Here is a 288,358-nt window from a genome sequence, read left to right as displayed (position 1 = left end):
TAAGCATAATGCTAAGTGAAATAAGTCAGTCTGAGAAAGACAAATACCCTATGATCTCACTCATGTGTGGAATTTAAGAAACAAAACAAATGATCAAAGGAAAAGAGAGAAAGAGAAAGACAAACCAAGAAACAGACTCTGAAACAGAGCAAACTGATGGTTACCAAGGGGGAGGTGGGTGGGGAGATGGGTGAAATAGATGATGGGGATTAAAGAGTACACTTATCATGATGGAAAAAAGTTGATAAAAAATGAATTAGAGATTAGAACAGATAGTTCATAGAATAAAAATGCAAATAGTTTCCAACCTAATAAAAATATATTCAACTTTTTTGAAAATAAGAGAATTGGAAATTAAAACTAAGATACCATTTGTCAATGATTAGTTTAGCAAATTCCAAATGTTTGACAATATACTCTGTTGGTGTGGCAGTGGGGAAAAAAATACTCTTGTATATTTACAGTAGGAATGCAAACTGGTACAATCCCTGTGTGGTGGGAGTGGCAATATTTAGCAAAACTACATATATGTTGTTGGAGAATATCATCAAAAAGTTGTGATGGCTGATTGGCCCATGGGTTGAACGTGGGCACTCGAAGCCTCCCCAGTCCATCCCCTGTCCTTGGAATGTGGGTTCTGCTACAGAACCACACTACAATAGTGGCGAGAGTGGGCATCTTTGACGTGTTCCTGATCTTAAGGGAAAGGCTCTCAGCTTTTCCCTGTTGAGGATGATATTTGCTGTGGGTTTTTCATAGATGGATTTTATGAACTTAAGGAATGTTCCCTTTATCCCTATACTCTGAAGAGTTTTAATCAGGAAAGGATGCTGTATTTTGTCAAATGCTTTCTCTGCATCAATTGAGAAGACCATATCGTTCTTCTCTCTCCTCTTCTTAATGTGTTCCACCACACTGATTGATTTGTGAATGTTGAACCACTCTTGCATCCCGGGGATAAATCCCACTTGGTCATGGTGGGTGATCCTTTTAATGTGTTGTTGGATCCTATTAGGTAGGATTTTGTTGAGGATTTTGGAATCCGTAATCATCAGGGATATCGGTCTGAAATTCTCCTTTTTGATGGGGTCTTTGCCTGGTTTGGGGATTAAGGTAATGCTGGTCTCATAGAATGAGTCTGGAAGCTTTCCTTCCTTTTCTGTTTTTTGAAACAGCTTCAGGAGAATAGGTATTATTTCTTCTTTGAAAGTTTGGTAGAATTCCCCAGGGAATCCGTCAGGCCCTGTACTCTTGTTTTTTGGGAGGTTTTTGATAACTGCTTCAATCTTGTTACTGGTTATTGGTCTATTCAGGTTGTCAATTTCTTCCTGTTTCAGTCTTGGGAGTTTATAGGTTTCCAGGAAGGCATCCATTTCATCCAGATTGCTCAGTTTATTGGCATACAGTAATTGATAATAATTTCTAGTAATTGTTTCTATTTCCTTGGTGTTAGTTGTGATCTCTCCCCTTACATTCATAATTTTATTAATTTGGGTCCTTTCTCTTCTTTTGGATAAGTCTGGCCAGTGGTTTATTGATCTTATTAATTCTTTCAAAGAACAACTTTCTAGTTTCATTGATCTGACCTACTGTGTTTCTGGTTTCTAATTCATTGATTTCTGCTCTAATCTTAATTGGAAAACAGTGTGGAGGTGCCTCAAAAAATTAAAAATAGAGCTACCCTATGACCCAGCAATTGCACTCCTGGGTATTTACCCCAAAGACACAGATGTAGTGAAAAGAAGGGCCATATGCACCCCAATGTTCATAGCAGCAATGTCCTCAATAGCCAAACTGTGGAAAGAGCTGAAATGCCCTTCAACAAATGAATGGATAAAGAAGATGTGGTCAGTATATACAATGGAATATTACTCAGCCATCAGAAAGGATGAATACCCAACATTTTAAAAATTTTATTATGTTTTGTTAATCACCATACATTACATCATTAGTTTTTGATGTAGTGTTTCATGATTCATTGTTTGCATATAACACCCAGTGCTCCATTCAATACATGCCCTCTTTAATACCCACCACCAGGTTAACCTATCCCCCACCCCCTCCCCTCTAGAACCCTCAGTTTGTTTCTCAGAGTCCATAGTCTCTCATGGTTCATCTCCCTCTCTGATTTCCCCCCCTTCATTTTTCCCTTCCTATTATCTTCTTCTTTTTTTTTTTTAACATATAATGTATTATTTGTTTCAGAGGTACAGGTCTGTGATTCAACAGTCTTGCACAATTCACAGCACTCACCATAGCACATACCCTCCCCAATGTCTATCACCCAGCCACCCCATCCCTCCCACCCCCCACCACTCCAGCAACCCTCAGTTTGTTTCCTGAGATTAAGAATTCCTCGTATCAGTGAGGTCATATGATACATGTCTTTCTCTGATTGACTTATTTCGCTCAGCATAATACCCTCCAGTTCTATCCACGTCTTTGCAAATGGCAAGATTTCATTCCTTTTGATGGCTGCATAAGATTCCATTGTATGAATACCCAACTTTTACATCAACATGGATGGGACTGGAGGAGGTTATGCTAAGTGAAATAAGTCAAGCAGAGAAAGTCAATTATCATGGGGTTTTACTTATTTGTGGAACATAAGGAATAGCATGGAGGACATTAGGAGAAGGAAGGGAAAAACAAAGGGGGGGAATTGGAGGGAGAGACGAACCATGAGAGACTATGGACTCTGAGAAACAAACTGAGGGTTTTAGAGGGGAGGGGGATGGGGGGATGGGTTAGCCTGGTGATGGGTATTAAGGAGGGCGTGTACTGCATGGAACACTGGGTGTTATACAAAAACAATGAATCGTGGATCACTACATCAAAAACTAATGATGTATGGTGACTAACATAACATAATAAAATTAAATTAAAAAATACAATAAAATAAACGGGTCATGGGAATTAAAAAGCACACTTGTTGTGATGAGCACCAGGTGATGTATGGAATTGTTGAATCACTATATTGTACACCTGAACCTAAATATAACACTAAATGTTAACTAACTGGAATGAAAATAAAAACTTAAAAACAGGAAAAAAAAAAAAAGAAGAAAAGACCAAAGAGCAATAGCAATGAGCATTTCCAGCATCATAAAGTGGTCCACTAATATTCTCAAAAAGTAACCAGGAAGAAGCACTTCTAGAATTTTGGAATAAGAGCCTCCTAAAAATTCTTTCCTCCATAAAAACAATGGCATATATTTTTCAGAATCTGGAAATTAACCAAAGACTTGTAGTGATCCAAGGAACGTTTATTCCAGAAAAATGGCTGAATACCGGTATGAACAATGCACTTTGTAGTGTTTTAATTAATTAATTAAAAAATTTTATTGAGATGTAATTGACATATAACATTGGGTTAGTTTATACTATAGTTGAGTGGTTAATGTACCATTCTAGTATAGAGTTAGTTTTTTTTTTTTAAGATTTTATTTATTTATTTTAGAGAGAGAGAATGTGCAAGCAAGGAGTTGGGACAGAGGGGGAGAGAGAGGGAGAGAGCCTTAAGCAGACTCCACACTGAGCACAAAGCCCTAACACGGGGCTCGATCTCATGATCCTGAGATCTTGACCTGAGCCGAAACCAAGAGTTGGCTGCTGTGGGGGGTATAGCTCAGTGGCAGAGTATTTGACTGCAAGAGTTGGCTGCTTAACCAACAGAGCCAGCCAGATGCCCCTAGAGTTACAGTTTTCTAAGTCTGTATATTTTTCACTTTTATGCATTTGTTGTATACTTTTCTATGTTTTCATGTTGCTGACTAGCATCTTTTCATTTTGGCTTGAAGAATGCCTTTCAATATTTGCTTCCTCAGCTTTTGTTTGCCTAAGAAAGCCTTGTTTTTTCCCTCAGAACTTTCCTGGATAAAGTATTCTTGGCTAGCGATTTTTATCTTTTTTTTTTTTAAGATGTTATTTATTTATTTGACAGAGAGACAGAGACAGCAAGAGAGGGAACACAAGCAGGGGAAGTGGGAGAGGGAGAAGCAGGCTTCCCGCTGAGCAGGGAGCCTGATGAGGGACTCGATCCCAGGACCCTGAGATCATGACCTGAGCCGAAGGCAGACTCTTAATGACTGAGCCACCCAGGCGCCCCTCAATTTTTATCTTTTAACACTTTGAATGTATCATTCCATTCTTTCCTGGACTGTAAAGTTTTTGCTGAGAAATCCACTGATAGCCCAGTGGGGGCTCATTTGTAGATTATATTCTTTTTAATCCCTGACTGCCTATGGGAAGATTACCTCCACCAGACAATTAGCCCTTTTCAGTACTTCCTTGAAGGAGAGATTGCATGAAAAAAGCTTCTCTTATTGCCTCCTCTGTGACTAAACTCATAAGTTTCTTTTTCTTTTTTTCCCAGTGGTATGAAGTTTCCCTTTGGGAAGGCGGGAGTTCTGTAAATTCTCTGTCATGCATGAGTTCCTGCCCAGATTAGCTGTTTCTTTGGCTCTGCTGGTTCCATATCCTATATGGAGGTTTGTCTGTCTCTTACCAGCTGCACTGGTGGATGAGACTCCTCCCAGGTCCCTTGGAGTAAGGTCCTGGGATGCAAAATACCTACCTTTTGTTCATGTGTAGATGTCTACCTCATTGATTCAAAAGAGGGGGGGTTAAAACATGTTGCCGGTGTCCATCAAGAAATTAGACATAATGGCTCATTCACAGAAAGTAAAGAAATTAACATAAATTATCTTTGAGGAAACCCAGACATTGGATTTACTAGACATAGACTTTAAAGCAACTGTCTTAAGTATACTCAAAGAGCTGAAGGAAATCATAGACAATGAACTAAAGAAAATCAGCATAATGATGTCTCAGCATAGAGAGACTATGAAGAATGAGATAGAAATTATTAAAAGGAGAAACCAAATGGAAATTCTTTAGCTGAAAATTACAATAGTCAATATGAAAAATTTACTAGAGACTTTCTATAACAGATTTGGACAGAATAATCAATGAAATTGAAATAAGTCAACCATGATTGCCCAATTTGAGCAGCAGAAATAAGAAAGCATAAAGAAAAACAAAAAGAGCCTGAGACCTGTAGGACACCATCAAGTGTACCACCATATGTGGGATGGGAGTCCTGAAGGAGAAGAGTGAGAAATAAGGGTCAAAAAGAGGAATTGAAGAAATAATGGCTGAACATCTCCCAGATTTCATGAGGGATGAATCTACACATCAAGAATCTCGACAAAATCCATGTAGAATAAATTTAAAGACATCCACATCTTGACACATTATAATCAAGCTGTCCAAAGACAAGAATGGAATCTTGAAAGCACAAAAGGGAAGTGACTCATCACATATAAGAAGCCTCCAAAAAAATTAACAGATTTCTTATCAGAAATCATAGAGGCTAGAAGTCAGTAAGATGAAATATTTAGAGAGCTGAAAGGAAAAAAAAAAAAACCTGTCAACAAAGAATTTTATATGTGGCAAAATTGTTCTTTAAAATCAAAAGACATTCCCAGATAAAACTGAGGGAATCATTGCTAGCAGATCTGTCTTACAAGAAGTGCTAAAAGGAGTCCTTCAAACTGAAATGAAAGGACACTGTAACTGGAATCCATTAGAGAAATAAAGAGCAGTCATAATGGTAACTACATAGGTAAATATAAAAGCCACTATTATTAAATTTTTGGTTTGTAATGTGCCCCCCTCCTCCACATATGATTTAAAAGCAAGCAGGAGAATTTTTCTCAGGGAGGGTCCAGTCCCTCTTTTTAAATCTTAATCATCTGATTAACTCAGGACCAACTGTGATAATCTTGCTTTTGATTAAATTAAATTAATAAATTAAATCAAATCAAATTAAATTCACCCTTGTCGTGTGATATACTGTTATCAAAAGAGATATATTCCATCATATTCAAAGGTCCTGCACATACTCAAGGGGAGAGACTCATACAAGGGCAGGGGTTATTGGGGGTCATCTCAGAATTCTGTTTACCAAAATCATATTTGAGCGTGCTAGAGAATGAGTCCATTTTTAGCTCTGATAAAAAAAAAAAAAGGAAGAATTAAACATTATCCTACCTTTCTAAATAAACTATTTCAAATATTTGATGAGGGAAAGTTTCTCTTTATGGAAGTATTCCATCAAATAAAACAGGAAAGGAATGATAGAAGAAAAGAGGTTATTTGGTAACCTCTATTGAATTAATTGATCTAGGAACTGATCATCAAGCACTGTTAGCATACAAAAAGAGAGACAATGGACATCATATGCTTCCTGAAGTAAGAACAAAATACCATACATGAACTGGTCTTGCCAAAGAAACTGAACTTGAATTTGATCAAGCCTCTAGGTCTCACCACCAGTATGTGGAAAATAGAGACAGCAAAGGATCATGACATATGCCATCATAGGGAATGTTAGCAAAAGCTGTTCTGTAAAGAACTCAGAGAACTCAGCAGATACATTGGAAGTTAAAAAATAAATTGGAAGTTAAAAATAAATAAAAGATTGAGTGGAAACTTATGAGAGATGTAAGAGACAGATCAAGCAGTTACAATGCATTAACAAAGAAAATCTCTCTGAGTTTTGAGCACATGCTTAAGGACTTACCTTCTGCATGATCCAGAGTCTGGAAGATGGAAGAGGTTGTAAGTAACTATGATGGTAGGACCAAGACTTGGAAAATTGGTCAGAATTAGCAGAACAACAGCCTGATAGTGAATTTTGTGACTGTCCCCACAGTGGGTGACTCACTTGTGCTATCTGTATTCAGTAAAGGGCATGAGGGTCAGCAACTTGCCTCTGCCCAGCACCATCCTGAGCCAACAAGCCAAGGACTTTGTTTTACAAAGACTAATTGCAGGGCACCTGAGTGGCTCAGTTGGTTAAGCATCTGACTCTTGATTTCTGCTCAGGTCATGATCTTAGGGTCATGGGATCCAGCCAGGCATCGAGCTGGGCATTGGGCTCTGCTTGGAGTCTGCTTAAGACTCACTCTCTCCATTGCCCATTTCCCCCCAATTACTCTCACTCTCTAAAATAATAATCTTCAAAAAAATGAAAATAAAAAAAATTAAAAGACCAGTTGCTTTTCCTTATGATATTGTTAGGCTTTTGCTTTGCCGCCACTCTATACTTGGCCTTTTTGTTCTGGGTGATAATCTAAAGGGCCATTTTATATTCCGGCCTATGAGTCAGTCCTCAATACTACAACTAGTTGTCTCTGATTGTTTTTGCCACTTAATCTGAAGACTCTTTCCCTCAAAACCTGACTCCTTTGTGTTGGATCAAGTTTCCCCTGCTTTGCCTAGTAGTAAGCATAGCTTAATACTCACTGTGTTTCAGATTCTTGTATTTCATTTTTTAGTGATGATACATATTTGGATCTTGATTCAAACACATATTTGTAAAAAAACCAGTGACACAGTAAGTGAGTTTGGAACACTGATTTAAATAGTTGATTAGCATTAAGGTATTACTATTAATTTTTTTAGGTGTGAGAGTATTGTTGCAATTACATATTTTACAAAGAGTATCTTATAGAAATACATGCTAAGATATATACAAATGAAATTATATGTAGTCTGAAATTTAATTCAAAATAGTATAGGGTATATGTAGAATATGTAGGTGTGCATATAAAAAGATACCCATGACTTGATAATTATTGAGGTCAGGTAATAAACACAAGGAGTACATTACACTATCTGTTTATTTTGGTGTGTGCTTAAAATTTCATATAATAAAAAAGTTGTTCAAGGAGATTCCTCCCTGTGTGGTCATATTCTAGTGGGATTTAGCCAATAAACAATTAACATACTAACTATAATAGTATATTTACAATTTTAAGGGGGATAAGTGCTATTGTAAAATGACATAGGGAATGCAGTATTTAATAAAATCAACAATATGTGCACTTTGCATGTCAAAATTTACTTCCATATGTCATTTCATATATATGTGCTTATGTGTATATGTTATATACATATTCATAAAAATCTTTTTTTAAAGATTTTTTTTTGAGAGAGAGAGAGGGCATGAAATGGGGAGGGGCAGATGGAGAGGGAGAGAGAGAATCTCAAGCAGACTCTGTGCCGAGCATGGAACTGAACATGGGGCTTGATCCCACAACCCTGAGATCATGACCCGAGCCAAAATCAAGAGTTGGACGCTTAACCAACTGAGCCACCCAGGTGCCCCCATAAAACTTGTTTGTAAAATTCCTCTAATGTTGGCAATGCTATGGAATTCATTGTAGATTTATGAAACTATATAATCTTTTTCCAGACTCCTAAATTTGAAGTGGGATATATTCTTTATCTAAATAATTTAGACCCCATTTAGTAGTTTTATGTTGTTTACTTCTTCCATAGGGTGCCAAATTTGGCCACATGAAATATATGTACTATTTGAAATATATTTAATAAAGAAACCTGTTTTATATCTTATTAGATTTTCTTCACTGTCAATTGCTATATATTCCATAGGAATAATTTCTATAAAAAGGAGAGTTTCCTTAATGGTAAAAGAAAAAAAAAGATGGGTGGGTTTATTTTAATAAAATTCTACCATATTAAGAAAAATATTTTTTATCTTAACAAGATTAGATTTCTTATTAGCACTCACCAAAAACCTGACAAAGGACAGATTTTATTTTTTAGCCATGCATCATTACTTTGTGGAATTGCTTTTGGTTTATTGCTCTGTTGTTCCAATACCAAGCTGACATTTTCTATGACAAGCCTTATTAATTTGCAGGAATTATTCCTTCTGGCAGCATATATTCAGAATGCATTGTATTAGAAGGGGGTTGGGGTCACAATGGAGAAAAATGGAAGTGAATTGAATAATGTTTTAAAAAGGAAAATGCTATGTGACAGTAACCAGAGGAAATTCCATGAATTTGAATAATAGATGAAGGTTCTTGAGTTCCTCAGAATATTAGCTTCTCTGTAATAGGGCTTGAGACTTAGAAGGGACCCTAAAAGGTCATATGGCATTGCCTTACCTTCAACAAAGCCTCAAATAAAGCAGCTTAGGCAGAAGTAGAAATCCATTAAAAATCCTCTGTGGAAGGACATTCATCAAACTCTCCCTATGGATCACTTATGTTTGGGGAAATCAGATTTGGATAAGTTTCTGATAATACAGAAATGGTGTGATGTTCCTGGAATGTGGTTGATGAATGCCTGGCAGTTGTAAAGCAAAAAATGTATACTTCATGTTGTGTAATAAATGCAACTCTAGTATTCTCTTGTGCATTCTCTTTCTCTCTCTCTCCCTCCTTCCCTCTGTCGTTCCCTCTCTCTCCCTTCCTCTCTCTCTCTGTCTCTGTCTCTCTCTGTCTCTGTGTCTCTCTCTGAATATGTGTGTGCAATATTAATAGAGCTGGTATCTGTATGACAGAGATCTTTTTAACCAAACATATTTTGGAAAGCCAAGGAGTTTCTTTCTACACACAGATTTTCATGGTAGCAAGATAGAATAAACAGCAAATTGATAGCTGTGTTTTAATCTGTGTGTGTTTGTGTGTGTGTGTGTGTGTGTGTGTGTGTCTTTCCCCTCGCCCCCCGCCCCAGCTTTGGTTTCTTTTTCATGTGATCATGTCTATGATTGGTGGTGAATAATCCAGATACTCCCATAAACTCTGTTCACTTCAGTTGTCTTATTTGTAAAGGGGTAATAGTAACAGTATCTTTGTCAGAGGGTTATTTAAAAGATTAAATTATTATAAATTTTTAATACCATGTCTGGCACATAAGAAATGCTCACTAAATGTTAGTTATTGTTTTTATTATTATTACTAGTGCTCACTGTTGTCCACATAGCTGGCTGGTAAGACTGACCCCATCTTCTCTCCACTTTTGTGCATAATTAGAACAACTCCTCTAACTAGTGAAATGGACTTTCTAACAGCCTGAGGTGTGCCTGCAGTGTAAACAGGATATAGGTGGATTTGTGTGGATAAATAGCATGTTAGAAAATCAGTCTAGGACCTGAGGGGTGACATAGGGTGGCAAGAATCCCTTGATTCTGGGGACTTACAGTCTACCCTCAAGTCAAAAATGAAATCATTCATTCATTCAACATTCAGTGGAGTGTAGCATGAAGATCCATAATGAGTTGGTCATAGTAACAGGCATTAACAAATCTGTTTGAAAAAATTTATTCTTCAAATTATCTAAAGGAAGCACAAGATCAAAAGTATTCCTTATCCCAATTATTTACATACCTATTGAATACTTTCAAATACTGAAACACTCTGAAGGACTTTCTTGGTCTGCCATGTCTGTACTCCTGTTTATTTTGTTAACTAATCTTAGTCAACTTAAGCTGCCATAATGAAATACCATAGACTGAATGGCTTACACAATGTAAATAAATTTATTTCCTCACAGTTCTGGAGGCTGAAGTCTGAGATCAATGTGCCAGCATGGTCAAGTTTTGGTGGGGACTCTCTTCCTGGATTATACACACCACCTACAGGGCAGAACAATCTCTCTGGTGTCTCTTCTTATGAGAGCACAAATCTCATCAGACCAGGGCCCTACCTTCCTTGTCTAACTACCTCCCAAAAGTCTCATTTCTAAACACCAACACACTGGGGGCTAGGGCTTCAATATATAAATTTTGAGGGGACACAGACATTCAGTCCATAACAATATCTTAAATTAGTAAAGTAGAAACATTTGTTTCATAGATAGGCAGTACCACAAGTTATTAGAAACATTCCAATATAAATCTACCCATATAACTTTGGTATACATTACAATTTATAACCCTTTTATTTAATGTAATAATAAATTAGAATATTGAAAGTGCTAGTATATTGACTTTGGATAAACAGTTGAATTTTCACACAGAGAAAATTTATCTTTAGTAACAATTTCTCCAGTCACTTCCATCCTATAATTAAAATAGTCAATGTTTGGTCTTCCCATCATCTTTGTTTCCAAAAATGATCTTAGATACTGTTTCTTTAATAATGACAAAAGTCCTAGCACTACAGGTCCTGCATCATTACTGGATTTGCCTCCTAGCAATCTCTCATTATCTTTTATATAGATGACAGCAAGAGCCTTGCAGTTGGTCTCTGTGTCTCGAGTCTGGTCCATCTCTAACTTATCACCAACACAGCCACTCAGTCTCCTTCCTTCTTGCCTTCCCTCCTCTCTTTTTTCCTTTATTTTCTCCTTCTTTCTTTAAATCTTCCATCATTTTAAAAAAAGAATAACCTTTTCTTTTTCTTAAAAGTTACATGTGGTATAATTTTATTATTATTCTTAGTTGCTTTCCTTACCGCCCCTGAAAATAGGTTATACAACCTTATCTCATTGAACTTTACTAGTGGTCATTTGTTTGGCCAATGAAATATAAAAGAAAGGCGTGTATGCCAGGCTTATGCAGGAAATGTGAAGTCCATTTTGTGGTTTGGTATTGCTCTTTTTTTCCTTACCATGAGAAACCTATATTATAGCTAGCTGATAAGCTGATAGTTTTTCAGCTTATATTCTGGAATGTAGAACAGAACCATAGTGAGCTCAGCATAACTGAGTTAGAAATAAAGATTTATCATTGTTGTTTACTGATAATTTGGGATTCTTTGTAACTGCATCATCACCTAGAGAAAGCTAATACATGCCTAAGTAATCCAGAAATTTGTTTTGTTTGTATAAGAGGCAGACAATATAAAAACTGAAACAAAATTGAAAGCCCTTTGCATGCACTCACTTCTGGACCTCTCTTCTATAGGTATCCACTGCCAAGTGCTTGATGGTCTTTATTTCTGATCTCTTTTCCATGCCAGTGTGTACACACAGATACATAAATATATAAGTTGAAAAGTCCAGTTCTCTGTTTTATTTAGGATGCTTTTGCTGTATGTACCAGAAAACATCTTCTGAGAACGTACATAAAAATAAAGTCCATATGGATTAAAGAATGAAACATTAAAAATTATGAAATAATTAGAAGAAAATGCATGTACACACAGATATATAATTCACCATGTATCTCTTTCATTTCTGCATCTCTTCTATCAGCTTTATCTGGACAACCTGGACAACAACTCTGCAACCAAATGGCCACAAAGTTCTCAGAAAGTTAGCACAAGGGCTGAAAACAAGACAGACACCCGCTAGACTTAGTAGGTCTCTGAATTATGAAAGTGAAAACATTTTCAGACCAAGGCCAACAGTTCCTTGTACATTTCCTTCCTCCTCCATCCATTTAAATCCATCGTGCTGGGGCTTTTATCTTCTCCCTCAATGTACTTCACCTCTCTCACAAAACGAGGAGATTCCACCTTAAGTCTTACAAACCTGGATGACATTTCAAGTTTCAGCCAAGTGCTAATGAATCTCTCCTCTGATCAAGCTATAGAGGGTCTAGGACTGTGTCTTAGTCCTTTTGGATGGCTGTAACAAAAATATTTTAGACTGGTTGGCTTATAAATAACAGAAATTTGTTTCTCGAAGTTCTGGGGACTGGTAAATCCAAGATCAAAACACTAACAGCTTTGGTGTCTGGTGAGGTCCTGCTTCCTAGTTCATAGATGGTTAACTTTTTACTGTGTCCCTACATGGTAAAAGGGGGCAGGGGAGACCTGAAGGGTCTCTTTTGCAGCAGCACTAACTGCCATCATGAGGCTCTACCCTCATGACCTACTCATCTCCTAAAACCCTTACTTCCTAAAACTATCACTGGGGCTGGGGCTCAGATTCCCATACATGAATTGGAGAGACACAAAAATTCAGTCTATCACAAATAGAAAATGGCATTAATTACAGTTTTATCTGCCACTAGAGAGAGTTAGTTTTCATACGTTTAGTTACAATGTAAACTTATCACACCAAGATGAACGTTCATACGGAAAAAAATAGTTAACAAAAATGTATTTTTTTCTTAATAGCCTGGCTTTGCTTTTGCTTTTTTTTTTTTTTTTGGAACAACAGATTTTACCATCATTGTGAATAATAAGAATTTTGCTTTGTCTTGACCTACCCAAGCCATGCTTGCTTTATAAAGAGAAACCGTACTTACTGTAAGTAAATAGCTCTCTCCTGATTTTTTCTATTGAGGTATGATGGTGCCAGTTCCTATTAAAGTCTTTTATCCTTACACAAGAGGAACATTGCATTTCATCCTGTGACACTTAGGTTCTCAGTTAATCAAGTTTACAATTTGTCCTTTGCCAATCTTGTTAATTTGATTTTCTAGCATTTTTACCCATGCCCTCTTAGCTCCTGCTGTTTAAACTCCCCACAAACTCCTTACTATAAGCTCTTGATATATTTTATTTTCATGAGGCTTAACTCAAATAAAATCTTAGATGAAATTCAACAATACAGAACAGACAAAAACAGAGTTGCTTCTGGGGAAGCAAGAAATGATCCTCAGATTCTACCCAGATATCTTCTTCCATCCCTAATTCATATGCTGTCGTGTTCTGACTGAATTCTGTCCATTTGTCTCTCTTGCATCTGGACAATTCCTTCTCTTGCATCAGGTTTCTCATTCTTGGAAGTCTTATCTAACCTGCTGCATTCTCTGGCATCACAACAGTCCACTCTATTTCTATCATAGTGCAACGTGGCAGCTCTGTTAGACTGGGTTATCTCTCAGACAGGATCAGATACTGTCTGAGAACAGGTATGACTCATGCATTTTTGTCTTCCTTGTGCCTAGTATAGTACCTAAGACACAGTAGGCATTCAATAAGCATTTGCTGAAAGAATTAATAAATGAATAAGAATTTCTAAAACATCATCTCTGCATTAAAGCATGTCTCCTTTATATTTTAGCTTTACTCACACAAATACAATCAACCTTTGATCCTTCAACATCATGAAAGAAGAAGAATGAAATACCCAATATTATATTACTTTGGTTTGGAAGTAGGATTCATCTCTATTCTTTTTTTTTTTTTTAAGAGAGAGAGCGCAGAGGGGGAGGGACAGAGGGAGAAGGAGAGAGAGAATCTTAAGCAGCCTCCACCCTCAGCACAGAGCCCAACACAGGGCTCGATCTCATGACCCTGAGATCATGATCCGAATTGAACTCAAGAGTTGGATGCTTAACTGACTGAGCGACCCAGGCACCCCTCACCTCTATTCTTAACAAATAATTATCTTTGATTTTGGGGGCATTTGCAGTGTTTTTATTAACATAGTTGAACTCCATTACAGAGTTAACTCAGAAGGAACTTGTACAATGTCTAGGTTCACTGTGTAAACACTTTCTACGTATCGCACAGCCTGGGGATGGGGAGCATCACTTCTTAGGTGAATGCTAATCCTCACTCTAAGGAAAACCACTTCTGAGTGTTTGACCTGAACCTTGACACTTTCCCCAGATAAATAATGATTTGTTACAAGTTACATTTTCACTTAGTAGCTTATCCTGTGTTTGTGTGCAAGTGTGTGTGTTTGTGTGTATATGCATGCTGGGGCAGAAAGGGTGTGAAGTGTAAGCTGTGTAGAGTACTGTTTACAGAGAAGCAGATACACCCCCTTTTTTTTAGAAATTCAATTTTTTATTTTTTACTTTACAAAACTATTGTGAGGACTGAATAAACTGGATGATATGAAAGCAAATAATGCATATTCTTTAACTAAATTTTTAACAGAAGATTGATTAGAGAGAGGAAAACCAAAAATTTAGATTTAAGCCGTGGGACATCCTTAAGGGCAGCAGTAAGTTCATCCTTGATGTGTCTTTCAGTGCATGTGAATATTGGTCTCCTTTGTGGCACAATTTTGCATGTATGCCATTACTTCTAGAAGCCCACTGAAGAGCTACCAGAGCACTCTAGTTTGCAGAACCTTGGGCAGTTTCTTTATTTCATGACACAGCAGGGGGTTGAGGTTATGACAACCTTAAAAATGTAGATTTCTCCTTAATCTGCATTGTGGAGTCTTTAATAGCCTCTTCCCAGTTTTCCTTAACCTATAGCATATTGTTGTCCATATACACCTTACTAAAAAGTGATGTCATCAGAAAAATAAAGATAGGTTTTGTCATCGGGTTATTCATACAGCAATCTTAATTTTGTAGACTTAGCATCTTGGGTTTTGCAGCATTCAACTGTTACCTCTTTTTAAAAATCTCTGGCTGATTTCAGGAACTCCAGATAACCTTGTGCCAAAGATATCACTGATTTATTCCACACCATCTCAATGGGAAATATTGCTGAAGTTAACTCTTCTATTCTAACTATATCCTAATTTCAAAAAGGAAACTCTGAGATCTAGAAGCAGATACCCTTAATAAGGAAGTTGCATATATACACATATGTATATGTTCATTTATATATATATAAATTGCATATATATGTATAATACAAATGTATAAATAGTTCTTGTTATGAGGCACCGCTATTAACTCAGTTGTGTCCCTCCCAATCTAGATATGGAAGCCCTAGCCTCCAGTGTGATGGTATGTAGGGGTGGGGTCTTTAGAGGTGATTAAATGTACATGAAGTCAGGATGGTAGAGCCCTCATGATGGGATTGGTGTCTCTCTAAAAGGAGACACCAGAGAGTTTGCTTCCTTATTTTCTCTCTGCCATATGAAGACACAGCAGGAAGAGGGTTGTTTACAAGCCAGGAGGAAAGCCTTCACCAGAACTAGACCATGCTGGGCTCCCTGACCTCCAACTTCCTAGCCTCAGAACTATGAGAAATAAATGTCTGTTGTTTAAGCCTCCAAATCTGTGGTATTTTGTTATAGCAGCCAGAATTAAGACAGGCACATTGTGTAATCTGTCTCAATGTGGTAGTTCAATTAGATGTGCTTAATCTGAACTCCGAATGCCACTTACTGTGAGACGCAGGAAAAAAAGATTATTTTCTGTTCATCTCATTTCACATTTGCATCACACTGAATTATCAGTTTTGTTTTGTTTTGTTTTAAGATTTTATTTATTTATTTGTCAGAGACAGAGAGTACAAACAGGGGGAACAGCAGCGGGAGAAGCAGGCTCCCCACCAAGCAGGGAGCCCAATGCAAGACTCCATCCCAGGACCCTAGAATCATGACCTGAGCCGAAGGCAGATGCTTAACCGACTGAGCCACCCAGGCGTCCTTAAATTATCAGTGTTTCTAAAACGGCATTGGCTTGTGCTTGACATGTCTAGTACTAGAGGTGAATGATGGGTGTTTTGAGTATCCTGAGTAGTTCTAAATTTTCCTCCAGTATCCACTAAAAATGGCTTAAGTCCTCTGCCCATGTACAGTATAAAACCAGCACTCTCTTCATTATTTCTTATGGTTTTCAAGGAATTTGAATTGTCGAGGCACCTGTAAATCTGAATCTCTTCTCCCACAGTATTTTTGTTTATCTCTCCATCATCGCTATGGGATCGCTGTTTTCTCTCCACCCAACTTTTACTTCGTTGTTTCCCTCGGCCAAGGAAGCCACCTCAAACTATCATTGCGAGCATTTTTAAATTGAAAGTCAGGATGATAGAGCATTACATCACAGCCAATCACTTCAGGTTTGAATATGTTAAATATCTTCTGTTTTCTCATGTCTCCCTACTGAGAGCATTTCAACATGTGACTTTAATAATCCACCCGAATTGTCAAGATTTTTCTGCCTAACTTCTCTTAAGTTACTTCTCCTAACCACCAAATTCTTTATTCTGCAGAATAGTTTTACTTTCAACTTTTATCCTATATCAGGCTCTGGGACTACCTTTGTACATCTAGAATGGTCTGTGAATGACATCCCTAAATAAAGTCGTCATCCACCTCTGAAATAAATGCCGCATTTGCTTGAAAGCTGTAATGTATTTCATTAAAAACAATAGTGATAGCGTATAGGTGTGTGTTTGTGTGTGTGTGCGCGCGCGTGCACGCGCGCACACTTTCCTTTCTTATATACCTGGAAGTGGTGGCTTTCTAGGGGAAATGGTTCATTCAGGTAGCCATTTCTTTACCATCATGCTGACTTGTGTGTATGCACACCTAGCTCTATTATACACTCATGTATAAAGATATACAGGGCGTATTTTATGTTTATCCACAGAAAGAACATTTTCTTGCTGAGTAAAACTATAAAAACTCAATTTGTCTCTGAGAATTTAGGTAGAAAAACTCCAAGAGAAAATAATTTTGTCTGAGTAATTACACACGAATTAAAAGATGTACTTTCAGGTTCAATTCTGCCTTTTCTACGAAAAAGCATTTTGTTACACAACTTCATCATTAAGTAGATTATTTTCCCATAAATACAGCAATTTGTATTCGGAATCATCTTTGTCCTTTTATACAATCGTTCCAAAATTATAACCGATTCAAAGAAGTGTCCCTTACTCTATTTTCCACTGAAAAGTGCCTGTTTATTCAATTTATTTCATATCTCTGTATATTTGGAATTTGATCACAAAAAAATCCAAGTTAGGGAAATGTTTTAATGCCTCTTTAACTTAAAATATGGAACCTTAAAGAGCTTTAATTAAACTTCAATTAATGTAATGCCTAGCTTTTTATTTTTATAGTAATTACACTATTTTCTTGAAATAAAATTGGATCATCATGATAGAATTACTGCCCCCCCTTTTTGGTTTAAATAACCATCATTTAAATATGACACGTTTTTCTGTTATCATATTTATAGTCGTATTGATGGAAATTCACTTTATTTACAGAATTATATTGATTTTGCAAGTTCCTAAAAGGCCCTTGGAAAGACCAGTAATGGACTGGATGGCTACGTTGCCTTGTAGATCAATCAGTGAGGATTTCATGGATTGTAAAGTGAGGACTAATGTACGGAGGTCAGCATTTTTGTTCCTGCTGCCCTTTTCTGGAACTGCAGCCAGAGACTTATTAGTACTATTTGCCTACTTTCTGAAATGGCAAGCAAAGGAGAGCACGATACAGCAGAGTTTCTTGGCAAGGAGCTGCATTTTCTTAACTGCTTTAATTCTGGTGGTTGCATTAGGTGCAGTTCATCTCTGATGAAATGCTCTCTGCCAAGACCTAGGAATATATCAAACAGGAGCTGATGCCTCATTATTTTGAGCAGGGCTCCTGTTCACAGATACAGGCATGGATGGACTTAAGTGCAGTTGCAATAGAAATGTGGAAGCTTAAAGTAGTTGCAGTGGAATTTTACTTTATTTCCTTTAATGTTATGTCATGGAAGATAATGCAACAACCAGGCTGGTGTGTGTGTGTGTGTGTGTGTGTGTGTGCATGCACACGTGCGCAAGCCTGTGAATAAAATTTGTGAATCTGTGTATATGTGTTTATATCCAAATAAAAACTATATCTATTTATAGTCATATGACTGTTATCTGTAGATAAACATGGTTGAATTTGATGTTCAGTAGTATAGGTAGGAATTTCTACATTCTCTGGAAATTGCAAGCATTATAAGACTGTGACTTAGGGATAGGACATAAAAAGCATCAGCAACGGAAGAGGACTGACTATGTAGAGTCAAGGCCATTAGAGAACCTATAGGAGGGGGAAATTGACCCTATGGCCAAAAAAACAAAATAAAACAAAACAAAAACCCCAGAAAAAGAACAGAAAAGAAAAAGAAAAAAAAATGAGAAAACAAATGGCAACTATCAGTGAAAGTGATATAGTTCCCCTGCTCCAGGGTGATGTTATAAGGCTTTGTGGTATAAAATATATTATTAGAGGATGCCTGGGTGGCTCAGTTGTTAAGCATCTGCCTTTGGCTCAGGTCATGATCCCGGGGTCCTGGGATAAAGCACCACATCGGGCTCCCTGCTCAGGGGGAAGCCTGCTTCTCCCTCTCCCACTCCCCCTGCTTGTGTTCCCTCTCTCGCTGTGTCTCTTTCTGTCAAATAAATAAAATCTTTAAGAAAAAATTTATTATTGGAATTTGAGATATGAAAATTTACAGCCCAAGTAATCTGAGAATAGAGCCTGAGCCAATGGAAAGGCAATGTAGCATCTCAACAGCTCATCCCAGGCAGAGCTGACCATGACCTGGCTGCATACAAAATTCACTGCATTGGAATCCTGGAAAAACTGGGAAGCTAAATTCTGGTACCCTGAGATTTTGTAGGCCTATTTAGAAGACCAAATAAAAGATCAATGATTGGAGATAATGGCAATGAGTTTTGTAGCTAAAAACATCTAAGAAGTGTCAATGTGTATTCCAGGCTATATGGTTAATGTTTGTTGTGTGTGCTGTGTGTTATTTTATGTTGACTGTAATTATTAACTAATTTTTTATTTTTATTTTTTAAAAAGACTTTATTTATTTGTCAGAGGGGGAGAGAGAGAGCGCACAAGCAGAGGTAGAGCCAGGCAGAGGGAGAAGCAGGCTCCCTGCTGAGCAAGGAGCTTGATTCCAGGACCCCGGGATCATGACCTGAGCTGAAGGCAGATGCTTAACCAACTGAGCCACGCAGGTGCCCCTATTAACTAATTTTTTAAAGAATACTATACCTGGATGTCCAGAATTGATAGGGGAAAAAAAACAGTGGGAATGGACTTGAGAAACTGTACCAGTATTTAATGACTCTAAATACTTGGGAAGACTGAGGAACTATCACATGGATTATGGTGCTAAAAAGGGCTCTGTTATCCAGTTGAATTATTTGTCCCAAACTCCTTCCTCTTCCTTATTTCATTGCACTGTTCCATCTTCTGTTTAAATTCACAGAAACAAAACTGTAGTAAATGTCTCTCTTTTCTCTGACATCCCAGATTAATTTAACAAAAATGGTTAGATTTCTGGGAAAAGAACATCTTTATGGAGTCTATTTTCCTACAACAATTTCTTAGTATCTGAGGGCAAATAGGGAGATTGGGAAGGAACTGAAGACTTTGAACGTGGATAATTAGCTTCTTCACTTTTGGACAATTTGCTTAACCTTTTTAAACCTCAATCATTTTTTTACAAAATGGGGCGAGGTAGGGATGTAAACTTGATAATCCTTAAAGTTTAAAAGGCCTGTAATATGCACAGAGGGGACGGTAGTAAACTTAGGACTACTACCCTGTCTATAAGCTTAGAATTTTATATATGTCAAATATATAACCCTTCTTTTTTTTTTTAAAGATTTTATTTATTTATTTGAGAGAGAGAATGAGAGATAGAGAGCACGAGAGGGAAGAGGGTCAGAGGGAGAAGCAGACTCCCTGCTGAGCAGGGAGCCTGATGCAGGACTCGATCCCGGGACTCCAGGATCATGACCTGAGCCGAAGGCAGTCGCTTAACCAACTGAGCCACCCAGGCGCCCCATATAACCCTTCTAATGTACCACTGTTTTACTGTTTGACTTTGCCAATAGTTTGCCAATATTTTTTTTTTCTTATAGCTCATAAAATTATATGAAGAGCCCTTGTGAATCCATTCTGTTGAGGTAGAGGGGAACATATGAAGCATGAAAGCTGAATATTATCTTGAGGCTCTTTCCACATGGTTCACTGCTTGTTCCAGGATCTGAGAATTTCCAGGTGTAGGAAAAGCTGGAAAAATAGAGTCAGCCAATGGGAGCAGGAGGGACTTTACTTGGATAGCGCAAATAATCTACATTCTTGCTGTCCTTTAATAATGTGGGAAGTTGGTAACGGTGGTGGTGGGGATATATGTACCTGTATATAATTATATATGACATAATTATACATTGGTGTATGGGCATATGCTTATATAATTATATGCTACAATAAGAATTGTATAATTATACAGATAATATGTATAATTATACAAATTATATATAGTGTATATATTACACAAATAAATTACATTAATTGTATTAAGTTAAGCTTCTTTAAAGAATATGGGGCCTATGGGATATATGTACAAAATGACTAAAATAATCTAGAAAATGATAGTAATTGTTAGAACTATATTGATAAATAAATCTATAGTTTCTACATATAGAATTGAATCTTAGTTGATGAGAGAGTAGACAGTTGATGGGGAAGAGGGATGAGAGAATTCAAGAACGGAGCATGTAACTAAGAACATCTGAGATGGGTCATAAAGGAAAGGTAAATTTGAACTATCTTCCTTTGCATGTTTCAAGTTTAATGGTACTTTACAGCGCCTACATTTTAATATAATATCTGTCCCGTATTATTGCTATATTGTGGCACTTTTCTCACATTTAAAAAATGTGAACTTGACATAAAGACTTAGGTATTTGCTACTTCATGTTAGATGTCTACATTGAGTATGACACAGGCTATTTAGATACTGTCAACAAATAGAATTATTTTCCATAGGGGTCATTGGATTAACTCAACTTGGAGTTCAAGATATTTCAGACAATGACAAAAGATTGAGGTAGAAAAATGCATCAAGCATAAAATGGAGAACACCAAAGTAAAGAAAAATAATGGAGATAAGCCCAGAAAGATGGGTTTGGAGCAATCCTGGGGACCCCTGAGCTTCAGTGGTAAGTAAAGTTTAAAGCTACTGAAATTTTCTCTATGGGAAGGTTGCTACTCCTAATTGAGTAGACATATGTAAAATAAAATAAAATATAGAGATACTGAAAATAGGGAGTATAATTAGGAAGTCATTTCCATAGCCCCATCAAATATGTGAAAAAGGGCGCCTGGGTGGCTCAGTTGTTAAGCATCTGCCTTCGGCTCAGGTCATGATCCCAAGGTCCTGGGATCAGGTCCTGCATCGGGCTCACTGCTCGGCAGGAAGCCTGCTTCTCCCTCTTCCACTCCCCATGTTTGTGTTCCTGCTCTCTCTGTGTCTCTCTCTGTCAAATAAATAAATAAAATCTTTAAAAAAATGTGAAAAAAATTAAAAAATAATAAAACCGACTCTATGCACTGGAGTGAAATGGATAGCAGTGGACAAAAGACATTCTGAGTGTACTTGTCTCAGTGTCCAAGAAGTAGTGGCAACTTTAGAAATGGGAAACGTGGGAGATGATTGGATTTGATGGGCTTTAAAGGAAAATGATGAATTTATGTTGGAGATTGGCTGTTGGAAGTCATGCTACACATGGAAAAGTTCCCTCCAGATATTTTTAAATGCTGAGAGAAGTTAGTGTGTGAAATATAGATCACCTCTATGAATGTAGTGACTGGAGGAGATCCTCCCTGAGAGATAGTAGAAAGCAAAAGGAAAATGGTAATATGACATTAGGGGAAACTCATTTATAGATCAGCAAGAGAAATATAAGCCAGAGAAACAAACTGAGGGTGAGAATTCAGAAGCACTTCAAGATATTACATTGACTCTGACTAGTCCGCATGGAGCCTTTGATGGCAGTTGCCCAGGTATAATTGATCTACTGTGAATTGACCTGGACTATACTTCAGACTTGAATTCCTCAACCTTGTATGTCACTCACATCACATAATGGGGTATGAGTAATGAGGGTTTTAAGAAGGTGCCTCCAAAGAACTTGGAGATAATAGAAACAGGTTTGCTTTTGAGAGTAAAACAAAACAAAACAAAAATCAAAACCTATTGAAAATAGAAATCATATTCTTTAGACCTATTTAGGAAAGTGTAGTTAAAGGATAAGTGGATTGGCTTGTACAGAGAAGGTCCTCTTAGAGAGGCAAATTTTGGACTTTCAGCTACAGCATTATCCAGGAGGAGAGATGCAGCATTCAGGGTCTCAGCTCTTTCATGAGCAAAGTGTGTTCTTTCTTGTGGGCAGATCTCTTACTTTAGATGTCATCATGGCTAGAGAAATTACTCCCCATGTCAGTCCTTGGGCTTTGCTTTAATTATGTGCCATCAATTAACATACTGATCCAATTACTGGCTATAAATATTGGAGGAAATGTGCATATTAGAAGTGATATCTTCAACTATGAATTAATAAGTTAGTGTTCTTTTTTTTAAAGATTTATTTATTTTAAAAATAAGCGTGCGTGCACCACACACATATACACCAGCAGTGGGGAAGGGGCAGAAGGAGAGGCAAAGGGAGCATCCTCAAGAGACTCCCTGCTGAGCACGGAGCTTGACTCGGGGCTTGATCCCAGGATCCTGAGATCATGACTTGAGCCGAAATCAAGAGTGGTTGCTCAACCGACTAAGCCACCCAGGTGCCCCGATAAGTTAGTATTCTTAACTATACATCTGTTTTGTGAGAATTTAGTTAGAATCATTTTATCACTTATTTCTGGATACACTATTAAGTCCCAGTTTCTGGCCTTGAGAGATTAAAGCCAGACTCCAGATCATGGTAAATCCATGCAGGTATGTCACCCTGTGAGGTCACTTTCTGACCACTTCCACTTAGGATCTTCCTTCACAACTTCCTACCATCCATTTTCTATTCAAAGAATTTCCAAATCTGGAGTTCCCCAGTGTTCATAAGGTCTTTTATTATTAGATGTGTATGCAGATCTGCTAGGAGAATCATCAGGTGTTATATGATTTTCTGACAAATATATGCAGACGATAGTTGGCTGAATGCCTAGGTCAAGTATATGGTTAACAGAGCTGGCTGATTGACTGGGACCTACTTTGCATTTGATGTTTGCAGAATACTTAAGTGCTTTTCACCTTTCTATGTTAGGGTTGGTTGCTCAAATATAGAAATTCCTGGATTTTAGATACCCAGTATAATATATTTTAGAACAGGAGAAACAAAACTGAGCTATAGTTAAAATTCCACTAAAACCAGAGGAGTCAGCAATTCTGACAGCTTGATTAATTTACCCATCTTCCCATTCCATATTTGTGTTCTCTTTCAGTGGGTAGTACTGATTGACTTCTAGCAAACCCTAGGGAAAAACACTTCATAAATGAATTGATAGTTACATAAATGCAATATTTGTCAAGGCACTAAGTGCTAGGAGCACATTCTCCAGGTTAAGTACCCCTAAGTTACTCCATACATATTGAACAATCAAAGGGGAGGAATATTGTTGCCATGTATATATTCAGCAGAAATGTTTATGTCAATTGATCCTTTTTACTTTTCTCCAACATCCAATATTTGTCCAGTATCTGTTTGTCTAACATCTCCAACATCATGGTAGAAAATTCTCATGATTTTAGTTTTTATGGCTATAGTGTTTTTTATGTAGGGAGATGAATTCCCTTATCTATTTCTGTTGATGGGTACCATTGCAAGTGAACTGTTGTTTTAAAATGTTTATGACTAAGTGCATGGATTCTGAAGTGAGGTGACTGGAGTTTGAATTCTTATTTTCCCAAATATTAGCTGTGTGACTCTGGGCAAGTTGCTTAAACTCAATGCGCCTCTATGTCTTTATCTATAAGATGGGAATAATAATACCTCCAACTCCCTAGTGTTGTTTTGAGATAAATGATTTCATATATGTAGATCATTTAGTATGATGTCTGGAACATAAAAAATGCTATATAATGGCTGGCTATTATTATAATTCAATGTGTACTTATTCGATTATTCAATCAACTTATGGAGGTGGTTCTGAATAACATCCTAATTTATGGACAATTACTTCCTGCTTATGGATATTAATTAGGTCAGTCTTTTACAAAACTACATATTCAACATTTATTCACTAATGTTGAATATTTCCTTTCTCCTCTTTTTATATTGGGGCATTATAATTCCATTAACTTTTTAAACAAAAACTAAATGATTATATTGAGGCAATAACATAACTGAGATCATCAGGATTTGTAGCGCTGGTCTAGTAATTAATAGGTACCCAGACTTATCTGGAAGATATTTGCTTATAGTTAGTTGGAATACTTGTGTATGGTCAATAACATTCTCTGATGGAAGAGTGGTGCCTGAGTCTGGGTATATCAGCTTCTATACACAGACTGTTTGATTTTAAATTTTTGCTATCATTCATAGTAAAGGAAATCACACCAGAGTCACTTGATACCTGAGAAGATAGCTCTTTATATTTGAGAATTATTGCATTGCATCATACCACTTACAGAAATGTTCTCTGTTAACATCTTAGCTGAAGGAACTGCATTGCCATGTAGAATATCATATTAATATAAAGCAATAGAGGAATTTAATTTTACCATTAGGAGAATTAGTGCAGCTTTTCCCAGTTATCACTCTTCATTTTACATATGCCACTAACCTTAAGGCCACGTTTACATGGAAGCTGGTTCGCTTTGAACCTGTGTCTGCGTCACTTGCAATGATTTCTAGTCTACATCACATACAGCAATTTCAGTAAGTGCCTACCTTAAAGTGATTTACATTCACATAGGGACCACAGGGATCCCACTTAAACATTCCATCACACAACAAGCTTTCATTAACTATTTCTCCGGAAAGCACATTTTAGATATCTGCATCAGGTCATATTATGTAAAATGTTTAATTTTCTTCTCACCTCTTCCTTCTCTGGAGATTAGGAAGGAAATGTCACCTTTTCTCCAGTGTATGAAGATGTTTTTATTTGTCTTTTTATGGTATTATCGAATTCGGGGGGCAGGGGGGCAGGGCAAGCAAGTTTAGGAAGAATACTGAGAAATTCTGTAACAGAAAAGATAAAAAGCCTTAAAGAAAGCAGGTTATATTCTGAATCACATTAACTAAGTAAAGGTTGAAAACACTTTGGTTGTGTTTTTTTTCTCCAAGATTTTATTTATTTATTTGAGATAGAGAGAGGGAGAGAGAGATTGAGAGCACTGAAGTGGGGGGCACAGAAGAGAAGGAGAAGCAGGCTCTCCACTGAGCAGGGAGTCCAATGACCTGAGCTGAAGGCAGATGCTTCACCCAATGAGGCACCCAGGTGCCCCAAAACGCTTTTGTTTTTAAATGAAAAAGTATAATTTTGAAGCTTTGAACATAAATCGTTTGCATGTCAGTTATAAATGATATGACATATCATTAATGACTTAAGTTATTGTTTGCAGTAACAAAACCTTAGAGTAGTGATCTTTATCTTGTTAAAACTCTGCTTTTGTTTACTACAAATACATTTTGTCGACTAAGGGAAATTTTTTAATTCAGTAAAGTAGAACACTTGTATCATACTGTTACTTAAAAGCAGAGGAAAAGTATGCCTGGGTGGCTCAGTCAGTTAAGCGTCTGCCTTCAGCTCAGGTCATGATCCCGGGGTCCTGGGATCTAGTCCCGTGTGGGGCTTCTTGCTCAGCGGGAAGCCTGCTTCTCCCTCTGCCTGCCGCTCCCCCTGCTTGTGCTCTCTCTCTGACAAATAAAGAAAATCTTTAAAAATAAAAAAAAAAAAGAAAGCAGAGGACAGTATGATGTTGAGTTCATTTTAAACCTGTATATGGAAAGCTTGAGGGACAGACATTCAAAAAGTGTTTTTTCTTAAAACTTGGTTCTGTAGTGCAGAATAGAGAGGAACTGCTAGCAAGAGGCAATAAACTATTCCATTTGGAGTTGATGTGTTCAAGGAAGAAAGCCTGGGGTTTCGCCAAGTTTTATGAAATATATCTTTGTGTTTTTAAGACTTCATAAAGAAACTCAGAAGCTCCCAGTTTGGAGCCTGAGAGTCTGGTTGCGAGTGTGCTTATCGATCAGAGAGACCAGACGATGGCTAATTTTCCTTTCACTTTGCGATGATTCCATGGATTGAGAAAGATTTTTCCATGCATGCACACGCAGACACACACACGTGCACTAACTCTCGTGTGCCTCCAGCCCAGTCCTCAGAGTTGTATCTGAATGAGTCCAAGTGCCCATGCACGTGGGGAAAGAATCCTGTGCCCAGTAGTACGAGTTGTAAAATGGGAATGAAGTTTCACTAGTGCACGGTGCCTGCCCACCATTTACTTACCTCTCTGATCTCTTTTGTACCAAAAGAGCCTTTTTCTTCTTATCCTCTTCTCTCAAATATTGTAAAGAAGAATGTTTTGGAATCCGCTTGTTTTATTGGCTCCATCAAAATGATTTGCAGCTTGTTGGCTTTTCTAGCATTCTGACTAATACTATTTTGACCAGACCTGAAATGTCTACGTTCTTCCTCTCAGATTGCTAGTGTTTGGGGATCTTGGAAAAGGGAGAGAAGTGACTCAGCATTTTTTCCAATCCTTTTCTGATCCTTTTAGCTTCACTTTCTTGGCCTTATGTTACTCTCCTTGGCAAAGAGAAAGGGGCTTCATGTTCTGACCATTGGAAGAGAGTTGTAATATGTTTTAAATATGGACTATCCTCTGGGGCTATCTTGCTAGACAGGTTTTAAAGTTTGTTTGAGCTCTTACTCCTGTATTCGAGCTTAAAAATCACTTGGAAGGGTAACTTTGTTAGAGTAACGTTTTGGTTTGGTTATGGGGGCACAGAGAACAGGCATGATCTACTCGGCAGAGTCAATAAGCTGTTCTTGGGAAGGCTCGTGGGCATTTTGGAAGTAGCTAGAATCTTCCACACCCTTCTCCTCTCCAAATATTAGTTGTCTGTCCTCATGCCTGTTCTCGCTCTTCCTTATTCCAAATGCATTCTAATTCTCTGTTAAATAATTAACAACTGGCTAAATCTGTTAAAAAGATAAGATTCTCAAACCTACAAGCCTTCCTATGGGTGGCTTGTAGACAGAATTTCAGTTATTTTCTTCTCATAATTATAAGGAGTTCTAGAACTTTTGGTCTTTGCCGTGTAAATTATGGAAGACACTATTGATTGTTTTATCTCAGGGGATGGCAGCCTTTTTCTGCAAAAGACCAGGGAGTAGATATTATAGTTTTGTAGAACATACAGTCTCTGTCACATCTACTCAACCCTGCTGTTGTAGCATGAAGGAGCCTTAGATGATGTGTAAATAACTGAGTGTGGCTAATGCCTGTCCTATCTAATGGCTTCTCTCTTCATTCTTTCTTTCTGAAATTCAGGTTTTTTTTTTTTCTTCTTCTTCAGTATGAAGTTGGTGAGCACATGCTCAGGAAAGTAGGCTCCTCTCTCAGCTTCAAATAATGTATCATGATTGATTTAAAACAGTAGGAATACCCTTTGGCCAGAGATTGGTCTAGGTGTAGGTGTATATCCCACCAAAAGGGAAATCTGTTGGGGGACTTCTGCTAATCATTTTGTAGGAGAAGGCCACATAAGAAAAGCAGGTTCTGTAGTGATCCAAAGGGGCACATGCACCCCAATGTTTATAGCAGCAATGTCCACAATAGCCAAACTATGGAAAGAGCCCAGATGTGCATCGACAGATGACTGGATAAAGAAGATGTGTATACACACACACACACACACACACACACACACACACACACACACACACACACTGGAATATTATGCAGCCATCAGAAATTGAAATCTTGCCATTTGCAACAAAGTGGATGGGACTAGAGGGTATTATGCTAAGCGAAATAAGTCAATCAGAGAAAGACAATTATCATATGATCTCACTGATATGTGGAATTTGAGAAACAAAACAGAGGAGCATAGGGGAAGAAAGGAAAAAATGAAACGAGACGAAGCCAGACAGGGTGATAAAACATAAGAGACTCAATCTCAGGAAACAAACTGAGGGTTGCTGGAGGGGAAGGGGGGGTGGGAGGGATGGGGTGGCTGGGTGATGGACATCGGGGAGGGTATATGTTATGATGAGCACTGGGTATTAATAAGACTGATGAATCACAGACCTGTACCCCTGAAACAAATAATATATTAGATGTTAATTAATTGAATTTAAATTTAAAAAAATAAAAAAAAAGAAAAGTAAAGCATGTTCCTTAGCTACATTACGAAGATGTGATTATATCACATTTATTATCAATGATGAGGATAGTGATGATTTGTGCTAACTTCAAGAAACTCATCATTTTGTCCCCAAATCTGTGACACACATTGGTACCACCTTTTTTGATGAATTTTTTTCAATAAATAAGAATGAATACTGTTAATTTGCTTCATAAGCAACCAAACTTACAGCAAAGATAAACTTTATGTCTCCAGAAACCTAATTAAAAACTGCGTGAAAAGTATAAGTACCTTAAAAAGCTATCTTTTTAAAAAATGTCATTGCAAAATAACTAAACACTTCTTTCGAGATCCCTTAGGGAATGTAGCAGTGCCACTTAACGTAATTTTTATATATGTAGAAGAATATTTTGTAATATTTAAGAGAAATGATAGAATAAAATTTAATTAAAAAGTTGGGGATTTTTGTAGAGAATTTATAGGTTTTACAGAGGTTTCTTGGACTTATGCACATGCATATGCTATTCTTTAATTGGAAAATGGATACAGTACATCTCATATTGAGTAATTTCTGAGGTGTGAGGCCATATAAACCAGCTTCCAAATATTCATATTTATGTAAATTTCCTTCTCTGATGATTCCTTCTTTGTCCAAGAAGTATTACTTGCATTTACAATGTACACATGTCATTTTATCTTGAAACTCCGTATGGGTTGAGCAGTTTAGTTGCTGACAGAAGAAAACTTTCTACAAACCCGAAAGTATCTTTGTTTTTATACTTATTATCAATGTTGAAATGGAAATTTATTTCATATGGACCCCAGGTTTAAATCTTACTTCAAAATCTTGGCTGTCAAAGGGAAAAAGGTCAGATGGAGCCCCCTTCCCCACTTGTTAACCCTTGGATAAAGTCACCAGTTAATTTTAAAAGCAGGCTCTTTTGCTTGGAGTAGTTTTGCTCTTAAATAACTGGCTTTCCTGCTTTCTAATTAGAGGGTTTATTTGTTCCTTGCTGAACATTCTGTCTGAATTTGTTTCCCTGTCTTGTTTCATTTCTTACTGATTTGTAAAAGTAAAACATAACCATGAGAGTCAGATTTTGGTTTCAGCTTTAATGACATTTGAAGAGAAAAACAAGAAAAGGAAAGCTTCTTTTCAGATGAATTGTTCTCTTGCTTTCTTTTATTGTTATTCCCTCTGACAATGTAATTGGCGGTCATGGTCAGTCTCAGGATAAAGGGTCTCATGCTGAATGGGCCGTCTTCATCCATGTACTCCTGATACCTAAGTGCCGAAGGAAGAAGACTGGGCTTGGGATGCATGCACAGTTGCTCTTGTGGCACTGTATCTATTAAACATTTACAGGAAATTTAAAGTTTTGTGTTTTTGTTTTTCTTTTTAAGAGAAAGAATCTCATGGGCCTGTCTACACAAAGATTCTCCTTTTGCTTATGAACAACACATAAGGTCCAGTCTTTCAACTATTTGGAGCCGTTTTAATGCTACAAAGTCAAAATAAGCAAGGGGACTCTAAACTTCTATGTGGCGATTTACATCTCCATGAGAACATCAACTCAGTTACACATATTCAAAAAATCCGAGGTTCCTTGAGTAGAACTGCACCATTTTGTAAAACGTAATACCACCAAGGGTCCTAAGTGACTCTCCAGTAAGTTAGGCTGTCCTGTGATAGTGAGCTGGGATGAGCAGCTAGCTGGGATGAAACAATATGTATGTGTGTGTCTCTCTGTGTATATATTAAGTGTGTATGTATAACTTATTGGTATCATAGTGTAGTAAATATTTTTTATGGAGTTTGATAAAATATATTGTAAGATGGTTTGGAATATATGAATAATCCATTCAACAGGTAACAGCTGTGTAAAACATGGAGGCATAGAACCCAAACCTGGCTTTTAGTCCCAATGCTATAACTTAAGTGGTTTTGCCTCTGAAGGGGGTTTACTCTCCATATCATCATCTATAATATGATAGCCCTGGACTATATGGGCAAATCCATATTAGTTTTACGCTGTTGCATAACAGATTACCACCATAAACTTCATGGCTTAAAACACACCTAACTATTATCACCCAGGACTGAGTTCTAGAGTATGAGCCCCGCTCCACTGAATCCTCTCCTCAGGGTCTCACTAGACTGAAATCAATGTGTAGGCCAGGGCGAGTTTCTCATTTGGAGGTCAGGGTCCTTTCCCAACCTCATCAAGATGGTTGGCAGAATTCTGTTCCTTGCAGTTGTAGAACAGAAGTCCCCATTTAATTGCTGGCTACAGGACAGGGAAGGGTTGCTGTCAGTTCCTAGAGGTCTCCTTCAGATGCTAGCCACACTGCTTTCTCAAAACATGCCAGCTCATTTCTTCAAAGCCAGCAGGAAAACCCCACTGCAGCCTGCTATGATTGCTCTTCCATGATGTAACATAATCAAGAGCATCTATCCCATCATATTCATAGGTTTCACCAACATTCCAGGGGAGGGTGTGTACACCAGGGGGCAGGGATCTTCGGGACCATCTTAGAATTCAGCCTCACGCATGAACAGACTCATATTCAAGTTGCTACAATAATCATGAAACTCCTAATAAGTCTTCTGACAGAAAGTTAAGAGGAGGGAATGGCCACCACCCTCAGCAAGGATGATAAGCCCTGATTTGGGGCTATATGCATGGTCTTGACATCATTGGTGACTTCCTGTATTTTTTTTTTTAAGATTTTATTTATTTATTTGAGAGAGAGAATGAGAGCATGAGAGGGGGGAGGGTCAGAGGGAGAAGGAGACTCCCTGCTGAGCAGGGAGCCGGACGCAGGACTCGATCCAGGGACTCCAGGATCATGACCTCAGCCGAAGGCAGTCGCTTAACCAACTGAGCCACCCAGGCGCCCCTGTATTTATTTTGTTAAGTGTCCCCTTGAATATAGTAGCCTACACATGTTATGATTGATTGTTATTTTGGGTAACACCCTCTGTACGAGTTTTCTGTCACTGCCAAAACAAATTACCACAGATTTAGGAGTTAAAAAAACAGGCCACCCACTTATTGTCTAACAGGTCAGTAGGCTGAAAGTCCAGGCACAGCTTGTCTTAACTGGTTCTCCGCTCTGGGATTCATGAGGCCAAAATCAAGGTGCTGGTGGGGCTGATTTCTTTCCTGGAGGCTGTGGGGATAAATCCACTTCTGGGCTCATTTAGAATATTGGCAAAACTCTGTTCCGCGTAACTGGAGGACCGAGGCCCCCGTTGCCTCGTTGGCTGTTTGCTGGGGGTCATTTTCAGTTTCTAATAGCTGCCAAACTCCTTGGCTCGTGGCCACCTTCCTCCATCTTCAACTCACGACAGTGGATTGACTCATTTTCATGCTTTAATTCTCTTTGACCTCCCTTTCTGCCTCCAATCTCCTCTATCTCTGCACTGTATCTCTGATTGCCTATTCTGCTTTTTTTGGTCTGCTTTTAAGGCCTCAGGTGACTGTACTGGGTTCATCTGGGTAAATCCAAGATAACTCCCCTCTTTTAAAGTTAGCTGATTAGTAACCTTAATTCCATCTACAGAGTCTTTTCATAACAGTAGTTAGAATAGCGCTTGGCTGAATAACCAGGGGACAGGGAACTTGAGGGATTATCTTGAGAATTCATCCTTCATACCTAAAATTAATTCACAAATGTTTATGGTGTGCCTTCTACGGTTAGTGTTCTGCATTAAATGTAGGGGACAAAAAAATGAGAATGAGGTATTTACTGTCCTCTAAGAGCTTGTAGTTGATGGTAGAAAAGTCAAGCCTGTATAAGAGATGGTGTGATAAAGATATGCAGACATTGGATTTGGGAGGGATGTGAGAAGCAGACTGGGATGATAATGGTGGGGAGGCACATGAACATCAGTATATTAATAGGGCCTAGCTATAATCTAAAGGACAGCCTCAAATTAATGCTGGGGAATGATGGCATTGAGGGGAAGCATCCAGCAAATCTGTACTGTGAATTATCCTGTAATAGAGAATTAGACTGATGTATTTATTCATCCTGTTGACCCTAGAGAGACTATTTGTAACGTGCCTGTTTCCAATGAGAGTTCGGAACCAAAGGAGAGGTAGGATGAAAGTCAGGATGAATAGATCAAAATGGTCCTAACAGAATGATAAATCAGATATAAGAGAGCAAGTTAATGTATTGGACTTACACAGTCACAGTCCCCAAGTTTGCAGTCTCCAGTCTCCCCTTGGGAGAATTTGTGCTTATAAAACCAATGACATGGAGGAACCTAGAATTTTTGCACCTTGTGGATACATTGAACCATCACCCCCTTGCCCTACCCAATAATGTTTCTTACATGTCCCCCTCCGGAGAGGAGGGGGTGGCAGGATGGGGCAAGAGGCCAGGAGTCTTATTCCTCCTGGAATAAGAGGAGGAATAAGACTCTTATTCCAGGAGGACCTGGAATAAGGTCCAGGACCCGGAGAGAGGAGGTTTTTTCCCCAGTAATTCTGCAAACTTTTGCCCTCAACTGGAGATAATCCTATCCACTTTCAACATACCCTCTAGGAATAATCTATATTTAAATATCATAAAACACAAAGGAAGCACTTTGAGGTTTTTAGAGAAACCTGGTGGTTTATTTTATTTTTAAAAGATCTTATTTATTTGAGAGAGAGAGAGAGAGAGAGAGAGAGTGCACGAGAGGGGGGAGGGTCAGAGGGAGGAGCAGACTCCCCGCTGAGTGGGGAGCCCGATGCGGGACTCGATCCCGAGACTCCAGGATCATGACCTGAGCCGAAGGCAGTCGCCCAACCAACTGAGCCACCCAGGCGCCCCAAGAAACCTGGTGGTTTAAATATAAGGCCACTGAGTGTAAAGTTACCAAGTTGGGCTGGTTCCTCATGGAACACTAGAGTCAGGAAGTTAGTTATTAAGCAGTCTTCTGGAGTCAGATCTCCTCAGGTTATGGGCAGTAGGAAGGCAGCCATGGAAACAGTGATCCGGCCTAGAATTGTTCTTTCAAACTGAGCCTTTAGGCTTCAGTATTTCAGTCTTGGGAAGAGGCTACAGATTCAATTCTAGGCCTTCTGAGCCTAGCTCAAATTGCTAAATAATGTCAGACTCAGGACACACACTAAAGAGCTTTAGAGTCTCAGGGTCATCAGGCCACTAAAAGGAAATCCTGGAACTGAGTAATTTAAAGGCATTATGAACATGGAGTATTTTTACAGAGGCCAAGTGCTACTATTGATGAACTGTCTGTAGTGTTAGATACTCAGAGAGTGACTGGGAGATTCTCTGCTGAAATATAGCCTAACATATTTCTTTCGACTTTGGACTCTGGGAGGGACATCAGAGTGACTCACTTTACTTAGAGATCTGGTGAAAACTTTGTGGGGGTAAAAAGACAATCTGAAAGGCAACTTATTCTCAATTTATCTTTGAGAGGAAAAAAAATAGCTGTAATTAAAAATAAGCATTGACTTCCAAATTCAGGCTTTAAAATGTTTATCACCTATTAAAAATAATTTCAATAAAAATAAAAATCGCCACCCACACATAATTGATCAAGCAAAATTTGTAGAGGCTTGATTTTAAAGTTTACTTTCTGGGTCAATGTAGAATCAGTGAAGTTTAATATCACCTGTGGATTTGTTGATGTTCTTGTTAAATTTAGTGTGAACATCATATTAAAATGTTTGCTTATGGTTGATCCATTTGTTCTAGTCACTATTGCTGTGAAACAAACCAGCCCAAACTTGGTAACTTGGTATAAAACAAGCTTTTATTGTGCTAATGGCTTCTGTGGGTCAGGAACCTCTAAAGGGCATAGTGGGGAGGACCTGTCTGAATCCACAAGGTTGGGGCCTCAGCTGGAAGACTCAACAGCTGGGAGGGAGGGTATAAGTTGATGGTGAGAACTGCTCATCTAATGGCTTGTTCAGTCACCTGTTGCTCCTGGGCAGGCAGGACCCAAAGTCTAGGTGTGCCTATCCTTGGCCTCTCTGAGTGGCTTGAGTTCCTCCAGTCACGGCAGCTTACACGTAAGTTCAAGGTTTCAAGTGTAATTATTCCAGTGAACAAGGCAGAAGCTGCCTTAGAAACCATGTGGTGCCAGTCCCTTTACCGCCACCACTGCCATTGGTCACAAGAGAGTCACACACCTGCTCACCTTCAAGGGGAGTGGAGATAGGCACCATCACTCAGGTGGAGGAGCACCAAGGTCATATTGTAGAAGCAAGCGTATGTGGGCTGGAAGATCTGTTGTTGCTATTTTTGGAAGTGCAATCTGTCACGATGTTTATGGTATGCATATTTATTATTCAGTCAAGAGTATCTTTGTAGCCACAATCTGTCTTGCCTACCTGCCATTATGCATTTGGGAACTATTCAGAAAAATCTTTATTTGTGGTCATAAAATAAATGAAATTACATATTCTAATAGTTGTGATGAGAAGAACAAATGTTAAATTGAAAAATGCAATGATATTTTTATTATTCAGTTTACTAGTAACATTATAGATATATGTCACTAAAAATTCCATTTGTACATATCGCCATGAAAACTTTATTTCTCTTTATTCAGGCAGGTTGTGTCAGCCAAACAACAGATGGCCTGCCCATAATGCCTTTGGGCAGATGTTCTCGTTTGGGCCATAATATGTGAATAAAAAATGTCATATTGCAAGCTATCTCATCATCTGCAGTAATTACTGGATAAAGTCCAGTGTTTATACAGGTTCTTTTCTAACTGTGTGCTGTATTGGCTAGGGGTACTACTGGAAGCTTGGTGTATAGTAACACTATTTTGCTAAGTTTCAGAATGGATTATTTTGCACTATTCAATTTAATATTTACCATATGGTCATAAGTCTATATACTTTTCTGTTTATAGAATTTAGGCATCAGTTTAATAACATTATTTCATTAATTCTGACATTCTGGTTTTACCATTTTGAAAACTTATATTGCCAAAATAAAGGCATATAATTCTTGAATCATGGTGATAGATTAGAAAACTGAAAATAAGTCTATTCCAGAAAAGTGGAAAAAGAAAAAGAAAAGCCAATGATCAATTGAGCAATCAGTAGAAACATTAAGATGGTTTTACCATGTGTTTTATTTGAGGATTCACTTCAATCACATAAGACTCCAAGAGTTTTTTTCGTTTTGTTTTGGTATTTGGAGGGTTTTTTTTTTGAAAACTCAGGTGTTTGTCATTAGGGGAACTTCTGGAGATACTAGAAAGAAGTAAGCCGTTTTGAGTGGTGGGAATGAAAAGGGAAGACAATTACTCCATTTCCTGAAAGAGGAAAACATGCAGAGACTGATGTACAATAGGTTTTGTGTAGATCATTTTCTTTCTTTCAGTCTTGAATACTATACAATCACTTGTACTTTCTTTATCCAACATCAGCATCTGTCTGAAACTTGAAAAGGGGCAACAGAAGGTGCCGCACATAAAAAGTCCTTATTGGTTTTGCTTTGCTAGATAGAAGACAGAAGTACAGTTTCCTCAAAAGACTGAATTAGAAGACACACTAATGTTGCATTGCACCTGTGTCTCCATTTACATCTTCTATTCACTTCACCTACATGCTCAGGCAATATTGCTGAGAAAAATGACATTTACAGAAAAGCAAGCATCAGAATATGTATTTACTCTTGAATTTTATTAGTGTGTTCTGCCTCTAGACACACGGAATATAGCATATATCACAAGTAGGTTCATTTTTTTTTGCAAACATTTCTGTGCTGTTTCTTAAATATGACTCCATTAACCAGAGAGTTTATATATTTTAGCTCAGAGCGGTGGTTCTCAATGGCAGGCAATTTGGAGCCCTCAGTGGACATTTGGCAATATCTGGAGGTATTTTTGTTGTCTCAACTGGGGGATGGGCATCCACTGTGGAGGAGTTATGAAGGCTTCTATTCTAGTCTCATATATGCCAGTTAATTTCTTGGCCAAACATTTATTTTTGAACATGCTCTATGAGTATGTTTCCTGTCTTTTGTAGGATTAGCATATAAGGTTGGCAATTGTGGTGATTTAATATGTTTCCCCCCCACCAGCATTTAAAGTTGTCTGCTGTTTGTAGGTTTTTTTTTCTTCAAAAAAAGGCCTCATCAGATATTGAAAACCTAAGATTTTTAGGGTAACTTCAAATATTATCAGAGTGAATTTTCCATGCCAATGACTGTTTCTTAACCCCATCTTGATTGTTTAAAACAAAAGAAAAAATTATACAGTGTTTTATGTCAGCTATAGCTCAATAAAGCAGGAAAAAATTTGGAAAATATTTTAAAAATAAAATGACAATTCTTTGGAGTTTCCTATATATGGGCATTGTTTTCAGTATTGTGGTAGGCAGAATAATATGACCACCACTCCCCCCGCCCCCCCCCCGGACTCCGTGTCCTAATTCTCAGAACCTGTGAAACTGTTGTTTTAAATGGTAAAAGGGGTTTTGCATATGTGATTGAAATTAAGGACCTTGAGATGGGGTTTATTCAGGTGGGCCCACTCTAATCACATGAGTACTTAAAAGTGGAGCATGTTTTCCCAGTTGTAGTCAGAGGGTCAGGTGGAGGGTGATGTGAGAGGAATTCAATTTATTGAGGCTGGTTTTGAAGATGGAGGAAGGAGGCCATGAGCCAGGGAATACACACAGCTTCTAGAAGCTGGAAAGGGTAAGAAAGTGGATTCTTCCCTAGAGTCTCCAGATAGGTACACAGCCCTGATAATACCCTGCTTTCAGACCTTTTTATCGAGAGAACTGCAAGATAAAAAATTTGTGTTTGTTTAAGCCATTCAAAAAAGGTTTGGAAATATTAGATTTAACAAAGTAATGATTTTTTGTTCTTTTTAGTTTTACTTCAAGACTTTTTTTTTTTTTTCAGAGCTTTAAAATGCTAATGTGAATTATGTTTCTCCTAGAGAGTGAATGTGAAAGCCAGTGTTTCTCAAATTTGTTTGACAGGGACTTTTTTCTTTTTTTTTTTAATGTGTTTTGGGCAGTTATAGCTAGGAACCAAAATTCTGTTAGGCTCTATACTTACAGAACAGGTACTGGATTTTTTTTTTTTTTTTTCAAATGTGATATGAGCTCATTTGGTAAATTACTTAAACCTAATGAACTCAGGAGGATGGATATATGGTTTGGACCATAGTCTATCTACTAACTTAAATCGTGACACTGAGGTTTTTGTTTTTGTTTTTGTTTTCTTGTTTGAAGGCTAGCAAATTTTTTGAAGTTTCATTTGTATTACGATGATAAACCACATTTTCTGTTTCTGTAAGGGGTTCTCTGCATGCACAGCATTTCTGTGATAAAAGAGCTGTCTCTTAAAACAGAAACCTCAAAATTCAGTATGAATAGTGATCAATCAGCCAGGGCTAAGCTCATGCTATCGTTTTACTGATCTGGGTGTGATTAATGCTTAAGAAGAAGGAACAACCCATTTCAATTCCCTTTACAACTTTATTCTTAGCACAATGGATTAAATGCTTGCAAAAGGAGTTGTTTCTATTGTACATCTTAGAAGAATTAAATTTTAATTACCAAGTGCATTAAACCTGTATATTAATTAAGTGGTTTGGGGTTGCAGTGCGCCTCGGGCGTCAGCACTTTTCCTGATGTCTCATTTTGCTGACTGCAGTCTGAAGGGAAGCTTGTCCCAGACAGAGGCAACAGGACCAGTGCTGCCAAACGGCACTATGTCCAAACAAAAGGGCTTGCACCCCAATTAAGTTAAAAGTCTCTGAGCTGCTCTTGCATTCCAGATGGCAAGTAAATTCAGATTTTTGGAGGGATTTAATTAAGGTACTTTGATTGCAAGCATGAAGCCAGGAATGCAATCTCAAGTGCACACACACACAATATGCAGTGGGGCTTAAAAATCACTACCATAGAAGTAGGATCTAGACCACAGTCGTCAAAAGCCCGGGATCTGATACCCAGTAACACTTCTCATTCTGTATCTTTTGCTATTTAGATAACTTAGAAGCCTCTTTCTTGTGGCCGGTGTAGTGAACAAAATTTCAGTTCTTTTATTCTGGGTGGTTAAAAGGAAAGGCTTTGGTATTAGACACATCTGGTTTCAAATGCTAGACTTGGCAATATTAACTCGATGATTTAACTTCTCCCCGGGCCTCCGTTTCCTCAACTGTTGGAGGAGAGTAACATCTGCATCGTAAGATTGTGGGGATTGAATAAAAAACATTCTAATGATTCTAAGTGTCTGTCATTAGTCCTGGTCTTTCTACAGCTCCAAACGTGTCCCTCCAACTGCTTAATTGCCACCTCTACTCACATTCAGAATAGGCATTTTGAGGTTACGTTGGCTAAAGCAAAATGGTTGGTTACCACAAGCACAGAAATCTGTCTCCCAGTTCTCTCCGTTCCGAGCTGTGGTTCTACCATCCGTCTAGCTGCTCAAGCCAAAGAGCCAGGAGTGAATTCTTGTTCCTCTGGTCCCGTCACCTCCCACAGGCAATTCTGTTAACTCTGCCTCTGATCTGTATCTTGAACATACCCACTTCTTTCCATTGTCGTGATTAGTCTGCTGTTTCTCAGGCTTGCTGCTGACGACATTTTGGGCGGGGTAGTTCCTTACTGTAGTATGTTGTCCGGTGCATTGTAAGCTCTTTAGCCATATCCCTGGCTTTTACCCACTAGATGCCAGTAGTGCTCCCCCAGTTGTGAACCCAAAATGTCTCTAGACATTGACAAATGTCCTCTGGAGTGAGAAACTCAATCTCTGTTGAGAACGGCGGCACTTGTACAAGTTGTTATTACCTCTTGACACATAAAACTATCACAACCACCACTTGAAGTAGTCTGTTTGATTTTTTTCATCTATTTAGTTTTTTATATAATACTGTAATTCATCATTTCAAAAAAGATAATTTTGCCACCTTTCAGTCTTTATCTTCATTTTATCCTGGTAGTTATTGCTGCGTTTAAACAAAACAAAAAAACCTCAAAACTTAATGACTTAAAAGAGCAATAATATTTATTTTGCTTACAAATCTGCAACTGGACAGTAGTTGGCAAAGGCAGCTCACCTCTGCTCTACTCATGGCAACAGAAGTGGCTAGAAGTTCGGACAATGGGCTTTTTTTGCAGCATGGTGGCTGGCTTCCAAGAATGAGTGTTGCAAGAGGAGAAAACTAGGTGAAAGCCAAATTACCTCTTAAGACCTAACCTTAGAATTCTTATACTGTCACTCCTGTAGTATCTTATTCATCAAGAGAGTCACAGAAATCTACCAAGTTTCAAGGACAGAAAAAATAATCTCTGCCGCTTGGTAAAGGAAGAATGACAAAGTCCTAGTAGAGTGTGTGGGCATTAAAGTTACTACTGTGGCACTTTTTTTTTTTTTTTTCTGGTCTGTGTGGAGGGAGATTACTACCTGCCACACTATTTCAAGATGAATATTAAATTGGGAGCTAAGTTGAATGTTTTTTTCTTTAATGAGAATGTGTGTTGGTTTTCTATTCTGTATTACACGTTATCACAGATTTAGGGCTTAAAAACAACAAAAACTCATTTTATGATTCTGTAGATGAGAAACCTTGCTCAGTTTCACAAGGCTGAAATTATTAGCCAGGCTGCATCTTTTCTAGAACTTGAATTGCTCTTTTAAGCTCACATGATTGTTGGTAGAAATCAGTTCTTGGTGGGAACAGAAATCTTAAGGTCTGTCATAGAATTCTACCCACCACAGAATGTTCATAATATTTCTCCATGAAACATAATGATTCTGGTTTTGAGATGTGTGTATGTCTGTATAATATAAGGGGAATCTAGATCTATTTCTATTGAAAAATAGACATTTCACTTGAATGGTGGCTAAATTGTGTTAATAGATTTTCAATTATTATCGTGCTGGTTTTCCTGAAATTGATGTAGTTTTGAATGTAGGTGAGGTCCAGAGCCGATGGCCAAGAAAGAAATCTTGAGATGTCTTTGGTGCAAAAAGGTGATTTTATTAAAGCACCAGGACAGGACCTGTGGGCAGAAAGAGCCTCACTGGGGTTGTGAGGAACAATTGATTATGTACTTGGAGTTGGGGGCGGTAAGGCAAAAGGCAGGTTTTCAAAAGAACTTTCATATAGACCTACAAGATACTGGAGGCCTTGCCATTGTCACGTTAAGGTTGTTTTTCCCTCTAGTAAAGCACAAACATTAAGACTTTGGGAGCTTCCTGGAGGAACGTTATACTCTGCTTGCCTCAAGTATTGATCAATGGGCTGCAGGTTATAAGGACATTTAATTTTATCTACATTTCCTTCTGGAAGTTAGGTTATTGATAAGAATGCTCTTTTCTTGTAAATCACTAATACATTTGTAAACTGAGGGAGACTCCTGTCTTGCAGGACTGTGATTTCTATAAATTAACCATTTGTTTTTCTTCCCTTTAGCTTTAGGGCAGCAAGGAGTGCCTGAGGAATGTCACACATATCCCACCGGGGACAGGGGGATGCGCGGGGACAGTGCGTGGGATGGTTTGTGGGGTGTCAGCTTGTGCTTTGTCCCTCATCAAAGTGAACTTGCTTGGTGTTACTGAATCCTATTTATATTTTTTTCACATTTTTTATTTAGCAGGTTTTTTGCATCATTATTTGCTGATAAGCTTGATCCTATGGAATTCTTTTATTGTGCTGTTGGTGTTGGGATCAATTTTATGCTGGTACTGTAAAGAATTTCCCATCTTATGTTCTGAGTGATTTAAATAGCAATGGCGTTTTCTCATCCATGAAGATTTACTAATGTGTACCTATGCAAATATTTAAGCCTGGTAATTAAAAAAAATTTTGTATTTGTGTGGTGGTGGTGAGGAGTTGGGATAGATTTTTTTTTTTCTTCAATTTTTTTGGGAAAACAACTTGCTTAGTTTTTCTATTTTGGGGTCCCTTTGGTCATATTTTAAAAAATATTTTATCAGGTTTTTGAATGCAGCTGTGTACAGGTGGGAAAAGATCAATATTAGAATTAACATTTTTTTTTTGATAGAGTTACTTCACTATTCTCGCTTCTAATTCCATGTTTTTATGTTTTTTTTCGCAGGGAGGTGCTGAAGATTTTTTTGGGAGGTATGTTAAGATTTTTAAAGAATCATCCCTTTAATTTCTGCCATTTTAAAATTCACTACTTTTTCTTTTTATCTCTGTTTATTCTTTTTATACTTGCTGTTTAAATTGTTCTTAAACTAGCCTATGAGGTAAGTAGATTATTGGAACCATTTTGCCATTGAAAAACACTGAGGCCCTGGTAAACTGACAAGACTGATAGTTTGTGGTCATAGTTAGTAGGTGGCAATGGTAGCATTTGAATTCAAACATTCTGGCTCAAGAACTTGAGTTGCCAACATTAGTAATTATGTCTTTTAGCCGTTCTAGTTGTGGGTGTGAAATGTTATCTTGTAGTTCTGATTTGCATTTCCCTAATGATGATAAGATTAAACATCTTTTCATGTGCTTACTGGCTGTTTGTATACCTTCTTTGGAGAAATGTCTATTCAAATTATTTGCCCATTTTAAAGTTTGGTTGTCTTTTGTTGAATTGTAAGAGTTCTTTATGTATTCTGGATATCAATTCTTAAAATTTTTATTTAAATCCAACTAATTAACATATAGTGTATTATTAGTTTCAGAGGTAGAGTTCAGTTAATTATCAGTTGCATATAACACCTAGTGCTCATTACATTGCATGCTCTCCTTAATGCTCATCCCCCACCCACCATCCCTCCAGCAACTCTCAGTTGATTTCCTATAGTTAAGAGTCTCTTATAGTTTGTCTCCCTCTCTGATTTTGTCTTCTTTTATTTTTCCTTCCTTCCCCTATGAGCCTCGTTTTGTTTGATTTCCATATATGAGTGGAACTGATGTAGGAAAGATGTTGTTAGGGTTCGAAGCCGATGGCCAAGAAAGAATTCTTAAGACATCTTTGGTGCAAAAAGGTGGTTTTACTAAAGCATGGGGACATGACCTGTGGGCAGAAAGAGCTGCACTGGGGTCATGAGGAGTGGCCCATTATATACTTTCAAGTTGGGAGGGGGTTAGGGATAGGGTAAATCACTTAGGAATTCTGGAAGCCAGGTTTCCAGGACCTTGAGGGGGCTAGCTGTTGTTGGGAAAAGGTCATTTATTGCTGTCTAATAAGACCTTAGTCATGAGACCCTTCAGATGTATATGGGTGGGCCATATGCTTGGGGGATGATTACCAACGCATTTCTTGGGGGTGGTTTAGAGATAAAGGAAGTTTCCAAAGGAATTTTTATATGTTAAAGTAAACTTACAGGATCCTGGTTGGGGAGGCGGTGGGGAGCTCAGGCTAGAATTGCCTTTTGCCCTTAGCAAAGTATTAACATTGAGGCAGGTGAACCCCTAGAGGAATGTCATTCTGCCTGTTTCAAGACTTGTCAGTGGTCTCTAGGTAGTAAGGAAATTTAGTAATTTTCTTCTGCCTTTGTTTCCTGCATCATAACCATATGATAATTGTCTTTCTCTGATTGACTTATTTTGCTTAGCATAATACCCTCTGTTCTATACATGTTGTTGCAAATGGTAAGATTTCTTTCCTTCTTTCTTTGCTTCTTTCTTTGCTTCTTTCTTTGCTTCTTTCTTTGCTTCTTTCTTTCCTTCTTTCTTTCCTTTCTTTTTTTTTTATGGCTGAGTAATATTCTGTTGTATACCTCTGTATACCTAGCAGGGCTAGGTAGGGAGAGATACGTAGGGGGCTACAGGATCAGGCTCATAAAAATTCCAAAAATGCATGGTGAAAGGAAACCAGAGATAAGGAAACAAATCAGACCACCTGTCCTAGGTGTCAGAGGTGTGCTCTTATTATAAGAGCTACTTGTGACCAACAAAAAATTACCTGACCCTAAAAAGGGAGTAAGCTATTATCACTAATCCTTGCTCAATGGTGCTACCAATAGAGATGTTAAAAGGATTTAAATTCCCTGGTTAGCTTTCAATAAAAGATGAACCCTCAAAGTCCCAGTGGCAACCCTGTTAAGACCCCTCTCACTACTGAGCTTTTTCTGATCCTTGCTTAATAAATTTCTGTAGCTTTACTCACTCTCTGTCATCCGCGAGATTCATTCTTTGACTCTGTGAGAAAAGAACCTCACTCTTCCAGTTCATATATATACCACATCTTCTTTATTCATTCATCTGTCAACGGACATCTGGGCTCTTTCCATAGTTTGGCTATTGTGGACATTACTGTTATAAACACAGGGGCGCAGGTGCCCCTTCAGATCACTGCATTACTGTTATAAACACAGGGGTGCAGGTGCCCCTTCAGATCACTGTCTCCCTCTGTACTAGGATAAATACCTAGTAGTGCAATTGCTGGGTTGTAGGGTAGCTCTATCAGTGCATTTTTAACTTTTTGAAGAACCTCCATACTGTTTCCCAGAGTGGCAGTGCCAGCTTGCATTCTCACCAACAGTGTAAGAAGGTTCTACTTTCTCCACATTCTCACCAACATTTGTTTCCTGCCTTGTTAATTTTAGCCATTTTGACTGGTGTGAGGTGGTATCTCATTGTGGTTTTGATTTGTATTTCCCTGATGCCAAGTGATGCTGAACATTTTTTTCATGTGTCTGTTGGCCATTTGTAGGTCTTCTTTGGAGAAATATCTGTTCATGTCGTCTACCCATTTCTTGGCTGGATTATTTGTTTTTTGGGTGTTGAGTTTGATAAGTTCTGTATAGATCTTTGATACCAGCCCTTTATCTGATAAGACACTTGCAAATATCTTCTCCCATTCTGTCAGTTGTCTTTTGGTTTTGTCAACTGTTTGCTTTGCTGTGCAACAGCTTGTTATCTTGATGGAGTCCCAATAGTTCATTTTTGCTTTTGTTTCCCTTGCCTTTGGAGATGTGTCTAGCAAGAAGTTGCTGATACCGGTTTCTTATCAGATACAGGAATTGCAAATATTTCCTTGATCCTCTGGATTATCTTTTTACTTTCTTGATGATGTCCTTTGAATCAGTACATTTTGTATTTGTTTTTATTTTTTATTTTTTAATTTTTTTTCAGGAAGATTTTAAATTTTTTATTGTTATGTTAATCACCATACATCATTAGTTTTTAATGTAGTGTTCCATGATTCATTGTTTGTGCATAATCCCATTTATCTGTGTGTTTGCTTTTGCCATTTGTATTTATTATGTCTAAAACATTAATTCAAGATCACAAAAATTTACTCAAGTACTTTAAAGAATTCTGTAGTTTTAGCTCTTACATTTAGCAATATGGCCCTTTTTGAGTTAATTTGTTGTATGGTATAAAATTGGGATTCAACTTCTTTGTTTGTGGATATCCATGTGTCCAGGTCTTGTTGAAAAGACCCCTCTTTCCCCTTTGTGTTAAGGTTGATTTCATATGATGGATCAACCTTGCATGCATCAACACCTTCTAGTGTTTTATTGAGAATTTGTGTCTCTATTCATGAGGGATATTAAACTATAGTTTTAATGTTTTTGTCTGTTGTTGGAATTCTGGGTAAGACTGGTCTCATGGAGTGACTTGGGATTCCCTCCAATTTTTTTTTGCAAGAGTTTGTGAAAGATTTATGTAACCTCTTTAAATGTTGGACAGGATTCACCAGTAAAGCCATCAGAGCCTCGTGTTTTCTTTGTCAGTGTTTTGATTACTAATTTAATCTCTTGTTATAGGTAGATTCAGATGTTTTCTTTACTCAGTTTTGGTTCTTTGTGTCTTTCTAGAAATGTATCCATTTCCAGTTATGTACTTTGTTCGTATGACTGTGAATAATATTCCCTTAAACTTTATTTCTGTAAGGCAGGTGGAGATACCCTCTCCTTTCTCTCCTGTTTTAGTAGTTTGAGTCTTCTCACTTTCTTGATTAGTTTAGCTAAAGTTTTGCCACTTTCTTAATCTTTTCTCTTATATTGATCTATATATCCTTATGCTAGGACCACACTGTCTTGATTACTCTAGTTTTATAGTAACTTTTGAAGTCAGTAAGCATGAGTCCTTGGAACCATGTGACTCCAAGGACAACTTCTGGTTTGTTGATTGTCTCTCTTTTTCTTTCATTTCTTTCTGCTCTATTCTTTATTTTTGTACTGTTGCTTACTTTTGGTTTTATTGATGATCTCTCTTTTAAAATCTGTAGAACTTCTATTTGGTTCATTTTTTAGAATTTCTACTTATTGATATTCTCTATTTCATGGGACATCATTCTCTACTTGTTCCATAGATATGGTTTCCTTTAGTTCTTTTGACATATTTATAGTAGCTATAGCCACCTGGGTGGCTTAGTCGGTTGTGCACCTGACTCTTGATTTTGGCTGGGTTCATGGTCTCTGGGTTGTGGGATCAAGCCCACCGTCAGGCTCCATGCCTGGAGCCTGCTTGGGATTCTCTGTCTCCCTCTGTCCCTCGCTTGTACTCTCACTCTCTCTCTCTCAAAAGAATAATAATAAAAGCTGTTTTAAAATTTTTTAGTAACTCAAATGTCTGGGCTTCTTCAGGATGATTTCTACTGATTTTTTTCTCCCCAGTGCCCCACCAATGGATAGCCATACAACCTATTTCTTTGAATGTTTTGAATTTTTGTTTGTTTGTTTGGAAATAGGACATTTTAAATGTGACATCTCTGAAAATCAGACCCCTCTCCTCATGATCTCTCCATTGTTTCTTGGTTTTGCTGGTGATTGTTGCTGCTGGTCTGTGTTCTTTGGCATATGTAGCCATTTATTTCTCTGCTCAGTTAGCTTAGTGGTCAGCCAGTATTGGACAGTTTTTTTAAATGCCTTGAAAGTGTAAGTCACCCCCCCTCCACCTTTTTCTAAGGTGGTACTCTGTGTGAGTATTAAGCCACACTTTCAATTGCTCCAGCAGTTCACAACTCTACTTTAGCCTTCACTTCCTACTTGGGCAGGATTTTTTAATTAGCTATAGATGAGAGCTTAGGGGCTTCTCAGGCCTTTACTAGGTATGACCACATTTTCATGACCGTCTAGGTTCCCAGGAATGTTAGTTTTTCAAATTCCCCTATAGTCTTCTCATCCCATAACTTTTCCTTTAAAATTTTTCCCCATTTCCTTTATTTTTTTAAAGGTTTTTATTTATTTGACAGAGAGAGACACAGTGAGAGAGGGAACACAAGCAGGGGGAGTGGGAGAGGGAGAAGCAGGCTTCCCGCTGAGCAGGGAGCCCGATGCGGGGCTCGATCCTGGGCTCGATCCCAGGACCCTGGGATCATGACCTGAGCCGAAGGCTGACTCTTAATGACTGAGCCACCCAGGTGCCCCTCCCCATTTCCTTTTAAGATCCCCCGCTCCTTGTGTGCTTTTGTATTGTTATTTCTGTCTTATGCCGGTGTGTTAGACAACTGAAACTGTTTTTGTTGTTGTTTTGACAAAAAACCTAAGGCAAACAGTGTTTGCACTGAGTGAGCTCTGAATCCGGTCAAATTAAGACAAGTCCTATGAGTAGGTTTTTAGGAAGTAACCAGATAGATCAAATAACACTAGTTCTCTGGGAGAGTGGGGCTTTTGGTTCAAAACTGGCGCTAAACCTGTTTGGTCCCATCCAGTGGTTGCTACACTGTTTATAGCTATCTTGGCTGTAAGGCTGTTGATTTTTCAAGGCTCCTGAAAAGGTGGGTGGAAGGTGATGGGATGGGATAGGATAATGCAAGTTAAAACAAAACACGGCCAGCTGTTCTTACCAAGATTCAGCTGTTTTACTGAATTAAACACTTCTCAGTCTGGCGACCGGGGTCTTTGGCTTTTTCTGGAGTTCTGAAAGTTAATTTTGAGAATTTGTTAGTATTCTTATTGCTTTTATGGAGGAGCGGATTTTTGGATGTTCTTACTCCCCCTGAACAGAAGTCCCACCTAGAAGATGGGGCTGAAGTATATTAACTTTCTATGTGATTAACAACCACAACTTTCATGGCTCAAAAGATACCTATTTATCATGTCATTGTTTTGTAGGTCTAAGGTCTGAGCACTGCTCAATGGGGTCCTCTGCTCGGTCTCACAAGGCTGAAATCCAGACATCTTTGTCCAGCTTCTCATTTAGAGCTTGTGGTCCTCTCCCAAGCTCATTTAGACTACCTACACAATTCAGTTCCTTGTAATTATGGGACGGAAGTTCTGAGCTCCTAGGGCCACCCCTCTCCACAGGCAGTTCACAACATGGCAGTTTGCTGCTTTGACACCAGCAAGAGAGTAGAACTCTGATTACTTATGGCTCTGACCTATGGACCCACTGTTAAAGAGCTTATGTGCTTGTGCAGTCCCATCCAGGATAATTTCCCCTTTGATAACTTAAACTGATTAGGGGCCTTAATTACATCTACCGGATCCCTTCATCTTTGCCATATAAGATACCATAATATAATCACAGGAGTGATATCCCATTACCTTTGCCATATTCTACTCTTTAGAGGCGAGTTATAGGTTTTGTCCACACTCACAGGGAGGTATCATTCAAGGATGATCCTAAAAATCTGTTATCACATAGGGTGAATCCTAAAAAAGTTCTCATTCTACTAATTGGTTTGGTCATTTTTAGTTCACAGTTTTATCTTTATAATGTAACAATGACTTCAAGCATTATTATAAAGTGGCAGTGGACTGAGGGGATTCCAATGGGCAACAGTCAAAATCTAAGGCCCAGTGTGACAAGAGCAAGTTCTTGTACTGTCCTTACAAGGCTTGCTTATGCTGGAGACTTGCTATAACTTACAAGTATGTACTGCTGCTCCTGTTCTACCCTCAACACCCTAGTCTATACTCCTTCTACGCTGTCTATACTGGCATTCCTCCAGTGGATTTGCTTTGCTTTGTAAGAGAAGATGGGAAAATGAGTGGGCAGTTTTCTCAGGGTGTATTATGTGGGGAATAATACTGAGTTTCACAACAGGGTGGTGTCCTTTTTAGACCTAAGTAAAGGCTTTCATTTAAATTTATATAACTAAATTAATGTTGAAATGTACATGTTTGGCCCCACTTTGACTTCTTTATAAGATACTTGTAACATTGCCAATATCCCTGATTAAAAATTTAAAAGGAGGGGCTCCTGGATGGGTCAGTCGTTAAGCGACTGCCTTCAGCTCGGGTCATGATCTCAGGGTCCTGGGATCGAGCCCCACATCGGGCTCCCTGCTTGGTGGGAGGCCTGCTTCTCCCTCTCCCACTCCCCCTGCTTGTGTTCTTTCTCTCGCTGTCTCTCTCTCTCTCTGTCAAATAAATAGGATCTTAAAAGAAATTTAAAAGGAAACAGCTTATAAAATCGAATGCCCAAATAACTTTACATAGAAAAATTGAAATAACCATCAGTAGTGTTCCTAGGCATTTTATTTTTTTTAACCAGACTGTATATACCAAGCCTTTCAAAATAGTGATGCTTAGTTTTTCATTCACATTATCAGAGAGTCCTTTCTTTAAAAAAAAGTCAACACTAGATATGGAGATTATATTTGAAAATCATATAAGTAACACACAAAGGAATTTCTTGCAATTGAGTTTTTTTTCTTTTAATACTAGGTAAAGTGCTGTTCCAAGAATTGGATTCAATATCTACTAGTTTTCCTTGAATCTTATTGCTAAAGTTCTAATTAAGTTATAATTTTTATGGCATCAATAATTCTAAAATTCCTTAAGGACCACATTGGATTATGAAACACAGTTGCTCTTAGCCATTAACTTCCATATTTAAGACCAAGTTTATAAGCTTTTCTTCCTTTGTCATTTTTTTAAAGATACAATTTTTGCTGACAGAGCTTTTGGAGATAACTAATGGATGCATATATGATTCCACAAAAAAAAATGTTAAATGATGAAATGGCTTTTTCTAATTAGAAAGGATTGGACCAAACAGGTTCCATTTAAGTCAATGAGGGAAAAAAAAATATGCCTGTATCTCACCTGGCAGAGCTTGTTGGTCAGGCCTGGACAGGGATATAATCATACCTTGTTTTATGCCACAGACGTTGTCCTGAGAGCTTACTTGCACGTTATATTTTTTTTTCCCTCCCCAAATCAAACTACACTTAAAATACCAAAAGAGATATCTAGATATAGAGACATTTTGGCTCAATTTTTGCTTTACCATGCAGACTCTGAAGCCAGGTGGTGCTCAAATCCTGGATTTTCCCACTTTTAACTGTGTTACTTTGGGCAAGACCTGAATTTGCCTGTCAGTGTATTTGTAAAATGCACATCCTACTGCTACTCCATAAGTTTATAGAGTGGACTAAGTGGTAATATCTGTAAAGCACTTAAACCAAAGGAATACTGTATGAAATAACTACCATTTTTCATTAAAGCAATTACTTTAGAATGTAACTTTTCTGTTTTTATATATTGAGGTTTTCTAAACTTATAATACAGATGTAGTTTAAAAGTAGTTGGAAGGGAATTCTCATTTACAGTGAGTGATAACTCACATAGTCATTCAATGCTTTATTTTCTTTTATATCTAGTTATTCATTTAGCAGATGTTTTCAGAGATACACTATGTACCAGGTACTATGCAAGATGCTGGGTCTATATTACTTAACAGGAAAGATATGGTCCTTGCCCTCATGGAATTTATAATCAAATAAAGGAGATAGAAGGAAAAGCATCTGATAAATGAAATATTTAAAACTTGTAACAAATTCTGTGAAATAGCATACTGAGAGAGAATATCAGAAGCTACTTGGTTTTAGGGAGAAATCAGAAATGGCCTCTTTGAGGAGGTCACATTCAAACTAACTTGAATTTTAAAGAAACGGAGTGACCGGCAGAGCATTCTAGATGTGTGAAAGATTTATTAAGGTATGGAAGACCTTAGCTAATTAAAGAAAAAAAAAAAAGACTAAAGAAGATATTGTAGTGGTAGTGGGGGGAACACACTTTTTGGTGGTGGAGAAGGAAGTGAAAAGTACAGTTTTGGACAGGTTAATTTTGTGAAATTTAAGACCTCCATACAGAGATGTCTAGTAGGTAGCTGAATACATACATTTGGAACTTGGGAGAGTCTGAGCATAGAGAGAATTGGGAAATAACAGTATGTGGGTTATATTTAATCCCATACGAATGAATGAGATCACCTAGGGAGAGACAGTAGGTAAGAAGGGGATCAAAGACTGAAACAGGAGGAACAGAAACCTTTAGAGATAAGTCAGAAGAGGAAGAGCTGGGAAAGAATATAAAGAGAAGCTAGTGAAATGAAGAAAACCTGGAGGGTGTGAGGTCAGCTACTCTAGGCCCATTCTTAGAGGGTAATGCTAAGACCATTGTACGGTCTATCAGTTCTATCCTTCTCACAAAATCAAATACTAGAGCTCGTTAAAAGAGGTTAGTGGAGGGCGCCTGGGTGGCTCTGTTGGTTAAGCGATTGCCTTCAGCTCAGGTCATGATCCTAGAGACCCCAGTTCGAGTCCCACATCGGGCTCCCTGCTCGACGGGGAGTCTGCTTCTCCCTCTGACCCTCTTCCCTCTCATGCTCTCTATCTCTCATTCTCTCTCTCTCAAATAAATAAATAAATAAAATCTTAAAAAAAAAGAGGTTAGTGGAATTTCATGGTCATTGTATTTGTCTGTAGATGCTAGTAACTACTGAAGTCTTGAACCATCAACAGGAGATTAAAAACAAATATGAACTTTCATTTTCATTTACCCTTATACATGTAAGGAACTCTTTACCCTTCATGCATGTCCAAGATGTATATAATAGAATGGACCATTGAGTCCTCTGTGCTGGTAAATATAATTCCATCAGAGTAACTTGTTTTTGTTTGTGTTTTTTTAAGGCTTCTTTATCTGATGCCATCTATGGTCCTTGACATCAAGCAAAATTATTCTATTTATTTATTTAATGTTATGTTAATCACCATACATTACATCATTAGTTTTTTTATGTAGTGTTCCATGATTCATTGTTTGCGTATAACACCCCTTGCTCCATTCCGTACGTGCCTTCCTTAATACCCATCACCAGGCTAACCCATCCCCCCACCCCCCTCCCCTCTAGAACCCTCAGTTTGTTTTTCAGAGTCCATCGTCCCTCATGGTTTGTCTCGCCCTCCGATTTCCCCCCCTTCATTTTTCCCTTCCTGTTATCTTCTTCTTCTTCTTCTTCTTCTTTTTTTTAACATATAATGTATTATTTGTTTCAGAGGTACAGGTCTGTGATTCATCAGTCTTACACAATTCACAGTGGGTGGCTGGGTGATAGACATTGGGGAGGGTATGTGCTATGGAGAATGCTGTGAAAATTATTCTTTCTAAAGATTAATAAGTATTGCAGAAAAGTGTGCTTGAAACAAATGTGTGTGTGTGTTTTTTTTAAAGATTTTATTTATTTATTTGACAGAGAGACAGCGAGAGAGGGAACACAAGCAGGGGGAGTGGGAGAGGGAGAAGCAGGCTTATCACTGAGCAGGGAGCTGGATGCGGGGCCTCAACCCAGGACCCCGGGATCATGACCTGAGCCAAAGGCAGACGCTTAATGACTGAGCCACTCAGGTGTGTTTTTAAAGCAAGGCTAAATAGATTAAACTTCATTGGCAATTGGGAACCCAAAGGGCTTGCTGAAACAGAGGAACATTACCATAAGAGTTGTGATGTGGGAAAACTACTTTTGGGACAGGGCAAAGGGGGGAAAGGAGAAGGGAGATTAGAGGCATGCAAAAGGAGGGAAATAGATGCAGCTTTTGTTGCAGAAAGAAAATAAAAACGTCTTTAGTTATAGGTTGTGAGGGGGCAAGGGATTAGAAGGAATCCATTATTTCCAGAATCTTGAGCTAGGAGATGGGTGATAACCCACAAACACAGTATGGGAAATAGGTTCCAGGAGTGGAGTTAAAAGTTCTAAGTCAGGTAAGATTGTGTTCATTGGAGGTGCTCACAACTATTAACATTGGGACATTGAGTTCCCAGCAGGAAGCCAGACTCGATCCCTAACCCCCTAACATCTGTGAATAAGCCATGGAGTGGCATCCACCAAGTGTATGTTAAATCACAACCTCTTCATTATTTTCAGTTTATTCCTTTGAGCTTATTATTTCACAATGAACAGACTGTAGAATTTTGCCATTCCTTATGGAATCTATTATGATTTCAGCTTCATCTGCTTGATTTGTTACCAGAACGATCCTTTTTTTCCCCAATAATTTCATTTTCATTTGTCACGTGTATTAGCTTTTATACAGTCTCTTGGTATCCTGAACCCTCCATAGGACATCAGTTGAACATTGGTATCTCATACTGGACTGCAAACCCCAAAGTAGAGATGTTGTTTCCTTTGTCTCCACTGAGCCTAGTAAAATGTTTGGGCCACAGTACCAAACTTTTATTCTAATGAATGGGGAAAAATGAAATTTTGCTCAATAAATATGAAAGTATTTGATACTAAAATGTACTCATGGTAATATTACTAGGTACCTATGACAAAAGAGTATTGTCTATAGTTTAAAGAAGGGCTTTTATTATGCAAGCTCAGAAGAAAGAGTTGGAATTGGAAAAAGATTCACTACCTGCTTACCAGAGAGAACAAAAGATTTAGATGTTAATAACATACAGTATTATTAAAATTAGATTTAGAATTTAAATGACAAGTACAACACAATTTCGGATACATCAGGAGTCCAAAATAAGATAATGTGCAAATATTAGCAAGAGAAGAAATTCCTTCAATTTTCGTTGTGTGCTTAAGTGCTATGTTAAGGGATTTACATAAATTATTGTCAATCCTTCTAACAACTCTGCAAGTCAGGCATTATTAAACCTATTTTTCAGTTGAATAAACTGAGGTTGTAAAAAATTATATAAATTGTTAAAATTCTGAAGCAGCAAAAATGTTGAGAAGCTGAGATTTAAATTTATGTCCTTCTTACTCCTCAGTCTAGTTCTTTCTACCATGCAGATATTTATCATTTGGTGCTTTTATTTTTACTTTAGAAGGGAATTATTTTTTTACTCAAAACTGAAATGCTCAGATACCTCATGGACACCTCATAATGCCAGAAAATGCAATATTCATAAAAAAATGATGCCAGGATAGTCAATAAGTTGATTCTTTAGATTTAAGTACCAAAATTTTACTGATTTTAAACTTATATAAAATTATATCAATTACCTATCTTACAACATTTGTCAGCTTAAAAATTGTGTTTATTCAACTAGTTTAGAGTGCTCCATCAACAGTAAGTTATTTATAATACACTTTCAGGAATAAAATTTGAGTTTATTCAGTAGGTTTAGAATGTCACTTTATAAACAAATTTGCTAATCTTTGAAAAAGCTACTGACTTGGTCCAAATGAAAATATTTATTTTTCAACAAGAGCACTGCAGTTTTGTTTTTTTAATACTTAGGTTTCCTCTCCAGTTCCCAGAATACCTATGAACTTCGAGAGACTGGATAGGGATAAATCTTAGCCATTCAGCTTATGGCTGGTAGTAATTAACTTAGAGATCTTCTAGCTAATTGTTTACTCCAAAGCTACATTTTGTATAATATAGTTCAAATTACACTTTGTGATATAAGTTTCATAATTATGTATACTGGATACAAGTTATTTTCACAAGGCTATTGGATAATTTATATTTTATAGGATCCCTTTAAGATTATCTGTGTGTTTTAATATGAGGAGGTGGTGATGGTAAATACAGATACCATGTTATGCTTTACAGTAGTTTATCTTTTTTTTATCTTTTCCCCCTTTCATGTCCAAAAATAACTTGCATGACCTTTAATTTCAGATTATAACCAATTCATATCATAACCAATTCATATCAAACTCATAAAACTATAGTTTCATAAAGGCATGTTTGAAAAGTATTGTGGTTATCTTAATTTTGTTACCATTGAGTTTCATCTTTAGATACAAAGTATATTAAGGGTGGCTCAGTCAGTTGAGCATCCAACTCTTGTTTCAGCTCAGGTCATGATCTCAGAGCCCTGGTATCCAGCCAGGCATTAGACTCTGCACTCAGTGGGGAGTCTGAGATTCTCTCCCTTTGCTCCTCCCTGTGCTCAGGCTCTCTCTCTCTCAAATAAATAAATCTTTAAACAAAGATACAAAGTGTATTAGTTTACTGAGGAATTATACCATTTGGGGGCGATAAAGTAATGTCTTCTGAAAGCTTCTGATTTCTTGCCTATTTTCCCAAATCCTGTCTTCTGTGTATAAGAATTGGATATTGTTAAAAAGAAAGTTGATCACCACCAAACACACAGATCCATCCTTAGAGACTGTTGTAAGTAATTGAAACCTCAATAAACTCAAGGTCTCAAGCTGAAACTCCATTTGTGGAGTTCTGAGGTGATGCAAGACTACCTGGCTGCTTGGCAAAAAGCCAGGTTTCTGCTTTGCCCTTTATTTGTTCTACTTGCCCTTTCACCCATTTCTACCTCTAATCCTAACTCTTGGATTCTGTCTCATTCATTGATTCCTGTCTTCAGTTTTCAGACTAAAACCTTGAAATTATTGCTGCCATTATACTCACTATACCCATTCTGAATTGATTTCGTTTTGCCAGTTGGTTAATGGCTTCAGGTTTGTAAGGACCAAGCCAGGCTGGTTTTGTGACTCTTACTTCAGAATTTCTCAGCAGCAACCCAGACTCCTAGAAACTTCTCTTTGCTCCCTTATACTTACCAGTCTAAAGTTGGGGCAATTTCCCCCTTAAATTTAACCTAAGAATAGATTTTTGGGATTGATAAATTGAGGGGCTTTCCTTTTATCTTGATTCTCCTGTTCTTGTTACTGTGGGAGGAATTGATTAGATGTGATAATAGCATTTCTTTTCCCTCCGCTTTCCTTTACTAGTTCACAAAGGACTTATGAGATTTCTAAAAGCAAAATCTTTCAGAAAATATTTAGATATGGGCGCCTGGGTGGCTCAGTCGGTTAAGTGTCTTAGCAGGGAATCTGCTTCTCCCTCTGTTCATTCCCCACCCCACCACACTCTCTGCTTGTGCTCTCTCTCCCTTGCAAAAATCTTTAATTTTTTTTAAGATTTTATTGTCAGAGAGAGAGATCACAAGCAGGGGGAGTGGCAGGCAGAGCAGGTAGAGGGAGAAGCAGGTTCCCCGTTGAGCAAGGAGCCCGATGTGGGACTCGATCCCAGGACCCTGGGATCATGACCTGAGCGGAAGGCAGACGCTTAATGACTGAGGCACCCAGGAGTCCCCAAAATAAAATCTTTTAAAAAAATTTAGGTATACATTTTACAAACGAATCAAAATGTCTAAAAATTCCATTTATTTTTAGGAACGTCTGTCTCAACACTGAAATTTGTTTTCTTAGATATTATAGATCTTATACATGGATTTTATAATGTTTAATGATTTTTATTAAACTAATCTTAAGCATTTGGGGTCACTTTACAATAGTGGTTAAGAGTATGAGCTGTCAACTAGATTATCTGATATCTTGGTTCTGCTACTTCCCTCTGCTCCATAGTCCATATATATAAAAAGAGAACAGTAATAGTACTTAGTTTATAGTATTGTTTGGGGATTAAGTGGGATGATACATGTAAAGCAACAATTCCTAGGTTATAGTTAGCATTTTGATGAATGTTAACTTCTATTGTTATTGGCAACATTTTAAAAATTTTTATTGAAATTCCAGTTAACTTACAATGCAATATTAGTTTCAGGTGTACGATATAGTGATTCAACACTTCCATACATCACCCAGTTCTCATCACAGCAAGTGCACTCCTTAATCCCCATCACCTCTTTCAACCAATCCCTCACCCACTGCCCCTTTGGTAACCATCATAACCATTTGTTCTCTATAGTTAAGAATCTTTCTTGGTTTGCCCCCTTCTCTTCTTATTCCCTTTGCTCATTTGTTTTGTTTCCTAAATTCCACATATGAGTGAAATCTTTTTCTCTGACTTAATTTGCTAAGCATAATACTCCCTAGCACCATCCATGTCATTGCAAATGGCAAGATTTCATTCTTTTTTATGGCTGAGTTAAATTCCCTTGTATATATTTCTTCATCCATCCATCAGTTGATGGATACTTGGGCTGCTTCCATAGTTTGGCTATTGAAAATAATGCTGCTATATAAACATAGGGGTACAATGGAATCCTTTGAATTAGTGTTTTTGTATTCTTTGGGTAAATACCCAGTAGTGTGATATAGGGTAGTTCTATTGTTAATTTTTGATGAACTTCCATACTGTTTTCCACAGTGGCTGTACAATTTGCATTCCCACCAACAGTGCAAGAGGGTTCGTTTTTTTCTCCACTTCGACAACTCCTATTGTTTCTTGTGTTGTTGATTTTAGCCATTCTGGCAGGTGTCAGATGATATCTCATTGTAGTTTTGATTTGTATTTCCCTGCTGAGTGATGTTGAGCATCTTTTCATGTGTCTATTGGCCATCCATATATCTTCTTTGGAGAAGTGTCTGTTCATGTATTCTGCCCATTTTTTAATTGGATTTTTTGGATATTGAGTTGTTTCAGTTCTTTATATATTTTGGATACTAACCTTTTATTGGTTATGTCATTTGCAAAATATCTTCTCCCATTCAGTAGGTTGCCTTTTAGTTTTGTTGATTATTTCCTTTGCTGTGCAGAAACTTTTTATTTTGATGTAGTCTCAGTAGTTCATTTTTGCTTTTATTTCCCTTACCTCAGAAGACCTATCTAGAAAGAAGTTGCTATAGGGTGCCTGGGTGGCTCAGTCGTTAAGCGGCTGCCTTGGGCTCAGGTCATGATCCCAGGGTCCTGGGATCGAGTCCCACATCAGGCTCCCTGCTCGGCGGGAACACTGTTTCTCCCTCTCCCACTCTTCCTGCTTGTGTTCCTGCTCTCGCTGTCTCTGTCAAATAAATAAATAAAATCTTTAGAAAGAAGTTGCTATAGCCAATGTCTGAGAGATTACTGCCTATGCTCTCTTCTAGGATTTCTATGGTTTCAGGTCTCACATTTAGGTCTTTAATCCATTTCAAGTTTATTTTTGTGCATAGTAAATGAAAATGGTCCAGTTTCATTCTTTTGCATGTGACTGTCCAGTTTTCCCAACAACATTTGTTGAGACTGTCCTTTTCCCATTGGATATTCATTCCTCCTTGGTCAAAGATTGACCATATAATCGTGGCTTTACTTTGGAGTTTTCTGTTTTATACCAGTACCATACCGTTTTAATTACTACTGCTTTGTAATATAACTTGAAATCTGGAATTGTGATACCTTCAGTTTTGTTTTTCTTTTTCAAGATTGCTTTGTCTATCTGAGGTCTTTTGTGGTTCCATACAAATTTTAGGATTGTTCTAGTTCTGTGAAAAATGCTGTTGGTATTTTGATAGGGATTGCATTAAATCTGTAGATTACTTTGGATATTATAGACTTTTTAACAATTTTTGTTTCACAGTATTAGACAGAAATAACCTCATTCACTTCTGACAGTGCATTAACACACAATTATTTGCTTACATGATATTATCTTGGAAGAACTCTTACTCATGTTGAGACATCACCCAGAACCCAGTGGTTACCCAGTTGGTGCTAGAGGAAGTTATTATAGATGTACAATTAGACTTCATTATTATCATTGTGAAGGGGTGCTATTGATAAGGAGCTGCTTGCCCAAATCAAAATTTAGTTTTTAAGCGAACATACATCATTACTATATATAACTCAGAAAACAGTTCAATGTTCTCTCAAATTATCTCGAGGGGACTGAAAATCAAAAGAAATGGCATTGTTACATGATGAATTCGCCTAAAATACTAGGGAAGATTCTTAAGATATGATCAAGTAAGGTGTCCTAAAAAGAGTTACACATATCCATCAAGCTGCTGCAAGGTGGACTGCATATCATTTGTGTTTGGCCTATGGAATCAGCTAGAATTGGGTTTATCTGTTCTGCAGTTTACTAGATTTATAAATTGGGGCAGCTAATCAAAGCTAGTTGAGCTCCTACTTCTTCATATGTAAGATGGTTTAATAGCACTTACCTCTTAGGATTAATAGGAATATTAATGAAAATAGAATGTTTAGCGGGATGCCTGGTGCAAAGTAAATGTTGAATAAGTCATAACTGGGGCACCTGGGTGGCTCAGTTGGTTAAGCGGCTGCCTTCAGCTCAGGTCATGATCCCAGGACCCTGGGATCAAGCCCCATGTCAGGCTCCCAGCAGGGAGCCTGCTTCTCCCTCTCCCTCTGCCTGCCTCTCTGCCTACTTGTGTTCTATCTCTCTGTCAAATAAATAAATAAAATCTTTAAAAATATAAGTCATAATTAATAGCAATACACTTACATTAATAGTATCACTACTAGTCAGTATTAATATTTAGAATAGCCCTTAGGTACTGTAATTCTGAGGTCACAAAACCTCTATCATATATAGTCTATAGTACAGAAAAGATAAAATTATGTCCTATTGATTAAATACAAAAGCCAGTCTCCAAAGGCTTTTGAAAAGAGCCGTTAAAACTTTTCATCTTTTTAAGTACATTTAAAGTATCGGAGTAGATAAATTTTGGGGTCCCTTTATTTAAGATTTATTTATTTGGGAGAGAGCATGAGTGGGGAATGGGGGCAGGGGGAGAGAATATCCAAGCAAACTGCTGAGTGCAGAGCCCAACTTGGGCCTCAATCTTATAAGCTATGAAATCAGGACTTGAGCTGAATCGAAGACTTGGATGCTTAACCGACTGAGCCACCCAGGTGCTCCTGGGGTCCCTTTTTCAAAGACTGCACTCTACCTTTCCCCACATCTGTCCATAAGATTTTTGTGGGGGAGGTGTGTGCCTAAGATAGGTATTCATATTATATCTATGTTGTCCTAGTACCTTATGGTAATAGGAAATTGACATTGGACCAGGGGTTGGCCCGACCTGTGCCAAATCATGCCCCTTCCCAGGAATTTAAAATTGGATCCAAGGGATTCCTGCTGTAATTTGTGATAAGTTGTACCAAATAGGAATTGTGGCATAACCATCTCTGCCATGTTGTCTAAGTGCAGAAAGAAAATAATAAAAAGATACATAAAAGACTGGGATGGTAGATGGGAGGGAGATTTAGATTTTAGTCCTTCTTGAGAAGACAGCTCTGATAACTGATTCATGAGACATTTCTAATTTTTCTTCATTTCCTCCGTTTTTCCCCCCCATAACCTAGCTTGAGTTTCTATTACTTGTAGTCAAAAAGCACTAATGAGTCAAGCTTCTTAGAGCTACAAAAAGAAGGAAGCAGTGCTTTTTCCCTTCTTCCTGGATTTGCTGATAGTAATATTTATATACCTGAGATGTCATAATTCTGTGCACCCTAATGGAACAAAGAAGTCCTTCAGTCAGGGTATATCTCTCACAGCTTATTATGCTGAATGGGGGAAAGTGGTTACAGAATAAGCAAGGGACCCTGTATTCAACATTAGAAATTTAAAATAATTTGGATATTGTGATTATTTGTCATCTGAATGTGAACTTTATTTTGCAATGGAGTCCTAGCTTTTGAAAGTCTGTTACTTTTTTACTCACAGAAACACATTTCCCATGTGTTAAAAAAAAAAAAAAACTCATTAAAAGCATAATAGTAAAGGTTTACTTTTCCAAAGCTATTTTTTTTCTCTTTGGATTCATGAGATTTAGGTATGTGAGTTATTCACACTTGGAATTCACACTTTCTAATGTACTCTATATTGTTCTACGTGATTTTCTAATTTTTTTATTGTCAAATTATCACAAAAGGAAATCTCAACTTTATTTGATTTTAAGAAAAAAAAGGTTAGAGTTAAAAAGCAACTGGAAGAGAGATTTCTCCAGACATAACTAATTTTAGTGATTGAAAGTTCTTTAGATAAATGTATATCTGGTAACATTGAAATCTGGATGATTTGCCTCTTATTTTGAAACAGAATATATGTAAAAACTGTTAGTATATACTAAGTGAAATCCAGACTAAGAAATTTAATGGGAAAAATCAATGCTTGCTAGAATGTTTATTAGAAATGCATGTTTGAAGAATAAAATTAAGATATTAGGAATAAACACATTTACCACTTTTACAAAGTCTCAAGCAAGCACTGGTTTTTAAAAAATGTGTATTTTGATGTATATGTGTATTTTAATGAATCTTTTTCCTTAATGCCAAGTGTATAAGCTAATAAAACTAAGTTGAACTGACTCTGACTTCAAGTGTGTACATGCGCCATATCAAATACTGTGGGAAGGGAGAAACATTTGTAAAGTTATTTTTCTCTTAATTTTTATTTAAATTCCAGTTAACACACAGTGTGATATTAGTTTCAGGTGTACAATTTAGAGACTCAACACTTCCATACAACACCCGGTGCTCACTACAAACAAGTTCACGCCCCCGGTCCCTGTTATCCATTCAACCCATCCCCCACCCATCTCACCTCTGGTAGTCATCAGTTTATTCTCTATATTTAAGAGTCTTTTTTTAGTTTGTCTTTTTCTTCTTGTTTTATTTCTTAAATTCCACATGAGTGAAATCATATGGTATTTGTCTTTCTCTGATGTATTTCACTTAGCCTTGTATTTTCTAGATCTATCCCTGTTGTTGCAAATAGCAAGATTTCATTTTTTATGGCTGAGTAATATTCCAGTGTGTGTGTGTGTGTGTGTGTGTGTGTGTGTGTGTGTGTGTGTGTGTGTGTATCATCTTTATCCATTCATCAGCCAATGGACATTTGGGCTCTTTCCATAATTTGGCTATTGTAGATAATGCTGCTATAAACATCAGGGTGCATGTATCCCTTCAAATTAGGTATTTACCCAAAGAATACAAAAATACTAGTAGTGTAATTGCTGGATCATAGGGTAGTTCTATTTTTAACTTTTTGAGGAAACTCCCTACTGTTTTCAGGAGTGGCTGCACCAATTTGCATTCCCACCAACAAAGCAAGAGATTTCCTTTTTCTTTCCTTTTCTTTTCTTTTTTTTTTTTTTATGTCTGATCGTATTTATTTGTCACTCATAGAAAATCTCATTTTTGACTGGACTCAGACTTAGAGGTAGAAGCTCTCAGAGGACAGCCTCCATCTCTTGGCAATCTGTTCCTGGCATTTTTCTTTGGCCTCCTTCATTCTCTTGGCCAAAAGTTTAGCATATTCTGCAGCCTCTTCCTTGTTTTTCTTAGTGCGCTGCTTCTTCAAAGCAATACGCCGCTGTTTGTGCTGGAGGACTCGTGGAGTAACAAGACGCTGAATCTTAGGCGCTTTGGTTCTAGGTTTCTTCCCTTCTTTGTTTAGGGGCTTTCTCACAACATACTGGCGGAGATCATCTTCTTTAGAGAGATTGAAAAGTTTGCGGATTCTGCTGGCTCTTTTGGGCCCCAGACGATGAGGCACAGTAGTATCAGTGAGTCCAGGAATATCCTTTTCCCCTTTTTTTTACAGTGACCAAGTTGAGAACAGTGAGATTGGCATCCACAATGCAACCCTGAACAGATTTGCGCTTTCTCTCTCCAGTCCACCTTGGTCTATAGCAGGAATGCCCCTTACTCAGCAGCAGGTGGACACGACCATGGGTCAAGACACCCTGCTTCATGGGGAAGCCCTGTTTGTCATTGCCACCACTGATTCGGACCACATAACCCTTCCATTCTTCACCCAGAGCATCAGCAGCAACTTCTGTGGCCATACGCTTCTCATAAAAGGTATGAAGTTTGCATTCATTGTCCACTTCAATGAGTTTCTGGCAGCCAGTAGCTGGGAAAGAGATGTTCAGCTTCATCCTGAAGCAGCCTACCGCCTCCGAGGCGCCACGAAAAAGAGCAATTTCCTTTTTCTATGCATTCTCACCAACATTGTTGTTTGTTGTGTTAATTTTAGACATTCTGATAGATGAGGTGATATCTCACTGTGGTTTTGATTTGTATTTCCCTGATGATGAGTGATGTTGAGCATATTTTCATGTGTCTGTTGGCCATCTGTATGTCATCTTTAGAAAAATGTCTATTCATATTTTCTGCCCATTTTTAAATGGAATTATTTTTTGGGTGAGTTTGATAAGTTCTTCATATGTTTTGTATACTAGCCCTTTATCTGATATGTCATTTGCAAATATCTTCTCCCATTCAGTAGGTTGCCTTTTCGTTTTGTTGATTGTTTCCTTCGCTGTGCAGAAGCTTTTTATTTTAATGAAGTCTCTGAGTTTGAAGGACTCTGATTTTTTCATTATAATGGGGATGGATGAGCCACCCTACTTCTGAGGCAACTGGGGGCAAGGGCTTTTACTAAGATGTTTAGAGCCCAGTGGCTAGTATCCAGACTTCCTACATGTACCTTTCAAGTCCTTGCTGTCTAGAGAGCTGTGGACAAATCTTTATGACTTATGAAAACTTTCAAACCTCCTTGTGTCCCCCACCCCCCACCCTGACTTGCAAATAAATACAGGAGCCCTCTTTGGTTCAGTTACTTTTCCCTTTTTCCAGCAACTGCTAACATTTGCTTCTCTCTTTTCTTAAGGAATCTCCAACCTCCAAATATTCTTGGATGATAGATTGTATCAGTCAGGCTCATTCAGCTGCAAGATAGAGGAACCAAACTCATTTAAGCACCTAAAAGGAGTTTATTGGCTTCAAGAAATGGGAACTCCCTGGGCACCACTGACTTCAGATGTGGCTGGCCTGGAGGTTGAAACAGTATCCTTCCTTCTCTGTTCCTTGCTCTGATCTTCTTGTTGGCTTTTTAAAGCTTTTATCTCTACTGGTAGATCACCTCTAGAAAGACTTGGCTGCTAATAACTGATAATTATTCTTTATTTTTTAAAGATTTTATTTATTTATTTGACAGAGAGATACATAGCGAGAGAGGGAACACAAGCAGGGGGAGCGGGAGAGGGAGAAGCAGGCTCCCTGCTGAGCAGGGAGTCCAATGTGGGGCTCAATCCTAGGACCCTGGGATCATGACCTGAGCCGAAGGCAGACACCCAACGACTGAGACACCCAGGTGCCCCCAACTGATAATTATTCTTATTCGATTTTTGCAAAAGTGTCAGAATGTTGAGTATAGGCTCATGCCTGAAATAACCATTGTGGCCAGGGAAAATAGTATTTGTATTGTTCAGGCCAGGAGACAGGGCGTATGATAAATTCCATCTGAATTATGGAAATGAGAAGGAATGTGACTCCTTTAGAGAGTAACAATGGTGGGAGGTTGGTGGGGGGCGGGGAGCATGTTCACTATAGGACTCTCTTTAGTAGGGCCCTGAAATATAAGGAATCTATTTTTCTTTGCCTTGACAAGGACCTTAAGCTCAGAACACAAACATTTGCCTACTTACTTAGGCTACGGAAGGGCAAAATGCCTCTCATTCTTACCACAGTAGTAAAATCAAAATACATATTTATATCTCAATTAATTATCCTATTATATTTTTAAGTGGATTGCATACTTAGCGTCTCCATACCAAACATTAAAAGCATTCTATTTGTTAGCATTTTGCTTAGTCATATTAAATACACACAATATATTCAGGTTAGATTTGACCTCAATCTCCCTAGGATTCAGGAAGCCCCCTTCTAACCGATGGCTTTTTCCCTAGTCACTCTTCCAAATACTTTCAATGATTGCTGCTAGATAAGTCCTCAGAATGTCTAGTTTTTGGCTGTTTATAAAGTAAAATTCATACACTTATTTTCCAGAAGACATGCAAGGCTCTAAGCCTAGAGGGGTATGACACAGTGCTTTTGCTGAACTTTCAATGTGCTGAAAACAACAGATTAATGATCAGACAACTGATAGTGAAAGTAGCAAGTACTGTAATCAAGGCATAAATGCAAAGTTTCATTTTCATTTCTTTTCATTCTGTCCCTTCAGCCTGGACCATGCTTCCACATTATGCCTGCCTCTGATGATCCTACTTCCTTTAATACCCAGCTCAAATGCTCTCCCCTCCTTCAAAGTCTTCCACTTTACTTTTTTTGGATTTGATCTTTCTCTTGGATGACACTATAGCATTTGATGTTGAAGAGGCATTTGTCATGTTGTGTGAGAATTGTTGTGTGATTATAGTTTATCACTTCCTCTCTTCCTCGCCCACCCATTCGGGTCTCCTGCAGGGATCCTTCTCAGCTTCCAATCTTGTCCTAATTTTCATTGAGGAAATAGAAGTTGACAGCAGTTCCCTTTTATTCTCAGCACAAAAATAACTATCTCTACTCTCTACCTTTTCTTCTATTACGTGATGTGAAGTTATTTCTGCTGTTTTAAATCTCATTCCTTCATGATTTATTAAATACTCTGATCATGCACTCTTCTCTGCTGTCTTCACACCATTGGTTTCTTACCTGTTTTGCCTAATTTCCACCAGCCTATAAACAGTCCTTACTGTCCTATATCTTTGACACCTCTTTGACTTGAAATCTCATTTTCTCTAATATTAAAACTCAAATCAGGAAGTGACCCCGTCACTAACAGATTTTGCTTCTGTTAAGATTGCCTGTCCTTTTAAATCCCACATACCCCTCTCCTTCTCTTTCTTGACGGTTAGCAGCATTAGTTAAAATTGACCACTCTCTCCTTTTTGGAACATACTTTTCTTTTGGATTTTATGAAAATACCCTAAATTGTTTTTCTCAGTGGCCACCCAATCTAAGTCTACTTTGATTTTTTTCTTACTCTCATTTCATCCTTAAAATATATCAATATCATGGGCTTAATTCTTGGACTCCTTTTCCCTATATTTCATTCATCCTCATGTTCATAAATATATACAGTTCTAACTTACACTGCAACTCCAGGCTTTAGCTCGTTTTTAAGTTGGGTTACTAGATTTTTTTTTTTCTTTTTAGCTATTGAATTCTAAGAGTTCCTACGTGAAATAAATTAGTCACAAAAGAACAAATACTGCATGATTCTACTTATAGGAGATTTCTAAAATAGTTAAATTCACAGAATCAGGGAGTAGAAACCATCTGGGCGAACTGATGACATTGAACCTATCCCTGCCTTTCAGCACAAGTATATGAAAGGGGAGGATCATTTCTCTGACTCATCTGCTTAGCTTGGAAACTTGACTTTGAGAGAAGAGGAAGAACTGCAATTTGATCATAGATTCAGTATGAGATTTGCTGGTCTGCCCCTAGACAAGTTCTGTTTTTCTCTGAGGAGTATCCAGCCATTCACAGAATAGCAACGGACATTTTGCTACAGTTTCTAACTTGTTACATGTGTAAGCAGGAGTTTTCATATAAGTATCATGAACAAGGAAGGAAATAATCTCATTTCAGTTGGGAAAAAAATGTGTGTACTTATCTGAAGTTTGCTACATAAATATTCATTTTGGGTCAAAAACCTCCCATAAATTTCACATTAGAAATGTAAATTTTTATCTTTGTTTTTGGTTTAAAACCTACTTCTCATGGTTTTATAGTATAACTTTAAGAACATCAGGAAACCAGTAATTTTTCTAGTCCTATATTTGAATCTGAATGTATCCCTTATCAAATTGTTTTCAAAGTCTCATATGAAAAGAGGCATTAAGTTATATTTTTGTTTCTATTACTTGAGCTTATGGTTTCAGTAGCTTTTTGCTACTTTCAAAAACTATTTTTTTACGTGTTAAGATTTTATATATGTAAATTATTTAAAATCCATATGCTACCTTTATTATATCTACTGACCCTGTTTCCATTTAAGACATTTATTATGTTGTCCTTACAAGTTTTAAAAAAATTTTTAAAGATTTATTTGAGGGAGAGAGCATAAGCAGGGGTGAGGGACAGAGGGAGAGGGAGAAGCAGACTCCCTGTTGAGCAGGGAGCCCAATGTGGGGCTCGATCTCAAGACCTTGAGATCATGACTTGAGCCGAAGGCAGATGCTTAACTGACTGAGCCACCCAGGTGCCCCTTGAATTTTAAAAATTTATGAGAGGTGCCTGGGTGGCTCACTCATTAAGCGTCTGCCTTCGGCTCAGGTCACGATCCCAGGATCCTGGGATCGAGCCCCGCATCAGGCCGCCTACTCGGCGGAAAGCCTGCTTCTCCCTCTCCCACTCCCCCTGCTTGTGTTCCCTCTCTCGCTGTGTGTCTCTCTGTCAAATAAATAAATGAAATCTTTAAAAAAATAAAAATTTATGAAAAGATTAATTTTAAGAATCATAAAGTATACTCAACTATTATTTGATTTTTTTTTTGAGTTTTCAAAAAAATTTTTATTTAGAGAAAGAGAGCATGAGTTGGGGGGAGAGGCTGAGAGAGAGTGAGCAAGAGAATCTCCAATAGACTCCCCACTGAGCAAGGAGCCCGATTTGGGACTTGATCTCAAGACCCTGAGATCAGGGCCTGAGCCTAAATCAAGAGTTGGACACTTAACTGACTGAGCCACCCAGGCACCCTTCAACTCTTGTTTTAATGAAGGTTAACTTTAAAGTAATTTTAATCTAAAATTGGAGAAAACACTACTCCTGTACCAAATGCTATAGCTCCTTAACATTTTGTATAGTAGATATTTGTAGTAAGACTTTTAGGCCTACTTGGATAAAGAGTAAAAAAAGAAAAAAAAATCAAGTATGAGTTAAAGAAAAACTGAAGAAAAAATCCAAATACCGATTTGTATTCTGATATTCTCGGGGAGGGAAAATCACATGAAAAGTTGAGTTGGCCAAACCCAACACATTAAATTATTATTGGATTGGCTCTTCCACTTACTGATTATGTTAATACATGAGATACTGAGTAATAGTATTTATGCGAGGGTTCCCTGAGATATGAACTTTTTTTTCTTTTTTTCTGGGTTGCTCCAGGAATAAGAATCTTGAGGAAGGCTGATCTAGACAGAGCGGAAACCTGCTCAACACATTTTGTAGTAATCAGTACCTGGCAAATTTGATAAGACCCTTCTTTATCTTCCAGCTAGTGAATTTGTGGTCAAAATTTACAATGGTCCTAAACTTCCTCAGTTTTATGAGAGAAGAATTTGATGTTCATACTTACTGATGCAGCTTTCTAGAGTGAGGAAGAAAAGCTTTTTCTTAGATTTCCCTCTTTTGGTAAATGGTACCATCATCCATTCACCCTATTTCCAAGTGGAAATCTTTTCTTCAGTGTTCCACTGCTATTCAGCAGAGCAGATCCAATCCAGCTGATCTCAAAAGGATATCCTGAATCCACATATACTTCTCTCCATCTCTGCTGGTACCACCTTGTGCAAACCACAACTCTTTCCCATGATTATCCAAATAACCACTGAACTAGTCTCTGCTTTCACTGTTGCCCTCTGCCTGTCCATTCTTCTCACTAAAGAAATTATCAAAATCCGAAATCAGATTATACTTCTGGCCTCTCTAATCTCTTCCCAAAATTAAGATTATTCAATGGTTTCCCATCATATTTAAAATAAAATAGATTTCTTATCCTCAAGTCCTGAATGATCCATGTCCTCTGCCCATCTATGACTTCATTCTCTATGGTTTCAACCTTAGTCTCCTTTTTTTTTTTTTTAAGATTCTTTTTTTTCTTTTTCTTTTCTTTCTTTCTAGTGTGAGAACACGTGTGCCCATGCACGTGTGAGCAGAGGGAGGGGCAGAGGGAGAGGAAGAGAGAGAATCCCAAGTAGACTCCAAGCTAAGTGAGGAGCTGGATGGGGCTTGAACCTACAAGCCAGGATCATGACTGGAGCCAAAACCAAGAGTCAGATGCTCAACCAACTGAGCCACCCAGACACCCCTAACCTTGGCCTCCTTTATGGTCCCTGAAAAAGCTAAGTTCATCCTAAACTTAGCATCTTTGCACTACCTGTTTCATTTTCCTGGAAATATTTCCCTCCTAATCTTCTCATAGCTGACTGCTTCTTGTCTCTCTGAGGCTTTCCCTGAACCCCAATTTAAAGTAGTCACCAAGCCATTTTTTATTATATCTGTTTCAATTCTCTTCATGGCACTGATATTCATGATTTATTATATCATACATTATTATATCTAACATATATAATTATGTAATGTTATAGTATTCTGATTTACATATGAATTATTTACTTTTGGTTTCTTCCCAAGAGAAGGGAAACTTAATGAAAATAGGGATATTATCAATTATCTCTGTTCACCACTGTATCAACAACCAATAGTAGGGCCTAGCATAGAAAAATACTTAAAGAATAAATAAACTTTTTTTTATTAATGACCACATGAAAAAAGCAGATGGACAGTGACTGACATATTCTCTCTCTTCCAAGTGGATTCTGAGGTCAGAAGCATGTGCGATCCTTTTGAGCATGGTAAATGTTGTGTGACGTGTACAAGTTATATATATATATCCTTGTCACCTATTTTCTCATGTGTGATGTGAATATGAGGGTGTTGGATCAGAATGATATTCAAGGCCCTTTTCAGCTTGGCAAATAGACTTTTTTTTTTTTTTTTTTTTTTAGGATCTTATTTGAGAGACAGAGAGCATGAGTGGGGTGAGGGTCAGAGGGAGAAGCAGACTCCCTGATGAGCTGGGAGCCCGATGTGGGGCTCTATCCTGGGACTCTGGGATCAATACCTGAGCCAAAGGCAGACGCTTAAGGAACTGAGCCACCCAGTGCCCCTCTGCAAATATACATCTTATAATGAAATGGTAAACTCTATTTTAGGATGCCACTAGCTTTAATTACTAAATATCTACATCAATCTCAACTTTAAACTTGGTGATAAAAAAATTGTAACAGCAAGAATATCATGCCTGTTACTAATATTAATCCTTGGTGTCAGATTTTTTTAAATCAACTCAAATTATATTCCCTTATATGGTGTCTTACATCTATATCTCAATCAGCTATTGCTGTAAAATTTTCAACATGAAACTTTTATTAAGATGAAGTAAAAAGGATAATGACATTTTTAAGTCTTAGGACTTAATGTGATATGGAAGACTTAATATGATATGGAAGACTTTTCAGAAAGGTATTTTATATCTTCGGCTGGAAATGTTTATTTCTATTTCCTACAGCTTTGCTATGTTACAATGAACTGAGTGGTGACTGTTGGGTATAATTGACAGGAACACACTTTTGGGAGGGGAGAAGCATTCACAAAATCAATATGAATCCATTTGGGAAAGTGGAGTTGTTTAGAGAAATATAAATATCTTCACTCAGTTTTTGTCCATTTACTGAAAGCAGTTTGAAACTAATTGAAAAAGTAATGTTTTTCTATATATCTGCACATTAAATATTTTACCACATTAAAACATGGTTTAATATCTATTATCACAAGTATTTTCTTCCTATTCAGTATTTTCCTCATTCCCTGGTGGCTAACTACATCAGAGTTAGCAAAGATTCCTTAAAGGGAATTCATAAAATTGTCTAGTATCTTAGATATTATTTTAATGTGTTAAATATACTATTAACTATTCCTTTATATCAAAATATATATTAAATTTTATGTCAATCGGAATATCTTTGGATTTTTTTGTACTTTAATATCAGCCATTACTTTTCCTTGGAATAATAAACAAGAATTCTTTGTAACAGCTGATTTATGAAGCTAGTCAACAAAGCAAAAAAATCTCTCACCACATTAGCAGAAAGCCAAATCAAATGTCAATTTTTGTTCAAGACTAATATTGATCATTGTATGCTACAAAACACTTTCATTATTTCTTTCAAAGATTTGTGTCCTTGTTGTCTTCTTTATATTAAGGACCCAGTTTGCTTTTGCCACTTTAATTATCACCAACATTCACAAACCTAAAACCTATGCCTATAATCAAAAGCTCAATTCCATATTTTCAGATCTCTATCAAAATGTTCCCTTGGGAATTCCAGTACTGTTTCAATCTTAATACATTCCTAAACTGAAATAATCATTCTCAATCCCCAGGTCAGTTTCCACTGTTAGTGTTACTGATTGAGATATTATTTGTTCTCCTAGTCTTCATGAATATTTTTAGGAAATATAGGTTGAACACTTACTATGTCTTAAGATGTGTACCACTGGGAGTAACAGACAAGATCCCTGTAGTGATGATGATCATAGCTTAGGAGGCTTTGCACCAACGTTAGTCCATTATAGTTCAGAGTGGTAGTAGGCAAAGAAGGTTAAGCACCAGACGTTATGGAACACATGAGAAGAAACACTTAGCCTGGTGTTTAGATGTTAGAGAAGGCTTTGTGAAGAAAGTGTATCTAAGTGGAGCCGTAAAGGATTAGTAGGAGTAGGCAGAGGAAGGAAAAAGTGGAGGTGTAGAAGTGGTATTTCAGCTTGTATAATCTTGTGCAAAAGTTTAGATGCAGAACACCTGAAAATGTAGGAAATTAACATTTAGTATGGCTGAACAGAATGAGAGGACATGTGGTGGAAGGTATATCTGGAAAGGTTTTTGAGGAATTAGGATTTTATTTACTATTGAATAATTTTAATGGGCTTGGCCTGAGTAGATTTATATTTTAGAAATGTTCTCAATGAATTGTGAATAGCATATTTAAGATCAGCAGGAAATGAGGCAGTTAGGCTACTTACAAGGCTGTAGTGTAGAGGAAGATGATGACAACCTTCCGAAGATTAGGAATAGCAGAGAGGATTGGGTGGATTTAGTTGCTGTTATGGATCTGATGTCAACACAGTTTGGTGATCTAATACATGTGAGTTTCAATGAGGTATGAATAAAATTCACTCTTACTGGGTATCATGGTGGACAATGGCACATTCTGTGAGCTGGAGAATGCATGGACACTTTTTCGAAAAGATTGACTTGTTGGACATACTGAACATTTAAGTGGAGATGTTCATCAAGAATAGAATATGTAGGTTGATATCCAGAAGTGCTAATGGCTACAGGTTCCAGATTTGGAATTATCAGAATATGTAAGGTAGTTAAGGACCTACCTCACTTGGGGGAAGTAGCCAGGAAGGATGCATAAAATGAGAAGAAAAATGGCTTAATGAGAATACTGAACTTAGTGAATGAGCAGAAGGAGATTTAAGAGCAACTGATTAAAAGAGTCCGGAAAGGTAGGAGGAAAACCATAAGGTATAGTAGCATCATGGAGACAGAGAAAGCAAATGCTTCAGAAATTCTCAAGAAAGCTCATTTTTCTTCACTAAAATTCCTTTGTGTATGGTATAACATATGACCCACTTTCCCCAATACTTAATTTCAATTTTTATTTTAACAGTTCTTGGCATATGTATTTCTCTATGTTTTTAATATTTAAATCATTTCATAAACTTGTTAATTTCCTTTAAAACTTAGACACAAGACAATTGTTTTAGAAGATTTTATTTTAGAGAGTGTGAGTAGGGGAGGAGCAGAAGGGGAGGAAGAGGGAGGGAGAAATAATCCCAAGCAGACTCCGTGCTGAGCTCAGAGCTCAATGCAGGGCTGGATCTCCTCACCCTAAGATCATGACCTGAGCCAAAACCAAGAGTTGGATGCTTAACTGACTGAGCCACCCAGGTGGCCCAAAACACAGCATAATCTTGATATTACAGTATATATGTTTGGTAAATGTCATTTTTCTAATGATTAGATGAAGATAACACTTTTTTTCTAAATAGAATTTTATGATTAAATCCCTGATAGGAAAACCTATCATTGTTAAAGTCTGCAACTTGCTTGCATCTCCTACTAATAATTCAATTTTACCAATAATCAAAGATTTTTTTTGTCTAAATCCTATAATCTGTTCTAAAGCAATTGTATTAGAAACTGAAAGGAAGTGAGAATTTATGAATGTAAATCAATTAGGCATACGTATAGGTGCTTGTGTGTGAATATATACGTGTATTTATACACACATATATACACACAGATACAATACTACCTTTCTTAAAATAAACTAGTTTCTTATGTAAATATGTATGTATAATGTATATATAGCATATGCATATATTTTAATATTGTATGATTTGGGAAGTATTTCCTAAAAGGCACAGCATCTTACAATTATCAATCAGCAATCTGTTTCTGAAAGTCCGATGTTTTGGATAAAAGTGCTAAGAGCTTAGTCCTAGTTCCCATTATTTTAAATGGGCAAACCTATAATATATATCAACCCAAAGATCCAAACAAATTTCCTAGAACATAACTTTAAAAAGATGATATGGTCTTATATGTGTGCAGATGTGAAATGCTTAGAGCACCATTTCCTGCTCATCAGATAATATTTTAAAAATTGCTTTGTGTGTATTAACATGTACACAGTTTGTATATGAAGTCACAAACATATTTATACTAAGTAAATTAAGTATAAGGTAAACTTATTTTTAGAAGAAGACAAAAATATGTGATAAAACATTTGGGTGGTTTCATGCAATGAATGTCTACCAAGTGAAGTTGGAAGTTGTAGCTTGAATGAAGTTAAGAAGCAAGTTAGGAAGGGGGCTGAGGATGTCATTGTCATTTTTGTAGTAGAAGAACATGATAATGTGGATGAGTGGGGATAAAGAGGGATTTGACCAAGCAAACTATCAAAAGTAGAAGAACTGATAGAAATTATCTGCTTTATAAAGCACTTTAAAGTAGGTGGTCAGTGATTGAAAATGAAAACTTTGCAGGATGGATTCTCTCCTTTTTTGGTTCTTATGTTTCATAAAACAAGAGGTTCTTTTTTTAGGAGTAGCTCTTCATCATGTCACTGTCATTTCCAAGGATGTCTACCTCGCATCCATTAGGCATTGATGCCTCCTTCAGCTCCAGTGATATTTCAAACATACTTGCCCTATGTTGATACTTGGAATTCTTTAAAAAATGTCTATATATAAATCTGATGTCATCTTAATTGTATCTGGATTGTAATTGAAGAGTTTTCCCACACATCACTTTGTTGAGTTTTGGGAGCATAGTTATAAACTTCTATATTAACATCAGCTGATCAACATTGTATTAGGAAAAAAATGTACATCCTATGAAATTTGGATATTAAAATCTAAAAGACAATCGTCAGGAAAACATTACTGAGGGGGATGACTTGTGAAGTGTGCATTATTGCTGTACCACTTTATGGTGTTGGTCAGTATTAGGCCTACATTTTGTGTGAATAAATTTACAACTACAATTAAAACTATCACTAGATATGTTCCAAGATGTTAGACTGAGCACAGTGTTCCTTAGGGTCTTTGAGGGTACCAAACAATTTGCGTCTTTTTCTACCTCACTAGGATCTTAAAAATTAATAAACACAACAAAGAGTAAGGAAAATGTAAAGCAGAAAAATAGACTTTATTGCTACTAAAGTCTAAGATACAGTATGTAGCTTAATGTGAGAGCCAAATGGACATGGCAAATAAAACTTAGAATTATACAGATGCACCTGTTCAATTATGGCAAAACAGGACCAGAAGAAGAATCCCACCATGAAAGCCAAATCCTGTTATCCTAAGAGCAGAGGAGAAAGCTTCCAGCCTACAGGTAAGGCAGTTCCTAAGAGAAAAAGGGAGAATATAATTCTAATTTCTAATTTACCAATTAGAAAAGTCACTGCATTTCCTTGTGGTCAGAGTGAGTAAAGGGTATGGCAAGAGACCAGGGATATTACACTCTCTGATCAACTTCTATGTGAGAGGAAACAATCATCTTCTTTTCATAGTTGCCAAAGTTGTATTCTGTTAAACTTTCCAAAAAGACAGCATTGTTTTTTTCCAAATGCCCTTCTCTTAGAGGAGATTGTATGCAAAGGTGGGTTATTATCCAGAGATGGTAGATCTGCAGGGCCAAAATTGTCCATCCTGTGTGGATTTACCCCTCAGTAGAGGGGATCAGCTCAATCTCCATCTCCATTTCCTGCCTTCATGAGGACATTCCCCTGATTCCAGCCATGGCTCCTTTGGGTATCTTTCTGGGAACAAAGGGCTCTGAAATGAGTCAGAATTGGACAGTAATGAGATTCACTCCACTGTCTCATGCCACTAACACTGAACATTCATCCTTTTGTTTGTCAGCTAAAACTTCAGTTGCTTCAAATGTTCTTTACTGAAATGAAATTATAGCATAAAGAAGCTTCAAGGAAAAGGTTTCTCATCTAGTAATGCTAGCAACCCAGAAATATAACAAATTTGAATATAAATCTACTCATTAATTTAATGGACAAAATTAATATCCAGTTAATTCCCTTTGCAAGTTAAAGTCCAGTGGCCAAAGGGTTGAAATCCAAAATTGAATTCTCTTTTATGAGTGAAAAGTCCAGAGTCTTTTCCGGTGTCTTTCTCTATTAAGTCTCAACAGAGATGTTGCCGATACAGAGGGAGCTGGGTTTCTCCAACAGTCACTGTGGTAGCTGTGTCTGCCTGGAATCGATTTGGTCACTCACAGTCTCCCACATTCATGAAAAAACAACTTTGATATACTTCTTAAAGAGACTGGAGTTAATAAGACCTAAGATTATCACAGCGCTTCAATAACATTAGGTTTAGAAAGCAAATTACCATCTTTTAAAAAAAATTTAAATTCCAGTTAACATCTAGTGTAGTATTAGTTTCAGGTGTACAATATAGAGATTCACCACTTCCACACAACACCCGTTGCTCATCACAGCAAGGGTACTTCTTACTCCCCAGTGCCTGTTTAACCCTTCCCTACCCGACCTCCCCTCTGGTAACCATATGAATTACCATCTTCTTGAGCAGTTACCTCAGGCCCAATTTATGTTTTCAGAACACACTGTCTTTTGCAATGATCCTAATAGGGACCCCCTTGGTGTCTGAGGATGTCTTCTTAGTGTTATTTTAGCCAGGATGCAAATTGCTGTCAACTCTCCATAATCCACAGCTTGAAAATAAACAGGAACTTTACTGTGAGAGGTGGATTTGGGCACAATGAATCTACCATATCTGGATGATAGCCTGCCTGTGCATACCATCTCCTCTGAGAAGAATGTTCGGAAACAATGTGGTCATCTTGTGAAGTTTAAAATGTGCAGTGTTGGAAACCCCTACCACAGGTCTTATTTGTGGTTTCTTTGTTTTCCATTAAGCATATATTTTTTTAAAGATTTTATTTATTTATTGAACAGAGAGAGACACAGAGAGAGAGGGAACGCAAGCAGGAGGAGTGGGAGAGGGAGAAGCAGGCTTCCCGTGGAGCAGGGAGCCTGATGCGGGCTGGATCCCAGGACGCTGGGATCATGACCCGAGCCGAAGGCAGCTGCTTAATGGCTGAGCCACCCCTATTTTTAAAAAGCTTTTAACTTAAAATTCTGCTTAAGCCCTTGTTTCTGGCACCCCAGTACTGAACTGAATATAGGTTGTATCTAATAAAACTTTGATCATGTCTCATGAGCAGACATTTGTAGTCCTGTGACACACTGGCTCTTTCTACTACCTGTTTCCGAGGAGTCAGACTGGCACAGCTACGTCCTTAGGAAGCTTACTTTCTCATATCTCCTGAAACTAGAGACAAAGTGACACCTTGTGATGGAGTGATCTTTGAGCCTGTGGACAAGTGAAAGGAATCCGAATTTAGCTCCCCCAAAGTTCATTCCTGGGCCCTTAAGATAGATGGTTCAAGACAAGATCAGGGAGTAATGGGGCCAGTAGGCAAAGGACCATCACAGGGCGGGGGGCCTGGGGGGAGCAGAGAGCAAACGTAAGAGCTGAAAAGGAAGCTTTGTCTCACAGTTATTCACACGAGCATATAATTTGCAAATGCAACCAAATAAATATTTCATGGTGGTTTAAACTTACCTAAGCACTTTGGGTCACCATTAAGGAGAGAGACCTACAGTTGAGTTGACGATCACAGGGCATTCAGTTAATGAAAAGCCATTGTTATTAGTAGACTTTATTATTTATTTGAAAATAGCAAGTTGAGAATTATCTGCAGGTCAGCAAATAACACAGACAATTGAAAGCACATAGGTTCCTTTAGCATCTCCAGTTCTACTTAATTAGATTTTTGAGTTAGATGCTATACAGTACATTATGCAAAGAACCCCCATATTCCCTGGGTAGATATAATAGTTTATAGAGGCTTTGCATTCTATTAATCTTAGGGTAATGGGAACCCAGTAAGATATGCTTCATTTCACAGAAGATCATGTAAATGTTGCAACAAGGTTAAAATAGTACAAATAGTTGATTAAATAGCCTATTCCCTGCTTTACGTCTCAAATGCTAACATAATTTATAAACCCTTATTGCTATAAAATGTTTAAAAACAGCATTATGGTTATTTAAAAGAAAATAAAATTTCAAATGAAACCATAATAGATTTAGTCCATATGATTTGATATTGTTTGGCAGAATATATCCTCATATAAAACTAAATCTCCAAACTCCCAGAGAGTAGGGTTTCTCAATGTTTAGCACTTTGAAAATTTGCGTGTTGTTTGTGGTAGCATTGCAGAAAGGTGAAAAAAATATTCTTGAGGAGAGAAAACTAATTGTATTGGGATGCTTAGGTGGCTCAGTCGGTTGAGCATCTGCCTTCGGCTCAGGTCATGATCCCAGGGTCCTGGGATCGAGCCCCACATCAGGCTTCCTGCTCAATGGGGAGCCTGCTTCTCCCTCTGCCTGCAGTTCCCCCTGCTTGTGCTCTCTCTCTGACAAATAAAATCTTAAAAAAAAAAGAAAAACTAATTGTATTTATTTTCTGTGCGATTCATAGATGTGCTTTCAATATTAATGTCATGTATTACTACACAAATATGGAAAGCTTCAACAAAAAACTGCAGTAATAACGTCATCAAAAAGGAAAAAGTACATTCTATGGAACTGGACAGCTCTGCCACCAAAAGAGAGGAAATAAAAAATTGAGCACATGTTAGAGTACTGATGCTGTCACTTAACACGTACAATTATTCTTGAAGATAAAATATAAAACTAATGGAATGGCATTTTTTAAAAAAAAATTCAGCTTCTTGTCTAATATCATTTTAAAGATATTGGGAGAGATCTCACAGGCCAAGGAATTAAATTAAGTAATTTCCTGTAGGATAGAAAACTTAAAATGTTAATAAGTTTATATTCAGGGATTTAGTTCTCAAATAACAGATTTGATTTATTTGCTGCCTTTTAGATATCATCGTAACAGAGCTCCAGAAAATATGGAAAAGAGGAAAATGGAATGAAAGCTCATAAATCAGGCATTTTGGGTCAGGAGGGTAATTCCAGATGACTATTGAGGGCTGCATTGTTTCAGTCAGATTTGATTTAGGATAAGAGAAAGCACAACTTTATTAATAGACTCTAATTTTTAGAACAATTTTAGATATGCTTCTGGTTTTTGGCAATTATTAATAAAGCTGCTAGAATCATTTGTGTGGAGATTTTTGTGTGGAGGTGGAGGTAAATCCTTAATTCCTTTGGATACATATGTAGGATTGGAATTGCTGGATCTTATGGTACGACTCTATTTTCTTTTGTGAGAAACTGTCAAACCATCTTGCAAGGCCTCCATATCATTTTGCACTTCGGCAAGAATGAAGGAGCATTCCTGTTGTTCTGCACCCTTGCTAGTATTTGGCATTGCCAGCATTTTGGATTTTAACCATTAGAGATTTTGGCTTTGTGTTGATTCTCAGAATATTTAAAAAAAAAATCTTTTCCATTTGCGTAGTCATAAATACATTAAAAGAATAAAAAATCCATTGACTCAAATAACAACAAAAGTGCTAGATATATTTAAAAAATTCCACTGACAAAATGTGTAAAAGTAAGAATAAAGTATATAAATGAATTCAGTGATCTCTCAAATCGAACTTTCAAGTAAGCTGTGTACCTCAAGGTCATAACCTTAGCACAAAATATTTCCAGTTGTTCTTTTTGTTTCTTTCTCAAGGAATGCACTTAGATACTTTTTCTTCTCCTTATCCTATTAGAAATATAATTTCAGAAGGAATAAAATGAACATAAAAGTAATTATAAACAAAGATAACTAGTTTTCCTCTTTATATTCCCATTCATCTCATTTCTCACTTATTTTGGACATTTGATACATTTAGCAAAATCTTTACATTTCTTAGGATAGGGATTGAATCAGTTCAATTTTTTATTCTAATTAGAGTAGTCCATTGAATTGTGTATCTCCCTCCAATCCCGTATGTTCAAATCCTCTCAATAACTGAATGTGATCTCATTCAAAAATAGTGTAGGGCACCTGGGTGGCTCAGTTGGTTAAGCGACTGCCTTCGCCTCAGGTCATGATCCGGAAGTCTCAGGATTGAGTCCCTGCTCAGCAGGGAGTCTGCTTCTCCCTCTGACCCTCCCCCTTCTCATGCTCTCTCTCTCTCTTTCTCTCTCATTCTCTCTCTCAAATAAATAAATAAAATCTTAAAAAAAAGAAAATAGTGTAGATTTGTACGTTTGTACAAAATTTGTAGATTTAATTAGTTAAGAATTTAATTCTTATAAGAAGAGGAGAGGAGACACAGGGAAGGGGAGAAGGCCTTGTGAAGCCAGAGGTAGAGCTTGGAGTGATGAAGCTAGGAGCCACCAGAAGCTAGGAAGAAGCACGAAAGAGTTCTCTAGAGCCTTCAGAGGGAACGTGGCCCTGTCAGCCTTTGATTTCAGACTTTTAGTTTCTAGAACAGTAAGAGAATAAATTTCTATTGTTTTAAGTTACCAAGTATGTAGTAATTTGTTATAGTAGCACTAGAAACAGATACAGAGCATTTTTAATACCTGAATAATATCTGGTTAATATTTCACTCCCAACAACACAATGATGTGAAGAACCAGGCTATCAGTTCAACGAAACTGTTTAGATCTTAAAATAAGGTCACTGATCTTTCTGTTGTTGATAATCATTCCTTATTTCACTACTGTAAGCATGTTATTGCTTAAACATTACAAACTTGGATTTAATAAATAGGAAAATGCTAAAATGTTCATACAAATTTTAATAAACTCTTATGGTACAAAGTCTTTGATTTGGGAAAGGTAATAAAAATGTAGCCATATTGCATTTGAACCCAGCTCCCAGAAGGGTAATTTGCTTATTAATTTGGTGCTAATTTGATAACAGAAAAGTTTCTAATTTGAAGGCCCGAAGGTATACTGATTTAGTCAACTTCCTTGACTAAGGAAATGAACAACCAAACATTTCACTGATACTTTTTGAAAAGTATTTTCTTTCCTTGACATATTAAACGGGGACAGGAACCATTTCCAATCTGACAGTGAACAACTGACATAAAATGATTTAATTCATATGTATTCTAAACCTCCATCCTTTAAATGCAGAGAATCATTTGAATTTTAGAGATCGTGCCCATTCCCAAATTTTTCACTTAAGGGTGGTTTTTTTTTTTTAATTACTTTCTTGAATTATATGTTGTGACTCTTTGCTTATATACTACAGGAAGGCAGGAACACATTTTGATGAAGTTTACATTTTGTAAACAATTTTTATTAAAGGTCATAAAGCTTGACAACTTTTGTTAAAGTTATATTTTTATTCTAATAATTTCTGAGAAAATGGAAGGTTAGCTAGATTCTGAAATTATTTAATACATTTTAAGTTGAATCACTGAATGAAATATAGATGAAAAATAGAAAATATGCAACCACAAAATTGGTCCTTAATTAAATGTTTTATGTTTCTTAGTAGTTCTATCGAAATCTAACTTTTAACGGAACGATGCTGATAGAAAAGATACTTGGTTTTCAACAAAGCAAGATCAGAGTTTCATCTTCATCCATCTCGGGCCTTAAAACATCCTGTACAATTTAACATAGGTGGTAAATATTCTGCATGTGTCTACATCTTCCAAAGCTAGGTTATCACTCAATGTCAGTGATTAACTTGAATAATTTAAAAGGAAAGTTCATCTTGAAAAATCATTGTTAGAGAATGGCATCTGATATAAATCAAAAATAATAGTTTAAGTGGTAAACATTAATCCAGTTATTAAATGAAACAGTTTTAAATTCAGTGGGTTTTATATTTGTAACTGAAATTAATTTTAAAACTACCAAAATTATTCATTTATATTATTTAGTGATCCTTTGATTCAGAAGAACTTTGTTTTGATTAAATCTGAGAGGATCCTGGCTCAGATGTAATTTTTGTGATCATGAGGGAAAGCTGAGATGGAAGCGAATTCTTTGAGAGCCGTTTGAATATCTAGCAGCTTTTGACACATGAGGGAAAAGTCAGCTGAGAGAGCTGAATTATCTTTCTTTTCAATCAAATTTTGGATGAAGTTCTGCAATAGTCTTAAGTGATTGCCAAAAAATACACAAGTAAAAGGGTATGCACACATAAAAAGTAAGCATACCATTTGCTTAAAATTTCAAACACTCTTCCAAGTTGCATTTAAATTGCCCTGAAAAACATCATTATGGATTTATAATTTCAAGTTTTGTTTCTAGCTACACGTTCTATTCCCTTGTTGTAAGTGAAATATAAAGGATTTTCAATTATACTAATTAGAGGTCTTTAATTTGGCTCCTTAAAACGTTGCCATTCCCAAGTTTTTCATTTAAGGGTCTTTTTAAATCACTTTCTCTCATCTACCACATATTTTGGAAAGTTTTGATCACCAACTCAATAGTATTTTAGAAAATAATATATAATATTATATTAATCAAAAGCATGTATTACTTTGCTCAGCCACTAAGCATTTCAGCCACTAAGTTGATATGTTAGTTCAAAGTAAGGCCATCCACTATCTTAGACAATCTGGGTAGCTTGATCTATAGCAGAGGAAAGTAAAGGTATGACTGTGACTGATACTTGCGAAATATTAATTGTGTACTACATTCTTCATAAAGGCTCTCATAGAAAAATAGTATTTTGAAGACACGTGATACAAATCTTGGATTCTGTTTGCATGTCAAAAAATCTGACATCATGATGTTATTTAACATCTCATTTTTACTCAAAATCTGCGATGGTATTGAAGAAATGGACTCAGCAAACATATTGCAATTAAAAGTAACTAATTAAAGTCTACAATTACATGTTTTTAATACCCTTAAAAGTGATAGCTCAGGGAGAAGTCAGTGACTGAAAAAAAATCTTAAAAATATATCCGCTCACTGAAAAAAATGAAACTCTGCATCTTTTTTTGTGTTTTGTAAGAAATTAATTTTTAAAACTTTAGAATAAAAATCTCAAGGCATCTCTGCAGTTTACCAATTAAGATTCTGTATACTTCAAAAATATGTTATAACTATTGAAATGGAAAAGAGATTCATAAAATCTGGCATCTTATCAGAAACTGTTAAGACCTCACTATGGATGCTTGACTGGAAATCATACCATGGTCCTATAAGATTGTTTTAAAATGAGTCCATATCTGGAGAATAGGTAAATAAATGATGGTAATACTCATACTTTCACAAACATATTGCAACTATATTAAGTGCCAGATTCACCATTATGACATTTAGTTTATTTTTAATAGAAAACAGGGCATTTTTCCCATTGCAGTTTTTTATTTCCATCTGAGACACTGTACCTGGAAAAATACTCAACACCCCGAGTGAATTTCAAAACATGTAATACTGGAGTTTGAACTGCTTTATATAATAACACAGATAGCATTTCCTTTTAATAAAATATATAGAACTATTATTTTCCTTCCCCTCCTTCACTTATGGGTACAAACAAAGCAATTCCTGGAAACTATTTTTCTGTAGACACAAGGAAACTAACTTCTAGAAAGAAAGCAACCTGGTCACCCCTGTTTATATTTTCACAAAAGACTGCTGGGTAAGATCTCTGTTGAGAAAATCACATTGATTTGTTCCAGTGAAATTTAATTTTCTAGAAAGGGTAGTAGGTGTCACTTGGATTTTTTCTTTTTTAAATAAACTTCTATAAGAATAATTTCTCCAGGCTATAGATGATAGGATCAAATAGTAGATGTAGGGTTTATTACTATTGTATAATTCTGAACTTTTCAGAAGCTTAATAAGCATATGGGGAATGGAACAGAATAAAGGACAAGGAACAAGTTTGCTGTCCTCTTTAAGAGTTGTCCAGCCCCAAACCCCAGTTTTACTGAGATATAACATTTTGTTAATTTGAGGTATACACAGATGATTTAATATATGTATATATAGCAAAATGGTTACCACAATAAGTTTAGTTAATATTACCATAATAAGTTTATTAAAAATGAGGTGTCACATATATACAAATTTTTTTCTTGTGATGACAACTTTAAGATCTAGTCTTTTAGCAATTTGCAAATCTATAATATAGTATCATTCAATTGTCCCATGTATTTCAGGTAGATATAGTAGTTACATCTGTTTTGGGAATGGCAAAGTATATGTCTCAGAATAGATCTTTTAAGTTACTGAAAATTAAAGTTTTCATTAATAAAATGTTTATATGCACACCTTTACAGTAAACACTTTCTAAAATGTAATTCAGAATTTTCTGTTTGATGAACCTGTATTTTGAACATACACAATGTTTTTCTTCTTTGAGAAATTCAAGGTCATGCTTGGGATGTTGTAGGGTCATACCGTCAGGTATCATTAAACAACAATAATTTCTCTCTTCTCTGCCTTTAGAAAAATGGCTTTTCTAGACAATACCTTTCACCTCAACTTCATCATGGGCACCTCTGCACCTGTTATGCCCATTTGTGTCCCTCTGTTTCTGGTAGTCTTCCCTAATATCTGGGTTTGTGTAGAGTTTAGATGTTGATGACTCCCAAATTTATATCTGTAGTTCCAATTTTCTTTTGAACACTACAATTTTTACAATCAATGATAACACACCGTTATCTAAGAAACATCTCAAATCAAACAAATTTCAAAATTTAGCTCCTAATTTTCCCTCCCCAAAGCACAATTTTCCAGTTGTCTCCATTTTAGTAAACACACTCCACTCATTCAGTTGTTCCGGTTAAAAAGCTTGACTTGTTTTCCTTGCATCTATCGTAGATCTATCCAGTCCATCTGGTGCCTTAGTTGTTCCTTTAAAAACCATGTTTAGAAATTAATTACTTCTCCCCACCGCCACAGGTGCCACCTTGGTTCAAGCTACCATCATGTCTTACCTGGGCTACTGTAGAGTCTCTTAATCCTGAGCTCCTAAACTGGATCTCTTTGCTTTTGCTCTCAACCCCTTGCAATCCCAGGTCAACAACGTAGTCAGAGTGATAGCGACCTATCACAGGTCATGTTACTTCACATTTTCCCATATTATTCAGAGTAAAAGTCTTTGAAATAGCCTTCAAAGTCTACACTATTTGGCTCCTATTGTGTCTCTGATCTGCTTCCTACTCGGATCCTGTTGCATTCTGTTCCAACTACACAGTTTTCTTGCTTTACCTAAAAACAACTAGGCATGCTTCTGCCTCAGACTTGAGTCTCCCACCCGTTTTTTGTTTTTTGTTTTTTCCCCCTTTAAATAGACTCAACGCCCAGCCCAGCGTGGGGCTTAAACTCACCACCGTGAGTCAAGACCTGAGCCAAGATGGAATCAGACGCTCAACAGACTGAGCCACCCAGGTGGGCCTCCCACCCTTTTTCTTGCCCTTGCCTGATAGGTTCTTCATCCACATATTCCTGTGGCTTGCTCCTTTGCATCCTAAGCATGCACAAATGCACACACACACACACACACACACGCATGCACTTTCTAGTCCTATTCTTGCTTTATTTTGTTCCATAGCCCTTGACATTCACTAATATATGATGTATTTTAATTATGTAGTTTGTTCATTTTCTGCATCCCCCTCCCTACTCTAAGTTTTGGAAATCAGATTTTGGTCTGCCTTGTTCCGACCTATATCTCAGTACCTAGAACACTGAAGAGCATGTACATGATACTCAGTAACTATTGAATGGATTACTTAAGCTAGAGGAGAGTAAATCAAATTAAAAGCAGTCAATGGCCAAACAATGAGTCCAAAGGGAAAAAGTTAGCATCAGAATTTAAACAGGTTAGCGGAAGGTTTGGTGGCATGGCAGATGGTCTTGGAACATTGTGAGTTACCTTCTGGAAATTCATGCTTGAAACCTGCAAGTTTCAAGATGAATAAATATTGATAATAGTTACTGCTTTATAGTGGCTAGTTCTGTTGGCTATCTCTCTTTGGCATTTAATTTTTTTTAGGGGGGATCACATCTGTCTGCTCAAGTTGATTTTTGCTCTGGGGTTCAGTAATTAATTTTTGCTTCTACTTCAGGTGATTTTTGCTATATATAGCTCAGTAATTAATCATGAGAGCTAAAAGCATCAACTGCAGGGTCTTTAGATCTTTATTTAGAACTTTGGTGTTTTTTTGGTCTACATCAATAAAAGCTTGACTATGACGTGTCTCATAGCTGTAGAGTGACTTTTAGTTGAATTCTCACTTTGTACTTCTGACTTAGAACATTTGAGAAGGAAAATTATCTACACTTTTGAAAGATTGCCAAAATTTATTTCTTAACCTCTAGAAATGTCCTGTCCAATATAGTAGCCACTAACTAGATGCATCTTTATATTTCAATTTCACTTTTTTAAAACTAAATAAAAGTTAAAATTCAGTGGCAGTAACCACATATCACATGTGTAATAATCACATAAGCTTAGTTGTTCCTACATTAGATGGCAGTGATCTAGAACATTTCAATGTCCACAAAATTTTATTGCACATGCTGCTCTAGACTTGTTTTTGCTGGCTGAATTTTTCCATCCTAAGTTTATTCATGTGAAATTATTTGTTCCATGACAAATATTTGAGAGCTTTTCTGTTAAGTGTGCCACTGGCATTTAAAGAATGTAGAATTCATGTACAAAAATAAATCATAATATTATGTAGTGTGTACTTACTACACACTTACTTATATATGTACTTACTACACACTTACTTCTATATATGCTTAGTAAGTAAGCATATATAGAGTGCTCTTTGGACATGAAGCAGTAATTAATTTTGCTTCAGATATGGGTTGGTTGTACAACACGTGATTTGAGTCTCTCTTTTTGCTTGTACTATAACTGTCAGAAAAGAAACAGTTGAACACTGGGTCTAGTAAGCTTATATTTATTGTTGAAAAAGCCAATCAATATCAGTCTGAACATTAACTAATAGCATGGCTTTGCCACTGCCCAAACAATATCGCAGTTAATAGCAATTTTAATGTCTGAAACTACCATAATTGCCCTCAGAAATCAATAGATCAATAAGAGACTCTTTTTGGTTTTAGATACAGGTATTGAACCATACATCACATTTTGAAAAGGTTACTTTTGATCATGACAGCCCAGGCAAATTTAAAATTAGTTTCAAAACTAAATAGAAACAAGAGAATTCTTATTTTTAAAGTCTGTAAATTTAGATTTAGAGCAATACAAACATCCGTTTACACTTTTGTTATATACTGTTTAAATTTAATGAGCCTTTGCAAATTTTCACTGGAAATGTAAGTGTATAAAACTAAAAAAATAATAAAGCCACAGCTAAAGTGATCTAAATAAATTTAAAACTTAAGTAAATTATAGTTAAAATAATAAATTGTCAAAGTGTACCAAGATATTTTGAGCTTTAGTTAAGAAATTTGATCATGAAACAAATTTATAGGAAGCTTTTTAAAAATATTTTCTTGAAATGGAAATGGTTTTTATTTAACACTTTTATTCTTTATGTAAGTTATGTGTTGAAGATTCTCCTATGATGAAACCACATTTTAAAATATTTGTCTCTGAAGGGAAATTGCTAATGATCCTGTAAACACCATGTTTTTTTAGCTAGACATACAAACTAAGATGGAAGCAGAAAGCCGGAGACCATCATGTTATTTGGAAGAAGTGGTGGCATTATCATTTAAAGAGCAATCACTTGTATTGATTGCATTCAGCATTCAGGAAACACTAACAGGGATGCAGTGGTTTGTTTGTTTTCTAAGTTGTTAGGCGATGTCAAGCAAATTATCTGAATCCAATCTCTAATATATGAAAAATTCTTCTTTTGGCCTGTGTTACTGGAATAGTAATGTCCTGATTGAAGGTACATCTTTTGAGACACTCTTATAATTTAGCTAGCTTCAAGCATTGATATCTGTAAGGCTTGTAAAGTAAGACTACTTATTGTTTACTAGATGGTTATTAGCATGATTGAAATGCCTATAATATCAAAGGAAGCAGAAAACAATCTTTTCTGATCTAGTATCCAAACAAAATTTCCCAAAGGGACTGATCATTTTGTCTTATTTAGTATATACCAACAAAACAACAGAATGTTATTATTTCCTAATTCTCCTTTTAGTCTGTGTTGGGACACAAAGAACATTTCTCTGCTATTGCAGCCAACATGGTTTGGCTATCTTGGTACCAGTCATTTGGTGGGCTGAACTTAGAGGAAATTAGAAGATAAAAGAAACAAAAATGATGGGGTATGTGTGGGATTGGATGTGAAGGGAGCTCAGCAGAGATCAGGCATAAATTTGAAGAGGGGTGGGGTAAGAAAGATCAGATGCTAAGGGCCCTGGGGTATCTGATCTAATACGGATATCCATCTTAAAAGCCATCTGGCACAGGTCATGGAGATTTCATCTGGGATTTTTTTTTTAAGATTTTATTTATTTGAGAGAGAGAGTGAACAGGAGGGAGAGGGAGAGAGAATCTGAAGCAGATTCCACTTTGAATGCAGAGCCCTATGTGGGGCTCCATCCCACGACTATGAGATCATGTCCTGAGCCAAAACCAAGAGTTGGATGCTTAACCCACTGAGCCACCCAAGTGCTTCTCATCTGGGATCTTTGTAAAATGAAGGCACTAGAACAAGAACTGAGCCCAGCTAGTGGGAAATGGGTCAGGTCAAAATGAATGTATTCATCTTGGCAAGGTTTAGGCAGGGCAGTATGCCCACCCCTGTAAATGGTGCACTGGACTGAGAAAGTTGGGAGGGTAGAGAGACCCGCCATAGCTGAGTCAGCTAGTTATTCCTTCTCCACTGGGAAGGTTTCAAGCTAGAAATTATCAACTGTATGCGGAGCTATGGCAAGTCTCTCCTCAAAAATGTCAGAGTCTACCATTACTGAAATTTTTTTTCTATCTATAGCATCTAATAAATTTGTGGTGCCAACTTTTTCATCACTTATTTTCTCTGCATATCCAATTTCCTAAAACTTTCACTGGTTTGAATTATGACTTGTATTTTACATTAGTCCAGCATTCTCCCTTCTTTGTCTCTGAAAGTCGTATTTATCCATTAGGGGAATATTAAAAATCATCTCACTTGTAAAGGTCTTTATGAGGTATGTTCATCATAATGAATCATACCTTCCTCTGAACTTCCTGTTACTTTACCTCTAAGTAGTACTTACTTCATACTCTGTTTCAATTTGTTTCCACATTTTTCCAATTAGATTGTATGCCTAATGAATAGGAATAGTGTATTATCTATCTCCCTAGGTCCTAGCAGAGTGGTTTGCATATAGGAAACATTTACAAATGTCTATTCAATCAAATTACATATTTGCACAAATTCTGATGAATTTGACAATAATAGGTGATTCACCTATTATTCTCTGATAGGTTACTTAGCCTGTTGTGCTCTTAGTTTTTTCATTTATAAATGGTGGGGGAGGGGGAAAATCTACTCTCATTGAATTTGTAGATTAATTTTATAGTTAAGGAATCCTTATAAGAAAGAAACAGGAAAGATCGTCATTGACTCAATACATATTTATCGAACATCTAAAGTTTGCCATGCACTCTTCTAGGCATCATTAGTTGCTAGAGGACTCTCTGCAGGGCCAGTGCAGTGCAGACAGCATTTGAACTTTGTCCAGTATCACACCTGAGACATGTAATATCTCTGATTTACAGTATAGACCAACCTCACTGTTTTGTTTGACAGATACTTTTTAAAAATAGTTTGGAAATAGCAAAAATGTAAAATTACCAACATATGTACCATAAAAGGTAAAAAGTAGAATTCCAAAGACTAAAGGTGGTAAATTAAAATTATATTAAATAGGGGTGACTGGGTGGCTCAGTTGGTTTAAGCATCTGACTCTTGGTTTCAGCTCAGGTCATGATGTCAGAGTTGTGAGATCAAGCCCTCCATTGGGCTTGGTGCTGGGCATGGAGCATGCTTAAGATTCTCTATCTGTCTCTCCTTCTGCACCGCGCCCCCCCCACTTTCTCTTTCTCTCAAAAAAATAAAATAAAATTATATTAAATAGGAAAATATAAGCAAAGATAGTCATGATTAAACAACCACAATAAGCCTAAGAAAAATTAAACATAATTTTGACAAAGAAGGTGCTATGTCCAGTCATTCCATAATAATCTTGCTCTGTTTAGGTAGGGCTAACCCTCCTACCTACCAACCCCCACCTTAGGAGATGGGGCAATTGGTCTTCACCCAATTTGTTGCAGTAATAATCGGGATTGCAAGCACTTGTTGCATGTGGAGAGATATATCTAAGAATGAGGCTGAGCAGAGAGGTATATAGAGTGGCATGGTCTTGATACCTTTTGAACCCCTTTATCCATCCATGCTCTGAGTTAGTTCAATTCCTTGATTTGCCAGTTATGTTGGGCTTCTACAGTCTCTTTTGCCTTAAGCTAGTTTGAGTCGATATATATGTGTATGTGTGTATATAATGTATATATGTATATGTATCTTTTATTTACAGCTGAAAGAATCCAGGTTAATATGTTCTTTTTAGTGCAATATTTAGGATATTCAGTTTAGCCCCAAGTCACTTGCAACTCAGAGGCCGCAATTCTTGAATTTGCCATTTGGTTTGGGTTTATTCCTACAGTATTTGGTTGGTTCTAGAATCTTGGAGCCCTTACTATTTTTTTTTTTTTAAGATTTTATTTATTTGAGAGAGAGAAAGAGAACAAGTAGGGGAGGGACAGGGTCAGAAGGAGAGGGAGAAACAGACTCACTGTTGAGTAGGGAGCCAGATGCGGGGCTCAATTCCAGCACCCTGGGACCATGACCTGAGCTGAAGGCAGACGCTTAAACGACTGAACCACCCAGGTGCTCCTTGAAGCTCTTATTATCAAACACTTGTTTATCAGGAATCCTTTGGATCAACACTGATACAGAGAACAATAAGGTACCCAGTGGACTATCTGAAAGAGAAAAATCCTGAAGAAGCATACATGTAAGGAACTCACTATTTCTAGTCTACATGTATATACCCTCAAACATCTCTTGGAGTCTCAACTAAACTGGTCTCTGCACAGGGAGGTCAGAGTAGTATTTTCATCTGGGGAAATTATTATTAAACTCCATTTAAGTAATTAACAAACAGATATTTTTAATATTCACCTTTGCAAATTGAGTTAAATAATGAGTTCTGAATGCAACCATGTAAGATAAAACTTTTGAGGACACAAATACAAGGACATAAGGAGACTCATTGCCATTAAAATTCTATTTTCGTGATTTGGAACTATTATAATATTTCATTTGAAGAGGAATTAAATAGAAAAAATATTAAAAAGCAAAAAAAAAAAAGCCAGTGACTAGAAGGTATGTAAACCACATAAGTGGGAGAAAATGATCAGAAATTACAGAATATTAATCAGTAATAACATGGAAGTTTAGAACCAAAGCTGTTAGTTAGAGAGCTCAATCAGTATATTTTCTGGACTGTTCTATCTCCAACACCTATAAAGTTCTGTCACTGCCACCAGGAGAAAATCATAGAAAATATTTTTTTCTTGCATTACAAAATTAAATTAGTTCAAATTAAAATAAATGGTTTTTTAGAATGTTTTTTGAAAAAATTAAAATGTGGTGTTTGTTTCATTTTGTTTTGTTTTAGAACAGAGGGTTATATCCACACTGGGAGATCACAGCATTCCCCACCAGAAATACAACTTGTAAAAGGGCTTGGAGGTTTTCCAGGAAAATGCCCAGTGACATTTGAGACTCACAGTTGAACAACCAGAATGCCAAGATCAATACTCCAGAGCAAGGAAAGGTAACAGGAACGTCGATAACTTCAGAAACGTTAGCTGCATGTGGTGAGCAGATGTGATTCACCAAATACCCATGTGTGGCACTATAGTTCTCAGCTTCCTTTGCAGTTAGGACTTCAGCAGTTGAAGTTCAGCCTAGTTCAGCCTAGCTCCTAGGCTGAAGCAGTTCTCAGTAGGTGTGCTTCTTCCCTTTCCCTATCAGTTTTCCATGGTGACCACCAATGCCAGATGACATAACTAGACAATAAAGTCTACCCACATTAGATTTTATGATCATAAAATAAACTTGTTGTCTAAAACCATTAAATATACATATTAATATATTTGTATGTTATTATTAATATAATAATATAAGAAGGCAAGGAACTCTTTTCTCGGATGGAAGAGACTATATCTCTGAGCCTTGTTGGAATAATACCTCACTGGTATTATTAAGGCCCATGGAACTAAGAGAAGCCTATCATTACTGAGAGGCCAGTGTTAGAGATTGACTGAGAGAATATTCATCGCTTGAGGAAAATGGCCTCAAATTTGGAGATTCTCTAAACTATCTGCAATACTATGTTAGAGGGGAGCACGGTAGAGGAGCTGAGGAAGAACCCAACACTAGCATGCTAAATCTCCTCAGACTTTGAATAATGACAGGTCTCTGGTTCCCTGAGTGATTGTGCCTGGAGTCCTACTGTAACCCGCTGCCTAAATGACCGGGGTCTCTCATAAGCTCCATGAGTGCTTGCCAAGCTGATTCATAGACTCTCAGACTCATTCTGAGCCACTGTGGTGCTAGACATAGACTGACTGGCTTTGAACCCTGCCTCTGACACTTCCAAGCTGGATGACCCACCCTAAATTATTTTGATCACACTAGCTCCCCTCTACCTTACTTTGCCCATCTTTAAAATGGGGATAATAATATTTACCTCATAGAGTTATTACGAAGATTCAGTAAGATATTCATGTAAAGTGTGTAGAATAGTTTATAGTTTCTGTCACACCAAAGCACTCAGTAATGATTTTCTTTCAGCATTGTTATTACTACTGCTTGGATGACCAAAAGGTGCTGAAAGCTGGTATGTAGTAGAAGCCCTCCATTTTGGATCTAATCTTTGAGATTTAAATTCTAGACACAAATTCGTATAGAGTTTATTATATTCTCTTGGGATTGGGAATTTAGGCTTTTGTACCTTCTTAAATATGAAACACTCTTTAAACCTGCATGTTCTGTGATTTCAGACATGAACTATTTTTAGAGCATTTGGTATGAAAGCTGGGAAGGTAGGAGGGTATGCATGGACAGTGATGTAGTAGAGTTAATATTTTCAGAAGTTTAATAATTTTTCTTCAACTTCTTTTTTTTAGGGGGGGAGGTGCAGAGGGAGAGAGAACTTTTTTTTTTTTTTAAAGATTTTATTTATCAGAGAGATCATGAGCGGGGTGGCGGGGGAAGCAGACTCCCCACTGAGCAGGGAGCCCGATGCAGGACTCGATCATGACCTGAGCCGAAGGCAGATGCTTAACCAACTGAGCCACCCAGGTGCCCTGGGAGAGAGAGAACTTTAAGCAAACTCCACATGCAGTGCAGAGCCCGACTTGGGTCTTGATATGACGGTGAGATCATGACCTGAGCTGAAACCAAGAGTCAGGTACTTAACCAACGAAGCCACCCAGGCACCCTTTTCTTCAACTTCCCATTAAGAGGTATTTGTTCTTGTTTTCATCCAGGATAATAAGTTTGTATGCTCTTTTCATGAGAGGTGGCTTCAAGGATGCTGGTAGATATTCCATTTCTTTATTAGAATGCTGGTTATTTAGGTGTGTTCAGTTTGTGAAAATACATAGATTCGACATTTATGATTTGCGCACTCAAGTTTTACATTTAAAAAGTCTTGATTAGAAGTGTGGTCTAGTGTTCTTTACATTCTGCTAGATTGGAAAATTTTTACACACATGCTCATTTTATGATTTGTGGTATTGCATAAAACAGTTATTTCTGTAATAACCCTAAACATGCAATTATTAAGAAGTGATATATTTCACTTGAGACAAATATATGTTTATTAAAAATGTATTATTTTTTAAAAAATAGCTCTTTTGTTTACTTCTGAGTGTGTTATCTAATGTGTTTGATCTTGTATCGAAGGATAATTGCTTATTACTTATAGACGTTACCTTATAGACTCAAAGTTGCCCACCAATGGAAAAAAACCTGATGATTCATTATGCAACTTGATTATGTATTATGATTCTCTTTAATGTTTAAACTACACTTAGAACCATACATTCTTATTAATATAAATCACATTTTAGCGATTTAAAAGAAATTTATTACTATGTAGTTGAGTGAATGCAAAATTGTCAAAATACATTGTGAATTTTAAAAATAGGCAACATAAAAAACATTGTGTATATCATTTTATACCTGAGTAAAAAACAGGAAGAAGAGAGACTATATATTTATTTTTCTTACATAGGCTTAAATTATACCTAAAAGAACACAAGAGACTAATAAAAGTGACTTTTTTTGGTAAGGTAAGTGGGAACCAGGAAAATTTGTAACAAAATTGAAATGAGAAGACACTTCATAGGAAATATCCTTATGATTTTAAATGAAAAATATAGATTACCTACTCAAAATTAAATAAATGATACACAAGCATACAATAACTTTCCTAAGATAGTAATTCTTTAGGTTTTAGGGCATTTATCCTCAAGACCCATATAAAACACACAGACACCCACAGGCAATACACACTCCATCTGGAGGGATGATACTGTTAGCAAGGGAATCTAGCACATTCCGTAGAACAGGCAGGAAGAGAGGGAGGCAGGAAGAGTCTTGCAGTGTGGGACAGGAGCCAAAGGTAAACTTTGCTGCCTTGTAAGATAGGTCTTTGTAATGACTATGAGGGCTGCCAACTTTGGGGTAAAACTGAAGGACATCATTTTCACAAAGATTCTTCCCCTTCATGCTTGGAAAGATGAATTGCTTGTTACTCCCAGAGTTCCATGAGATGAATTCATTATTTTAAGATGAAATGAGTTGAGATTGAAAGAATATGTTCTGCATTTTATATACTAAATAGATGATACTCTTCCTGTCTCTTAGCAATACTCATTGAAGTGTTGCTATAATATCTTTTTTTAATATAAATTGATTTTTTTATTACAGTCATCTGGAATGTCTCATGTTTCCTGTCATTTATAATAAAACACGTACATGGATTCATATATTTCAAGTAGTTGTTTAAAGTTTACTTTAAAGCAGTAAAACATTTTTTGCTGGAGGGGTAGGGAGAGAGAGTAGAGGAGAGAAAAAGAAATTATAGTTACTCTGAGAAAAAGTTCAAACCTTTGATACCTAAAGCCTTTTAAAAATTCTTAGGTTAGTCAGTTTTGCTTACCTGCATCTTCCTGCCAAAGAGATTTCAAGAAAAATAATTGATTTAAATAATATAAAATTTTCTTTTTGTATGTGTATTTTTTGTTTGTTTTTAACTTACTTAAATTCAATTAGTTAATGTAGAGTGTATCATTAATTTCAGATGTAGAGTTCAGTTTTTCATCTGTTGCATATAACACCCAGAGCTCATTATATCATGTGCCCTCCTTAATGCCCGTCACCCAGTTACCCCCCCCACCTCTCCTCCAGCAACCCTCAGTTTGTTCCTTATGGTTTGTCTCCTTCTCTGATTTCATCTTATTTTATTTTTCCCTCCCTTGCCCTATGATCTTCTGTTTTGTTTCTTAAATTCCTCATATGAATGAAACCATAACTGTCTTTCTCTGATTGACTTATTTCCCTTAGCATAATACCCTCCAGGTCCATCCATGCCGTTATAAATGGTAAGATTTCATCCATTTTGATGGCTGAATAATATTCCATTTTATATACACACACCACATCTTTTTTTAATTTTTCTTCTTGTCCCCTTTATTTTTTTATTAACATGTATTATTTGTTTCAGGGGTACAGGTCTGTGATTCAACAGTCTTACACAATTCACAGGGCTCACCATAGCACTTACCCTCCCCAATGTCTATCACCCAGCCACCCCATCCCTCCCACCCCCCACCACTCCAGCAACCCTCAGTTTGTTTCCTGAGATTAAGAGTCTCTTATGGTTTGTCTCCCTGTCTGGTTTCATCTTGTTTCATTTTTTTCCCTCCCTTCCCCTATGATCCTCTGTCTTGTTTCTCAAATTCCTCATATCAGTGAGATCATATGATAATTGTCTTTCTCTGATTGACTTATTTCACTTAGCATAATACCTTCTAGTTCCATCCACGTCATCGCAAATGGCAAGATTTCATTTTTTGATGGCTGTATAATATTCCATTGTATATATATACCACCTCTTCTTTATCCATTCGTCTGTTGATGGACACCTAGGCTCTTCCCATAGTTTGACTTTTGTGGACATTGCTGCTATAAACACTGGGGTGCAGGTGCCCCTTCGGATCACATTTGTATCTTTGGGGTAAATAACTGGTAGTGCAATTGCTGGGTAGTAGGGCAGCTCTATTTTCAACTTTTTGAGGAAACTCCATACTGTTTTCCAGAGTGGCTGCACCAGCTTGCATTCCCACCAACAGTGTAGGAGGGTTCCCCTTTCTCTGCATCCTCGCCAACATCTGTTGTTTCCTGACTTGTTAATTTTAGCTCTTCTGACTGGTGTAAGGGTGGTATCTCAATGAGGTTTTGATATGTATTTCCCTGATGCCAAGTGATGTGAGCAATTTTTTCATGTTTCTGTTGACCATTTGTATGTTTTTGTTGCAAAAATGTGTGTTCATGTCTTCTGCCCCTTTCTTGACTGGATTATTTGTTCTTTGGGTGTTGAGTTTGATAAGGTCTTTATAGATCTTGGATACTAGCCCTTTATCTGATAAGACATTTGCAGATATCTTCTCCCACTCTGTTGGTTGTCTTTTGGTTTTGTCGACTGTTCCCTTTGGTGTGCAAAAGCTTTTTATCTTGATGAAGTCCCAATAGTTCATTTTTGCTCTTGTTTCCCTTGACTTTGGAGACATGTCTAGCAAGAAGTTGCTATAGCTAAGGTCACAGAGGTTGCTGCCTGTGTTCTCCTCTAGGATTTTGATGGATTTCTGTCTCACATTTAGGTCTTTCATCAGTTTTGAGTTATCTTTGATGTGGCTGTCCAATTTTCCCAACACCATTTGTTGAAGAGACTATCTTTTTTCCATTGAATATTCTTTCTTGCTTTGTCAAAGATTAGTTGACCATAGAATTGAGGGTCCATTTCTGGGTTCTCTGTTCTGATCCACTGATCTCTACTGATCTATATGTCTGTTTTTGTGCCAGTACCATGCTGTCTTGATGATTATAGCTTTGTAATAGAGCTTGAAGTCTGGCATTGTGATGCCACCAGTTTGGTTTTCTTTTTCAACATTCCTCTGGCTATTCAGGGTCTTTTCTGGTTCCATACAAATTTTAGGATTATTTGTTACAGCTCTGTGAAAAGTGCCAATGGTATTTTGATAGGGATTGTTCTGGGTAGCAAAGACCTAAATATAAAATTTTCTAATTGTGATAAGTGTCAAAATCATTTTGCTATGAAATCAAGATTCTTCAAATGAAAATTGCCAAGATTTTCTTGTCTGATATTTACATTTAAAAATATTGTTTAAAATTGTACAAGAGCACCTGGGTGGCACAGTTTGTTAAGTGTCCAACTCTTAACTTTGATTTTAGCTCAGGTTGAGATCTCAGGGTCTCAGGGTTGTGAGATCGAGCCCCGCATTGGGCTCCACGCTCAGCTGTGGAGTCTTCTTGAGATTCTCTCTCCCTCTGCCCCTCCCACTTGTGTTCACTCTCTCTTTCTCTCTAAAATAAATCTTTAAAAAATAAAAAAAAATTGTATAGCATATTTGTTGTAACCTTTTGTCCTGTCAATGTATAATACTTATACAAAATGGGAAAGCAATAATTTAACTAGTATATAAAATTACTACTTATTGCAAAGTCAATTTGATTTGGATTGAGAAAATCTAGTTTCAAGTCTAGACTCTTCCGGTTACCAGCTATGTGATGGGGTATGAAGGCAGGACATGCTTCTTTCCATGTCTTAAGTGTCTCGTGGTTAAATGCAGATGGTAGTATATGATACACTGGGTGGCAAATAGAATCAAATACAAAATTGTATAAAAATATTTTCTAAATTTTGGTGACCTATAAAATATTATTCATTCACTTACAGATTTTTCAAAAGATTTTATTTATTTATTTGAGAGAGTGAGAGAGAAAGAGAGAGAATGAGAGGGGAGAGGGTCAGAGGGAGAAGCAGACTCCCCATTGAGCAGGGAGACTGACGTGGGCTCCATCCTCTGACTCCTGGAGCTGAAGGCAGACTCTTAACCAACTGAGCCACCCAGGTGCCCCCTTACTTATAGATTAATTGGAAAATTTATAAGTGCCCACAATGCATCGCTGTGTAGAGATAGATCTACAAAGCAAAAGGTAGTAACAACACCTAAATGAAAATATTGCTTTGTGATAAAAGCAGATATTTTTCCCAAGTTCTAACTTTCTCGAACTTTTCTGTTGAAGTCATTATTATGAATATTGCTTATCAGAATGATAAGTTGGCTGTGGTTGGATTGCACTATTTTTTTCAGTTTTGTATCTTTTCATTTGATAGAAACAAAGTTAGCCATTCTGTATGGTAGTGCCATTTGTTCATGATTTTTAAAAACTATTGCTATTGATCCGACTTCCTTCCAGGCTTTTTACACCTCACATCAACATTTCACACTAATAAGTTAATTTGATGGCTTGCTGCTCCCAGTAGTTTAATTTCTCAAACTTTCGGGGTCACATACATAATGTGTGGATGGTGCCACATAAGACAGCATTGTGATAGTTTCAAATTTGTGGAGGTGTACTCATTAGGGTGCGTCAGCTTATCAAAAAAACCTCCCCATGTAAATTTCTTTCCATGCCATGTTTTTTTCTTAGGGCACATCTATAGTGACAAAATGGTGGATGAATAAGCCAACAGATGGTTTTATCTCAATGACTGCATCGTGGGATGCATCATTAGTTTCGTGTCTGTGCTATGCTAGGAATGCTGGCTTTACTGGAGGCATCTGGCTGGCAGCTCCCTGGGGGGTTGTCACACACACATAACCCGAGCTTCCCAGCTGTGTTTCAGTTCCCTGGTGTTTAGTCTGGCATGAAAAGGTGTTCATGAGCCAAGCTAATCCTCTTGTTAATTCTGTGAGTAGCTAGAAGAGAACTCTTAAATCCTAAACTCCTAATATCTATACTGACTTCCTTCTTTCATTTAAATTGGTTGATTTGTCAAAGTTTTGTTTTTGTTTTTTTAGCTTTGATCAATGAGATCAGGATTATTGCAAAACAGATACTTCATTTCAACTAAAAACATTGATATAATGAAATAAACATGGGGCAGTTAAACAAGGAGGCCACCACTAGATACAATTACAAAGGTTTTATTGTTTTGTGTTTAGCTCACCAAATAAAAGTAATGGCTAACGCAGTTTTTAGCAGTACCTTTCTAATTTATCATACAAAAACCAACCCTCTCAGATTAAGAGTCTATAAAATATATTTAGGAAAATAAAAAGGTTGACCTCTTGAGCTCAACAGTTTATTTATGAATCTCCTGAAGCTTCTTCCATGTCCTAGAAAAATATGGTTAAAAAACAGACACCAAGAAAAAAGGATGTCTTTGTAATATGATGGAGGAGAACTGTAGTTAAATAATATAAATTACACATATAAAATATATAAAAATGGGAGAAGGGAGAAGGCAAGCAGGTGAAATACCACTTTTGCTTTCTGAGGATTAGATTGCTGATTTGACCCACATTGTTATGGAATTTTATATTAGATTTTTGTTGATAATACTCCAATGGCTTACATTAGAAAGCATTTTTTTCTCCACTCACAGGTCTACAAGATAGCTGAGGCATCTCTTCTCCAGGCTCTGGGTGCATTTAGATGTGTTCATTATAGGGGCACCTGAGTGGCACAGTCGGTTGGGCATCCAACTCTTGGTTTTGGCTCAGGTTTATGATCTCAGGGTCATGAGACAGAGCCCCACGTCCTGCTCCATGCTTAGCATGGAGTCTGCTTGGGATTCTCTCTTCCTCTCTCTCTGCCCCTCCTGCTCATGTGCGTGCACTCTCTCTCTCTCTCTCTAAAATAAATCTTTAAAAAAATAAAAAAATAAATGTGTTCATTAAGCTGTCATTCTGAGATGCAATGAATAATGAGGGCATGTTCTTCTCATGGCAGAAAGGTATAGATAAGAGGCCAAACCAAAACACAGAAGTGTGTTTAAAGCCTCTGTCTCAATAACTTGTATGTCATATCCCATCATATTTCTTTGGTCAAGGGAAACCACATGATGAATCCAAACATCGATAGAGTGAAAACATATTCTCCAGTGGTAGGGTGGGGAGAATAAACATTTGTGGTGTAATTATACACTCTACACATAGTTTGTAATTTGGATAACAAATATTAACTTTCACCCACAGAATATATCCACCACAATGCCAGTGAAGATTCCTTCCTCCCCTCAAAATTTTATGCTTTTATGGCATCAGATTTAAAGTTCAAAATCTTGAGATAATCTCTACATCATATCTGCCCCTCCCCTCAACCAACTTTTAGTGGTGGAATTGGAAGGAATAATCTACAAAAATGTGTAGTTTCTTGGCCACCCACATCTGGTTCCAAAGCCAGTGGCAATAAATTTAAGGTTTTTTCTTCAGGTTTCCTCCTGGTATCAATTTCTGTATTACTTTGCTTTTGCAGTATTGGTAATGTATAACAAGGGATCGAGCATGACAGTAATTTACAGCAACACACAATTCCCACAAATAGTCCTATAGGTTAGCTGTGGGGGCTCTGGTCCAGACTGTTGATGAAGATTGAATTGGTGCCACATGTCTGTTATCTTGGCCAGAGGAGTATTGCCAACCGAAAGAGCTCTTTCCTTGTGGAGTGAGCAAAAGTGAGAGAGACCAAAACAAAGAACTCATGAGCATTTTGAGTTTTTCCTTAGGATGTGGCTTATGTCCCATTCTCTCCCATTCTGTTTGTCAAAGTAAGTCACATGACCAAAATCAAAATCCATGAAATAGGGAATTTTACTCTTCCCAAAGAAGGTGCAAAGGGAGAGTAAATATTTGTGAAAGTAATACAATCTACCTCAAATGGTTAACTGGGTCGTAGCCAAATAAAATATAGTTGTGGGCTTCAGTGGGAATAAGTTTCGGAACTTACCCAAGAGGAAACTATTACCTTTAAAATAATCCTCCTTTGTTTCCTTGAATAATTTTCTCAATGCCATTCAGCGTCCTCACAGTTCTGCTTGCACACAAAATTTGCTTTGCTAGAACATTCCTTGTAGAGAAAAGAGCTGGGAAGAAGTAGAACAATGTAAATCACTGAAATTGTAGGCCACAGGTATTTATTCTTTTATGACCTTGAAAAGGTTATTTTCAATGAGGCAATCATGCATTTTAAGATTATAAAATTAGCATTATTAGTTCCTTGGGAGACTGTGACCTTTTAAATAGCTTTATATTGCTGTGATTACTAGAAAAGGGAAAGGAAACAAAAACTAAATAAAATCTCAAGTGTTTAGGCTTATGATTTCATTGAATCCATATAATATGGCTTTATAATTTATTATGAAATATTAAAAGACAAAGTAGGGGAAATACTCAAGTGCAAAGAAATTGACAAAGTTTGTCTAGTATCATTTCATAAATAGAAAGCTTGATTAAAGAGAATCGTCTGGAGTTTAAAGGTGGGTTAATATGCCTCTCAATAGCAGCATTATACATTAAAATACTGTTCAAGAAGGTAAAATATATGAATCATTGAATAAGCAGGGTTATAATTTTGGCAAAATTTTTGTCATTATTGACCAAACTTATTTTTATGAAAATGACTTTCTCAAAAGAAGATAAATACAAACTGCTAGAAATACAAATGCTTATTTATTTTATGATTTTTTTCTTTCAGGTACCCTTAGAAGAGCTGCATTTACTCCTGCACAGGTGTTTCAACCTTTATAATGAGTTTGATTCAATTCAACAAACATCTATATAGTCTCACCCATGGGCAATACACCATGGAAATATGAAGGCAAAAATGCCCCTTTAACTGGGGATATTAATATTCACTGGGGAGAATATGCCTGTTGTAGTTTGTCTTTGAAGAAACAACTTCACCCAGCTTTTAACATGTAAAAAGTGCTAATCAGTGTTACCATAATGTAGTAGTGCTTCTAATAAAAGTTCTGACAACCTGTCAGCCGCTTTCCCTGCCTGCCTCCTAAAGTGCTCAGTATTTTTGGTTCCAACATCCTGAGATGACAGTGCTTGGAGAGTTTGCTGCTTATTTTATAACCTATTCAGCAGAAATTATTTCCATGGCTGCAAGCCACTGGGCGTGGACTAACTGTGACTTGGCACAGTAGTGTTTCCTTCCATTTGACTTAATTTAAGCCATCTTTTCCAGCTGTACCTTCCAGTGAATGCCTGCACCTTTCTGCAAAGGGTGCTAGAGAGAGCATCGAACTGACCATTTGAATAGCCATGTTGTAGCCCCAGGTGCATGACCACGTGGCTCTACTTTACTGTTTAATCTGTTACCATCTATTGATTTGATCTCTGTCTTCTCAAGGTCTCTCTCAACTTTATTTCTCCTCTGCGTTTTGCTTCCCTTCCTCAGTCTCTTCTGCACAGTACCCCAGTCCTCCAGCTTCAGAACGAAGGAAGCCTGGCTGCACACTTGGCACATTTTGTGGGCTCTAGTTTCCTTCTCTATTAAAAAGAAACAATGATACTCATCTTTGTTAGTAGGAAAAGTAAGCTAAAGCCATTATAGTGCTTAAGATACTGCTTTGCACAGAGCAGGGACTTGCCCTGTCTGATCCCCAAGGGTTACTAATTCCCCGTTCCTTTCCATCTCTAGGCCATTTACTTGTTTGCTCCTGGGGTCTTTATGAAAGAACCTGGCCAGGGGTGATGAGGGTTGGAGAGACGTGAGACCCACCGGGCTCTACGTGGGCTTTTGGTTGGAAAGGGCCACAGCTGAACAATGGGTGATAGAAGAAAAGCTGGGGTTTTATACAAGAAAATGGTGGAGAAGTCTAGCCACACTGGCACGGCTGAAATAATTCTGCCTTAGTTTTGCCGAGACACTCCAGGGCTGGTCTACCTGGATATTTAGCTCTCTGAGTTAAGTACTACTTAGGTTAATTTTAGCAAATTTCCGATGGTCACATACTGTCTTCACAGTTTTTGCCCCATTTGTTTACCATCAGCCTTATTATTTTTTCACTTTAAAATGACCTACATTTTCACTATTTTGTTCAGTCTTATTCAAGCACTAGTATGTGTAAAGTTTTGTTTTGATGTGGTAATTACGTTTAACCTTTCGAAACCCCCTTCACTCCTCCTTCCCCCCATCTCTGGCAACCACCAGTCTGTTCTCTGTATATATGAGCATTTTCTTCCGACTTTTTTTTTTTTAGATTCTACATATAATTGAGATCATATGGTATTTTCCTTCTCTGACTTATTTCACTTGGTATTATGCTCTTGATATCTATTTATGTTGCAGCAATGGCAAAATTTCATTCTTTTCATGGCTGAATATTCCATTTTATATATATATATGTACATATACATACACATGCACACAATTTCTTCATCCATTCACCCATCAATGGACACTTAGGTTGTTTGCATATCTTGGCTATTATAAATAATGCTGCAGTGAACATGGGGATGCAGATATCTTTTCAAGCTAGTGTTTTCATTTTCTTCAGATGAACACCCAGAAGTAGAATTCCTGGATTATATGGTAGTTCTGTTTTTAATATTTTGACGAACTTCCATACTGTTTTCCATAGTGGCTGCACTAATTTACATTCCCACCAACAGTGTACAAGGGTTCCTATGTTAATTTCTTAATACACATTCAAGTAAATATATAACGATTAAAATCTGTATTTCACTTAAATCTTCTCAATGACCTTTGGGAAACATTGGCTTAGTTTTGCATAGAGTTGGCCAATGGGTGGGGGTGATGGTTGAAGAACTAGGTATGTGAAGTAGGAGAAAAAAATCTGCTTTCGTAGGAAATACTAGTTAGTGGAGGCTCTTGTCTTTCTACTTGTATAGCATATTCTTGAGAAGTGGCTTGATGTTGTGTTTAAGGGCACAGATTTGAGAGCTTGACTTCAAAGCACAGCTGTCCTCTTCTAGTCATGTGTGACCATGGGCAAGTTACTTAGCATCCTTGTGCCTTAGTTTCCTTATCTTTAAGAATGGGGATAAAAAGAGGGTCATAAGACTTTTGTGAGAATAAAAGGAGTTACATATATAAACCTCTCAGAAGGTAGTGGCACGTAGTAACTATAAACTGATATTATTGTACTAAGAAAGAGAAGAGCAAATCAATCTCAGAATTTCCAGTAACATCTAGTGGGAAGACCTGAGTTTACTTTTAACAACCCAACTAACATTTTACCCAAGCACTAAACCAAATATCTTGGATCTTTTCTTTTTTTCACTAAGATAATTTGGCATTAATTCATAATGGTTAGGCTGCTTCTGGTAAGACTTTATGTATTCCCTTTTTCTGCTCTTCTAATGTGCCAGTGTAAAGATTTCATTTTCAAAATTGTATTATTTATTACTTATATTATGACTTAAAACAATAAATCTATCAGGGTTTAAAAGTTCAAGTCAATAAGATGCTGTCTATATTCCAACCACAACATTTAAAAAACATATTATGCCAAATGCATGATATTTTAATTCTTTGGTGATATATTGAAGAATGATATTCCAAATTATATTATTCATACAATGAATCAGTAGAGCTTAATTTTTTAAAATGCTGGAATGAAGAAAGAAATTTACTATGCTCAAAGCTCTTGGTTAATTGTGCACTTTAATATAAGGGCAGGACAGCAGATCACACCTTAGTTTTTTAAACTTTAAAGACAATGAATAAGCCACTTTGTGTGAAAACTGATGTGTGTCCTCATTCAAATGCTCTACTTTTACTTTGTGGATGCTGTCAGAGTTGTGAGGGGAGAGTAGATGTTGGCCAGATGAATGCAGACTATTCTCCACAGCTGGTTACCTGCTTAGGTACACCTGTTCCTGGAAAGATATCAGGTGACTTCTGTAGATGTGTAGGGAAAAAAAAATAGGAGTGTAGAATATTTTCTTTTCCTTGCCTGGTCATGAAACCTCAAGACAGCATAGCAGCTGGTTAAACAGGGAAGAAACATCGGTTTCTGGTGTTGCTTCCTGACCTTTTACCGCCTTTGGGCAGCTATCCTTATGTGCATATTGTGAGTATATGCTAAAGTCTCCTTTGATGGCAACTCAGGAAATAACTGGTTTTTGTAACATTTATGCAATAACATTTATGCAACATTATGCAACATTGATGCAATATGCAATTAGAGATAATACAATTAAAAGAAAAGGCAGGGAACAATACACTCCTTCATCCTTAATTTCCAAAATTGTTCCCATATTTGTTATATGGACATAAATGAATTATCAACATGTCACTGGAAGGGGGGAAGGGTCTAGAACATGACTTCTGATCTGAAGGCTTTTTTTTTTTATTAAATGAAATCCATAACATTGATGTTGAGTTAAAAAAAAGATGTACCAGACATAGTTCTGTTTATGAATGAACCTAGCTTCCACCTGAGGAGGTAAAATACATACATGAAAACAGCGAAGTAATCTGGGAAAACTGATAGTATGAAACATTTTACAAGGTAGATTTTATTCAAGAGCTAAATGAGTAAGTTTTATCCATTTCGGAAAGGAAAAAGTGTGGTTCAAGATTTTTTTTTGGTCTTTTTTAGGAAAGGTGAGCCAATGTTTGTGACAGATATAGTGAAAGAGACATTGAAAGGTGGGGAGAATTGTAGAAGTGTGTAGCGAGGTGAGAAAGCATAGAGAATTTCAGTCACCTGGTTGGTTGGATGTGCTGGCTGATTCATGAAAGCAGGAAGTGGAAATGAAGCTAGAAAGATAAAGAAGAGTGATTTTGGAGGGTCTTGAATGCTCAACAAATTCAAACTTTATTCTACGGTCAGAATGTAATCGAAAGCTTTTGAGTAGAAGAATATGTAAAAAAAAACAAAAAACAAACCTGTTTTGTTTTTTCTGAATAGAAGTTTGTGATGGTGGCATTATGCACAAATTTTTCTTCTAATTTTTGTACTATATTTTCTACAAGTGTATTTATGCCAACAGTGGAAGCAAATTAAGAAAATAATAAACATGTGAGAAAGCTATATTTTAGGCAAAACAGTGTGGTGATGGTATATGGGATAATTGCATATACTGATGCTGAAAAGGTAAAACCTAAATCCCAGTCAACTCTTTGGGTTAACCACAGACATGTCTGCATATTCCTGTTATTGCCTATAAGCCTTAAGACTTGTTTTATGTTATAAAAGGGTTAAGAAGAAGTAGTCATCAGAATAATATGATCACATAATTTTTTAAAAAATAGAAAAATCTGTCATACATGCAACCAACTGACTGTATTCCACTTATAATAAATTAGGTGTTCTAAACAGGTTTTCTACCAAAACTTATTGAAAGTAGCATTTTGTTGCTATGACAACTGAGAATAGCAACTGGAAACTAGAACATTAAAGGTGAGACAGAAAAGACAGACAAATAGTTCATATTTAGCTATATGGTATTCCTTTTGAGTTTTTATAAATCCAAGGAAGAATTTGAAATTTTTGAATGTTCAAAAATGAATAGTTTTTCTCCTTAAAATCATATAGATTTAGAATGTCCAGTTATATTTGCATCATATGTTGGTTATTAAATAAAATAAGTCAACTCTCCTTCATTTCTTCTGAATCTCAAAAACCTTCATCTATTTGAGCTATGATTGATTACTTTTGGTAGATTCTGAACGTTTCGACCCTTAGTTAGGACATATATCTATTTATTGATTGAAATTCTGATTTTCAAAGTGTGCTTTTTGAATCCTAAGGGTTCCACAAAGTATCTCTAGAGTTTCTTTGGAAAGAAATATCAGCATGGCCACTTGATTTGGGTGTTTTCTATTTCTTTTAGGTTTCACCTCAACACCACACTAAAAATGGCAATTGTGGAACTCAGGAAAGGAGCAGGTAGCTTCATAATTCAGAAAGTTTGCAGCAATTTGATAAAAATTACAAGATTTTTTTTAAAAGATTCATTTATTTGAGAGAGAGAGCACACGAGCAAGGGGAGGGGGAGAGGGAGAGAGCGAATCCTCAAGGAGACTCCACGCTGAGCACGGGGGCCACCAAGGGCTCAATCCCAGGACCCTGAGATCATGACCTGAGCTGAAATCAGGAGTTGGCTTCTTAACCAATGGAGCCACCCAGGCACTTATTTTGTAATTACTATTTGGAGGCTTTTGAAAAATCTTAATTGATATCAACATTTATTGAATTCCTACTACTAGGTCCTGGGATACTGTATCATGGTAACATGATATCTGTCCTAAAGGAAGTTAATGTGTGCACATAAAGAGACAAAAAGTACCTAACTAAATACTGGAGAAGTATAATATAATATATTGAAAAACAGGGCAAGAAAATATTTTTTTAGCTTCATAAAAAGCATAAAAGAAAAAAATTTTTTCTGGCTACTAAAAAATAAATTTCATATAGGAGGTGACAGTCAACCACGTGGAAAATATCAAGGTGTAGATGGGCACTGTTTTGGGCAAATTAAAACTTTGCCAGGCACGTCAGGACATGTGTTCACTGTATTCAGGGAAGATGTTACTGACAGGTGTATATAGCCTTGTGGAAGTAGAAAAACAAAATTTAGAATCCCTATCATTATTATCTAGGAAGGTACATCTGAATTTTGGACTTGTGCATGCCCTTTCATAAAAAATAAAGCTATAGTGAGGATGTGTCCACATTTCTGCCGAGTAGGAGGATACATTTAAACTAAGATTCTTGAATATAAGCGACATGGATTACCCTTGAAAATCTCCTGCCTGGCAAGTCTTTAGTATTAGTAAAGGCAAGGGAGGTTTGGAGGGTTGGAAGCCTTCTCTGCCACAGGAGTAAGCAAGTATGGAGGAGAGGAGGCTGTCCTTCTGTGCTGGATGAAGTTATCCAAGGTCCCTCCCCACCCACCACCCTCATTCATGTAAGCAGGAAAAGAAAGGGGAGAAATTCCAAAACCTGGCTTCAGGTGAAGGTAAAAAACTTATAATTCAGAGATACACTCATTCTTTCATTTATTTATTTGGTAAATATCAGGTACCTTCTGGTGGGGAATAAAACCAGCCCCAAACTCATGATCTAGTGGGAAAAGACAAACATTAAACAAGTAAACAACGATGCCCCCAGTTGTAACAATAAGTGTGATATGTGCTCACTAAATGTTTGTTGATTGAGTAACAGATGCAGTCATAAATATAAACTGGGAGCGGGATAAGCAGGGAGGATTTGGCTTATGTGGTCAGGGAAAGTCATTCTGCAGATCTAGGCAGAGGCAGAAGGACAGTGCTGTCTCTTCCATTCTGACCATCCACCCTGAACCACTAACTTGAGTTGGGGAAAACAACGTAGAGTCTGGTAGAAGATTCCAGGGTCCTAGTGGCCCTCAACAGGTTAGAATAAGCCATGTGGAGGAATATGTTTAGGGAGAGGTTGATGTCTATGGGGGGGGGAGATTGATTAAGGGATTAAGATATTGAGGGTCCCATTTTATTTCCAGGATTTTTTCCAAAGTCATTAGAATTACATGCTAAGGAGCCCCATTGGAGATGAACCCGAATTCACAATGATTCTCCCAGTCTTCTTTGAAGAAATTTCTTTTTGTAACTGTTGTATTTGACTTCATAAATATTTAAAAATCTAATCCAGTCTTCATTTTTCTGTTTCAGATTAAAGGACTCCTACCTGTTAGAGAAGATAGGAAGTACTTAGCTAATACATTCATGTTGATTTCTTATCTCTCTGATCTTGAAAGCTCTTGAAAATTAAGGCCGCCTTATGAATGTTCGTGCCCATTCTCTGGAGAGCAATTGTATTGCATCAATTTTTTATGGAGCATGGTTAATTTATTTATTGTTGGTATAAGGGATTTGACAATAGAAATGTACTTACTTTTATTATTTTTTCCCCTTTCTGTTCGGGTTTATTTTAAAGGAGTTTCTTTGGAATGCAGAATACGTAGCCTTTATTACAGGTAAACGCTAACTTTTATATATAAAAAAAATTAAGTCTAGAGAAGAAAGAGACGTCTAGTGGATGCTGATACCTATGAGTTATTTGACAGTATGTTCCTTGCTATTCCCCAAATTTCCATTTTGCTGTGCTGCATTACACATACATTTGGCAGGTAAAGCCATTTACCCTGAGAAACAGTGTATGAATAAATAGCAAAGTGACAGATGTACCTCCAGCAGGATATTTAAATAGATTTTTGTCCTAATACCTTTTATTCCCCCCAATTCCCTCTAACCTGATATGACATTCCACACACCCCAGTTTATTGCTCTTATGGTTGCTTTGAGACCATTGTTTTTTAGTCACTTGATATTTTTGGAGAAATGCTGAATATTTGTGAATATCACAAGGACATATTTTATATTTTCTAGGTCTTTAGTGATTCCTTTTCCTGACACCCTTTCCTTTTTAACAAAATAGAACACTTTTATAGAAAAAAATCTTGGTTCATCAAATATTCATTCATGGTTTTATGGACTCTTAGTTGGATTTTCTTTCACTCAACACCCAGTTTTATTTCGCTTTGTTTGAATTTTCCATTTATGTGGCATTTGCGATATGTTGATCTGTTACTCAGAGGACCAAAGCAGATTTTCCAGGACTCCTAGTTTCTGATTTATTTGGAAATCAAATAAGAGAGTGTACCCATTCATTATAAATGGACCATAGGTTTTTTTTTTAAGATTTTATTTATTTTTATTTTAGAGAGAGAGAGAGAGAGCATGCTAGTGGGGGAAGGGGCAGAGGGAGAGAGAGAGAGAATCTCAACAGACTCCCCGCGGAGCATGGGCTCCATCCCAGGACCCTGAGATGATGACCTGAGCTGAAAGCAAGAGTCCGGCGCTCAACCGACTGAGCCACCCAGACGTCCCTATACTCTTTTTTATAGAAAGAAAGAAAGAAAGGAAAGAAGGAAGGGAGGGAGGGAGGGGAAAGAAGGAAGAAAAGAGGGAGGGAAGAAAGGAAGGAGGGAAGAGGAAGACGAAAAAAAGGAAGGAAATTGTTAGTCTTTTTTTTAAGATTTTTATTTATTTGAGAGAGAGAATGAGAGAGAAAGCACATGAGAGGGGGGAGGGTCAGAGGGAGAAGCAGACTCCCCACTGAGCAGGGAGCCTGATGCGGGACTCGATCCCGGGGCTCCAGGATCATGACCTGAGCCGAAGGCAGTCGCTTAACCAACTGAGCCACCCAGGCGCCCCATAATATATTTTTTTAAAGATTTTATTTATTTGACTGAGAGAGCGAGAGAGCAAGAGAGCACAAGAAGAGGGAGTAGGCTCTCCCGCTGAGCTGGGAGCCCGACATGGGGATTGATCTTAGGTCCCTGAGATCATGACCTGGGCCAAAGGCAGACTCTTAAATGACTGAGCCACCCAGGCACCCCAAATTGTTAGTCTTTCTTAATTTTAAAGTGATAGAACTTTATATAAAGCTGAAAAGGACTTTAGAAATAATATAGCTTAGTGATTTCCAACTTCTTTGAGTATGAAGCCCTATTTTAACATGCATATTTTTCTAGGACCCCACATAATAACAACTGTTCTTCCAACAAATATTAATAAATATGTGGACAAAAGTTTTAGGAATTTAGTGACATTTAAAAATTCAATTTTTATCCATATACATTTGAAAGATTAGTGCATTTATGCAGATAATACTTATTTTGGCTGGAGATAATTTAGTCCACATGAAGATTAAGATTTGAAAAATTTGTGAAATAACAGTATTTCTGGAGCAGAATGCCATCCGGTCAGGAAGCATGAACTTCTCCAACTCATTCTTTTTACATTTTAAAAGTGAAAACTAAAAAAAAAAATATGAAGAAACTTGCCCAAAATTATATTAACTGAAAATTTTGATTTGGATTCTGCTAGCTAAGCAGTTTTTCCATATCACAATACTCAATGGGTAGTTTGTCAACGAAGTACCTAGATAATTCAGGCCTGACACTTGAAGTAAGGATGACCTTAGCTTATCCTTTTATGGGTTTAATTATCTCACTTTTGTATAGTTGTGTTAATGTATATTAAGGCCAGATTCAGTAATTTAGTCAAGATCAAGAAGTATTGGTTCATGCTAGATTGATAGCAGTGGTACCCAGTTGAATTGCTTTAAATTAATACAGAGGCATTAAAATGAAATTTTAACTTATGGAGTTGATATTTAGTTAGACATTCACATAAATTCATATGATTTTTCAAATCCGATCAGATATACTTCCAGTAATTGAATTTTACAGATATTTTTAACTCCTCACCTGCATGGTCAGAGCAGGTAACAGCCTCGGTGGTTCCTAAATTTAAGCTTTGAGTGATAGGAAAGCATGTTTTTGTAGCATTTACAATTCTTTATTAAATTTCTAACAGCATTATGAACATTGACACTTTCTTAGATAACCCTGTCAAGGCTAAAGACTTCTACTGGAATTATAAAGAAAAGTCGAACTGGCTCTTGACTGAGGTGGGTCATGCATTCTACAGCACAGATATGTTTTGAAAAGAAAAAATAAATCACGGGGGGAATTTGTCCAACTGCTCATTCTTGCATTTGAGCCAGTTACACGTGTGCACAGATGTCAAGGTGTCATTTCTGAAGAATAGGGAGGATAAGCTTTAGATTCAATGCTCTCTTCCTGGAAATGACAACTCACTGTTAATTTAGAAAAAATAAACTGTTTTTGCCTACTGCTAAAATGGTTATATTGTAAGAGTCTTATTATTTCACTTCCAAATATTTGTTTTATGACAGTCTGGCAATATTGTTGATAGTGTGCAAGAGAATTATTAACCATCATTAAATAAAGTGTAATAGAATGAATAAATTAGTTAATATTGGATTTCAATAATATTTCAAATATAATAATTTTAAACATTGTAACAAATCTCCTTTGTAGATCATTGCAATGGACTGAATGTTTGTGTCCCCCCTCAATTCATATGTTGAAATCCTAGCACCCAATGTGTGATGGTATTGGGAGGTGGGGTCTTTGGGAGGCAATTAAATCATGAGGGTGGAGCCCTCATAAATGGGACCGTGACCCCAGAGAGCTCTGTATTTCCCTTTTCATCATGTAAGTATCTAAACAGAAGTTGGCAGTTTGCAACCCAGAAGAGGGCCCTCCCTGGAATCCTCCCATGCTGGTACCCCGATCTCTGATTTCCAGCCTCAAGAACTGTTAAGAAATAAAGTGCTATTGTTGGTAAGTCACCTGGTCTATGATACTTTATTATAAGAGCCTGCACTAAGACAACCCTATTTGTCACTTTTTGCTCCAGAACTCACCCTGCTGTGCCTGAGGCTAAAGCCACTGTATAGAGCTGACCCAGTAAGAAGCCTATGAATGCACATCGGTGCCTGGAATTCAGACTGTCTGTCCTTGAGGCTTATTAATGGACATAAGAAACAGGTGCTTACGGGGGACTGCAGACATTTGCAAGGGAATAGAGACAGTGAAGGAGTAAGTTGTATATTTGGGACAGACAGATTCCATAGCACACTATTAAGGGGCCTGATGTCACTTTTCAAAACTTTGGATTCCAAATATTGTTGCTTAATTGATGTTTCAGAGCCTCTGGAGACTCAGTGGTTGAATCATGCCTGAGATTTCTTTGGGACCACTCTTACTGAGATTACCTTTCTATTTTGGGTAGAGAAGAGTTACATTTTAGGTTGTTGAGTCAGTGTTGAGCTTTTTAGCTTCATTAGTTTGAAGTTCTTGTTTGATTTTTTTTTTTTTTAATTGGGCAGAGAATCTTAACTTGCAACAGCCCTCTCTCCTGATTGCTGGTCATGTGGTCTTATCCCACCTTGTTTTCAGGAATCTGGAGGCCAAACTCTATACATGTGCAAACATTCCTCGTATAACCCTCAGTTCTCTTGGTTGCCCTTGAGGGAACTGTTATCTCCTGATTGATTTGAAAGCAGTTCTTAAATTTCTGGAACAGAAATATGTTTTCTATAAGAGAGTCACTTGTCTTTTATGATACCTTATACATACTCGCAGGGAAAAACAAAGTCATTTCTTAAAAAAATTAATGAGCTCCCCTTTGCCAATAGTGGCTTCGAGGACTGGCTGGCTTTTTAGGCATCTGAGCCATTTGGGATATTGGGGTGTACTAATAAGCAGGAAATTACACCCAGGGCTTAGATTGTAATCCACTGGTATTCCTTCCCGAAAAGGGAACTTTTCATGACAGCTATGGGCCCATGTATATCTGGGAAGAGGATGGCTCGGAAAGAGAAAGGAACTCCCATTAAGAATCCAGATTCTGCAGGCATTTGGAGCACTCAGTTAATCGGCCATTGAGGATCATCATCCTCAACCTGGACAAAGGCTAGAGAATTCCTACAAAAATATGTAATTCCTCATTCCTCTGTGCTAACCATGACACTGCATGCTGACTTCCACTATAACATTTATATGCGTAGTCAGTATTACATTTCTTTCTCCACACTGGACTGTGAAGCCCTGGAGCAACACTCTGACCACAGCCACACCCAGTGACACTTGGACATGGTTTTCAGGGCTGAGCTATATAGATACCTTCATTGCTTTGAGGATTTATATTTTCCACTCCCATTCAAAAACCCAGCAGTGACTGTTTCTTTAGGACACATAGCTAGTGGTGAATCTCACAGACTACAGACCCTCTATGAAATTAACTGCCCCTGGCCCTGCAATAAATTAGTAATTCAATGGTAATAGAAGAAAAAATAAAGTGGTAGACATCATTATAGTTATTGTGGAATTCTACTTCCCTAAGTAGGCTGGACTTCATAATCCTTCAGGTCTTTCTAAGTGCTCGAATTCTTATTCTGCAAGACTTGTTCTTCCTGTAGCAGGATTTACCTTCTTTTTTTTTTTCCAAGGAAACAGTCCAATAAATGTTCAGAGTATACTTGTGGCTTGTAAAAACCAAAGACAGGGAGGTGTTATAGGAAAATGTACCACTCATTAAAATCAAAGGATTTTATTTAACAACTCCTGGTGCATTGTAAGCATCACAATGGGAAAATACCAATTCTATTGAAACTCATTATAAGTATGTCCTATCAGGGACCAGATGAAACTCTTATGAACTTCTTTCCAATACTCCAGATTAAACTCTAACACCCTTGGAGGGACTGATATAATAAAAACCAAGTCAAGTTATGGAAAATTGTCTTTGTAGCTTTTGGGATGCTTTATTTCTAATACAAACTATAGATCACACATAGATGATTGCAAAGAAATATATACATTTACATCCAGGAAATTCCCAAGCATTCAGAATATTTGTGTTGATGGTTTTCTCCGGAGCTGCATTCTGAGATTGAAATCAGCTGGGAAAACCATGCTTCAAATATTCTCTTCAATTTGCTCCTGTGGCAATTTAGTCAAACAACCTGCTTGGAAGTAATCTATTTGCAGAACCTAGGTGGGGAAAAACCTGCCACATCATATAATTCACTGAGCAGATTTTGGCTCCCACTTCGCCAATCCATCTTGAATAGTGGCTAGTGCCCTGCATCTAGCAATACATATGATCAAGCAATTTAGCACAAAAAGAGGCCCCACAACTTGGCATCCCCGTGGACATTAATCTTTGAGAAAACCAAATGGATCCAACTTTTGCCAGAGTTTAATAGCAAAGCTGTCACATTTTACACAAGTGAGTATCGGGTCTGTTAGCCAAAGGAGAAGGGGCCAGGAGAAGCGGAGGGGAGGAGGTGGGGCTGCTGACTGCACTCTTTTCAAAGCGGCTCCAGTTTTTAGGGGAGGGGCCGGAATGCTCCGCATAGCGGGAGAGATGAAGTAGTTAAAAATTATCGCTAGCGAGGGGCCGGAACCTCGGGATGCGGGTATATAAGTGCGCGCTTTTAGCACAGAGCTGCTGTTGTTGCTGCCACCGCCTTGAGAACCGGGACTAGGCACAGGGTCTCAGCCCCTCGCTAGCCAGAGGCCCTGGAGAGGAGCAAAGGGGTCGGGTGGGGTCCAACCCGGGGCTCCTGCTTCACCCCCCGGGCAGACACGGGGCCCTCTAACTTCTTTCCTCTCCTTCAACGCGCACCAGCCGGGTGGTGCACTCTAGCCTAGCACACCCGCGCGCAGCAAGGGCGCGCCCGGCCCCAGGTCCGGCCAAAGGCGATGAGTGCAGGGGGTCGGCCAGCTGGGCTCAGGCGGGAGTAGGGTCCTGCGGGGAGGCAGGGAGGCTCAAAGGTTAGAGCTCCGCCTGCGCGGCGGGCAGAGGTCTTCTTCGCTCCACGCACACCTGCTGCTGTGGCCGCGCCACGATGAGCCGCGTGGTCTCACTGCTGCTGGGAGCCGCGCTGCTCTGCGGCCACGGAGTTTTCTGCCGCCGGGTGGTCAGCGGTGAGTCAGGGGGCTGCCTGACAAGCGGACGAGCCAGGAGAGGGCACCGCGGGGTGCGCGGACGAGGGCGGTGCGGGGCCGCCTGTTCTGGGGTCAAGGCTCTCCGGGAGGTGGGAAACCTGTGCGGGGTAGGGGGCGGGGAGGAGCCGGGGGCATGGCGGGGAAGGGGAATAGATTGCGGTTTGCTTTCTTCCCCGCCCCCAAAAAACACGCGCAGAGAAAAGTTTAAATTTTTTGGAAGTGCCTGGTTCAGTAGCTGCGAAGCGAGCTCTGTTACAGCGTTTTCCAAGAGTAATTTTCACTTTCTTTGTAAGGGAGTTGGCCACAGGAAAGGGGTGGGGTACCATGGAGCGGGCAGAGGAAACCCAAAGCCATAAGAACCGCAGAAATGCCACCCCCTGTTGGACTGGCTTGACTTCAGTCCCCGCACCGTGTTCACTCGGATGGTTTCCGAGGCCAGACCTGCTCGCTGTGGGTCGCTCACAGTCTCCTGGGCATGTATGCAGCCTTTGTTCTCAGGGAGGACTGACAAAGAACAGGGGACTTACTGGTCATTGTGTGTAGACACCTTTCCTTTGCCCACCTTATTCCAAGTTGGGGACTTTTCAGAAAAGGAAGACCGGTCGAGTTGGGCTGGGGTGTACATGGTAATGAAAACAGGTTCGTGCACACAGTAGGTGCCCAATTAGGTGGGTCGAGTCAGTGCAAGGAAAATGGATCGGAATTGGCAAGCTTCCAAGCATTCGCTCTGATTTTTCTTTTTCTTCCACTTGCACTGTTCTATTGTTGAGCAATTTATATCGCATTCACCCTCCTTACTTTTTGGGAAGGTCTCTTAAAAAAAAAAACAAACCAGGAAGATTCTCAAAAACTTAGGATGAATGAATAGTGCCTTACATGAAAATTGAGCATAACTATCCCTATTGTAATTTCTTGCAATGCTAATTAAAGTGTTGCAATAAATATTTGTTGAATGTATGTGGGACTGTGTTTTAAGTGTGGACTTTTTTTTAATGTAAAAAGCACAAAATCCTTTTCACATTCTGTTCATCTGTATAACAGGTGTCACTAAAGGTAGGGATAGATGACAGATGACATCAACTTAATTGGTAGTGAAGCCAGACCTTTAGAAACTGGCATATTAAGCTTAATTGTTGCTGATCTCCCCCTCAGCAATATGTGATCTCCTACATCTTAAGAATATAATTCTTCAGTGTCTAGTTATCAATCACTCACCGCTGACTTTTTTGGCCCTCTGGAGATACTGGAATTAAATACACTGTGAACTGTTATTTGGACATGCATGCTGCTTACATTTGGGAGGCAGGGAGAGAAAATCAGGCTCTTTATATTGATAAAATGAAAACTTTACAGTACCAAGTAAGGATGTTACAGGAGCCATACATTAGATCTCTTTCCCCCTAATTTATCTTTGAAGAAAAAGTTCACTATATAGATCTGAATGTGTAAATTGCATATTTGACTGCCTTTGTGTCTATGAGAATTACTCTTACAAATGAATGAGCAGCAGAGATCAGGCTTTTAGCATATGGTGTGTTTTAAATACATAGAAACATTTCATTGCCTTAAATAGTATCCTTTTGGTATATTCTTGTTTGTATGCTATAAACTTTGCAAGGGAGAAGAAAAAATATATAAAGTAAAAACAACTTAAAATAGTGTTGATGAAAAGTTTATTTTGTGTTCCATTATTGCAAAAATTGTTGCAAATCTTTTGTGTTTTCCTGTGAAGTATTTATAGGCATCTTGTAGGTGACATCTGGAAAATTTCTAATTAATTGAACATGATCTATTTGATTTAGCATAAATGATGATGTTTACTTGATATCAAAACAATTACTTAGTTATGTTTTTCTTATGAATAATTTAATTGCCTTTGGCCATAAAAATTCACATTAAAATTTGACCCTTATAAGTTTGTGACTTTGTGCTTTGAAGACAATTTAAAAAAAATATATTTTAGCCACAATAGCATGAGTACAGATGGTCTAAAACATGACATGTTGGAAGTAGTAGGTCTAATGTCTGCCTGATCCAGTATTAAGTTCTGAGTGGTACATCAACTTTTACCTGCCACTGGGGACCAAAATTCTACTCGAGTGTCTATCAAATGAAACAAGCTCTTTGGGGCTGTTATTAGGAACATACTTATAACATATGGAATACATTTTCTGTTTTTGTTAAATATCAGTACAGCTCTTTGTAATTTCTATGTAGTGTACCAAAATAAATACTTTCCCCAGAAAAAAGACAGGAACTCACAAAATAATCCTTTATAGAAATTTTCTTCATTTTAGTACTTTAAAATATTCAGTAAGATACTTTCCAATACTTTTAAATACTTCACTGTTTTAAAAGCTGATAGCATTATTTGTAAATGAAATAAAAATATTTTAACAAGAAATAACCTTTCAAACTTCATCATAATCTGCCCCATACGAGTGAATAACATCTAACAGTAATAGGAAAGTAGTTTTACAGGTTAGTGGTCATGCTTATTTTGATGCATGAATATGTAATAAAATATATAACCATGAGTGTAATTTAATGAATTACAGTAATGAAAGAGTAATGAATTTATGAGTCAAAGTTGGGAAGTACTTTTAGGATTTTAGATTTGTACCGATTTGTTGCTGAACACAGATATGTAGAGAATATTTGTGGGGAGTACAATCATTTAATTCTGTGACTTGACTGGTAGATAATGACATCTTTAGGACAAAAATAAGAGGATTTTACTTATAGGGACATGGATATGTATGAAAAAGAAGGGTTCAGGGGTGCCTGGGTGGCTCAGCTGGTTAGGCCTCCAACTTGGTTTCAGCTCAGGTTTCTCAGGGTCATGGGATCAAACCCCATGCCAGACTGCATGCTGGGCGGGGAGCCTGCTTGAGATTCTCTCCCTCTGCTCTCCCCGCCCCCCATTCCCTCTCTTAAATAAATAAATAAATCTTAAAAAAAAAAGTGTTCAAAATTCAGGTTTCTAAGGTCTGAAGAGCATGTGGGTATTTTTAAACATTTGAAGTGTTTTGAAGTAATGTGTGTGTGTGTGATGCTTTTTAGTCTTGCTTTTTCTTTTTAGTGTACACAGCAGTGATTCACAACCTGTTAGGCAGCAAAAGGGCATTAAGTGTATTTCATGGTCCCTCCAAATTTCTGCAGAAATCTTTAATATGTATTAATTTGAACTCATTCAAATTGGCCTGCATTTTATTTAGAAGACTGGGAGATTTAGACACATCTCTTTTGTTGTGCAGATGCCACAGAATTATGCAAATCCATGTGTGGTGACCAGTAGCCTAGAGATTATTGTAATACCAAGGGAGATAGAAAAAAATCTGCTGAGCATATCCCATCCTGTGGTACTATTCCATGACATCATCAAAAGCATAAAGTGATGACAGTGCAATTTTCAAAGATGCAATTACCTTAAGTATCTCTTGGGCAGGAAAGGGACAAATTAATCTTATTACTAGTCATTTAATAAATTACACATCTATCATAGCCATTACTCCTTAACTGCTATTTTTCATCATTTTATAGTTTTGTTTTTAGAACTCCTTTTCCTGAGGCTGTCAATATCTATTACATTAATGTTAAAAAAGAGATGGTATTGTATTAAGGGGTCCAGAGTGGAAATCCAGCTGTTGTTCTCACTAACAGTTTTCACTTTTGTAACAGATTTCTGTGCTGGGCACTTGGCATACAGGTGGATGGATGTACACAATTGGCAGGCGAGATTGTTTCTTTCACTCTTGTAACATATTACTGGTAATATAACAGGCCTGACAACTTGACTCCAGTTGCACTCCTGGTAATTGGGAAAAATTCTTTGGGCTTTGCTTTATTTAGAAAATGAAAGGGCTAGATGAAAAAAATACTTAAGGCTAGATATGGTTTGAGAATCTGAGATAGATGTTGCAATATTAATCTTGTGTCTAAATGTTCAGTAATAGAAAATCCACAATCTGCTTAGAAAAACAAACTCTCAATGCACAAGCCCTTCCACATATCAGCGATGCTAATCAGTAACAGATCAATGCTAATAATTATAAGATAGAAAACATGAATAATGTATATATCCATCAATCTCTTTATTTCATGAAATATTTTGCTTTAGAAAAAATACTACATTTGTCTACAGGGCAGCATAGACATCTGGGTAAAGGCATGGACTGTGGGGCTAGAGAGACTGCCTGCTTCTAAACCCTGACTTATTCACTTATTATGTGAATCTGGCAAACTACCTAACTTTTTAAAATAGGATGGGAGCTACATGATGTGACCTACAGCACAGGACTGTTGGAGGGTGAAGGGGTTTGAACAGATTTGTGCAGACTGGGTCATGCACAGGGAGTTCATGCCAAGAAGCTGCGAGGGAGCTCAGTGTGCAGGCCCTGTGCCTGAAACTGAGGCCACCTAGAGGAAAACACAACTTTTTCTAGGGGAATAGCCTATATCACCAGGAGAGCATCTTTTCCTAATTTGCCCAAAGGTATGGATTGTGCTAGCAGTGAGACTCTCCATGCTAAACTATTCATAGATGTCTGCCTATTATTCTTATCAGTACTTCTTTAAAACTCCTTTTCAGGTGAGAAAACCGGGAAAGTTTAAGTAATGTTCCCCAGCGTACCCACAGTACATTATAGCTTTGGGATTCAAAGCCAGTTCTTTTTGATTGAATGCTTTAACTTTTGAGACACACAGTCACTTGGTTTACCATTTGTTTTTTAGATCCCAATTTTAAATATGCAAATTTAAAAAAATGCATTCCATTCCCTTCTCAAAGCTTGTGGTAAGTCCCAGTGGGGAGAGGTAGGACTCCCAGCTGCCCCCACCATCCACAAAATGAGCCAGGACTACAGTTTTGAGTTTGTTTATCAATGCAAGAAAATAGATTCCAGCACACTCGTACTAACACATTATGCATTTAATTGCACTATAAAATCTCTGCTACAAAAATGAAAGTTTATTATAACAAAACTTTTTTTTATGAAAAATCATTCTTAAGAAGTTGGCGCACTACTGAACACTGTAAGGAGAACACTGAAAGAATTTCTTTTTAGTTCAAAAGTGTTGGCATTGCTATCAGAGATCATGTCACAGCATATAATGTTGGATCAACCTATTTAGCAATGTGATTTGGGAGAGAGTAAGAAAGAATTATGAGAAACAAATTATTTTCTGGGATTCTGGTAAAATGTCCGAAGTTCAGTTAGTCAGGTTTGGGGAAGACTTATCATGTAGATTCTCTTTTGTGCAACTTTTTTTTTTCTTTTTGTAACTAAAAGTAGATTATGATTGAACCATAGAAATTCATAAAATATTTTCTATGCTTTTATTTGAAAATCATGATATAAATTCAATATTCAATATTGATAATATATGATTATAATGCAAGGTATAAGGAAAATCTTATTACTTTACTAACAGAGGACTCAATTGTCAGAAAGTTAATAAATATAAGCAAAATAAAACTGAATCATAGATCCTTTCTATTCAGGAAGAAAAAAGTAAACTGCCATAACTTTTTGAGTTTGGCCTCACTTTTATATCAATGCCAAAAGTATTTACTGCCAATATTTAGCTCTAAAGGACTAAATTTTCATGACTAAGACAAAACACAAAACCATCTATTCATGGGAATAGTAGAATAGCAGAATCTTAGCGGTGACAGTGATAGGAATGTTTATTTTTAGTAGGCAGTACTGAGAATTATCTCTAAAAGTGCATGTGTACGTATGTAGTTCTGTATGCGTCTGTGTATAAATTTAATAGGTGTAGAATCCGAGGTGGAAATCCTAGGTGACATTTAATAAATTGTTAGTATCAAGGTTCCTTTACTGTAATAAACACTGTTCCTTGGTTATCTGAATATTCATCTAAATATTTTATGGTTGGTAGAAGGAAGATGGAAATAGATGTAGTAGGGGGAAGATTTGAATTCCTATTGTTCAAAATAGTCAATGGAAGATTTTATCTGAATGAAACATTTAAAGATCAGAGAAAAAGCAATTCCCCATGTGATCTCACAGAATGAGAAGAGAGGTAATCATGTTTCTCTAGGAAGATTAGCCTCTACAGAAGTGGGAAAAGCGGCTTCCAGATCTGTATTAATGGAACTTTTCTGGGAATTAGGGCAACATTTGTTTCCCAGCTGTTGGAGTTCCCCTGCCATTTCGGCCAAATGCGATCAGCTGAAATGGTGGTGAGTGTTCAGCAGCTCTTTTTGCTTGATTTTGCTACAGCTTGGACCACATTTGCACAATAAGGCGGTAGCTGGTAGTGAAACAGAAGTGGATGTCAAGAAATCCACAGTGTCAGCTTTAACTGATTATATATGAATGGTAATAAAAACTGGGCCACGTATCTGTAATTTTCAGAAAACAGCCTTGCTAGATCTGAACCGCCAGTGACTTTTCAGTGCAAAATCTGAGGACACAGCTGATATTCAGCGAATACTTTGGAGTGAATATCTACCTGTTCTGGTGGTATTTGGCCACTATTCTATAGTGTCTCTACTATACTAGAGACCGGTCTCTACCCCCTCACCCATGACCCTGGACCACTCCATCATCACAGCCAAGAGGGAATGCCTGTCACAGTGCCATGGCCAGCCAGCTAGCATCTAGGCCTCACCCACTATTAGTAATTACTTTAAATAGAATCCCTGCCTTAGGTTTTTCTCTTATTAGTATTATTTCTCTGTAGACTCACATAGCAGTGTTAGGAATGTCCATATTACACTAAAGTTCTCTTAAGCATTTCATTCAAAATGCTATCTTAATTTTATAAATGAGTTAATTCCTGTCATCAATTCGGTATCCTCACCATAAAGCGATCTGTGTGGTGTTTATTTTTTAACTCATCAAAGAGAATGAGCAGAGACTTTTTGCATCTAAGTCATACGTAGGCACCCTCTGAATGAGTGCTGGCCTTGGTACATAAATAATTTTTACTCATTCAAGCTTCTGGCTAATTTTTAAAAGAATTTGGCTCCCTTTTGACATCTTGCAAAACAATCTTGTTGGACAAGTTTAATATTTCAGAAGTGCTGGAGTCAAATCCAAGTCTGAGAGTTCTTGGAGTGAAAAATTGAGCAAGTTGAAGACTCAAGGGAATGCAGTTGAGATATATTTTGAGACTTAGAAATATGTAAAGGCTGTAGAAGAAGAAAATGGAAATAGCTTGTGTTAAAAATGCAGGCACAGGGGTGCCTGGGGGGCTCAGTCGTTAAGCATCTGCCTTCAGCTCAGGTCATGATCCCAGGGTCCTGGGATCGAGCCCCACATAGGGCTCCCTGCTCCGCAGGGAAGGCTGCTTCTCCCTCTCCCACTCCCCCTGCTTGTGTTCCCTCTCTATGTCTCTCTCTGTCAAATAAATAAATAAAATCTTTAAAAAAAATGCAGGCACAGAACTCACTGGGCTTAATGGCATTTTTAGAATATTATCAGGAACAACCATTTTAGACAAGTCATCACAAAATCCAATAATAATTTAGGAGAAATTAAAATAAATAATTGTATTAGAATCAGCCACTGGGACTTCCATGATTATCTCTCAAGGATGATTTATTTCATACTGATTTGTCCTCTTGAAGTCTCTTTAATTCCATTTTCCTGTGGTCATTCATACTAACGTTTTATTTTTCATTAACAATTAGTTGGGGCAGTCCGTTAAGTTGTTCATATTATTCAGTGTGTTGCTCCTGGGTCCAGATCACAGTTAATGAGACAGAGAGGACAACTGGCTGGCTTGCTTGCATTGCTGCAACTATTTTATTAGATGGCTGTTCTCAGCTTGAGCCACGATATTGAATGCCTATCACTCAAACACTGTGGTGAGGTTAATGGCCTCCTGATTTCGGCGCCCTCCTGACTCTGAGGGTCACCATAGGTCATTAATTGCTGATTCTGAGGGAGATTGGATGTGATACTGATGTTGACTCAGTGTGATGTACTGTAATTAAGAGTACAAAGCTTGAATGCTGTATTTTTTAGCCAGTGTTTAAGTACAATAACACTCCCCTTCCTCCACTACTGACAAATTTTCTCCATCAGCTACAAAATTAAATACCTGCTGAAAAAACCTTCAGTCCCAACAAGAATAACGTTCATGCAGACAAATCTTAAGAAAGCAGTAGACCTCTGCCTTAATTTCTTAGCATAAAGTAATTTGACTTAATTTTACATAAAATATTTGGTGGTCTATTTTCTGAGGCCAAATCTAAACTGAAATCGGAAAAAGGCGAAGAAAGTAATAGAGGCTGTGGGCAGCAGGTTGGGAATAAGAAATGGTGACAGAGAGGGATGCATGGCAGTTTTTAAAGTTGATAGCAGAGATCAGAAGTGAACCAAAGAAACTAATGAAAAACAAAACAGGATGGCGTTCTGGAGCTCATCTCTATGATTTGGCACACTTGTCTGGTGGTATAAGTGGGCGGAAGTAAATCAAGAGTCAGATGCTCACCTGACTGAACCACCCAGGTGCTCCTAATTTAGGGAAAGTTGAAAAGAAATGCAGTGTTACCACTTTCAGACTCATAAAAGAAATGATTTCAACTATTTTATAGGGCATTTTTTAGGTTAAATCTGAAGAAGTCATTTTATTTAATATGGCTTCATTTAATACATAAATGGAGACTCTAAAGCTGAAAAATTATTTGTTCTCATATATGTCACCTAACTTGTTTTTAGCTAATGATTTAACTGTTTTTGAAAGACAATTTTGGCCAAATTTCAGTTTACCCTGATCTCTATCCAAGTTATCAGAGATTGACAATAATTAGCAATTGATGAGATTTTAATAGCTCCTTTTATTATCTGATATGTTTGTTTCACATTTAAAATGCATTTCTTTTTTGTTTATTTGTTTAAGTATTTGATTCTCTAAGTTCAGGGGCGCCTGGGTGGCTCAGTTGGTTGAACGTCCAACTCTTGGTTTCTGCTGGGGTTGTGATCTCAGGGTTGTGAGATCCAGCATGACCCACACACATAGGTTTTGGAGTCCCCTCCTCCCTTCCCCTCCCCTTCTGCCCCCCCCCCCCACCGTTCATGTGCACTCACTTTCTCCCATTCTCTCTCTCTCTCTCAAATAGATAAAATCTTAAGTTCAAATTTGGGAAATTTTATTTGGAGTTTATTTACTTATTTGTCAGAGAGAGAGAGAGAGAGAGAGAGCACAAGCAGGGGGAATGGCAGGCAGAGGGAGAAGCAGACTCCCCATTGAGCAAGGAGCTTGATGTGGGACTTGATCCCAGGACCCTGGGATCATGACCTGAGCCGAAGGCAGATGCTTAACCGACTGAACCTTCACCTAGGCATCCCTTATTTGGAGTTTATAACTCATCTGAGATGTCTGTGTAAAAACAGAGAAGTCATTGGCTGAGCAACTGGAGCTCACACACAGCATGTCCTATAAAACCAGAAAATATTCAGAGAATTGGCAATGAGAATTTTTTCAAAGATTGCTCTAGAGTACTCTAGCAATCTATCCTGTCACTTCTAATGCAGTGTTTTATTAACAAGTTATTACTAGAATTAACTTCATTCTGGCCTCTATTAACTTCCAATTTTAATGTATTTGCTTTCATGTATATACAATAAAAGCAAATATTTACACCTTAAATTTGCCACCTTATATCTTTTTCATGATACCTTCTATACATTGTTTTTTTTACTGTACTTGTTTTTTAAAAATTAAATTATTTTATGAATTATTTTTCTTTCATAATTTTGACCTTTTAGCTCTCTTTGCTCTATATACCTGAAATTTCTCTAGCTACTTTCATTTGCTGTGGTAATTAGTTTGTATCTAAGCCAGAAGAAGCATGAATTCCCTTAACAAAAATTTTCTTGAAGTACGGTGTCTCAAAGTTTGTATTACAAGTTTACTAGGGAATCGATTTGCTTTTATAAATTGAAATTTTTAATAATTTAAAAAATAAACCTTAGAAAATGATTCAATGGAAGAATCAGTCTTGGGAGAGTGTATCCTGTATCGGTTGGTTCTTTAATCTTAAATCATAGTAGCATTATGAATATAGTTCAGATAATCAATGCGTAACATCTTTTTTTCAGGCCAAAAGGTGTGTTTTGCTGACCTCAAGCATCCCTGCTACAAAATGGCCTACTTTCATGAACTGTCCAGCCGAGTGAGCTTCCAGGAGGCACGCCTGGCTTGTGAGAGTGAGGGGGGAGCCCTTCTCAGCCTGGAGAATGAAGCAGAACAGAAGCTAATAGAAAGTATGTTGCAAAACCTGACAAAACCAGGAACAGGGATTTCTGATGGTGATTTCTGGATAGGGCTTTGGCGAAACGGAGAGGGGCAAATACCTGGTGCTTGCCCAGACCTCTACCAGTGGTCTGATGGAAGCAGTTCCCAGTACCGGTGAGTAGGGATCCTGCAGAGTTGGACGTTCTCTGGGGGGCGCAAAACGGAGAAGGGAGATTTCTGTTCACGTGTAGAGGGTGTCCGAATAGAAGAGGCCAGTTGGGTGATGGGGAGTAAGGAGGGCCCTTGTTGTCATGAGCACAGGGTATTATATGGTAGGGATGAATCACTAAATTCTACTCCTGAAACTGGTATCACACTCTATGTTCACTAACTGGAATTTAAATAAAACCTTGCAACAAAAAGCAAAACAAAAAGAAAAGAATGGGTGAAATCACTTGGAGGTGTTCCCGTTGCTCTGTTTACAGAAACTGGTATACCGATGAACCTTCCTGTGGAAGTGAAAAGTGTGTGGTGATGTATCATCAGCCAACGGCCAACCCAGGCCTTGGGGGTCCCTACCTTTACCAGTGGAATGATGACAGGTGCAACATGAAGCACAATTACATCTGCAAGTACGAACCAGGTAGGAAATACCATAAATAGGTATAGCAGATTTTGTGCATATTTGCTAATAGTTTTGATCTTCACTATTTCTATTTAGGCTTCGCTGCCTATGGCTCTTTGTGTTTCTGTGTTTCTCTGCTGTGAAACCTGGACTTTATTTGCAGCTTGTCATAGCGCTCGGTGTCTTGAAATATACTTTATGTTATAGAGCAAACTGCCCAATCAGTGAAGCAGAAGGGGGTAACTAGAACCCATCTGGAGATGTGTCTTTAAGAGAAAATAGCATGTCTAACGTTAAGGTCAAATTGCGTTTTTGTAAACAGATTTTTACAAAGAATAAATATCTATTTTAAAATATTTTAAATATCAAGTGTAACGTGTGTGAAGTAGGTATAAGTCACCAAAGCGCCTAGAGATTTACACATGTGAGCGACAGATCGTTGGATGATTATCCGATGCATTTAAGGGAACAAAGTGACTTCCTCCTGGAACATTAGCTTCTCATGTGTTGGCGTTGCTGCTTCACATGTGCTCCTCAATGGAAGTCAGACTGATTCTAGCTCACCGAGCCACAGTGGAAAAAAAGTAGGGGCATTTGCCATGGTATTCCTTTTTTGTCATTCTTTGGACTCTGCCCCCTTAGATAGCTTTTGTTTGAAATCTCCAATTTCTTGCCATGTGCAACATGGGAAGATTGCATTGACCTGAGCTACGCTGGTGGGGTTTCCTGTGGACATAGTAAATTTGAATCACTTTGAAGAGGACAGCTCCACTAAATTAATATTTGACCAAAAGTAGAGACTACTCAAAATTCTGTAAACTAATTTTTTTAATCACCTAATAAAGTCAAACTGGACACTTAGGCTTTGAGAGTTTTTTTTTTTTTTTTTTTTTTTTTGATGTTTTTCTCCTCCTCAGTGTTGGGAAATGTCATTTTAAGTCTTCTGAGGGGCTATCTACTTGACCTCATAATGTGTTCATGGAAGGCAATTATAATCAAGTACTGCTATTTCCATTATTCTCTTGAAATTACGTGATTCCTTTCTTGTAAGACATTAAAGCACAAGGGATTATTTGAATTAGATTTACCCTTCTCTTATATTTATCCTGCTCTTCAGTATATTAGCCAGCTTTCTGTATCGCCGGTGAGTTTATTCTTTAAAGCCCTAAATCCATCATCACCCTCTTAGAAGCCTTTGCAAAGCCAAATCTGTTAGGCACTTATGTTCTTTGTCTTTATTTTTTTTCTTGGAAAAATATAAAGTTAAAACCCTCTGATATTTTCAATTGGTGATACTATGTACTTGAAACTATTGAATGAAACAAAGTATGTTATGGAGTATTTTTAATATTTCTTTCTCCTTTCTTTGAGCTTTTAGGGAAACTATTTGGCTCTTCATACATTTGTTTATTTTATTTTTATTTTGAATTCCTACTTACCAAATTATTCAGGACACTGTCAAGCCCAGAATCTTCTTTACTTGTTTTGTGTAGGTAATCTGGGTTCATATTATTCATGGAAGAGCATTTAAGATAAAAGATTATTTTTTCTTTATCTTCTATATTTTGCCTAAATCTTCAAATAATCTCTACATTGTGAATAAGATTCCTTTATGTATTTTTTGTTTCTGATGCACATGTCCAGTTTTATAGTTATAAATATATAGCTATATTTATAGTCTTATTAATGTAGTTAGAATTTTTAGTCTTTAATTTAAATATTTAATTTTTTCTTCTGATATTCTAAATATTCTAAATATTTATTTCTTTATTTTAATTTAAATATTTATTTTCTATCTGTTAACCTTCCTTGAGCTTAGTGTTTTGTTTAATAATAATGCTGGTGTGATTAAATTTCTTGCTTAGATAGTGCCCTTTTAGTGGAGAATTAGTTTTTGGTGGTGAGGGGGTTGGAGGAGTAAGCAGTGGGATTTATTAAAATTTACGAATTAGAACGCCAATTATTTTGAACTTTATTCTCCAATTACCAGGAGTGCTGTGTGGTTTGAACTTAGTCTCCTCTTTCTGCCCCCTACACACCATCTAATAATATGACTAATGATATCTGAAGTGGTAAACAATTAACATAGTTGTGAAGAAACTGAATAACTCACTAATTGGTTTTCTCACTCTCTTCTCCATTTTTGGTTATTGCTCTGTGAGTCACATATCTATTCTTTGTGTCTATCAGTGTTATCTTAAGACATTTTTATGGGGATACTTCTGAATCTAATTTTTGTACTCATTAAAATTGCATTATGTGCTCTTGTTCTTAGACATTAAAAATAGTGTATATGGGTTAAGTTTCTAAAATACTATTAATCAGAAAATACATCAATTTAAAGATTATTAAGATTATTGTTTTAAAACAGCCAGTTCTATGTTGATAAATTGCATAATATCTGTAATATTTGTGCAGCAACTGGCATGGAGTGCCTAAGTTCTGTAGAAAAATGAGTGTAGGGTAGGACTGTATCTAAAACCTACAGGAGGCTATTGAAGTGTTAGGGTGAAGTATGTTTAGAAGAATAATAAAAATTATTACAGGATAGTCTATGATAAAGTTCCAATAAAGAAAGACTATGTGGCCAAATTAGAGTAGCCAACATGGTATTAAAAATGATTTAACATGCTAAACTAATGTAAAATCTGCATGTATTTTTTCTCTTCCATCAATTGACAAACATAAATAGAATTATATTTTTGAAAAAAATGAAGACAAGTTACAAGTTTTTTTCTTATTAATTCAATTTACTTTCAGTGAACTATTAATTTACCAAATAGTGCCCTAGGGGAAAAAATAGGCAGCACAGCAATACCAGATCATGGTAAGAAATTTTGACATTTTTTAATTGTATAACCACTGAAGAGATCTTGTCTCATAAAACTAAGGAAAGAAAGGACTTGCAAGCCTTAATTTTTTATTATTTTTTTTAAAGAAATAGACACTACTGGAAAGCACATTTAAGTATGGCATTGTTTTTCTAGGACAGAAACGGGCTTTTGAACGTTGTTACTTGAATCATCCATTCCAAATGCAATCCATGTGCAGTCATCTGATGATTATTACTGCAAGGAGAAACCTAAATATTATGCTGATATTAATGAAGAAGTCATCTATACTTGTCTTTGAATTGCACTTAGTGTCTCACATTGTTATACTCCTAATTCCTGCTTCTCTTTGCCTTGCTTTCTACGTGTTTGGTCATTATTACCTGTACCAGGCTGTCATCAGTATAGACACGCCACCGATTACTAAATGCAGTTTTGGGGTTGCAAGGGTTCACCAAGGAGATCCGAGTTGTAAAGTGTCACCAAGTGAAAAAAAAATAATAAAAAATAGATTCACCAAGTGGATACTTTATTCAAAGATAATTAAATGATGACTTCACAGTTGAACAATTTCATGTAAATATAAATTCAAGATATAATTTTTATCTGTAAATTATTCAGAAATCAAAACTCTGGTGTTTACATTGTTTTATTATAAAGTTTTATTTTCATCTACATTTGTATTTCTCTTTTTTATCATTGTGTATGATGCCTGTTCCTATTATTTACAGAGATTAACCCAACTTCTCCTGTAGAAAAGACTTATTTTACAAATCAACCAGGAGACACCCCTCAAAATGTGGTTGTTACTGAAGCAGGTAATGAATTCACATGTTTTTAACCCCTCTATCAAGAGCAGAATCTATAATTTTAAACTCTGCTTCATGCTGGCCCTAACTTTTCACGTTGCTTGATGACATGGTGCACTGAATTTGGCCTATGGAAATTTACTTTTTGAACTGCTAAAGCTAAGCAATTTTTGAACAGAAGAATCTATTTTGTTTCCTTCCTAATTGTTCACTTCAAGTAGACATATCTAGTAATAAACTAAGTAATCCACCTGGAAACCTGGATTCCCTAGAACCTTCTGCATAACACATAGGCATTATGATGTAAATTGGCACATTCAGTGGCTCACAAACAGTGGTGTGCTGGTAAATGTTTAAGGAGTGGCTGATGTGGGAGTGGGTATAAAAGAAAAAGCCTGATTTGTATCCTTTGCAGATTCCTGTGGTATGTGTACTCCCACCTTGGCTGATTTCAGGCTATTGAGGTGATACCACTCACTGGTGAACAGGGTGGGAAAAAAATGCATACAAACAGCTCTCAACCCAGCTGTCCCTAGCACAGCACTCTCCGCCAAAGAAAGCAATGGAATCCCAGTGCAAATTGCACATTCCCTGATTGGAATTGTAAATCCCAATCAGAAGCTGCTCTTAGTATTAGTTGGGTGCTCTTTTAGCATGGTCCTGTCACCACCAGGCAGAAATCTTGATTTATGCTAGTTACTTTGTGAAGATTGAGCCAAAGACCCAAAGTCTCAGAGTCTTTCCACAGGTGATCCAAAATCCATGGAAGAGTAGGAAATACTTTCTCTTTTTCTTGACTATTATATATAAGGGATCATGATGGTATTTGGAAAAGGAATGAAAATATTTCCTGAATCCTTAAAATCCTTGAAGTCATGTATTGGGGACTCAAAATTAGGTGAAAGCATAGCAACTTACCCCCCAAATACCCCATCACTAGACCTCAGTTAATACATCTTTTGTTAACAAAGGACAGGATGTGCAGTTAAATGGTTAGTTTGATCTAAGTCTGGTCCACTTTGACTAGAATTATCTAGATTGGTAATGCTGACAGCTTTTGATTTCCTAGAGAAATGTATAGTTTTCAATTTGCTTTTCTTATATGGACATGATATTAAACCTTAGTGCTTTTTACTTTTCAGGTGCCTGATTTTAAAACCAGTCAGAACATCTAAACCTAATTAAAAATTTTAGTAAATAATTACATGAGGAGTATTTTCCCTCTTATGACCTTGAAAAAATGTTTAATAAGGAGATTTTAATCTGTATGGGGCTTAAGTGTGGCAATTTTTTATTTTACCAAGAATACCTAACGTTATCAAGTGTGATGGAACAGGATTAAAAAATGATTCATTTTAGAATTTAATTAAGATCAAGTCTTTATGCTTCTGGAATCTTGCATCTATGGGTTATGACTGTATCATTAGTTAATATTTACTAATGTTTAATATTTTGATTTAATCCCAGAGAGTCTTGCATATCATCATGGAATTGACCTTATTGGCTAGGATAATTATATAACCAATAAATCAACAATTATTTTAATAATCAGTGCTTGTTTCTCGAAGTAATAACTGAGAAGGATTAATGAAGTGAGATAGCTAAGATTATTAATATGTCATGAAAACTAGCCCCTATCTAAATTGCAGACTTAATAATAGTTTTAGAAATATATGGTCATTAAATTGGAGCATGGCAACCAGTGAAGTAAGTTTTTGTTTTTAATTTTTGTCAAACAAATATATTATTTCATTAGATTATTCAATATTTGGGGAAGAAACTTTCTCAGAATTCATTTATTTATAATAATTCTATTTTACCTTAAAGTTTTGGAAAATGTTTATATAATTTTAGTGTTAGAATTCTGCCTCAGCCATCTTTTTATACTAAGACTGTTTTGCTTTTGTAGGCATAATTCCCAATCTAATTTATGTTGTTATACCAACAATCCCACTGCTTTTATTGATACTGGTCGCTTTTGGAACCTGCTGTTTCCAGATGCTGCATAAAAGGTAAGTAATTCAGATATGTAGAGACAACTTGAAAACTTTTATATAGGTTTTCCAGAACTCATTTAAAAAGTATAAAATTATATTTTTAATTTGCCTTAAGAAAGTTCTGATTTTCGTATCTGTCAGTACAAATCCACTATATACAATCTAATAAGATAGGCCTTGATTATAGGATTCATGAATTATCTCATTTAATATTCACAAATCGTATGAAGTAGGTACTCTTGTTTGTATTTTTCAGTTGAGAGGATGGTGGCCTAGATGGGTTACCCAGTTTGCCTTGGGTCTCATAGCTAGTGTGTGTGGTGGATCTGAAATTTGAATCCTTCTAAGCTGACACATACGTAACTCTACCTCACTATCTCTTATTACGTATAAGCATTAATGCTAAACCTTTCAATCTTGACCCCAAGTTGTATGCAAGACTTGATTTTTGGGTACACTCTGTAATACCTTTTCAACATTTTAAGTCATAGGTTGTTGTTTATTTCCAAAGGATCTTTTGAGTATAAGAAATAAAGTACAATGGTAAAACTGGGTCACTTTTAGGAGGCAGCTTCCTTCAAAATGATATATCTTAATAGCAAGATTCTTGGGGGTATTCTTTTATATCTGTTTAACCATACTCTTGAGTTAAAGGTGAAATTTTTTCATGTGTGTCAATTTATCAATTAAAAAATGAATATATGAAATATAAATATTATTAAAAGAGAAAGGAAAAGATATTGGGTTTAAATGAGAACATATTTGCCAGAATAAACTAGCCATCTTTGTCAGTATTTTATTTTATTTTATTTTTTCGTTCCCGAACAGGGACCTTTCTTAGTGTTTTAAACAAAAACTGAGTGACTTCATCAGGGAAAGACCTGCAAATGAAAGTCATATTTCTCTTTTGATTCGAGTTCATCTTCATCTGTTTCTGAAATAAACCATAAAGATCCACTAAGTAAAAAATGCCCCAGAAAAAAAAAAAACTTTAAATAGATGTAAACTTTAAATTGTTCACATAAATTGTTTAAAGGACACAAAGTGTGATGTACAAGTTGTTTAAATAAGACATTTTGAATAATGATAAGTAAAACCTGGCAAATTAATACTACATTTTGTGTCCTCTGGGTTTTCCAATATATCTGGGAAACACAGTTAAAAGTTATTTGTAATAGTTTGTACAGAAAAAAGATGATTGTAAATATCTCATTTCTTCCCTTGATTCCGGAGACTATAGATGGAAAGATGATTAGTTATTTTGAAAACCAGAGAAGTAGAGAGAGGATGTGATATAAATCTCCCCTTAATCCAGCAAACTGTTAAGGAAGAACTGTAAATAGCAACTCATCTTGAAAAAAACAATTTAAAAAATATTATGCAGACATTGTCATTTCTAAAATAAAAATTACTGAAGTTCCAGTAACTGAGGTTTCTCTAAAGTTTGTTTTCCTTCTTCCAAATAGTGTATTATTGTGGAGATTCTATTCATATGAAAGTCTTCCAGGTTTTTATACCTTTGAAGATCTGAGGAGTTTTCACTTGTTTGAAAATCTCAGAGTGAGAAAATAAACCAAAATTGAGTACCCCCAGATGCCGGAATTAGCTGTAGTGCTTAATTCATTCGTTCTTAGATCGTCCCCTTTTCCTTTCTTCCAGGAAAGCAAGGAGAAACTTCACCAAAGACTCAACTCCATTATCATCTGAGTGCCTTGCAGAAAGTTTAAATTCCAATCTGGTACACATAATGGTTTATATCATTCCATGTCATGTTCAAAATAATAACTTGTTTCCTTAACTGGTAGTAACTCTTAAATGAAATGCTAATGCTACACAAAAATTTAAATTACATTAATAACTTAATGGCCTTTTATCTGCCATTTGAAAAAATTTCTGGTTTTTCATAAATTTTACTTGATTTATTTTTCATTCATGTTAGATGACTTTGTAGATAAAGATGGGTTGGTCTTACTTTTCTGGAAGCAAATCTCCAAAACATGTAATTTGGGCATAACATTTTATTAGTAAGAAATCCGCAGTTAAATTGAAGTCGGTTAAGTAATATTATAGAATTGTATTGCTCAGGCTTGTTAGGAAGAGTTCTTTTCTGTCTTGGAAGGAGTTCTGCCACTTCTGGTAGACTGAGAGTAGATGGAATGGGCTACCTGTGGTGTGTGGGGGCAGATGCCCGTGAGGGGAATCTCTGTGGGAGGCAGGAAGTGCAGGACCCAAGGTCCAGGAACTAGAAGTGGTTAAGTTATCCAGGTGAGGGTTCATTCTCAGGAAATGAGACCCAGGAATCTAGATCTTGATGAGTAGCTTGGTAGAGGACGATTTGTGGAGATAAACTCAGGAACAGGCATTTACGCAGGAGCCTGAGAAGTGGCCATTTTATGGAAAGAGAGTGAGAAGACAGCCAGCCCTGTATGGGGGGCTGGAAGTGTGGGTTCGGATTCTTTATCTGACAAGAGGGAAGTTCAGTCTCAGATCTCGAGGAATTAAGTCATCAAGGCCTGAATCTACTTTGAACTACATTGGTTGCAGAGACTGAAGCAAAACCAAACTTTCAGGGATCAGGAAAATCGAGGGGAGGAGGGGATTAGGAAGGTCCTTACACTTAGGACAAAAGCACTATTTTGATGATTTAGCATCAAATACAGCATATGTGAATGGAAGAATATTCAAAAAGCAAAATTTCAAAAATCACTGATCAAATAAAATGAAGATTTATGGGTGATTATAATGAAACTTTTTGGTATTATGTCAGACACATTTGCGTGTGTATGTGTTTGAATGTGTCTGAATTCTAAACTAAGAAGGGTCAAACAGAGATCAATTATATTTTTTTCATCATTTCACATGACCTGTTTACCATCTTCACATACTGGAATAATCTAGACTTTTTTGTAGATATGCTGGTGGTGAGAGAAGAAAGACCCTTTTATAATAGGGGTCTGAAATATCTCCATTTGGACCAAAACATGCCTATTTCAATAAAAAGTCTCAGACGTTGAACTTCTTCTTAATGTTTTTCAGTAAAGGAAGAACAAAAACTAGCCCAACCCAGTCCACACTGTGGATTTCAAAAAGCACCAGAAAAGAAAGCGGCATGGAAGTATAATAATTCACTGACTTGGCTCCAAAACAGAAAATAAGATTTTCTAATCCTGGATCTACATCAGGAATGGCATCAGAACACTAGCTTGGAATGGCTTGAAATCTCAAAGGATCTGCAAGATGAACTGTAAGCTCCCCCTTGAGGCAAATATTAAAATAATTTTTATATGTCTATTATTTCATTTACAAAATATGCTGTGCTAATAATGGAGTGAGACATGCTTATTTCACTAAAGGATGCACCCAGACTTTAAGTAAATGGAATGGACTGTGCAGATAAAATTGCTGTTAACACATCAGAGAAGTATATGTGTTGGAAGCAGTTATTTTTGTTTCTGTCACTTTTCATAAGTCATAATCTAGTTAATGTAATGTAAATTGTACTAAAATTTACAGTGTGCAAAAGTATTTTACCTTTACATAAGTGTTTGATAAAAATGGACTGTTCTAGTATTTATTTTTATGGTGTTTCATTTTTCAATACATGTTGTTTTGATTAAAGAAATGTATCACTGTTTTCAACTGAATCCACACACACATAGGTCTATTACCATAGAAGAAGTTTCTTTTATAGAAATGGTTCATCTTCTTTCAGTTTCTCTGCTCTGGGGTCAGACAATGTTTAGGAAATCTCTTCAGAAATAAGAAGCTTTTTCATTAACCGTGGTGTAAATTTACTCAAATATTTTATGTAGAGGCAAGAATTGTCTAATTTCAATTGTGCAAGACAAATAACTGTGCCTTACAGTTATTTTTAGTTTAAAGTTCAACGGATTTTGTAATAATAACTTTGTTAATAGCTGTATCAACAATATTACAGTCTAGAACAGTCTAGAACAAAACAAAAGTGGCATACACAATATAAATCATATGTCTTCACATGTTGCCTATATAACCACAAGTAGCTCTCTGAGGGTTCTGGAATCAATTTAGTCCCTCCGTTGCCCACAAAACAAAGATGGTTGTTTGGGGGTGGGGATTAACACCAGAAGCAGATGGCTGCAAAGGAGGCCTAAGGTTTTCCCCTAGCTCTGTTCAGCCACTATCAGCAGGTAAAGTGGTCTCACGGTTGGGACCAGGTGCATGGTCACTATCAGTGTGGAGGTAAGCACAGCATAAGGATATTTTACCAAGGAGAGAAATTATGAATTACTGTAAACATGGGCTGGAGGGCATCAGTGATCATGTGTTCCTGTTGAGGATTTGCCTGAGAGAGTGAACTGCGGCTCTTCTTGTCTTATCTTCTCTAGTTTCTTCAACTCTTGGGGCTCCTTCTCAAGAGACTTGTAACTATCTGGTCTTCAAATGTCCCTGTGTTCCTTTTAACTAAATAAAAAGTTCTTGTTTCTGAAGAAAGACCATGGGTATTGTCTAAATCTTTTAAGTGAATGAAATATGATATGTTTGTGGCAGTACATGAAGAGGAAGACAAATGCCTGTTGAGGTAGGGTATGAATCGAAGTTGGGATTACGGAGCATTTTAAACCTCATCTTTTCCCTGGTAAACCATTTAAGCTGGAAAAGAAAGAGCTTTCATTAAGGCAATTCACAACTAGAGTTGGTTGGCAAAACTTAGAGACAAGTAGAAATGAGCGGGCCTTGGCGCCCTTTCAGCTGCTTAGAGACTGAGGGAAGGAACAGACAGCTGCATTCTAAGCTCCAATCTGGCCACATTTAGCACTCCCTTTCTCTGCTGGGATCTACCTCTTCCCTCCGAGCTCCCACCATGCGTTCCTTCCTTTAGTCAGGACTTGAGGGAAGGGAGACAGTGCTTTCCCCATTGTCTGCGCACCCATGGCTACCACAACAGCTGCATGGCGGGAGAGGCAAGGCGATGGGGGAGGGTTGTGGTTTTGCCTGTTGTTTTGATCCAGGCCCATTCAGTCAACTTCCCTCTTATTAAACAGTGACAGTGAGATTGTCCTTAGGGTTTCTTAAACTTTTAGCTGACCTCTGAAAAATGAAGAGTACATGGTACCTGGTGTATCTGTTGTGTTTGTATTTTCAGAACATAGTTCTAATATGTGTCTTGAAATGCAGGTGAATTGTGGAACAATATCCAGGTAGTAAAATCAAACAAATCAACTCTACCCCTGTTTCTCCATCCTTTCTAACTGCTTCTAAGATCAAGTCATTGGAAAGGTCTTAAAAGGAGTAGTGTGTTTGGGGATTCCTGATTTTTGTCCTGACAATAAATACCATAGTTGTTCACCAAATTTGTAGTGCCCAATTATCTGGCCGCAGTTTTCTTATATGACATTGTTTTCCCTTTTTCTGTTCCCCAGAGAGAGAGACTTTTGGTACAGCAACACATGATTATCTATTATCCTCAATCTCTGAACTTCCCTGAACCCCTACATACTCAGTGGCCCCAATGCCTCTTCAATACATCAATCATAATTATTCCTTTCAAATGTAGCCCAAATCGTGTTTCTTCCATAGCGCCAGTCAACACTCCTTTAAACCTACTCTTTCTTTTGTTACTTTGGACCATATAGACCCAAGCAATTGTGTGTGTGTGTGTGTGTGTGTGCACACGCGTGTGTGTGAATTTTTTCTTCCCAAATAAATCGATAGATTTTGTGTGGTAAGCTCAATCGAAGTTTGCACTTGCTCTGGAAATGATCCAAAAGATTAAAGCAGTGAGGCAAATTCATTTATTCCACATTTTTGGGCTTCTAATGGGTGATTCAGCTGTGTCTAAGTAAGTTTTGCACATGTTAAAAACATTCACTGTAAAACACATAAATCAGAAAAAAAACCCATTTGTAATAGTTATATTTTTTGGATATGTCTAATTACTTTTTGGAAACTTAAAAAATATTAGCTTGAAATAAATGGATGGTACGATTAATTCAGGTAAAAAATGATGCAATAACAGAATAACAATATCAGTTAATTTACTTTTTATTTTGATACAAGGGTGATACAGACTTGTGCTTGTTTGCTGTTTAATTAGCTTGAGAGCACTGTATAATCAATTTAGTCCATGTCTGTGACAGCTTAAAATACATATTTTTTATAAGTGGGGAAAATATTAAGGATATGTTCAAGATGAACTGGAAATGCATTTAGATAGAAAAGTGGGAAGAATATTGAGATTCTGGGACTAGATAATTTATAGCAGTTTACTTCAAATAACAACATACTGTGCAAAAAAGTTTATTTCACTTCTCTTCCTAATTTTGCCAAAGTTTAAGTATATAGTATATGCTTTACAATAGCATTCTTTTGAATAAGAGAATTTGATAAAAATGATTAAAAACAAAGGAAATGATCTCTGTGAAAGATTAGCTCTTCACAATGAAATCAAAGTATATTATTTTAAAGTTACTTTGTATGATAAAGATTATTTTTTGTGTGCACCCTCACACCTCAGCATGCAGTGACTTAGGTAAGAATAAAGTCTTTTAGAAGCCATTTTGACAAAAGTCTCAATTTAAATGCTCCTTAGAGTGAAATGGGGAAACAGCATGACTTTCATGCTGGTTTAGGAGACACTCTACTGTAGAAAACTTTGTATCCATTCTGTGAACCTCAGGACCCGGGTATACACCCCTGGACGATTAGGCCGTGCACACTGGTATCCAAATGATGTCACACCAGCCAGGAACCACCTGTTGTTTTCTTGGCACATTAATGGTCCTCCTGAATCCCCCTGAAGAGGAAATTGCAAAAGAAAATTGTAGATGTGTTGTCAATTGGCATAAACATCTAAGGTTATTTTTAGCAAATCAATCCAAAACTAAAGATCAAAAATATGATTTAATTGCAAGTCATCTGTATATCTCTTCACCAACACTCTCTGTCAAGAATGAGAACTTTGGCTGCTCAGAAAGGACACAGAGAAACTATGACAACTAAAACATAATTTGTATGTAATTCTTCATGATGTACTTTTATAGCAAAATTTCCTTACTTTCATGATGGCATTTTAATAGGTACTAAGAAATTCTCTAAGGCACAACTAGAAGCATCCCAACCAAAATGCATATTAAAAGCTGATCATTTTATTAAGAGAAGTATGGTATGGTTTCACTCATGTGTGGAATTTAAGAAACAAAACAGATGAACATATGGGGAAAAAAAAAAGAGAGAGAGGCAAACCATAAAACAGACTCTTAACTACAGAGAAGAAACTGAGGGTTGCTGGAGGGGAGGTGGGTGGGGGGCTTAGATGGGTGTTGGGGATTAATGAGGGCACTTGTGATGAGCACTGGGCACTGATGAATCACTAGATTCTACCCTGAAACTAATATTACCCTATATGTTAACTAACTGGATTTTAAACAAAAAACAAAACAAAAAGAGGAGTGTTCTAAGAATTGGGAGAGGCTTTGCAGAAAAGACACTTATTCCACAATGTGTGTTTAGAGAAACTAAAAACACACATAAAGTTGATTTTGATTCTTTTGGGCAGTGTTAACTTTTTGTGAGTAGACAATCAGATTTGAAAAAATCTTTTTTTATTTTAATTTTTATTGTTATGTTAATCACCATACATTACATCATTAGTTTTTGATGTAGTGTTCCACGATTCATTGTGCGTAACACCCAGTGCTCCATGCAGAACATGCCCTCTTTAATACCCATCACCAGGCTAATCTTAACATTTCAGTGGCAATAGGCATGTCAGTGATATAATTTATGATAAGCACACATATTTTCATGGGAGATTTTAACTGATGAAGAATTATTTCATTTTTGAAAATATTAATTATAACAGATTCTGCTAGATTTAATTCCGTATATTTCATTTACACATGAGTATTTGTGTGTAATGAAAAGAACATAATGTAAACACATTGTACCATTACATCATGATGGCACTGACAAATATTTTTCTTACATTAACTGTGCAAAATTTTTAATCTTTTTTTATATATTTATGAAGGAATTTAAAGCCTTGTGTACTTTGGTTGCAATCACTGGTACGATAGAATATTTCAACCCAAGTTTGTGTTAAAAAATATCCTGACAGACTTTTTGCCTGATTCTTTATTATCTTTGGGACCATGTTTAAGGGGAAAAAATGTGATATATATAAAAGCACCTTTTCTTGCTTGGGTACAGAGGAACATAAATTGCACTGGCAACCATAGGTTACCTCTTTTCTAGATGTAACAAATATGTTTGAAGGCAGGGACTGTGATTTTTATTTCTGTATCCCAAACCCTTAGTTTATAATTTGGGTCCAGAAATATCTATGGAACAGTTAAAGATAAATACAGACTCAAAGTTAGAGATTATTAAAAATAAACCTCAACTGTTTGGGTATTTTGAAAAGGAGTCATTTGGTTTTCTTCATATTTTCTAAAATAATTCAATTTTTTAAAAAGACAAAAGAATCTAGACATTGATTCCATGAACAAGGATTTTAAATTGCCCAACATGCGCTGGGTCAGTTGCCGGTATTCAAACAATCCACTGGCAGGCTTGATGATCAACAGTTGGGTTGTCTGTGTGGTTGAGAGACCTATTATGTCTGGGACTGTCACTTCTCTCATCTAACTATACCATTTTAGTTGTTATGTAACTTTTTGCCTTAATTTGTTGATTTGTTCAAGGAAGCTATTTCCTTCTTCCACTATCTCAGAGGTATGTATGGACTTCAAAAATATGAGTGAATGTCCAGACCAGAAAGTATTAACCTAAAATTTATGTTGTCATGCCAGTGGTTTTATCATGCTAAAACACACATTGCTGGGCCCCAGGGTTAGAGTTGCTGACTCAGCAGGTCTATGCTGGGGCCTGAGAATTTGCATCTTGAACAGGTTCTCAAGTGCAGCTGATCTGCTGGACTGGAGGCCATGCTTGGAATACCACTGGGATAGAATAAGGCTCTGCATAGTTAGCAAAATGAGTTTGCTGTTTGTGTCATTTACTTCAATCTATACAGAGGGGACTTCTACAGCCACTGTGGGGCCTTAAAATCCAGACAACCGCCCCACTCATGCAAGGATTTGGTAAGCCAGAAGATACTTAAGAATGTATGAATGACTAATAAGGCCAATTCTTTGCCATTATGGGGGGGGGGAATAATGCTTCAAAGAGCTCATTCAAGTGATGTATCAATTGGAGCATATTCATAATTTTAAAGGTATTCTTATTTAATCAGTTAATCCTCTTGTATAACACAGTATTAAAGTTGAACAAAGAAGATCATGTGACCCTCTAGACTACTGATTACTCAATCACGATAACATATTACACAAGATATTGCCATGTGTGTGGACGTTCCTACTTGTGAATGAATAACATACTTAGACTCTCTAGAAATCAGAGCCAAACATAAGATTTCAGAGATCTGGCACAAGTGACTGGCTTAATGTAACTCTAATATCAGTAGCATCCATGATCATATTTTCTACTTAGTGCATGAGGCCCCTGCCACACAACCCCCATTAACTGTAATTGAAGTTGTACAGCTGATTTCCCACCTGAACAATAATTGTATAAATCTCCCTCTAAGTGGCAATATATCTTACCTTTAGCATGCTTTTCATTTTAAGAGGAACGTGTAAGATCCAGAGATAAATTTTAGGAAGAAAGCCATCCTATTTGTCTTGAATTTGCAAGTGTTCAACAAAGCAGAATAAATGTAAAACTAAGCTGAAAATTTAACATGATTTGAGACACTGACTTAACTCAAGGATACATATAAAGATTCATCTGCTTAAGTGTCTGTTAAAAAAAGTCTTGTATCAAGTCGAATTATGGTGACATAGGTGTTAATATATATAACAAGTTGTTTACACTTTAACAAAGTGAGAGATTTCCCCCTGGTATAAATTGCTGCATCCCCATTTGTAAATTATTCATTTGCTCAGTACTGCTATCAGGTTTAATTTAATCCCAGTAGATGTTAATGATCAACATCTTATTCATTTTCAAATACAGAAAACATACTAGAAAATTTTTTTCCAAAGACTCATAGTGAAAATTGTTAATATTTTGAGTGCTTACTGCCTTCTACATGTTACCTGATTTTTAAATCTCTCAATAAAACTTAAGTGACTTGCCCAAAGTCTCACCCGTAAGTATTTAGGCAAGGGCGAAATAAGTAGTCTGAGCCCAGAATCTATGCTTTCATGGATACTCTATGTTGCACCTAAAAATGAATAATAATTCTAAAATCTGGCAGAATTTACTTTTTATTTGTTGAGTGTATGTGGATTTCATGGCACTAATAGTTGGCTACCTTACTTCTAAGTGATAAGATGTTCTTGTCTTCAATGAGAGTAATTTGTGGGTAGGAGTTTCTCTGGTGGTCATGCAAGTCAAGAGCTATTGATACTTCCAATATATTGCAGTGTTGACATTCAGTGAGATCATGTTATTACATCTCTAAAATGGAATGTAAACGATAAGATGAAAATTCTCGTGTATGGGTTCCAGGTCCAGAGTTATGCCAGGCTGTTGAGTAAGTTCTAGTTTTTAACCCTCCTACAAGTGGTTAGCTGCAAACTTGTTCTAACCAGGGTATCCAGGTTGGTTTTATGCAGAAAATTATTTCTTGTCACTGGACCCCTGGCTCATACTCAAAACCAAGGTTGAAAACTGGAAGCCAGTAGGTGAAATTGGCCTTCCAACTTGCTTTTTGTGTGTTTGAAGTTTGCATAGGGTTTTAGAGAATTAGAACTAGATTTAGCTAAGGTGTGTACGCTCCAGGTCAACAGTGGGTCAGCACTACATAATTTACCTGACTCTCCCACGCACTCATATTTTGTGCCTCAGCTCTAAAGACATCTGATTTTAATATTTGTTCTTAAAAATGAGTTTTATTTCTTTTTTTTTTTAGATTTTACTTATTTATTTGACAGAGAGAGATAGCAAGAGAGGGAACACAAGCAGGGGGAGCGGGAGAGGGAGAAGCAGGCTTCCCGCTGAGCAGGGAGCCCGATGCAGGGCTCGATCCCAGGACCCTGGGATCATGACCTGAGCCGAAGGCAGATGCTTAATGACTAAGGCTCCCAGGCACCCCCAAAATGAGTTTTATTTCTAATGCTCACACTCACCCTAGGAATACTATGCAAGTAGGCCATAAATAAAAAACAAAGAGTCACAGTTTGGTAAAAGAAGAAATGAAGTTAAAACCCTGATGATTTCTTTACTCCCTAATCGTTGCAAAGCAATAAAATCATTATAGAGCAATGCTTTCTGGAGATGTAGGGCGAACAGTTTTACATACTTACCTGACAAGAATCTATTCCTCCTTCTTCATAGCCTGCACAGACCATATTTTCTGTAATGTTATATTCTGGCATCTGTTGTTGGCATTTCTCATTTGATAGAAGAGGAACATTGGCTTCTTGCAATATGTTTGCAGTAGGACCTGTTCAAAATGGTAATGCGGCCAGCCAGTCAGAAGGCATCAACATGCATCACTGAATGAGCCACCATCAGTCTTATTTATTTCAATAGTTCACTCTCATTATCGAGTACTGTGTGTATATATAATGAAACTAAATGCTAAACCTTAGTATTTTTAAAGCACATAATAAAACCCATCTGTGGATTTTGCCGAATGGGTAACAGTAAAGCACTTCTTTAGTTCCCAAGGGCTAACAGGAATGGTGGATTGGACTAGACAGGCTTTAGGCATTTGCAGTAATTTTAAATGGTTACAGTATTGCTCATGGGGGAAAAAAAAGCCCACCAACACAAAGAGTTTCATTTATGGAAATGAGCAACGACTCCAAAATCCAGGAGGCTTTTCATTTGGCACCTGAAGAGGTGCTCCCTGATAATGGCATTCAGCAACTTTGTGAGGCTCTGTGAATGAGCAGGTGCACACTGAACAGAAGACAAAGCTCAGCTGAACTATGCCCTGGTCTAAGGGCAATCAGCTTGTCATCCACACGCAGGTGAAGAGAAAGGAGCCATGTACTTCCACGCTTTTTACAAAATGACTCATCTACTGGAAGCATGATTCTCTGTTTACTCAAATACTAATCCCAAGAAGAACGTGAAGCAAGCAGGTGTCTAGTGACTCAGAAAAGGCACCTGATAAGCACTTTCTAATAATTAGCAATTCTATTTAGTTCCTCAAGAGAGGCAGAAAGTTGATGATAACTTAGTGCATACAACTGTGTTATTGCAACAATGTATGTGACATCATTTCCACCTAAGTTTAATCCACACACTAAACAGGAAACGTGTGTTTGTGTGTGTGTGTGTGTGTGTGCGTGTGTGTGTAGTTATGTACATGGACATGTGTGTATGTGTATAATTCATGTGCAAAGCAACGTATGTATGTGTGACTCAGTGCTGTGTTGGTTAATGTTTAATGCTGGTTTTCAAGAAAAAAAAATCCCCAATATGTATCATTTGCCTGATGTAAACACTCCAACCAGGGCAATTTCAAGGTACCAGCATGACAGTGAACAGGAGGTGGGAGATGTGCACAAAAAGCGATTTCCAACTGGAGTCAGATGACTTTGAAAGTTTGACATTGGACTTTATGAAGTGAAGATGAAGGAGGGAATTCAGCATCTCACTGTTATTCATTCTATGAAGATTGAGGATAGGCTGGTAGACTTTAGTTTTTATTATAAACTATGATAAAATCAAAGCCCATTTTGCTGCTCATTCAGGAATAAAAAAGACTGGATGGGCATATGATAAAACTCTTTGGTAAAGAAAAATTTGAGCTCTTATGTTCTTATATTTAATATTTATTTGTTATTATATTTAATATTTATTTGTCCACATGAATTGCCATAAGGATAATTGAGAATACACACATAAAAACATACATAAAATGTCAGTAGAGTTATTTTAAGTTTACTAATTGCTATAATTTAATCGACTAATATCACTTCTTTTCTTCCTAGTAAACAATATGTTCATGGTTTTCTTAGCTAATTAGGATAATATACTCAAAAGGGGGGGAACTGGGTTTTATACAGTTAAGTAGCTAGAAATAATAAGACAAAGTTCATAAAATTCATTAAAATTTCCATCACCCAGGAAGTATTTAAACATGATCTGACCATTTATTCCTAAATGAAATTGATCTCAGATACAGATTTTCCTTGGCTCCATACCACTCTTAAAGACCCTTCTTAAGTCAATTAAATGCATATCTTTAGTAACAATAAGTAAATGTGAGCCAAGTTTACTCAGCTCTTAGAAGAAATACCCATTTCCTATGGAATAAAGAGTCTTAAATTTTGTTAGGGGATAATTTGTTTTTGAAGAGTCTACATTGTGGCCATAAATATCTTTTAGTTTGAAGTCTGATAGAGAAAATATCTATCTAGGAATCATTTTTACTCTTTAGATTTCAAATTTAATAAATCATGACATCTTTCAAGTGGAGGAAATAAAAGAAGAGACAGCTTTTGACTTCAATACACTTTAGGGACAGCAGACATGAGGCATTTCAGCGACATAATGCAATTGCTATGGAGAACCTCTGTTGAAATCATCAGGCAAAGATTTGACTTAGAACGTCATCCTTTCTTTTACGAGGAAGAAGGGCATTTTAACTGTGAATGCTTTGCTTTTGGTAGCTGCACCTCTCCACAAGATTCTGTGGCTTTTCATCCTATACAGTTAGGATTTTTAAATATCTTGGCCATGGTCTGTTGCGACTCCAGAGGCTGAGTTCTCCCACCAGACTATCTAGTGCCTTTCCTTTTTGCTTAATTTTTAGTGGGTAGTCAAAATACTGCCCTAGAGGGAATAACTCCCATTAGGAATTCTGAAGCCAAAGTGCCTTGTAGTTACATTTAGAGAGAACGAAGTACTAGAATTTTGTAAAAAATTATGTTCTATTAGTTTTAATATGCATCTTTTCTGTGTTTGGAAAACATCCTACTAAATAATGCCAATGAGTCAGTTTATAGTCTTTAGTGTAAGATTTGTGCCACATCTGAGTAGGCTGACTCAGCATGTTGATTTATTTATTTATTAAATATTTTATTTATTTATTTGACAGAAAGAGAGCAAGAGCAGGAACACAGTAGAGGGAGTGGGAGAGGGTGAAGCAGACTCCCGCCCAGCAGGGAGCCCTAGAGGACTGAGCCACCCAGGCACCCCATAGCATGTTGATGTTAAAAGGAAGTCCCTTCTCATTTTTTAGGGAATGGGAGTGTGAGGCTTTTTGTGATAAATAAAGATAGTTTTATTGATTTGGAAAATGTAACAGGTAATAATTTGGCTTTTGACCAGACTTTATCCAGGTGCTTTAAAAAAATAAATTTTGTAACCTTTATAATATTCATTTAAATAGACATATCTTTTCTCTTTATCAGAGTATTTATGATACTAAGATTAGGTACTAAGTTTGGGGGATGCTTGGACTGTCCTCAAATAAGGATTATAGTTTTATAATGTGCTCTATACAATCTGGAATTTTAAAAACTATACAAATACATAGCATATGAACATAATAAGCCAGACAGTGTTTTAAGAGCTATTGCAAAAGATGTTGAAAATATTCACAAGATAGTGCAATGGCATCCTTCACACAGGTAGGCATTTTCTTTTTGTTGAGTCTGATGATTTACCTTGATGTATAATCCTCCCCCAGCCAGCAATGGAACAAATTCTTCCTGGAGGAAAAGCTTGATTTTCTTCTGGTAAACAAATAGGTTGTATATAATCTGGAAAAATGAAACACACACAGACAAACATACATTTCTAATAAGTTTTAAAAATCAATTATTTTCAACATTTTATCTAAAAAATTTGTATTTTTGTTTTATGCTGCTTGAACATTTTTTAGACATCAGTCTTAGGGGAAAGAAGCATCTCAGGGTGGCATTCTTTGACAGTGGACTAGGTATCCACTGCTCCCACTATTTGGGAGCTTTTTCTACATTGTCTCCTAATTTGTCTTTAAGAATGTAACCAATGTCTTAGTTCTAGAGTTGATCATTTATATTTGATTTTAAGTAATCATGCTACTTACAGTGTCAGCTCTGTGAAAATCTTGGGATGGCTGTTCTTTAGGACCAATTAAGAGAACTTGGACAAATGTTCTGAGGCTTAAGCACCTTGATGAAGATAATTGAATATGTTTTGCTCTATTCCCCAATTCCATTTAAATTATAATGATTTCTATAACAAATTATCCAACTCTTATGGACTATTAATTCATTGGTACTGATAATATTTCAAATCTAATTTTGAATTGATTTGGCCAGATAAGATGACAAAAACTGATTTCTTTTACCTGTGTAATTCACTTTAAAGTCAAGATGCATCATGGCGATGTCACTGTCCTTTGTCCGTTTATTGTAATGTGGGTTTATGACAATTTGATCTATCAACCGAGTTACTATTTGAGGAGAAGTCAGATTCGATGTCATATGAAGGCCTAGGATTGCTTTCCACTTAGATGGCTCTAAATTTCTCCTGAAGATTATGAAAAAGACGTATAAGAAACCCTCCATCCACCATAGTTACTTTCTAAAGATGCTGCTCATATAGTAGGTATTTGAGAACTATGTGTGCCCATCCCAAAATATTCTTGAATTTCTCTGAATGATTCTTCTTTAAAAACATTTCCTTTAATTTTTTATTCTTCTGGTCAGATCATAGAAAGAGCCTTAATTAGTGCTCATTTCTATCACTCCTCTTAGATCATCTCTTGATCTTTAGTTCTAGATTATGGTTCTCAACTTTGGTTTCACATTAGAATCACCTGGAGTTCTTTCAAATAACACTGTTACCTGCTCCCCCTTCTCTATCTCTGATTGAATGAGTCTGGAATGGGGAGAAGGAACTTCAAAAATATATGTTATTTTTAAATTAAATCTCCCAAGTTTATCCTAACGTATGGCCAAGTTAGAGAACCACTGCCATAGATCCCATTCCACTGTGGGGATGGCACCTTGGTCCAGGGTTTCTGCAGGTAACCCCAGTTAGCAGGAAGGAGGTTCAGGAGCATTCTCCTGTTTAGGTGGTCACTGAATTTACACAAAGTTAAGACAAGCAATAAAACCTATTATGATGTTTACAATCTAACATACAAACTCGAGTAATTTTCATACCCAGTAAACTCGAATAATTTTCCACACATAATGCTGGCCCTTGATAATGAATTGGTAAAGGATAACATTTGCGTGATAGGCAGATTAAATGACAGCTTGAAAGTGTGCAGGGACTTCTAACTGTGCTTTTGGCCTGCAACATCTTCACACCAAGAAACTCCTAGTGAACCCAGGGAATTAAGCCAATTAAGCCATATTCACAATGCAGTCAAAATTCAATAACTGCTATTTTAGAAGAGCTAGCGATTTAATTCTTAATAGTTACAAATGCCCCGTTTAATGTGGTCTTTCAACTGTTAGAATCCAAGTCACCTACAAATATACAAAGGGCATGAAGTTATTTCAAGTCCATTTGTTTATCTTTTTACCTATCCATTACTTTGTTGAAATTAAACAAAGGATTGTGTTTGATCAAGTTGCCGGCATCAGTAAAGCCAATGAATGCCCAAACATCCAGGAGACATCCACCGATAACCACACTGCATTAAAATCGGACGAAACTTACTGACATGCTTTATAGAATAGAATAACACCCATTTATGGAGAACCTATTTTGTGCCAAGGGCAGTGCTATGTACTTTGCATCAACTCTTTTCATTTTTGCCACCGTGCTATGGATTTTACATTGAGAACAAACTGGGTGCTGATGATTTAAATGGTGGGGCAGAGACTTGAACTGGGACTGTCTGACTTCAGAGGCTGTACTTGCACCAGCACACTGGGGTGCTTCCAGTGGCTCTGGGCAGTGTTCTGTGGGCAGGGTCACAAACATGAAGGGAGGGTTGGGAGGAGAGACATGCTCTGTTTTATCTGGATTATCTGGGCGCAGGAAGGGGAGGATGTCTCTGCTCCTAGTTGTTGGTGGTAGCTCTTCCAATGCCCAGATGTTGGGCCAGGAGGGTATTATGGTGCTGTGAAGGCTCTGTTTGCTTATCAGGAGGCCTTTTCACTTTCCCCTTTCCAGGTCAGAGGAATCAGTACTTCAGCCAAGCTGGACACACTGATAATTTCAGACATTCTGACTGCACCCACTCCCACTGTGCCCTGGGACTCCCCTGCCCACACTGGCCTACTCCAAGAGAGGGGATAGAATGAAATCTCTTTCCTGGTGTCCCATCTCTGAATTTCTTTCCATATCACACATTTAAGTATGTTTCCTAAAGCTCAGCTGGTCACGGTTGTCACTTTACTAGCTAGCATACCTGTATGGCTGACAGGTAACAGGGAGTTACTCTTTTGTTTTTATTGTATTTTTTTTAAACACTTAATATATAGTAACTCGATATTTGCAAAAAATTAATTTTACAATTACCACACCATGTTTCTTAATTTGCATTTAATTATATTTATTTATACACATTATATTTTGTATTATAATTATATTTTATGTAACCAAGGCATTATGTTAATATTCATATTATAAATAATATTAATTACATTAATGGTATAAAATTTGCTCAAAAGGAGTATGAGCCCATTATAGAGGTTCTATTTTGAAGTTAAGAGAGTGCATTTTTTAAAAAAATGATAGGATTGTCTTCTTAAATGCTTTCTACATATTTTATCTTCAGGAAAACACATGAAAATTCAGCGAGATATATGCAGTTATTTAGTATAGATTTAACTCAATGACAAAATAATGCAGTTCAGGGGCGCCTGGGTGGCTCAGTTGGCTGAGTGTCAGACTCTTGGTTTCAGCTCAGGTCTTGATCTCAGGGTTCTGGGATGGAGCCCCAGCAGGGCTCTGTGCTCAGTGGGGGAGTCCGCTTGGGATTCTTTCTCTCACTCCCTCTCTCTCTCTGCCCCTCCTCCTGCTCACACACTCTCTAAATAAATAAATAAATAAAATCTTTAAAAAATTGCAATTAAGAAAAAATAATGCAGTTTAGTAGCTAACCTTCCAAATACTTATGTCTTTTGTAAGTACTGTACTCCTTCTGAGAACAATAAATATTAGTTACTGATATGAGAGAGCTTATAGGCAGCATGAAGTTTAGTAATCACCATTTCATCTTATTATTTTAAGGTTTGGAGTAGAAAACCAATCCATGAACCATGGACTGTGAAAATTAAACATACATGCTTCAAGCTACTGGTCTAATTAAATACAAGTTACAACAATATTAATCTGACACATTCTTAATGAGTTCCAAAGTTGTTATAGTGCTACATGTTTTTCTTTCTCCTGCATCTGTAAGCCGTACATTAGGAAGGAGATATTCCTCCAACATGTATCAACTGCATTTCTCTCTCAAGTCCTGCTCCACATAACTTTTCGTGTCTATGTGCTTAGCTTCCCCACCACAAGCCCACATTAGCACAAGCACCACTCGAATGACCACATTCTACTGCAATCTTAGTGTCTTCTTTCAGAAGAAAAACTTGATAATATAGAAGTTCTGGCCTGTGGTACTCAGTTTTACGAATCACCTGAAGAATTTGCTAAAAATTCGGATTCCTAATTACCACCTCCAGGGAAGGTTGGAGTGGGACCCAAGAATCTGCACTTCGTAATTACTGTTGGGATATTGAGTAATACAGAATCCTCCCTGGCTTTCCCATTCATCAAAAGCCAAGGGACAGGAGAAGAAAGCCTTCAGAAAAATCAGTGCAGATGAGGAGGGGATACTTATTATGTTTAAAAAATATATTTGTCTCAAAACATCTACACTCTAGTAAAACAGGAAAAGCTATAGGATGGAAGACAGATGGGGATGGAAACAGGAGATAGGTCCACTGGATAGGCAAGCCCCAATCCAGCACAGGCTGCAGATGGCAGAAGTAGGCTACCTTGAGGTAAGGGAGGTTGGCTGAATTTCTGCTGCATTTCACCTGTGCCTGCCCTGTTAAACAAAATGTTTTTCTTAGTAGCAAGAGAAAGAATGGCATAAGTTGGGAGGCAACAGAAAGACATGTATTCCTGACTTCTATAACCTCAAAGACTAGCACAATTCGTGGTGCACAATAGGTGCTCCTTAGATGTTGCACCAGAAGGGAGGGACTAGTGCTCTACCGCTCTAGGTTGCTATGTGCTCATGTGTAAAAAAGTCCCTACTCAGAGTATGCGGATGTTCATTTGTAAATGGGATTTTCATGGTGGTAAAAAGTAAATATGGTAAGAAAGTTATGATGAGCTGCACACTATGCTGAAAGGAAGAAAAATCAGTGGGAACTCGTAACTCTACATTGAAAAATTTTTCTGTTCTACCATTAACAAAGATGGTACTTTATAGTCCAGTCTGTCCACTGCCAACCCCAATGTTTACCCCCAGCACAGCGTGTTAGGTCTCTCTTATTATTCTCCACTGAACGGAAAAAGGATTCCTATGAGGATAACCAGTTCCATTTTTTAAGGCACATAAAAATTAGAATGCCTCTGAAATGTGGTGTTGTTAAAGAGTAAGAAATTTTTCAAGAATAGAGCCCAAATGTCCATTGACTAATGGATGGATAAAGATGTGAGCTACACACACACACACACACACACACACACACACACACACACACACACACAGGAATGTTACCCATAAAAAAAGAATGAAATCTTGCCATTTCCAATGACATGGATGGATCTAGAGGGGATAATGCTAAGTGAAATAAGGGTCAGTCAGAGAAAGACAAATACCATATGAGTTCACTCATATGTGGAATTTAAGAAACAAAACAGATGAACATGGGTGGGGGGAAAAAGAGAGGTAAACCAGGAAACAGACTCAACTACAGAGCACAAACTGAGGGTTGCTGGAGAGAAGGTGGGCAGGGGGGATGGATTAATGGGTGATGGGGATGAAGGAGGGCACTTGTGATGGGCACTGTTGTATGTAAGTGAAGAATACTAAATTCTACACCTGAAACTAATATTACACTCTATGTTAACTAACTAGAATTTAGATAAAAACTTGAAAGAAAAAGGAAAGTTTTCCAGACTATTAGGGGTAATTTTAAAAGAACAAAGGAGCTAGATTAAATGGGATAATACTGGCCAATTTTAACAATTTAATTATCATATAATAATCATAATAATTATCCTAGTTAATAAAATAAATTGTTAATGAAGGGCCATGAGTCCATAATGAAACTCAAAAGAGAAAAATTAAGGTGTATAAAAGGCGGCTCTATTGTAAAAGAAAAAGGGTGAATAGTGAGGATATGTTTAACTGTTATTCTTTTTATTAATAAGGACAAGAGTTTCACACATAAGGGTATTTTTAGTTCAACTACTAAGTAGAAACCTGTTTTTAAACTAGAGGTATGCCTTTATTTGTTTAAGTGGTAGAAAACGAAGTACAGGGAACAAGGAGTAAGCGAAATAATCCTCAGCATCATTTGATCTGGCGGGTTATGTCTACAAACTTCAGGAATAATTTTTGAATGCCTTTCTTCACTTGACTTCCAGGACTCTCCAAGTACTTGTGACCTTCCTTTCATTCATTCTCTGCTTTTCCTATCTTTCCCCCCAGCTCTTTTTTTCCTCTCAAAATCCAAATACTGGAATACTCCTGAGTTCTGCTTTTTGCTTTCTTCTCTTCTCCATTTACACTACCCCCCCCCAGATGATCCTATCCAATGCCATGACTTCAAATACCAGCAATATGTGCAAAATTTCCAAATTTGTATTTCAATAATTGACTTCTCCTCTGAACTCACATGCCCTATGCCAATTGGCAGTACCATTTGGATTTTATCAGGAAGTCCTAAGTTCAGTATAAAAAACTCAGAACTCTTATTCTCTTTGCAATCCTGTTTCTTCTCATTATCCTCATTTCAGTAAATGATATCAACACACACCACACACACCCTGTTTGCTCAAGCCCTAACCCTTGACTCTGCCTTTGCCCTTTCTCTTCATCTGTCTGTAACTCTATCCACCTGAAGTTACTCATGAATGAGATCCAGCCATTTGTCTAGCTTCCTCAGCCACAATCCTAGGGCCATCATTGTTTCTTTCTAACTGGTCTCCCTGGTTTCACTATTGCTCCTCCCAGCAGATTCCTCTCCAGATGATGTCACTCTTTGCCTTCTATATGGCCTCTCAGCTCATTTATCATGGCCTCCTTAGTCCTCACCAGGGCCTAGGATCTGGTCCTGCCTACATCTCCACTCTTATTCCTTCCTATTTGCCAACCCTTCCTGGCCAGCTGCAACAGCAGGCTTCTTGAGGTTTCTGGAACAGGCTCCTACCCCAGAACATTTGAGTTGATATTACCTCCCAGAAACTTGTGTTAAGTTTCTCCCTCATCTCTTTAGTTCTTCCTTCAATTTTCTTACGTTGTGAAGCTTTCTCTAAATACTGTATCCAAATACAGCCTCCCGCTCCCATCATTTGCTTTCTGCTTATGCCACTTTTATCTTCCTTTATTGCACTTATCATTCCCTAAAATAAAATATTTATTTGAAAGTTCTTCTAGGGCAAGGACTTTGTTTGTCTGTAGAGTACCATCTTCCCCAAAACTTAGAACAACACTTATTCTAATCTATTCTAGTCCAATAATGTGATTCAAGATGATGAACTAGTTCTCAAAGTAGAGATAACTTGGGCAAGGAATTTGTTGCTCTGTAGAGTACCATCTTCCCCAAAATGTAGAACAACACTTGTTCTAATCTATTCTAGTCCAATAATGTGATTCAAGATGATGAACTAGTTCTCAAAGTAGAGATAACTTCAGAGATCTGGCACTGAGCTTCTAGGAAATACTGGAACTTCTGGGTGGAATTACAACTATAATGAGATATTTTCTAATAAGAAATATGTTATTAAAGTGCTTTGCCAGAGGCAGGGGTGGTGTGTGTGTGTGTGTGTGTGTAATTGGTAAAGGGAGTAAAAACTAAAATAAAACTAAAAAAAAAAAAAAACCCAAACAAAAAACAAGTGACAAAAAAAGAAAAATACATTATTAAAAATAGTGCTAAAAGAATAGCATCAAGAAAATAGGCTACATAAGATGGGCCAAGGGAGTCTTTACAAATACATAATTTTAAGGGAGAGACATCAGATTGGAAATTGATAAAACCTATGAGAAAGGGATGAGTCTAAAAAGTCCTAGTGATACAAGAAGAGAATTTTAACTATCAAAGAGATGACTAGCAGCTCAAACTTGAAATATCTTAAAAAAGTACCCAAGACCTACCCTATAACCAAAAACCAGTAAGTCACTAACCTAATCTTGAAATCTCTACTGGCCTAAGAAAATGCACTTCTTTTTCATTTGCAAAAATTACTATTATCTTGAAAAGGTATTATAGTATTTCTGCAACCTGAAGGAGATAATATATTGAACCTCTTACAGCCATCATCAAATAGGCAGATAAATAGAGAAATGAATTAAACCTATGATGTTTATATATTAGGGTAAGTTTAAGTAGAAATGAAATAATTTTCTAGGTACTATGCTTGTATATGTTCTGTGTTCTAGTCCTATTTAAGGTGTTTGAGGCATTCAAAAGAATCCAAATTTTAAGTTGTAATAGAAGAATCAATTAAGTTATGTTATTTTATAGTCAATTCTTAGCTATTTAAAAAGTTTGCTTCAAAGCTTTATTAGCTATTAGCTATTAGTTTAATTAATTTAATGCTAAAGTGTAAATAGTAGGGACACCTGGGTGTCTCAGTTGTTAAGCATCTGTCTTTGGCTCAGGTCATGATCCCAGGGTCCTGGGATGGAGTCCCACATCGGGCTCCCTGCTCGGCGGGAAGCCTGCTTCTCCCTCTCTCACTCCCCCTGTTTGTGTTCCCTCACTGTGTCTCTCTCTGTCAAATAAATAAATAAAATCTTAAAAAAAGTGTAAATAGTAGTATGTATTTCTTGCCATACCCACAAGCACCTCATATATGAAATAATCTATTTCAGGAATATTGACACCTGTTTCAAGGAATTATTTCAATAAGGAATGAGATACATGTATTTCGTCTTCTCTAAAGAGCTAAATTAAAGAATAGAAGACTGACAAGAGGCCTCTCTATGGATCATTTCAACATCAGTGTATGTCTATATAATAGATGTGATCCAGACTGTAAATCTATATATACCTGCCCACCCAAGAGGCTGAATAGTGGTTGCTTCTGGAAGCAGGGATGATGACTGACTGGGAAGGCGGGATAAGAGAATTTTGCATGTGATGGAAATGTTTCATGTCCTGATAGGAGTGTGGGTTACACAGGTGCATGCATTTTCAAAACCCATCCAATCGTGCACTTAAGATTATGCATTTGTTCTATGTCAGTGGGAAAAAGTGAAAAACAAATATTAAACTCTATATGGTAAGTTTGCTGTACCGTGGTAGGGTTAGCAATTCTCAAACTACTTGTTTTGTGGATCCATACATATTTTGTGGATTTTAGGAACAGGTTTCTCATTATTGGAGATAAGTGTTGCAAATAGGGAAGGAGAAAAGACTAGAACGTACCCTGTGGCAATCTATTTTAATTGGAGTTGTCCTTTTGAGTTCATATTTGTAGGTTTGGAGCTATATCTATTGAGAGGGTCTAGGAGTAGGACATATTGGCAACAGCAAGGAGCACGCAAGATTGTGTTTTTTAAAATGTAGAAGAAACTAAAATTAGCTAAATGAAGTTGGGGTCTCTTATAGAAAGCTTGATTTGAGGACTAGGGTGGACAAAGCACAAGATGAAACTGGAACATCTTATTTTGCAGAAAGTAAAGAAGTTCTCAAAGAATGGAGATATATCAAGACCAACAAGGGGGCAAGCTTAAAGGGTTTCACCAAATAGGAGGACTTTCTATAAAATAATTTGCTGTATTTAAAAATATCAAAGACAAGAAAGACAGAAAGATAGAAAGCCTATTCCAGATTAAAGAGGATGAAAGAGGTGAAGTAACTAAATACAGTGCATTATCCTGAATTGGTTCTTGGGCGACACACACACAAACAAACCAAAGAGGTTATAAAGGGCATATTTAAGACAATTGACCAAAATGAATACATATTATAGATTAGATAATTGTATTGCCTTAATGTTAAATACCCACGATTTCCTGTGATGATGTAGGAAAACATCCTTGTTCTTAGTAAAAATACAGGGTAAAGGGCACAATGTCTAATCCCACTATCAAGTGATTCAGAAAATAAATATTTTTCCAGATTGGAGAGAATGAAAGAATCAAGGTTTTCATAGCATAAAATGCAAACCCTTGGTGAAACTCAGTGAAGGTATACAAGAGTTCTCTGTACTATTATTTGCAATTCGTGTGCATGTTCGAAATTGTAGCAATATAAAAAGTTTAGAAAATAAATATGCTGAACGTCTCCTGGGCAAGAATTAAACTCTTCTTTCACGGACCTTTCCTGCACAGGAACAGCAGTACAATAAAAATTTTATTGCACGTTTATGTGATTCCCAGTATGCAAAAGTATGGCATCATCTTACTTTTGTCCTGATAGTCACTCTAGGACATAGATCTCCTTATGAACACCCTGTGGGGGAGGATATTAAACAGAGACACCAAGTCACATGAGGTCAATAGCATAAGCAGGTTCAAAAGTCTATCCTCTGGTTTTAAGTCAACCTTGCCTTTAAGCCACAGTAAAGTTGGTCCATACTGTCCAAATCTCTCTTTTAATGTTCAAAAAGAAGACAAATCAGTGACAGAGAAAAAAGAACAGGCAGAGGGAAATTTAATGACATCCATAATGGCTGAGGGATGGGAACGGGAGTGTGGACAGTAGAAAGAGCTGTCTGATTAAACCATTTAGCCACCTGCAGGTTAAAACACCCAAACCAGATATACATTTTTTGGGAAAGAAGAAATAATACCACTGAGTGGCTAAGGAGAGCAAAATGCAAGGTTGGTGAGGATGAGTTTGAATTCATCACAATTCTATTCTATTAGAGCTTACACTTGTGTTTGCTTGTGTTCAGATTGAAACTGTGTGAAAACACATTTTATGTCTTATATGACTGAACACGTGTGTATATTAGGCAGAACTGGTTTTCTATTTCCTTTGGATATTTGTGGCTTAAAAAGATATGATATTGGTAGCACTGACCTACAATAAGTACGTCTGTAAGGTAGATAAATGAAAGATGTCCCTAATAGTACTGCAAGCCTGGCTGACATTTAGAAAGCACATGTTCTGCAAGAACATCAAACGGACTAATTTACTAAATCCAAGGTTAATACGGGAGGTCACTAACTTACTAAGACCTATCTTTGTGCAATAGAAAACAATGAATCTGTAGCTAAAGGTACTTTACTTGTAAATTGGGGTATAGGTTACCCAGCTGTGGTACACCAAGGCATAGAGCATGGATAGGTGAAAGTCATGTTTGTCAGGGGATGGGAAAATTGACTGCGATAGACACTTGTGGTGTGGTTGAAAATAGATTCAAGTGTAATTATCAAGAGGCAGAAAAGTCACCAAGGGGCAGTTTATGTATGAGAGAGGCTGTAGTTTACTCATCCAGATAGAGGGTATGATGCATGGAATCAGAGAGCTTTGGGTGTAGACGGGAAGTACCTTGGGTAGTCCTTGTGGAGCCCAGGTGATTAGTCAAGCTGGGATCTGGCTATGGGTCCTCATTTCAGATTCTTCGGGTTCTGACTTCAGGTATGCCCTCACTCTGGCCCAATGGGATCAACCCTTTAATGATCATTCCCTCTGCCCCTCACCCCCATCTCCCAAACAACTAGCATAACCTTTTGCATCTGACAATTTGTCTCCATCCATCCAAGAACTTTCAATGTCTGTGTTGGTAAGGAGTTAATTTTTTGATCTGATAAACTACAGATATGTCTTCCATTCCTGAGCACACATAGTTCTTTCCTCAGAGATTCTGGATGCTGGCCACAGAGAGGCTCATTCTAATCCTCACAGCCCAGGTCATTCTCTGGAGGCTTCTTAGGACAAGAAACTGCCCTAGGTCAGGGCTTATGAATCTTCTCTGAGGAAGCTACCTTTTTCCCTGGCCTAATTCAGAAGTCTTAGAATGGGATTACCTAGAAAGGTGACTTCTCTCAGGCAAAAGTAGAAAATCAACATGTTCTTGGTCCCAAGAATATTTATTTTCTCCCTGTCCCCTGCCCGCTCTATTTTCCCCTATGGCACTGCTTTGGGTATGTCTGCTTCTAGAGGGAGAAGATAGATCCTAGAATTCAACATATATTATTGTAATGAAAAAAGAGTCAGTTATGGTTTGATATTACTTCTAAGATTTAGGTACGGGTAGCATCAAAAGAGATCTGACTTGAGAAGGACACATTTTTATCCTAAGTCCTTACACATGAACTTCTAGAGCACAGTTTATTTGTAAATTGAGGGCTATTTATTTTTTTAAAAATATTTTATTTATTTATTTGACAGAGAGAGAGAGAGAGGGCACAAGCAGGGGAGCAGCAAAGAGAGAGGGAGAAGCAGGCTCTCCACTGAGCAGGGAGCCCGACGCGGGGCTCGATCCCAGGACCCCAGGATCATGACCTGAGCCAAAGGCAGACACTTGCTTAACCCATTGAGCCACCCAGGTGCCGTTGAGGGCTATTTAAACATGTTCTTTTTTGATACGGACAATTTCTTTCTTTTTTTTTTTTAAAGATTTTATTTATTTGACAGAGAGAGCACAAGCAGAGGGGGAGAGAGGGAGAAGCAGGCTCCCTGCTGAGCAAGGAGCCTGATGTGGGACTTGATCCCATGACCCGGGCCGAAGGCAGCTGCCCAACCGACTGAGCCACCCAGGCGCCCCTTGATACGGACAATTTCTGACATGAAATATTGGCCTGACTGGATGATAACCAGTGCAACTTATACATTAAATATGAATTTTACACTTTTAAAAATGCTTACCTTATGTAGGCAAGAATTTCAATTTTTTTGTGTATGTAGGAAACATAATACTTGATGAAAGTATCTAATGAGGAATGATTTCTCATTTAACTCAATTTTTAGATATGATTTTAGTGGGAAAATGGTTGGTACTCTATAATGTCATACAAAGCAGGAACATTTCCCCGATGGGATTTTGTGAGGCGGCACGAAACAGGATGCACAGTGTCTGCTGTCGTCCTGTCACTTGGGAGGGGACACTGTGACGTCACACTCACCCATACACACAGTGCGCTGCAGACACCAGCCAGTCATTGCTGACAAGAGAAGCACCGCAGAGCAGTTGGTCGTTATAATAAAGAGCAACCACCCAGGGCCAGGCTCCTTCTTTGGCATTATTTCCTCCGACAATCTTCGGGCTGACTTCTTGGGCCACCAGTTTGTTACCACATGCTGTTAAAATAATTGAAGAAAGAGCATCTATTTTATTTTGGTGGATTTCTGATCATGAAAACTGAGTGGATCACTACAGAGTAACTTCAGGTGCTATGCCCACTCTCTTCAGAATTTTAAAGGGAAGATTTGAAGGAAAGAAAACATAACAAAATGTTGACTTACACTTATGGTTACACTGTAACAGAATCAGTAAATCTTGGAAACACTGTTTACTGTAATAGAAGAACAATTATATTTCAGAAATTGTGCACCTGATATCTTAAAACAGAACATAGTATATATTAACATATTTGTTTTAGTAGAATTAACCTTCAAACGTAAGTATCATATATGAAACGTGGGGAGGCTGACAGGCACAGCAGGAAAATCCTCCTGATGTTAAACTTCATTTGAACTGAGTTTGAGCCCTTAACTCTACCACTTACATTTCATGGGATTTTGGATAAGTTGCTCCGTGTCCCTGAGATTCAGTTTTGTCATCCACAAAATGTGGGCAGTAGTACTTACTTTACTGGAATTTTGTGAGAAGTAAAAGAAACGTTTGCACTGGAGTTATTATTGTGCCATACACACAAAGAACATTCAATAAATGACAGTTATTATTAGCTTGCTTGAACCAACCTTGGATGTAATCATTGTATAATACAGAATATGTCTCAGTATGGCTAATCAGACAACTATTCAGTGCCCTGCACTGTCTGTGAGGCTGTGTACTCCACTCAGAAAATTCAACGATTAATCACAGGCCCTGCTTTCAAGGGAAATAAATATATAAACAAGAAAATATAAAGTGTAGGCATACATAATTTAAAAACTCACTACCTGTTTAAATATTTGGATGCCAACTGTTTTTCAAAGCTGAGAATTCTATTTTAAACACAAATTTAAACAAAGGAATAGTTTAAAAATGTGTTATACTTCCTGACCACTAGAGATCAGTATAATACAAGGAATTAAAGTACTTGCCCATACTCTCCTGATGTGGCTACAGTGGATACTGGTCACGTTGAAACACACACACACACACACACACACACACACACACACACACGTAATTGTAATGATTTCTATTTATAAATTTAGCTGCATCTGTTGTGCATATTATTTAGGTGTTTGAAATTTTAGGGAAAAACAAAACAAAAAACACAGCAAGACCCCAAATGCCTATGAAATCAAGTACAATCAAAGCAATTCAGTGTTTCTGGAACATACATGATAAATTTATTTGAAATCATATGCATTCATATTGCCCAATTGACATATCCTTTAGCATAGAAGGTAATTTCAATTGAAATATAAGAAAATATACTTATGTTTTATTAATAAGCAATGTGCATGCATGTGTATCCACCTAGGTATGGGTGTATCAATATATATATATATTCATAATTCCCTAAAGAAGAAGCCTCAATAAACTCCCCTTCTGTTTATACTCACAGTTGGGAGAGAAGTAGTTTCTAGGATGCTTTCCAGTATACTTTCAAGTTCATCCAAACTCTTTCTACATCTATAGTACTCATCAGTGAAAATCCATATTCAAAACGCTCAGCACTCTTAGATGTTAAATAATGCCTAATACTCTGTGGTATGTACAAGACTGAGGAAATTGTTTTTAGCAAGCACAGAAAAGTTTAATAAGCTTTTAAAATAAAAGAAACTATTAAATTAACCATTAATCTGGTTCTATAATACCAGAAAATGGAACTGAACTTTGCCTTTCATTCTCCATGAATTTCAGTTAGTCAAACTTTTCATGCACAAACACACATGCATTGTGTCAGTGTAGAGGAATAAATTGCTTAGTCTCTGGTCAGAATGAGCAGTGAAACCACACTTAGTCCAGGTATATTTAGAGAGGTTGGAGGGAAATAGAATTACGGTCCTGGAATCAGAGTTAACTTAGCCCTCTGGATATGAAGAAAGATAATGCCACGATGATCCTGTGTCTTTCTCTCAGCACCGTGGGGCACTATTGTGATATAAATGGATGGGTTTATATCAATTGTATTGACAAAATGAACTAATTCCTCTCACAATATTTGCCCAACAACATGGCCTTTTTTTGTTGTTGAAAAGGCTATGCTTTTTCTTTCTTTCTCCTTTCCAGAACTGCTGTTTAGAGTGAGCTGTTGCCTTGGGGAATTTAGAAGATTGCATGGTAGAGTGGAAAAGCAGAGGGATGTGGGGTTGCCCAGGCTTTGAAGACTTGTCCAGTCCCTTATCACCACCATGCTTCTGTTCCCTCGGCCTTAGAGTAGAGCAATACTCCCTAAGTCATAGACCTCTTTGGAGTAACATAAGCATACAGACAATAGGGACATCAGAGATACTGGCATTTTGTTGATAAGCATGGAATAACCGACTTCTGCTCCAAAAAATGCTCATAACTGAGATAAATTTTAAAAAATATTCTTCCTTTGTTCTTTTTCTTATTCTTAAATGTCTACAAGATACAAATAAAAGAAACTTTCAGAGTGCAAACTGCTCAAGATCTATAATGCTAATGTAAATTTAGACATGCTTATAGAAGGAAATCTAGAAATCTGCTTTCTCACTTGAAAATGCTTCGCTTCACCCTCTATGAGACTATTAATATCAGTCAAGGCCCAGCAAACATTCATATGAAACATTCAATTGCAAAGTCCTTGGCACTAAAAATATCCCTTTATCAGTTTGTCTTACTGGTTGAGCTCACAGATATGATAACTTTTCATGAATAGTTGAATAATTACATAATTTCATTTTTCACCATTAAGTAAGTTATTCAAAAAACTGTAAGCGAATGCACCAGCAATGACATCTTAAATCTTTGTCAGTAGTTACGGCTTCTTCTTGAAGTCACTGTCTTTCCCCCCACAGCTGCCCTTTAATGGAACTGTAAAATTCAAAAGCCCATTTCAACAAAAAATATCATTAAGACCCAAATAGGAGAAATGACATAATGTAAGCTAAAACAGATCTTTGAATACAGGAAGAATGTTTCTTTTTAAACATTAGTAAACGCTATAAAAATGAACCTAATTTTAAAGAGCAAGAGAGAATATGTAGGCACAACCAGAAGTCTGGTCTCCTTCACTTAATGTTCATGTTCTCTTTGCTAAATACCATGACTTTCCCTCCTCTCTCTTCTCTTTTGTTGATAGCTAATTTGAGTCACCCTCTAGTCAGACCAACAGTGGACTTACTTATCCCAACTCTCACAGTTCTTTTCTTTGGGGGTTTACTTGTTTAGGAATCTGAAGGTAAGGATAGAAAGGACATAGAAGTAAAATTTACTGAATCTCTATCAGTGTGCTGCATAATTATTTATGCAATATTTCATTTGACTGTCTTACCATATACATGAGGGTTAGGCAATGTTATTGGATAGGATCAATTAGGTACTATTGGAGATTACCTGAATAATAAAAAAAATAAATAACTTTCAAGGTTATATGGCTAGAATGTGGTGGCATTAAAATCTGACAAGTTTCAAAACCCATCATCTTTCCAGCCCACATACAATTAGTCCAAGAACAGATTTTCGGACTCACCTTGGTGTTAGTATTAAGCGGCCATTAGGTGCTGTGTTTAATTTTACAAATAGTCCACTTCCAGGAGAAAAGATTGCCATTGATGAGTTTCCACTCCTAGGGAAAGACACATAGAGACAAAACAAAAACACAAAGACCCCAGACCTAAATTTCTAGTTATTTAATGCTGTGGACATTGAAATAAATTATGGGATTCCATACAAAATGACTAATATTTTAATATAAAACTTCAAAAGTTTTGCTATCTAAAAGATGGTACAAATCAGTAGAATTGTCCATAATGACATAAAATATAATTTTAATTTTTGTGTAATACCTCTGGTTGTTTGCATGCTCATATACTAAACAAAGTTACAATCAGTGCATATATTACTTGGGGATCTGATTTTTTCATTTGACTCTTCTATGTTATTTAATAATTTCCATAATGATCAATTTTAATGACAACATCACAGAATTGCTGCACCGTAATTTATTAAATCTTTTTCCTGTAGAGTGTAATCCGTCTTTTAAAAAATGCATGTGGCCTAAGAACAACCTAGAAAAAGAATATATTCAATGTTTGCTTTTCCAAATGTTTCTTTGTTCTTGATATTTCATTCAATTCAAAGTCTAACAAGCCCTAAGGTAGAGCCAGAAGCTATGTGATTACTCTAAAAAGACAGTGTGTAGCCTGGACTTTCAAGTGTCCACTCATGAGCCAGGGTGGGATGGAGAAACAGACACTCACCATGTGACAAAAGACACTAAGTTACTAATCTTTCTTATCCCTGAAAACATGTTACACCCATGCTCTCAACTGTGAACCGTAATTAAAGATTTCTCTCTGTTATCCTGACTCTCTTCCCTAGGCTTAGCTGGAAGCTTTTAGGGTCGCAGTTCCTAATCTTGTTTCCTGCCTTTCATTTATTCCAGATTTTAATCCTCGTATAAAACCATGCTTTTAGGTTGGAAACATCCTGACTACTGCAAACCTCTGGTTAACAGAGAGATGATGCAGTTTTTATCTTTTGGAATAATGCAAAGGATCCACCCATTGCCTCTTCAAAAGAAGGTCCAATGTCTTCCCCAGGCGGTAGCCAACACTGACCCTTTTCTATCTGTGTATAGGGAACTTCCAAGGAACATTTATAGCTGTTATGATCAATAAGAAGAAAAGAAGTAGGTTGAGAGTATTTCCTGTCTCTTTCGGATGGGACATTATCTTAAAAAAACTGAAAGTGTTTGTCTGGTACCTTTCATCCACTGAACAGAGAACTGGAACAATGGAGCCTATATGTAATGTCCCAGAATTCAGCATCTTGCACTTTAACTTTATAAACAGATAAAAGTATCTAGCACACAAATCAATGACCATTCATGTAATAACACCTGAAAAGAATTTGCCAAAGGGAGAAGGAGTGCTGTTACTGTTATTTTTAAAGATTAAGGCATTCCCTCCAAGTAAGCAGAAGCTTAAATAAGATGATCTTATTTAAATATTTATCTAAAATATATTTGTTACAGTTAAGAAAACAAAATAAGCATAAAGACCTCAAAAAGCAGCAGAGGTTATAGAAGCCAGGAATGCTCTGGGTCAGGGCAACACTCTGGGGCCCTCCCCGCCCCCTCCACACCCCCCCCCCCCAGGAGCTTTATATTACTGCTCAGTAGACTTTGCTTTGCTGCCTACCACCACTTTTGGTCTGGTCTACCTCTCCATTCTTGGAAGTGGCGTGACCAAGAACCGGGGGCACTAAAGGCAGAAAATTCCTGCAACAACATTCTCAGTATCATTATTCTGCTGAATTCCTACATGTGTTCAACATTCTTCTAGGTAGTTTTCTATGTTCCCGACTCTCCATGACCAAGGATTTCCAAAGTATGTTCTCCAGGCAAGCAGCAGGAACCTCCGGAGATTGTATTAGAAATGCAACTTGCCTAGCCCCAGTCCAGACCCACGGCAGCCAGCCGAAACTCTGGGGGCGGGGTCCAGCCATCTGTCCGCTAACATACCCTCCGCGTGATTTTGATGCTTACGAGTCAGGGAACCCCTGTCAAAGCCAAATATAATATCTATTTTTCACTCCTTCAGGGGTCTGCTTTTTGGCTTCCAGAATGACTTCTAGTTACTTGATAGGCAATGTTTTAAGGCACTGATAAAGTTAATTCAAATCTTAACAAATATATTTATGTATCTCAGAGATGTGGATTTAACACTTTTCCATTATCTCTAACTGTTTTTTATTCTATCCCTTGACTATCTCTCTCTCTCTCTCTCTTTTTTTGTTAGATTTTATTTATTTGAGAGAGAGAGCACATGGGGGCACAATGGGGGGAGGGGCAGAGGGAGAGGGAGAAGCAGACTCCCCACTGAGCAGGGTGCCTGATCCTGGGCTCAGTTCCAGGACCTGGGGATCATGATGTAAGCTGAAGGCAGAGGTTTAACTGACTGAGCCACCCAGATTCCCCTCTTTTATTTTTTATTTTTATTTATTTTTTAATTAAGTAAGCTCTACACCTAACTCATGACCCAGAGATCAAGAGTTGCAAGCTCTCTTGACTGAGCCAGCCAGGCACTCCAACTAGCTCTTTTAATACAGACCCTGAGAAGATGCAGTACTATCTTTGGAAATTCAAAACAAAATTTGGACAAAATTAAATTAAAAAAATATTGAAATGTTATTTATAAATACGTTTTTTAAATCTAGAATCTATTTAGTACACACTTACCACTGGCATACTATGATGGGATTGGCAGGAAAATTTTTAACTTAAGTCTATTCGAGGAAGAAAAAAGAAGACTAGGGGCAAAGCTTTAAGAATAAAGAATATTTAGTAAATGCTAATACTTCTACCCTTGGATTCTCAAATGGTGTTCCATAGTGATGTTCTCACTACCTGACAGAGGAAAAAAATAAAGATTATACATGCATGTGGAAAAAAGGACATGAAATCTGTATTCGGAGATTGTCTTCCTTACATTTCCTCATGTAAGTCTCAAACTCACATGAGGAAACAGACTGCAGTTAATACTACAGATATATTGTTTTGAATATAGAATATAGACTAGAATAACTGAAAGGTTCTTTTGGAAAAAAAATTATAAAGTATTCACGTAATTAATTTTGTATCGTACACCCTGATGTCAGCAACCCGAGTGGTGTCTAGAGGCCATCAGGTCATACAAACATTTCCAGGGGTCAGTGCTGGATGCTAGAATTTGGAATTTAATCAACTGTTTCTTATTTTAAGAAATGACAGAGACAAAAAAATATATTTAAGATGTTCTTGGCAACATGAAAAGTTAGCAACCTTTTATTATCACCCTTTATTTTTGAAAAACAAAATCTCAGAACAACTGAAAAAATGAATTGTTGAGAGAGAATAAACTAAATTAAGTTCTGCAGTTAAAACGTGTCACTGGGTCGCTCCCTGACTCAGTTTCCTTTTCTTGCAACCAAACTAGTTTTTAATTTTTAGAGAGGCACTCTGTCAAGATTATGGCTGAGAGTTTGCATTTTTTAAATCCTGAAAATTTTAGCTTTGCAGATTTAGGTAACTCCACCACACATTTGCACAGCTGTTTGGAATCTGTAGAAATTCGCTACCACGTAGAAACGTGCCTGTACAACATTACCTTGCTGACATGCTAGTGCCCCCTGACTACCGATTTCTAAACCTTTGTTACCGTTTGTATAGGTTATGCATCCTGAAAGGGCTCCCCGGGCTTCAGGAAAACCTTATTCTGTGTGAGAAAAGAAGCCTATAAATGCAACCCACCATCATTATTTTTAAGGTCATATATGGAGTATGAAAATACACTCAGAGATGGATTCTAGGGAGCAAAAGAAGGATATCCTGAAGGGTCTTGTATGGTATTAAATCTTCTGCGTCTCTTCCCAGGCCTGCTTGGGTTTCCTCTTTTGTCTTGCTCCTCACACTGTATTTGCCGTGATAAGAATTCCTCCCTGAAGCAGGAGCTTAGGTAGGGCCGTTTTAAGCTGTTGGACACACTAAAGCTAAGCAGAATAATAACAAATGTTGCAAATGCTGCAGCTAGGCACTGGTGCTCATTTCACACCCCAAAAGGCTTAGGTCATGAATGGAGCCAGGTGGGATTAGTCTGAAAAGAGTTTTAGAGAAGGATGGACCTTCTTTTTCAGATTGGGGGGGGGAAGGAGGGGATTGATTTGGCAGGGCAAAAGGTGGGGAGAGTGTTCGAATAGGCAGGGGAATGGTGAATGGAAGGGGTTTGAGGCAAAGGATGGTAGTAGCATCCTACCGAGAGTGGGGGCATGCAGGCTGTTCTGGGAACTGGACACCTTTCAGCTACAATTGCTTATTCCTTTACCACATTTATCACAACACATCTAGCAGTCCCCTAACACTACCATAGCTTACTTAGCAAATAGGTAAGCTGAATTATTTTTATTTTTTAAAGATTTATTTTTTTATTTGAGGGAGAGAGATTGAGAGAGATAGAGAGCAGCGCAAGAGGGAAGAGGGTCAGAGGGAGAAGCAGACTCCCTGCCAAGCAGGGAACCCGATGCGGGACTCGATCCCGGGACTCCAGGATCATGACCTGAGCCGAAGGCAGTCGTTTAACCAACTGAGCCACCCAGGCGCCCAGTAAGCTGAATTATTTTTAGATATTCTGACCTCAACTCCTAAGATTTTGTGGTGCACAGAAGGGAAAAAAATGCCAACAGAAAAAACTTATCTTCACTTCATCAGTTTCCTCCTTTGTGCAAGCGACTGTATTAAGAACAAGAGAGAAATTGATGGGTCAGTCTGGTAGCTGTTCTGTATTATCCCACAGATGTAATGATATTAGGAAGGAGACCAGTCCCTGGCATTTCCTACCTCAAATGTGGCTGAGAGAAATAATACTTAGGGGAGATTGTCAGAGACAGGATCCTTATGGTGAACGTCTTAGAGAATGTGGTCTTAATCCCTTGTACTATATCCTCGACTCATTTGCAACTTTATTTTCTTAGCTGCCATTGGAGTTTATTTATTTTTGGGTAAGAGGCATATGACATACACCCCTACGTTTACTATGAGGTTTTCTCAGTGCACATATTTCTTTTTTCCAAGTTTTTATTTAAATTCCAGTTAGTTAACATACGGGGTAATATTAGTTTCAGGTGTAGAGTTTAGTGATTCATCTCTCACATACAACAGCCAGTGCTCATCACAAGTGCCCTCCTTAATCTCTATCCCCATTTAACCCAACTCCCCCACCCATCTCCTTCCCAGCAACCCTCAGTTTGTTCGCTATAGTTAAGAGTCTGTTTCTTGGTTTGCTTCTCTTTACCCCTGCCCGTTTTCATTTGTTTTGTTTTTTAAATTCCACAGATGAGTGAAATCATATGGTATTTGTCTTTCTCTGATTGACTTATTTTGCTTAGCGTAATACTCTCTAGCTCCATCCGTGTCATTGCAAATGGTAAGATTTCATTTTTTATGGCTGGGTAATGTTCCATTGCATATATATGCTACCTCTTCTTTATCCATTCATCAGTTGATGGACATTTGGGCTCTTTCCATAATTTGGCTATTGTCGATAATGCTGCTATAAACATTGGGATGCATCAGTGCACATATTTTTTCAATGCGTTACTACCTTATAAGGACATGCATGGAAAATTTCCTTTAGAATTTAGTGTCACTGGGGCACCTGCATGGCTCAGTTGGTTAACGTCTGCCTTTGGCTCAGGTCATGATCCCAGGGTCCTGGGATGGAGCCCCGCATCAGGCTCCCTGCTCAGCGGGGAGTCTGCTTCTCCCTCTCACTCTGCCCTCCCCCCACTCATGCACTCTCTCCTCTCAAATAAATAAATAAAATCTTAAAAAAAAGAATTTAATGTCAGGAGAAATCTGTCTCCCTATAAAACTGGTAGCATTTATCCTAGCTCATAATTAAAGTGACGTAATTTTTAATGTTTTCCTTTTTGCACAGGTTTCCAGGGATCTCAGATACAAATATTAGTAATTGTGCTGACCCTGTATGTTTTATAGATTTGCCTTTTTATTTCTTCAGACCTTATTTTCAGCTACTATTCTATTAATCTTACTGAACATACCCTTTGTTATAAATCACCTCAGTTTCTTTTGAAAGGTAAGGGTATAAAGAAGAAGATGGAAGGAAATGAGAACAGAAGGAAGGGAATAGGAAAGGGAGGAAGGAAGCAAAAATAAGGAAGAATGAAAACAAGGAAAGAGGAAGAAGGAAAAATTAAAGAAAGGGACAGAAGGTATATTGGTATATTGTTCCATTAGACTTTATCAATTTTACTCAAAATGGCCCTTGGTCTCATAGAATATAAGGCATTATTTACAGGTTGAGGAGTTGGAAATAATTTTTAGAAAGGAAATAAAATGAACAAGAAAACTTTTGTTATTCATCTCAAAGGGCAAAAGGTTTCTACTGTTCTCAACTATTCCTGTTTTAGAAGACAGAAGCTTCCCCACAAATAACAGGATCTAACAAGACTAACCCTTTATCTGATACATCGTTCGCAAATACCTTCTCCCATTCCCTAGGTTGTTTTTTAGTTTTGTTGACTGTTTCCTTTGCCGTGCAAAAGATTTTATCTTGATGGCGTTCCAATACTTCATTTTTGCTTTTGTTTCCCTTGCCTTTGGCGATATGTCTAGCAAGAAGTTGCTGCGACCGAGGTCAAAGAAGTTGCTGCCTATGTTCTCCTCTAGGATTTTGATGGATTCCTGTCTCACATTTAGGTCTTTCAGCCATTTTGAATTTATTTTTGTGTGTGGTGGAAGAAAGTGGTCCAACTTCATTCTTCTGCATGTGGCTGTCTGCACTATATGTTAATTAACTTGAATTTGAATAAAACAAAACAAAACAAAACAAAAAAACCCAAAACAAACCAGGATCTAAGGAAATGATAAAGGATATTGCCTTGTAGGTAATGGATTGAGTAAAAAAAGTCTTTGAGTAAAAAAAAAAATGTCTGTATTAGACTTTTATAGACTAAATAGCTATATGTTGTAGAAAATTTATAGGTAGATGATTCACAGTTGTGCCAAACATAAGAGATATTTTCTTAACCCTTTATATGTATGACTATAGTCTCAGCAATTTCCTTGCCACATAAATCTCTCTGGGGTTACAAAATACCCATTAGAGTAGAAATCAAAATGAGAATTAAAGACAATGAGAATTCTCCCTGAATTGTATCAATATAAATATGACATTTCATATAAAAGAGTCCCTTAATTCCCAATAAATTGTTTTCAAATATTTAGTGGGAGAAATCAGGAATGAGTTTTTCAGAGAAAGCAATAATACCAAGCTGTGGTTGGTGAAAACCAAGCAAAAAATCCCCCCCCCCCTTTTAATGATGTCATTCTTATAGAGGTTTCTTTAAACTCTCTACTTATGTTTTGGTCTACGGGGCAAGAAAGGTTTTTTTTTAGAGAAGTTAAAATAGATTGGTGTCAGAAAGACAAACTAAGGAGTCAGAGATGGTCCTCAAGCTGGTTGCAGTTTCAAAAAAAAAAAAGTTTGATGTTCTGTTTCATTTCACTTTATTTTGTTTTTGATACCAAATGAAATCAAATTGCCAGACTTTAGAGATGTTTTGTACAAATTCTCTGTTTTCTACTGAAACACCTACACAAAATTTCATGGGTTCCTTTGAGATGACAAGATTACCCCACCAAAATCACCTGGGGCTCTGCAAGGACTCAAGATCTCTAGGCCCCACACTAGCCAAGGTCTGGGGTCTGTGAAGCTACTTGTTGTCTGTGATAAGTAAGGTGTTTGTTTGTAATTAGATAAGAAATAATTGCATATTAACTTCTACTAACTTTCAGTTGAAATTTAGTCTTTCTTTCTTATACAAATGTAGGTGACTAACCACAACACTGATAGCAACACTTATAATTTTGTCACAAAACAAACATTGCAATTGGTGCATACATTTAAAAATATCATTTATGCTCATTTTTGTCTTATAGTAATCTTTAGAACCACCAACATATCTTATCCAATACCTAAATAAATACATATTACCATATCATATTTACAATGTTTTTCTAGTTTTTTTTTTATTTTTATAAAGAAAAAATTTTTTAGAGAGAGAGAGAGAGTGCCCACCAGCAGGGAGGCAGAGAGTGAGACAAAGAAAGAGAGAGAGAATCTCGAGCAGGCTCCACACCCAGCACAGAGCCGCTGTGGGGAGTCCCTTGCTGGGCTTGATCTCAGGACCCTCAGCTGAAATCAAGAGTCTGATGCTTAACCAATTGGGCCATCAGGTGCCCCTCGATAGTTATTTTTTAAGGAAGTTAATTTCCTTTGTAATTATGTGTATTTTATTTTTTACATTTAAATATACAAATCTAAGGGGAGGTTGGTAAGTTTCAGCAGACTGCCAAAGGGGTCCATGACATGCAAAAGATGGTTAAGAAAGCCTGCCCTAGATTGCAGTTCTCAAACTTTAGCATCAGAATCACCTGAAGGGCTTGCTTAAACATAGTTTGCCAACCTTACTCTAGACTTGCCCATGAGTAGGCTCAGGTGGAGCTCCAGAATTTGCATTTCTGTACATGCATTCCAGGCTTGCAGATGCTGCTAGTTTGGTCCTAAAATATCAAACGTCAAAAACCATTGACCACACTGAATCCAAATGTCTGGGTAAAAGACCAGATGATTCTAACTATAACCAGGTTTGGGGGCTGCTGATCCAACTCTTGGATTACAAGTCCGTGGTACACTTGCTTTCACTCCCTTGCCCATAGCAGACAGAACTTCCTAACCACTGTGCTTTTCATAATCTGGTAAGTAATAAACTTACTAAATATGAATCTAAGAAAGTTACAAAATTACTATGCTTTGCTATAATTATTTTCTCCTTACTTGTTTTTAGTCAATTCATTTCTAATTTTAAAATAGGAAAAATATCAGAGTTATAGTTTGTATATCAGGTAAATGATGAACTTTTTTGCTTGGTCAATTAAACCAAGTAAAATAAAAATTTTCCACCATCTTGCCCACAAGCTGCCCCTGCCCCATCTCACCCTAGGAAAGTAGCTAAGAATACGATAAAAATTTCCTTTGGTGCTAAACTTTCAAATTAAAAATGAAAAATAACAGAAAATAGTATTTAATTATTTCTTTGTCAAGTTAGCAAATACAAAAATAAATCATTTAAAGTAGAAGTTAGTAATTAAATTTTTTCTGCTGATTCCCGTATCTTATCTTTGTTGTTATTTTGTGTTAAGGCTTTTCCCACATAGTTGAAAATTTGGGGACAATGACAGGAAGTATGGACAAGAACGGGAATACTTTTTTGTCTACCAATTTTTAAAACTACAATGAAACACAAGTTCTATTTTCAGTTTTCCAGGACCCAGTGTTAAATTGTGGATACAAATTTGTGGTGGTGCCTATAGAGGATATTAAATCATCAATACTCTGTTTATTTGGAAGGCTTATAAAAACAACATTTTACCTCCCCCCCCACTCCCCAGCAACTTCAAAACACCTCTAAAATGGAAGAACTTGAAGTAATTCCATTTCTTATTTTGGATTTGAGAATGAGAGGCTCAACCTGAGGCTTCTGACATTTGAACTGAAGGTATCTTGCACAGGACTATTATAGAATTTAAAATTTTTTTTTAGATTTTATTTATTTATTTGACAGAGAGAGACACAGTGAGAGAGGGAACACAAGCAGGGAGAGTGGGAGAGGGAGAAGCAGGCTTCCCGCGGAGCAGGGAGCCCGATGTGGGGCTCAATCCCAGGATCATGACCTGAGCCGAAGGCAGAGGCTTAACGACTGAGCCACCCAGGCGCCCCTAGAATTTAAAAATTAACAGCAGCTCCTCATAAGCAGCCTAATAGGGGTATGTTTAACCAACTCTATTTTTTAAGACATTAGTATTTCCTAAATTCTGTGAAGCTATACAGACCTGACGACTTCTAGTTTTTAATGGTTTAGCAAGGCAAGTCAACCACATAGATCATTTTTTGGGTTAGTAATGAGGTAGTGTGCTTTCCTAGGAAATGTTTTAAAAATCACTACCCTAAGTTTCTTTAACATTTATCCTTGCATTGGTGTAAAATATTTCCTTTCATACTTTGATCAGAGACATGAAAGTGTTATTTAAAGTACTTTTTTACTTATGCATGCTATAAATGGCAGGGAATGAAAATGTTTCATTTAAAAGAGGGAAGGCTGATGAAATCTGCCTCACATGATTTACTAGAATCTTTGGGGAATTGCATTTTGTACCCTATCTGCATAAATAATCTTGAGAGACTACAGTGCCTTTTTAATAAATTGACTCCTAAATTACTTTCCACTGTACCAAACACATCATTTTAAACTCACTAAGTTTTCTTTCAGTTACCATGCGCCAGTCTAGACACATTCTCATTAAAGCTATAACTTTCTTTCAATTACTAGAGCACTATGGAGACTATTTAATAAGCGCAGGCCCAAAGATTAAAGTCTTTGCAGAGATTACCTGACTCATTTCTGAAGAAAGCAAGTGCCTGACCTTCATCAAAAATATTGTATCTAAGGCAGTGGGATGTACTATTTGCTTGATACACACTAAAAAATCTAGTTCTTTGTCCCTGTCTCCTGATGGAAGGACTGTGATTCATAGGAAATGAGGTCAGTGAACTAGAGAGTAAAATCTGGTTGGGGGAAACATGTAAATAGATAGTACACGGTTGTGTGGGATTGCCTGTCATCCACTCAGCTCAACCTGTTTTCTAGAACACCTTCCCTGACATAACCAAAGTGAGTGGTTCTCTTCTAGCACATTGTATTTATCATGTTACATTGTCATTATATTTTTATGTGTCTGTCCCCACCATATTTAAAGCAAAAACCATGTTTTACTCATCCATGGAACAGACACAATATCTTTGCTAATGCTTAAATTTCTGATCCAGGAGTAATCAAAATAATACATTTATATTAGCAACTGTTAAAAAGTAATAGAGATATATGTTTCCTTTGTAATACATACTCTCATGCAATTATAGGAATCCCCAATATATTTCATTCAAAGTTTAAAAACTTCTGTCAGTGAAGATATTGATATTTTGTTCTTTGTAAATGATTCATTTTGACCCCACATATCCTCCAGGAAACTATTTAGTTAAGATTCACAACCAGAATGAAAAACCTCCTGTGTCTATAACCATATAATGATGCTTGGGTAGATGGTGAATTGGAACACAAGTTCCATCATTCAGGGCATTTGGATTCATCACTTGTGGAAACAAGGTCAAGTTACCAATCTCTTTAGCTTACTCTTTACTAAATTCGTGAGCCTATAAAACAATTCCTAAGAATTACCAAGTTCGGTAGTGAAAGCAAATGACTTCCTAGGGCCTCACCTGTATGGACTTACTATTGAACTAAAATCAACATTAAAGTAGGAATCTGGAAACATCGCCACTTACCCAGTGCTTTACTTGAAGTGAGAATAAATAAACAACTGTCAGTTTCAATGTTTTGTTGACCATTCTTCAAAAAACATTATTCCTTCTACAGCTTACCTTCCTCCAAGCCTCTTTATGTCTCAAAGTTTCCCATGTTGAAAGAATTTTTGTTAGAATACAAGGTATAATGTATTATAAAAACAATAATATATATATAAAGTGCAGGAAGTCTCTGGTTAATAATCCTCAGGATTATTTACATAATGGATGATAAAACTCACATCCTCCCTTTGCTCTTTATAGGAATTTGTTTTCCTGATGAGGTTGACATCACTCGAATGAGACTTAAAGCTGGGGAGTTCACATTCTGAATGAACAGCATTTTAGGAAGTAAAGGAAGTTGAAAACTCTCAATTAAAATTGCAAGAAATTATGGGGCATTTCTGACACTCTGAATGGGACCTCAACACATTTTCCAATGGTAAAATACCTATATGTGGTGGTTAGGTACTAGATTGGCATTGATATACAATGTAACTCTCCCAGTCTACTAGAAATTAAATGCCCATTATAGATTACACCAAGATCTAATCACTGCATTAATGTTATTTCTAGTGGAAAATATGTCTTTGGTTAAAAAAATAAGCATTTTGAAATAAATTTTGAAAATCTGGGTATAGCATGAAGACTATATGATTATTAATCAGCTAAAAAGAAGGGCCCCTTATAAAGAAAGTAATCAATTACCTTTGATTTTGATGAACCAGGAACAGTTGAGATAATTGCCAAATGCTGAGGGTATGTGTGGATGTTGACTTTTTCACTTTATACAAAATTTTTAGAATGGATTAGAAAATCACTCCCCATCAGGACAGAAGGAAAATGATAATAATTTATAGTTGAACAACTTTGGGCATTTAGATAGCTAGATATTTCTATTTTATATGCACATATATTTATATGTAATGAATAATTTATTTCTTTAACAAATGTTTATTTAATACCTATATTTTGAGACAATAAGTCTGAATGTTAGCAATGCAGTAATGGATAAAATAGGCATAGTTCCTATATTTATAGACTTTATGGTTTAATATGACAAGACAAACTAGTAAATAATATAGTGCTATACGTGATAAAATAACCATCCATGATCTAATATGGTTAAATCTCCCAAATCATGAATACCAAAGGATCAGAATGCTGAATTAGAGTTGACTATACAACTTAAAAGAAGCAGATTATTACTACTCTTCCCTTCTATTTTAAACTTCATTACTTTTGAGATTGATGGGAAGGTAAAAAATGAATATGGTGAACTTGTATATTTGATATAATATATTATGACAGACTGGAACTATAATAAATTTTAGGTGCATCATTAATATGGAATTATCACTTTCATTATGCTTCTTCAAAAAAATCTTGACATTTTGCATACCCTTTCTCATAGTAATTATACTGCTACAGATTTTCCAAAGGAATTATTGTGGAAATGTTGCAAAGATATAGCAAAAGCATGTTCTCTAAGGACCCTTGTGATCAGTTATATATATATTGTGATATAGCATAACATAGAATATTTCATTTTCTTGAATAATTTATAGAAAATATTTAATGACATGAGAAATGCTCATGTGTAAGTAGGCTATAAAACAGCATAATGTAATATTTTGTATGATTTTATAATACAGTATTTCTACATACTTAGTTTATATCATTTTTATAAGAAGGTTATCAACGGTGGTTGTTTTTGAGAATGGTGTTAATCAAGATTTTTATTTTCTTCCTTTTGCTCACATGTATTTTCTAAATTTATAACTTCCATAAATATTAAATGTCTTAATAAACCCAGTTTGATACCAATAAAATAGTTTGAGAATCTCTTAAAACAGAGCTGAGTAGAATTACTTACCCTAGTCCCAGCAGCTGACAGACGTCATCTGAAATCTGGGTGGTCCAGTTGTGAGCACAAGCTATACGCCATTCGCTCAGGATTCTGAACTGCACCAAACCATTGTTGTTCATTGTGCCGTTGAAAAGACGCACTAAAGAGATTCGATCACACACAGGGTCATTTTGACCTAAGTTGTTAAAAGTAAATAATGGGCTCTAAACTACATGTTTTGGGGTGCCTGGGTGGCTCAGATGGTTAAGCATCTGACTCTTGATTTCAGCTCAGGTCATGATCTCAGGGTCCTGAGATTGAACCCTACCAGGCTCTGTGCTGGGGTGGAGCCTGCTTAAGATTCTTTCTCCCCCCTTTCCTGTGCCCCTCCCCCTTCCTTGTTTTCTCTCTCTCTCTCTCTCTCTCTCTCTCAATCAATCAAAAAAATAGTAAAGTACATGTGTAATGTTCTTAACATTTAGAGTTTAGAGATTGATAGTAATTTTTCTTAAAAGTATTAGAAGGCCTAAGTTGGAGAAATACAAATTTGGTAGACTTAACATTGCTCTTTTGTATATCTATAAAAATGGAAAAGGCAGAGATATGGAAGTTTACTGCATATCAGTACAGCAAATAAACAGAAAATAAAGTTATTTGTGAGGAGCGTGTCTTACAAGCTTAATCTCTAAAAGAAGGAAAATTCAAGTTCAGAAACAACTTTAAGCACTTTTCCCCCCTACTTTCTTCTCTAGAAACTATTTTCTTTGGCCTTGTTCTTTTGCTGTTTGGTATCTTCTTCCCTGCCATTTTACAAGCATGTTGGATATAGTATAAATGCTATGAGTGGCCAGGTAGGGACTGGGCCAAGCTAAGCGAGTTTATCAAACAGATGAAACATCAGCAATGATAGTTTTACCACAAACACCATACTATAATTCTGTAAGTTAATGTTATTGTTTACATTTTTTCCCTATTCTGAGCAAGGTAAGAGCACTGACTTTAGAATTAGACAGACTTAAGTTGAAAAGGCAACTCTAGCCCTTACTAGGTGTGGGATCTTTGGCAGCCACTTAACTTCTCCAAGCCTCAGGTTTCTCATGGCTAAAAAGAGCTAATTCTTATTATGTTAAGATTGTTTTACAGTGCTCAGTGATAGCACATAATAAGTAGCATTAAATATTTGTTTAGAAATAAAAGCAAGACATAGAAAAAGGAGCCATTGTTCATTATGTTATAGAGATCTGGAAGTGGGCTAGGCTGAGGACTCAACAAAGCAGGAGTAGTTATTGAAGAAGCAAGAATGCAAGGGGGCAAGTCTAACATAGTTTAAGTAAACATGAGGGTGTGTCCATATGCAGGCAGTGAGCAGGGCATCATAGTCATTAAGGGCGGTGCTAGAGGGCCTGGTGCAGGCCATTGTCTCTCTGTGGTATTTTATGGTTTCTATGTGAATATGGGTTGTCCTAGACTTAAAGTTACTAAACTTACATTTAAATAGACAAAAAACGAGGCTAGAGTGACAAAAGGGTTTTCCTAAAAATAGAACATACCGCAATGTGCTTCATCTGAGCCATCCTTGCAGTGTAGAAGACCATCACAGAGATTCACCAGTGGGACACACTCTCCATTCTTACACTGAAAATGGTCTTCTTTGCAGTGCTCTATGGAAAGAGACTATTATAGGGTGAAGAGGTGACAAATAGATGATCCTGTAGTATCCATCCCATTTCTGCCTCTTTACACATGAGCCTTTTACCCCAGTGCATGGTTGAGCTAGATTTCATATCAAGTAAGACTATATACACTGAGTTGCTCAGGATACCTCTGCAATGGCAGTGTCAAAGCCAGAGAGGTGGCTTGAGAAAAGTGTGGATAAACCCTTAGGCACCCTCTTTGCAGCAGAGCACAGAGCAGTTCTAAGAGATGGCCAAGAGGTTTGGGATACACCCCTCCCTCACAAACTCCGTTAGTTTCTTCAATAAACTCGTCCACCCCAAATGAACATACAAGCAACAACCACTGGAATGTTACCCAAGCATAAAAAGATCTATTGATTTCACCACACAAATGATACACCCAGACCTATACTATAGAGAAATGTGGAAGTTGTCCTTTGGCGGGACCAAAGTTGGACCAGGCTGGAAACAGTGAGATCATTTAAAGCATGGGTCCCTTGGGGAAAACTAGTCACAAAGAAATGGAAACTCTGCATTAGCAGTAATTTGTTAGGAGCTTAAAGTTGGAGCTCCAAACAAGTAAATCAGGGTTGGAGTCAAGGGGATGTGATTGGCATATGAAGAAACAAAAGGAAAATGAAGAGACTGAACAAGGAAGGAACTGAGTGGTTCTGGAGGTAGTTGCTCGTTTCTAGAATTTGAGTCATGCAAAAATGGGCCTACTGGAAATATTCATTGTTTGAGGAAAGTGGATGCTGCTGTTTCCTGGAACAGTTTGATCTTATAGGGTTTTGTGCAGGGACAGAGGGGTTTGCTCCCTCAACATGTTTTTGTTTTGTTTTGTTTTGTTTTTTTATTTCTAATTGTAGCTTGGGAGGGATAGCTACATGGCAGTATTAGGATCTGGGTTGAGGGCCACACGGGATTTGGCTTCCCTGAGAAGGGAAATTGTAGTTGGGTGTGTAGAGGCTTGATGTTTCTTCCCCTACATGATGCATGAATGATCATAATGGGGAAACAAAAGTCCTTGATAAAAATAAGGAAGAGGGAAACCTATATTTTGAAAGCTATTATGGATATCACTCATAAACTATTATATTGTTTTCAAGGAGGCACAATTCATGTTAAGGTGGTTTCAAAACTGAACTGTACTAATCTCCATATGGACTTTCTCAATTTATGATTATCAAATGTAATGGCACTTGAAAGGAATCATTCCTGTTGTTTTAAATCTAGGTTGTAGCCCCAAATCTGAGAGTACTGATCAATACTGTTACACTCTAAAAAGAGGTACTAAATGTAGCCATACTACACTTACTAAAAAAAATCTAAAAATTGGTCTAGCAACAATCAATACTCATCACCTATTTCCAGATATATATATATCATATTATATATATATATATGATATATATATATATAAAGAGGATAAGAGTTTTTTCTAAAAAAAGACTGTGTAATGACCTTGAGGAAGAGTGTTTTCAAGTGAGAGAGGGGAAGATGGTCCCATCCAGCACACCAAGTAAAGGAAGCTCCAAGACAACAATTCATATTGAGTTGCCTTAAAGGAGGAAGGTCATCAATCACATCCCACCTGAATTTTTTTTTTACACCGAAGAATCTCGAGGGCTGGTGCTTCCATGGGATTAATGCTGGAGCTTTCAGATTTTTTTTCAACTCCTGTGTGTATGTGTGTGTGTGTGTGTGTGTGTGTGTGTATGTGTATGTAACTAAATTTAACATGCTTATTCTGTTTTGTTCTTTTTTTTTTTTTTTAAAGATTTTATTTATTTATTTGACAGAGAGAGACACAGTGAGAGAGGGAACACAAGCAGAAGAAGAAGCAGGCTTCCCGCTGATGCGGGCCTTGATCCCAGGAACCTGGGATCATGACCTGAGCCGAAGGCAGATCCTTAACGACTGAGCCACCCAGGAGCCCCATATTCTGTTCTGTTCTATTCTGAATTTTATTCTATTTTATTTTATTCCATTCCATAATAAGAAATGCTAGTCAAACCAAATAAGTTGATTTCACAATCAGCTTTTTGAAAAATATCAGACTAAACTGAAGTATAGTGAATAACTTCACAGGAAGTGGTGACTTTAGTTTCTTAGTTTGTGGGCAGATAGCTGTACAAATAAAGATTTATGTTCACTTCCTGTGTAATGAATAATGAATTCAAAGTCGGAAGTTAGGCTGGAACTTCCCTTGATGGTAGTTAGGGGCCAGGAGAGAGGGTGGCAGTGGAAACAACTTGCATTTTCTCCATGTGGGAAAAGTGCATGAGTTTCCTTTTGACCAATGGACACTGGATAACTGAGTGACAGCTGACTCCAACACAAAGTGGAGAGATAGAAGCTGGGGTGAGGGGTGGATTAGGAGCTGAGTAGGGCTATAGGAGATTGTCTAGGAAGAGTACCACTCATGCCAACAGTGCAGTAGTCCTGGGGTGGGGGTGGGAGGAGAATGCTCCAAATAACCCACAGTTCTGTTCTACAAAAGAGTTAGCATTTGGCCAGGAGCCACTATTAGCCAAAAGAAAAATAGAGTGGTGACAGAATTTTCCTGTTTGCCTCTCCTCGGACACTAGAGCTATTGGATGATGGAAGGGAAAGAAGGTGGAAAATGAGTCAAAGGCAATATTTCTACTCTCCTCTACCTTAAGTTGTCAGGCTAAGTTTTGTACCCAGGACTGGGAGATAAGAGAAACTTTGCACTAGATGATATTAAAGTTTTGATGAGGTATTTGACAGTACATCTTAATATTTAGAAGTGAGTCTTAATTACCCAGTTAAGAAAATTTAATACCTAACGTAACTGGGAGAGTGAAGAGATCTGCCCGAAATATCCAGGGGCCTAAGGGAGATTTGAAATAAAGTAGGTGGAGAAAAAGAAAGCTTTTTCTGTTTACACTCTTGTTGAGTCCATTCTTTAAACTGAATATACAGTTTACTAACTGAAATATCCATATACCTTGTTTCTTCATCTTTACATGCCTGGCATAAAGTGGGAAATCAGTAGTATCTGTTAAACATTAAGTGAGTTAATTTATGTTAAATGAGCAATATGCCTTAAAGATCAGTATGAACCCTAGTAACAGAGTTGACATAATATAAAACAACCTTTAAAAAGTATGATTTCAAAGAAATAAATTTTTTTAAATTGGACAATTGATTGGCTAATGGTGACTCTACTGATTTACAAAACAGAAATTGATTCTACGAATTATGAAGATAAAATATGCTTGTTTGTATTTGAATGTGGCTAAAACAAGCTCTGGAATCTTACGACCTTAGTTTGAGCTGCAATTTAGTCATTTTCTTTATGTTTATTTTCAACCTTTAGCAAATAAATTACTTTTTCTGAGCCTTAGTTTCTTTGACTGTCCAATGGGAATAAATACTATTATGTTTTAGGTGTAATCTGAGAGCCAGGTTAAAAAAATATATTTGGTACACCAACATGAATATGTTGAATGCTAATGAATAATATCTTTTTTTAAAGAAACACATTTTTTTAAGATTTTATTTATTTGTCAGAGTGAGAGAGGGAGAAAGTGCACAAGCAGGGGAAGTGGCAGGCAGAGGGAGAAACAGGCTCCCCGCCGAGCAAGGAGCCGGACGCGGGACTCAATCCTAGGACTCTGGGATCATGACCCGAGCTGAAGGCAGATGCTTAATTGACTGAGCCACCCAGGCATCCCATGAATGATATTCTTAACAGCAAAAAGAGTAACACTTAGAAAGCATTCCTTTCACTGATATTTTAAGACAACATTCTTACTTCCATGTTCCAGTTGTGCTATGTTCCCCTCAGATAACCATCTAAACAACAAGAAAACATTCTTAATCTTTTCCTCTGGGTCTCTTAAAATAATAACTGGAGCTGTTTGTAATTTATTTTTAACTTTGGAATATTCTATACTTTGCAACCCAAATCTAAGTCACATTAATAAAAAAAAATTTTAAGGAAGACATGGTTGGCCTGATTGTTTCTACAAATCTTTACCCCAATGAGAGAAGTAGGTTACATATATCAACTATAACACCGTTAGGGATGTTCTTATAAATGTAATTATCAATTTGTTTCACAAACACATAGTTTTTAACCAGATTAGTGTGATGATAAATGGGTGAAGACAATTTCATATTCTACAGGCAAGCATTAATATTTTAACTGACTTTATATTTTATCTCTTCACTATTAATTTTCCTTTAAAAAGCAAGAAGGCTTAAAACTAGGTATGCATGTGTTTGTATTTGTATATTCTATTTTAATTCTATACTTTGATATATATTATATTTATTTAAAAAGTTGACAGCCTAATTACATATCCATGATTAAATATCTTTATAGAGAATACTAGTCACCATGAGTTATTTTTAAATTATCTCATTACTTTGTTTTCCTAGCTTGTTAAAACCATTATGTAAAAATGAGTTCTCAGTGCCAAGAATTTAATCATAGATAAGTTAATTGATAATTTTACTCTTTTACTAGTGTTATCAGGCTATATTTATTTAGTAAAACACATACTTGCTGAATGGAAATTTAAATTTCTGAATGAAAGTATGAGTGAATACACATATAAAGATCTGAAGATTGTAATTTATTTTTGTGCTGTGGCCTGAAGCTGTTGAGGTTATACCCTACAAATCTAGAAAAGAAAATAACTTGCTTCTATAAAATGGATGCATTCAATGAAAAAATGCTGAATGGGGCAAAATGATCTTTTGTTCCTTAACTGAGTAGAAATGATAAATTCTGAAGAAAGGGTGAATAAACTCTTCCAAAATTTTCCTTACATGCATGAACTGGATTCTGATTCTTTGCAACATAGAGCAGTTCAGCTTCATTAAGAAGTCTTTAACCCAGAAGTGTAGCTCTCTGTGGCCTCTGAAATCTTACTTCCGATCATTTTATGCTCATAGTGAGAGGGAAGAAGAAATATTGCTAAGAATTGAATTTTCCCATCTTCTTTTTATGAAGTCTCCAGTAGCCCTGCCTCATTTAGTCAACATATGCTTGGCTTTAAATGGAACTGAATTGATCTCTAAGGCACATGCCACACAATCTGGGGAGGGCTCTAAACCCCTAAATGTAATCAGCTGCCACTTCCACAGTTGCCTGATAAGCACAATTGAATTCCAAATTAAGACCCTGAGTATCAGAAAAGAGCAATGAGGGGACGTTTATGGGAGACAGATCTTAATAAATCTATATTTCATATGCTCTAGTTTAATTTACAAGGAATGCTAAAAATAGGATAAGGAAAGGAGATACAAAAATATGCTATACAATTGTTTTATATTTCAGTTGAATGCATTGGAAGGTGCCCTTAAAATATCACAGAAGACAAATGAAGCACATAAATGCTGAAGATTTGTGATATCCCTTTTATACTTCTTTCTAAAATGATCCTCAAAGCAGGGCACCATATAAACAGATAAGTGTGCTCAATCTCTCTTTCCATTACCAGCTTGATTATCTTCCACTGCCAATTCCCTGTCTCTATAATTGCTTTTCAGTCTTTTGGTGTAAAAATCCCACTGGGAGAAGACTGTGCTGATGACGGCTCATTCACTCCATTTTCTACTCCACAGCAATACCTGTCCCGTGTCCAGGAGGGTTGGGAAACCACATTCTCAGAGTATTCACCACATAGTGATGGTCATGGAAGCCTCCATTCCAGGTTCAATCAGGAATTCTCTCTAAATGATTTATTTCTTGAATAATAAAATCATAGTAGTTGCAATCTAGCAAATGGGTAAACACATATGAACAACCTCTACAGCAAAAACTTGGGATCTATTTCGTGTTAGAAGTAATAGATTGTGCTCTTTAGGCTTTTACCTTGAATAGAATTGCTTTTTCAAAATCCTTGGTGTTGTATTTATCTCATAAAAATCTACTAAAAACCAGAAACTGTAATATTTTTGTTGGAAGAGATTTATTGTTGTATTCCTTTTTGTGATCTATTCTTTCCACCTCTTTCCTTTGTTCTCATTTAAGTTTTTTAAAAAGACCTACATTTCTCTAAAATTTTGTGTCAAAATGGTTTCTTTTTTGCAGATGGTAGGATGACCAATAATTATTCCAATTGTTTGGATTTATGAAAAAAATCCATTTGCCTACTGGTTAGAGTTAGTTTTTTATCTCATTAGTTCAGTTAGTTTTATAATTCATCTTCATTTCTTTACGAATATACTTTTTTCTTATTTTTATGTATTTATGTATGTATGTATGTATGTATTTATTTTCTTTCCATTTCTAAGAGTTTGGCTTTTTTAGATTCCACCTATGTGATATTATGTAGTATTTGTCTTCCTCTGACTTATTTCTCTTAGCCTAATAGCCTCAAGGTTTATCCATGTTGTCACAAATGACAGGATTTCCTTCTTTCTCATGGACGAATAGTATTCCATTGACTATAATATACCACATCACCTTTATCCATTTATCTGTAGATTGGCATTGAAGTTGTTTCTATATCTTGGCTATTGTAAATAACACTGCAATGAACATGGAAGTACAGAAATCTCTTCGAGATTCTGATTTCATTTCTTCTGGATTCACACCCAGAAGTGGGATTGCTGGATTATATGGTAGTTCTAATTTTAAATTTTGTGGAACCTTCGTAATGTTTTCCATATTGGCTGTACCAGTTTGCATTCCCATCAATAGTATACGAGGGTTCCCTTTACCCCACATCCTCACCAACACTTGTTATTTATTACTTGTCTTTTCAACAATAGCCATTGTAACAGGCATGAGTTGATATCTCATTGTGTTTTGGATTTGCATTGCCCTGATGATGAGTGATGTCGAACATCTTTTCATGTACTTTTTGGTCATTTCTATATCTTTTTTGGAAAAAAAAAATTATTCAGTTCTTCTCCTTTTTTTAAAAATTCAGATTGTTTTTTAATTTTTTAAATTTAATTCCTGTATAGTTAACATAGATTGTTGTATTAGTTTCAGATGTAAAATATAGTGATTTAAAACAAATAATACTTTTTTCAAAAGCCCTTTTCATGAAATCATTCTTGGAAAAAATTTGGGAAGTCCTCTTTTCCAGCAGGTAGGTATTAGGTATTTTCTTACACTACTTTAAGATACTTTGAAGAATTAATTCTTTTGCATTCAAATAATAGATGACAGATGCCATATAGATGATATTGATGCCCATACATTTAATTCTCCACAAAATCTTAGAAATATCACTATATTGTCTTTAAGTATTCATCATGAAATTAGTAATCTATAAAGCTGATTTGATTTTTTTAAAAGATTTATTTATTTATTTGAGAGAGAGAGGAGGGGGAGGGAGAGAGAGAATCTCCAGCAGATTCCCTGCTGAGTGTGGAGCCCAACACTGGGCTGTGATCAGAAACAAGTCAGATGTTTAACCTATTGAGTGACCCAGGTGCCCCAAAGATGATCTGATTTTTAACACATTTGGAAAATTATTATATTTATTCTGTTTAGGAATTTGTCAAAAATTTTCCTCTTAAAACTTAAAAATTTAAATAAGAAATTTTATAACACTGATTATTGCTTATTAATTTTTTATAGACAGCAGTAAGACATTGTGATTTTTAGGCATTTAATCAGATCCAGAAAATATATATAATTTTTCCCCCTTTATACCTTTCACTGTTAGTTTTGACTGGTTCTTTTCATTTGGGAATGCTTATTATTTTCAAATTGTGGCTTGGTGTTTTTTTTTCCTTCATGCCCATTGCAGATTCTCACATTTTTCCATCTCTTTATCTATTGTTTTTGCATTCTTGATCATGCTTCTGTGCAGCAATTTTTGTAGAAATGTGGATATTTTGGTGCCAGAGTATTTGAATAGGTATGCTATCAACCAAAAAACTGTGCCTTTTATGCCATTAACAAAGACCTCTAATAAAATCAGAAAGAATAATTTGGTTGTGGTAGAGTTTCAGCAGGAGATTCCTCTGCCTGAAAATGACCACGGTTTTCCAAATATCCTAAGGGGCAACTGATTTGTAGTATCATTTTTGGGGGGCAGGTGTTCAACAAGATATCAGAAGCTAAAGTTAAATATTAATTTTTAATAAAAAATTAGAAGTCATAATATTAGGTATAAAAATAATGCTGAAGCCACTTTGTGTCTTCTATTATCAACCAAAATTCTTTATTATGTCATTTACTTTCTATGTAACTGTAAGAACCAATTAGGTTTTATCAACAATATACATCCAAAGTCTTTTTTATCTTAGAAGAGCTAAATATTATATATCAAATTTTTCTCATCCATGTCCATTATTGATCTACATTTTAAAGGTATCATCAGAAAACCAAATGATTAACTTAAGTTAAATCAAATGTTGAATGAAATTAAAATTAAAATAATAGTTACACCACAAAGAGAAAAAACTGGAATAAAATATTGGCAGACAAACATGGATATTATAGTATAATCAGTAGCAACAAAATTTCCAAGAAACAGAATCAGTAGCTTGATTCAAAAATGATAGTCTCTTTCCATAATTTGGCTATCATTGATAATGCTTCTATAAACATCAGGCACAAATGTCCTTTGACTGATGAATGAATAAAGAAGTTGTGGTATTTGTATGTGTGTGTGTGTGTGTGTGTGTGTGTGTGTGTGTGTAACAGAATATTACTCAGCCGTAAAAAAGAATGAAATCTTGCCATTTGCAATGATGTGCATGGAGCTAGAGAGTATTATGTGAAGTGAAATAAGTCAGTCAGACAAAGACAAATACCATATGATTTCACTCATATGAGGAATTTAAGAAACAAAACAGATGAACATATGGGAGGGGGTGAAAAGGGGAGAGAGGGAAGCAAACCATAGAGATTCTTAGGGATAGAGACCAAACCGAGGGGTGATGGAGGGAGATGAGTGGGAGATGGGTTAGATGGGTGATGGGAATTAAGGGGGGCACTTGTGATGAGCACTGGATGTTATACGTAAGGGATGAATCAATGAACTGTACACCTGAAACTAATATTACACTGTATATTAACTCGAATTTAAATGAAAACTTGAAACTGAAAACAAAAGCAAAACAAAATGGTAGTCTTAAAATTGTCTTGATTAATATTTTTCAAAGCAGTGATATGTTCTTTCCTAAGTTAGTTCCTAACTATATATACAGTAAATATATATATTATATATTCATACAAATATATATTTATAAACACATACTTACATAAATATATGACATCTACTGCTACTTTCATGTCACTATATTTTTTAACTCCTTTGAAAAATAATTATAAATATGATTTTAAAAAAGTTTTAATTTATAAAGTAAAAATAATTTTAAATCACGTCATTTTCTACATTTTCTCCTTTGTTATGTACTGTATTTTAAGATAAAATCTAATTTTCAGTAGATCTCAAAGATTTTATTCCTATTTTTTATACCATATATTGATCATAGCTCTTAATATTTTATTTGCTTATTTCACTAATTGAATATTTTGATTGATACATGTCACTGTTGCTTATAAGTCACAAGTAGCTGTTTCTAAAACTAATCATGAAATCCAGAAGGGCAGGTTAGTTGCTTGGGCTACCGCTTACTTCTACCTAAGTAGGTTGCATAATACTTGTGGTTTATTTTCATGGCCAGAGGTTAGACAAGTTACAGATCAACTTTGCAGTAAAGCAGAAGGAAAGCATACAACTTTGAGAGATAGAGTCAGAAGTATAGGCTAGTTGTGAGTGGAGGAACAGATATTTGTACAGCTGGATCTGAGATAACAGGCCAGATGAAGATCAATGCTTTGACCCTACCACCTTCCTAGATATTCTAGCCGAGGACAAACTGACCACACAGTCTTCTAGGGAAAGGAAAGACATATAAAGGAAGTGACATGTATTCTGTCTTCCTGACATATTTGTACCAAGAGAGAATCAAGGGAGGGGCAGTAGTATAAGAAAAATCATTGTCCAAGTGATCACAAATTCTCTGTAGATTGTCAAATGCAAAGAGTTATATCATACCCTCTAACTACATGTATAGAGATACAGATATATCCATGATGAGTGGGCAGGCAATTTTTTTCCTGCTGATTATGTTATAGTATGATAAAAAATATAGGGTGAGAAGGTTGTGCATGCCAGGAGTACCAGCATCAAATTCCTTCACCCTTCATGGCAGCAGTTCTATACTGGCTGTCTTTAAGAATTTAATGATGTTAATTTTTTAATTGGATGTTGTTGGAATCCAAACAACTCACTTTCTTGACTCCCTGCTGTTCTCTGAAAATGCTTTTGGCAAATGGAACTTGACATATCGTCCTCCTTCTTCATAGTGCCAAGTAACCCGCTTTTTAACATTTAAAATGGCCGTCTTAAGTGAACAAAATTCACAACTTTACACCCCATAGAAGAGCAAATAAACCTGCTGAAAATGATGTGGATTCCTGCTTTGAACTGACTTAGGCCAGTGGTTATGCAGATGTAAAGGAGGGAAGAAAATCTCTGATAAGATGACAAAGAATGAGTATATTCGAATGCAGTCACTGAAGTTGCAATAGGCTTTGAAATACTATATGCCTTTATCATTCTGCTCCAAAAGTTACAATGCAACGGGTAATCCCAAGTGCACATACCTGGAATCCCCAGGTAGTAGCCAGTAGTGAAGTTTGCTTTAAATCCCCCTTTTGCCAACAGCTTGTCAGTGATGAAAAGCACAGTCATTCTACTGGTGGTCGAGAACACGTCCTTCACTGGGCCAGGCCCTGTGTACACAGCTGTCCCAAATGAAAACAAGATAATCACTGAAATGGTTCTTTGAATCTAGAAGAAAAATATACCTGTTCTTTCAGTTCCATCCTCCAGAGGGATGCAACACGCAGCATGGCTGCTCTGGAAGTGACCACACGTGCATAACTGTGTACTTCCTTTTAGATTTTGGACACTGCTTCTAGGAAAGACAACTTCTCTATTGATCTTTTCCAGTATTGTTTGAGGTTTCTGTGGCTCTATAATTTAATGATGAATTTCTCATAATGGCTTAGCACCACTACTCTTCAAAGCTCATGTTATTCCCAGGAAAAAAAAGATTATATGACTGCTTTTAGAGACCTTTATAAAACAATGGAGATTATAGCTCCCCTTAGTAAATTTTTGTCCAAATTCATTTGATATTTTTTGTGAGTTGAATCATCAACCTAAGCCGAAGCATTGGATTAATTAGAGATAGATAATATAAACCTAAGTGGTGGTTTTTAAAATGTTTTCCACTAAGTGCTGGGCTTTGGGAGTTTCATAAATAATGAAATATTCTCTACTACACAATAAAGGCTTAGGCTAATTAAAAAATATGTTCTTACACACACACACACACACATTTAGAGAGGGAGCGGGGGAGGGGTAGAGGGAGAGACTCTTAAGCATGATCCACGTCCAGTGCAGAGCCCAGTGCAGGGCTCGATCTAATAACCTTGAGATCATGACCTGAGCTCAAATCAAAAGTTGGATGCTTAACTGACTGAGCCGCCTAGGCACCCATCACATTATTAGATATGTTATATATTAGAATCCCTGAAAGTGACTATGTTTCAAAAGAACTTCTTGCCTACAATTTCAAAACTATGATTCTGAGATCCTCTGGAATTCTTATTTACTTTTCAATGATTAATGTAAATATTAAGAGGTGAAATGATGAAAATGAATTCTTCTTAGATCATGAGAACACTGAAATTTTCATTAGGACAATATGAACTAAAAATGGGAAAACAACTCAAAATGTGTTCATAACTATGTATATAAAAATCAAATTTAAATTTCCTCAGTTCTTATTAACACTAGCCTCCCAGGCCCACCGAGATTTTCATTGTTGATGTCTTCTGTGTGTGCTCTCAAAATCCTCTTCTAGGAAGCCTGAACTTTAGAATTTTGTGGGATTTTGCTGAAGAAACTTGTGTAAGTAGTGATGGATTATATCACTGGGAACTCTCTCCCCCACCCTGCCCCTGTACTGCTATAGAAAGCTCCCTCTGGTCTTCCACCATTGGTTGTCACGTTCATGAGATTGCATCCTGATTGCATAGCTACCTGGCCAGATTTTGTAGGAAATGATTAATATGAGTCCAAAGCACCGTTTGATAAAACACTTTTACTTGTGAAGTGTGTTGTTTCATGCACTCCAGTTGACCCTATAAGCATTTTCATAATTTAATGTATTATTTATCAAGAGACACTGTCTTAACCCTCCTACACTGTTGGTGGGAATGCAAGCTGGTGCAACCCCTCTGGAAAACAGTATGGAGGTTCCTCAAACAGTTAAAATTAGAGCTACCATTCGATCCAGCAATTGCACTACTGGGTATTTACCCCAAAGATACAAATGTAGAGACCCGAAGGGGTACGTGCACCCCAATGTTTATAGCAGCAATGTCCACAATAGCCAAACTGTGGAAAGAGCCAAGATGTCCATCGACAGATGAATGGATAAAGAAGAGGTGGTATATATACACAATGGAATATTATGCAGCCATCAAAAGGAATGAGATCTTGCCATTTGCAACGACGTGGATGGAACTGGAGTGTGTTATGCTGAGTGAAATAAGTCAATCAGAGAAAGAGATGTATCCTATGACCTCACTGATATGAGGAATTCTTAATCTCAGGAACAAACTGAGGGTTGCTGGAGTGGTCGGGGGTGGGAGGGATGGGGTGGCTGGGTGATGGACATTGGGGAAGATATGTGCTACGGTGAGCGCTGTGAATTGTGTAAGACTGTTGAATCACAGATCTGTACTTCTGAAACAAATAACGCAACATATTTTAAGAAAAAAGAAAAAGAAGAAGATAGCAGGAGAGGAAGAATGAAGGGGAGTAAGTCAGAGGGGGAGACGAACCAGGAGAGATGATGGACTCTGAAAAACAAACTGAGGTTTCTGGAGGGGAGGAGGGTGGGGGGATGGGTTAGCCTGGTGATGGGTATTGAGGAGGGCACATTCTGCATGGAGCACTGGGTGTTATGAACAAACAATGAATCATGGAACAGTACACCAAAACAAATTATGTAATATATGGTGATTAACATAACAATAAAAAATTAAAAAAACTCGTAGTAGTTAAATAGGATATTAGCTATTACATTAGATTGATAGATCTTTATTATGTTACCGTGTATTTTATGACTTACATACAAGAATTTCCTCTAGGATAGTACACTTTCCCCCCATGTTTATTTAAAAAAATTATTAATCAGTAGAAGATAGGGAAAAATCAACTTTGGTCAATATTTGAATCATTCTCAGATACTTATATAGAAGCAGCTAGTGCTAGAGACACAGACAATCAGAGTAATAATGAAATGTAAATAAAAAATCATAAAAAAATTTTGCATAAAACACAATTTGTTCCTTTAGTTTGAAGTGAAACAAAACTGGATTTAATAGCTATTTTTGGAAATATGATGTACACATAAGGCATATTAAATTGAGTAATATATGTCTTTTAGCTCTTAGTCTCCAAGGGGTATTGCTTGCTGTAGTAAATTAATATAGCTGGTAGAAACTGTTCACGCAAAAATATTAATTCTGGTTTGCCAAGAATGCTCAAGAAGAATATTACTCTGTTATTATTGCAAATACTCTCATTTTGGAAGCTCCACATAAAATCTGACATGTTATTCTGCTGTTATAATTTCATTTTGCTGGTTGTGAAAGAGTGATTACAGTTATTGGGAAATGCTCTCGCCATCAATTCAATGTCTTGAGCCATACAACTTTCACAGTATTTAAACTGCAGACTTACCTAAGAGCAAAGAGTCATCTCCTCTTCCATCTCTGATTTCCACCACATCTGCAATATTTTCTAAGTCGAATTCTTGAAAATGAAGTTGTATATTCTTTCCCTCTTGTGCATTTAAATTCCAAACACCTTAAAAGTAATACATGACAACAGTTTAGAACACGGTTCCTTTGATTTCCCTCAAAAGCTTCACTCTCTTGAGAATTTCAAATTTCTCTGAATTTTCACATGAACCTCTCATGTCCCTCCACGGCATCCTGGCTTTTCCCTTACTGTTACAATAGCCTGGGCATTTGTAAAGCCTGACAACTTATCTACCTCTTCATCTAGATGGCACTATGTTTGTTTCTTCTTTTCTCATTTCAGTGCCTAAAAAATAAAGTGCCCAATAAATATTTAATAAATCAATAAATTTAATAAATTTCTTTAAATTGTTCTTTTAATATCCCCCTGACTTCCAGAATGTTTAGATCATTACGTTGTACAAATGATAGGTTTAAAAGATGTCTTCAGTGTGAAATAGAGATGGTAATCTCTGGTTCCCCATACAAGTCAAATGAGATTCATGGCTGTTTGTTTTTTTGGATCAGATAAGTCCCTGGAATTGTGGCTCTATTCTCCTATGAAAGTGTTACTTCCTTATCTCTGGGTCATTTGAAGAAAGAAAAGTTGACATTTTCTAACAACACATTTTTCACTGTTGTTAGGGCATTTCTTTCACTGGTAGATTTCCCCATTTAGATTGGTGTTGCTATCTTAGGTGCAGCCATGGGAGGAACAAGTCTGTTTCCCAGACCTACTGAAGAGGAACATTTGTAGGCTGGGCTGGGGAATTCGCATTTTTAATACAATTTCTAGGCTGTACTGTTCCTCCAGTTAAGAATATTGACCAAGAGATAGGCTCTGTGCAGTTTTATCAAACTAGTCCCTCAGACTTAAGATTTTTTAGTAAATCCTCATTATTTCATCTTTTTAAAAAAGATTTATTTATTTGTTTTAGAGAGAGAAAGAGAGAGAGTGTGCAAGTGGGGGGAGGGGCAGAGAGAATATGAGAGAGAATCCTCAAGCAGACTCCCCACTGAGTGCGGAGCCTGACATGAGGCTCAACCTCATGACCCTGTGATCATGACCTGAGCCGAAATCAAGAGTCGGACACTTAACTGACTGAGCCACACAGGTGCCCCTATTTCATCTTTTATACTGAGATTCTAACTACATTACTCTAGCTGCATGATTTATTGACACTAATCTATATTTACAAAAGGTGTGGATGTCACAACTGACCCTTTACTTTTTATACTTTCCTCTGACTTTATGGAATTGCAAACTTGTTTTCTATAGTATAGACATTGTACGTACAATCAAGAAGAGTCATTAAGGGAGCAGTACCTGGAGTAAGGTACTTTCACACTCTGGTTTTGTTCAATTTTTAAATTTAAGAATTATAATAATAACACCTGCTTCAAAGAATTATTGTAAGAATTGAACTGTAATAATATAATAAGCACTACACAGTGTCTAGCACGAAATAAATGCTAAATAAATTAGTAAATATTACTGTTGTTGTTGTTATCATTATATTATGCAATCTCCTAGACAGTAGGTGTACTCAGGTTTGGCAAGTTTATAATCCACTTTGCTGTGTCAAAGGGGGAATCTAGCCTTGACATATACATCTGTTTTTCATGGCTTGGGGAGAAAATGACTCACAGAAAGCCTGGTTAGGGTAGCTGTTTGGAAAGTTCATGGAAGTGAATGTTGTATTTGGCTCCCACAGTTCAAAAGGTCCTCCACAGTCCGCTGAAAAGGAGAAAAGGAAAACAATGAAAAATCATTAGTAACACAAAGCTAATTTCAGAGAGATAATATTATATGTCAGCAAATTCCCAATTATATTTCTTGGAATACTGGTTTTGAGAGAGAGAATTTATAGTTTGTGTAAAAGCAAACCTTGCAACTTAAGTAAGGGAAAACTGTAGGTTAACAGGTCTCTTTACTTCTTTTTTGAGAAGAACTTCTCAAAACCTTAAATACTGTTAAGTTCTTTGAATCTCCAAGAAGGCATAATCGTATGCAGCATTTCCCAAAATTATTTGGGCAGGAATAAATTTGCTGAACATCTTTTATACATAGGCTTTATGAAATAAGGTACCAACTCCCTGCTATAGAAAATAATGAATCTTGATAATGGAAAAAATCTTATATTTGACATTCTCTTATGAGAAGGGTGAGTAAATCACTCATTCTGCTTTCTTATGTTTTTCTCTTTTTGTTTTCCTACTTTTTTCTCCCCCCCCTTTTTTTTCAGTAGAGAGGGAGCGCCATCATCTTGTATACTGAGATGTCTTACTGTTAAGAAAGGGAGACAAACTGAAACTCCTCTTGCTAAATAATTGCTCAAGACTGGTCTGTTATTTAACATTGTCCAGGAGTCAGGTTGGGAAAAATTTTATTAGACAAAATTCTAGTTAAAACTAAGATGATTTAAGTTGGCAGATTAACTTCATGAAATTTTTAACCTATTGTATATTTATCTTCCTGCTTACTCGAAAAAAATTCTAAAGTAATATAAAAACTCATCATCTATTTAAAGGATCCTAATTCTATTCTTATTTGTATTGACATGTTATGTTTAAAATCAAAAGAATAAAAGTAACCTAATTGTAAGAACATAGGGAACTGAGGTAAGTATATATTTTTTTCTATTTAAAGGGAGATAATGCTGAAGTTATTTACTCCAGTAAGATAGAAATCAGATTATAAGAGAGAATTAAATGTCTCTACACCTACAACAATGCCTTCAGTCATACCCTCTTCTTGGGTCTCTCTTTACATGGCTTCTGCCTCACTTATGTAGATCTTTTCAATTCATGTGCTTCTTCCAAATTTGTCCGTAATAAGCATCTTAAATTTGGGCTTCATCATGTATATAAATGGACAGAGAGAAACGTTTGTTGTGGTTCAATGGTAGGGCTGCTACCCCATCCTGTCCTGTAAGGTGGTGGAGCCTGGTGTATCTCTCACGGTCTCTGGGGCAGGCTGGTCCAGACCCAGATGAACTTAGCAAGAATAAAAAAAACCTCTTGTCTCATCTGGGGAGAGGACATGGTATATAAAAGGTAGATGTTTTGGAGCTGGTGGGTTAATATCGTCACCCTGAATTTGCTATTTGTCTTTTTGAGAGTTGGTTTTCTCAGGTATGAAAGAGATATGTATTAGAGATTTTCAGGGTTGTTATAAAAAAATCAGACATAATTATGAAAAGTGCCTACACATTCCCTGGCATATTCAGTATTCAGATTTTCAATACACACTTGTGGATTTGGTAATTACTTTTATTATTTCAATTTTAAATGGACAATATAAGCATCGGAGGCATTCAGTTACTTGCTAATGCCATGCACATCCATTTACTGTCAAAGTCAAGACTTCAGTTGAGTTCGTCTCAAGTTTCTCCCTCAATATGTCTTCCTATTAGGTTAATTAAACTCTGCGTCATTTCCACCGTCTGGTGTAAGCCATAGACAGGGTTTAGGCTGTGTCTCAGTAAGTGCCACTTGGATGGTATGTGACATACACTTGTTAGGTAGAGACAAAGAGAAGGAAGGCAGAAGGGAACAAAAAGCAAAGTACTAACAAGTAAGGTCAATGATGGATAGATTTAGAAGGCAGCAGGCACTATACATAGGGTGCTAAAGAAGGTATTTGAACCAAAGAAACAGTGATAAGGGGGAAGAATGGCAGGTTCTCCACTGGAAAGGGTGAAGGTAAGGCCAGAGAACTGTATGATCTTATCTCTGAGGTCAATATTCTTCTTGATTACATGAGTAATTGCCTGGGAAAGATTTCTGAAGAAGTATCTACTACAATCCCTCAACTCCCACTTACACACAACTCATTTAATTTTAGTAACTCTTAGTGCCATGAAATGCTCCCTTCAAGTCTCTGGGAAATTAACGGGGAAGTATAAAAACTCTGCAGGGGCAAAATTAACATTGCAGATTGCAGATTGGAGAAAATCAGTTCTTCTATTTCACTAGTTTAGATATGGCCAGTGTGGCCAGTGGATTTGTTTTCATTTTGTTGTTGTTGATTTTTAAGCCATCATTCTTATTTTCTCTTCAAGGAATGGGAAAATCTCAAAACTGTCTTCTCCTAATAAATAGCTGACATTTTGGAGAATGTATTGAATTTTCACAGAATTGAACACAACAGTACGTCATATTATATATAGATGAGTAAGTAGGACTTTAATAAATACACACCTAGGACAAAAATGTTGTCAAATGTAATTATTAAGCCTGTCAAGACAGTTCACTTAGCATTTCTCCACTAAATAGAAGTCTTAGAAAATTCATTCTTCTGAAATACTTAAGAATTACTTTGTTGAAACGAATCTCAGATATAATTTCATGTCAAATAACTGACCAGTAAGATATCTCTGATCCTTGGCCTGATAAGATATATCAGTTACGCTCTGTATATAAACAGTGGTAACAAATTGGAAAAAGCACTTTCAGCCATTCTAAATATGAAGACACATTTATTTTAATGGTGGTATTGCTTTAGTAGAGATACAGCATATGCTTCTTAATAGAGGGGCCAAAGACTCATAAAATGTACTTCTGGGTACCACAGTCATACTGTATCATTAGATAAATGCTCTCCACCCAGAGAATGAGAGTTAAATAGTCTGTCTGGTACTGGGAACTCTATTCACTTAGAGTAGTGAAACTTTTTCATTTTTCTTTTTCTTGAAGCTGTTCTCAAAGATTTGTATTCTGGTGAATTCCTTACTATGCCAGCAGGGATTTTCACTACATAACAGTATGTAAATAGCATGCAGTATTTTGCAAAGTGGTTGTCAAGGACAGATATTTTCTCTGAGGCATGTCATTTTTAATCCATGCTTAAGCCTCTGACGTTCATGAGATATGTGTTAATATGAGGTGAAAAAGAGAAGAGCCCAGCTCCCACTTACAAAAAGAGGGTTCAAATAAAAGGTATTTGTGACAAAACAATAGATGTACCTTGAGAAATAGTATCTTACACTGATGCTTGAATATTGTTAAAATCAGCATTATTTTTCATCATCATACTAATAGATAAGTCCTACACTATTACAGATAACATTTTAAAAAATTCAGATTGTAGTATAAAATGGAATATCCCATGAAAATTTTGTGTTCAGTTTATCAAAATTTATGTTCCATTCACAGGTTCTAGTGACCAGCCATGATACTAATATTTACCTTAAATTTATGACAACGATGTTCAAATTTTCATTCCTTATACTCTACATTTTATTTGTAATGAATAGCAATCTAGCCAATGAACAGGCTATTAGTTTTAAAGGTAAAAAGATAAAAAGGAAGAGACAAAAACATACTGACACAGGAGCATATGAGTGCACTTAAAATGGAATTTTCTAGGGATTTAAATATCAAGTCACACTTAATGATACATAAGGCAAGCAGCTCTGCAAGAATATAGCCATCATATAAGACAAGTAGATAGGTACCAATTCATTTCTATACGAAGAACTAAAGTTAGATTATTTAGCTCAAAATATAATGTCCTGTCTGTGAAATTATCCAAATTAACATTGATTTTGTCTTTGGAAATGGAAAATGGCCTAAATAATGGCCAAATAGAGAAAAATTGTGGAAATAAAGAGTGACTTAAAATATCTAGAACTATAGTTTGTATTTTTTTTCTTAAATATTTTTAACAGCCACAGAAATAAGTTAGGGGCCCGAAGTGTGGATTCCTTTTTATATATACCTATTCTATTTAGTAGGTATCTTGCCATCAATCACCCAAATTGTGTTGCAAATTAACATAATATTTGTGTAAATGGAATGTTTACTTTTTAAAAGTGTTCTCGATACAATCTCCACATTTAAATTATTTGTGTTAATGCCATAGGGCAACAACTGTAGAGCTAATGCAGCAGTAAGTGATCGAAGTCACAGAATGGAAGAATCCCTATAGTTATGAAAACTGAAATTAACATTTCCCCAAACTAGGCACAATGTGAATCCCTAGGAACAAGGGAGGAATTTTGTTAGTCAGCTACTGGTCTGGGATTATTTTCTTATTTAAATGCTCTGTAAGAGCCAAAGAAAGGCTATTAGCCAGTCAGCCATGGTTTCCTTTTATTTCTGCTTAAACAAATCAGTGACCTGGAACAAGAAAAGCTCTGCTCAAATAAGAATTTCACTGAACCAGTTGCAAATGGCATTAGAATGAAATTGTTCAGAATGTATTTGATGGTAATTAACATTTTCTGCTGTGCTAAATATTGCCCTGAAGTGAGCCATTTGGAAACTGGAACAAATATGCTTTGGGCAAATTCTAAAGTTTATACTTAAAAGCAGATAGGTTATTCTACCATTATAATTTCCCTATTGTTAAAATATGCAGATATCATGCTTCCTTGACATTGAAGTGTTATTTTTTCCCCCCCTTTTTGACTAGAATAGCTATGAGGACTGTATAGGTTATATAGTTCAAATTTTAATATGGGAAATTATATTAAAGTTTTATTTGTATGTATGATATTATGTACAAAAGTTATTTCACATCTTCTATTTCAGATAATGGTAAGATTGTTATTTTAAAAATATCAAGCCTATGAAACTGTTACTTCTACTAGAAAATCTTGCTTCTTGACCACTTATTAATGAATAGAGGAACACACTGGCAGAAAGGATTATGAAAATTGTTTTACATGATTGAAATGTCAAAATAGCAAGATGTTTCTAGTATTTGGTAGCCATAGGAATTATTTATCAAACCAGTAATGACTTTAATAATTAGACTATTTCTTAATGTTTTTTTGCATGAGAATGTTTTATATGATAGACAGGTACAGTATGTGGCACCCACACAAAATGAAGTGAAGCAATTATTTTTAAACAATGCCAGATGGCCCAAATTATTGCATTCGTGTTGGGTTTTGCTCCATCCCATCCCTTCCTTCATTTCCAAAATTTAGTTCTGGTAACAAAATTTTGTTTGACAAAAATGTTTGTGTCACCAAAAGAAAATTACAGCCAACATAAAAAGAGAGAGACTTAGTTCATATCTACTAATATTTTTTGATTATCTATTTCTGTAATGTTAGGGAGCAGTCAGATACTGGTGAAGCAAAGGTGAATGAGGCCCAGAGTTTGGTGTCATGACACTCACTTCTTGCCTCAATTTTGTGGCCAATATATGTGAGAAGGCATGCTACTTTTCTGCTTTTGTTTCAATTTTATGAGTGTCCTACTGTCCCTTAATGTTTCCTTAAAGCTTTCTCCAGTTCACACTTTCTTCTCAAAAGTCTATCACTTACTTTTCTCATTTATTACTTTTAGGGGCACATAATTATATATTGCCTCAAGTATTTCTTTACATGGATTATATTTATTTTTTCCATGCATTGGTTATTGCTACATATTATATTTCTGGTGCAGTGCTCTGTACATAGTAGCTATTTATAAAATTTGAATGAATGTTTGAAATACTGAGGAATTTATGTATAACCCATACAAACATCTAAACATGTTAATACAAAAGATGTTACGTGTAAACTAGCCTTTTGGTAGAATGTAAGTGCACATTCAATACAGTGGCATGGAACCAGTATGGCAATGTAATTACTATCCTCATCTTAATGGCAGCTCACTTGTTATCCATTCTCAAACACCAGTCATTTATCTTTAGAGCTTTTGAATTGTTAAAAACCCTCATCTGAGAAGTCTACTTTCTTTTTTTTTTTAAATTAAAGATTGACAGGAGAAAAACTTATAGTTTTAGAAGTAAAGTCAAATTTAGGTATGTTCTCCACGTTGATTAGCTGATGTGATTATGGGAAGAGTTTCAAGTGCACTTGGAAGGAAATGAAAAATGGAAAAAGTGCTGAGTTTGGGGGCTCAGATCCATGGCAGAAAAAAAAAACACCCATGAGGTATGACATAAGCAAAGCTGTAGAACCAGATCAGTTTCCAACTGCCATAATCCAAAGATAAAAGGGATTTTTTTACATCAAAACCACAGTGCAGTGAAGACATCCCAGTAGAGGCAAAATATATGTTTGATATAATTTATCATGATATGGTTTTTTTCCTTTCAAATCCCATAGTTAGAAAGTGGTATGAAGTTATTGTCTTCTTTGACATTATAAGATGGGTAGTAATGCCTCTTTTTCCTCTGAAATGTAAGTTTCCAATTTCAATTAAGAGCACAGGTAGATACAGACTAGATTTGTTCTTTTGTGTTAAAAGACTCCAAAGGGCATGGGAAATCCTGGATACTGCTCAGCTGCAACACGTTAGTGGCTCCATGAAGGGAGCACATTGCAGGGCCTTACAAAGGCACCATTCCAGGATAAAAAAAAAAAAAAAAATTGTGTGATCTTGGTCTGTATAGTCAAAGTCCAGGCCCAATAATTATTATTAAATTATTCTGGAAATAGGCTGGGTGCATCTCAAGTTTAACCAAACTCCTCTTTGATCTTAACATCATTCTTTAAGAAAACCATGAGAATCTTAAGGCTTCTTCCAAAAAACTGTCTGCCTGCCACACGGCCAATGCAGCATTATTTTGTATTCTAGTGAAAACAAAATGGAAGTCAGCACCTTCGTTATTTAAAAAAATAAAAATATACTAAAATTATTATAAATATGATGCATAACAAATTAGTGAGTGATTTTCTGTGAGTGTATGTATAACATAATATTTTGCTAGCTTCCATTTTATTTATATTTTGGAGTCTTCAATTTTTAGTGAAAAAATAACATTAGGCTGAGATAATTTAAAAGGCCAAAGGAATATCTACTTGAAAATATTAATGCTTTAATTGGTAAAATACATGTTATAGTTACTTACTAGGAAGTTCTGGTGGAGGAGTTGGGACCAAAGTTGGTTCTGGATAAAGACTCACATTGCAAATCCCATATGTTAGGCTAATGTCGTCCAATGCTATATCACTCAGGATCTGGTTTTTAAAAGCATTAAAAGCAACCTGCAATTCAGAGAGGGATATGAAATCATTCTACTCTAATCTTCTCTGATTTGATTCTTCCTGTGGCCCAGTATTTGCTGGGGAATCAGTATTACCAACTCCAAATATAAGAGGACAAGTTTCTATATAGTGAAATATTGATAGATCCTGCTTTTTATAATCCTTCTGCTGAGTCCACCTCCCTACTTATGTGTTTATACTAATCTAAATTTTCACTAGTGTCTTCCTTCTGAGTTATGCAATATTGCCACAGTTTCTTTATGTCTCTATCTCTGTCTCTCTCATGATTTGTCATACTCTAATGTACTCTGTCACGCATCCACATTTTCTGGCAAGGGACAGCAATCTTCTCACAGACTCCTCCCCTCAACAATTTTAGAAATCCAGGTAGCTGTCTGCCTTCTTATAACATAGGGGCCCTAAAGAAAAGTCACACCTACTAGATAATTTAAATGAGAAAAGAAAGGGACAGGAGAAAATATGAGTATAATATGATAATTCAGGGCCAACTAGTACTGGTCATAGTTCACCCAGGAAGCTGGTGTGGGATACTGTGTGAGGGTAATGGCCAGAGGATACAGACCCAGACTTGGAAGAAAGTTTCAGTGGCAGATGAAACCTATTAGGTTCTTAAAGACAGTGGGTATTTTAGCTGAACTTTCCTGGATCCTCTCTTGTGTAGGAAAGACATAAACAGAATACCCACAATACATTAATTGCTCTGCTAGGCACATTGTATACATTATCTCATTTAACTTTTTCAATGCTTTTGTAGAGTTATCCATTCACTCATTTGTTCATTCTTTTCACCTTCTTCACGCTAGGCACGATTCCAAATAAGGATTATTTTCTCCCTTTCATTTACATGCAAGCTGAATTTCAAAGAGACTGAAGTGACTTAAGATTTCATGACAAAGTGGCAAAGCCAAGGTGGAAATATTTGTAGAACTCCATGCTCTCATTCTGCCTGATAAGCTAACCTTGAAAAAGTGGATCCAGTTATATTGCTTAAAAAAAAAAAAAGTGAGTTGAGCCAGATTAGCCACTGCAATATAGTAGTCCCCCATTATCTGAGGTTTCACCCTCTGTGATTTCAGATCCTTACTGTCAGCTGGGTTCTGAATCAGACAATTCTTCTTCAGGTATTGTCAGAAGGTCAGTAGTAGCCTAAGGCCATGTGACAGTGCCTATAACATTCACCTCACTTCATTTCATCACGTGGGAATTTTGTCATTTCACATTGTCATAAGAAGGGTGAGTACAATACAATGAGCTATTTTGAGAGAGAGACCAGATTCACATAACTTCTGTTACAGTATATTATTATAATTGTTCTATTTTATTATTATTCTTGTCAATCTCTTACTGAACCTAAGTAATAAATTAAACGTTACCATAGGTATGTATGTATGTATAGAAAAAAAACCCATAGTATATATAGGGTTCAGTAGTATCTATGGTATCCATGGGGGTCTTGGAACATATACCCCATGGACAAGGGGGACCACTGTACTTGTTTCTCTGCTCTGCCATTTCTTTATTCTCCTGATATTCCATTTTCCTTTATCCTTCCCTGGATTATCAGAAAACAAAGTTGGAGAAGAAAACTTCACAGAAAAAAAAAAAAAAAAGAAAAAGATAGACTCAGAAGAAAAAAAAAAAGAAAAAGGGAAGGAAGGAAAGAAAGATGGAAAGAATGTAGATGAAGGTGTTTGATTTCTGCCTCCTTCCACAAAGTCATGGGGAAAAACTAAAGCCTTCCCTATGACTATGTCTGTCCACATATATACATTCTGAAAGTTAGACTCTGTTGTCTGAAATGAACTGATTAAAACATTGTTAATTTGGTCGAACTATTAGCCTGTATTATCCTGTATTTTAATTACAAACACCCTTAGGAAGAAAACACATTAAGCTGTTATCTGAAAAATTAATTCACCTTAATGTGAAATAAATGATCAGAGACATCCCAATGATACAGCTCACGGAATTTGTTTCTAAAGGAAATACATAGATTAAGTCAAAGTGGGGCAGGGTGGATGGATACTGATGGGCGTGGATGTTCTAATAGGAAAAGATAGTTCCCTAGAAAAGTGCAGGGCTGATCTAGGTGGTGTTTGTGAAAAGCTGGAAGTCCTAGGCGAGCAGAGGACATAGGAAGACGTGATTGGCATGTGCTAGAAAGTTGCTGAAGAAAGCTGTAATATCCCACAAAGTTTCTATGGATCTTATGGATCATTATAAGTAGTACTTTCATGTAGTAAATTTTTCCTCAATAAGTGGTTTTATTTTTTTTAAGGATTTTATTTATGTATTCGAGAGAAGAAGATAGCAAGAGAGAGCACAAGAGAGGTGGAGGGGTACAGGGAAGGGGAGAAGCAGGCTCCCTGCTGAGCAGGGAGCCTGATGTGGGGCTTGATCGCAGGACCCTGGGATCACATCCCCATCTGAAGGCAGATGCTCAATGACTGAGCCACCCAGGTGCCCCTCAATAAGTGTATTGTTTTTTTTAATTTAATTTTATTATGTTATGTTAGTCACCATACATTACAACATTAGTTTTTGATGTAGTGTTCCATGATTCATTGTTTGCATGTAACACCCAGTGCTCCACGCAGAACGTGCCCTCTTTAATACCCATCACCAGGTTAACCCATCCTCCCAACCCCCTCCCCTCTAGAATCCTCAGTTTATTTCTCAGAGTCCATAGTCTCTCATGGTTCATCTCCCCCTCCGATTCCCCCCCTTCATTTTTCCCTTCCTACTATCTTCTTCTTCTTCTTTTTTTAACATATAATGTATTATTTGTTTCAGAGGTACAGGTCTGTGATTCAACAGTCTTACACAATTCACAGCTTGAGCACCGTGAATTGAATAAGTGGTTTTTAAATAAGTTAGTGAATAAATGAAAATAAGGGCACTCAGAGGTTTTTTTTTTTTTTTTTTTTTTGGTTGTTGTTTGTTTTTTTTTGAGAGAGAGAGACAGTGCAAGAGAGAGAGAGCACACATGCACTGATGGGGGTGGGGGGTGAGAAGGGGCTAGGGGAGAGGGGGAATCTTAAGGAGACTCCACACCCAGTGTGTTGCCCAACATGGGGCTTGATCTCCTGACACTGAGATCACAACCTGAGCCAAAATCAAAAGTTGGATGCTTAAACAACTGAGCCACCCAGGTCCCCCAAACTCAGAGATTTTTTTAAAAAAGAGATTAAGAAAGTAAAGAAAATGACTTGGCTATATTTAGAAAATAATTTTTTTCATCATATTATCTTAAACTATAATTGTATCACCATTTTTAGAACACAAACACAGGATTATAAGTCACAAGGTATTTTGCCAACCTTAAATTCCACTGTTTCATTTAATGTTACTTGTCCATAATTCCAATTTTCTCCATAATTTCCTTCCTTTTGGAAAATTGTCTTCTCCATATTTTGGTCGCTGCTGATATTAATGCTTAATTTATAGACATTTTCACCATACATATAATACCTAGTTTGGAAACAAGCACAAATGATTAGATTTCTACAATATTAGAATAAATGCAATTGAGGGTTCTTCTAAATCCTTTACTTTCTCTGGAATATTTCCTTTTTCCTTGAGTGAGGGAGTTGCTAGTAAAGGGGTGGGGGAGTCTTCCAGCATTTTGTTACTTTATCAATTGGAAAAATAATAGCGAATCCATTAAAACGTGGGATGTCTTAGCGAAATCATGAGCCTGGCAATGCGACAAAGGCAATGGTACTCATTAAATAAGGTAGTACTTAACATGTGTCTATGACATACCAGAAACTGAGGCAGACTGGTTCTAAAGTGGGGTCTAAAGGGAGACTTAAGAGTCCTACTCTTTCTCGTCTCCCTCCTGGTCCAGTTGGGGTGGAAATGTAAAATCCTGTAAAAACAAGAAAAGAAGTTTTTACTTCACTTAACTGTCAGCAATTTCATTATGTGAGATATAGCATGCTATAAGTAGAAAGGGACAACTTTAAGGTGAAAATATAAGGAGGAGAAAGGAAGGTAGATGTGAACCCAGAAGGCACTGTCTCTGCCATAATAAATTATTATTTAGGAAAATCACTTCTCAACTCTGGACCTCCCAATTTATAAAACAAGAGCCTTGAACTAGAGCATTGCTAAGGGTATATCAAACTCTGACTTTTTATGAGTCCACATGATTATTTTATTATATTATTGTAGCCAGATACCACTTTAATTCCCATTTACTAGATGTTTTTATCAATTCACTTCTTTAGAGACAATGATCACACAAGAGTATTTAGATATGCTGGTGGACTAACTCATGATATATGCAAGTATTTAAAAACAAATTTGAAGGTAACGTTAAGAGTTTCAAAGAAGATCAGTTTTTTATTCCATTGACTATACTGCATTTCTCTATATAAGAAGTTACCTGATTTTATAATGGTTTCATCTTCCATATTCCTTTGAATGATAGCTAATCAGATCACAGAAGAACAGGAAGCCTGCTAATCTACATAAAATCTTTCTATAATAGCTCAAGCCACTGCATAAAGTGCTTTCTGGTCCGGAATTCATTATTCCAACCAATGATTTGAGTCATTTGAAGTGTGGGAAGAATTGCTAGAGTGAGATAATCTTGAACATTTTCTTAGAGAAATTTAATTTTTTAATTCTTAGCTTGCTGCTTATATATTATGACAGAAAGCAGGAATCGTGTAACAAAATATGTTATGAAGCAAAGGAAATATTGGTTAAATCTGATTTGTGCTCTCTCTTGCTGTCTCTCTCTCCCATCAAATGGATAAATAAAATCTTCAAAAAAAAACAAACAAACAAAAAACTAAAACTCATTCATTTACAACATGCAGAGTAAGGATAAGATATGAAGAAAAATACTAGTAAAACTGCCAATAGATATATCAGTTTATATTTAGATTGGTAAGGCAAAAAAAAAAAAAAAAAACAACAAAACCTCAGAATGAATATTTTATCAAGGTGAAATCATGGTCAAATATATTAATAAATATACATACACTAGATTTAAGTTATAAAATGTAAAATGGAAATGAATGCATGTTTAACATTTTATATTAACACATTACTTATACTTTAGATAATGCTATGGCATTTCATGAGTACTTATTTTTAGCTCTAGAGTTAGTGCTCAGTTACTCAACCTAACAAAAAATGTAGCATAGATACAGAGAGGATGATCCAGAATCTACCCTTTAAATGCTGAATTCCAGATCCCTTTTGAATTGACATTAATTTTAGTTGATTAGAATGTAGTTGGGGAGGAAATAATTAAAATTCCATTGAATGCCATGAATAAATAATGAAACGGCTACCCTGTTCAGAAATATTTCTAGTTAGCAGCAATTATCAACATAAAAACTATTTATGTTTGCCCATGTTCAGTCAATTAGTTATATTTAGAAATATTTTTAATCTAATGTTTACACATTAAGCAGTAATAGTATATACGGGATTTTATGATGCTATGAGTTTTGTATCATTGTTCAGATAAAATGTAATTATGTGGACCATAGTACTTTATGAATTTTCCATAAATAAATTTTTAAAAGCACAATATATTAAATATCACATAGCATTGCATATTTTGGAATATAAAATAAAATACATTAATAGTAATATAATAAAATAAAAATTAAGAAAATAATAAATAATATGTTAACAATTTCTGTGATATCAGTTAAATTCCTTACTTAACAAATTAGAAGATGAAGGAAATTCTTCATAAAATTATGAATTTTAAAAATAGAGTATTGCTTACATAAAAATTTATTTAGTCTACCTAATTGTCCTTAAATTTCATCTATAGCCTTTGCCTGTGGGGGCCACTTGACCTCTATTTAATGTCTGTCAGATATAGCAGGAATCATTTGTGTTCAAGGCAGCCCATTTCATTTCAACACAATTAGAAACTCTTTTTTTTTAAGAGTAAGTTATTGTGTGCTTATTTTTTTCTAATTTTGCTCCTGGGTTCATTAAGGATAAATGAATTTATGTTAACTCTACAAATATTTAAAGGCTACTATTTTGCCTTTTCTAAGACTTCTCAAGATTATCCATCCTTTTTGCCTTCAATAATTTAATATGGCACAATTTCAATTGCTTCTCCATTTGATAAGCTCTCAATTAGCTGTATAGCCTGTTGGTTCCACTCAGAGTATGGAAACCAGAAGTTCACACAATATTTGTGTTGGAGTATCTTACCAGGTGGATATCCTAAAACTTGGGACTGTGATTCAAGTTATAACATTGACACTATTTATTTCCAAGTGTATGTCATTCATAGTTCTCCAACTCTCTATGAGAATTCTTCATTTCCAACATTCTTGCTCAATAATGCCTCTTTCTGCACAATCTAACTGGTCCCTTATTCAACATCTTTTACCATCTCCTTATTTCCTGGTAAACAAACATAAATTTACTCTGAAGTTTGAGGCTTCTGTACTATGTATGACCTCAATGTCACTTTCTAGCCATCTTATAATTCATCTATTTATATGCAACACTTCTATGATATTAGATTATTTTAATTTGCTCAACACCCAATTTTATGACATTTGAGTCTTTTTTTTCTTCCTGTTTTTATGTCACTCTACTCTTTACAATTGTACATGTCAAAATCCTACTAATTTTTTGAGGTCATTAAATCAAATTGCCATCTCCTTTAGAAAGCTCCTCTTGGTGCTCCCAATTATATGGGACCACTCCTTGTGAATTCTGGGTTGCATGTGTACTTCTCTGATGTTACTTATTTTGTTCTATTATGTATTATATTCATGTTCACATGTGACTTTTAAAACAGACTTTGGGAAAAGAGCGACACTTGGTTCATTTTTGAATTCTCAATATGGATTAGCTGAATGTTGCTTAATTTATTCTTGTTACATCAATTTGACTTGCTTTTTTATTTTAAATTTATTAAAGTAATACACAAAAGGAATGGTTAAATAGATATTTTTTATAACCACATGGGAATTTCTATGGTCAAATGATAATTTCTTTTAAAGTCCTATAAATTTCTTGAAATGTCTTTGAGAACTCTTGGAATTAACCTCAGAGTCAGCCTAAAACTCAGAAGACTGAATATATTTTGCTAATTTAAGCATACAGTGAACCTCTTTCTTGAGCCTTAGGTTTTTCTTACAACTTCTTTCTATCCCTTTTTCTTTTTATTTCTCCATGAAACAAACCTAACCTTTCACATCCAACACTTCAGGTAAGGAGAAAAAGTGTTGGACATGTGCTGATGTGGTACAGAGACAGCAGCAACCAGAGAGGCAGTAAAACTTTGTGGAAAGTTGGAGATCCCTCTCACAAAGAAAATAGGCTGATATAAACCATTTTGTGGGTAGTGAGTGCCTATGTAAAATTAACTGAACCCAGCAGATAAATATTGAAAGTGTTAGATTACAGAATGTTTCAAATTCATGTCCATCTATATAAGAAAGTAATATCATTTCCTAACATTCAATATCACAGGAAAGATAAGGGAATAAAGACAATATTACTTTGAAAACACAAAAATCATATTTTAGAAAAAAATGATTTATGCTAAATGAAATGTAAATACCTAAGACATTTAACACACTTTTGAAAATTGAGCAATGTAACTACTTTTCTCCCAGCCTACCACTTAAAAGAGCACCACAGCCAATTTGTGTCTGTTGAATGCTTTTGCATCGCGAAGAGAAAATTGTTATAATACATAACATTTATATGGCACTTGTCATGTGCCAGGCATTTTCTTTCTTTCTTTCTTTCTTTCTTTCTTTCTTTCTTTCTTTCTTTCTTTCTTTCTTTCTTTCTTTCTTTCTTTCTTTCTTTCTTTCTTTCTTTCTTTCTTTCTTTCTCTTTCTTTCTCTCTTTCTTTCTCTCTTTCTTTCTCTCTTTCTTTCTCTCTTTCTTTCTCTCTTTCTTTCTTTCTTTTTCATTCTTTCTTTTCTTTCTTTCTTTCTTTCGTAAACATAGTAACCAATTTAATGTTCAAAACATGCCTCTAAAGTCAGGTCCTATTTTCATCAACCCACTTCCCGGATGAGGGACCTAAGGTGGAGAAAGAGAAGAGATAACTTGCAGTGCTGATTTAAATCTAGCTGACTTCAGAGTCTCATTTTAATGGTCTTTGTTACTACACTATGCTAACCCCTAAGCGTTAGAAACACTAATGATTTCATTGAGAAAGGCCAACAAAGAAATACTTTCTTTGGGCTGTCTAGCCCTCTTGTGACCCTTACATTTCTGAAGTTTTCACATGTTACTAACCTCATTTTCTCTGAATGTTCTGAACAAACGAGCCAGTTCTGAGCACCCCAAGATGCTGCCCTGTATCATTGCCATCATCTCCACTGACTCCCTTTGCTTCTAGAAGGTACAGAGAAACTCTGAGCCTTGACAGTGCAGATTTAGGAGCCCGTTGTCTACCAGGAGAGAGTTCTTTAGAAGGAGCCAAAAAAGCTAAGGGGCTTAGATGTTCTTCCCTAAAGCAATGTTAATTCAAAGTTTATTCAGTTTCATTTAGACTTTTCTGTCATTTAAAGTGAAGGCAAAGAACAAAAAACCCCTGCATGGATAAGAGGAACAGCAGGAGAGATTTAATTCTCTTCCATTTCAGAGGTAGGATGTTCTGACACATAAAAAAGCAGGTTGGAAGAAAAATGCCCCTGGGTGTGTATGTGTGTGGTGGGAGGATGTCTGGTAGATTATAAAATCACTGGTATGAGAGTTGGAGAGAACCTATTAAATCCTATCATCCGTTCTCATTACACCACTGCCCCTGGTGGGCTCTGAACTGCTCTGACTTGGCTCATTTTAAATAACTCCAGCTACAGGACTTTCTCCTGAGACTCCATTTCCGACCCAACTATTTAAAACCTCCACCTGACATTCAACCTGTTTCACTTTGGTCATTTTCATCCTATTTCTCTAGTTATTTAATCTGCTGGCAAGCTGAAACCATTTTTTCTCCTGTAATGTACTTATATTCTTCAAATATAAGTGGAATTATTTTATCTCTTATTATGATGACATAAGAGTAGAAAAATGATCATTTGAACGTCAAAGATTTCAACTACATAAAAGGTATCTGTCATAGTCAATAGATATAAATGCTTTCTGTACTTTCCTCTAACTACTCTTGCCCAAGTGTGGTAAAGACTTTTTTTTTTATTACAATAAAGACAAAAATGTGGTCAAATTATTTGACTGTTTTAGGCCAGGCTTCTTCAGAGAGCTAGGGTGATTATCACTTTGGGGTTGGTCTTTAGCTGTGCAGATTACTAATTTATCCACAGGGGATCAGGCTCTGGGAAGTCACTTGTTCAAAGAAGATTAACTACGTATGATAGTATGCATGTCATTATTTTCAGTACTGAATATGTTTGGTCTAATGGGATTGGCCATCTACACAGAACACATTTTTGTTCATAGCTCTACACTGCTAACTAATTAAGCAGAATCCTGTTGCCTTTCCTTTCAGATTATTTCCAGAATCTGACCACAGTGCGTCTGCTCCCACTGATCTGAAAGTCCTGTGGCCTCTTCTCTGGGTTGGGTAATAACTCTCCACTGGTCTCCCTGACAACATTCCTGCCTTTCCATAAACTATTCTAGCAGCCAGTGTGAATCCTATCACTGCTACGCTCAGGAACATCCAATAGCTCTTCATTTCACTGAGGAAAAAGCCAAAGCCATAGAAGACCCACTATTATCTGCACTCTACTGGCCTTGTTTATTCCATGTCAGCCATGTTGGCCTCCTGGCTTCAAACGGGTCAGACATGCTCCCTTTAAAGTCTTTGTTCTGCGTGTTCCCTCTGTGTAGAATAATCTGTGTGGCTGATTCCTTCAGTTCTGTAAAGTTTTGATTTGAATGTCACCTTTCAATGGGACCTCACCTGATCACCCTGTTTTAATCTGCAACAGCACCTCAGCACACTTGCCCTCACCATTGCCCTTACCAAGCTCTATATATTTTCTGGGAGCACTGATTCATATTTAGCACACCCACAAATTGTAATTACTTGTCATACACATTGCTTAGTTTCTAGTTTTAAGTTTCTTCCCCCCCCCGAATATATGTTCCATGATTGCAGAAAATCTGGTTTATTTTTGTTCAAAGATAATATTTTGAGTCCCTTGATTAGGGACTGGGGCTCAAAAAAAATACTTCTTGAATAAAGGAGTAGAAGAATTAATCAACTGAGGCTTTTATTGATGACTGTGGAAATAGATTAAAAATAGATCAAAAGTAGTCACTTTTTATTAAGCAATATTTTGATCAAGTTGAAGTAGTGTGATGAACCAAATTTTGTTATTCCAGGTAGACCATTGTCTGAAAGAACAGAATTAGTCAGATACATTTTTGCCCTGAAAAAGTGAATTCTTTAATGTCCTTTTACCAGATGTCATTCACAATTGACATTAAATCAGCTATTTACTTTTCAGGTTATAAAAATGAGAGTATCGATCTCTGTAACAAAAGTGGCCATTGATAATAAATTACAATGCACATGTGCTCAGGTTATTTTTATGTTACAAACAATTTCACGCAGTCAATAACTCACTCAATCAGGAATTACTTATTGAGTCAAAGTTGTAGATACTCATTCATTAAATTTAAGAATAATTTTACATGTTAATTAGATTCAGATACTGAGAATGCACTAGGAATTCAAAGATGAAAAAGAAGCTTCTTGTTTCTGAAAAGAAACAAATAACTAAGGAAATATAAGACCATGTGGCAAGAAAAATAAAAGAAGTGTTTATAATGTTTAATGGAAAGGAAAATTTCAACTCGGAACTTTTAGACAGATTTTATGGAAGTGGTGATATGAGATCTGTGTGCTCAATGCCTAGAGCCATGTCTGGTTAAAGGAAGATTGCAATGCATGTTTTTTGAATTGAACCATATTTTCACCAGTAACCTTTTGACAAGTCATATTGTAGGATGGATTTTGCCTAAGAAAATTATCTAAATGCAGAAATTTCTGTTCTGTCCTTTTTGTCATTTTTCTTGCTTTATAAGATCCACATTACTTCTAGGTTTGGAAACTCCCTGTTCAGTGATTCGTTATTATAAATACAGGCTTCCAGGATTTTCATGGGTGGTCTTCCCACTATGATTTCCTTATCTCCTGATAATTCCCCATGATTTCTGGTCTTTTCCATCAACTATTATTGTTTCCAATGTTATTTTCTTACCTGAAATCTAATTCTAATATTCACACAAAAAGGTATTTACAAATTACAACCCTTCCCTCAGGGCCAGGCCTTAGAATCAGCTCATCCACAGTCCTTTTGGTATGGATGGATGGCTGTGTCTCCACAGTTTATATGTTGAAACTCTAATCCCATATGATGATGTTTGGAGGTAGGGTGTTTGGGAGATAATTAGTGACCTTATGAGAAGATACAGGAGAGAGTGCTGACTCTCTGTCTCTCTCCCTCTGTTGTGTGAGGATACAGTGAGAAGGCATGGGTCCATGATGAGCTCTCACCAGAACCTGACCATGCTGGCACCCTGACCACAGACTTCCAGTCCACAAAACTCTGAGAAATAAATTATTGTTTAAACGAAGCAGTCTGTGGTATTCTGTCATAAACTATAAGTTATAAAACAGACTAAGTCAGCTCCTCGGAAGAAAATCTATCTCTAGATCTTTATTCCAAGATAGCATGATCTTGTATATTGAGAATTCTAAGATAGTCTTTAAAAACTATTAGCGTTAATAAACAAGTTCAGCAAAGTTTCAGGGTTCAAGACCAATATACCAAAATCAACTGTATTTCTCTACACCAACAATAAATAATTGGAAAATGAAATTAAGGCAAAGTAGACCATAGTTCAGAAAAGCTAACTGCCTCCTACAAGTCCAATTAGTAAATAATAAGTGGCAAATCTAGGGCGACAACCCAAGCCTTCTCGTCTGTAATGGCCCTGTGTACTTTTTAATATTTCATGAATATATAGGGTAAAAGAATATGTTTTTTTAATACAAACTTTTACTTGCCTATTTGATTAGCATTTTCATTTAAAAGTACTTATTAGTCATGATTATTTTTAAAAAGAAAATCTAAAAAAACTGTTTTGAATTAAACAACAGACAACACATACCACTTTCCTTTTGATTTTTGAATTAAATATGAATTATACCTGAATCATTGCCAAAAGTATGGTCAAAATTTGGTCCGGTAAAAGGAGGAAAGGTGTTTCCCTGAGTCCTTTCCCATTCATTATCATCATTTAGATCCTGGACCCAGAAACAAAAGCCATCTTCAAAATTACAGTTAATTTTCTCATAATCTGTGAATTAAAAAAAAGAAAACACTTCAAATTTAGTCCACACTGTGACTAATTGTAATCAGTTGCATGAAAATAATCTAGTCTTATACTGTCTTATACACTTATTTTTTACTTTAATTTTATTTAAATTCAATTAATTAACATATAGTGTATTATTAGTTTCAGAGGTAGAATTTAGTGATTCATCAGTTGCATATAACACCCAGTGCTCATTCCATTAAATGCCTTCCTTAATGCCCATCACCCAGTTACCCCATCCCCCCATCCATCTCCCCTCCAGCAACCCTCAGTTTGTTTCCTATGGTTAAAGGTCTCTTATGGTTTGTCTCCCTCTCTGATTTTATCTTGTTTTATTTTTTTCTCCCTTCCCCTATGCTCCTCTATACACTTATAATTGTCAGGCACACAATCTTTTTTTTATTAATCATAATTTTGTTTCATTCCATTTAGTTAAAAAAAAAGACAGCTTTTTGTTGTCAACTGTCTTAAATTAACATGCTTCCTATATCCAGGTAGGGCTTTAGCAGAGAAGCTTCTTATTCTTATTGTTCTTTAAGTTTTACATCTTACCTCTCTTGGTTTACCCGCATAAACTTTGTCTCCTATTTTTCTCTCCTTTTTTTACTAAATTTAATACTTGGGTCAAAATTAGGTTGATATGGAATGTTCTCAGAATTAGTTTTATGCATATACATATATATGAAACTTTGTAATTTTTGTCAAATTGGTTATTTGATTCTTTTGAAGAATATGAACTATTTTCTAATTTCCCAATTTCTCCAAGTAGATACTCATAAGAACTTACATAATGAGACAAATTATGATCTTGTTCTAAAATTTTAGGTTCTGCTACTTTTAAAGTTCCATTACAATATTGAAGCATCTGAAGATTCAAAGGCTAAAGAACAAACAATACTTACTATTAAGCTCTGTGCTGTTAAATGCAGTGTATGTTGCATTAAATCCAATATAATCATTTTCATCAGATTCTATAAGAAAGGTGGCAGTAACTTGGTTGGAAAAGATCCTAATTATGCCAGGTTTGGTTTCCCAGAGAGAAGCTACAAAAAAAAAAAAAATGACTGACTATTATATGTATATATCTATCTGGTTATTCATCTATTGATTGATCCATCCTCTGTCCATCCATCAATTTATTGTTTTATCAATTGATCTATCAACCTATCTTATACCATTCAGTTAACTAAAAGCATTAGTTATGATTGATTTTTTTAATCGAAATGCCTCTTCTCCTCAGCATCAGAAAACCTCAAATTATTATGCATATTTGTGGTTTGAAAAAGCTCTATTTTTATTTTTAATTATTAGCTGCACAACACTATATACACATATAAAAAGAAAAGATGTATTCCTTTATTGAGGCAGTTCCTCTAAGAAGCACACAAGCTAAGCAGTTATAAAACTAAAAATTTGGCTCTATCAGGTATTTCTCATGCCACACTAATAATGGTTAAAACTTGGGTCGCAATAGAAACAAGAGTATTTCTTTGCCTGTCTACCCATATAACTGTAGGACTTCAAAAGAATACTAGGTGAGTGAAAGATTTTTTTCTATGGAGTTTTATATTGATTTTATCATTTTTTCTGTCCTGACTCTAAGCCAAATAAGGGATATCCTCCCAGATTTTTTATTCTCAAGAGTTTACACTCTCATAGATTTTTGTCTATTTGGATATTTAATTTCCTTATTGATTTTTTATGATAGTTATTTGTGCGTTATTCACATCACTATGCCTGGTGATTCTAAGATTTATTTATGAATTACTGAAAATCTAAGCACATGAAAATAAGTGAGAATAACATTTAGGCAAATCATGGTATTCAAGGAGCAAAGGAACATGAAGGTAACTTACACCTATCACTTTTGGCAGTTAGCCTCTGTGAATTTTGCTTTCATCATCTATAGAAGTAAAAATTATAAAACACTTAACATAGTATGGTTTTGGGGAGCTTTTATTGAGCTAACTTAAAGTGCTTAGAATACTATTTTGTACATTGCAAGCCATTAGCGTATGCTAAAATTTATTATTAATATCACATTAGTCCTTGGAGAAATTTATATGACTTATTTGTTTATTAATGTAAATACTTATGTTGATTATAATTTTAAGGAACTGGATTTATCAACCACAGAAATAAGCAGATTATCAAATGGCTGGCCCATTTATTTTAGCCAAATGTGACTTACTTGAGTTCATCTGTTTTATGTATATTCACTATTATATTTGTACTAGGGGCTTTTCTAACACAATGAGTAATTGCATTGTGTTTGAAGTCAGAGAGTCTTTTTTTTTAAGATTTTATTTATTTATTTGAGAGAGGGAGCATGAGAGAGAGAGAGCATGAGCGGGGGGCGGGGAGAGGGAGAGGGAGAAGCAGACTCCCCACTGAGCAAAGAGACCGATGGGGGACTCCATCCCAGGACCCTGGGATCTTGACCTGAGCCAAAGGCAGCCACTCAACCGACTGAGCCTCCCAGGTGCCCCAAAGTCAGAGTGTCTGAAGTCAGATTTCTGCCTCCAACACTAACTAGCTCCATGGACTTGTAGTCATTTAACCTCTTAGGCCTCATTTCCTTCTCTTGTAATGCATACATTGCAGGTTTATTGAAAATATAAAATAAGAATATCTACACACAACACTCAGTATAGTGAATGTTACATTAATAGCACCCAATGCAAAGTATATATCATATGCTTAAATATTTCTCAAACTGTTTAATCAAACACACTTACTAGATAGGATTCACTTTTCATTACCACAAGTACAATTTGAAAGCCAAAATAGTTGAAATAAATGCAGCTATTGAACAGGTGTCACTTGTAACCTCATGTCAGCTCTACTCTTGACTCTCCCTTCAAAGTGTGAGGAAAACTAGTTATTCCCTGGACTCAATTTTTATATCCTCTTCTTCATCCTTATTTTATTTCCTCTTGGAATTTCACTCTTAATTTGTTGGCTATCATGAATAGGTAGGTCTATGCATTTTGAGACCAGACGGAATAAAGTGGAGTGAGCCCATGTATATTAATTCATTCCCTGCTTTCTTTTCAGCTTCTAAGGGTGTCCACGTACATACTGACAGATGGTTACATAAGAGCAATACCCCCTACAGCTACCATTTACTGATCTTACATCCTGGGCTAGTCATTATTTTACCCTCTTTATTCGAAATAGCCCTGCAAGAGACTGAGAAGTCAAGTGCATACTGAAAATAGGAAGATATTCTGTGAGTTGCAATGCTAGAGAGAATGAGAACAATGGTTTTCAGGATTTGTCTGAATTTTGCTTAATGGGGAGTAACAATTAAAGAAAGCATAGTAACCAAAGACATAATTATATTTCTTTGGAAAATTCCACGTGATTTGAAAAACCTAAAGTAGAAAAGGATCTTGTGAAATCATAACCATTTTATTACTAAGAAGATTGATCACATAGGGCACTAAATTGTTAATTTTTATAATGAGAACCAGTTTTGCTTTTTCCTGTCAGTAACTTAAAGTTTAAGTTCACATTCAGCTTAAAATCAAAGTGAAAACACATTACTTCAAAGAGTTTACCACATATTTTCATTTTGATAATGGATTATATATTTGTTTTAACTTACCTCTTAAAATCTTGCTTGTACTCACACCTTCATAAATATTTAATACATCTGTATAAAATGTATTAAAATAATCGAAGCTCAGTTTAATGGAGAGTCCTTGATTTACACTAAATTAAAGCAAAAAATAGATTACTACACTCTTAATAGGTTGTTACAACTCTTTATGCACTCTAAAATTTGAATGTATTTTCTAATTATGATTAAAAAAAGACATGACATAAGATTGACACTCAGTGAATTTTTGAGTATATGATACAGAACTGTTAACTATAAGCACAATGTTACACAGCAGATCTCTAGAACTTTTTCAACTTGCATGACTGAAACATTCTTCCTGTGGAACAGTAACTCTCCATTTCACCCTCTCCTTGTTCCTGGAAACCACCATTCTACTTCTTGTCTCTATGAGTTTGACTACTTTAGATGCTTCATATAAATGCAATCCTGTGGTATTTGTCCTTCTGTGAAAAGCTTATTTCACTTAGCATGATGTCCTCAAAGTTCACCCATGTTGTTGCATATGACAGGATTTCCTTCTTTTAATGGCTGAATAATATTCCATTGTATGTATGTAGCACGTTTTCTTTATCCATTCATTGGTCAATGGACATTTAGGTTGTTTCCACCTCTTGGCTATTGTGAATAATGCTGTGACGGGAGTGAACATGGGAGTGCGAATATCTCTAAGAGATTCTGATTTCAACTCTTTTGGATAAATACCCAGAAACAGGATTGCTGGATTATATAGTAGTACCATTTAAAAATTTTTGAGGAATCCCTATAGTCCATATTCCACTATTCCGTAGTGATCACACCATTTTACATTCCATTAGTGGTGCACAGGGTTCCGTTTTCTCCATTTCTCCACATCTTCACCAGTATTTATCATTTTCTGTTTTTTTATAATGGCCATTGCGATTTTAATTTGCCTGTCCTTGATGATTATTGATGCTGAGCAACTTTTCAAGTGCCTGTTCATCATTTGTATGCCTTGTATGGAGAAATATCTACTTGAGATTTTTGCCCATTTTTTAACTGGGTTCTTTGTTCTTTTGCTATGCAGTTGTAAGAGTTGCTTATATATTTTGGATATTAACCCTTTATCAGATATATGGCTTGCAAATATTTTCTTCCATTTCATAGGTTGCCTTTTCACTCTACTGATTGTTTCCTTTGCAGTATAGAAGGTTTTTTAATGTGATGTAATGCCACTTGTCTATTTTTGCTTTAGTTGCCTATGTTTTTAGTGTCATTGAAGACCAATGTTATGAAGATTTCTCCCTATTTTTTTTTTTTCTTTCTGTAGGTGCGGTATGATGTGGGTGTGGTGGATTTGTGGTGTGTGTTAATTGTATGTGTGTTGTTTATGTGTGGGGTGAATATGGTGTTTGTGCTATGTGAATGTTGTGTGTGTGTGTGTGTGTGTGTGTGTGTGTGTGTGTTTGGGAAGGGACTGTTTCCTTAATTTCGTTTTTTAGGTTGTTCATTGTTAGTGTATGGAAACACAACTGATTTTTTACAAGGATTTTTGTATTCTGTAACTTTGTTGAATTTTTTTATTAGTTGTGTTTTTGTGTGTGTGTATGTGTGTGTATTTTGATGATTGTCTACATATAAGATCTTGTCATCTATGGACATATGGTGGTAGCCATTTATATAAATTCTGCCTCTGTTAGGTCGGTTCAGGGATGGGGGAGTGAGCCTGCAGGTGAGACCTCTAGGGACTCCAGCATCAAAGCTTAAGAAGACAGAGGAAGAAGAAATGAAGCAACCTTCAGGGGTGATTTCTGTTTTTTAAATTGAAGCTTTGGTGTCTTTAGGCAGGAATATAGTGAGTTTTTCTTCATGTGATATTTTTAAGCTATGAAACCAAAGGATACAAGAGAAGCTCCTTAGGAACTTTTGTTTTCAGGATTCTTTTACTTTTTTAAAATATGAAGTCGAAGGTAGAAGAGAGGAACCGGTGCATATTATTTTCTATTTCTTCTGATTCAGAAAAGCCAACTTACCTGCAATAAAAATGTGGTCTTTTATAAATGTAAGACTAATTAGAAAATACAATATCTGTTTTTTATAATATTAGACATGGTATGCTTATGATTTTTTGAAGGGAATGAATGTTTTTCTAATGTAATTTATGCATTTTTGCATTTTTGTATCAATAGTAATCTCTTTTAGAGTTCACTTTTTTGATATATTAATATGGCGCTAAGCCCTTTACATTCACTACTACATTTAATAGTGACTTTAGCCGCTGAATTTAGAGATCTTGAACTCTATGAATGTAGAAATTTTGGGTCAAAGAAATTTAGGGATTTGCCTGAGATCACACATTTTGGGTCTGTAGAGAGCAGATTTGAACTCGTACAGACTGTCTCCAGTGCTCAGATTCTTAATATTTGACACTCTGCTAAATGTAGTTTTAATATAATTCCAAGGATGGGCTGGTCTAGCTCAAAATATAGTTTAATTGCATTTTAGGTATTTCTCTACTATTTAAGCAGTCTTCAAATCTTGTAGGAAACATCATTGTCTTTACCCCCACTTTGATCACCATTAGGAGAAACAAACTATCAAGGACAATGCATCATTTATTGTAGTAATCAGTTTTGAGAAGAAAGCATACTTAGGTTGTTTATATGATTAATTAAATCATAATTTCATTTGAAGTACAATGTTTAGGGTAATATTTTGGATTCTTTGGGTTTTCAAAATCATTGCTGCACTAATGGATTTCTTTTTTTTTCTTTTTTTCTTTTTTTAAGATTTTATTTATTTGAGAGAGAGAGTGTGCATGAGGGAGCAGGAGCATGGGTGGAGGCAGAGGGGGAGGGAGAAGAAGACTCGCCACTGAGCAGGGAGCCCCATGTGGGCTCAATCCCAGAACCCCAGGATCATGACCTGAGCTGAAGGCAGCTGCTTAACCAACTGAGCCACCCAGGTGCCCCTAATGGTGGATTTCTTAAAAATATTTTTAAAATTAAGTATTAGAGAAGAAAGTAAAAAGAACAAAACCATACAAATCCTTAATTAATATAGTGTGATTATTACACAAATGATACTACTATTATGGCAAATTTGTTTTGTTCTGCTTATAAACATTCCTGTAAATTTGACCGAGCCTTATTAAGCAGTGGATTTAACAATTAAATTGTTTTATTTGGTATTAATACAATTCCAAAGATTGCCATGAAGAAATAATTTAGGATTCATGTTCTTTTCATTTTCAGAGGAAGTAATTTTAAGATTTTTCTAAAGCTTTCTGCTGACATTTTAAGTAAGGAATAGAATATTTTTCATTTTGCTTATGAACAATGCTAAGAACCATTTATAAATGCTTCTTTTAAAATTTGATGTGATTATATTGGAAACAATATCCCCCAAATTGGTTAATTCTTCACTTGACAAGTGAGCTGCCATTTTTAATACAAAAATCTTGTCTCAGGCACACAAGTGACCTGTTGTCTAGAGCATGAAAACGACTTACATGTGATTGAGCTCCAAAATAGAAATTATTTAAAGAGAATAGGATGTTCTTCTTTCCCTGAATAATGCCAAGTAAATGTGTTTGGAACAATCTTCCCTTCATATCCCATCTCGTCTTTGGGATATGTCTACACAAGTAAACAACACTGTGCATCTTTATGGGGCCATTTCTATCTTACGGTTGGAAAGAACTTTCTTGGCACTGCCTTGTAACCTTCTTTAATCAGCTATTATGTTGATTCCCCTGGTTTTCTAGTGAGTCATCACAATGATTAAAACTATTATGCAGTAGGTTGGATTGGGAAATCATAATCCCATCCAGCTGTTAAGAGAACTGAACTAACTAGAATGTCATTTATCAAAGTGTAGTCCACAGAACACTTATTCTTCATGCTTTGTGGGGGAAAACGATCAGTGGCTTAAGATGATTTTTTTTTTCTTTTTTTGAGATTTATATTGCTTGTTAACTTATTTGAAACTGTGAGAAGTCCTGGACTTAAAAAAAAAAAAGTTGTGATGAGTTTATCTCAGTGTTACTTTTATTTATTTGGGTACAAATTATTTTCCTTTCAAATATTGGGAAGGAACATCAGGTACTACTCCTGTGTGAAAAATGCTTAGATAAACATTAAAGTGGATCAGCCTTCAGCTTGATTATTTGGATCATCACAATGATTGAATTAGTGGATTGAATTAAGAGCTTGGAAAGCAAATACATAGTAACTGATCCCAGTGTTATTCAAGATCTAGCAAACCAGGATGTGTATAGTGGGTGTCCCCTCTCTTAATCTGCCATGACTGAATCACACCAGAGGAGATTTTCCTACAGATGCTGACATTATGAGAAAGGGACTCTTCTGTGGCCCGGACGCAAGTGATGGGAATATTATATATTGCAATATACCAATATAAATGCTTGCTGTTCACCTTGGCAGCACTTAATCTGTGCCAATCACAGAGGGGAAAAAAAGACCTGCTGCAGAGTTCAATGATGGCCCTATTTATTAGACAGTATTATCCACAGCACAGAACACCTTAGTAAAGGTGAAGAATGAGAGAGAAACTTCTTGGACAAGTTATCAGTTGGGAAGACTTTGCTTCATAGCTAGTGAAAATGATTGTTCAAAAATAGACTACTGAAGGTGGTAGGACGTACTGTATCTGAGAAAGACTTAATGACTTAAAAACAGGGAATAGAAGATGATATATTACCGTATAATCCACTGGCAAACAACACTCGATTTAGAAGGCTTTGGGTAATGAGCAGCCTGAAAGGACCCAGAAGATCCAGTCAACAAAAACCTTCCATCACAAGCTGTGGCTGTGAAAAAAGATGGGAATTCATGTTAGACAAAAACCAATCCTGGAAAGTTTTCTCATATGAAATGGGATTCAAATTGGCTAATGAACACTTCACAGAACATTCATGACTGAATCTGTATGAGGCCATTTTACAAAACTGAAATGATCGAATGGGAGTAGATCAGCTCTCATGTTTAAAATCTAGTGTCTATTTTCAAATACGAGTACATAACCCACCATAGATTCCTTTAGAAAAGCATTCTATTTCTAAATACTCATACCTAAGCTGCATTTTTAGTATTTTTTCATATTTTTAAGGAAATAAATATATTTGAATTATAAACTTCTAACTTAGACAAATAGCTACTAATTTTTTGGTCTTATTTTCCCCATTAAATTGGAGTTAGGGTGAATTTCAAATATGTGCCTTACATGCTATGTCCTTCTGAAGATGATCAGACTATGGCCAGGCAAATGATATGTGTGCTGCTGGTGGCCTGTGGTGAATTCTATCCATCCAATCTATTACACCATCTTGTAAACTTCTTGCTTTCTTTGGATGAATTTGCTAGCTCAGTATTTTCACTCAATATTCCTGAATATGTATTTTACTTTTCATGATTCCTCATTTTCCTCTTTTAATTCTTGTAGCAAATTTACTTCATATACTTCTCTTTGATGTCATGTATAATCAGTTGTCTTTAACTTACATCTGAATAATTTCCAACTAGTTTAGAATCATACTGAGGGCATGAACCAGGAGCCATGCTTCACTATTTTTTGTGTCCCCTTTACAGTTACTATGTATATTATGTGTCAAAAAAAAATAAAACCCATTTTATTTTCACAATCTTCAATTTTTCTTAGATTATTTTCTATATTTAGTTACTTGATTCTGTTGACACCGTATTCTAAAATAACTACTCTTAGCCCATGTCCTTTTCCTCTGAGCAGGTTGTTAATTCCTTATAGGCCAGAAGCACTGATGTAGGGTAGGGAGATTAAAGAAATTTATTAAAATTAAATTGCTGCTCTTGGAATCTGAGAGCTAAAATAAGCTAATCCTAAATAGGGATGGATGGAAAATCCCATGTGACAGTATACAGTATTTCTGTCAAGTTATAAAATACAAGCTATTATATGACATCTAATGTTTTATAGGGACAAAAGAAAAAACTGAAAAAGTGAACAGCATATAGAAATTTTCATAAAACTCTCTTGTTTTTGGTTGGCTTTTTGCTAGTTTTGGTATTTTTAAAAAAGGATAAGAATTCACTTTGTGATTGTAAGACTGTAAGATTGTAAATTGTAAGACTTAAAGTCTCTTTAAAAATAATGGCCTAGAAATTCACTACGTTGGATTATGACTTGATGCCTGATTCCCAGCAGAAGACAAAAAACAAAACAACCAATAAACAACAACAAAAACTGAGAACAGAAAAGATAATCCAAGATAAAAGGACTAAGCACTGAAAAATCCGTCACAGATTTGGGAGAGGAAGTGGAGAGTATCAGGGCTTGAGAGAACCGAATCTCCCTACGTGTAATAGTTCCCCGAGCAGACAAGGACAGTTGAGGAGAATTTGTACGATTTGAAGATAAACAGTAAAATATGTGATTTTTTCAATGCAGAATTAAGTAATATCCTAGTTGTAAAAGGAAATCTTTTTCACCCTCAATTCTGCTCACCACAGACCATGCCCCAAGTAAATGGGACAATCAATCCCTTAGCTTCAATGACTATAAGAGTAAAAATAGTGTCTGCTTATATTTTAGGTGATCTATGGAGCCTTTTAATCTGTTTGTGAAAAAACAAAAACAAAAAACATGGACTTCAAGATCACAGGCAGTGCAAGAAAGTCTCCTGCTCTTGTAAATAGTTTATATTTAATGAAACAGAGCAATCAATCCTGCCAGTTATGTCTTAATATAACTGCTAGTTTTGATGGTGTGTTTACTATGTGCCAGCTACTCTTCTGAAGTTATTATGGACATATTAATGTAATTGTAACAACAATCTTATAAAGTTATAGGTGGGGAAAGTGAGGCACAGAGGGGTTAAGTAACTAGCCAACGTTCTCCTGGCTTATTAGTGACAATTCAAACCAGACAGTCTTACTGCTGAGCATAAAAGGCTATCCTGACTGGTACCTCAATATATAGAGCTATCATGCTGTTATCATCTACTCTTTGAACTGAAAAGTGGGGGAGGGTAGAGGGCATGCGTGTGCAGAATTGTAAATAAAAGAAGGAACAGGCAATTTTAAAGAATTCCACCATTTCCATTGTTCTTAAAATTAGAATAGCTCGTACTTGCAATAACATTCTACAACAAATAGGAGGAAGCAAAACTGATAGAGTAAGAAGGGCGGAAAACAGGACTGGTTTAAGAATTTATGAAACCAGTTTGTAAATCAGGTAACATTTCAGTGATTCCTCCCTTCTTCACACCCATTCACTACATCTTTTGGGGGAAGTTTCAACAGGTCTGCATTGTGCAACAAGATTCATAGTTTTCCAAAAACCTGACTCGTGTCCCTGGTGGCAGGATTGTTGTAGGTTTGCTGTACCCTTCTTCAGACCCTTCAGGGCACGTCATTAGACTGCACTTTTAAAAATGGAGCCATGTGTACTGATCCTGGCCATTAAACCATTGTGGGAGTAATTGTGTTTATTTCCAGTTGTGATTTCTAAAACGACCTTCCATGACATTCTTCCCTTGTCTGTCAGTGGGTTGCAAAGCATCCAGGGGAAGACTGCGGACAGAGGAGACAGAGGGGACAGTGAAGGAGCTGGCATCCTGAATACCTAGACAGAGTGCAGCCCCTTGCCCTCTTCCTTGGACCGTGACATGATCAGCAAACAGTTATTGTCTTAAATTGCTAAGATTGTTTATCATAGTATTTAGCCAATCCTAAAAAATAGGATCAATTTTTCCAGTTGTTTTAGTGGGAGTGGATAATCTGCACGTCAAGTTCTGCTCTAAAGGGATGCGGGGGAATTCTTGCATGTGAGGATAAAAGTATTCTTAAGAAGAATATTCCCGAAGGAACTTAAAATAAAATTACAACAGTATTGAACTACTTATAATAGCAAAGTTCACAATGCCAAAATATTATTATTTCAAGATCTAGGCTTGTTCTAGGGGCTTTCTCATACATTTTTTTCATTTAATTTCAGGATATTTCTGGAGAACTGAGTTTTATGCAAGACAATGAAGCGGGATAGCCTTTCAGAAAGACAGATCTAACCCAGCCATGGATAACCAGGATTACTGGGTGTTCAGGATTATAACTTTTTAGACTGCATAGTGCTTTACAGTGCAACATGAGAAAAAAATCCTGAAGGGGAGATAAACGAGCCTGTCAAATAATAGCAGGTTTTTACCGAGCTCTCTGAAATGTTGCCTGTAACAGGAAGGGATTCCTAAAAGTTACACTTTTAGAACCTACTGAGAGCTCCCTCTGCTGGCTGAATATTTACTAGTTGCGTGCTTGTTTAGGTACTTAAATTCTCCAGGATGTATAAAACAAACATGATCTATGCCCATCCACCAAGGTCTATCGTGCACATATATAGAGGCATGCAAACAATCTATAGAGACAGTTGACAACTTCCAAATAGGTCTGAACATCAGTCTAAAGGCTGTGAGTCAGCAGCTTTCCTTCTCATAGGTCAGCTAAAAAGTGAATTTTCCTGCTGATGCCATTCTAATCAGAAGAGAAAAACAATTTAAAGAAGTCTTGGTTCAGCTATAGTCAGCTATAAGTTGCGTAAAACCTAAATAACTAAAGGCTAAAAAAGGAAGCTATGTGAGGAAGTCAACATTAGTGTGACTCTATTAATAACACACACTAGAATTAGAGCTCACAGCTGGAGAAGAAAGAGAGAGAAAGCGCGCTCATGCACAAGGGTCGATTTCATATAGAAAAAATAATCTTATATTAATTTTTTTGTGAATGTAGATTAATGGACACAAGCTTTCATGTAGAGATGACACTACTAAAAGTTCAAGTTGGTGCTACGGTGAAGTGCACTGGGGTTTGGGCTCACCATCACTAATGATGAATGACGAATAAAACGACTTAACAGCCAGAATCCTAGCTGGATAAAGACAGATTAATTGATTGATTTGTCCACATTTATTCCACAAAAGCTTTACATTTATTTTCCAAGATCAATACAATGCTAATTTTAAAATACAAGTAATGAAGAGAACCAAGAAAAATGAAAAATGAGGATCTAGAGACTTAAGAAAGTTAGTGACATGGATGGTTAGTTCAGACTAAGATTCAGTGAACACAAACCTCCATGATATTGAAAACTAAAAATGCAGTTTGATTGTGTCTTTAAAGAAAATTTAAAGAATTAATTCAGTTCTAATACTGAGGCTCATGCCATCAATCCATACTGACTCAAAGAATTCATGGCCTTATAAATTACGTGAGGATAAACTGTCACACTTAACATGATACTTTTATGGTTATTTTTGGAAATGCACTGCTATTTGCTTTACCATGAACATTATTAACTCCATGACAGTAAAGACATTTTCTGATTATTCAACTCATCTTACATATTCCTCCCCACTCAAGTTTATCGATCATCGCTAAATAGGTGTAAAGCTATGTGTCGAACTCTGGCATCCATTGTTCTTTTTGAAATATTAAGCAACATCACCCTTATTACCTCATGATGGTATGAGGTATGAGGAGACTATGATACAAGTGCCATCTTACATATTCCTCCACACTTGTATCATATTCTCCCTGCAAAGGTTTTGGAAACTGCCTGAAAACCATAGCAAAAAAGAATGTTGCTTTCTTCTTCTTTGAGTAACTTAGTTATATAAAATAGATTAAAGGGCGCCTGGGTGGCTCAGTTGGTTAAGCGACTGCCTTCGGCTCGGGTCATGATCCCGGAGTCCTGGGATCGAGTCCCACATCGGGCTCCCGGCTCAGTGGGGAGCCTGCTTCTCCCTCTGACCTTCTCCCCTCTCATACTGTTTCTCTCTCTCTCTCTCTCTCTCTCAAATAAATAAATAAAATCTTTAAAAAAAATAAAATAGATTAAAAAATATTCTGTAGCCTGCACTTTCTTCCAATACGCTCTGAGTGTACTTCAAAATATGTAGTTAAACTTTGAAGGTTTGAATTTTATCAAAGAACATTTGAATTGAGATTGCTTAGTAGAAGCCTCTTTCGTCAAGTTGCCTTTTTTTGCGTTGGTCCTGGAAAACAGGCCAACTGCCTGTCTTTTAAAGTAAGTACCAAGTGGTTAGGTAGCTTTTCAAGCTTTGGTTGTTAAAGGAGAGTTCATCTTCAATTAATATCAGGCAAGAAGAGCAAAGGGTAGCAAATAATAGAAGAGCAAAGTGTAGCAAATTGTAACTACAACCTTTATACATTTCAGGAATTAATTGTGCTCATAGTCAATTTTGATCATGATCATAAACCACACCAAAAAAATGTTCAATTCATGCTTTCTGCTTAATTCTTTAAGAATAAATTATAAGTTAGAATTATTCAAATAGTTCTTCACCTTGCTTATCAATCTATATTTACAGTTATGTGATAATCTTTCATATATATGTTACCCAACTATAAAATGAAGTAAGTGAAAGAGTAAATATGTTTAAATCACTTAAAGTCATGCTTGGCATAGAGTAAGTACTACTTAAGTGTGAAATAATAATAATAACAATAATTGATAAAAATAATGTTAACACTTAAACAGATGCCAAAATTTACAAATAAAGCATGGATATTTTATTCGTGAGACAAGATCTTATTCATAACTGGTTTGTATTACTCACAGAACTATAACTCCAGCACAAAATTTGTCTATTTGTTGTTTCTATGTCAAAAGGCAAACAAAAGCAACAATCAAAATTAAGGAGTGGCAATTACTGAGTGAGGGGTCATTGGAATGGCAAAAAAGAAAAAAAGATTGATATATTATGGTATAATGGTGAAAAACATGAAAGAGCCTTCAAATTCATAATAGTTTGGAGTAATTTAATAAAGGATGAAAAACAATGACATTCTCTTCCCTCACTTATGACTGACATTAATCACAGCATTCTTTCCATGGTCATCAAATAGAATTCTACTTAATTAATGTTCAATATTGCATAATATAGTTAAGGAAAATATTAATATATAATTATTTATTAGGTTCTGTATTAAATTATAAGGTTCTGTATTAAATTATAATTGTGGGTATGGGGATATCTCATTCTCCAGTAGTTTCTGGTATCTCAGAGGGTGTGTGTGTGTGTGTGTGTGTGTGTGTGTGTGTGTGTGTGTGTGTACAGACAGTGAGGGAGGATGAAAAGGCAGTGGCGAGAGAAAATGTGGGGGGCATTACTTACCACAAGTGTTATTGTCTTCATCAGAACCATCTGGACAGTTTAATTCTCCATCACAAAATAAATCAATTGCTACACACTTCAGAGCATCAGCACAAGAACTTGAACCAGGCGGGCATTCTATTGAGACATTTCCTTTAGAAGAAAAAAAGATTGATTTTATAAGTTTCTTACATAGTAAATTTAATTTCCAACCATATGTACAATGTTTGGATATTTATTATGTATTTTTTGTCATTTAGGTCTTTACTCACAAGCATGTATTTCAATTTCCAATGTAAATGTTTATTTCATTTAATCAGTCATTTATAAAAGTTTAGAATTTTAAATTTTGAAAAGAAAGATATATATTTCTTCATCGATGTTAAATATGAATGTTTACTTTGTTGATTTTAACCTTGATAAATCAATACTACAGTTTGGACATTTAGCTCCTAATGTTTACACCTCCTAGAACTGTTGTATGTGTTCTTTGGGGAAATTTATTGGAATGTTTTTCACATCATCTGCAGTATCTAGTAACCACTTCATTTACTTATAAACTTATTATTTGAAAATATGGGGGCTGAAGTCAAGGTTTGCATTCTGCAGAGCAAAATTTGTCAGCAAAAGCCATTTTATAACAGAATAAAAACTTAAAATTCCCAGTGCCTGGCTACATTGAGCAATGGAGAAACCCAATTGCTATTTCCATTCAATATTTCTTTGCTTCTTAGGTCAGAGATTCTTAGTAGGAAAGATGCAGACATTCCCCTGGAGAATTCTATGCCATACTCTGACCAGAATCTGATCAACTTGCTCTTCTCAGCCTGTCTTGTCCTTCACCTGCTCTTCTTCTACATGCCTACATTATAGAAATGCACCAAGAAACACATTTTACTTCTAGAAATTAACTTGGAAAATTTGAGTGTAAGTCTTAAAAATGGCATATTCTGCACTGCACTGCCATCTGCTGGGTTTTAAAAATATATTTGATTTTGAAATTTCTCCTTATGCTCCATGAAATTAATCGGGAAAATAAAAGTGCTTGTGTCAGTTAATCTACTAAGGTAATAACTAATTAGGAACATTTATGGACAGGGTTGCTGGGCATATAGTTAACTAAATTAGATTTTTATAATTGGCTCTCATTAAAATGAATATAAACCATTGGGAAATTCATGGATCACCTAATGTCTAAAATAGGACACGATAAAGATCCGAGTCATTCTTAAAGGACAGACCACCCCCATTTAAGATAATAAAAAAGGAGTGATAAAACTGGTATTGAATAAACCCAAAAGCATATTACAGCTGTTGATATATATGAGATACTTATCAAGAGTCCTTAATCGTTGAATCCCTAATCCATTAAAGGCATAGTGTTGATAGTATTCCATAAATGCTTGCTAAATAAATAACAAAAAGCATATTCTAGAAAATCTATATCTAATTTTAACAGCAGTTAATAGAATTCTAAGTACTCAGCATTTAAAAGAAGAGATCTGGGGATATAGCTAGGAAGATGTATAATTTTGTCTGTCCTAACGCTTCTTGTGGGAACTGCACTCCATGATGCTTCTTCACCTCTTGTTGCCTACTGAACTCTACCGATTGAACCTCAAAAGCCACACTAGCAAGTGGTACCCATTGGGATCTTTTGATCTCATTAATGATCATTCATTCACTCCACAAGTATTTATTGTCTATTTATTTGTGTCAAACATTTTTCAAGAGGTATAAAAAAGTGCTATGGGAACACCAAGAATTAGGCAATGAGTCTTCTTTTGAGGCAGGAATTGAAAACATCTTCATACAAACTAGGTTTTGAAGGATGCTTAGAAATGTACTAGGAAGAGAGATGTATGCAATGCATACATGGTGATGTGACAAGACCACATCCATATACAGAAAACAGATGAGTATAACTAATCTGGACGGTAGGGATGTTTGTGAAGGCCATGGCAGGAAGGGAGTTTGGTGTCAAGTGTAGGAGACTTTTTTTTTTTATTTTTGTAAAACATGAGAAATATTTTTTCTGTAGGCGATGGCACTGAAAGTTTTTATCTATTTGTGTGGTATGATCAGTCCCTGTTTTGTTAAGGCAACTCTGGGACCAAGTGGAGAATCATGTAGAATAAGGAGACAAGCTAAGAAGCTGTTTTTATGGTCAAGGTGGAAGTGGGTAAGGATTGGAACTCTGACTAGCTCTTATTAGTGGATAAGGGTTGGCACTTCGCACTAGTAGAGGAGGTGGGGGCATGGACTCAATGGCTATTTTACAAGTAGAACAGATGAGTTTTAGTGACTAGATGGGCCCCTGACCAAAGGGGTGGAAAGGGTGAGGCTAAGAATGATACCTACAGTTTTGGAGTGGCCAGTTGTATTAATCGTGGTATTTAATCATGATGGTAATATAAGAGGAACCCCCCGTGGGATTAGAAAATAACTCTAATTTAAAGTATTTTGATTTAAAGGTGGAAATATGAGGTACTCCAGTTTGGGTTGTACTCTATTTTTCCAGACTCTGTTTCCTGAACAGTTTTCAGCTGCCTTAGTCCATGAAGAAAGAGAAGTTCTTCATACTGAAACCAATATGGAAATTATAATTGTTACATTAGCACAGTACATCTGGGGATTTTATCAGATTGCATTTTTACCTTGTCTTCTGTCTTCCTTTCATCTCCTTACATACACATATATGATGATAGTTTCCAACAAAACCATTCATTGAAACATTACCTGTTATGGAAATTAGCCAGACGCAGGTTTTTAAAAGTGACCTTCCACTCTTAAAACTAAACTTCTTCAACTTGTGTATTACTTTCTGTGTCATTTCATTCCTTAATTCTTGCTCTGGTATTTCTCCTTCTCTAAGAAGTCTGTACTGTACTTCTCAATAAGGAATTTCTAGGAAAGGAGTTAAGTAATGGTATTTAAAAAAAATGTGCACAGAAAGCATAATAATTGGTTTTGTTTATCAGCAGCTGAACAAGTTGCCTGAATATTAATTATGTTATCTTGAGTGGGAAAAAAGGTGTGCATGTATTTTTATATCTGTGGTAGTTTATCTTTTTCTTTTTTTTTTAAAGATTTTATTTATTAGTTTGACAGAGAGAGACACAGGGAGAGAGGAAAAACAGCAGGGGGAGTGGGAGAAGTAAGCTTCCTGCGGAGCAGGGAGTCTGATGCGGGGCTCGATTCCAGGACCCTGGGATCATGACCTGAGCCGAAGACAGACCCTTAACAACTGAGCCACCCAGGCGCCCCTGTGCGGTAGTTTATCTTCAGGATATAAATTCTTTGGCATTTTGTGAAAACCTACCAGGAAGTTACTATTATTTGGGATTCTGCAAATGGAAGGTTTTAATTATCTATTTATATTTGTACCATAAAGGACTCAGTATAAACTCAATGTGATTGCTCCAGAATGATCCAAAGTCACAATTTTCGGTGATTTGTGGTGAGGAAGCTCCTATGCTTAATTTGTGCAGGCCCTGTGCTAGGCATTGGAGAGGATAAAAAGACAGAAATCCATTTTTTTTCCCCTTCCAAACAAGTCACAAAGAGCATTACCTACAAGATAATAATTTGCAAATCATGTTTTGGAAATCTTACATTTTTATTTTTCCTCTTACTCAAATGGAAATAAGAATGCTTGGTGGACAAAGCTGTTTGAGACACATTAAGCCCCAAATCCTTATAGCATATTAGCAGTGAAAATGGGGTCTCAATCCACAATGCCTGCCTTTAGAGACTAAGTTTATTTCTCTACTCTGTATTGGAAAAATAAATATTGGCTTACAGAAATTCTTATCAACTTTGATATAGCTAATTTCATCTTTTTTTTTAAGTTGTCTGGTCAATCCAAATGAAATTACAGTGGAAAGATATTTGAACAGTTCTGATGTCATGTACATAAGGATGTTTTAAGGTAGAGGAGTGAGCTTAGCAATACACATGCTTTTCTCTCAAATTCAGAGAAAGAAAAATAAAGTTACAGTATATGTGGTGTTGGATAAAGTCCCTGTGTCTTAGTCCTTGGGCAATTCAACTGAAGAGTATAATTCTACCTTAGCTTCTCTTGACCCAATTTCATGTTCTTTACTAAATCAGCCGATTCTTTTTCTTCAATCCCCAAGCATCTCCATATAGTAGTATTGGAGCAAGATTGCATTTTGTATGAAATTGAGAAAGCCCACAATAGTGAAACTTTTGTTTTTCTGCAATCACTGCCAACATAGGAAGCAACAAAAGACTAGAACAAGCTATATTCTAGAAATCCTTCAAGCATTTGAACAATTGCCCAAAACAGCCCCTCTTGGCACTCTGTAGCAGCCAAGAAATCGATCAGTGTAATTCAACCCCGGTCCCCATCTCCCTCCTCTAGTGTTCCAAACGGGTTAATAAAACTTTACAGTAATTGGCAACAAAGGCAGTTGAACAATAGAACCTAATCCTCATGGACTTTGTACCCGCTATCATAGAAAAATTCTCTTTGGCAGAATTTATAATAGTACTAATGCCAGGTATATGATGCATGCATTTGTTGATTTTTCTCAAACTCTGTCTTCCAGGCATATAAAGATGAGAATAAACTTAACATCCCTGAAAGGCATATTCATAATAAATTACTGCTTGGAAACTGTGGTTTTCACATTTAATTGCCTTGTTCCCCTCTATAAATCTATAGTATCTTGCTGTAGGAAAGGGAAAAATGGGAAGGATGCCTGGGGACTCATGGATCCAGTAAAAGAGGAAATATGAGATGTTTCCACTTCCTTACCTTATTATAATTCTTTGAGGATTGATTAAGGTAACTCAAGGCAGTCTCCAATAAAAAGAAAGCTTCAAAAAATGGAGTGTTTTTGGTCAAACAAATGATCAGATTTAAATGAGCATCACCAAGTACAATTATCTTGTTTTAACCTTAGTTCCATTTTTGAAATATTTCTAAAAAAGGCATCCAACTGCCTTTTTTTTTTCTAAGTCAGAAGGGACAAGGAAGGAATCTAACTTTGTGCCAGTGATGAATTGAGAGAGTACAGTGGTCTCTCCATTATCTCTCTTTTAATTCTCATGATCGCTCTCTAAGATATGTAATTTAATCCAAAGTTAAAAAAGACGAGGTAGCTTGCCAAACACCACATATAGAGTAATTAGCAGAATTAGTTAATGATGGATTTGCCTATGCTTTTTCAATGATAGAGAATTGTATGTTGTTTTTTGGTCTTCGATTGACATATCAAAAGCCAAAAGTGTGAAAGATAGGGCTAACTGTGTACTGATCCCATTCCTGTAGCTTACATGTAGGAAAGGAGATTTTTGTTTCATTTCCCATGAGAGCAAAGTATGGGTGAACTACCACTCTCACGCTCTTTGCCTCCCAACCACTATCTCCTCTGGCCAGAGGAAACTGGCATAAATTTCAGCCACTTCTTACATTTTTGACAAGTTTGTCCTCAGGGTAGTAAGGGAGAAACACTGACTTTTTAAGTCTAAGACTTTCTTGCTTTTACACTGATTTTTTTTCCCCTTCTAAATCATTCCACATATTTTTCTTAGGACATTTTATACACTTGAGATGTCTTCAATACTGTGGTTTGTATGAATCACTCATTGAATCAATAGACACATAGAAAACAGGCACTAATTTGGATATTTGTTGCTGACTTTCAAAGTTTGAGAATGGTATTTCTCAAAATATGTTAAAATTACTTTTTCAGCTTATTTTTAGACTGGAGGAACTAGCCATTATCAATCCGAAAAGAATTTTTTTTGAAAGTGGGTTCAAAGGTGGTTTTAAATGCTGTAAGTAATTTTTCCACATTGGAGAGGAGACTGTGTGATTAAGAAGAGTTTTATTTTTCAGTATGCTGGATTGCTGTATGGGTTAACACCTGAACACAACTCCAGGCAGCCTTTATTGGTTCATAAAGGATTTTGATTAATGATTTACATATCCCTTTGGTTTCAAATATCACGCCAACCATTTTATTCAAGAATTATTAAGTCTTACAGAGAAGGGCATTTATAGTTTTACAAAAGTTCTTTCCTTGTATGGATATTACATTTGATATGGATTCCTTTTTTTTTAAGATTTTATTTGTTTATTTGAGAGAGAGAGAATGAGAGAGAGAGAGCACGAGAGGGAAGAGGGTCAGAGGGAGAAGCAGACTCCCCGCTGAGCAGGGAGCCCGATGTGGGACTAGATCCCAGGACTCCAGGATCATGACCTGAGCCGAAGGCAGTCGCTTAACCAACTGAGCCACCCAGGCGCCCTGATATGGATTCTAATAACATAAAAATAGCAGCATTAATTTAGGAGCTGAAGCTCTATACAACATTACCTTTATGGAGTTTATCTGAAGAGATGAGGGACACACCCAGGCCATTCAACATGAAGATTAAGTTAGGACCAGAAAAGGCAATTTAGTTGACAAGCAGACAAAAGCACGGTAGACAGTAGGAATCCAGAGAAATTGACAGATCAAAATTATGTGGTGGGAGTTAGCACAGAGTAGTCACCTAATGAAAACTTGTTGAATGAATGAATTCAAGGCTATTTTGGTGCTGGTTTGGCTACTCATATCGTGAGAGAGCAAGCGTTTCTACCTTGTATGCCGACCGAATAATCAAAGAAAAAAAAACACCCTTCACATCTGATGAAACCTACGTCCCTTCTGGCAAACATTTTGATCCTATTGGTGGCATTCTTAGCAAAAGATAATAACCACGGTTCTAACAGAGGAATGGAGTGAGGTCAGCTAATCCAGGCATTAGCCTTAAACACATTGCTCACTTTTGGTGAAATCTTAGGCTTAAGCTGCAAACTTTTATGCTCCAATTTTCTTATCCTAAAAATAGGAGTAATATTAACTGCTGTGTTAGCAGAGAATTCTTAAGAGCCTAAAATAAAACATAAGTGAAAACTTTTTAAAAAGGTATAAATAAAATTATTAATACTGACCTGAAGTTGACAGAGGACTGCTGGTTGTTAGCTTGCCTGTAAAAATAAATGGCATTAAGATAATTTCTACCTTTTTAAACTGATGATTAGAACTGTATTGTATATTTTCTCTGTTTAATATTTAACTGAGAGTTTTTAAAGTTACTGTAAATTATGATTATCTATTTGCTTAAGGATATGTCATTTGTATCTGGATCTAAGAATAAATCTTTTATGTTTTCACTGATTTTTAGAATTGTAGAGCAGAGGTTTTTAGATTTTAAGACATCTTTTGTTTTTTAAGTAGAGAAGATGATGTTATTCAATGATCAACAACTAAACATGAGGATTCATTAATTTCTTAATGGTTGTGGACTTAAGTGTTCTAGGTTAATCTGATGTTATTTGAAATAGAAGCTTGGGATATGCTTAGACCATGGGCTTTGGAGTCCAAAGGAATTCCTTTTAATTCCTAAGTTTGACACTTAATAGCCATGTGACTCTGGGCACACTGCTCACTAATTTATTTTTAAGTGGAAAAAATATTACATCCCTATAGGATCATTCTGAAAATTAAATGAAGCAATGCTGGTAAAATGTAGTACCTGGCCCAAGTAGATACGTTAAAAAAATGTAGATCTTTCCAATATTATAAAAATGCTCGTGATAATAGATAGTACCAAAAGTAATATCTTTATACTTTTAGAAATTATTTATATATACATTTGATATTTGGAATGACTTTGAAATATTCAGAAAAATTTTATTATTTGCAATTTATGGGAAGCAGATTTTCAGAGGAGTAAAGAGATGTGCCCAGTGTTTCTGGAGGTTGGCAGAGTCAGGATTGATGTTTAGGGCTCCTGACTTCAATTTAAATTATTTTTCTACAACATAATAATTTTACACTTTGAGATAGGTTAGGTTAATTTTAGAATTTTTGATAACTTCTCAAAGCAAACTCTTGTGATAATGGTGTGATCTTGGTGAGACAAAGTGAAGTTCTAAATTTTATAGCCTGGTGATGGGTATTAAAGAGGGCATGTACTGCATGGAGCACTGGGTGTTATATGCAAACAGTGAATCATGGAACACTACATAAAAAACTAATGATGTAATGTATGGTGATTAACATAACATAATAAAAAAACAAAAAACAAACAAAAAAATAAATTTTATGAGCAGTAATAACCAATTGTAGTTAGAAAGATGGGATAACGAAATGCTGGAATAAAGAAAAGTTCACATTAAGTTTTGGATTCTCCTTTCTCAAGAAGGCAATATGTTCTGCAAGTCATTATTTGATTATCCTTTAAATATATATTTTTTTTATTCCAAGTGACCTTACAAATGTTATGGATTCATCTCGAAGGCTTCAGGATTAGAGCCACATTTTAGGATGTTACACACCCACACATACACTCACACACACCATTCATGTATACGAACGTATATAGAGTTTAAAATATGAAAGGAACTTTGAAATTGGAAATGTATGTCCTTGGCATGTATAACTTAGGCATTATAAAATCTGCAAGATTATGAACTACATTGCTCTTAACCAAATGTAAACTTCTTACATGTTAATATGAAGAATAAATGTCTCAGATAGGGCTATGAAAAAAAAATCCTTTTCTATGTCATGGAGTTTGATGATCACCAAGTTATATTTTTAAAAATGCCGTAAGTACTGACCTGAAGTTGTTGCAGGACTTACTGTAGAGGAACTTTCCAAAGGTGCTGGAATAAAGTAAAGTTGATTTGAAGTTTGGGATTGTAATATAAAAATATTGCAAAATAGTGAGTGCAGTTTTCATATCATTCAAAGGGCGTCTGATCTTTTAGAGTTCCCATTTTATCCTAACTCATGCTGGATGTTTCCATCATTATTTGATTGCAATACATTTGATGAATTTCCAGAATCTCTATGTTCTCTTTATCTAATTTACCTATGCAAAAAGTTTGCTTATTTGCTCATTTAAGAAAGATACTTATTCATCATAGTAATTTATATTTAAGACATCTAATATAACATTGCACACCAGATCATGTTAAACTTAGAACCAATGGTTTTGCACTGAAATATATGGAAGATGTCAAAATAATCTTGCACATAATAATAGCTACTAAGAATCAAGTCCTGTTTAAATATGAATTGCTTTTCCCATAAAAGGTAAAAATTAACTGTTTTCCTCACCCTTTAAAATATTTAATAGTTTTAAAAATATAATGACAACTATGTAGGTATAAAGGAAACCAAAGCATACCTTATGAAAATCCCTCATCTAGTCAATTTGTTTTTATTCAAAATTGTATTTATGGTAAGTATGTGAAGAGTTATAGTGTCTTCTACTAACTAGGTTGTTTGCCTCAGTATTTCTTAATTTCTGCATTGTCTTATTCCTACAAGATCTATAGCAGCTTCATAAATAAAAATTGGTAGATTATTGATTAAAAAGATAATAAAATAAGGTTTATAAGATTTTTTCATAAATATTTTAATATTTTATTTTTTATTATATTTGATTTGGCTGTGAGCTATATAAAAATCCATGGTATTTATGAAAATTTCATCCAATTTTAAATGTAATAAGTTAAAAAATTCACATGAGACAAGTAAATATTAAACTTAAATATCTAAAATAAAGCTTGGTATCATGTTTATGAATATGTCTTAACATAGTTCAAGAAATTAAATGTAACCTCAAAATGTGGAACATATTCCTGAGTTGATGTTGTGATACAGTTTATTGCATCCATGATATTTATTCTAAGTTAACCCAAGGATATGCTTTTATTGAATAAATAAATATTTTTTAAGGCCACCCCCAAATAGCCCAACTGTAGGGAGTCATAAAAATAAATTTCAGCATACCTGTTAATTCATTTGCCATTAAAGACCTCTAGAAACTGATGCATATCCAACTAAAGATAGTAAGAAACCAAGTTTCTTGAAGAAAATGACTATTGAGAAAGTATCGATCAAGGCTGTTCAGAGATAAAACATGGTAAACAAACGAGTGCAATGGATAAGGGCACAGACATTAGGGTTAGACCACATGGGTCAGAATCTTCCATCGAACTCTAAATAACTGTATGATTTCAGGCTATTTATCAACATTATCTGTGCTTTGGTCTTCTCATCTCTAAAATTGGGGGGGGGCAGTAAAGACACCATGTAGTAAGATTAACATAAGGATTAAACGTGTCGATAAGTAAAGCACCTATTCTAACTTAGAGTAGTAGTTTTTAGCTCATCTGAATCAGACAAAGATCCCAAACATTCTTTACTCCAGCAGTTGTGCCAGAGGGAACCAAGCCATCACTGGAGGCGGCTCTTAAGAGCATCCGTTGTCTTCTCACTAAACAGGTGTGACAAGAGACTCAATGAAAGAGGACACTGTGTTTGATGAACCAATACTGTAAAGAAAAGCAACTAGAGGTCTGCAACTTCAGATCTACTATCACTAAATCAAAAACAAAAAGAAAACTTCAGCATGTTTTTATACATTTGATTTAGAGACAAACCTATACTGACTGATCTCATTCTGTAGTAGTAGTAGTAATAATAATCATAATCATAATCATCATAATCATAATAAAATAATTAAAGCCAAAACTGCTTAAACTGGTGTTAGGCTATTTAAAGTTTGCCTTTATTCCACTTGATGTGGATATTTATATATTGATTCGCTTTCTGAAGTCCAACAATTTCTAAATTCCAAGACACACTTGCCTCTGCGGCTTACAGATAAGGAATGATGGGCCTGGCAAATCAGTAGTATTGTCCTCAACCAAAATGAAGACATAATGTAAATGTTTGTCGAATTGAACTGAATGGAGGATAACTAGAATGGGATATTTAGAACAACCCAAGTATCGATAGACTATTATTATTGATGCCTTGTCTCTCTTTCCCTTTGATTGATTCTTATTTTAAAATTGCTTATTTTAAAAATGAAGTTTTATTTTTTATTAACAACTATCTGGGATGAATCAAACTCATTGACGTCTCTATTTTTCCCTCTCCTTCTTTTATGTTCCTAATTAGAGAGTGGGCTTGACATTTGACTTTGTAATTTAATAATGTCTATGACTCTATCAGGAAGTAATGAGTGTCCCTTACTGTTGGAGCGTTCCTGCAAAGTCAGGGTGTGCTTGACACACACCAAGACTATGATGAGACCCACAAACATTTACGTATGCCAATACTTTCAGAACCTTTTTTGATATTTCACAAACTTTTCCTGACTGATATTTTCCTTCAAATATGGTTTCTTCGTATTTCGCATTTCTCATGTAAATGTGCTACCTCAGGCAATGAGACATGCTCCTAAAGTCAAGGACGATCCCACTGCTTCCCTGGTATATAGCTAGAATTTTAATTTCATAGCTTAATGATTCAAAGAAATCAAATAATGTTCACAGATACCTGTGATATCAATGCTGTTCAAATCAATATGGAAAGTGACCAGTTGGCTGGATTTATTTGCTTCAATGCCTTGAATCAGTTCTTCTTTTACATTTTCATCTGACACCCACTGGGCAAAGAAAAGGTCAAATGTAACTAAAATGCTGCCATTTCTGCAATGCAAAAGATGATATAAGAGGAAAAAGTCAGCCTTCATCAAATGATTTGTGCTTAATTCATGTAAGATATCTTGAAATTCTCTATAGTTATCACTTTATTGTACCTATGTAGTAAAACTTGGTAGGTTATGTCAAATATTATCTTTATTTTACAGGTGGAAGAAAAGGAAATTGAAAGACTAAATGTTTCTCTAAGAACACAGACATATCCAGAATTGGAATCTTGAGTTTTCTGCATTAGCACCCTAATCCTCAGACCAGAGTTCCCTGTGTCAAATTAAACACAGTCACACGGTATCATGATGTTTACTTTTAATTTACTGTTTTAAGAAAAGAAAAGTGTGTATCTGTAATTTTTCACAGGTTATTTTTAAGTAGGGAGAAGTCTAAGAGAGTTTCACTGATTCAGAGAAGTTTTCTATATAGTTTATAAAGGTCTGATAGCAAGCTTATAGCAGTGACTCTATATCTACTTTTTCTTCTTTATTCTTAATATAAAATATCAAAATATGCCCTGATTTCAAGGGATAGAAAGAAGACAGAGACACTTGGGATTTGGGGGCTATTCAGTCAATTTCATGGTCAAAAGTTGGGATTATTTTGCTTGCATTATTCCTGACCATAACATTAGAATTCAGTAATATGGCCCAAATCATACTCCTTTTTATTTGTCCCCTGTTTTGAAACATACATTTAAAAAGTTTTCTTCATTGGTGATTTGTTTACAGTTTAAAGAAACATAAAAAATGAACATTTTTTTTGGCCCAAAAGGGATACATGAATGACTTTTGCTCTCCTGCCTACACTTCTGCTTGGCTTATGGTATTCTTTTAGGGTAAAACCACTTGGGAAACAAACTCTAACCCTGATCTTCATTGTGTGCCCTTCAGAAAGCTGGCGGGTACTCAAAGCATACTTGGATCCTGAAGAGGAAGACTAGGAAGAATCAAATTGTGCATTGTATGTTTGCTGGTTTTGAAATTTGGACAGTTACACTCATATCCTTGTGGTATCTATCTCATATCTCTGTTAGTTAATGAGATTCTTCAAGGACTTCATCAACTCTAAAAGCGCTCTTTATTTATTTGTCCATACCCTATCTTGGTAGAGCTTAGAATATTTTTTTTTCCTCCGGGACTATATACAGGATCAGAACATCCCTTGAAGATCATAGTAGATCAGCATCTCCTCTAGGTACGATATTCCTCCTTAAAGTCTGTGCCACTATACAGGTTCATAGTTCAGCAGAAGTGATTCCTTTCTACATAGCTGGTTTTTCATTTTTGAAATGAACTGGCTTATTCTGATAAAACAATTTCACATTTCCCCTCTATTAAATAGATTAGTGTAAAAAGTTAGAATGTTTAACTTCGCTTAAATCATAGTAACCAAATCTTATAAATGAGAAGGTTCCTTAGTAACTGTTTAGTTCAGGGTTCCCCAAACTTACCCATACATAGAACCACTTGCCGTCTTTCATAATGATACATGTTGTCACACATAATTTTTTTTATCTACTCTTCCACCTTCATTAATTTTTCCATGCTGGCTGATCCCTAATTTTATTTGAGAATAATTCTCCATTTTCTCAGGGAAGGTGATGTCTTCTCCAACCATTCCTTGTATCAATGACAGTTTTATTTATGGGCGTATGACTGAGACTTGATGAATGGAATCTGAAGGGACACTGATGAGAAACTTTTTTGGAAAGTTTGTGTATATCTAACTGAGAAAGGCTTATAGTAGACTATTCTTCTTTGTTGAACATTATTATGTTTACATACGATTGCCAGAACTGCCACTTCCGCCTTGGGACCATGAGACGAGCTATGGTTGACAAGCTAAAGATGGCATAGTGAAAGAAGGAAAGCACCTAAATTCCTGATTATGTGATTGTCATTGTTCCATTGAATTAACCTCTGTTGAAACCTCTAGCTTTCTTGTGATGTCAGGTGATAAGCATTTGTTGGTTGTGGTATTTTTAGTCATGTGTTCTGTTAATTGCAGTTTTAAAAATCCTAAGTGGCATACAACTCCCAAGCTTTATTCCATATTTACTTAAAGAGAAGTTCCAGGAAAGGGAGATTATTCTATTTTTTTGCACCTGATATTGGCCAACATTGTTATTTTAGCAATAAGGAGACTGAGGCTCAGACTAATGTAGATAACTTTGCCCAGAGTTATACAGCTTATTACTATTAGAGATAGGAATGAAATCCAGAGCCTCTGTTTTCCAGATGCATTTTTACATAGTTGCCATTCCCATAGCCTCAACCATCACTATCAACACCATAGGAGTTATTTGTCAAGAGGAAAGACCATACAACACATTTACTTAGTTGCAGGTCCAGGTTTTTATCTTGCAGTGGTACCAGATTTTTATTTCTAAAATAGATAGGGAAAATAGCTAGTTGGGTTTTGGGGGAGGAAGGGATAGATATTTTTTCCCTCCATAATTTTGAGAGATAGAATCTTCTCTTTTCTTTTCCTCTCTTTCTCCCTCTGCCTCTCTCCTTTCTCCTCTCTGACACTCTTCCCCCTCTTCTACTCCCCTCTCACCCCATCCCTCCCCTCTTCTCCTCTTCCCTCTTCTTTTAATTATGTCTCCTTTATGGCCCTTTGCCCCCAAATAGTTAAATCCGCAATATTAATTATGGACAAAATTAAATACATTTCTCTGTCTTCATATCTACATTTTAACATTATCCTTGGTTGCACAGTAGATAGTTTTAATTCTGATAAAATATCAGTTCTTTCTTTTTCTTTTTTAAAAGATTTATTTATTTGAGAGAGAGAGTGTGTGTGTGTGCAAGCAGTGGTAGGGGCAGAGGGAGAGGGAGAGGGAGAAAATCCTCAAGAGATTCCCCACTGAGCACAGAGCCCTACAGAGGCTCCATCCCAGACCCTGAGATCATGACCTGAGCTAAAATAGAGTTGGCCACTTAACTGACTGAGTCACCCAGGTGCCCCTCAATTATTTCTTTATGTAATTTTTGACTGAACACTTGCCTTTATTTTATTTGAGTTAGGGGGTGAAGAGGTAAGGCATTTTGGTAGAGAAAGTACAAGTCTGGAATTTTCCTTTGCTGAAGTGAAAGTAACTGGACTAGTGCATTCTCAGGCATAAGACATTTTATATAAAAGATGTAGCTTCTTAGTTGTAAATTTTACATTGCTTTTAATTATTTATACTTTGGAAGGACAAGAATTTCATATTCTATATCCACATACAGTTTTGTTTATTTATTTTTACAAATAACTTCTTGTTTTTTTAAGTTATTTTAATTTTTTAAAATTATTTTAATTTTTTAAGTTAATGTAATTTATTTTAATTTCAGTTAGTTAACATATATCACATACAGTTTTATTTTTTAAAATTTCTTTTCCCATTCACTGTAAGTGTTGAGATAAGAGACATATATGTAGAAATCAGGAAAACCATAATAAACATTTGTGTTTCACCTAATGAGAAAGCTCAAGTTATTTGATTAGTTAGATACTGATCTTGATCACTGCTGTGAGACTGATTTTATTTATTAAGGTATTTTTTAAAATTTCTTTTCCCATTCACTCTAAGTGTTGAGATAAGAGACATATATGTAGAAATCAGGAAAACCATAATAAACATTTGTGTTTCACCTAATGAGAAAGCTCAAGTTATTTGATTAGTTAGATACTGATCTTGATCACTGCTGTGAGACTGATTTTATTATTAAGGTAAGTGGGAATTCTTCCCTTAGGAAAACAACAACCACCTAACAATGGCTATTTTCATTTCAAAGTACTTATTTCAGTGGAATATCTGTTTTTTTTTCTCTTAAAGCAGATAAATTCTATCATTGCACAGAGAGTCTGTGTGTAATAAATCAAAATGTTTCTTATCTCTTATTTTCTTAATGATATTGATAACCTCCAGGGTTGCTGAGTAAACAAAAGTCTTTCCTTTCCTAACTTTGTGACTCATCTGTGCTCAAAGGGCAAAATAAGCTGCATATTGCCACAAAGGATAAACAGCACTTTATTAAAACAATCAACTGCGGGCACCTGGGTGGCTCAGTCACTAAGCATCTGCCTTTGGCTCTGGTCTTGATCCCAGGGTCCTGGGATTGAGGCCCACATTGGGCTCCCTGCTTAGCGGAGAGCCTGCTTCTTCCTCTCCCACTCCCCCTGCTTGTGTTCCTGCTCTCGCTGTCTCTGTCAAATAAATAAATAAAATCTTAAAAAAAAAAAGAATCAACTGCTAAATGCTCTCTGAGTCAAAGCACTTTCCACAAAGCAGCATAACATAGTGTTCCCAGAGGAGAGCACACTTGCAAGTGGCCACACATACACACACACGCACACACATGCATACACACATGCACACAATTTAACACACAATCTGGGGGCTGATATTAAGGAATATTTTTAAAAGGAAGAAAGGATACCTTGTTGACTCAGTTTAGTTTTCTGACTACTCTTGTTTGACCACATACCCATGAATATAGTGTGAGGTGAATTAAAATCAATAACCAAAAGGAAAATAGGTATTTTAAAGGATTTTTAGATGTATTTTTCACAGTTGGTGTGGTAGTTAATTGAGAACTCAGTTATTTCTGTTGTCTGATTTTATCAATTGGTGTTTAAAATAGTCTGTAAAGCTAATTAGGAGTCTGCCACTTTATTCTGAGTATGTCATTTTATAAATGATTATTTAAAGTAAACCTAAATGTTTGCTTGTTGCTTTCTTTCCTGCTTCTGAATTTCTTTTCCTACTTTTCTCAGTCTCTCAGAGAGCTGAGACCTATAATTTATCTTACAGACATTTTCATGAAATTCCTTTGCATTGCATCTTTCAAAAACTCACTTCTGATTTAGAAGTAGTTCAGCTACAACTGGGCATGAGTATCTCTACACTGATAAAGTGTATTATTTGTAAATCATTATAAAATATATATCAAGGTTTAGCTACTACATTGGTCTTTTAGGTAGCTATAAAGGAGGAGAAAGAAATAATTCTTCAGCTCGAATAATTTACAGTTTCCAATATAGTGATTTTTACCATCTAGAGAAATAAAAGAGCACTTATTAAATATCAAAAAAATGCTGGGGTTTTGATAACCCACCAAGACTGTATATAAAAGTCTATATTCAGCAATTTTTCCCAATCTAGTGAAAATAAAGTTATCCAGCATGTTGTAAACATGTGGATATGAAGAGTTCCATTAGCAAAACTATCCTAATAAACTCTGCAATAGACTCTGCTTTGTATGGATTTCACTGGGCAGAACCCGATATAAGGAGAGGCAAGTACCTGGTGACAAGAGTATGGACGTTAAGAAATGTCTAAAACCTTCTTAAGAAATGCTAAAACCTTTGAAAAATCTGAATTAATGCTTTATTTTTTATTTTAAAGATTTATTTATTTATTGGACAGAGAGAGACACAGCAAGAGAGGGAACACAGCAAGAGAGGGAACACAAGCAGGGGAAGCAGGCTTCCCGCTGAGTAGGGAGCTGGATGTGGGGCTCGATCCCAGGGTCCCGAGATCATGACCTGAGCCGAACGAAGGCAGACTCTTAATGACTGAGCCAGCCAGGCACCCTTGAATTAATGCTTTAATGCAGAGCTCCACACTCAATCCTCTACAAAACTGAAAAAGGGAAACTGGATCCACACACTCCAAAATAGACATCTTGCTTAAAGTGGCAAAAAAAAAAAGTCTTGTATGCATGTTTTCATCCTCACAGACTATTGAATAAATATATTAAAAATAGCCTTTTGAGAAAGACAACAACAACAAAAAACAAACAAAAACAAGCAAGTATACAAACAGAAACCTTTCCTAAGAGTCCACATGTCTCCTTCCAGTTCTGATATTGAGCCAATGAAAGAGATTTTCAGAGATAATAAGCCCCGGCAAACAAGAGTAGAAGTCTCTGTACGGTAGACAGGCATGAAGACAGTAGGTGAGTATAGAGCTGTCTGGCCATGGGGACCAAGATGTCATGAATATGCCGTGAGATAAAGAATGATAAATATAAGTAGATACATAGATCAGAAAGAAGAAAAATAAAGGAAAGAAAGAAAGAGAATGAGAGAGAGGGAGATTCATCATCTTTTCATTGTTGTTTTCATCGTGACTTCCGCTGATAGGATTAGTTTTGTGCCAACAAGAAATGTCAAGGCCCTGAGTTTTCTTCTGCTCATGAAATAATCCTCGTTTGATCTCGTCCTTGTTTTTCTAAACATGATCTCTGCCTTTGACTTGACCTTCCTTCCCCAGTTTGTCCACTAAGAACTAAGGATTCTTTCACTAATGTCCGTACTCTTGTCAAGAACAGGTACCCAGTGTCTTTGTTGCCAGGCTGTCTGACTCAGCTGTTTGTGATCTGAGGTAGGAGATCAGCCTTTCTGTGTAGTTAGTCATTGCATTTCTCCAATGATCTAGAGTCCCTTATGGCTTCCATTTGTAAAAGGTTAAATGTCAGACTCCTAGGCTTACGTTCCACATCCTCCTGATGTCTCAACACCTTGGTGGACACTCATTGATAGCTAGAAAAAATCAATCTATTTCTCCTTTACTATACATTGCATCCATCTTTACAATCCGTCCTTACAAGCCATTAAAAACCAGTCCAGGTCACCTCCTGTAAGGATGCTTACCTGACACTCTAGCCCCAGTTAGGTTTGTCCCTGACCCGCTCACCTCAGCATCTTGTGCCTGCATATAAGGTAGCAATTGTCATACTATAATATAATCATCAGTTTTTCTCTCTTGTTAGACTATGAGCTCCCTCGGAGCAAAGAATATGTCTTTGATATCTGTATTTCCAGAAATCTAGTTAATGTCTGTCTCAGTGTATGTGTTCTTTATATAAAGTCCTAGAAAATAAACAATCCTTATTCTTGACAAGTCTTGTTGATATATTGAGGACTATGTTAAGTGCTACATGTTTTCTTTAACTCGTCCTACAGATATAACAATAAGTATACTCTTAGTAGGGCGGTAACTTTCTGTTAGAATAGAATTTTAATGAAAAAAACCTAAACTAGCTCTCTGGAAGCATAGGAGTGTCACCTATTCAAGAGTCCCTCAGGTTGGAAACGCTGGTAGTGGAAGGTTTTGCGAAAGGTGCAAGACACAGTCTGAGAGGCTTGAGACAAGACTACCTAAGGAGAAGAGAAAAGGGATGCCATTTCTGGTTCAGAAAGAAGGATTGATGTAGCATTTAAGATAGAGATGCATTTATTCTGTAAAAAATTAAGAACTACAACCAGGATCAGTCAGGGCCAAAGAAATAGACATGGTTGAAAATAAGAAATAATTTTCCAGCAACTGAAGTTAGAAACAAATAAAACACATCAGTAACAATGATGCTCACAGCAATGTTGAAAATGGTTTCCTAATTTTTATCAGATATCCTTGTATGAAGGAATCTATTTTGAGCTGTATGAATCTCTTTCTTTTGTTGGATGACGATGAATTTCCTAGCGAGGCTGTGGGCATTCCAGCCTCAGGCAGGCAAGCAAGGACTAGATGACATCATTTAAAATATTTCCTCTCCAGCATTCTTATGACACAAACTGTATATACAACTTGCCATGGACATCTAGTAACATTACTACATGATAGATGATGTATGTGTGTTAAATGACAAATCGATAAAAGTAAAATTCATGAATATTCACATTTTATAGGTAGTGACCTAGCATTGTCATCTTCTGCTTTCTGGGGACAACACTGAACACATGTCCTCTTTCCAGTGACTTACAGTGTAAATGGAATGTAATGAGTGAACGTCTTTCACATGTTCAGAGCAAATCACTCTATCTGCATCTGCATACATCCAACCTCAGCCCCCTCCATATGTCTCTGCAAGATTTTACTTAGGAGAGAGAAATATTTAACATAAGATAAATTACCCAGAGTAATTATTTGCTACTAGTATGAGAGTTTATGCTGTGCCACTTTTCTCACAAAATCCTTAAAATATGTTGAAAATTTTAAATGTTCCCTTTTCTCCTAACTGTGGGATTCTATAATAGCAAATATTAGTAAATATTAGCAAAAAATCACTATTTTGTGATTCTCTGTTCTTTCTATCAGTAGAAAAATTTTGAGCTATACTCACTCAAATTGTAAAATTCTTGAGTTTTTATATTCATTTTTCAGGTTACTTGATTGAAAGATCTCATCCATCTAAAAAATAAAAGTTTTAAAAAAATATATTATATTTAAGACAAACTTTTGTTGAACACTTTAAACAAACTGATCTTTCTGTTCTGTTCGAATTGGATTACAGACAATTTCCTTCTCTGTGGTGATGGGTCTCATACATTTAAGCATCCTGGGCATTTTACATTTATTTACCGATTTTCTCAAAGTAAGAAAATGGGATCTACGTATCTTCTGGCAAGTAGTTAGTGAAACTATGTTTTATGATTTTAAATCAGCTGAAAAAAAGACAGCCTCCTACCATTTGCTGAAGGTCAAAAGCAAGAATTTTGAAATCCACTGAGAGTTTGTCTTGCAAATTAGGATTATATGTTGCTCCAGATGTTATTTTCAATGTCCCTCTGGTTTGGTGACTTTCTCCAAACGCTGCATCTAAATGAATTAATAAGAAATAAAACACTAGAAATGTGAGTTATGAATAAGAGAGAATATGCACATTCCAGTTGATACTCAGATGTAATGTTCTTGCTTCATGTGTTGGTGTGGTAGTTCCTGCTTTTTCTTTGCAGACTTCATATTCCGTCATTAGGTACATTTTCTGTGTGTGTGTGGCCATGTTGTTGTTTTACAGGATTAAAAATACTCTTCTTTATCCTACTATTTTTTTTCTTTTCTTTGAAATCTAATCCACAGTCTAAGCTTCCAAGTGTTGTTGTTGTTGTTGTTGTTGTTTTTACTACTGAGATTCCTGTTAGAAGATAAGGGATAAACTTTCACCGATTTTGGGAACTGATTGAGGGATTCATGGCGAGAAATAAACCACTAAAAGTTTTTAAAAGTTCTGTAGCTGCTTTCACATACTTCTTGAAAACCTAGCATCCAGGGACACTGTTGGCTTTCTACACGTGCATTGCTGTGAAGGTTTCAGTGTGTGTGTTACTTTGAAACATAGACTTGAAACTACTTCTTTTATTCTAATAATGATAAAGTTGGCATGTACGACCTTTTGTTATTGGAGAAGTTATTGAGAATGCTGCAGAAAGTATGTTATCTCAATATAAGAAAATGTAAGGGAAAAGGTAACAAATTGAATATAAACTTGGGTAATAAAATGTGCCATCCAATCTTGCATACTCCCTTTCTCAGAATATCTTTTTTGATATATATTTAAATTTAAAATGAGACTCTTCAACTGAGACACAGTGATGAAATCTTTTATAAATGTATTAATAACGATACATAATTCCCATGCTATGGTATGAGAAGATGTTATTTCTCCTTTTCCCAGATGGAGAAATTGGAGCTAAGCTTCATATGAGCTGAGGTGATAAAGTTAATAAGTGACAGATTTGGAATTTGGACATAGGTTTGACACAATTTAGAACCCAGGATCTGTCATAGATGGATGCCAAACTTCCCAGTCCAGAAGGAACATTAGAAATAATATTTTAAGCAATAAACTGGCATTTAGTCTAAACAGTTATCATTGCATAATTGATGAAATATTATCATTTATGCCATTTTATTTGTTTTTAAATACTCAAAATTACATTTAGATTTGCGTATTTAAATGTGAAAGACAAGGAAAGACTGAAGAACTGTCCTGCATTGGAAGAGGCTGATGGAATAGGATAAGTAAATTCTGTGTAGGAATCTGCTTTGGATCCTGAACAGGTAAAGGGCATTAGTAGGAAAACTGGTAAAATGTGAATACAGCGTATGGTTTGGTTAATAATATTGTACCAATGTTAGTTTCTTGTTTGTGACAACTGTACTATGGATATACAAGACACCGACATTAGGGGAAGCTGGGAGAAGGTTATATAGGAACTCTACAATTTTTGCAACATTTTTGTAAGTCTAAAATGATTTTCAATAAAAAATAAAATGGTGTATGAAAGGTAGCATGTCTTATGTCTTCTGGTGTTCTATTAGAGATTTAACTCAACTCTCTTTATATATTTAGTTGTTCACTATCAAATCATATTAACACTTATAAATATTTACTTTAATTTTACTTACAAAATAGCTTTTGTACCTTCACTGAGCATCAAAGATTCCAGTGGACTCTCAAACGATTACATACCCTTCAGGTTATTTACAGAATTTAAGACTAAAGCAGCCACTCTTCTACAAGTCTAAGCAAACCTCTATATAAAATACCCCAAATCTTCTTTCTCTTGAAAATACATCCCTTGGAGATAACGATAGTATTTAAATGAGATTGTATTGGAATTATTTTATAAAACTATAAAGTACTGATACAAATTTAAAAAGTTACTTAAGGGACTCCTGGGTGGCTCAGTCGTTAAGCGTCTGCCTTTGGCTCAGGTCATGATCCCAGGGTCCTGGGATCGAGCCCCGCATCAGGCTCCCTGCTCCGCGGGAGGCCGGCTTCTCCCTCTCCCGCTCCCCCTGCTTGTGTTCCCTCTCTCACTGTGTCTCTCTCTGTCAAATAAATAAATAACATCTTAAAAAAAAGTTACCTAAATTTGTCTCTGATTCCTCACCTCTAGAATGAGGGTAACTATGTGGCACCTGAGTGGCACAGTTGGTTAAGCGACCGACTCTTGGTTTCAGCTCAGGTCATGATCTTGTGGTCATGAGATCCAGCCCTGAGTCGGGGTTCCGGGTCACCCGGGAGCAGAGTCTCCTTAGGATTCTCTCTCTCCCTCTTCCTTTGCCCATGCCGCTGTGCTCTTTTTATCCCCCCCGCTTTCTCTCTCTCTCTTTCTCTCTGAAATAAATAAATAAATCTTTAAAAATAAATAAATAAATAAATAAATAAATAAATAAATAAATAAATACAACGAGGGTAACTGTAACAACTAATTCATAGGTTTGTTGTAACAAGAGAATACATTTGAAGATCTTTGTAAAGCTGCTGGTATAGATAATTTAGCTCTAAATAATAGTTACTTTTCCCCATTTCTATTTATTACAGATTGCTATTCAGGCCGCCTGAGATCTCTCTAAGTCTACAATTACATCCAAGCTCCCTTATATTGTTACAATTAAAATTGTTGGACTAATGAGAAAATGAAAATATTATTCTCCAGAAATAAGCAATATGTTTCCTTTAACCTTGCCTATTTATTGACTTGACCGGTTAACAATGTTTTAATATGTTTATGATTTAAATTGTATCAGAAGGAATCCACAGGCTATGAAAGCTACCTTGTTATACGCTCAAACTAAAAACTTACTTAACACTTTATTTTAAAAACTTAGTCTCATGCTTGAATTCTGAATTAAATTCTAAATTATATACGAGCTAATTTTCCAATATTCTATGAAGTGAACTGCAGAAAGTATCTGAATGCAACATAGATATCTTGTCATGAAAGCATAGCAATGAATAAAATGTATTGGCAGGAGAACTGAGATTAGAGTGGGCATGTTCATCTGGGAAATGCTTCAGTAGCCAAAGCCATGGGACTTACCTCTTTCTGATTCCTTGATTGCCAGCCAGGACACTGCAAATAATCCAGCACAGACAACCACCAATAAGACAAAGAGAGATGCAAGCAGGACCTCATAGGTGCTGAGAGAATGGTGCCTTAAAGCTTTACTTCTTTTTGACACCATTTTTGGCTTTTGAAAGTATGTATGCTAATCTAAGAACTGTAAAAGAATGTAGACCCCTCAACCGACTAGAGATCAAATCCTCTCAAGTTGTCAAGGATTTGTAAAGCAACCACATAAGTCTACCCTAGCGTTACTAGTCAGCGTAAATGAGTTTAGCAACATCATGTCTCTATATGTTAAATAGCTTAAAAAGGGTGGTTAATCTTTAAGAAGATATTAATGAGTAAAGATATGCCCAGAGTTATAAATATGAATCACCTGAACCATTTGTTGAGGTGAATGAAATTAAATGCATGTTGTAAATAAAAATGACACTTTATCATTTCGGGAACTATTAAGAAAAATGTGAAATTCATGGCAAACAAATTAGTCATTAGGCACATGAACTTGATATTTGTAGAGAGTTTCTAACAGATCAACCTTCTACCTTCTGACTCAGGTCATTATTAAGGCATTTGTCCTGTTCTATGTAGGTGTAGACATTCTAAAAATAACTTTTATGTACAGGTATATATAAAGCCCAACATATATATTAATAAGTGTCTCTCTCTCTCTCCCCCACCCTCATTCTCCTTCCCTTCCTCCATCCCTCTTCCTCTGTGTGTGTGTGTGTATATGTTTATGTGTATTTCCTATTGAAATAATCACAGATTTTGTAATCTTCATTATATCACCCATGTGAAGTCATGCAATGTAAGGTCGTATTGATTTAACTTAAAGGAAAGTCTACTATAACAAGGCATCACATGTCTACTTTTTATAGCCTTGTATGGTTACCAATGAATGGAGTAGCTGCTGAGAGAGGAAAAAAAAAAACTTTCTATTTTAAGGAAGTATTCTGGGTGAGGAAGACTTTGCTCAATTGTCCTGAACTTTATCTTTTTAAACATGCTAATTGTAACAAGAGAACAGGTTAGAGAACAGGTCAACTGTAGACCTATACTTTATGGGAAAGTCAAGACTGTTTTCTGATAGTTAAAGAACAGTTCATCATTGGAACGTCCATGTTTTGCATAAGCAATGAATCTAGAATTGAAAATTAATAAATAAAATCAAACCCATTCTGAAGTAAACCAGTTTGCCTCTTGTTATGGTAAGTGAAACTGGCCAGAGATAAGGAAGTCCTTGATCAGAGGGCTTCAATGCACTGAAATTGTGGCATATTATAATTGGCTGCAATAAGCATTAATCACTTCTACTTTTCTTTCTTCTTCTTTACTCTTGAAAGAAGAGAATTGTATGTTCTACTCTGAAATCCTTGTTGTTAAAAAGTAGGATATAAATAATTAAGTGCATGTCATGGAATACATTTATATATATATATATATATTTTTTTTTTTATTTGAGAGAGAGAGAGAATGAGAGATAGCACGAGAGGGAAGAGGGTCAGAGGGAGAAGCAGACTCCCTGCTGAGCAGGGAGTCTGATGTGCGACTCGATCCTGGGACTCCGGGATCATGACCTGAGCCGAAGGCAGTCACTTAACCAACTGAGCCACCCAGGCGCCCTACATTTATATTTTTTATTTAACTGAAATTAATACCAACTATATTGCTATACACCCTTTAAAATCTGCATGGAGTGAGAGATACTACTGAGGGAGTTGGGACAGGTTCATTTTACTTTTATTCTAGGAGATTATTCTAATAATAGGCCAGACCCTTCACTAAAGTTGGAGCCTGAAGAGTGATCCATGAATTTGGGGAGCCAAAAAGTTGGAAGTAAAATTGCTGTTTTCTGCATTACAGCTGATGCAGATGCAATTGCTTTTCAGAAAATCAAGTAGAACTTTGTTATATTTCTTTGGACTTTATTATATAAGGGAGGGAGAAGTGAACACAATGAGTTCACATGCTCTGCTCCAAGCACAGGGTAAAGATATATTAAATATAAGATTGAAAACCAAAAATTATATACTTAGATTCAGAACTGAAATCAGCATTCATATTATACATTCTCCTCAAATTATATGCTTTCAGTAATTATACTTTCAAATAAGTGGGAGAATAGTTTTCTTTAAAAGAGACAATGATATCTGAAGGATAGACTAAAATAAGACAAACAGGTCGATATGAAAAAGAATAAATCAAATGTCTTAAAATTTAAAAAATTACTAAAATAAAATGGAATTTTCCTGATACGGTAAAACGGAATTACCAGATAATAAAACTCATTACAGAGTTATAATAATAAAGAGTGTGTGAAATGGGTCCAGAAGTAGAAAAATATCTCAGTGGAATAGAATAAAGAGCCCACAAACAACTTGACTCAGATATGGAAACTTCATGGATCAAAAAAAGATAGTGTTGCTAATTATACGTGAGGAAAGGATGGTTGTCTAATAAGTGATGCTGGGTTAGCTGGTTATCCCTCTCAGGATAATAAAATTAGATCCTTACCTCATGCCATAAACAAAAATAAATTTCAGGTGAATTGATTATACATAAAAAAGTATAGAAAAAATTTGAAGAAAATGTAAAAAGATGTCTTCCTGATAATAGAGAGCTGAAGGAGTTTAAAAAACAAACAAGCCGGGAAGGAGAATACTAATAAACTGAGCCAAAAACAACACCGACTTTTTAAAAAAGATTTTATTTATTTACTTGAGAGAGAGAGAATGAGCAGGGGGAGGGGCGAGGGACAAGCCAGACTCCCCGCTGAGCGAGGAGCCAGCCCCCCCCCCCCCCTGGGGTGGAGGAGGAAGCTCAGTGCCAGGACCCTGAGACATGACCTGAGTGGAAATCAGACACTTAACTGAGTAAGCCACCCAGGCGCCCCAGCAACACTGACTTTCTTTTCAAAGCAAAGAATATCAAAAACAAAGTAAAAATCATACTAGAAGATGTTTTATTTTCTTCTTCTTCTTCTTCTTTTTTTTTTTTTTTTTTTTACTGTGTATGTTTTATTGTGGCTACAACAGAACAGAATTGAGGCAAAGATTTTATAAGAATTTCTCAAATTTATTTGGGGGACCACCTAAGGAAAGTCCATGAGAGGAGCTGGGAAGTGGAAAGGGGGGGAAATAAAGCCAATAAAGGCTTTTATGTATAATCAAGTCATTTACCACCATGCAGTCGGGAACATAATCCTGCTGGGGATTGTGTGAGACAGTGAGGAATATTCTCTGAGTTATCCCAGCTAAGGGACAGTAACTTCTAAGCAGGAAAAGAGGAGGGTAGTATTGGAATGGGGTACCAACCTAGGGGGCTTCAGCTGTATTTGTATCGTGCTAATTCTCTTAAGATTTTTGAAATAAATTAATAAACCATTAATGACAGAGCTAGATGATTAGGACATATGAGTTAATACTATTCTGGATTTTGCCATTTTATAGAAAAGGGAAGCATGTGATTGAAGTTCCTGTGATATTTTCTTCTTTATTAAATGCTCATTAAATTTTTGAAACTTTATGCATAGAGTTTCCTACTTCAGAAATGTAGAAGTTACAGAAAAGCTCCCCCCCCCTTAATGTAAGTCTTTGAATATCTATGGGAGAGTAAAACATTTATTTTAAACGTACACTTACAATATTTAACCATAAAAGCTAAGATGATCTAGATGAAGCATAGGTGTAATATGTTTGGGATGGCAAATAGGAGACTATACAGCTCTGGCTAAGTAAGCATCACTAATACTCTTTTTTAAAAATTTTTTTTATTGTTATGTTAATCACCATACATTACATCATTAGTTTTTAATGTAGTGTTCCATGATTCATTGTTTGTGCATAATATCCAGTGCTCCACGCAGAACGTGCCCTCTTTAATACCGATCACCAGGCTAACCCATCCCCCCCCCTAGAACCCTCAGTTTGTTTTTCAGAGTCCATAGTCTCTCATGGTTCATCTCCCCCTCTGATTCCACCCCTTCATTCTTCCCCTCCTGCTATCTTCTTCTGTTTTTTTTTTCTTAACATATATTGCATTATTTGTTTCAGAGGTACAGATCTGTGATTCAACAGTCTTGCACAATTCACAGCGCTCACCATAGCACATACACTCCCCAATGTCTATCACCCAGCCACCCCGTCCCTCCCACCCCCCATCACTCCAGCAACCTTCAGTTTGTTTCCTGAGATTAAGAATTCCTTATATCAGTGAGGTCATATGATACATGTCTTTCTCTGATTGACTTATTTCGCTCAGCATAACACCGTCCAGTTCTATCCACGTCGTTGCAAATGGTAAGATCTCATTCCTTTTGATGGCTGCATAATATTCCATTGTATATATATATATATATATACCACATCTTCTTTATCCATTCATCTGTCGATGGACATCTTGGCTCTTTCTACAGTTTGGCTATTGTGGACATTGCTGCTATAAACATTGGGGTGCACATACCCCTTCGGATCCCTACATTTGTATCTTTGTGGTAAATATCCAGTAGTGCAATTGCTGGATCGTATGGTAGCTCTATTTTCAACTTTTTGAGGAACCTCCATACTGTTTTCCAGAGTGGCTGCACCAGCTTGCATTCCCACCAACAGTGTAGGAGGGTTCCCCTTTCTCCGCATCCCCGCCAATATCTGTCATTTCCTGACTTGTTAATTTTAGCCATTCTGACTGGTGTGAGGTGGTATCTCATTGAGGTTTTGATTTGGATTTCCCTGATGCTGAGCAATGTTGAGCACTTTCTCATGTGTCGGCCATTTGGATGTCTTCTTTGGAAAAATGTCTGCTCATGTCTTCTGCCCATTTCTTGATTGGATTATTTGTTCTTTGGTTGTTGAGTTTGGTAAGTTCTTTATAGATTTTGGATACTAGCCCTTTATCTGATATGTCACTTGCAAATATTTTCTCCCATTCTATTGGCTGTCTTTTGTTTTTTTTTTTTTTTAAAGATTTTATTTATTTATTTGAGAGAGAGAGGGAGAATGAGAGAGAGCACGAGAGGGAAGAGGGTCAGAGGGAGAAGCAGACTCCCCGCCGAGCAGGGAGCCCGATGCGGGACTCGATCCCAGGACTCCAGGATCATGACCCGAGCCGAAGGCAGTTGCTTAACCAACTGAGCCACCCAGGCGCCCCTGTCTTTTGGTTTTGTGGACTGTTTCTTTTGCTGTGCAAAAGCTTTTTATCTTGATGAAATCCCAATAGTTCATTTTTGCCCTTGCTTCCCTTGCCTTCTGCAAAGTTTCTAGGAAGAAGTTGCTGCGGCTGAGGTCGAAGAGGTTGCTGCCTGTGTTCTCCTTTAGGATTTTGATGGACTCCTGTCTCACATCTAGGTCTTTCAACTATTTGGAGTCTATTTTTGTGTGTGGTGTAAGGAAATGGTCCAGTTTCATTCTTCTGCATGTGGCTGTCCAATTTTCCCAACACCCTTTGTTGAAGAGACTGTCTTTTTTCCATTGGACATTATTTCCTGCTTTGTGGAAGATTAGTTGACCATAGAGTTGAGGGTCCATTTCTGGGCTCTCTATTCTGTTCCATTGATCTATGTGTCTGTTTTCTTGCCAGTACCATACTGTCTTGATGATGACAGCTTTGTAATAGACCTGGAAGTCCAGAATTGTGATGCCGCCAGGTTTGCTTTATTTTTCAACATTCTTCTGGCTATTCTGGCTCTTTTCTGGTTCCATACAAATTTTAGGAAAACAAAAAACAAATTTTGTTCCATTTCTTTGAAAAAAGTGGGTGGTGTTTTGATGGGGATTGCATTGAATGTGTAGATTGCTCTAGGTAGCATTGACATCTTCACAATGTTTGTTCTTCCAATCCATGAGCATGGAATGTTTTTCCATTTCTTTGTGTCTTCCTCAGTTTCTTTCATGAGTATTTTATAGTTTTCTGAGTACAGATCCTTTGCCTCTTTGGTTAGATTTATTCCTAGGTATCTTATGGTTTTGGGTGCAATTGTAAATGGGATCAACTCCTTAATTTGTCTCTCTTCTGTCTTGTTGGTGTATAGGAATGCCACTGGTTTCTGTGCATTGATTTTATATCCTGCCACTTTACTGAATTCCTGTATGAGTTCTAGCAGATTTGGGGTGGAGTCTTTTGGGTTTTCCACATAAAGTATAATATCATCTGCAAAGAGTGAGAGTTTTACTTCCTCCTTGCTGATTTGGATGCCTTTGATTTCTTTTTGTTGTCTGATTGCTGTGGCTAGGACTTCTAATACTATATTGAATAGCAGTGGTGATAGTGGACATCCCTGCCATGTTCCTGACCTTAAGGGGAAAGCTCTCAGTTTTTCCCCATCGAGAATGATATTCGCTGTAGGTTTTTCATAGATGGCTTTTATGATATTGAGGTAGGTACCCTCTATCCCTATACTCTGAAGAGTTTTGATCAAGAAGGGATGCTGTACTTTGTCAAATGCTTTCTCTGCATCTATTGAGAGGATCATATGATTCTTGTTCTTTCTTTTGTTAATGTATTGTATCACGTTGATTGATTTGCAGATGTTGAACCAACCTTGCAGCCCAGGGATAAATCCCACTTGGTCATGGTGAATAATCCTTTTAATGTACTGTTGGATCCTATTGGCTAGTATTTTGGTGAGAATTTTTGCATCCATGTTCATCAAGGATATTGGTCTGTAATTCTCCTTTTGATGGGGTCTTTGTCTGGTTTGGGGATCAAGGTAATGGTGGCCTCATAAAATGAGTTTGGAAGTTTTCCTTCCATTTCTATTTTTTGGAACAGTTTCAGGAGAATAGGTATTAATTCTTCTTTAAGTGTTTGATAGAATTCCCCTGGGAAGCCATCTAGCCCTGGGCTTTTGTTTGTTGGGAGATTTTTGATGAGTGCTTCAATTTTCTTAGTGGTTATAGGTCTGTTCAGGTTTTTTATTTCTTCCTGGTTCAAATATGGTAGTTGATATATCCCTAGGAATGCACCCATTTCTTCCAGGTTATCTAATTTGCTGGCATAGGGTTGCTCATAATATGTTCTTATAATTGTTTGTATTTCTTTGGTGTTGGTTGTGATCTCTCCTCTTTCATTCATGATTTTGTTGATTTGGGTCATTTCTCTTTTAGATAAGTCTGGCCAGGGGTTTATCAATCTTGTTAATTCTTTCAAGGAAGCAGCTCCTAGTTTCGTTGATCTGTTCTACTGTTCTTTTGGTTTCTATTTCATTGATTTCTGCTCTGATCTTTATTATTTCTCTTCTCCTTCTGGATTTAGGCTTTATTTGCTGTTTTTTTTCTAGCTCCTTTAGGTGTAGGGTTAAGTTGTGTATTTGAGACCTTTCTTGTTTCTTGAGAAAGGCTTGTATTGCTATATACTTTCCTCTTAGGACTGCCTTTGCTGTATCCCAAAGATTTTGAACAGTTGTGTTTTTATTTTCATTGGTTTCCATGAATTTTTTTAATTCTTCTTTAATTTCCTGGATGACCCATTCATTCTTTAGTAGGATGCTCTTTAGTCTCCATGTATTTGAGTTCTTTCTGACTTTCCTCTTGTGACTGAGTTCTAGTTTCAAAGCATTGTTATCTGAAAATATGCAGGGAATAATCCCAATCTTTTGGTACTGGTTGAGACCTGATTTGTGACCTAGGATGTGATCTCTTCTGGAGAATGTTCCATGGGCACTAGAGAAGAATGTGTATTCCGTTGCTTTGGGATGGAATGTTCTGAACATGTCTGTGAAGTCCATTTGGTCCAGGGTGTCATTTAAATTCTTTATTTCCTTGTTGATCTTTTGCTTAGATGATCTGTCCATTTCAGTCAGGGGGGTGTTAAAGTCCCCCACTATTATTGTATTGTTGTCAATGTGTTTCTTTGCTTTTGTTATTAATTGCCTTATATAATTGGCTGCTCCCATGTTAGGGGCATAGGTATTTACAATTGTTAGATCTTCTTGTTGGATAGACCCTTTAAGTAGGATATAGTGTCCTTCGTCATCTCTTATTACAGTCTTTGTTTTAAAATCTAATTTGTCTGCTATAAGGATTGCCACCCCAGCTTTCTTTTGGTGTCCATTAGCATGGTAAATGGTTTTCCACCCCTTCACTTTCAATATGGGGGTCTCTTTGGGTCTAAAATGAGTCTCTTGTAGACAGCATATCGATGGGTCTTGTTTTTTAATCCAATCTGATAGCCTGTGTCTTTTGATTGGGCCATTTAGGCCATTTACATGCAGGGTAACTATTGAAAGGTATGAGTTTAGTGCCATTGTATTGCCTGTAAAGTGATTGTTACTGTATATTGTCTGGATTCCTTTCTGGTTCATGCTGCTTTTAGGCTCTCTGTTTTCTTAGAGGACCCCTTTCAATATTTCTTGTAGGGTTGGTTTCGTGTTTGCAAATTCCTTTGGTTTTTGTTTGTCCTGGAAGTTTTTATCTCTCCTTCTATTTTCAATGACAGCCTAGTTGGATATAGTATTCTTGGCTGCATATTTTTCTCGTGTAGTGCTCTGAATATATCATGCCAGACCTTTCTGGCCTGCCAGGTCTCTTTGGATAGGTCTGTTGCCAATCTCATGTTTCTACCATTATAGGTTACATATCTTTTCTCCTGAGCTGCTTTCAGGATTTTCTCTTTGTCTCTGAGACTCGTTAAGATTTACTATTAGATGTCAGGGTGTTGACCTATTTTTATTGATTTTTGAGAGGGGTTCTCTGTGCCTCCTGGATTTTGATGCCTGTTTCCTTCCCTACATTAGGGAAGTTCTCTGCTATAATTTGCTCCAATATACCTTCTGCCCCTCTCTCTCTTTCTTCTTCTTCTGGGATCCCAATTATTCTAATGTTGTTTCATCTTCTCATATCGCTTATCTCTTGAATTCTGCCGTTGTGATCCAGTAGTTATTTATCTCTCTTTTTCTCAGCTTCTTTTTTTCCATCATTTGGTCTTCTATATCGCTGATTCTCTCTTCTGTCTCATTTATCCTAGCAGTTAGTGCCCCCATTTTTTATTGCACCTCATTAATAGCCTTTTTGATTTCGACTTGGTTAGATTTTAGTTTTTTTTATTTCTCCAGAAAGGGTTTCTCTAATAACTTCCATGCTTTTTTCAAGCCCAGCTCGTATCTTTAAAGTCATGATTCTGAACTCTAGGTCTGACATCGCACTAATGTCCGTATTGAATAGGTCCCTGGCAGACGGTACTACCTCTTGTTCTTTTTGTTGAGGTGAATTTTTTCATCTTGTCATTTTGTCCAGAGGAGGATAGATGAATGAGAGAACAAAATGCTAACAGGTTAACAACATCCCCAGAAAATATACTCTAATCAAATCAGAAAAGAACTGAAACCAGGGGGAAAGAAAGGGAAAGAAAGGAAAAAGAAAGAGAAAAAAAAAGATAAAGATAAAAACAAACAAAAACAGAACAAAACAAAACAAAAAAACAGAATATGATCAAATATGATCAGGCTGCTGCATAGATCAGTTCACACACTAGATTTTGGGTGTATTTTCGTCTGTTAGAAGAAAGTGCCTCCTAAAATTTTAAAGAAGGAAAGACTTATATATGTACAAAATAAGGTTTGATATGATGAAGGGATGGAATATGACTGTAAAGATGGAAATTATAAAAAATTTTTAAAAAGGAATTGATAAGATTTTTGAAAAAAGAAAGAAGAGAATTAAAAAAAAAGGAAAGAAAGAAAGAAAAAAAAGAGAGAATGTGATCAGGCAGGAGACTAGAACAAAGCCATACACTAGAGATTTAGGGTATATTTTGATATGTTAGAAGAAACTGTATCTCAAAATTTTAAAGAGAGAACAACTTCTATATATATCTGCCAAAAATAAGGGTAACTACTATGAAGGGATAGAATATGACTCTAAAAATGAAAAATAACCCCTTTTTTTAAAGGGATTAATAAGATGTTGGTTGAAAAAGGGAAAAAGAAAAACTCAAAAAAAAAAAAAAGACAGTTAAAAAAATTAACTTTGAAAGACTAATGAATCATGGTAAAAAAGCCACGAATTCTATGTGCAGTATTCCCCTAGCGCTGGAGTTCTGCTGTTCTCATTGATCGGTAAACTTGGTCTTGGCTGGCTGTTCGCCAAATGTCTTTGCCAGAGGCGGAATTGCCCTGCCCTTGGCTGGGCCCGGCTAAGCAATCTGCTCGGGTTTGCTCTCCGGAGCTTTTGTTCCCTGCAAGCTCTCGGTACAGCTTTGGAGGATGAGAGTGAAAATGGCGGCCTCCCAATCTCTGCCTGGGAGGAGCCGAGAACTCGGGGCCCCGCTCCTTAGTGTGCCCCCAGAGAAAAGCAGTTAGTCACTCCTGTCTCCCTGGTCTCTGGCCACACTCCGTGCTCACCCGGCCTGTGACCGAGCATTTCTATCTCTGGCACCCGACCCCATGTGGAGTATCCAAACCCAGCAGATCCATGCAGTGTGTTCCCACGCCGCTCCTCCCGGGGGAGGAAGGGGAGTCTCCCTGGATCTGCCGCTTGTTGGGTCCCTGCTGGAGGAGCAGTGGCCCGACTGTTTCGCCGATCACAGTTTATGGCCACCCCGAGCTGAGAGCCCACGCCTCAGCTCAGTCTCTGCAGCCGGCTTCCCCACTCCGATACCTGGGAGCTCTGCCGCACTCAGGCACCCCCGGTCTTTCTGTGACCCCAAGGGTCCTGAGAGCACACTGTCCTGCGAGGGTTCCACCCCCAGCTTAGCCCCTGGAGCGATGTCCCTCAGCGGAGCCGACTTCTAAAAGTTCCGATTTTGTGCTCTGCGGCTCTATCACTTGCCAGAGGCGGTCGAGGGAGGCCCCCTCCCCCGCCGTCTATCTTCCCGAATATCGCCTCGGATTCACTTCTCCGCACGTCCTAACTTCCAGAATATGGTCGCTTTTCTGTTCAGAGAGTTGTTGCTATTCTTTTCTTTGATCTCCTGTTGAGTTCATAGGTATTCAGAATGGTTTGATCTCTATCCGGCTGAACTCCTGAGACCAGATGAAATTCAGGTCTCCCACTCCTCTGCCATCCCGCTCCTCACCCTCTCGCATCACTAATACTCTTGAAGCTTTCAGTGAGGAAATAACAATTGTGGCCATTTTACTGATGGAATGATACTTTCTGGTTTGGTGAAGAATGAAATAGGAAGAGAGTTGAAGATAGTGAGAGATGGAATAGGTAGAGCCAACGCTGAAGTTTTGGGGTCTCCTATGAGAGTGTTATAAATACCTTTGCCTGGAATGAATGAAAGGATAAAAATAGCACAGCTAAGAAAATTAAGCTCTTGTTAATGTTATAGGAGCAAAAGAACCAGAGGGTTAAGTTTCATGGTGCATATCATAATCTATGTATTTGCTCAACAAATATGTGTTTTTTAAAAAAGATTTATTTATTTGAGAGAGCGAGCTGGAGCGGGAGGGGCAGAGGGAGAGGGAGAAAGAAAATCTCAAGCAGACTCCGTGCCGAGGGTGGAGCCCCACTCAGGACTCAATCCCAGGACCCAGAGATCATGACCTGAGTCTCAACCAAGAGTTAAGTGCTTAACCGACTGTGCCACCCAGATGCCCCAACAAATAATGTGATTTTATACTCTGACTGTCCAAGGGAGCAGTAGTAATTGCAGAGGGTTCTAAAGATTAAAGCCATTAGCATTTATAGAAAATTTCTTTCACTGTTCAGCACGATGTGAGAAACTCTAGCAGCTTTCACTCTTAAATAATTTCCTGTGACTGGGTTGTTATCAAACAAATTTCTTGAATAAGGTTAAACCAAAAAAATAATATAAAACAAAAAAATCTATATTGTTCAGCAAGAATACTTTTGGAGTTTCTGCAGAAGGTTTTCTCTCTCTGAAAATATGCCCACGTGCCCAGTGTAATAAGTCAATTAACACTTAGCTCACTTACATGATTCATGGTTCAAAGGTGACAGAGCATTAAGAAATTCACATTTGCTTATCTCCAAGACTGGTATATTTCTTTTCTTTGACTTCCCATATAATTTTAACATATTATTCTAATATCTAGTTGGTAAGCCTCTTCATATTTTAGGCATTGCCAGAGGACAGTGATCTTTTTTTGTATGAAGTCTGAAGACCATTTGGTAAACATCTTGGGTTAAAAAAAAGGATGGGGGCAGTAGGCCTCTAAATATTATTAAATATCTTTTCTCTTTTTTTAAGATTTTATTTATTTATTCGAGAGAGAGAGAATGAGAGACAGAGAGCACGAGAGGGAGGAGGGTCAGAGGGAGAAGCAGACTCCCCGCTGAGCAGGGAGCCCGATGTGGGACTCGATCCTGGGACTCCAGGATCATGACCTGAGCCGAAGGCAGTGGCTTAACCAACTGAGCCACCCAGGCGCCCTTAAATATCTTTTCAATGAGGATCCTTAGGTACTGTAATCCCAGAGATTTGCTTACTGGATATTGTTTTCTATTGTTTTGACACTTGAAGAAAAATTGGTCTCTGTATAAAAATTTGGTGCCATCTTGTGTTTCCCTCAGAAGTTTGTAGCTATTCATCTGCTATCCCCTGGCCTGACGGTTGAACTAGTGCTCTTTTCTGACTGTTCCATTCATCTTTTGCTTGCATGCATATCATCATCAGCCAGCTGTTTGCTTGTTTTTGTTTTCAAATTACTTTTAGAAGGACTGGCTGATGGATTCTATATTCCCTGAGTTCGTTTGTATGTGAGAAACCTTTCTCTTTCATACTTGAAAAAGAAAAGTATCCTTTTCTAGGAATTGTATGTGTGGGCAAATGACAAGTTTATTTTTGTCTTGGATTTCTGAAGGTATTTTTCTAATACTGTTTTTCTGACACAGAACATAATTGTGGAAATGTCTAAAGCTAACCTTGTATCTTACCTCTGTATTTTATACCTGCCTGAATGCTTAGAGAATTATTTTTTCATATTTGACGTTCAGTGGAGAATAAGTTGGCATTGATTATTCTGAATGGCATTTTCTTGGAATGTGGTGTTCCTTTTTCAGTTTCCCCTTCACCTAAAAATTAACATTCCTTTATTAAAGTTTTGATTTTTTTTTTTTTTTGCTTCAATTTACCCGATGTCTTACTGGGGTTGGAGTCAAATTTTCTTTGCATTGAATTCTCTTGTCATTCCTTTAGTTCTATACCTTTGTCCTAATTGTTACAGTATCTGTAACTCCCTTACACATTTTAATTAAATGCCATGTTCTCCTCTGTGTTTTCTCTTCTCTGCTGCTAATTTATTGTTTACTTGTGGAATGCTGTTGATACAGATTGCTATTGATTTTCTTAATTATAAACTTTCTCTTTCAATCTAATTCTGTTTTATTATCGTATTATTGAGTTCTTATTGTCTTGATCTCATTTTCTTATTAACTTATTCTATAACAAATCGTGCAATAGGAAACTTCCCTTTGGTTGAATTTGCTTCCAGGTTTAGTTTTTATTTTACGTACTGTTCTTTCTCTTTCTCCCTTTCTTCTTTCTGAGGTATATTTACATGGCTGCCATGCCACTTCTTTTTATCTGGTTCATGCTTCACTTAGACAGTCCTGCTTAAGCTCTTCCCCATGGTTTCTCCATAGAGTGGGTGAATTCTTCTTGCATTTGCATGTGCTAGAGTTTGAGATATGCATACTATATGCTTTTTCTTGTTTTGCACACTGAGGGCTTACGGGAGGTTGGTGAGGGAGGAGAGAAGCTTTCATTCCTTTCTCTCCCTGAAATTTTTTTGAACACTGCATCAAGGTCCCTTTGTAGTCATGTGGGGTTTATTCTGTGTGTGAATGTGTGTGGGATGCCTCTGTTCTGCACACTATTCCCCACAAGGAGGTGAGTAGCTTTGAGAAATTATAAGCCCTTTGAGAAATTATAAGCCATATAAGCCCTTATGGTTTCCTCTCATCCCCACTGAGATCTGCTAGTAATCACTGGCCACTAGGAGTCACCATTCCTGAGATATTTTCTCTTCCCTTTTCTCAAGCTGTCTACTCATCAGTTTGACTTGCTTTTTTACAAACTGCAGGGTATTAATAAAAATTAGAACCTTTCTGAGTTTTTTTTTTTTTTCCAGTAGTACTCATGGGGAGGAGAGGGTTTGTAGGTGAATGATAGGAAAAAAGAGCCATATTGAGCCTCTTAATATTCTTGTTATTGGACAAAGTTTATGCTATGTACTTGTTTTTTTTTTCTTGTTTTGTTTTGCCTTTTTTTTTTTTTTCCTTTGGCTGCTACTTTGTTTTTGACTCACTCATACCTAGTTTAGAACTCATTTAATTAGATTTTAGAGAAGGACGTTTTAAGCTTCAGCTGTAATTCAGACTTGATGCAAAAGTCCATCTCACATAATTTTTTAAAATTAAAGTAGAGTTGACACACAATGTGATATTAGTTTCAGGTTTACAACATAGTGATTCCACACATTTGATGTAATTTCTGACTTAAAGACCACATCAATTTTATCTCAGCTAACACTATGCCTAAAACATTCATTTAGATGTCATAATCAAAGCTTCCTGGCTCTGAAGGGTCTGAGTAGACAATATAACTTAGTTCATATGTGTACAATATTTTCAGCTGAATACTATTTTATAGAAGGATACATGAAAACTGAACATAAGCAGATTATAAATCTGTTTAGTTAATAGTAAACTTTCTCATCAATTAACAGTCCTATCAAATAGGAGTTGGAGTCCTCTACTACTTTCAGCTTGATAGTAAAGAAAGCTCTTACAGACTTCACACACTGGAATATTCTGTTTAAAATTGCAAAACTGAGGGGTGCCTGGGTGGCTCAGTCAGTTAAGCTTCTGCTTTCAGCTCAGATCATGATCCCTGCATCCTGGGATAGAGCCCCACATTGGGCTCCCTACCCAGCGGGGAGTCTGCTTTCCCTCTCCTGCTCCTGCCCCCTCTGCTTGTGCTTTCTCTCTCTCTGTCAAATAAATAAATAAAATCTTAAAAAAAATTGCAAAACTGCACTCGTTGAATTGGAAAAAAAAATATGTGTTTGCCATTCAAAGGTAGTGGTGTGAAGTTGTGGAAAAAGCTAGACATGTAGACAGTAGACCCACCTTTACATATGGGTATTGGCTCTTATTATGCAACCATGGGCATTTACTAAAACTCTTGTGGAACTTCAGTTTTCCTATGTGGAGCATGAAGTTGCTGATCTTAAAATCACTTTCATTTCTAAAATTTCATGACTTTATGATTTTTATGATCCCTTCCAACGCATATGATTTATGTCTCTTCACATTAAAGAAGCCTTTCTTTCCCAGATTTCTTTCAGAGATTCACCTGAAAATCAGCTATGTGAGACAATGTCCTTTAGAACATTTTCCTAAGATCTTTTCCTTCATATCTCTCACTGACCTTCCATTCTCATTGAAACTTCTTTTTATCCTTCCCTCCTCTGACTATAGTGAGACCATATTTACTTCCCTTTTGCTGATGCAAATTCTGCTTCCCAGCTCTTCACTCTTTGTCCCTGCTCCACGGGCAGCATCTTACCTTGTCATATGAAAGTCACTCTCACCAAGCCTATCTCCCTAATCTACTTTTGTCTGTAAAGTGGATTATGAAACTTTTGAATAAAAAGTATTATACCAGAACATGCTGAACTGCATAGCACTTAACTGTTCCAAAGGAGAGAACTCTATTCATGGCAGAATTCAAAAATAGACCTGTATTTCAGGAAAGAAAAATGAACTAGGCTGGGAGAGATTGGTTTTTCCTAGTAGGGGTTATCACACTTTTTATAGCATCTTAGTTGGTTAGTAGGGAGCTTTGAAAAAATATCAGCATGCTCTTCCCTATCAGCTGCTAGTTTAGGTCATTTTCAAAGAAACCCCCTATACATCCAGATTCCTAACCAATTCACAGCCCCACGATTTTATATTGTTGTGCCAGCCACAGCTGTAGCTGAGGCAAGATTAATCTTCTCGCCATGTTACTTTTTAACTTTAATCATCTTAGTGCCTGGAGGTCAAAAGACTTTTTGATATTGAAAGAGAGTCAGCTTCAAATTTTCTCAGTGCTTTTGAATCTAATTGCCCTGCTATCATCACCAAAGTGTTATATCAGGCTTTACTTTTTTTACAGAATAAGTTTTCCACATCAGCTTGCTCAGTTTTCACTGCCTTGTCATTAAAATAGTTCCAGAAAGCTCATCTTCTTTTCCTTCCTAACTGAAAGGATCAAGATAAGATCCAATTAGGACATCATCGAGTTCAGGAAACTGGTTTCCTGGCCTGATCTGGGCCTCAGAGTTCTCAAGTAAAATTTTGCATTTCATTTTTATGACTCTGCCTTTTTATCTAGCTATCACCCAAATAAATCCCTGGGGTTTTATATATATATATATATATATTTTTACTAAGTAGATGCATAGCTTCTTTATATGAATATTACTTTCTTCTCCTTTATTATTAAGACTGTCAGTTTCTAGGTGAAATTGGCCAGGTATATAGGGAGATTTTGCTAAAGTAATGCACTGTATCTACAGTTATGTGTTTGATGAATTTTTCTTTCTGTTGCTGCCGAGAGTTAGGACTATTAACATTAAAAATAAAATAGCTCAGAGTAACCAGGAATATAGCTTTATTGTTAAGTTATTAGTTAAGGATGATAAAGTCAATGGCAGAGGATGAATTTGGTGAAATTGGTTAGACATAAGGAATTAAACAGGACTAATATATGGTAAGTTAGATTTTTTACATTAGATCCTTGGAGAGATTGTATAAAACTAAGAGGATTTTATACAAACACTGTTTTCATTCTCCCCTTCTCTTTTAGTGATGAGACTCACTGAGTTTTCTCTTGGGCCACCAGCAACTGTCCCCGGTTTTCACTCTTCTTTCAATTCATGTGATTAAGATCAGGAGGATAGGCTATGGGAGAAAGTGGTATGTGTGACTTCTGAATCCTCTCCTTGAGGAATCTTGCTGGAATTTTCTTTTTCCCTCCTGAAGGCTATAAAATGGGGGTACGTAGCAGTCTTGGAAACTCTTTCATGTGAATGGCACAGCCAAACCACAAGTCCTGACTCTGTATCTGGGCTATTATGTCAGAGGAAAACAAACATCTGTTGTATTTAATCAATTTATTACTTTCTTACCTCACTTTTACAGCAAACTCTAACTTTAGGTTTTGATGAGGAATTCAAATAGAATCCATCATGCACTTTAAAAAAATCAGAAATAATTTCTTTAGAAAGTACTTACTAATTTGAGAGTAGACATTCTTTCATCATAGTAGTTGACTGATGTTTTTCTTTTCCATGAATAAGGATTCTAGTGTAGGAATGTGTTAGTTCTGAACTTAATAGATTGTCACTAGAATGTTAAGATATAATATCTATTTGTTTTTTTCTTAGTTTCTTTTAAAATTTTCCTAATTCTTATAATTTTAAGGTATTTATAGTCCTTTTTAACCTTTAATTTTTCAGAATTTTCTAGGTTAGAATTTAGTTATCCTAAATAACCTTTGGACATTTGAAGTGTGCATATTACTGTTAATATAAGGCATTTTTTTTTTTTTTTTTGAGAGGCCAGTGTGCCATCTCCCTGGTTTGCAATAGTATCTTAAGGACACTGGTTCTCTGTGATTTGTCTATATCATTGACAAAATAGAGATGATATTGTTTGGTTCACTAAGTTCTAATATTTAGCCAAAATGTGAAATCCTTTGATAAAGTTCGAAACTACTTATAGCATATTCTAAAGCATTGAAAACTGTCTTTCTATTGCTTTTGGCTTTAAAATATCTGAACAGACACTTGTCCAAAGAAGACACACAAATGGCTCACAGACACATGCAAAAATGTTCAACATCACTAGACATCAGGGAAACACAAGTCAAAACCACAATGAGATACTACCTTACACCAGTTAGAATGGCAAAAACTAACACGACGGGAAACAACAAGTGTTGGCGAGGATGTGGAGAAAAGGGAACCCTCCTACAATGTTGGCGGGAATGCAAGCTGGTACAGCCACTCTGGAAAACAGTATGGAGTTTCCTCAAGACATTAAAAATAGAGCTACCCTATGACCCAGCAATTGCACTACTGGGTATTTACCCCAAAGATACAGATGCAGTGAAAAGAAGGGGCACATGCACCCCAATGTTCATAGCAGCAATGTCTACAATAGCCAAACTGTGGAAGGAGTCAAGATGTCCATCGACAGATGAATGGATAAAGAAAATGTGGTCCATATACACAATGGAATATTACTCAGCCATCAAAAAGGATGAATACCCACCATTTGCATTAACATGGATGGAACTGGAGGGGATTATGCTAAGTGAAATAAGTCAAGCAGAGAAAGACAATTATCATATGGTTTCACTCATACGTGGAACATAAGGAATAGCTCGGAGGACCACAGGGGAAGGAAGGGAAAACTGAATGGGAAGAAATCAGAGAGGGAGACAAACCATAAGAGACTTTGGACTCTGAGAACTAAACTGAGGGTTACAGAATGTAGGGGGACCAGGGGAGGGGGTAACTAGGTGATGGGTATTAAGGAGGGCACGTGTTGTGATGAGCACGGGGTGTCATATGCAAATAATGAGTCATTGAACACTACATTAAAAACTAATGATGTCTTATATGCTGGCTAATTGAACATAAAATTAAATTTTTTTTAAATAAAAAAATTAAATAAATAAATAATAAGCAAAAAAATAAAAGTCCTTTAAGTGCTAAAATTGTTCTTAGTTTACAGATGGAATTTTAAGACATCTTAAAGATAAACAAAAACAAAAAAATATCTAGAGCTTTTGATTTTCTTTATCTCTTGCTATTGAACATGATAAGCTTATTCATTCAAGAATATATACATGTCATATTGTAGGAGTGCTGACAATACTGACTCCATCTTTGGCTCTCCATCTTATTCACGTTGGCTCGATGACCTCTCCTGGGGCTATGTGTTCTGAGCCCTCAGTGATTAATATATATACTTAGAAATGCCCACCAAGGCTGGGATAGGGGGAGGCTTGCTTTGGTCACTCTTGAATCTGTTAGAGATAATACAGTCTTTCCCCTTCCTGATGCACAGTTTGTGCTGTAAGATCTAATTAAAAGTTAGCTGTCAATTAAGTATATGCAAACCCTTCGAGGTGCATGTGAATCCCTGATCTCACTATAATGCCCTCTGCATGTCCCCCCACTCTATAAAATCTGTGGACTGAGGTCGAGTATTTTGGAGAATAACTAGGCAGCTGCTTGGATCATTGCCTGCCCGATCCTCTCCTCTCAGTAAGTTAGCCTGAAAAAAACTCTGTGTAACCTGTATGGAGTCACCTGCTTTGGTCTCAAAGTGCCTTCTCAGTTTGGGGCATACCCTCTACTGTGCCCCACACCACCTCCTAATCTATGTTCTGTGAACACCTTAGATGTACTTACTTATTGTGAACACTTTTTTTGTAATCATTATGTTGTTTTAATGAGGTTTAAAGATATTCGTTCTGAAGACAAAACCTACTCTTACAAGGTTGATTTGAAAGAAACCATGCCAATCAACTCTCTATGAAAATAATGGCAAAATGATCATATCAGTTGACATTTTGATTAATTATAAGATGAATGTTTATGTGTGAGGTAGCAATTTTAACCTAGAGTGAATACAGAACAAACTGTAATCAAAAAGAAGTCACATCGATTGTACTATTTCAGCCAAATTTTACATAAACACCTAAAAAAACAATTTCAAAATTTTGGACATATAAGCCTAACCACCATTTATTTGACACTTTGGTTTTAAATTTTTTACCCTTTTTCACCAAAAATAGATTGTTAAAAATTTAACCCAAGAGTCTTCACTTGAAGGTAGGAAGGCAACAATAAACCATTCCACATTTTGCATAATCCTGCCATTGTCTCCCTTATATAAAAAAGTTCTGCCAGAGGAAAAAAGCAGGTTCAGTGAAAGCCAAACTGAGATCTCTGGAGATAAAGAATAAACAGAGATATTATAGAGAGATCCCAAAACATATAATTTAAATGTGCAATTAAAGTATGCAATTAAGGTAGCTAATGTGTTTCCTTTCAATAGAAGATTACCAAAAAAAGGTATTTTTTGAAACATTTTAAGATTATTACTACATAAGATAGTATCTATGCAGAACAAGGTTTGGTATGTTCACAATTCAATTACATTCAAGCTAATAACCCTGCAATAAAAATAGAGCCTAAACCCTTCAGATGTCTGTATCCTTTATATATTTCTTATCCAGAAAACAAAATGAACTCTTCAGTGAAATGATCCAAATAGACTGTCAGGAACTAATCTTGCTCAATGTGAATCGATCCAAATTCGGGAAATAATTAAGAGAATGCTGTTATCGTAAGCAGCTCTATGTGTCAGAACTTCAGCCTATGTGCATATAAACACATACATGTATGCATACTCTCATATACACACCTGCCTACATATACACATATGCACATACATACGCATATTCAGAATTACATACACATTCACACAAAAACAAATACACATATATTGACACACAGATAACTGGAATATAATTGCCAAAAACGTTATATTCATTTCACACGGAATTTGTTAGAAAAATTTAAGGAACCTACCTGTCCCTAGCAGAGTTATTGCAAGAAGCTGAGCTTGTCTAGTATTTCAGTAAAACAGCCACTTTGCATCCTGGTCTCCGTCTTCAGTGCTGGAAGGTAACTAAATGTGTTACTCATTTGTTCTCCCGGTCATGATCAATTAACACAAGAGAAACGATACCTTCTCTCCATCTCTCCCAAACATAGCCTCCTCTCTGGTTTCATTTTGTCCATTAATTTACACCTGATACTAGCTGGCAGACCATATCCAAGAGAGGACCAAAGGGATCCCCTGCTTCTGTGGATTACGTAAAAGGGAGGTAAGGACCTTATTCTGAAAAGTGTCCTGTGGTCTTTTCTATATCACTTATCATTTTTATCTGCTGTAGCTCTGGGGACCTGAAATGAGAATGTCATTCTAAAGCCAGTGTGATCAAATCCTAATGATTTTATAGTCACATGTGTAGAGGTGACAGTGGTCATATCTTTGTGAGAGTGGATTTATCCACCTGTATCCATCTGCTGGCTGGGCTATAATTTAATTTGAGTCAACCTTCCTGTACTTGGGGGTTCCTACATATGTCTTGTTGACACAGAGAACATGGTGCCTCTCCAATCATCTGTCATCCCTACTCTCTTGCCCATTCATCTTTTTGATGTGATCTATGTATCATTTTGCTCCATAATCTATCAACTACAAAATGGTGTAGCTGCGACTTATAGCTGTTTTCTTAGGTCACAGGAGAGAATATTCTCATTTAAGCACTTCAAAATAACCTTGACCAATCTCTGCTGGAAAACACTGTTGCAATTGGAACCACCAGGGAAGAAGATGGACTGAAAATGGGTTGTTTACTGAGCATATGCTGTAAGTGCTAGATCTATGCAAAAGCACCAAAGTTCCTACCATTTGTACGTGGAAAGACTGTATCATTTAAAAATAGTATTTATACTACCCTGGGAGAAAAGTATCCTTCTGAGCTCTATAGTCATCAGTGTTGTCCCTGACCTTTGATGTGTTCCTCCCCGCAGGTGGAAGATATATTCTGATATGTTATGGGATTTTCTTGATTAATGAAATGTGAGTAAAAGTAACTTATCTTTCTTCCCTTTACAATGGGAACAGTCATCTCCCAGATAGGGCTGTTCTGCCAACCCAGATCACAAAATGAAGAAGGGGTGAAGCAGAATCACAGCTGACCAATAGTGGGTATATCACATGGGTAAGAAATAGATGTTTGTTGTTGTGTGCCACTGAGACCTGAGAGTCATTTTCTAATGTAGCACATAACGTAGCCTATCCTGACTGATATCATAACATTGAAGGTATGTAAATGCAAATGGAGGGCTGTTCTTTCCTAAACCCCAGAAGTCAAAAGTCTAATGTTCTCTTCTTCCTTTTGCTAACTTTACCTTAAATAACTTATTGAATTCTTCAAGTGTTAGCTTCTGCATGTATACAATGAATGGTTTGGACAAGGCAATGTGAGCCAGCTTTACATTGCTGAGTCTATGATTAGAATAGCACTAAACAGCGTTTCTAAAGTCATTATTTGTCTAATTTCAGGCTACTTCAACAGAATACCAGAGAGTGGGTGGTTTATAAACAACAGAAATTTATTTCTCACAGTTCTGGAGTCTGAAGTCTGAGATCTTGCTGTGATCGTATAGTGGTTACTACTCTGCATTGTGAAGTCTGAGATCAGGGTGTCAGCAGGATCAGGTAATGGTTAGGGCTCTCTTTCAGGCTTCAGACCATCATTTTCTCATCGTTTCTTCACATGGATGACAAGTAAAAAGAGTTCTCTGCTGTCTCTCTCTCCTTCTCTCTCTTTTTAAAATTTATTTTAGAGAAAGAGAGAGAGAGCATGTATGAGCAGGAGGGAGAATCTCAAGCAGGCTCTGCTGGGCTCGATCTCATGACCCTGAGATCACCACTTGAGCCAAACTGAGTCAAATGCTTAACCAACTGCACCACCCAGGCGCCCCTCTGTGGTCTCTTTTTTAAGAGCACTAATCCCAATCATGAGGGCTTCACGTAATCAATGATCTAATCATCTCCCAATGGCCCTGCCTCCAAGTACTATCACATTGGGAGTTAAGATTTCAACATATGAATTTTGGAGGGACAGAAACATTCAATCCTTAACACCGTTATCCAGCTTTACTGGGATCTCTTTCTTTTATTTCTTAGGTAGCTGGTAGATACTTTGCGTTTGGATAGAAATTCAATTGAATTTGCTATTTCTATGTAGTTAAAAAAAGATCTTCAATATTTGGAAGGTATAATAAAAAATTACAGGTTTTGGTGGGGGTCAAATTATTCACTAGCAATAAGTACCTTGAACATGCTAAAACCTATATATTACCTAAAACAATTAGCAATTTGATTTAGTGATAATTTTTATTCTTAATGACATCATACTGTATCAAGATGTGTAACATATAGCAAGCACATTTGATTTTGCTAGTGTATGAGATAAGCTTTTGATCTTTGACTTCCTGAGTACAAAGAGCATGGCCAGGCTTGGGCAGTGAAGAGAATACTGCCAGTGGGTTTCATCATGTAGATATCGCTTAGTCACATTAGAGATATCACTGCAGTGAGTCCTAGCAATATATAACCAAAGCATTTTCTGATGCATGTACTTCCTCCCTCTCACTCCCAAGAAATATCTAGAAAGAATTTGAAGAGCTTCTGTAGTCAGCACTCAAAATTTTGTCTCTGAACATCTTCTGGAAGCTTGTTAGAAATGCTGAATCATTCCCAGAATTATTGACCAAGAGTCTTCATCTTAAGAAGATCCAGGTGACTTATATGCACATTAAAGTAATAAAAGCACGGAATTATCAAAGAGTCAGCTTGGGAAGAAACTCAGAAATTCTTTTTTGTAACTGTTATTTTAAATATCTGACTCAGGACCACTACCTGGCTAAAAACTACACCACTAATATGGAGAAGCACTACATATTAATAAATGCTAATATTGACGATATTAACAGTAATATTAATACTAATAAATACTAGTCTTGGGAAACAGCACTAATATAGGATTAATGTGACCTACAATGATATAAACATGCGGTATATTAAACATTTCAAATGGGTACTCAGTCTTTGCATAGAGGAATCTGGAATTTGATGTTTCAAGACCTTGGTCACAGTTTTTAGTGCTCCATCCTGATGGTAAAGGGAAGACAATTTTCATAGAGGTTGAAAGCATTGAGTCTTACTTCTTTAGTTCACACCTTGGCCTCTTGTTACTAACTGTGAAACTGTGGATAGCTGTTATGTCATTCCACTGAACTTCAATTTCCTCAGCAATATCATGGGGAAAGGGGTGCCTGGGTGGCTGTCTCAGTTGGTTAACTGTCTGCCTCTGGCTCAGGTCGTGATTCCACAGTTCCTGGATTGAGCCCCACGTCGGGTTCCCTGCGGCAGGGAGTCTGTTACCCCCCACCCCCCACCCCATGCTCGTGCACTCTCTCACTGTCTCAAATAAATAAAATCTTTAAAAAAATATCATGGGGATAATAATTACCTGTTAGGGGGAAACCTCAAAAAAGTTCTCCCTTAAGACCAGATATTCTTATCCTTGGTCAGATAATAATTTTCTCTTTCTTAGGATTCACTGATACAATTATACCTAGTGTTCTTAATTTAGGCATGCCAGAGGTCAGTAAGTTTTTTGTAAGATAACTACACAATTTCATTAAAGAAAAATAGACAACATATGCAATTTTCATGCCTTTGTTTGGGGACTATACTTTCAGTCTATTGGATGCACTTCTCCTTAATCTATGTATAGAATGGTTTGCTCCTTTGCTTAAGGTCTGAGTAGGATTTTTCTGACATAACATTTTGCCGGGGAATATAATGGATTAACTCCCAGGGAGACCATAAGTAGATTTCATCACCTGCTTTAAGTATAACCTTTATTGCCCTCAGAAAAATTATTGTTGACACATCCCTTCAGTTATGTCCACCGAAAATTACAATGCCAACTTTGGGCAAAAGACTTCCCAGACTATTGGTGTTTCTGCCTTCAGGCAGAGGGCTGAAAGCCATGTATTATCCTTAATAGAGAATAAAGGGAAGATGATACCCTTGACATCTTGATGTTTTGTCATACGTGCTTGTGATTTTTAAAAATTGCAGAATGCTCAACTCAGAGCAGTATGTAATTTCGGAGCAGATCCCAAGACATTGCTTCATAAGATTATTTGAAAAACAGGGTAACATGAGGTAAAACATATAAAGATAATTACTTACATATAAGGGTCACTTCCTATGCTATGTGTAACTCTAGGAACTTTACATGTATTATTTAACTTTCACAATAATCCTCTGGGCTAAGTGCTAATATTGTTTCCATTTTAGAGATATGGAAACTGAGGCACAGAACATTTAAGTAACTAGCCTAAGGTCTCAGAACTAATAAGCACCAGTTTCAGGAAAGAGATTCAATAGTCTGGATCTAAACCCTAAATTCAATTGTTTCGAGACTTTGGTCACAGTTTTCAGTGTTCCATCCTGATGGTAAAGGATGTCATCAGGTAAAGCTAAGTGTCAACTTAGCTAAACTTTATTTTCCAAATGCCTTTTTCTGTATAGTTCTGGGCTAGGCTGGTCACAAGAAAAATGTGTGAGTCTTTTTTTTTTTTTTTTAATTTTTATTTTTTAGAGACAGAGCGAGAGAAAGCTTGCATGCTTGAGGTAAGGGAGGGAGGGGGGAAGGGCAGAGGGAGAAGCAGAGAGAGAATTTTAAGCAAGCTCCATGCTCAGCATGGAGTCCCAGACGGGGCTCAATCTCACAACGCTGAGATCATCACCTGAGCCCAAATCAAGAGTCAGGCGCTTAACTGACTGAGCCACCCATGTGCCCCAAATCTGTGAGATTTAGAAGATAGAGGTGAAATAGTAGCGAGCAAGCTAGGAGGTTGGTGCCAGGCCTCCAGGCCTCACTATAGCTCTCACGATTTGCACACCTGCTAGCTCATCTCACCGGCATGGGGCCACAGTGAGCACAGAGCTCCTTCAGGTCCTTTTTTTTTTTTTTAATTTTTTATTGTATGTTAATCACCATATATTACATCATTTGTTTTGGTGTAGTGTTCCATGATTCATTGTTTGTTCATAACACCCAGTGCTCCATGCAGAATGTGCCCTCTTTAATACCCATCACCAGGCTAACCCATCCCCCTACGCTCCTCCCCTCTAGAACCCTCAGTTTGTTTTTCAGAGTCCATCATCTCTCCTGGTTCGTCTCCCCTTCTGACTTACTCCCCTTCATTCTTCCTCTCCTGCTATCTTCTTCTTTTTCTTTTTTCTTAAAATATGTTGCGTTATTTGTTTCAGAAGTACAGATCTGTGATTCAACAGTCTTGCACAATTCACAGCGCTCACCGTAGCACATACCCTCCCCAATGTCTATCACCCAGCCACCCCATCCCTCCCACCCCCGACCACTCCAGCAACCCTCAGTTTGTTCCTGAGATTAAGAATTCCTCATATCAGTGAGGTCATATGATACATGTCTTTCTCTGATTGACTTATTTCACTAAGCATAACACCCTCCAGTTCCATCCACGTTGTTGCAAATGGCAAGATCTCATTCCTTTTAAGTGGTGGGCCAGGCTCATATGCAGTGCCAAGGGGAAGAGCCCCTGCTCCCTCTGCAGGTCACCCAAGGCAGGTCCGGTAAGGCTACATGAAGGTTGAGAAACAGTAAGAATCAATAAGAAAGTAGTGAATGACAGGTGTGGGTTTCAGTTTATCCTCCTGCATTCAGGTTTGCCCTACATGTTCTTATTTGGTTTTATTTCTCTCATTTTAGGTTCAGATTTTATTCACAATAATTCCTTCCCTGCTGATCTACAGCCTGTCCACTCCCAAATGCAGAGGTAACAGTGTTCTATAGAACTCACCAGCTCTTGTCCAGGATTGCTGGTTAGTGACCTTTCTCTGATTTTCCAACCCTATCTTTCCTGATCGTTCCAGATCTTTTCTTCTGTGGGTTCTCTCATAATTGTGGAGGGCCTAATCCCTAATATATATTCCTTATTCCATAATGCTCAGTGGTTCTTCCGTGATAGAACCCTCACCAATACATATCTTTATGAAACAAAGATACTGATTCTCTATAAAAGAATGTCTTCCTGGATATTGACAGATTAGAGCTCAATATGTTCAGCATTATGCCAGGGACATTATGATCACTTGGCCATGTTGGGGATCATCCTCACCTTCATCGTCATCCTCTTCCCTCTTGAAAAATTCATTGAAGTATCATCATACAGTAAAACAAAAAGGAGAGGTTCAAATATGCTTCAGTTAAAGTAGAAATAGTTTCAGCCTGGCATCAGTAGTTTGCTTAAATATCTTAGTGGAAAGAGAATGCCTTTGCAAGTTCTCAAATGGAAAGCCACTACATTTTCTACCTCTGAAGCACGTATTTTATTTTTTTATTTTTTATTTTTTAAAGATTTTATTTATTTATTTGAGAAAGAGAGAATGAGAGATAGCACGAGAGGGAAGAGGGTCAGAGGGAGAAGCAGACTCCCTGCTGAGCAGAGAGCCCGATGCGGGACTCGATCCCGGGACTCCAGGATCATGACCTGAGCCGAAGGCAGTCGTTTAACCAACTGAGCCACCCAGGCGCCCTGAAGCACGTATTTTAAAAGTTCTTCCCCAAGGCACCTGGCTGGCTCAGTCGGTAGACCATGTGACTCCTGATCTCGGGGTTGTGAGTTCAAACCCCATGTTTGGTGTAGAGGTTACTTAAAAATAAAATTCTTAGAAAATAAAAGTTCTTTCCCAATAGGTTTCTAGTATTATCTGAGGCCTGCATTTATTCTTTTTTAAAAAAGATATTATTTATTTATTTGACAGAGAGAGAGAGCACAAGCAGGGGGAGTGGTAGGCAGAGGGAGAAGCAGGCTCCCTGCTGAACAAGAAGCCTGACGTGGGGCTCGATCCCAAGACCCGGGGATCATGACCTGAGCCGAAGGCAGACACTTAACCAACTGAGCCACCCAGGCACTATGTATTATCTTTATTCTTTAGGTTCCTATTTACCTCAGCAATAATTTCCAAACATCATAACCTCTGCTAAGTTGAGAGAAGAATCTATTTTTCCTGCTCTTTCATATTCCCCTTCACCCCCTTCAAATCCGAGACATCTTGCTTAAACCCTGATGCTCAAAGTTCTCCTGATTGGGTCATAAACTCTAAGCCCAGCCAAATGTTGTTGAGAAATTCCTTTATGCAGCACCCTTGTTTTGACATTTCAGTGAGTCTATTTACATGTAGTAATTTCCCAGTGCCAGTTAAAGTCAGAAAAAGTGATTCACTGTGGCATTCTTGCGAAATATGACAGATGGGCTCGTTAGTCTTTTGATTCATAAAAACCACAATGCTTTTTTGCTTAAAATAAGAAGCAAAAAATAAGCAAGTCCCTGATAAGTTTAATTCAGAGTCAGAGCTAAGTAATGCCAATTCTGCAGAATCGTGTAAAGAGCAGACAAAAGGATCAGGAAGGGAAAAGAGAACCATACAAACAAGTGCATTATGCTTTGTGAAAAGTTATGAGCTATGAGCTGATCCAACAGTTAGATAAAGGAAGTAAAACACGATGGACTACTAAATTACATGCCAATTATGTATTCTTGATAAAAAGGCAGCAGTAGAAACAATGAAGACATTAAACAAAGAGCCCTAATAGAATGTAAAAAAAAAATATAAGATGCCAGAGATTTTAAGGGAAAAGAAATCCCTATCAGTGATGACTGATACTCTACAGAATAGTATTTGTTCACAAAGTAGCCAAAATTAAAAGAAGATGTCTTTGGAATGTCAATACTAAATCTTTTTAAGGAAACTCTAGTAGACTAGCTGCATGCCTGCAGAAAAGTATTCTTATTGAAATTTTCATTCATACTGATTGGCCATCCACGTTTTGTTGCAATCCGCCTGGTAGAAGGACTCCACAGTCAAATCTGAATTTAAAATTATAGATAGCAGGTTTTCAAATCTTATCTGCTGTCTTGCCTTTGGAGTACTTAAAGTATGCAATATTTCTTATACCCCTAAAAATAATTAAAGTTAAAGAATCAAGAGATTAGTAAAAAAAAAGAAGTCCCATAATATAAATTTCATTGAGCAAAACTAAACTAAATTAAAACATTTCTAATGCTGAATAAACAACTGTTCTTCGGTTTCTCATGGGTTGTGTTTCTATCATTGTCTTCCACGATAGGTGAATCATAAGTTATTTCTTAATCTTTAAAATTACTTACATAATTACATAGATAAATAATTTAAAACTTTTAAATATATGTGCAGCTAAGGAGTTCTCAAAGTTTCAAATGTTGTGACAATATTACCTTCAAGGAAAATGTTTTGCCTTATTTCACATTTAGGAAAAAAATGTTTAAAAATGTCTTGGAAATATACTTGTACACATTTCTTTGGGATATTTTGATGATTCAGATGCATCAGTATTGTGAGCTTCAAACAAGCTTGGTATCAAAAGCCCCTAATAACCTGAATGAAACATAACAAGAATACATTATTTGGTGAAAAAAGAGAAAGAGAAAGACATTAACATTTATTTTTGGCTCTTAACAGGCTCTATGTTATGAATACAACAAATGTTAACACAATATCTCTTTTTGTCCATATATTTATCTCCTCTCTAAAAATCTGCATGAAACTTTTTATTCTGCGTACCTTTTTCTGTAACAATGTCTTTGTTCTCCTTTCCTGCCTCAAAAACACACAGTTACTTTATTTTACAAACTCTGAGTTAGCAGCTACACATAGACATGTATATATGTATATATAAAAGCACACACATAGATTTATGACAAGCACTATTAAGTAGTTTATATTTTACGGATGTTACCTCATTTAATTCTCATATGTATTCTGTGACGTAGGAATGAATGTTATGGAGGAGGATACCAAGGAATAGAGAAGTTAACTTGTTCATTGTCACTTAGCAACTGCGTGGCAGGCTTAAAATTCAAGCTCAAGAAGAGGACCTGGCTATAGGGCGGTGCTCTCACACGCAATGTGGTGATGTGTAGAGTAAGAGGCTCTCTGAGGAGCCGAAGGAGTTGAATTCAATGACTTCCATTTTACAATTAGAAAATTTGTATTCTTGGTTTTATTAAAATCTCCTTTCTGATAAATTGGCAATCTCAATAGCACTTGCTTCACTATTAGGTTCTGTTAACTCAGTTTATGTTATTTTCTGGCTTACCGAAGATTTCTGTCATCATAAAATTTGACGATGTCATTGATCACAATTTGAAAAATAAAGAGGTAGACAGATGTGTTGCCAAATGGATTACCAATTAATAGCATAATGATAACGTATTTCAGTTCCTCCTAGCCCACTCACATGTCATAATGATTTCTTTTCCACAGGTATTAAAAGGAAAAAAAATTAAATCGAACGTTATGAAACAAAAAATTAAAAAAAGAAAAGAAAATAAAGGAATTATCTTCACCCCATTCCCACCCTCCACCATCCCTGGCTTAGAGTGCTTAATCCCTTTTGGAGTGTGTTTGTGATAAAGCGTAGTGTTATTGGAGACCCTTTCATTGTAACGTATTTTCACTGGATGGTTAGTTAGTTCTTAGGGAGGAAGTGATTGGCTCGAAGTATCAATTGAACAGGTGAGTTGTGCATGGCAGCAGCCCTGGGAGAACTCTCTGCCCATTGCTCACTCATTTGTATCTGTGTGTGGCTGACAGTGTTAGTTACATAGCCAAAATTCCATCCCCCTTTTTCTTTGCTAACAGAACCCCAATTTTGATCAGGGTGTCAAAGTGCGCAAAGAATCATGGTTAGTCTAACCCTCCAAGCAAGTCATGACATACCTATTTTCCACTTTCCCCACTTCACTTGTTCTTATATTTCAGAGAATAAGTCAATACACTGAAGATGAGGAAAGAAAATCCTTACCTATTTACAGAGCTGTTCTGATGCAGGCAGACCCTCCTTTTGGACTATGCTAAATGAATAAAAAGCTATTGGTTTTAGTTACAGCTGGTAGAGGACTATAGTTGCAGCCAAAATCATTTATTGCTAGTTCACCATCGGAAGCAGATCTGCTCAGGAATTCTCCATTTGTCCAAAGGCTGTCCCGAGGATAGGATGTTTTCACTCATTGGCTCGTTTCCTTCAGACCCTCTGTCATGGATGTGGGGTTCTAACTGCCCTTGATTTAACAGCTTTGTCTTAGATAGGAGCAGATTTTGGCAATATTCAAGACAAAAGCACTTCACAGCACATTTGCTTTTCTTTTACTATGGTTCTTTTGTGACATCCTTTCCTCCCAGATCCTTAAAATTAAAAAAAGTTTCACTAAGGGGTGCCTGGCTGGCTCAGTTGGTAGACCAGGCAGCTCTTGTTCTTAGGGTCAAGAGTTCAAGCCCCACATTAGTCACAGAGCTTACTTTAAAAAAAGTTTCACTGAAATGTGTTAGGGATTTTTATTTTATTATGAAGTTTGTCTAATGTGGTTGCTCAAATTTCTTCATGTCAGGAACATGTTCTTCTATTATGTCTTTAATTATTCCTTTTTCTTCCATGTAATTCTTTTTAGAATTCCCAATTTGCATATAGGGAAATTCCTGGATTCCATGCCCCTTAAATTTCAATGTATTATCATAGGTACAATACTTGATAACTATTAATACATAAGCATGTATAAGTGTATATACATATACATATATACACACAAAAATATAGCATTTTTCTCTGAATTCTCAATGTCTTCAGTTGGTGTACTATGTCCTTGATTTATATTTCTTCAGTATTCAATGAAGTTTGAATTTTCCAATTTGGTACTCATGTTATCTATCTGACAGCAATTTTTAATTGTCTCAAAGTTTTCTCTTTCATTTAATCCAGCTGAAAATAATAATGAACTCTTTCTGTGGAAAGAAAGATTTACCATTTAATCTGTGACATTTTCTCTGGTCAAATGCCTCTTGCGACACCAAAAAGGAACGTTTACAGGATCAAAATAAACTGTGGAAAAAACTTCAGAATATACTCTGAGCCAATTCAGTGTTATCAAAATTCCTACTGAGAAATTTACAAGCAATGAGTAACTGGTAGTTGATGAGGGGCAGCTCTACTAGAGAACAGTACCAGAAAGCCCAAGGAGGCTCTGTAGCTAGCCAGGTACAAAGACTGAAGGGGTTCTAGAGCTGACAACCTCTCTGTGCTGCTATGGTGCCCAGTCAGTCAGCCTTTTCTCCTCTTAGCATACTCATGTCCCAGCTGCAGAGTGAGTTAGAGATGTGTCATTCTGTGCCTGGGAATCACACGACCTCCCCTAGCTGTCACGGTACATGCTGTGTGGCCTGCCCTGTATCCTTTCTTAAAGGTCAGTCAACTTGGTACCAGGTGACGTTTCTTGTGTCTCATGACTCTTGTCAATATGAATACAAGACCACTGTCACTAGTCAAGCAGAGGGGGCATTTCATTTTTTAAATCTATTTAAAATATTTTCTCTTTTATCTCATACAAGAGATTAGTATTTGTGGGAAATTTGTATTGATTCTTCAGCTCTAACAATCTTCTGTTTTCCTTTTGAATAACTGACATCTCCTTCTTTTTTTTTAAGATTTGTTTATTTATTTGGGAGAGAGAGAGTACATGAGAGGGGGTAGGGTCAGAGGGAGAAGCAGGCTCCCCGCTCAGCAAGGACTCGATCCCGGGACTCCGGGACCATGACCCGAGCCGAAGGCAGTCGCCCAACCAACTGAGCCACCCAGGTGCCCTGGCATCTCCTTCTTAAAGTCCTACTTTGATGAACCGCATTTCAAAACTCTAGTTTTGGTAAGTTGAGATTACTTGATGGCACTTATCCCTTCACCTAGCTTTGTTCCTAAAATCAAGTATAACTTACTATCACTAAACACTTTGAGATCTCTCACATTCATTAAGAATTTTAAAGAGAATTTTTTTGTTGAAATCATTTATTGACCTAGATATGGTTTTAGTTCACCAGAGCATGCCTCCAAGTAATTAAAACTATGTCTGTGTGTAGGTATGTATTTCCAGCACATGTATCATCCCATTATGTTTATTATCAGTGATTGATGTGTCTTAGCACCTATCAACTTCATACAGCATTAGTATCAGTCACTGTAAAAGCTACAGTTCTTAATTAATTAAAAAAAAAGAAGCAAAGAAATTTGGGGTCACAAGTAAAGCCACTTGTTAGATGTATATTCATATTAGTGAATAATATCATATGCCTCAATTAGTGACTACTTTTTCTATTTGCTTGACAGGTTATTATTATTCTAATATTGATAGTTGTTGAAATAGTTTCTTTCAGAGAAGGTGTCGGTCTCTGTTCAAAACATTTAGTTCCAGATAAAACAGAAAAGGAAATTCTTTTTTTTTTTCTTTTGGGTAATTCTATGTTCTTTGATCATGGGTCTAGTTAAAACTAGGGTAGCAGGAAATATATTGGCAAAGACCTAGAAGGAAGATTCAGTTCTAAGTGGAGAGACTCATCCTTCATCTCTGCTCTGGTAGTTCAATCACACCTGGGCATTTTTCAGCTTGTCCAACTGGTGTGTCTTTATTAGGAGCCATGTTGAGCAGTATCTTCACCACTTACGCCGTACATAGCAAATGAAAGATGGCCGCCGTTGTCACAATATCCTGCTCTGTGTGCTGGTGAGAATAAATCACTGGACTGTCAAAATCAGCCCCATATGCATTTGCAATCTTACCTAGTTTCAAGGTTTCCTAATAATTTCAAGGACACAGGTAATCAGGAGGCATAGGCAAAGCAGGGAGAGGTCCTGGACCACCAATGTAGCTCCATTTTAGTCTCATAAGTTATGTCTTTTTTTTTTTTTAAGTTTTTTATTTATTTATTCATGAGAGACAGAGAGAGAGAGAGAGAGAGAGAGAGAGAGAGAGGCAGAGGGAGAAGCAGGCTCCCAAAGAGCAGAGAGCCCGATGCGGGACTTGATCCCAGGAGCCTGGGATCATGACCTGATCCGAAGGCAGACGCTTAACCATCTAAGCCACCCAGGCGCCCGTATAAGTTATGTCTTATGTCTTATAAGCTTATGTGACATTTTCTAGGCACCTGTGTTTCATATATCCATACGTAGATGGTTTTGTTTACCATATAGTCCTACAACAGACTGATCCATCTAAAAGTAATCCATAGGGTGGGACTCTTCAGATGCAAGACCACTGGTTGATTTATTATTAACATGTTTATAAGGAAATTGTTCAGGTGGCTTCCTTTCTTTGCTGAGGAGACTCCCAGTAAACAAGAGACAAAGAACTGTAAACCTGCAGCACCAGTTTATAGAGTAGAAATTTGTGCTCCGATGGGTCTGCAAATGCCCCAAGAGTTGACCTAGACTAGGATCTTATTGCTTTATCCTGACATGTTTTATGTTATGATAGCACTCCTGTGAACTGACTTCTCAGAGAAATTTCTTCTCTGCACATGCTGAATTTCAGTCAGCTTGACCTATCCTCCATATAGTCTCATACTGACAATATCATGTAAACATTATTTTTATGCTTCTCTCCCTTGACTATATCTTTTTCAAGTGAAGTTTTCAGAATTTTTCTCCTGTTTCTTTTCTTTTCTTCTTTTCCTTTCCTTTTTTCTTTTCTTTCCTTTTCTCTTCTCTTCTCTTCTTTTCTGTTTTCTTTTTTTGGTCCTTTCAAAGACAATATTCAAGGAAAGCAGTTAAACATATAGACTCAGGCCACCATCCTGAATGGCAACTAAAATTTTGTTTTTAATTATTTCATATGTCTTTTCTTCTTTTCCTTAATAAGAGATTTTTCCAAAATATACCTAGCTGTTTACCTTATGAAGTAACCTAAGCCATTCTTGGATAACTTGAAAATTTATTTAAAAATTAATTCCTCATATATAGAAAATATTTCTTACTGTGCTTTCCACATATTTTTATAAGTTCTTCCTCTTTAGGAAACTTAGAATTTATCTACACAATTAATAATGCATACTGGATGCCTACAAAGTTTTCAGAGTACATTTTCTGAATATTTCATCAAAATATGCCAGTTATCCCCTGGCATATCCTCAAGATTGGACACAAAGCTAATTTACATTTCTACTATTTAAACTGTGTTAGGGCACCTGGGTGTCTCAGTTGGTTAAGCAACTGCCTTCGGCTCAGGTCATGATCCTGGAGTCCCGGGATCTAGTCCCACATCGGGCTTCCTGCTCAGCGGGGAGTCTGCTTCTCCCTCTGACCCTCCTCACTCTCATGTGCTGTCTCTCTCATTCTCTCTCTTTCAAATAAATAAATAAATAAATCTTTAAACTGTGTTAATAACTCTCCTTTGCTTTGAGGAAAATACATTAAAAATGTGGAATATGATTTAAAGAATTTCAATAAAGTGTTCTGATATTTATCTTAAGATTCATCTTCTTCCACTTATCTGAAAATTTTAATTCTGAATAACCTGCAGTTACCTGAATACATTTTGCTTTTTCATGACCTTACTCCTTAGTATAAAATATTCTTAATCTAGAATTATCTTCTCCTTACTCCTCTTTATTTATTCTCTAAGGTATATCCTAAGAGTTTCCTCCTCGGATAAGACTTCTCTGAACTCTTTCATGAGTTAAAAACACTACATCTTCAGCAATCTTCTGATCTAAGTATCTAATATTTAGTGACCTCATAGAAATGATAGAGGCTTAGTTTTGTGTCATATTATGGGTTGAATTGTGTCACCCACAAAACACATGACATCCCTCAGAATATGACCTGGTTTGGAAATAGGGTCCTAGCAGATATAATTAGTGAAGTTAAAATGAGATCATACCAGAATAGGGTGGTCCTCTAATCCAATGTGACTAGTCCTTCTAAGAAAGATGGCCATATGAAGTCACCAAGACACAAGAAAGTGATGTGAAGACAGAGAAAAAGACTAGAGGTATTCTGCCATAGGTCAGGGCACACCTGTGGCTCCCAGAAGCTGGAAGAGGCAAGGAAGGATCCTCCCTAGAGGCTTTTGAGAGAGCACAGCCTGGCTGATACTTTGATTTTGGACTTCTGTCCTCCACAACAGGGTGAGAAGAAATTTCTGTTGTTTTAAGCCATGTGGACTGTGGTACTTTGTTATGGCATGAGATCTTAGGTGTTGTGGGAAATACCCAAATTCTCTTTGATGGTTGTATACTCATCAATCATCAAATAATTGTTTCCTCTCAGAAAAAAAAAATTGGGAGGAATTATTTTTATCAAGTAAGTCACACAAAGATTTTTGTGAATCTTTCTCATAAAGATGAAATTCTTCAGAGTTCATTTTCTGAATTTTTTCAGAAGTTGAACATGGGTCAAACTTAAAATAACCTGGTGAAAAATCTCAGTTCAGAAAAGGTACACATTTACTCTTTTAATGTTAATATTAAATAGCAGCAAGTGTCCTACCTACCAGAGTGCCTTCAGGGGAAAAAGGAGTCATCGCTGGACCTCACCACCAGAGTTATTTGTCAGGCTCAGAGTTATTTGTCCTGTGAAGTGTTAAATCAGTTCAATGCCCCAAAGTGTGGGGCGGATGGGCCTCGGTCACCCTGACCGATGAAACAAGAAGAGGTTTTGGCAACAGTGGAATAAAGCCAGCTGGAAGTGATCCACATGAGGGGCACCCCTGTGTGGAAAATAAAGTAGCAGGAGGAATTCTTTGATTCATGTTCTGGAATTGTTGCCCCATGGCTTGTCTTAAAAAATAACAAAGTTTGGGCCTATCAAAAAAAAAAAAAGGCTAGTCACTTCAGCTTTTGGTAAGGGCCAAATAGATTCAGATGTACTTTTTGGTCATCAGTGTTAACGTTACACATAAAGTTAACTTTATTCATAAAGCCTTACGATTAATGATTTGTTCCAAAGTTTTGCAGAGATTTTATTAACTTTTCTCTCATTTTGAATACTTGCAAAACACCAGCCCATCATCTTACTCTACTTTCCTCAGACAAAATCCAAAAATTACAATTATTAAAGGAAAGTTCCTAATTTCTCTCCAGACTGTCCCTTGTCCCAGCAAATGGTAAAATAAAGGACATATACAAAAGTGGTTAAGGAACAACCATAACTGTTGCTTCACGTTTGTATGGTGCTTTATACCTTCTCAAGGACCTTCCTATCACTGCATAGTATAAATTACATCAACACTATAAACTACACCTGGTTCTGAGTCATGGTAGCGACAGTAACAGAAACAAGGACTATCTAATGGCAAATCACGCTGTGATTATATGCAAAATATGTGCACATGCATATATGCATTTATTTATTTGTTGGGGAAATGTGGGTGGTAAAGTATAGAAAACTGGGAGCCCTGGCCTAGAAAATAAGTCGAAAACAGAAAATGTCTGTGTCAGGCATGGCTGCACATCAACTTGTTTCTTTTTGGAGCCACCATTTAGTGGACGTTGAAATTTCACTAGGAAGAGAACACTCAAGTAGATTTAATTAACAACTTCAAATAATCTTTGCAAAAGAATGCTTTAATGCAGAATGTTGTAGAACATTCATTCGTTCTTTCTTAAAGTCACGAAGCCCCTTAATCCATACGGTTTTCTTTGAAATCTTTTAATTAATCTGTGCTCTGCATTCTTTCTTATAAATCTTCTTTCTTACGGTTAAACAACGTTGAAAACAATCTGCTCTAAAAGTCAATTCTCTCTTTATATCCAATTCCAGATAAAATCTCTCATATGAGCCTCAGGAATTACTGCTGGCCATCGGAGGTTTACACATATTCATCTCTGCATTTGCTTTTACAAATTCACCCATGGCGAATGGCCTTTTTTGTCATAATGCTTTGCATTTAAATAGTTCATTACATTAAGAAATTTCAATTAATTCTGCTCATACCTCCATGTTAAAGAAAGCAATCGTTTCTGTGATCATATTATTGATGGAGAAACTGTAGTTCAGAGAGTTTAAAAGACGTACCCAGTGATAGCCAGCGAGGGAAATTCAGTTGATGATAACAAGCCAGGATAATCTACTGTTCAGCAGTGTTCATTCTGTTCTTGAAGCAGGCTTTTCTCAGTATGTATAATGAAGTTCGGGAAGAATCTCAGATAAAAACTGTGAAGGACTTTTTTATTTTAATATAAAACATTTAAGGATTAGAGTCATCAGAGTATAAAGTATATAGCTGAGGACTTCCACACCTACCACATTTTCCCAATTCAAATCGTACTCATTATCTTTTCTTAGAGAAATAGGGTTTTGAAAGGAGGGGAGTTATTTCTAGACACTGGAACTTATAAAAGCATTATGAGCAAAGTGGCAACAATCAATAATAGGAAGGCAGGTTAAGGAGGGGTATATATTAAACTAAATTTATGCATGGACAAGAACAGACTAGTTAGACTTAAAGGCAGAAAATTCTAGCATGAGGAGAGACGATATCATCTTAAAATCTCCTATTAAATTGTAGAATATTCTGAGTAGACAGCAGTATAACAAACCACTTCAGAGAGGTTTATCCAAAGGTAGAAATCACTTGATAACCGAGAGCAGAGCTCTGAGATACCGACTTAAAGAACATAGAATATTTTCAGGAGGGATGATTGAGAAGGCGGCAAGGACTGTTGTCAAGTCCTGTAGTTAAGGAGCGCCAGGGGTCACTGGATTCCTCGGTAAAGTGCTCAGGGAAAGTTACAGACAAATTTTACCTGTATGGAACTCTACTTAGAGAAAACTGCAGTGATAATCTTTCCACGCGGGTCAAAGCAAAGAGTGTATGTAAACTGAAAAGAGAAAGCTTTGAGACCATGAATGCTGGGACCTCCGTTTCCATGTCAATTTCACAGATCTGGGATATATATATATCTATCCATCTCAGAATCCTGGACATATTTTTTTTTAGATTTGATTTTTTTTAAGTTTGAAATTAAGTATTAAAAGCACCTCAATTTTTTAGACAATTAGACAGTATTCATACATTTTGAATAATTGTGTGTTTTAAATTTCAAATAATGCTTTGTTAAATTACTTGTCATGACCTATTCATATGAATGCTAGTTATGCATTCATTGTAATATCTTACATTCTTTAAAGATCTGATTAGAAAGGAAATCAGTGCAATATAGTGATTGCTAATAATATAGCTTTTTTTCCTGCTTAAAAGATAATTATTTCAATGTTGCAAAAATGATCAATGAGCTGCTGAAAAGCAATAGTAAGGATGAATTGTTTGAACAAGTGAACATTGAAATTCTTGCAAAAAAGTAGAATTATAAAAATTGTCAACTTTAGGGCACATCAATTTTATTCAATCCCCTCTTCTGGCAAGCATAATTCTTCCTTAGATTAATACAATCTCCTACTCGTTTTATCCTCCTTTCCCTGCATTCTTACTCCACTATAATTGTGTTTTCTGTTATTAAAATTCCTGTGCAATGATACAGCTTAAATTTTAATATCAATGAGCTGTTCTTTCT

The 288,358-nt window shown here is 36.6% G+C and overlaps 2 protein-coding genes and 1 pseudogene across 2 annotated transcripts; 1 reads left to right on the top strand and 2 right to left on the bottom strand.

The window, feature by feature from the left end:
• Positions 1-61,456: 61,456 nt before the first annotated feature.
• Positions 61,457-62,266, bottom strand: LOC114218858 (small ribosomal subunit protein eS6 pseudogene; annotated as a pseudogene).
• A 51,582-nt stretch (positions 62,267-113,848) lies between these two features.
• On the top strand, positions 113,849-133,546 carry CHODL (chondrolectin). Its single transcript, XM_028116965.1, has 6 exons — positions 113,849-113,927; positions 124,028-124,337; positions 124,649-124,806; positions 128,351-128,437; positions 130,338-130,440; positions 133,462-133,546. The coding sequence occupies exons 1-6, from the start codon at positions 113,849-113,851 to the stop codon at positions 133,544-133,546; spliced, it is 822 nt and encodes a 273-aa protein (XP_027972766.1).
• Positions 133,547-137,044: 3,498 nt separating this feature from the next.
• TMPRSS15 (transmembrane serine protease 15) lies at positions 137,045-249,438 on the bottom strand. The gene is made up of 26 exons (XM_028114726.1): positions 249,294-249,438; positions 246,152-246,282; positions 245,807-245,874; positions 237,535-237,686; positions 234,798-234,842; positions 233,124-233,159; positions 226,178-226,309; positions 219,715-219,823; positions 215,017-215,123; positions 212,309-212,449; positions 211,239-211,388; positions 202,860-202,965; positions 202,415-202,565; positions 198,938-199,073; positions 191,771-191,860; positions 190,064-190,189; positions 186,907-187,047; positions 176,160-176,270; positions 174,637-174,769; positions 161,312-161,407; positions 157,941-157,990; positions 157,601-157,775; positions 145,727-145,908; positions 145,059-145,154; positions 141,738-141,877; positions 137,045-137,200 (listed from the first exon to the last, which is right to left on the bottom strand). Exons 1-26 carry the CDS (start codon positions 249,436-249,438, stop codon positions 137,045-137,047), a joined length of 3,105 nt encoding a protein of 1,034 aa, XP_027970527.1.
• Positions 249,439-288,358: the final 38,920 nt, after the last annotated feature.

The sequence above is a fragment of the Eumetopias jubatus genome, unplaced genomic scaffold, assembly GCF_037043125.1.
Source record: "Eumetopias jubatus isolate StellerSeaLion01/CBP00866 unplaced genomic scaffold, mEumJub1_p1.0 scaffold_1, whole genome shotgun sequence".
NCBI lineage: Eukaryota > Metazoa > Chordata > Mammalia > Carnivora > Otariidae > Eumetopias > Eumetopias jubatus.
Note: the sequence above shows the minus strand (reverse complement) of the source record. Positions and strands in the feature narration are given on the sequence as shown.

Coding starts and splice junctions, on each gene's coding strand:
- TMPRSS15 (XM_028114726.1), bottom strand. CDS start 249,438: ATGGTGTCAAAAAGAAGTAAAGCTTTAAGGCACCATTCTCTCAGCACC. Junction 202,966..211,238: donor TACTTTTGGCAATGATTCAG/GTATAATTCATA, acceptor TTGTTTTTACAG/GATTTTACATTTCCACCCCA. Junction 202,566..202,859: donor CCAGTCTGCCTCAGTTTCTG/GTATGTCATAGA, acceptor TTTCCAAACTAG/GTATTATATGTATGGTGAAA.
- CHODL (XM_028116965.1), top strand. CDS start 113,849: ATGAGCCGCGTGGTCTCACTGCTGCTGGGAGCCGCGCTGCTCTGCGGC. Junction 124,338..124,648: donor GGAAGCAGTTCCCAGTACCG/GTGAGTAGGGAT, acceptor CTCTGTTTACAG/AAACTGGTATACCGATGAAC. Junction 124,807..128,350: donor CATCTGCAAGTACGAACCAG/GTAGGAAATACC, acceptor TATTATTTACAG/AGATTAACCCAACTTCTCCT.